The sequence below is a fragment of the Typha angustifolia genome, chromosome 10 (genome assembly GCF_048772165.1).
Source record: "Typha angustifolia cultivar Huaian chromosome 10, ASM4877216v1, whole genome shotgun sequence".
NCBI lineage: Eukaryota > Viridiplantae > Streptophyta > Magnoliopsida > Poales > Typhaceae > Typha > Typha angustifolia.
This window is the reverse complement of record NC_133248.1, coordinates 12,139,273-12,404,327: the sequence shown is the minus strand read 5'-3', so window position 1 is coordinate 12,404,327 and position 265,055 is coordinate 12,139,273. Positions and strand designations below refer to the sequence as shown.

The following is a 265,055-nucleotide window of genomic DNA, read 5'->3' as shown; positions in this document are numbered from 1 at the left end:
AGAGAGAACTCAAACCTCTCCATATGGTAAATCTTTATATCGAGGAAGCAGAAGGCGTTCTGCAAATTCGATGTATGAACAAGGAACAGATTCAGTCACACCATCAGCGAAAGTAAATGAGGTTGAATCAGCCACCGTCGAACTTTGCTGAAGAAGGCCATCGGGACTCACTGTTCATACCAGCAAAAGAGAAAAGGGAAGCTTATTCTTTCCTCTTAGACAATGCCAACTAAGATCTATTTCAGGTTGCGTTTAAGGTTAAGTATAAATTATCTAGACTAATACCAGCTGGCAGAAGTGATAGACTTGTTGGAAAGTGAAATATCCTTCTTTTCGAATGGTATAATATCAATATTTGACTTTAAAAGACAAAAAGTCAATCTATCTCTATCTACTGAATGAGTTGCATGGCATAAAAGTTTTGAAGCGAACCTTTCAAAACCCCTCCTTCTGAATTTAGTTTAAAACCACTATCTTCAATGAATTGGTTGAGGCTTTTGATACTTCTGATATGTGATTTCAGACGATGAGTAGAAATAGTTACATGATTTACTGCATAGCCATTAACAAGAGTCCATGCAGCATATTCACTTTCCCTGGTGTAGAGAAAAAGAAGACCAGCGAATAGGAAAAGCGAACATGAGATAACAGTGACAACATGTATCTGTTTAATGTTTATCAAAAAATGAAAATTTTCACTACCCAATATATGTGACAAAATAAGTACCTAGATAAAACTTGATAGTCGGAAAATACGGGCTTCTCCCATGTTAAACATCCAGACATACTGGCAAGGGAAGCATGCTGATTCCCACCTCCAGATGTTTTGATGTATTTCCTGATCAATTCCTGCACAGAGAGGGTGTCTTAGATGGCCACAGTTTAATACAGAGACAAAATAGACTTAAACTTTTGTGAATGGAGCATCGAAGAAAAGAACATGCCCACTGCAATAGAATCCAAGCAGCCTACTAGACAGAGCCGTATCTATTTTCTAGTATCTCTTTCACAGACCTATTTAGTGCTCTTATCTACTTATCAAGAATAATGTCCTATACATGAAAATATCTGGGAAAAGGTGATGGAATATAAGAATGTTCAATCAAGTGCAATCCCTCATAGCAAGGAGGAGTTTGTCTAATTCGTGCCACTTCATGTTATGACTGCCTAAACAAATAGAAAGACATCCAATTGCCTGTAAGACTTTAAATTTTTTTGAGTTTTTTCATGCAAAAAACAGAGGGTTTCATATAGTCATTGTATACACGAAGGCATAACAGAATTAAGGAAATTGGAAGTGTAATGAAACCCCATTCGGTTATAGCAAGCCCTCGTTCACGTCGAAGAAATGATACAGTTCAATGCAATGGAAAATAGCCATATTATAGTAGCTTAGAATTTCAAAAAATACCTGAGTTTGAGAGCTCATCTCATCTACAAGAAGCTCTGATATGAATATTCTTGGAAAAGGCCCATCCACACCAGTTCCATTGTCGCAATAGTAAGCAGTGGGAGGGGAAAACCACAATGCTCTCAACTTTTTCGCAGGAAATCTTAGTTCTTCACGAGGCGTATAACCAAAATCCATGAAAAATTTGGCCAATGAATCAATTCCATAACCATCAACCTTCAAATGCCAATAGAAAAGTTTTCTGACATTAGTATGACTAGATATCCATAGTTTGAAAAATAAAAATTCAATATGATCGTTGCAAAATTAATTCAGTGTTACCCCAAATGTGCGAAAGGCAAAGTGATCATAGCAAATATTGTTCCCATCACGAGAACGGACAAGATCCAAAATAGCTTTAGCCGTCGGATTCCTGCTCAGGTAAACCTTCTCCATATTCGAAAGCACTGTTCTGAAAAACGACTCGGCACCCTGTCTCAAAAGAGGGCAAAGAAGTTAGCTTCATAGTTTTTGGCACAAGCAGCTAATTGAAACACAAAGTTCTAATCGTTTCCAAGATGAGATCAAGATGAAAGGATACCTAATCTGAATAAAGTATGATTTGTAGAAGAAAATCATTTAAAGCACTAAAGAATCATGGCACGGTCAGTGTCGAAAAGGATGATCTTTTATTATAAGAGATTCAAGACTAAATCATTCAAATCAATAAACAGTCGTGTAACCTTTTCTACTTGGATTACAAAGGGTGGACCATGTAGAAGGATCACTCACCTTGGGAAGTGAATCGGGGATAGCGCCGGCTTCCGATCGGACGGCCATGGTGAGGCCGCGATTTCCGATGGAGATCGGACGGCGAAGGGGACGGGAGAAGGGGAGGGAAGCGAAGGCGACCGACGACCGCTTCGGGCGCGAGGAGCGGAGGGAGAGGAAGGTGGTGGGATGACGCACGAGCGATGCTGCTTCCATGGGATGGAGGCGTCGGAATCGAAGTGGGACAATGAAGGAGAGTCGTGCGCATATAAGGGAAACCAAGGAGGCAAGCCACGTGTAACGACGACAACAACTCGAACTCGGGTCCCCGGCTGCTGTCCTAGTCGTAGCAGAACCGGATTCCCAAACAGAGATAGACTGCAGGAGATCCCAAGTTGAAGTACAAGATGGCGTCAGTTATTGTATAATTTGCGGATAGACCAATGAGTCGGATGTGAATAGATAGAGTTATCCAATCTTAATACAACCAAATCTCGATTCGTATAATTGTAACGGACTCGGGCTGGAAAGAAGAAATTGGGCCTTTAATGGGCATAGGATTGGGCCAGGTCATGTCTTTGAATTCTTTCGAGTTAGACTGAAGCAATTTTAGTTAATCCAACTTCCCTTCCTGAAAAAAATAGAGTACCGTATAGCATCATAACTCATCAGCATGAGTTGAAGAAAGTATAATAAGACAACACTGGAAAGGAGGAAAATATAGAGAAAGATACAAAAAAATAATTCTTATATATTATTATCCAATAAAAAAAAAAAATCAAACAATAGAAGATATTTTGGAAATAAGAAAAAAAAAGAAGGGAAGGCAAAATCTAAATATAAAAGTAAAAAATAGAGGGAAAAGAGAGAGATTGCGCGTCAAATGATTAGTAATTTTGAATACTTCACTATATCTGAAGGGAATTATTAACTCTATATAAGGTACTAAAATAAGGTGATTTGGATAAAATTAAAATAAAACGACCCTGTTGGAATGAACAAATTTGTAAATTAAAAGACGAATTCCAAGGCCAGCCCAAATAGCATTAGGCTTCACGTTTCGGGCCGGGAGAGGATAAGCCCGATATAACAGCGGACTTGGTATCGGGTCGGGCGCAGTTCGGGCTTGAGCCCGGTTTTGTCCCCCCAAAAAAAAATAAATTAAAAAAATTAAAAGAAATGGAGTGCTACAAGCCTACAAGAAGGGCGCCGAGGCGCCGCAGTAGGGAGGCATTGAAACGCGAAGAGAGTAGAGAGGCGGAGCACTCGGAAGCGAAGGAAGCCTACGATGACCGACGGCCATCTCTTCAGCAACATCCTACTCGGTGGCCGGGGCGGAGCCGTACGCCTCTATCCCTTTCTCTCTCTCACCTTCTCTTCCCCCTTCCGCTTCTTCGGTCATTTTCTTCTCTCGTTTCTTTTTTTCCTCACCTTGCTCTTCTTTGATATCGGAATTAGGGTTTATATCCTTGCCTCAGAACTATTGGTACTCTCCTTGTGTTGTTTTGGTTTCGATCCGAGTGATGCTGGCCTTGCTGTCATCTCTCTCGATTTTGAATTCAGTGCTGGTCGTTGCTAGGGTTTTCCTGGGTAGTTTGTTTGCAGTAGTTGGAGATCGAGTTCTTCCTTTCTCGATAGTCTCTCAGTTACTAAAATTTGACGGCAATGATGGCTGTGCATTATCTCGGGTTCCTTTTTTTTTTTCTTCGTATGATTCCTTAAACCTAGAAAAACAGAAGCTCTAACTTTCTATACCTTTAAAATTTTCGTAATTTTGTGATTATTTCACCATTTTTGTTGTTGTTTATATTAGGATTTAAGAATGCGTTCCTTATTTATATGGAGTTGTTATTCTTTTTTTGAGAAGAAATTTTTGTCGAGGTTTCGTGTTTTAAAGTGTAGAATTAGTTTAAATATTTCTGTGATGCTGTTGTATGAGTTCCCGAAGTCTACGGTTCGTCTGTTTCTTACAAATTATATCTAGCATCAAGAAGCCTTTTGTGTAGGCATTCTAAGATTTGCATGAAGTTTGTGGATCCTATTAAGATTATAATGAAGAAGTTTTATTGAGGTGCTGCAGAATCCAGGGCAGTTTAAGGTGCATTCAGGTGGACTTGCATGGAGGAAACAAGGCGGTGGAAAGATTATCGAGGTTGAAAAAGATGATATTGTTTCAGTTACTTGGATGAAAGTTCCTAGGGCATATCAGCTTGGTGTCAGGATCAAGGATGGCTTGTTCTATAAGTTCATTGGTTTCCGAGAACAGGTGGTTCATTTTGCTGATTTTAATTATTCTGCAGTAAATTAACGGCTTTCTTTTCTAGATCTATAGCATTTTGAACATCACTATTTTAATTCATCTATACCCAGTGCACATAAGTAAGAATATAGTGCTTTTGGAGTTGTCCTATTGTCACAGAAAATTTACTCTCCTCTTCTCTCATTACACTCTTACTAGTCCGATCGTACAAAATGACAGCTCATTAACTCTCTATATTTTTCCCTTTATACAATCAATCGTCTTAATAGTAGATAGTTTTCTAGAATCTAGATAGTTTTTGTAATCTGTCTCCTTAGCATGAAAAATATTGGAGATACATCGAGTTAGACTTACGATGAAATTGGATGTATTCTAGGAAGTTTATGATCACCTGCTATTCAGTGCATTCTATCTCTTTTGATAGATCAATTTGATTAGCCTTCTCTCACCTTTTCTAGTTTTGTCATGGATATTATTATGATGTATTGGTGTCTCCGTCCCTATATTTTGGCATCATCAAGAAACAATATTAAAGTGTTTTGAAACCTCATTTCTTTTTGTCTTATTTTTTCTATGTAGGATGTGAGTAATTTGACAAATTTTATACAAAAATCTTTTGGAATAACACTCGAAGAGAAGCAGCTTTCTGTCAGTGGTCATAACTGGGGAAATGTTGATATCAATGGTAGGTTCATTCTACTTTCCTTTCAGCCTGAGTTTGTTTTATGCTACAGAATTAACACTATCTTCATGTCTATATTTTTAACTATATCAATGTTAGATACGATCTACTTTTTCAAGTATTGTTTTTTGAACTCAAATATTTTTAACTTTTCATTTGATGTTAGATTTTCCTATTATTTGATGTAAAAATATACCATGTTCAGGGTTTCTTTTTTTGGTTGGTTAGTTTTGTGGTTTTGGTTTGTCAAAATATTTTCTATCCTCACCTTCCAATTATCACATTGCCTTCTAAGTTTTGGTGATTAAGTTAGTGGCTTGAAGTTTATGGTAAGTAAGAATGAGGTGATGGACAATCTGGGAATTATTGATGATTTCATTGTCGCATCATGGAACTTTGGAGCAAGGTTCCAAAAATCGGTATCGGGATCGGGATCGGCCGTCCGAAAAAACGATACGTATCGGCTGTATCGGCCGTATCGGTCGTATCGGCCGCCTGTATCGGATCGGACTATTTTAATTAAATAAAATTCTAAATATTATTAAAAATGTTAGAGAAATTTCTAAAAATTTAGAAAAAATTATAAGAAAATAAGAAATAATAATTACTCACATATAAAGTCTAAAAAGTAAAAATCTCTTTTTCTCCCTCTCTTCTTTTCTATTCCTCTAATTGTTAGTCTAAAGTATTCATTCTCTCCCACATTCTTTTTTTTATCTTTTTCTCTCTCTCTTTCTCACCTTTTTTTTTAATCTTTCCCTCTCCCTCACTCTCTCTTCCTTTTTTCCTCTCTCTCATACCTTTTTTTTTAATCTTTCCCTCTCCCTCACTCTCTCTTCCTTTTTTCCTCTCTCTCATACCCTTTTTTTTAATCTTTCTCTCTCCCTCACTCTCTCTTCCTTTTTTCCTCTCTCTCATACCCTTTTTTTTAATCTTTCTCTCTCCCTCACTCTCTCTTCCATTTTCTCTCTCTCTCTCTCATACCCTTTTTTTTAATCTTTCTCTCTCCCTCACTCTCTCTTCCATTTTCTCTCTCTCTCTCTCATACCCTCTTTTTTTTTAATCTTTCCTCTCTCTCTCTCTCTCTCTCTTGCTTTTTCCATCTCTCTCTCTCTCTCTCTCTCCTTTTCTCTTCCTCACTCTCCCTCTCTCTCTGCTGTCAGCAGCAGTTGATGCTGACAGCACCTGCTGCAGAGTGGTTTCGGCCGATCCCACTCGGGATCGGCCGAAACTCGAATCCTTGCTTTGGAGTGACTAATGTAAAAGGAGTAGTTTAGTACAACTCATAAATCAATAAGGCAGAAACCCATAATTTTGTAATGCTATAGAAAATGCATAATCTTTTGTGATTAAGCATTAAAAGGAACAATCATTCTTACTCTACAAAATTAGCTTTCAGCAAGTTATGATGGATTTGTAATATTCTGTGTGCACTCTAATTACTGTTTATGATACATTGATGATTTCTTTTAGCAGTGTGAAGATTAAGACTAGGAGAACTAGATAATTATAAGATACATTACATATTTAGATGTTCTCTATCCAACATATTGAAATTTATTTTGCACTAATATCCTGGCCGGGTCAAATCCGCTTGACCATTATTAGAATAGCTCAATCCAGCAGGATGTGGAGATGAGTTATAGACCTCTGTGGACCCATTTGGTTATTTCACTGATTAACAATTGTGATACTTGGGAATCTTTTTTTTTTTTTCTAAAAGTTATTTTTTACTATTATGTTAAAATCATCTTGAACTCTTTGTGACCACCTCCATTACAGGTAACATGCTTACCTTTATGGCTGGCTCAAAACAAGCATTTGAAGTCTCTCTAGCAGATGTTGCACAAACGCAGCTGCAAGGAAAGACAGATGTTTACTTGGAATTCCACGTTGATGACACTACTGGAGCTAACGAGGTTTGTGTTCTTGTAGTCTTGGTGCTAGTCCGAGTTATCTGTTGACATTATATTCGCAACTTCTAGTCAGTTGTAGGCTCAAGTTTATGCATACCATATCTCTTTAAGATCTTGTTGAGAATCTTTCTCCTAATGGCAGTCCTAGGTTTTTCTCTTTGCAGCAATTTTTTTTTTCTTCGGATTAATGATTTATAGTTGGTGTCATCATTCTTTTCACTCCTCTTGTGCTCTTCTTTCTAGTTGCTTTCTTGTTGAAAGTAATGTAACATAACTCTGAATGAATGATTTCTTATGCATTAGTGATTTTTGACAATAATTCCTTACAGAGCTGCTTTACAACTCTGAATTAATTTCATATTGTGAATGCAGAAAGATTCCTTGATGGATTTGAGTTTTCATGTCCCTACTTCCAACACTCAGTTTGTTGGCGACGAAAATCGTCCTCCAGCTCAGGTGTGCATAAAAACAGTTAGTACCATATACAACAAATTTTTGATAAGTGTTAATTAGTCAAACAAATAATGTCCTATTTTCAGGTCCTACTGGACAAAATCTTAAAATTGGCAGATGTTGGCTCTTCTGAAGAGGCTGCTGTGACATTTGAGGGCATTGCAATTCTTACACCTAGGTGAAGAATTAATTTTTATATTATTCTTTTTGAAACACCTACATTAAAGCGGACTTCATGTCTTTGTGTTTTTTATGATCATCATTGCGTTTCCCTTGGTTTATCAATATGGCAAAAAAGCTAATATATCTTCTATATTATGTAGAGGGCGATATAGTGTTGAGCTTCACCTGTCGTTCTTGCGGCTCCAAGGACAGGCTACTGACTTTAAAATCCAATATGGCAGTATCGTTCGTCTCTTTTTGCTGCCGAAGGTTATCCTTTTTCTTTTTGGAACTTTTTATATTTGTTAAGTTCTTCCTATCTGCATTTTAGGCTTTTTTCTTTTTTGGTGTAATACTCACATTGTATCCATGCTTTAGCCTCAGCCTCCTAGATTGTCTTATTTTTGTGAGAAGTCTTAGATGTGTTTTTTTTTTCCTGCAGTCCAATCAACCTCATACTTTTGTTGTAGTCACGCTGGATCCACCAATCCGCAAAGGACAAACTCTGTACCCACACATTGTTATTCAGGTAGTAGATGCTCTTCTCTGAAGCACTTCTTTTCTTTTCGTATACTTCAATACTCCGATCTTTAAATGGTAAAATTATGTGCCTTCTTCTGTCTTGTAAAGTTTGAAACAGATTTAGTAGTTGAGCGGGACCTGTTACTAAGTGAGGAACTCTTGGCTACAAAATATAAAGACAGACTCGAGGCATCATATAAGGTGAAATATATATGTCCATCCTCTTGAATTAGCTCATATGGTTTTTTATGCCTCATGAAATTCTCTTATTCTAACCAATATTCTGTATACATGGCAGTTGTTTTTTTTTGGCACCTTCATTCTAATATTTCCATGAATAATAAATGAATAAATTTGTCATTATCACTGAGCTGTGCTGGGCTCAGATAATAGTGATGATGATCATGGTATATTCACGTCTGCTCATTCCAGGAAATTAGGTCTTTCTTATCATGAAGAACAGAGTCTTCAGTAGACTACCTTATAATCCTTATATTTCCTCTTCCTCTGACTGCTTATTGCTCCCTTTTGTAGTTCCTGTCTAGATTTTGTTGCTATTACTGGTAGATGCGTGCCCTGATATAAATATTTATTTTGAAGTCAAGAGGCTGGCCTCCAGTTGGTCTGAGTTGTCTACCTCTTTCAATGTGTTAAGAGAGTACCTTATAAAGGGAACTTTAAATTACGCTACATCTGAAGACTTGCTGGAATGGGTTTTGACTTTTTTTATATATACTGCCTGTTTTCAATATATTCAACATTATGATGCTACTCATCTGAAGACTTGCTGGAGTGGATATGTTTGGCTGCTCTCTGATTCTCTCAGTAAGAGTCGTAGATAATTGATTTTATTATACACCTGCAGGGTCTAATTCATGAGGTTTTCACTAAGATTTTGCGCGGCCTATCTGGCGCTAAAGTGACAAGGCCAGGTTCTTTCCGCAGTTGTCAAGATGGATATGCAGTAAAATCATCTCTTAAAGCTGAAGATGGTTTGCTCTATCCACTTGAGAAAGGATTCTTCTTTCTACCCAAACCACCAACTCTCATTCTTCATGATGAGGTACCTTTTTTGTACTCTAAACCAGTCAAAATTATCTTGATATTGCTTGTGGTTATCAGATATCTTTGCCTGGACAATATGAGATTCCTTTTCTTATATTGATGATTTTATCTTGAACTATTTTCATGCAGATTGATTTTGTTGAGTTTGAAAGGCATGGTGCTGGAGGCTCAAGTGTGTCATCTCACTATTTTGATCTACTTGTAAAGCTTAAAAGTGATCAGGAACATCAATTTAGAAATATTCAGAGGAATGAGTATCATAACCTTTTTAGCTTCATTGGGTATGTTTTTTCTTCTTCTTCTTTTTTCCATTTTCCTTCACTACAACTTCTGAAATTGCTAGCGAATGAATGAAATCTACTACTCTGTCATTATTAAGTGGAAAGGGCTTGAAAATTATGAACCTTGGAGATGCACAAAGTACGGGGGGAGTTGCAACTGCTCTTCAAAATGCTGATGATGATGCTGTTGATCCCCATCTAGAGCGAATTAAAAATGCAGCTGGTGGTGAGGAAAGTGATGAAGAGGTACACTGTGTTATAACCTCTGTTCAAGCATTCTTTTCTTTTTTAAAATATCATTTTTATTGATTTTTTGTTTTGGTCAGGATGAGGACTTTGTTGTTGAGAAGGATGATGGTGGATCACCTACTGATGATTCTGGAGGTGAGGAGTCTGATGCTAGTGAAAGTGGAGATGAAAAGGAGGTAAGAAAATATGTATTTCATTCACCATTCTTTCTAATTTTAGATTTATAGACTTGCCTTTTTGTAAAAATTGGTTGCATTGATTTTTCTAACCGTCTTTGCTATCATTTAGATATAACTGAGTGATCTTTTATGTGTTTTAGAAATCTGCCCCTAAAGAATCAAAAAAGGAAACCTCTGGTGCAAAGGCATCCTCTTCTAAGAGGAGATCAAAGGATGGTGATGAAGGTTCAAAGAAAAGAAAGCAAAAGAAGAAAAAAGATCCCAATGCACCAAAGAGGGCTATGTCAGGCTTCATGTTTTTCTCAAATGCTGAAAGAGAAGTATGTATCCTCTACCTTATGATTATTATTTGTTATGTCAAGGAAGATCTGAGACTGCCCTTAGCATAATCTTTCATAGTATTTGTTGCCAACTCAAGTCTTTCACGGTAACTTTGGAAGTTAGAACAGAGCATGATGAGAGAGAACTCAGAAAATTGTATCGAACCCTCACCTCCTAGAAGGAAGTTTCATATGTAACCCTAGAATGAACTAGTCCTATAGGAAGTTCTATGATATAGTAAGAAATTGGGGCATAAAATATTGGACCCAAAAGTCTCGATGACCTTTGCCCTTTTGTTCCAGTACACTTGCACCGCACCCTCATTCTACTTAACTGAGTGAGTCCATTATGTTGCTACATTGCAATTCTAATAATTAATTCAGATTGCTTTCAAGGAATGCTTCACTATCTACATGCGATTTATTTCGTTCCAGAGAACCCATATGCCTAGTGTTCTCTAATTATTATTCTTGTACTTGTGCAGAATATAAAGAAAGCTCAGCCTGGATTAGCATTTACCGATGTTGGAAGAGCACTTGGGGAGAAGTGGAAAAAAATGTCAGGTGCGTCATACTACCTCATCCACTAGATTTAGAAAGGCAAAGGCCATGTTATGTAATCTACTCCGGCACACGCAGCTATTCTGTTCTTACAATTGGGTTATTTTTGACCAGCCGAGGAGAAAGAACCCTATGAGGCAATGGCTCGTGCCGATACTAAACGATACAAGGAAGCCATGGTTGGATACAAGAGTGGTGCTGCCATGAACATTGACTCGGGCAATGAGTCCGAATAAACAAAATGGTCGCTTCATTCAAAATGTGTTTTAACCCCCTGCCGAGGTTGATTAGATTCTAATCATGAGTCCATCTTGTTGTAGGCGAAAGGGGTTTAACTCTTTTTTTTTTTTTTCCGTTGTTGTATATGGGTTTTTAACTTAGATAGCATGCTAATCTTTAGAAGAACAATGTACCTGTTATACGGCGGTAATTCCATCTCTCTCTCTCTCTCTCTCTCTCTCTCTCTCTCTCTCTCTCTCTCTCTCTCTCTCTCTCTCTCTCTCTTACATAGTCTCTCTTGATCTAGGAATGTAGCGAAGTGTTACGCAGCTCTTTTAAATTTATATTAATGAACAGAACATTCGCCTTCCATGTGGAGTACGGCAGCCTTTTTAGTTGCTTGCTTTAGTTTTCACTAAATACGATGATGGAAAACGTCATTGGGAGTGCTCTCGTGATTCTCTTTTTAATGGATCATGAGTAGTCGGTGAATGATCCTATCTTGACTCCAATCACTTTTGCTGGCCTGATGAGGCAGCTGTATTTAATCAACTGTCATGCGTTTGCACGTTCTTTTTATAACCCCAAGCCTCCAACCAACCCTAAAGCCACCAAGAATATAGCTAGCTACCCTTAAATATCACTTCATTTCCTTTTTCTTCTCTAATTTAGATGCTCGTATATTTGTCTGGATTGCATGTACGGAGACGTGAAGCATCAACTTCTCTTTCTCTCTCTCTCATCAACGGCAGCCAACAATAGAAAGAGAAGAAACCATATCAACGGCAGCCAACTCACGTAGAGACTTATAGTGGTTCCGCTCTCTCCTCGCTTCTCCCCCGCGTCCTTCCTAAATAACAGACCACCCTTTCTTTCCCCTTATATAAACCCGCACCACCATCACAACACCAGTAAAGTCTTCGCTTACCATGATCGTATCTTCCTAGCTAGATCTTTCTTGGTCTCAGCTCGGTTGGTTGCTCTGGTTGGCTTTGTTGGTCTCCCAGGGCGTAAATACCACCAGCAAAACAAAGTAAAAGATTAAAAATTTAAAATAGGAGTCATGGAAGGCCTTCAGCTAAACAAACCAAGCTGCTTCTTTCTCTTCTCCGTCCTCTGCCTGGCCTCCGCCGCCTTGTCGAACGCCCACATCGCGGAATTCGATGATCACTGGGAAAAGAAGGCAGAGATTGCCAAAGCCCTGGCGCGCGCCGCCTACAACCCTGACCCTGAGTCAGTCACGGACCACATCAACAGAGCCGTCCACAAGTAGGCCCTCTTCCCACCCCACCCCCCCCCCCCCCCACACACACTCTCTCTTCTCTCTTGTCCAATGATATAAGACGTACATGAGCAATATATAATTACTAGTCCTTTGTTTGCGATTCCTTTACGTCATTTAACGTTTCCACTCCATGAACACCCTTAATAGCACCAAATGCCATGGTAGGAATAAGCTAGGTCTGCCGTTTGACGTACTGCATGGAGTTTTTTTAATGCAGAGCCCTGGAGAAGAACAGCACTCGGCGAAGCCTCCGCAGGCGCCACCGCTACACCGGCCCATGCTTGGCGACGAATCCCATCGACCGGTGCTGGCGGTGCCGCAAGAACTGGATGAACCACCGCAAGCGTCTCGCCAACTGCGTCAAGGGCTTCGGCCACCAGACAGATGGCGGTAAGGACGGCAAGTTCTACATCGTCACTGATCCCTCCGACAATGACCTCGTCAACCCTAAGTATGGCACCCTCCGCTACGGCGTGATCCAGGATGAGCCCCTCTGGATCGTCTTCGCCCGTGACATGAATATCCGGCTCTCCGAGGAGCTCATCGTCAACAGCAACAAGACCATCGACGGCCGTGGGGCCAATGTCCACATCGCCTGGGGCGCTGGCATAACCATCCAGTTCGTCCAGAATGTCATCATCCACAACCTCCACATCCACGACATCATGAGCGGCAGCGGCGGCATGATCAGGGACACACCGACCCACTACGGACTCCGGAGCAGGAGCGACGGCGACGGCATCTCCATCTACGGCGCAAGCAAGGTGTGGATAGACCACGTCTCCATGTCCAGGTGCCAGGATGGAATCATCGACGCCATCGCCGGATCCACCGCCATTACCATCTCCAATAGCCACTTCACCCACCATAACGACGTAGTTCTCTCATAATAACTTGGTTACGATAACCGTTATCCAAACTAGAGCTATGCACGGATTAATCTTAACAATTAGAGATGGTCTTTCTTCAGGTGATGCTGTTTGGGGCCAGCGATTCCCACTCGGAAGACCGAATCATGCAGATAACGGTTGCATTCAACCACTTCGGGCGATCCCTGGTGCAGAGGATTCCAAGGTAATCCATCTAGCTCTCTCTCTACATATATATATATATATATATATATATATATATATATATATATATATATATATATATATATATATCTTATCTCGATGGATTAGTATATTAAGTTTAGGCAACCAATATCGATGCAGGTGCCGATGGGGATTCTTCCATGTGGTGAACAATGACTACACCCATTGGCTAATGTACGCCATCGGCGGTAGCCAACACCCCACCATCATCAGCCAAGGCAATCGTTACACTGCCCCTCCACAACTCTTTGCCAAACAGGTAACAACTCTGTGCACATTTCTATCTACCCAAATATAGATTCAGATAGAAATTCTTTGGTCACCTACATAAAAAATGTGTTTGTGGATGTAGGTGACCAAGAGGGACTATGCAACGGAGGAGGAGTGGAAGCACTGGACGTGGCGGTCGGACGGTGACCTGATGCGGAACGGAGCCTTCTTCGTCGAGTCAGGAGTCCCGAGCACGAGGGCGTTCTCGCGGAATCAAATCATCAAGGCTAAGCCCGGGACGTACGCCGGCAGGCTCACCCGCTTCTCCGGAGCGCTCAAATGTCTGCGTGGCAGGAAATGCTGAGACCCGCCGAGGACGCCAATGGAGGCAAGAGAGGGCAGGCAGGCTTGTCTGGTTTTATTCTATGAGCAAGAGAGAGAAAGAGAGAAAGACATGGATAAAGAGAGATAGAAAGAGAGAGAGAGAGAGAAAGGCGCATGTCATAAATGCGGAAGGCCGGAGAGAAGTTTGAATATGTTAATTATTTTCTTGTTAGACGTTAATGATAATTTTATCTGGGAACTATCAAGACATGATTAATGATCTAGTTTCTAATGTTTATCTTACATAAAGTATAGCCGATTTCTCTAGATCTCTTTCTAATATCCGGTACTAAATCCTAAGCACCCTTTTAATTACCGAGTTAAACGAATGTCCAATACCATACATAGTAAAATATTTCGGGTTAAAAAAAAATGAAATAATTTATTATTCAATGATTAATCTCACCGACGTCGATCTCCAAATGAATAAGAATCAATTCAACACAGTAATAGAATGGTTTTAAAAAACAATAAAACTTAGGAAGAGTTGGAAGAGCATACGGGATGATGATGACACGAAAGTAAGCAATGAGTCAATTAAGCTAACAGTCATATCAATCTCACGAGGTGCACCTTATAGCCCGGCGAAATCCCTGGAAGAAGTCAGCTCCATTTGAAGATGAGATCGCATTATCAACTCCACCAACTAAATCATTGGCGTGTACTAAAAGTCTATCCCGAGTGAATTGATAACGTTATCTATCTTAACCTCGACTTTGTTGGTCATAAAACTATCATGACCAGATCTACTAAGGCCATGAAAATTAGATATGTGACAAGTGACGATCAGAACAAACGGGCAGACGTAAGCTAGCAGATACGTCCATGTTGTAATTGTTTAAGACTGGAAACCAAAAACACGTTCTACCAGCTACCAAAGGCACCTAACATCAAGTCAAACACTTGGCGTGCATCTGGTTCAAAAGTTTCCTTGTCCTGTCTTCTGGACTAAGTACAAGACTTAGGCCTTTGACAAAAAATCTTTATGACGAGCACTGAAATTTGTATGATAAAATAGAAGTATTATAATATTTAATTGTTATTTTGAAAAAATATATATATAATCCAACTATGATACTTCTAGTACACAAAATTTGACGCATTCAAAATTTTCATCCAAAGTTTGTTGCTGTTTTATTGGCCGGACGGCGAGCAGTCTAAGTAGGAATTGTTTGAGTTAATCAAACTGATAAAAAGATATATATATATATATATATATTACCTACCTCAGAAATATTACAAAAGTGGATCAAGCCAACCTTCTTGCTTGTTGAATAAGGATCAAGAAAGAAAAGGATGATGATGATAAGATGCATGTTCCTCGCGAGCCAAATTACTATATAAAAAGTATAAGTATATAAACAAGCATAACTATTCTTTTAACTGCGTTAATGTTCATTTACTGAAGCAGAACGTGAAGGTTTTGCGTAGATATACATGCAAGAATGAAATAAAAGATTAAATAAACAAGTAAGGGACTTTAAAGAACTCAGAGACGAATTAAAGTTTCTACAGGATACAGTGACCTGGAGAGTTGGTGTAGGAGAAACACTGGATGAAATAATAGGCCAAAACAGCAGTCTTTTTCGCTGCACTCTAGTGAGCGGAAATTTCCATGGACTAGAAAACTAGATGAAATAATAGGCCAAAACAGCCGTCTGTTTTGTTGCCAAATAGTTGAGTCCACTGAGCAAAAAATCTCTATGGGCAATTCCAGCAGGGTTTAGTAATAGATATGGTGGCTTTAACTAAGAGTTAATAAAGGGTATGGCACTACATATCCTTGGGCCTTTTCACACCTCTTCCTGACATTGTTCCCTCTCCTACTGCCTTTCTACGTATTAATATCCAGCTGATGCAAATGCTTCTAACCTACAGAAACTTCAACCTAAGTCTCCACCTCATACCATCCAATGGACCTTCAATTCACCTTGAAAACAAATCTAGTTTTGCTGATACTTTCGTATAACCTTCTATGCACAAGCTCATCAACACCCATCGGAAACCAGACTGATCATCATGCTCTTCTATCCTTCAAGGCTTCCATTACCCAAGACCCATCTGGAATCCTATCTTCATGGAATGGCACCGTCCACTTCTGCAAATGGCCTGGCGTTACGTGCGGCGGCCAGCTGCACCCAGATAGGGTCATAGCACTGGACCTCGATTCCATGAACTTGACGGGGACCATCTCACCCTTCATAACAAATCTAACCTTCTTGAGAAGGCTCCATCTCTCTGACAACAAGCTCCATGGCGCAATACCAGGGCAACTTGGCCGCTTCTCAAGGCTGCAGTTTCTCAACCTGAGCTATAATTCACTTGATGGAGAGATCCCGAGTAGTATTACTCGCTGCTCTCACCTCCGCTGCATCTGCTTAGGCGCCAATCAGCTTGAAGGAAGAATTCCAAGAGGTCTTAGCAATTGCACAGAACTGCAGATCATAAGTTTGAGAGCTAACAGGTTACATGGAGAGATACCCTCTGAGATCAGCACATTGCCAAAGCTCCTAAGGCTTATTTTAGGTACTAATAATTTTACAGGAGGCATCCCACCCTCACTGGGGAATCTCTCAACCCTCTCCATCTTTGATGTAGCTGACAATAATCTTGAAGGAAAAGTTCCTGATACCCTAGGCAAGATTTCTGGCTTAGGAGCGTTTCAAATAGGTATCAACCAGTTCACAGGTACTATTCCTTCATCCATCTACAACCTCTCATCCATTTGGTGGTTCCATGTAGCTGAGAACCAGCTTACTGGAACTCTTCCAGCCAACGTTGGCTTTTCTTTTCCGAAGCTCCAATATTTTCTCATGTACCAAAACAAATTCGAAGGACATATTCCTTCATCACTAGCTAATGCTTCTGGTCTTGTGAAAATTGAGTTAGCTGGGAACAGATTTAGTGGGCCTGTGCCTCCCAATCTGGGAGTCCTAAGGAACCTGGTTGAGCTACTCCTAGCTGCAAATCAGGTAGAGGATGGAGAAGCCAACGGATGGAGTTTCCTCACATCTCTGACTAACTGCACCAGTTTACAAATCATAGACCTATATGGCAACAAGCTACAAGGTAAGTTCCCCAGTGTCGTTTCCAATCTATCCACAGGGCTCCAAAAGCTCTCGATGAATAAGAATCAGATATCCGGAAGCATCCCTGAAGGAATTGAGAATCTTGTAGGGCTTGCCTCACTTTATCTTGAAGAGAACATTCTCACAGGCCCCATTCCCACCACAATAGGTAAGCTACAGAATCTGCACGTATTAAGCTTACACGAGAACAGATTTTCTGGGGAAATTCCCTTCTCCATGGGAAATCTTACCCTCTTGACTAGACTCACTCTAGATCAAAATGAACTCGAAGGTCCAATTCCAACAAGCTTTGGGAACTTGCAAAATCTTGAACTATTGGACCTTTCTTCTAATAAGCTTAATGGTACCATACCTAGAGAACTAGTGAGCCTTTCCTCCCTATCAAGATATCTTGCTATGTCTAGTAATTCTCTTTCCGGGTCCCTGCCAATGGAAGTAGGCAACCTAAAAAATGTTGAACTATTAGATGTCTCAGAAAATAGGCTATCTGGTGAAATTCCTACAGCCTTAGGTGAATGCCAGATCATGGTATACCTTTATTTGGAAGGTAACAACTTTGATGGACCAATCCCTTCAACTCTAAGCAATCTGAAAGGTATAGAAGAGCTGGATCTTTCAAGAAACAACATGTCAGGAAACATTCCAGACTTTCTGGAGAAATTGCAGTATTTGCAGAATCTGAATCTATCTTTCAACAATTTCGAAGGAGAAGTTCCCAGTGGAGGAATTTTCACAAACCTAAGTGCTATCTCACTTCAAGGAAACAAGGAACTCTGTGGAGGTAAAACAGAGTTGCACCTACAAGCATGTCCTATGCAAAAGAAAAAAAGTAAAAGAGTTCTGATCCATAGATTAATTATTGCTGTTGCCAGTGCAGTTGCCTGTCTTACTGTACTTTGTAGTCTGTCTATTATGTGGTATTTGAAGCACATAGCAAGAAGAAGCATCATATCAACAGCCTCTGATGCGGATCATTATCAGAAAGTCTCTTACTCTGAGCTGCTTAGAGCAACTGATGGGTTCTCCTCATCTAATCTGATTGGTGTAGGAAGCTTTGGATCTGTGTATAAAGGAATTATGGATGAAGAAGGGAAGGTTGTTGCTGTGAAAGTACTTGACCTTCAACAACATGGAGCTTCAAAGAGTTTCATTTCTGAATGCAATGCATTGAGAAACATTCGACATCGGAATCTTGTCAAGATCATTACTGCCTGTTCTAGCATAGATTTCAAAGGTAATGATTTCAAAGCACTTGTCTTTGAGTTCATGTCTAATGGGAATCTAGACGAGTGGTTGCATCCTAAGAACAGTGGGATTGGACAACAGAGGAGCTTGAGTTTCATCCAGAGGCTGAATATTGCTATTGATGTGGCTTCAGCATTGGATTATCTCCATCACCATGGCCCAACTCCAATTGTTCACTGTGACTTGAAGCCGAGCAATGTTCTTCTTGACAATGATATGTGTGCTCATGTAGGTGATTTTGGGTTATCCAGGTTCCTAATGAGACCTGAATCCATAAAACTAGAAGAAGCAAGTAGTTCCAACACAATTAAAGGAACCATCGGATATGTTGCTCCAGGTATGAATTCTGACAACCCTTATCTTAATCTGTGTAGGAAAGTTAGAACAAGGCATATCTGATTACATCACATGTATATTGCTGAGGAATCTCAAAGTAATTGACATTGCCTGGATTAATTTAAAATTGTCAAATGCTCACCTGAAATGTTTCCTCAGTGAAACAAAGGGATGCTGTCTATGCCAATACTTAACTCTTCTCTATCCATTAATGACTTTTAGAAGTTTGATTTAGACGCTAAACCTTGAGATGCTCCTTTCTGCTAATGCATGATATATAGAGACCATCCATTCTCCAACTAAGTGAAAGGGAAACCAATTTGATCTTGATTCCAACACTCGAGTTGGAAATTTTCTAGCATCAACTCACAAGTTCTGTCCTTTTTTTTTTCTTTCAATACTTTCCTGTAACAAAACTCAGAAGTGCAAGTATCACTGTCCCTGACCGCTATTCGATTTTATAAAGGTGTTCTTTTAGGTAGATTTCTACAACTGCAAAAGTAAAGTTGTTTTCTAATAGTTCCTATCCACAGAGTAATCAGCCTCTGAAAAGGAGAGAATCTAAAACCTACATCACAGATTAGTTTGATCAACACATACCCTGTACCCACAAGTGTAGCCTTGATAGATTTCCTTCAGTAAAGTTGATTCATATATTTTCTTAAATTTGTATCCCACTAAATGTAATTGCCAAGACCTAAACTTGCTCGCTCTTGTTTACCAGCTGAATTTTCTTCTCATGTCTGTGCAGAGTATGGGATGGGAAGCCAAGTCTCTATTCAAGGGGATTTATACAGCTTCGGTATACTCTTGCTTGAGATGTTCACTGGAAGAAGACCAACTGATGAGGCATTTAAAGGAGGTTTTAGCCTCCGAAACTATGTTGAGATGGCTCTTCCCGAACATGTGATGGAAATAGTAGATCCACAACCCCGCTACAATGGAGAAGGAGACGGAATTGTCTCTACTACGAGAAAGACAGGAGAGGAAATAAAGAGTTATCTAGCCTCCTTGATCAGAGTTGGTCTCTCATGTTCAAAGGAATTATCAAGAGAAAGAATGGACATGGACCATGCCCTTAGAGACATGCATGCAGTGAGAGAGGCATTTATTCAGGAATAAAGCTTTGTGCACCTTATGGCATATATATACAAAGGTCGGCATGCATGTATAAATTTCTCTACTCTTTACATATGTTCTTTTTTTGGAGCTAAGGGTCATGGAAATTGACTTTTAATGCTTTATAAACTTTGAATAAATAAATATAGAATATTAAAGTAATTTTTAAGCATATTTAAATCTACGATATTTCTAACAAATCAATGAAACCTTTTTAGTATTTAATATATTACACAACGATCACATGGATCTGCCTCCAAAATCGGCAACTAAAGAGGGGGTGGAGGGGCTGCGTCTCTCGCTGACTCTCACCACTGGATCCAATGAAGCTCTCGGTTATATTCTATTTATCCATCCTCATCCTCTTTCCGTTGACTCTCCTCCCTCTCCCCTTTGTCAGCTCCCACATCCACCTCTACCGATCTACCAACCAGTGAAACAGACCACCTTGCTCTCAGATCCTTATAGAGTCTTTAACTTTGATCCCCTCAAACCCTTGCATTCATGGAACCAGACCACCACCCCACTTTGCCAATGGCAAGGTGTTACTTGTGGTGGCAAACACCCAGACAGAGTCACAAGCTTAAGGCTACTACCATCACTTGGCGTCACAGGTTCACATTTCCTCACCTTCCTCAGAATTCTAACGCTTGGAGTTAACAATCTCCATGGCCACCTTTCGCGACTAAGAGATCCCAGCCAACTGTACCTCGGTGTACCAACCTTAGGATTGTAAGTCCAAGGAACAACTTGTTTACTGAAGAGTATTTCAGAGAGACAGGAAGCATTCCTTCATCTACTGGTAATCTCTCATCTCTCTTTGGGCTTCTCTCTAGTTATCCTAAGTACTTACATCATGGATTAAGACACCTCTACGTCAAAAGGGGTTCAATCTAATTCTTTTCTCTTTAATTTTCTCAAAGTTATGTTTTAGTCACCATCTATACTTGAGAGTTTGAAAGGGTAAATCATTGTCTATTGTAGTCCAATGTGGTGGAATTCGACATCGACTTCGAATTACAGAACCTTCACATCACCAACGGATCGTCATCTTATGATCCAGACTTTCTCCTCCTACGTCAAAAGTCTTCTTCCGCTACATGGACGCCACCTTGTCTTCTAACACCGTGATATCAAAGCTGTTTCGAGTTGAATAAAGATAAGTATAATTTCACTACCATATCTAGTAGAGAAATTTGCAAAATCGTCCTTACATAATGAGATTTTTATGGTTTGAGTCCTATATTATCACTTTTTCTAGAAAGTCACTGTATGCTACCAAAATTTATTATTATTTTTTATTTTTTATTAAAAAAAACCTGAGTTAACTTAAACTCACATTAGCTTAACAGGGTAGGAATATTTCATTTTAATATTTTTTTAAAATTTCAAAGTTACCATTACCATTACCATTACCATTACCATTACCATTACCATTACCATTACCATTCATTACCATAATTTTATGATCGTATTAAATTATTTAAAGAATGGACGACCAGAAAGAAGCAAGCGACAAATATATTTGCACGGAGCCAAGTCGTCGCAGGCCTTTCTCTTCGCTCCTTCTCCAAACCCTATTCACGTCGAGCTAGGCATCATGAAGATCCTAACAGGTGATCGAGGTTTTTGCCTCTCTCTCGTTTGGGTTTGATCCGATATCGTCGTGTTGTTCTTCGATCGGTTGGGTTTGATCCGATATCGTCGTCTTTTGTGATAGTGCTTTGTATTGTGGTTTTTACAGGGCTGATCATGCTGCTGGTTCTCCTATCTATCTGGAGAGCTCCAGGTTTGCTTCTCTCGTTGATAAGATAAGACGATTACCGTTCAGTTCTTCATTTCGCTTCTGGAATTTTGTATGGCTGCTGGTTTGGTTTCTACACGATGGATTTCGAGCTCCGGCGACCACTTTCAGAGTGATTGCTCTTCGAGTTCCTTTTTTTCTTCCTTAGTTTTTCCTTTGAGGGAATTTTGTACGGAGTCAGTTAATTCCATGCTAAAAAGGAGTTAGAGTTAGAATTGGTACGTGGGATAGTGAAGGATGTTGAGTAGGATATAATAAATGAGCACAAACCACCTAGGATTCTATTGCTCACTTACCATAATAAATCACCACACATATCTATGCATGTAAACTACGTGAGCAATATAGATTTTCCTAAGATTTTTATGATATTTTCCCAATATTTCTAAGTTTATTCTGATCTAGGGGTTTTTGCCCTTAAAAATACCCCATATTTGCTTGTTTATTTTTATTATGTGAATAAATACCCTCCTAGTTAGTTTTCAGTAAATACAAGGGTACTTCTAAATAATTTCATAGAAAATAAAAATAAAAATATCATTCACTAAGATAAATGTAGAAAAATTCGAATTCTGTCATCTTATATCTAAATTGATCTAATTTCAATGATTAATCAACTCCAAGATGTATCCATAAGAAAAGAAAGATAGATTTTGAAATATATAAAAGAAATGACTATCACAAAACTCTCCATAAGACACCCCCTTATCTATCCTACTAGTAGGGCTGTCAAAATAATCAAGCCGGCTCGAGCTCGGCTCGAGCTCAACTCGATAATGCTCGATCAAGCTCGGCTCAAAAATAGGCTGAGCTGAGCTTGATCATTAAAGCTAGGCACGAAATTAAATTCGAGCCAAGCTTGATCATGCGTCAGCTTGAGAAGGATTGAATATATATATATATATATATATAAGTAATATCAAACTAATATGAACCATTGGATTAAAACCCTTTCACCCATTTAGAATTTCAACCATTATTTTCTGATACGGTTATCTTTACTGTTTGTAATTTATATTTTAGTTGCTTGTAGTTTTTTGACATAATTTTTATATTTTGATTGCTTGTAGTTTTCTAACCCATTTATCTTTATTACTTGTAATTTATATTTTAGTAATATTTATATCTTTATAGTTGAATTAGATTTTATTTTAAGCTTGATTCAAGCCTAAATTAATTCAAGCTTGCTCAAGCTTGAAAATGGTTTGAAATTGCTAATTGAGCAGCTTGTTTAAGCTCGAAATTGGCTTGCGTTTGAAATTGGCTCGGATTGAAATTATTTCAATTCAATCTTGATCACAAAGATAGGCTCGAAATTAATTTTAATCCAAGCTTGATTAGAGCCAGGCTCGATCAAGCTCGGCTTGTTTACATCCCTACCTACGAGAGGATGGTGATTAGATCGGGCGATGAGGAATACACTAAAAAATTAATTGTATTCAAATTACAACTAAACTTTGCTAATTAGTTTCTCTTCCAACATAAATATAACTAAAAATAATTTGTAGAAAATAATAGTGCACCGTCTGTTCGGACCCTTCACAATTCTTTCTCCTTGTTAATGCATTGTCTCTAGTCTCTATCAATTTATTTTTTTTAAAAAAAATATTAATATTATTTCATTTGTATTTATTTGGATAGATCGACAGTCTTGCCCCGGAGAATCAAGAATTTGCTTCATCACACCCCCTAGCTGTTCTCAGTGGGAATACATGCCAAATAAGACATATATAATGTGATAAATCTATCTACATCATTTTCTTGCTTCTATTCACATTCTCTTTTAAGGATTGCTAGTTACATATTATTTGATAAGATTAGCTGATTGAGGTTATTCTTTCCAGAGGAGTAACAACATTTATAAAACCACTCCCCGTTCTGGGAGCATTATTTGTCTGTGCATGCACCTGGCTCATCTGGCGCGGAAGAGTATGTTGTTGTCTTATATCTTCAATTTCTATATTTTTTTTATGCACTTTGAGATCAGAATTATCAATAGTGAGCTTGCATCTCTTCTTATATTGTTACAGATTTTTTTTTGTCACGAACTATTTGATCGCTGGCTACTTTATCTTAATGCGTTAGAACATAAAATATAAAAATTATCGTCCTTAGAGTAGTCTGACTCTTTTATATTTGTTTGTGTTATATTGCTTGCAATTCATCAGCGCATCTTCTTCTCTGATCATATGTATGCCACCAACCGTGATTTGGCTGATGGTGTTTCAAGCGTGACGAAGAGCTTCGTTCGTTTGTCTGCTGATGTTTCTGTAAGTATTATACCTCCGATCAGAATTCTCTTGTTTATGGTTGTCATTTTCGTCAAATTATCCATTTGCTGTGCCATTTGAAAGTGATTGACAAATGTATTTATCTTTCTTTGACATAAAGGTTCTATTAATATTAACAGTGTCATCAAACAGTGGATTTAGAACATTAAAGTACATACGTACTTTATTTTATTTGATGAAAGGTAGAATATTATATTAAAGTACTAATGCCGGGTTATATAGGACTCTTGCTGCAGTTTGTGAGTAAAAGTAACACCAAAGGGGTCGAAAAAGTTTCTTGCCATGGGCATAAAAAACTGCCATATTAATGGAATATAACTGATCAGTATGCCGCTTTGTTAGTTTTCAGATGTATATATTTCATAGAGGTACAATATGATAAAAGCTATATAAAATCTTTCATAATATATGAGATCGTTCGAGGCGGTGTTTTCGTTTTGTATTTACGAGTAGTCGTGAGTCATTTTTACCTCCACATGAGTGTGACTTTACATCCGAAGCATAATGAGTCCTTCTCCTAGTGTGGTGATTTTTGTCGCAATAGTGGATTGAAAATAAGCACATTGATTGTCAGTTGTTATTAGGGAGCCCAACAAGGAGCACACAATGTAATCTATCTTGTCGGGGTCATTAGGACCCGAAAATGAATTGTCAATATTAAACTTACGATATCTGATGGGAGGAGATATCCAGCTGATGTGGTGTTTTTTAGAGATGCACTTATCCGAGATTGGCAAAAGAACGTAGTGGTATTTATAGGCTAGGGCCACCGTTCGTTCCCATAAAATACCAACAGGTTCTCTTATCCTGTTGAAGTGGATATTGTTTCTATTGTTCCAAATATTTCATAAAGTAATCGCCACAATAGATAACATCAAGAACCGATTTTAATTAGTAGTGTGATCAAGCACTATGATCCAGCCACTCTTGAACCAAGTTCGATTCGGCATGCAAATGGGCTAGGTTTTGTTGAATTCTATCCACATATCACAAAGGGGCAAGCAAAGAAGTGATCACAGGATTCGTCATGGAGGGCACATGTGTGATAGATTTGGGGCAGCCTATCCGTTGACCCGTGAACAAGGTTCCGGTAGACAAACAGTTCCAGACTACCTTTTCAAAAAACACCTTAATTATAGCAGCACTCTCAACTACCGCATTACTTTTCCAGCCCTTTTAAACAGTCAAGTCCGCTAGATCAATCATATTAAACATATTGTACACATACTTCTGTTTGAAATGATTTGCTTGTTCTCCATGTCTCTAGAAGTGAAGTACAAAACTATTGATATGTGAGACTTATCATCTGTTTCGAGCGATGTTACAAGGCAAAAGTTGGTCACTCCAGAGAAAAATAATGTGAATCCTTATCAGTGAGAGATTCAAGAGTTTGATGCTAACCTTAAAACTCAATTTAATTTAAAAGCTTAAACGCTTAGGTGAATGTCCGGGCCTCTTTAACCATTTGAGCGCTATCTAATTGGCGATACTAATCATCTAGCGTTGGTCTGCTATATTATGATATAGCAAGTATGTTAAAAAATTTTAGTTGGGCTTAATTCTATAGCCAGCAAATATGTGATGCTGAAAACTATTAATTCCTGTATGCAATATGATACCTTCTGAAGCCTTTTATTTTTCTTTTTTGGCAGGCTACTGAGGAGCATCTAACACAGTGCATTGAGAAAGTGGATGAGAAACTGGACAGGCAGAAGGAGACATATCAATCCATAAAAGACCAGGTAGTATTTCCTTCATGTCTGTATATCTAGATGCTTTTGAATTTGATGGTGCAATCTACAATAAAGATAGTGATATTAATATGTTGTGGGAAATTAGCCGCAACGTTTTTCATCCCTTATTTATTTATTTATTTATATATATTTTCAGTTTGTACCTGACAATTTGAGAAAGTTCTTTTTTAGCTAATCTCATAAACTCTCTTATAAACTCCATTTCCTTGTTGATATGAAAACATAAAGCAGTCAGAATTTTCTTTTCCTTTCTATTCCTTGTGCACAATGTAACATTAACAGTTGAAAGTATTTTTTTCACTCCATGTATAATTTGTCTTTGTCAAAGACTAAATAGAACAAACCAATCACAATGCAGATACAAATATATATATATATGTAACTCTCTCAATAGAAAAATAAAATCAAAGAAAAATAACAAATCCACTGTATAAAATATAGAGTATAGAAACTCTAAAACATCTCAAATAGAATAACTTTTATCTAAAAAATTTACCTATGTGTACACAATCAGCTAGTACAAAAACTCATACAGGAGAGATTATGGCAGGCTCTTTGTTGCCATATTTCACTACTGTCTAGCTCCCTGCAAACCTTTTGTAGGATAGTCCATTAGTGTTCTCGCACAATCCGCACTTTCGTCTGGCTCTTCTACACTATCGCATAAGACTGCTCACTCTCTTAAAAATCTAGTTCTCTATGTCTTTTAACATAGGCATGTAAAGCTTATGTCACTCTCTTAATCAAATTATGTTGCAGTGCTTGTAATTTCATTAGTAAAACTTCATAATATCTTAATTTAACTAAAAATACTCTCGACACCTCTTACTCATCAAAGTCAGATTAGACTCCTAATGAGGAGGCCTAATCCAATAACACACTGTCTCTCTTTTCTTGTTTTGTGCGTGTTGGTGTGTTTTCTATGCAACTTGGCAAGCCTTTTTTTTATTTCTTAGTGCCATGCATCCAGGCCACTGAAGTAAATGGGACAGTTAGAGATTTGGACCAAGTAATGGAAGCCATAAAAGAATCGCTACGGAAAATTGTGAGTGCAAATATCTGTAGGATATAATGCTCAATAATTTGAACTTCGACAATCTGGTTTCTGGCTCATGTTTAGTATGTTGGCGTGTTACTTTATTTGCAGAACGAGAAGATGGACTCACTTTACGAGAATCAAGTAGGTCATCTTCCTGTGATGTGCTTTATGTTTTTTGTGTCCTTTCAAATTTGTTTCTTTGGTTCTTATTCTTTTGCCGTTCTTTAAATCTCTCTCACTGATTAAGTTTTCATTGCAGGTTCAGATTTGCACTTATATTGAGTACCTCGCCCAGTGGATGGATGGTTGTTGAAGGAGAGTAGAACGGCCTGAATTCCTCTAGGTATTTTTCAATGGTTAATGTTTATCACCGTGCTTGGCATTTGGAACTTTGTAATGTAGAGATGCTATAAGTAATTCTGCACATACCAGAATCATCAAATATTCCAGCCCAGCCAGTGGTAGAAGATAATGCTGCTGATTCACCATTATTGGCTTCCGTAGTCTGATCTATTTTCTCTCCACATTGGATGGAAGCAGCAAAGGAACTAGGACTGGAAGTTTGCTATCGGAATCATAATTGCTATCTGAATCATTGTGATTATTTTGTCATCACAGAAATTATTAAAAATAGTTTAAAACCTATCCGATACTATGTTTGAAAGCATAGATAATAACATATATCGTATTTTATATGAGATTGATAATAAATATTTTACACTCTGGACTTTTAAAAGGTTAGTTTAATCGTTTACATGTATTTATTAAATTTAATAAAATTTGTTAGGAATATTACATTAAAAATTAATGATATGATAATTCTCAATTTTAGTCAAAATTTTAGTGTTTATTGTTAAAATACAAAATGGCAATCATAATATTTTGAAATTTTCTAGTGATAATTACGTAAGAAATTCTTTTAATATTAGAGGTGTGGAAAATGCTTGCATTTTCTGCATTATTTTTACGTCACTTTTCTGACATAATATATATATTATAATATAAGTAATATCAAACTAATATAAACCATCAGATGAAAACCCTTTCACCTATTTAGAATTTCAGCTATTATTTTCTGATACAATTATCTTTACTATTTGTAATTTATATTTTGGTTGCTTGTAGTTTTTTTGACACAATTATCTTTGTTACTTATAATTTATATTTTGGTTCCTTGTAGTTTTTTAACCAATTTATCTTTATTGCTTGTAATTTATATTTTAATAATATTTATATTTTTATAGTTGAATTAGATTTTATTTCAAGCTTGATTCAAGCCTAAATTAATTCAAGTTTGTTAGGCTCAAAAATAGTTTGAAATTAATAAGGCTTGAAATTATTTTAATTCAAGCTTGATCACAAAGATGATACCAAATTAATTTCAATCCAAGTTTGATTAGAGTCTCGATCAAAAGTTTTATTTTTGATTTTTTTAAGAGTAAACTTAATTACATATAAATATATATATATATATATATATATATATATATATTACTTAACCAGCTTAAAGATTCCTAAACCATTTAGTATTTTAATCATCACATCACATTGATATATGCCTTCAGACATGCCAATTATCTTGCTAACTCCCACCACTGTATTACTCTGCAACACTGTATTCAATGAAGCTCTCGGTTAGATTCTATCCATCCATCCTCCTCCTCTTTGCCTTGACTTTCCTCCTCCTCCCTCTCCCCTTTGCAGCTCCCACATCCACATCCACCTCTACAGATCTACCAACCAATGAAACAGACCACCTTGCTCTCAAATCCTTCCAATCTTTACTTTCTGATCCCCTCAAAGCCTTGCAGTCATGGAACCAGACCACCCCCCTTTGCCAATGGCAAGGTGTTACTTGTGGTAGCAAACACCCAGACAGAGTCACAAGCTTATGGCTATCATCACTTGACCTCACAGGTCCAATCTCTCCTCACCTTGCCAATCTCACCTTCCTCAGATTTCTAAGGCTTGACGATAACAATCTCCATGGCAGCCTCCCGCCGGAGCTCGGCCGCCTTTCACGGCTAAGAAAACTCAATTTGAGCATGAATTACCTTCACGGGGAGATCCCAGCCACTATATCTCAGTGTATAAAGCTCAGGTTTCTTGATCTAAGGAGCAACTTGTTCACTGGGGAGATTTTCAAAGATATTGGCTCACTCTCAGAGCTGTGGATATTGAATCTGGGGGAGAACAATCTCACAGGAAGCATCCCTCCTTCTATAGGTAATCTTTCATCTCTGTTTGGGCTTCTCCTTCATAACAACAACTTGTATGGCAGCATGCCACAGACCATGGGTGGACTAGTTAGTCTTGAAATTTTTCAGATAGCAAACAATTTGATATCAGGAGAGATTCCTTCCTCACTATACAATCTGTCTTCGTTGCTATCGTTTACTTCTGGTAATAACCATTTGGAAGGAGGTCTTCCCTCTAGCATGTTCGACACCCTTGTGAACCTTGAAAGGATCATTTTGTATCAAAACCGGCTTCGCGGGCTACTTCCGGATTCGATATCCAATGCCTCCAATCTCGTCGAGTTTGATGTCGAGCAGAACAGCTTCAGTGGAGTAGTGCCTTCCAAACTGGGGAATCTGAGGTATCTGTATTGGCTAAACCTTGATGAAAACAATCTTGAAGCCAATAAGATCAGTGACTGGGATTTCCTCACCTCATTAACAAACTGCAGCCTTTTGGAGACTTTACTCCTAGAATTCAACAGGTTTGGAAGCGTACTGCCTGCTTCAATAGCCAATCTCTCCTCAATTATGACTACGTTCGCAATTGGATGGAATCAAATATCTGGAACTATACCAGCCGGAATTGGCAACCTTGTGAATCTTACTGTTCTCGGGCTGAATGACAACCAGTTGACAGGCCGCTTGCCTTCGACAATTGGTAGGCTGAAAGATCTGCATACACTGAGTTTGTCAGGGAATCGTCTAATGGGGCAAATTCCATCTTCCATTGGCAACCTCACTCTACTGAATCTGCTTTACTTAGACAGTAATGAGTTCAGTGGAAGCATTCCTGCAAGTCTTGGACAATGCAAGAGTTTGGAAGAGCTAAACATCTCACAAAATAATCTCAGTGGTGCCATCCCCAAAGAACTAGTTAGCATTTCATCTCTGACAAAACATTTGGGTTTATCAAGCAATTCCTTGAGCGGAATGCTGCCGCCTGAAATTGGCAATCTAAAAAATCTTGATGCTATTGCTATTTCAGATAACAAGTTGTCAGGTACAATTCCTAACTCTCTCGGCGATTGTCAGAGTTTGGAATACCTTTACATGCAGGGGAATTTATTTGAAGGCACTATCCCTCAATCACTGCAAAATTTGAAAGGTCTAGAAGAGCTTGATCTTTCGCGCAACAGACTAAGCGGAGAAATTCCAGAATTCCTGGAGAAGTTGGGTGCCCTGTATCAACTGAATCTGTCATTCAATGATCTCACCGGTGAAGTTCCAAGCAAAGGAGTTTTTAGCAACACAAGTGCAGTTTCAGTCCTTGGAAACAGCAAATTATGTGGGGGTAATCAAGGACTCAATTTGCCAATGTGTAACATGCAGTCAAATAGAAAACATCTGCCTGTGGCACTAAACGTTATTGCACCAATTATCGCTGGTTTGCTAGCTTTGATCATATTGGCAGTGATCTATGTCATTGTCCGTCGAAAGAACTTGAAAAAGAAAACTTCTTTTAAATCTTCGTTAGATGAACAATTCACAAAAGTCTCTTTTTCTGAGTTGCAAAGAGCAACTGATGGGTTCTCAGAATCCAATCTGATTGGTGTTGGAAGTTTTGGTTCAGTCTACAAAGGAGTGCTGGCCACCAATACCACTGTAGCAGTGAAGGTTCTCAACCTTCAAAGACATGGAGCATTGAAGAGCTTCACGGCTGAATGCGAAGCCTTGAGAAACACCCGGCATCGTAATCTGCTGAAGATATTTACTTCGTGCTCAAGTCTCGATTCTAGAGGCAATGAGTTCAAAGCTTTAATACTAGAGTATATGCCAAATGGGAGTCTGGATAACTGGCTGCATCAAAAGGAACCAGAAAATTCGAATCGGACGACTTTGTCGACCCTTCAGAGGTTGGACATAGCAATCGACGTAGCTTCTGCACTGGATTACCTTCATCATCATGGGCACCTACCAATTGTTCACTGTGATTTGAAGCCCAGCAATATCCTACTGGATGAGGACATGTCTGCTCATGTAAGCGATTTTGGATTAGCAAAGGTTCTTTGGAACCAAGCGACTGAGAACAATCAAAACTTTACAAAGTCTCTCGGAATAAAAGGAACCATTGGATATGTCGCTCCTGGTAATACTTTCAACTGATATGCATTTAATTTCTTAGCCTACAAATGTTTTCTCCTCTTCTTTCTTTTCGTATATCAACGATTCTGCAGTTTAGAGTAACTAGTAGTATCACAGGTCTTCATGGAAAGTGATAAATTTAGCTGTAGAAAATAGCAGGTTGATCACATCTGCATGAATTTTAGCTACAGATCAACGGAACTATTTCACACTCTGCACATCATATAATTTCATATCTTTGCAACAAGTCTAGGTTCAAATGTAACATTTGTCTCCAAAATGGTTTGACAGATCACACGTTCCATATCTCAATAATGATCATTGCATCCATTGATTACAGAATATGGGATGGGTGGCGAAGCCTCGGTTCATGGAGATGTCTACAGTTATGGAATTGTGTTGTTGGAACTTTTCACTGGAAAGAGACCAACTGATGACATGTTCCATGATGGTTTAAACCTTCACAAGTATGTAAAGATGAACTCTCAGGGACAAGTGCTGGATATTGTGGATCCAAATCTCCTCTTGTTGGAAGATGGTCAAGAAGCTGAAAGCAAGGCACTCGAGAAATGCATGGATTCCGTGATTAGAATTGGCGTCGCATGCTCTGAAGAAGATCCGCAAGAACGAAAGCAAATGGGGGAAGTCGTCAGGGAATTGAATGCAGTAAAAGATTTGCTTCTGAAAGTCATGTAGTGAAAGCAGCTCGACTTGAAGATGATGTATATGAAATAAAACAACAATTTAGGCATTTTGGATTGTTGTATATGAAAGGAGAGATGCTACATTTGAACATCAATTCTTCTTTCAAATTAATAATTCATAGAATATACTATGTTGTGACTTTGTGGAAGATAATTGTGTTTCATAACTGAGGAGGTTAATACCGGACATTAGACATAAGCATTGAGAAATAAATTAACTTGCTATTACCAATAATTATTAACTAATAATATTGGCCGGGTACATTCTGAGATACACAAAATAATTGAGTCATAAAAAATAAAAAATAAAATCTTTTTGAGGTATTAAAAAGTAAAATATAGAGTCAAATGATAAATATTGAGGGTGTGAATGATAATAAAAAGAATGTAGGTGTTTGTTGGTTAAATTTTCTAGATTGCCCGCGGCAGAATCAGGCAGCCTCCTTCCTCCGCCATTACCCGATCCAACGGCTCATACGCTTCCGAGCTCGTGTCCGATCCCCCGCCGCCAATTAGCCAATCCGCCGGCTTATACTCTAAGAAATTGACTGTCATCTTCTCCTTCGTCATTAACCTTCTTCTCGTTCGCTTCCGACTTCGTTCGAGACTCTTCTAGGGTTTCGCTTTGGGGAGAAAGAGAAGGATCGGGGTTTCGTAGCAGAGGAGAGATCGATGGCGACGCAGGTAGGGATGGGGCTCACCAAGATCGTTATCTTGGTCGGAGCAGGTGACTGTGATTTACCCCCTCTTTGATTCGATCGTTGTGTTGTTTCTATTGGGTTTTGGATGTTTGCTTGCGTGATCTGATGCGTTTGTGATCGTGTTTTGTAGGCGTTACCGGTTCGGTCATGCTGCGGAACGGCCGGTTGTCCGATGTATTGGGAGAGCTTCAGGTTTGAATCACTAGTTGACAAGCAAATGGGATTTCTACTTGATTCTTGACTTTTGTTTTGATTTTTTGTCTGCTCTGGTTTGATACTTACACTGCGATTTTTTTTTATCAAAATTGAAGACGAAAGTAAAAGAAAAGAGGGGAACAAGAACGATATCTCTTGTTTTCCTCTTTTTTTCCCCGGTTATGTGTTTTCGTTTTGGATTTGAAGGGCATCCATTACTTTTGTGTTAATGATGAGTGAAAGTGTATAGATTTGGTGGGAAGATGAAGCATGATCAAGTTGACATTTGTTATGTTGAAACTTTGGGCAGGATATGGTTAAGGGATTGGAAAAATCAGCACAAAAGGGAGATGATGCGAATGCTGACTTAAACGAAGTTCTTGCTTCCCAGGTACTTTCTTATTTTAATTTGAGAGGTTGTCTTCTTTTACTATGAGCGATGGAAAGTTGCAGTTGTTTAACGACGGCAGTAGTCTGTGACTCTATAAGATGCTAATAATGTTCTACGATATATAGTGTTTATTCTTTAAGGACCAGTTTGCATTATACACCTACTGGTGGCTTTTACCCATGTTACTTTATGAATTTATCCTTTAATCTTTTTTTCCTCTCTTTTTGTGAGGCTAATGACGAGATTTTGTCAGCTACTTTTGTGCCTTCCGTCATTGTAGGTTGTGGTAGTGACAATTACCTCTAATATTTTCATGATCCACCTAGGATTTTATTGTATCACAGGGATATTCGTCATGCTAGGTGATAAATATGGATTTACTCAATTTATGACATTCTTAAACTTTTTACTATTTTTTCAATATTTATAAATTTAATTCATTCATTTTTGTATATTAGAAAAAAAATCCAAAAGGAAACCTATCTATTTTGTATATTATAGTAAGATGTCGTTCATATGTTTCATAGGTTCGCCGGTTGGCCATGGAGGTCCGACAACTTGCTTCTGCACGTCCCATAACTGTTCTCAATGGAAATTCAGGCCAGACAGGTATTTTCTGTTGCAATTAAAGTTTTATTGCAAAGACTGAGATGCAATGTGATGATTATTTATGATGCTCTATGAGCTAGTATATTATTAAAATTTGCTTGCTTCTGTTAACATACTCTGAGGATATGCATGATTGTTCCATAATTTGGTTATCAGCTGATTGAGATATTCTTTCCAGGAGTTACAGCACTTATAATACCAGCTGCGACGTTGGGAGCACTTGGCTATGGATACATGTGGTGGAAAGTATGTTCCATCTTTATCATCAATTGTTAGATTTTTATCTACTTCCGCATAAGAAATATCAATTGCTGTTACTTCTGAGCTTGTATCTCTTCCTATATTGGTTTTCCTGTCATGAGTTATTTAGTTGCTTCTTTACTAGTCATATAGATTCTTTTAAACTATTGTCTCAGGAATATAATAATATGGTAGCACAATCTTCTCCAGTTTCTTTTCTTGACTAGTCTTTGTCCTGTAGATTTTTTAGCTGAATGGCATGACTCTTTACATTTGTTTCTGTCAACTAATTTTGTTTATAATTGCTTAAAAATTCATCAGGGCTTCTCTTTCTCCGACCTTATGTACGTCACCAAACGGAATATGGCCAATGCTGTTTCAGGCATGACAAAGCATCTGGAGCAAGTGTCTGCTGCTCTTTCTGTAAGTATTATACTTATGATTAGTATTCTCGTATTATTTACAGCTGTCACTTGCATCATTAAGTGTCCATTTTGTTGTACCTTCTGAAAGCGACTGGCAAATCTATGTATCAGTTCTTAGCACAAAGGACTCTAAACTATTAATTGTGTCATCAGAAGTGGAAGAAGTGCACAATTACTTCTATTTGATATTATCTGCTTGTTCTCCATGTCTTAGGAAGTGAAAGTATGAAGCCATGCTAGTATTGACTATGAAACTTATCAACTATTAGAAGTGCTGTTATATGGGAAATTTTTTGTAACTTTTGTTGGTCAAAGAAATATGGGAGTCCTTGTCATTGTATGCAGTGCAAGTTTGATTATTTTGAAACAATCATAAGTTCTATAGGGCCTTTTTTTTTTTGGTTAATATGTTTATGTAAGATGCCATGTGAATTTTCCCCTACTCAAAATGTATATTTTCCTTGTCAAATCATTAAACATAAGCCTATGACTATTTGCCAATAAAAGGGTGTTTATAGTGATAAGATGCATCAAGTAAGTTATTTAATTGTGGATGAATATGAAATCAGCTTGTTGATTCTTCTGTTCTTTCCCTCTCTTCTGCATTTCACCCGCATACTTTTTCCCCTTGAATTACATCGCCCACATTACTGCATTAGCTTTTCTCTTGATTGTTCTGTCATACTTGATTGGTCATTCATGAATGATGAGGGTCAAATTAAATCAGAGTACACTAAAAAAATGGTATCAAGCATTCCCCCCTATATTGTGATCCAGCGAGTGTGTTACAAAATTTAAGTTAATCTTGAATCTATATCCGTGCTCAAAATCTAATAATTCTTGTATATTACATGGTACCTTCTGAAATCTTTTATTTTTCCTTTTTTGTAGGCAACTAAGAGACATCTGACACAGCGGATTGAGAGGTTGGATGATAAACTGGATGAGCAAAAGGAGATATCTCGATTGATAAGAGATGAGGTACTCTCCATTTATATCTGTATATCTAGCTTCTTTTGAATTAGGTAATGCAATCATAAAGGAGAGTGGTCCTATTATGTTGTGGGAAAATATGCTGCAACATCTTTATCCCTATAATTTTTAGTTTTTTTTCCCAGTTTGTACCTTGATTTTGATAATTTGAGAAAGTAAAGCAAGTCTCTTAAACTTTCTTATGAACTCCATGTCCCTGTTGTATGAAAGCATACAGCAATAAGGTTTTCTGTCCTTTTGCGTTGCTGATGTTAGTGTGTTTTCTGCGCAACTTGTCAAGCCTTCTCTATTTCTTATGCTGTACAGGTCACTGGTGCTCATTTGAAAATCACGAATATGGGCTCAGAAATAAGCAACATCAAACAATTGGTATGGGATCTGGTGAGTGCATGTATCTTAGTATCTAATGGTCAACAATTTCTACTCTGGCAATTTGGTTCTCATATTTAATATTCCTTATTTGCAGGATGAGAAGATGAACTCAATGGAAGAGAAGCAGGTAAACCATCTTGATATGATGTGCTTTATGTTTTTTGTCCTTTCAATTTTGTTTCCTTTCTTTTGGTTCTTAACTTAGGAAATGAGAACTTATTATGTGAAGTATCTAAGTGGTACAGTACTCCCAGTTAGATGTTCAAAATTAGATGGACTTGAGAGTTTCTAGTACAAGCTTAAATATGAGTTTGTTGTCTTTGGCATCATATATGTTGAAGGAAAGGTACGTGTTAAGCAATCAGCTGTAAGGAAAATCACAAGTCAATAAGTTGTAGGGGCACTAGGTATCAGATGATTACAAATGAGTATAGGGATTAGGGATGATATGTGAACCAGAATACCTATTACCCTAACCATTGTTTTGCTATTTTTTGTATCTCATGACGAAATTGTGATTGCAGAATTTTTCGTGTGCTGGTGTTATGTACCTCTGCCAATTTATTGGTGGAAAGGGAGGGAAAATGCCTGAATTTCTGCAGGTATGGCTGATGTACTTGTGTTTTCAGTGGTTAATGTGGACATTATTATTACTTGTCAGTGATATCTTTCAGTTGTTGTGCAGACATTTAAGCTTTCATTTGGATTTGCTTGGAAGCTGTTTTTCTTTGTAACTTTGTTTTTAGCTTATATATTTGATCTACTGCTGAGAAATTATCTAGCTCTCTAGTTTCAGTTTTGCTGCCTAGTGTTGATGATTTAAATACCAAGACATCACGTATTGATATTATTGCTGAATTATTGTGAAGTCAAAAGTTTGTGAATATTATTAGAAATAATAGTATATTAGTTTTAAGTTTTAACTATATTTTGTACTTTCATCACGCTATGCATGCTTTGCGTTTCTGTGTGGTGAAAAGTGATTCATAAAACTTGTGAAATTGGTCATCAATTTGTCACTCAAATATAAAGAAACATAAAAAGATGACTTGTGGGATCACACAAAGTGTATGCAATTTGTGATCTAATCGTTGGAAATATTTACTTCTGGACAAACATATGTAAGTATGATTTATAAAACAACGTTCCAGATTGGTGCCAATTTATTTGTCAAAGCTAGTTTATAGAAGATAGTGTTTGCCATGACACCCTCTGACCTTTCTTGTGGTAGATTAGCCTCATGACGACAACTCTATCTCCTAAGGTTTTTCTAAAACATGGAGAGAGGCAAGGTGATGAAGGATCTTGCCTTAGTATTTAGAGTGCTGACCTGGTCTTGAATATAAATAGCAAAAGAGCCCAATGAAAATGGCCTTCAAGTCTATCTTTATGTCAGTTAAATAAGAACATCAATGAACTTCTGTATATTCACCTTCTAGGAGCTTGGATTTCCATTATGAGATATTAGTCACATCATACTACATCATTTTAGTCTTGTTGATTGCATTAAGTGCCTGGCAATTGGCATTTAAACTCATAACCCTGGCTAATGTCTTGTCATTTTGTACTGCAGGATGGCTCTAAGGTTGCTAGCAAGCGTTTTATTGCAGACACGAGAAGTATAAAGGTTCTAATTCCTATTGCTTGTAATTTACAGCTTTAGCTAGAACACTTTTCTGGTCCATTTTCCTTTGCTTCTGCACTCTGTCACAAATTTTCCGGCAATTAATCAAAATTTTGTATTAATACCTCTGAAGGCCTCATATAATCTAGATGTGGGGGACTCATTGCCATCCAGGAAGTTTGATGCATTGATTTAAATGATCTTTTTGAATTGTTTAGCTCCAATGGATTTACTGCTTTCTGTGGAACTTAACCTATTGGTGTAAATTTGAGACAGTTGCACTGCGGTAACTTATGTGCTGTAGAGACACAGAATAATATTGAATTTGGTGGCTCATCAAAACTTCTTTTCTTTCAACCCAGGGCCTGCAGCATATATTAGAGGCTATTGAATCAGGAAAACTTGACAAGGCTAATACTGATGCCATCTTGCCAAATGACACGAGTCCTTGAACAATTCACACAGGTTTACAACTGGTTCTCTATTTTCATATTGGAAATAGCCCGCTCACACATTGTATAGCTGTATTGACATGTTATGATATACTACTTTATGTTGCAGAATTTAGTAATGTCGACTTGACTGCTAATCTGCTATATGCTCTTGTAGGACTCTATAACTAGACGTAGAGGTTGTGCTTCTTTTGCATCAGTCAGGAACACAAAATCAAACTTTTGGTGGACTTGCCTTGTAAAGAAATGAGAGTTCGTTTTATAGGCTATGTACCATAAAACAGCCTGCTACCTGATATTGTTCAGACAACTGCTGTGTGACTGTTTTGTAGAATTGAAATAGAAAACTATCTATTAAGACATTCCCTTGTAAAAATTGTCTGCAATAAGAAATACAAGATTGCCAATTATTTGCTTTGTCTCATAAAGATGAATTTCTGAACACAGTTCTTTTAACATTAATGCAGCTTTGTGAAGTCAATCGTTCTTCTAGCTGCAGACCATCTTTTATTTTGTTAAACACTATGTGCTGTTTCATTTTATTTTCTATTTTTCTCTTGAGAAAATGTTTTGGGGCATTAGAAAAGGTTACACGAGCCAAGCGACTTGTTTATATACGCTTAAAGCTGTTAAGTTTATTGATGCGCATGGCCATCTACCTACAACTTTTAATTAGTCCACGGAGATACTCATGTGAACTCAAATGGGTCATATCTAAGGATGTCAAAGCCAAAGTATTTGGCAATTGTGATTAGCTAAATGGAAAATAAGGTATCATACATGCTGCTGACGCCTAAGTTTGGGTGGTTGCTTTTAGTAGCAATCGAACTATAGGCAGATGATAATTCGATCAAGTACTTCTCTTTTCCGATTTTAGTTTCAATCTGAATGAGAGAGGTGATGAAAGAAAAAAAATTCACAAAATTCAATTTGCTATCTTGTCTCTGATCCCAATATCGATTTCTAGCTATCGAATCTGGCACAAGATCACAAGCAGTTCCAAAGTGATTGCTCGATGCGAGCTGCAGTCCTCGGCAACTCAAAGTTCTGCATGCTGTCAACATCTGAAGAACAAGCAAGTGCGTCATCGGCATCTCCAATGTAAAAGATTGCATTGTACTCATCATCATATTGCAGCCTCTCATCCTTTGTGCCCATTACTTCAATCTCTGCATCAAGTGTGCTCTTATTCTTCTCCATTAGTTCCTGAAACATTGAGGACCTCAGAAGGAGATCTAATGCAGCTGGAGAGGATTTACTGCAAGAACCACCCCCTTGTAGTTGATGGGGCACAGACTGTTGGTCGTATCCGTTGCTCATCTCTTCAATGAGATAGGGGTTGTTCAAGAACTGCTCAACCTCAACAATATTGTCTTGGAAGTTGTCATGAGCCTCCATAGTTCTTGGTTCATTCAGACTGTGTTCTTGGGAGCTCAAACTATTGGTATCTCCTGGCTTTAGCCATCTGATATATGTGCTTAAATCGAAGTTGGTCACAGCGTTAATTCCACGGTATTCGATTGCGGCGATGTCGTAAGCGCGAGCAGCCTCTTCTTGAGTGCCTGTAAGCAAATCTTGCCATGTTAAATTGTGTACAGGAAAGTTATTCGGAGAGGATAAGAGTGAGCATATGACATACTATAAGTTCCAAGATAGAGGTACTTGTTTCCAAACACTCTTCCAATCCTTGCTTCCCACCTTCCATTGTGATGATGCCTGGAGTTTTCAGAAGTGATTGTACATCTAGCCACGTTGTTGATGTATAGAACTAGTGATGAAAACAGAGAGAGAGATGTACTTGGAGTATTACCTTGCAACTCCTCTATATTTGGAGACACCTCTAGAAAAACCATTGCTCTTCCTGTTAGTGGAGCAAAGACGATTGTTAAAGTTAAAAAGAGATCACAAAAGCTCTCTATATTGGGGTGTATAGATAAAGTTTGAGCAATTAATACCTTCTTATTGAGGCTAGGTACTCTTCTTTGGTTAAGCTCTGCATTACTTTTATCTCTTTCTCATAATCGGATATCTGAAAAAGTTTAACAAATGAATGAAAGAAAGTAATTGAACTCGTATATTTTCATTGAATTTATATCTACGATTCATAATAAGAGGAATAATGAACAAGTAAAACATAGTGCTCTTGTTCATATAATTATTCCAGACTTGAATGACATAAACATACTGAGAAATTTATGTATGTGGTGATTCCCCAGTACTTCAATGCAGCTAGGTCATAAGCTCTTGCCGCCGCATCTTCCTCGTTGTACGCGCCAAGATAAACTGCTTTGAATCATATTCGAACTTTATCTCATATATAAAACAATGAACAAATCAAGAAGTATATATATATATATATATATATATATATATGAGTTAGAAATCTCATGACTCATGACCTTGCTTTCCTTTCTTCCTTTGTGCTGCATTCCACGATCCCTTATCCCACAAGTGTGCTTCAAACCGGCCTGTCCATCTATGCCTACATCATGATCAACCTTGTTATATATATATATATTTCTAAAGCTTTAAAACTCGTGACATGCATACTCCCTAGTTATATATATCTATTAAGCATATATATGCACTTGTTACATGCTATATATATATATACCTGCTAACTCCTCGAAATCTTGAACTCCTCTTAATTGCAGCACTGCTAGTAGTAGTACTAGAATTATCAGCTATCTCCTTGTTATTCTCGTTCATCGCCGATAACAAAGCAGGCTCTCTTCTCCTCCTCTTGACACCCTTCACTCCTTCAATAGTAGCCTTCATTGCTCTCATGGGTGGGCTAACAAGTTGTCCTCCAATGCTGTTTATAACCTCACTCTTCACCAAGATATCCATGCTAATAGTTGCTGTGATTTGAGTTCTTGTTAATTTCTACCTACAAGAATAAGGACAAGAGCAGACGATGATTTCGGGATTAAGTACGAGACAAATCTATTGTTTTTTTTTGTGTGGATTTGCCAGCCTAAGCCATCTGTTACTTTGTTTAATCTCGAGATCAAAGCTTGACCTGGGTTAAGTATAAGTTTAAGCTGGAGTTACAGGGCTCCAATATTATTAAAAATCCAATCTTTTTGTCCTAATTCGACCACCATACAAAAACAATAAGCCTAACATGCAGGGGGTAATATGAAAAATTAGAGATAAAAATAGATAAAAGTCTTATAAGATTATTCAATTTTAATTCCTAAACGGGCAAATCTTCTGCATGGGCTTGTCTGACAACTTTATCCACCAAAAATTCTCCTTTGATTGCGATAATTTCAGAGGCAACATCTTGCATCTTAATCCGATCTTTGGGTGCTTCCATCGAACACGAGAGGCCGATTTGGATTAAAGGAATGACGCAGTTTTGCATTCTCGCCCTCGCGTTATTCTCCTTTTCGAATTGGGTATTCCCTTCTTGGCCTTCTTCGTGAAGCATCTCAGGGTCCAGGATCTCAACCAATTTGTCTGGAAATTTCATGGCGACAAATTTGTGAAGGCTAAGACCATCCTTAAACACGTCATCTGTGGGTCTCTTTCCTGTGAGCATCTCCAGAAGAAGTATTCCGTAGCTGTAGACATCTCCCTGTGTCGAAATTTGGCCACCCATACCATATTCTGCATTTTTAGAAGAGTAAATAAAATAAAATAAAACCAGAGTACTAAATTGCATAATTGCATTTTAAGGGGCAGAATGTAAATCATGGGGCCAAATTGTAAGTTGAGGATATAATGTCAATGTCACAATTGGTACGTAGTTTAGGGGTGAAATTGTAATTTAGCCAAGATAAGTCTAAGCTAAACCCACCTAAATATTGCTTTTATAGCGGAAGTCATAGAACGGCTATCAGGTAAGCCATTCGTTTGTAAACCAAAATTTATGCAAGGCATATAAATTCGTGAAAACTATTACTGAGTTCATGCTAATTTCGTGATAAGTGCGAAAATTGAATGCCATTTGAGTTTAATTGGTTGCAGGAAGAGAGTTTTTTTCAGGGTTAAAATTTAGTAGTTTGCTCCTGAGTGCTGGTTTACAGTGATGACCACAACGTGTTTGTTGTTTGGCCTCTGCAAGACATGTGCAGGGAAACAGTTTATGCAGATACTTCATGCATGTGTATCATTGGTAGATACTTCATTCGCTGTAGTTTAACTAATTGATGATTATCGTTTTTTTTTTTTAAATTTCTTTACAGAATCCACTGCATATAATTTCAATAGAGATGCAAAGTAGGAAGTGGCAACTAGGGAAGATATTGGATTATTACCTGGTGCGACGTATCCAATGGAACCTTTCAGACCAAGCAAGCTTGTTGAATTCCCAGATGTTGTTGAGCCAGAAGCGTAGAGGAAACGTGCTAAGCCAAAATCACTCACACGGGCAGTCATAGTACTGTCCAGAAGAATGTTGCTTGGCTTTAGATCACAATGGATTATAGGAGACACACAATGGTGATGCAGATAACATAGAGAAGAGGTGATATCCATGATTATGTTAAACCTTTGGGCCAGATTTAACTTGCCCATTCCATTGTGCCCCTGAACTTTTGGATGCAGCCAATCTTCTAGGCTCCCATTTGGCATGTACTCAAGGATTATAGCTTTGAAGTCATTCCCTTTGTAATCTGCTGTGGAGCATAAGGTAATTACATTGAGGAGATTTCTGTGACGAATGTTTCTCAAGGCTTCGCATTCTGCAGTGAAGCTCTTTACCGCTCCATTCTGATGAAGGTTGAATACCTTCACCGCAATGGTATTTGATTCAGCATGCAATTTCCCTCTGTAGACAGAGCCAAAACTTCCAGCACCAAGCAAGTTGGCTAAAGAGAAACCATCGGTTGCTTTGACGATATCGGCGTAAGAGACTTTTTCGTACTTGTCCTCCAAGTGACAAGCTGATTGATTTGGTTTGTCTTTCATCCTTGATCGACATAGAATGCAAAATAAGAATGAGAGCGAGATTAAAGCAATGGTTGCAACTGGAATTGTCACCATGAGTATAAGGGACCTTGATTTGCTACTAGAAGATTGGTAGAGGGAGCAAGGTGGTAGGTGCAATTTTGGATCACCGCCACATAGTCCTCTGTTTCCAAGGACAAATATTTCAGTTGCATTGGAAAAAATACCACCTTCTGGCATTTCACCCTCAAGATCATTGAAGGACAGATTAAAATATTGCAGAGAACCAAAGGATTTAAAGAAGTCTGGGATGTTCCCAGACAAGCTGTTTAGAGAGAGATCCAACTCCTTGATGCCTCTCAGATTTCCGAATGATTGAGGAGTAATCTTTCCTTGAAGTAAGTTGCCTTCCATGTGAAGGTACTCCAAAAGAAGACAATTACCCAGAGTGGCAGGAATTTCACCGGACAACTTATTGTATGAGACATCTAAGAAGCCAAGATTTATCAAGCTGCCTACTTCCAGTGGTATGGCCCCAGATAGATGATTGCGTGATAAGTCCAGGCCTTGACTGAGAGAAGAAAGGCTAGCAAGCTCCTTCGGTATACCTCCATCAAGTGCATTACCAGAGAGGTTCAGCGTCAACAATTTTTGGCAGTTCCCCAGGATTGCTGGTATGGTTCCATTCAATTCATTATCATACAGGTAGAGCTCATTCAATTGATTGAGGTTGCCGATAGAAGCTGGAACTGGACCAGAAAGTTTGTTGCAGGATAAATCTAGGTAGAGTAAGTTGTGAAGGTTACCAATGGCTTCAGGGATGATTCCAGTCAATAAATTACTTTCCAGAAAAAGAACAGTGAGGTTGACGAGGTGTCCGATCCCAGCAGGTATCATCCCAGATATTTGGTTTGATCCTATCCGCAACTGCTCAAGCGTCGTGGAGAGATTGCCTACAAAATTAGGCAAGCTACCTTCAAGCACGTTGCTTTGTAGAATCAACGTCTTCAGTAATCTGCAATTGGACAAAGAAGAGAGAAAGCTCCAATCACCGGCTTGTAGTTGATTCCCCCCCAGATTTAATTGTTGAAGATTTTGTAGGGATCCTAGGTTGGAAGGTATGATTCCGCTAAAAGAATTAGTAGCAAGATCAAGCATTTGAAGGCCAGAAATGTTGGATAGAGAAGGGGGGACTGGTCCTTCAAATTGGTTTCCTTCCATGATCAATATTTGAATATTTGGAAGAGTGTGGCCAATGTTTGGTGGTACTACCCCAGATAGTTTGTTGGTCCCCAAACCCAAGTGAGTGAGTGACGAAATGTTGTAAACAGAAGGTGGTATTAATCCAGACAAGTTATTCGTTGACAAATCCAGTTGTTGCAAGCCAGGAATGCTGCCTAAACTTTCTGGGATGCTTCCCTCTAGAAGGTTGTTATGAAGGAAAAGGGTGACAAGGGAAGAGATATTTCCTATAGATGGTGGGATACCTCCTGATAGACTATTTATTGACAGATCAAGATGTTGCAGTGACGAGGTAATAATCTTTGCTGAAGCTGGTATGATCCCTGTCAGTACGTTGTGAGAAAGATCAATACCAACAAGTGACGAGCTGTTAAGGAAAGCTGAAGGGATCTCTCCTGTCAGACTATTGTTTGAAAGGGAGATATATTGGAGGGAGGAGCTGTTTGCAAGGAAAGGAGGGATTTCTCCGCTAAGTCTGTTGTTATCCAGGTAAATATGATTGAGAGATGAGCTGCTCCCCAATAGCCAAGGGATGTTGCCTACGAGATTATTGCTCGTAAGGATCAATGTTTTAAGGTTGGGATGGGAGCCGAAGCTGTTTGGGATTTCTCCTTCGAGTCTGTTATTTTTTAGACCGAGGGTTTGTAGTTTGAGGCATTGGGTGAGACTGGAGGGGATATTACCCATGAGCATGTTGCTCGACAGACTGATTACCTCAAGACGAGAACACTGCGAAAGAGTGGTCGGAATCTCGCCATCAAGAGAATTCATGCTGAGGTTGAGGTACTGAAGTCGGGATAGAAGGCCGAGCTCTGGTGGCATTTGTCCATGCAGTTGATTGTTTGGTAGGTGAATTCTCTCAAGAAAAGTGAGATTGGCTATGCAAGATGGCAGGAGACCTGTTAGGCTTAGGGAATCAAGGTTCAAAGCAGTGACTCTTACTGGTTTATGCCTGTTACAAGTGACTCCACGCCACTTGCAGAAATTGAGAGATTCATTCTTCCAGGAGGCCAAGGCTCCAAGGGGGTCAGAAAGCTGGGACTTGAAGCAAAGGAGGGTCTGTTGGTCATTACTAGTATTGCCAATAGTTGGAGCAGCAGCAACAACAACTATTGCAGACTTGGAATGCAACAAGGTTGGACAAAACAAGAGAAGGATGAGAGCAAGGGGCAAGATAGAATATGAACTCAAGGCAAAAGAGATATTCATCTTGTGATGGAGGACAACACTGAGGCCTGGAAACACTTGAGAGGTAAAATTTTCATGGAACCTATCATTTATTAGGTGTTTCAACGCGGAAATTGGTTGGCATGTAGTGTATGATTAATCAAATCATGCCAAAAACTGAAAGAGTTTGACTGTTTCTCACTCGGGAAGGATTTCATCATTTAATCTTCTTCAAAGGAAAAAAAAAATCTAGATTATTGAGTTTGTGTTAATCATGTTAGTTTATGTTAAAACTCAAAGTGTCATTGTGTAGTTCCTTTCATCTTTTTTGACAAGCCTCGTCTAGATTTCTAGTATGATTTTGCATGTCATTGTCTAGTTCTAAATTCTACTCATTTTCTTTATTGACTACGTGTGGAACAAAATTGTCTTCCACATCTTCTTTCCATTTTCCTTGTTTTGTTCTCTCAATTCTATTTGGAACTGGACTTTCCTGTTATGTCATTATCTTGTTGCCCTTGTTGAAGGTAAGAGGTACCTAAGAATAGTTCCGACACTTTTCTTGAGGGAGACATCTCTAAGGCTGACCTAGGGCCAAAATAAAAAGTCAAGTCTAGGAGCCACTGTCTGGTTATGTGGTTTGTCCTAAATAATTAATCTAGGATTACTCTAAGTACTGCATCTAGAAAACTCAAATCGGAGGAATTCTTTATGGTCTGATTGCAATGTTGTGTTTGGTGCCAAGATCATAAACTACAGTTTACTGTCCGAACATAGAGTCAATTGTGAAATTTTAAGTAGGGGTTGTCAATGAGCCAAAGACGACTGATCTAGGTTTTAGCCTTGCCTGTGTTTGGCTAAAATTTAATTTTATTGAACTCGAACACTAGCTAAACTCAAACAAAAAAAAAGCTAAAATCCTAGTTCTTGTTCAGCTCAAAAGGAATTCATGCAGCTCATGTTCAGGTCGTTTGGCTTGGAAAAAAATAAGTCAAGCTTAACTGACTAAGTTAAACTAATAAATTTATGGAACTAAAGATTTAACCATTCAATTTTTAAATTCTTAATCTTCAACTATAATACCTATTAACTAGTAATCAGTTTTCGGCCGTTAGATTTGAGTATAAACATCAATATGTATATATATATATATATATATATATATATCTTGAGTCAAATATATTTATATTTAAAGCTCAAATATTGGCTCAAGTTCGACTCATTTATTAATTGAGTGAATTGATCTCAAACAAAATTTGAAGCTGAATGTAGTATGATATTAATCAAATCATGCCAAGGACTGAAAGAGTTTTGACTGTTTCTCACTCGGGAAGGTCTTAATCGTTTAATCTTCTTCCAAAGAAAAAGTCTAGCTTATTGAGTTTGCGTTAATCATGTTAGTTTATGTCAAAACTCACATTGTCGTTATGAAGTTCCTTTCATTTTTTTTTACTGGGCCTCACACTTCTGGACGTCTAGTATGACTTTCCATGTCATTCATTGTCTATGTAAGCTGGCTCACTGTCTAGTTCTAAATCCTAATAAATTTCTTTATTGAAACTGGACTTTCTCCCACGTCTTCTTTCCCTTTTCCTTGTTTTGTTCTCTCAATTCTACTTGGAACTGGACTTTCTTGTTACGCCATCATCTTGTTGCCCTTGCTGAAGGTAAGAGGTAGGCGTCTCTAAGGCCTGAGCTAGGGTCAAAATAAGAAGTCGAGTCTAGGATCCACTGTCTTGTTATGTAGTTGGTCCTAAATAATTAATCTAGGATTACTCTAAGTAGTGCATCTAGAAAACTCAAATGGGAGGAATTCTCTATATTCTGATTGCAATATTAGTGTCTGGTGCCAAGATCATAAACTACAGTTTGCTGTCCGAACAGAGTTATAATTGCAAAATTGTAAGTCGAATAAGGAGTATGTTATTTCCCATTGTTATAGCTGCTATGTTATGAATAATTAGATCAACAGGCACTGGAGCTAAAGTCAGTTTCAGCACTACAACTATACAAGGAAGTTGGTCAACACGCGGAATCAGACTTGACAAAGTGGCATTTTTTATCTTTGGATTCATCTAAATATTGTCATCTCCAGGTCTTTATCTAACTCTACAGCCTACCAGGATGGACAAGTTCTTCGCTCTTAGCTGAGACAAAGGCTCACCTATTCTTGCGAAGATTATAAATAGAGAGCCTCTTAATTTCTTGAAGGTTAACCACGATTGCTGAGAGAAGGAAAAGAGAAAAAAGAAAAAGGAAAATGGCTCTAAAGGTTTCTCTCATCTTCTGCACGCTCTTGGTGTTAAGCTGCTCCAGCTCTCGCATTCCCTCTGCCATTGCTGCTAGAGCTCTCTGTAGGAATCTGCCTCTGCGTTGTGAGTATCCTCTTGTAATTGATACCCTTACACTCTCTATTTTGATTCCATTTTAGACATGAGTACGTTTTTTTTTTCCCCTAAAGATGGCCGTTTTGACGTCCATTTTATGCCAAATCATATTAATACTCTACTGTTGTATCTTTATGATGTGGCATACTCGATAGGAAGGATTTAAAATCAAGATCTCTTACTCTCTTTTTTTCTTCTTATCATCGTCTTTCAGTTATCCAACTATCCAAGAATGGCGAACCAACACACCCAAATGCAAATGATAAAGCTGCCTTAGAAGCATTCGAACTTGAGCTCATCCCAGGCAAAGGGGCCGTGGCTGGTGCTAGAAGATGGCTGTTACAAATCGGCTACGGATCGACTCCTTATGTTCCTTATGGAAATTATCCTGTTTCGGGGAGCCCTCCTGGTCCTCCTGGAAAGTAATTAACATTAGTAGCCTTATTTTTATAGTCACGTAACAGTTTGTAGAACTGGAATAGAAGAATAAAGGAGGGCAGAGTTATTTTGGCATGAATCAAGATAGGCCAGTTGTTGAGCAGATTAAAGTTAGAAATGTTCAACTAATATATACTGTAATCCAGATGTTGCCATATTATAATCTTCTAACTAGCTGCTGTGTCTTTGAACCCCGTTAAAAATAAAAGGACAGGGATGTGTCCTTATATATCTTTGATTATTATTATTGCCCACGCAAGGTTGCAGAATAATGTATACTCAATCAGCCCACAAACCAAAAGAAGGAACCCAGAAGAGTAGTAGTGCAACGCAAGCCTAAAAAGTATGGACCGCATCCAATTAGCACCTCTAATTAGTGAGAAAAGAAGAAGATCAACGGTAGCTAATATGATGCTACATAAGGTCACCGTGTGAAAATTATAAAAAAAACCCTTAAATACTAGCAGAAAATATTTATCCCTGGAATTTAGAACAAGCAGAAATGCAGAATAGGAAGAACAAATCAAAAACGGAATATGGCAAGCAAACACACAACATCTGGATAGTCTTCTAGTACTATCTGGTTGGCAAACGTGAAGCACGCAGTTAAATGCAAACATCTTTCAGCATCAACGACTATTGACAGAATGAGTGGAGAATGGCACACTACATCATTGAAATGTAAAGATCTCTTCCACGCCTTTAAACTCTGGCCTGCCTACCTTCTTTAATATTAATATGGTAATCTCAATCCACAAAATCTCTAACCACATCCATAATAACGGTTGGAAGGAGGGATTCATTCGCTCTATCTTCGGTCACCAGCTAAGTCAATCCATCCTTAGAATCCATATCCCCCTAACTATGGGGATCTGATAAATGGATTTGGCATTTTCACCCGTCCAGGTATGCTTCTTCTAAAACTGCCTATTATCATATCAAAAATTAGTTGGGCAGAAAGGCTTGCTAGCCAAGTTAGAAGAACCTTTAGGATCTAGCAATCCCATCAAAAATTAAAATCTTTCTTTGGAACTTCTGTTAGGGCAGACTTCCTACAAATTGTAACTTGAGTAGCCTTGGTCTTGCTGTGGACCAATGCTACCCGGTGTGCTCTTTGTACAATGAAACTACTAATCATCTCTTCCTCTATTGTCGGGCTGCCATTATAATTTGAGATTATGTTAAGAGGCATACGGCATATAAAATTAGACTTTGGGACAGTTGGGCCGATAGCACTTGGTTCAATGAAGGCAAAGGCTCTCGGCAAGAGATAGAGCCTAGCTCAGGGAGCTCATTGCAGTATCCTTTTGGATAATATGGAAATATCGTAATCGAGCAATCTTCAACAAGGAGAGAGAAGACCTCGATAAGGTTTGCTCACGTCTCATCCCATTAGCCGATGAATATATGAGTAGTAGATATGTCGAATACACGAAACCTGTTTTCTCTGAAATATTTATTCGATATGAACCACAACCTCCGAGTTGGTGGAAAATAAACACTGATGGCTCTTTTGAGAGTATGAGGAAATTGGAAGGACGGGTTTCGTGATTCAACACTCTAACTGTGCCCTTCTCTTTGCAGGAGCTCATTGTGGGTTTTACTCATTAGTTCTGATAGTAGAGGCAGTAGTAATTAGGGAGGCACTTCTATTCCTAAAGTACAAAGATTGTCAAAGAATCATCATCGAATCAGATTCTCTCCTTTTGATCAATATTTTAAATGATGCAACTAAGCGGTCAGCAGAGTTTATAGTGTCTGACGTCAAATTCTTAACTTGTAATTATTAAAATTATAAAGTTAATCATATTTTTAGAGAGGTCAATTATCCTGCTGATTGGCTTGCTAATTTTGAGAGAACCAATGACTATGGTTGTACCTGGGATGGGGGTTTTTTTTTTAATCTTCTACAGTTGTTGGCCTCCGATTCTAACAAGGCTTTTTGTAACCGTGAAAATTAGTTTATAAAATCCTTCCTTTTAAAAAAAAACAGATAATTGCTCGAGAAGTATATAAAATTTAGATAGGTTGGCTACTCTACAATAAAACCATTGGCCATCACCGTGATAGTAAACTTAACATGTTGCATCTTCTTGCACTTCAAACTGAAGATTGATTGTTTGCATCTCGACGCGGAAAATAAGCAATATCCTCATGAACCCCAACGGATATCAAGTGAACGTTATAGTTGTAATTAAAAGCAAAGATATCATAGACTACACCTCAGGTTTTGGTTCATTTCTAATAATTGTGAAGCAAACATCTTGCTCTCACTGTGTAGTAATCATGATAACAACGAGAAATGCCAAGAAGAAAGAGCATATAACACATAAATTAATCAGGAAAACCAAAGCAACAGCATTAGCTTGCAGAACAAACATTTATTGTTTTTTTCTTTGCAGTAGTAGTAATTATTATCTGTCGAAAGCACACTTCCATTCTATTTCTTCCCAACTCTCAGCAAATGCAAATGCAAATGCTAGGAGAGGAGAAATCAACATCCAAAATGTACCCTTTGAAAAGATAACAAACAAGGGAAGAAGTAGAAAATTTGTGACCAAGGGAAGTGCTTCTGACCAGCATGAGTGGTACAACATATTGTACATTTCATGCAACGCATAATTCAACAATTTCGATCCTAGTTCAGACCCAATACTTGGGTTTACATTTTTACAATTTAGACTTGAGTTGTGCAGAGGTGAAAAACCAAGTCAAAAAGGTGTTACATGAAAAGTATCAAGAGAATATTATAACCAAGCATAATCCCTGCAGCTGAACTTATCTTATTATCGCTATCTAAGTATCCTTCAGAGAGATTAGGAAACCGAGAAAAAAATCAACTCATCTGGCAGTGCCAGGAAAGTGATATCTCAATCTGATGCAACATCTGATATAGTGTAGCTCTCTCAAGAAACCAAAGGGTTGTAAAGTCACTCGTAAATTCATAGGTTCTTCCAAAACATGCAGAAAAGCTATCAAAATTGCTTTCTTTTGCTTTTGAATAGCTTGTCCCTCTTAGCGTAGACATAAAAGAAACCAATAACAAAAACTCCAGCCATGGAAACCGAAGCCCATGGAAATGGTGGGTCTTTAAAACAAACCAATGAAGCCTCCAGTTCTTGAGATGCCTGATAAACCAGTGTGTGAATTGCATAGAGATCATGATCTGAAGACCTCAAAAAGAACACCGCTTTCTCATAATCCAAATGGGACATAGCCGAGACCACCTTCTCCAACTTGTGCTTGAGCAGATTCCACCTTTGAACAAATTCAACATACTTGTTCTTCTTAAGAAGCTTCCTATCACCACCATGTGCCGCCATAGAATCCAGCACACTGATGGCGCTGGTGATCGTATAGTTCAGTGTCGTCAGAAGAACGTTCCTCCGAGCTGCATCTCTCTGAACAAATGACAGTGATGAAGTCTCAGAAAAAGGACCAAATGGAGTCTGCCCGACACTCCAAGTATAGTCCACCAGCGTATTGTTATGCACTGGACTCCATGAAAGGTGGGTAGGTGTGACACCCCACATGCTCTGGAGGATTGAGCCAATCACCGGGCGCTCCAGGTTACGGGTCTGCGTGATCACATGCCGCCCATTACAACTGTAGTCGCTAACAGTCTGTGAGCTCCTGGTCCTCACAGCGATGACCATGTCCCTGAAAGCAACAGCCTGGTGGTACCGGTCCAGCAAGAGGAGCTTGTCATAATCCAGATCAAATACATAAACAGGCAGAATCTTGCCGAAGTTTTCTTCACCAATCCCTGCTGATCGGCGAATCTCTTCCACCGACTCTGACAGTATATGTCTTAGCCGCTTTGAGTCCAAGTACTCGTTCACGATCAAGGTATAATTCTCAAAGAGAAATCTCGATGTGAATGAGTTCGTAGATCGCGCAATGGCAAATGAACAGAGAGGGCACTCTGAGAACTTCACACTGTATGATTTGAATGCTAAAGACTGATCCTTGTAGGTCAATTCACTCTCCTTAAGTGTCTGCTCTATAGAATTCCAATCCAAACCAACGGGATCATTCGCATCAGGCCCATGAATATGAACAAGCTGGATCAAGAGGGTATTCTCGAAGAACACTGGGATTCTAAGAGACGGGGTCAAGAGTGATTGATAGGCGCTGAGCACCAAGGAAGAAAGGTCAGAAAGGAGTGTCCTTTCCGATCTCGGCCGCCCATGTAATGATGCTAAAGGGTGGAACTCACCTCGTGGAAGCACGCCATCGCCAGATAAGGCTGGGCCGTAGTCCACCGGTCCGGCGCCGAGATCGATCCATATGTACCGCTCCTTCCCAGTCCAGAGAGTCCCGAAACACTTCGTAAAAGCCGGAGAGGAGTCTTTACCGTCATATGAGTAGGCATAGGGCTTCGATTGAGATCCGAGATCGAGCAAGTAGATGTAGAAGGCCGGGGCGGAGGTGGAGAATTCTTTTTGGAAATCTTTGTGGATGATGGAATCGATTACGGAGTAGGGAACGGAAACGAGGGACGATCGGTAGAGAGGTGAGGGGGAGGAGTCGAGGTGGGAGCGAAGAGCATCGGAGAGGGGAGCGGCGAGGGGGGAATGGGAGACATCGAGGTGGAGGGCGTGGGAGATGGCGAGGTGGTGGGAGTCGGCAGCGATGGCGTGGAAACGAGCCGAGGAGACGGCGGCGGAGGCGAACGATTGGAGAAGGGAGGGAGCGGCGGAGGAGAAGGAGGCCCCGACGAGCTTGACGGAGACGGGGACGGAGACCTCGAGAGAAAGTAGGTGGGAGATGAGAGAAGAGGAGGAAGGGGAGAATGGAAGGGGTTGAGACAAGGATTTCTTGAGGGAGGAAGGGAGGGAGAGGAAGGAGTCGTTATTGGCGGAGGGGTCACGGCGGAGGAGGTCGGAGAGGAAGGAATCGAGGCCGAGGGTGGAAGGGGAGGAGGAGGAGGAACGGATCGGTAGGAAGGAGAAGAGGAGGAGGAAGGAGAAGACTAGAGTTCTGGACATGGTTGAGTTAAGGATTAGGGTTACGGTTTCGGTAATGGAGCACCGAGAGAGGGAGGGAGAGAGTGATCGGGGTCGGGGCTGTTAAAGAGAATTGACTCCGAGTGAACTCGGATGAGTAGAGAGTAGAGAGTAGAGCGAAAGACTCAGGTGAGTTGAGACTCGTTTCAAAGGCCCAACTGGCTTAAAACAATAAAAAGCCCATGGGATGGCAATTCAAAGATATCCATCCTATCCGTCATATAAGTCACGTGAGGCTCACGCCTTACCTCCCGCCGTCCTCTTCGCCTGAAGAAAAACCGATAAAAAAAGCACCGCCTTTTGCCGCGACCATGAACACCGTCGACCGTTAGAAACGTCTCTCTCCCTCTCCTAGGGTTTCCTCTCAAGCGACCGATCGCTAATGGATCGGGTCTCGGCGTCCGGGAGGACTCTGGCGGATCTCGACGCCGACTCCCTTGCCCACACCGCGGGTTTCTTGAGCCTCCGCGACGTGACCAACCTGGCCATGACCTGCAAGCCCCTGCGCAACTTCGCCTACTCCGACGCCGTTTGGTCCCGCCTCTTCGCGTACCTCCCTTCTCCTTTTATTGTTAATCCAAATTCCGATTCCTTAATTGGGTTTTGCATTTTGCAAGTAATGGAGTTGGTCTAGAGTGTAAAAGAGGGATCTTGAGGTAATCCAAGAAATGTTTCTTTTCCACTTGTTGATATGTTTTCTATAAGCTTGGATAGATGAATTTATAGAATCTTGAGGGACTTAGCCGCAAGAAAAATTCTCCACGGTTATGCTTATTGCTGGACATGTGATTGCCACATACCAATAGACGATCTTGTAAGGCCTGTTTGGATTTTGTTTCATCTTATTTGTTGGCGATAATTTCATGTTAACTTAGAAGTAGGCTATAATCGACAATCGTAGTCCTTGTTGAAAGATCTGACTTAGTAATTACCTCCACTTTCACTGTTGTTCCGTAGACTTCACGGTTTCATTCCTCAAAGAACTCCAGCTCGTTTGAGTTTTCATTCATAATTTTGTACAAGTTAGCTCCGAACTTGATCTACATGGTGACGTCAAATATATCTTATTTCACATTCTTGTGGCTTTGGTACATAATCTTTCGCACATTTGAAAAGTAGATACTTTTTTAATAGGTTTTCTGCATATTAGTTTATATGGTGTAGCTCTTTCATTTCATAGGAAAGGAATGGCGAGGTTGTAAACTTCTTTGATGTTTGTTTATATCTGTATATTTCTTTGTTAAGTCATCTGCTTTGAATGCACAGGGAGCACTGGCCACATCAAAGTCTATTTCCTGGAGCCTCAGGAGCTAGGGAACAATATATTGGCCGGCATACTGCATTACATCAAATGAAATTCAACGATCCCTTGAAAGTTTTTTTCTTTACATATCCAATTCCTCATAGCCATATAATGCTGGACAGAAATGATATCTTGCTTGCTCAGGTGAGCATTATTGTACTCAGGTCAAAAGTCAAAAAATGTCGGCAGCCTCTCAATTTTTGAAATCTAATGTTGATCTAGAGGTCTATTAAAGATGGTTTAGCAGTTTATTTGAGACATTTCTTTTCTCTTTAGGGCTCAATCGCGCAAAGGTTGAGACTTGATCCTTTAGACTCTAATATCTCAGCTTGTGAAACTTTGAGAGCTCATGGATCAAGGATCACCTGTATGAGGTGTGTTGGGTCCCTAACTTCATTTTATTTCATTATACTGCATCCATGACGACCAACAGTACTTCTCTATTTGTCTGCAGTAAAATTGTCAGTGGGAAGTATAGTTTCCTCAGTAGAACAATATAATTTTAATCAGATTTGTTCTAAATTTATGCCATCTCAGACATCCATCATGTTGAGCAAAATGCTCATTACTCTGTTTATGACAATGAAAATTTGCACCTTTTTCCCTAAATTATTTTCCATCACTTGTTTTTTGCTATCAGGAAATGTAAGTATATTTTAAGTTGTCTGTAATTCTTCTCTGTTAATTGTTTTTCCAATCATCAGTATGTAACTCATTTATTTTAAGTATAGTTTACTCTTAAGTTGGTGAAATTCTATGGTCAACTGACAAACATACCTTGCATATGAAAGTCATGTATTTCATTTTTTATCCTGATAAGATTCATTATTCTAGTTTTTTTTTTTAAAGAAAAATAGATTCATTATTCCAGTGTTACCATTAGTCTTTTAACTCAATAATGTGTAGAGTAATGATGTTTTAGTGTTTCATAAGTAACAGATCTGTTAGATGCATTAGCAATAACCTTGTGTAAACAAATGGTATGATGGTATCCATCCTGATCGGGATTCATACATAGTTGAATGTTGTTGCTTTTGCCTACAGATTGTTTCCAATAATTGGCACATCGTTATTTCGAAATGAGATGCAAAATGAAGAAAATGTCTTGGTCACTTCAAGCTTGGACAGAACCATTCGACTTTGGTCCAAGGTAATATGAACTTTTGGTTCTCCTTGGTGAATTTTGTTACTATTCTCCTTTTTTCGTTTTATTGATATTTTTGCACATTTTTTTAAGGTTAATAAGTCATTTTCTAGGGCCGTTCTCAACGCTGTTTTAAAGGTCATAGCGGGCCTGTTACTGCTCTTGCTGACAAATTGCTGGGAGAGGGCGGGTCAAAAGTACTTGCCAGTGGAGGGGAAGATTGCACTGTTCGCCTTTGGTCCGTTAGTTCAAGTGGGAAGCATCATCCTCTCATTTTGACATACCATGGTCATGAGAGAACTTTGTCATTTTTGTCAGTCGCTTGGTATGAACTTCTCTTCTCATTATAGTTTGGATGTCCCAACAGTCAACAGACATAAATCTCTATCTTGCTGTAATAATCCTATATTGTATTGAGTTGTGGTAAACATAACAAAAACATACTTATTGCCAGACTACTTAAACTCTTAACTGCTTTTCTTCTTAGAATTGTCTGTAGGGTAAAGAATAATGTACGTAATAGCAAATGAATGAACTTATTTATGACCTTATAATCTTGCTACAGATTTGCAAGAGTTTCCATTTCACGCTTGTCGCCGTCTGGTCTTCTGAGTTTATTATATATACTTTTCTGGAAATATGATTTTTTTGCGAGGAAGGTGCAAATGATGCCTTTTCATCAAGTGTATAGTTTTCTATGTAGATCTTAAGTTTGTAATGGCAATTGCTATTTCACCAAGTGGACCATACTCTCTAGGTAGTGAATTTTTTTCCCGGAGAAACATACATCTTGGTTAAGATATATGTTAGGCACACTTGGGAAGTGTTCCCTCTTGCCATGGCACGGTCATCTTTTGATAAAGCACCATCAGCTTTTATCTTAATTTTTCAAATATGTCTGGTGCATCTGAAGTTGCTCTGGGATATGTAAATCTAATATCCATATGCTGCTCACTTTACACATTTCACTTCTTAACTTATTCATAATCATATGTACTCCATTGATACATGCATAGGTTCCTACATATATTGTCTGATTATGTTCTTTTCCTGAACTTTCTTTTGGTCTTTCAGGCATAAAGCCTCTCTTTTGGTCAGCATCTCTAGGGATTCCAAGGTATAATTGTCACACCCTATATTCTATTTACAGACAATGTCATTTCAGGTCCCTCTTCTGCAAGTATCTATGACTATATATGGACCTGCTTTCACTCTTGTCATCGTTGCATCCAAGTGATGCGTGCTCTTTTTATTGGATTGTTCTCTTCCTTTTTAGTAGTTCCCTTGGCTATGCAAATGCGATCTTATACTACTATCTTCTATTTTTCACTTGACTTTTAAGTTCTATACCTAGAACACGTAATTTATTATCAGGTTAACATGGCATTTGCTATTCTGTGATAATCCTGGAGAGTCTTTTTGATGATTTATCTGTCTATTCTTTTATAGGTCAGGGTTTGGGACACAGCTGCATCATCATCTTCTAGTTCATCATGTGTGGGAAGTACTTCCCTTCCTAGTACACCTGTTGCTATGAGATGCCATGATACACTTTGCTATGTTGCTGCTGGATCTCACGTTACAGCAATTGATTTGAGGACAATGCGGAAGGCTTTTACTGCCGCAGTTCATAATCCAAAAATGTATTCGTTTGACATGTTGCCCTCCAAATGGTTAATATGTACTGGTGGAAAGGACAAGTAAGTATGAAAGCTGAGCTAATGTTTCTCGTCTAAGGTTGAATACTGAGTCTGACCTTGCATAATACTTCCTTTGTACGTTATTTTGTTTTGACTTCAGCTTGAAGCTGCCACTGTCAAAATGCAGCTTGCTTCTATACTTTTTATTTTTTTCTTGCTAGATATCATGCATCATGCTTCTCATACTTTGCTGTGCCAATTTCCATGACATACAAGATATATCTCTATTCCGATACAGGGCTATGCTGTGGGACATCCGTAAATGCCAGGAATCTCCCAAGTGTGTGGCCGAATTGGATTCGAACAGCACCGTTACATTGTTACACATGGATCCATATAAGGTAGTTACAGGAGGGCCATCTGATTACCATGTCAATGTATGGGAAACTGGAACTGGTGTCCTTGCAAATTCGTTGGATTGTCGTGTACCTGGTGAAACGGGAACTGTGAATGGAGTAACAGCTTTGGCTGTGGATGGGTGCCGAATTGTTACCGGGGGTTGTGCTGAAGAGCTTGGACATTTGTTCTTCAGGGACTTTTCAAACTGTTCTATTCCAGTCTCTTTGCCCGATTTCCAATCTTCTGCTTCCAGGTTTTGGGAGCCTCATGATGTATCTGACAACTGATCTAGCGAAAGTGGAATTACTATCCGATATCTCTTATCTTTGTTGTATTTTTGGCTTCAGGGAGTGAACTCTTAATTAAACCATACAGTTATAGCTGATGTAAATATGTAAACTGTTCATATAAGTGTCATGATACCTCGCATGGTTTTTACCTGCCAGTTTCACTAGGTGAGAGGTCTGGGTATCAAAGTTAAGTAGATATATCCTTGAATTGTAGCGAGAAGTATTGTAGCCTTGTTTTAAAAAGACTTCCAGACTTACCACCTACTCACCTAGCCTCCTGCCTTAAATGGAATATAGCTAGACTTCATTTAGATCCCTATCCAACTTCAAGAGACCACCTTACTATTTTTATATTATGTTTTAGTATATAATTTGACCTCGAAATCAAGATTGTTGCAGATGTTAGCAAACCATTTTTTTAGGTTGTATATACTCATTTAACTATTTCTGTGACCACTCTTATATATATATTTTTTGAATTGTTTTGAACTCTAGGCTCGCCCTCAGTTAGCATTTTAAAACCTTGCTTGGTGTGTACTTAAAAGCATCTCTTTGTTAATTAATTGTACCTCATGGAGCTCATCATAATGTGACTTATTGTGGCAAAAAGAAGGAAATTATAGTCTCTCAGCATGTATCCTTCCAATGATGTAGACCTGGGAAGTAGCTAGAAACTTATCCCACGTCTAATTCAACAACCCATATCTCAAACCATCTACAGCTCCATAATTCCACGTCGAGATTTCTTGGCGTCTCCTCCAAGCTCCAACCAAGCCAACTTCCAATGCATATAAAAATCCAGGAAACCCCATTCTACCAATATATATATATATATATATAGATATACCAACATGCCATTATCCCTTGTCGCTCGAGCTATCTCTATCTTGGCTGACAAACCATGAATGGATTCTTGAATCCTGTGGGCTAAATAGTTGAATCAACCTCGCATGACTTGGTCCTCTAAGAAAAAAAAGAGACAAACATCAGTTGGTCTTTGAAAGCTCCCAAAGTTCGTGAACGTGCTTTGATATTAATTGCACTAACGACAACTTAATTCTTCATTACTTATCCAACATATATTATAATACTTGATCAATATCTACTCTATATACGACTCTACAAGTGCTATTTAATACAAGAGTTAACCACATCTACTACTACATACAATCGCATGGTCACAGAGCTTGGAGGAGATCTCCCCACCCACTGTTTTAGGTATCAAACCATGGTATAAGTCCCTCTGATAGCTTCATACTGTTGGCGAGAAGATATAAAGTTACATTGATGGAATTTAATTAATTTTCTGGGCGTATTTAATTCGTCCTCTTCCTCCCATCGAGTGATGAGCCCCCAACACACAACACTTTTGAAGTGTTTCCAAGCTCAAAGCTCACGAACTTGGGTACGTCCGTACTACGTCAGATAGACAGGTCTATGCATGCATGCTCGTTTCAAACCATTTAATGAAGGAGAAAGTATATATTAGATTCCACCAACAAACAAAACTTTCTTTAGATTCGAGGATAATTAGAGAGATATTTAGTTCAACTGTTGGGCGGTGGATTTCACTGTAGAAGGAGAAGGAATTGTGTATCTGTAGCTTTCACAGTGATTCGTGGTCTCGTACAACCAGAGGACAAACTTATGCACGTCCACGATAGATCATAGATGCCTTAATAAGGAGTGGATTAATTAGTCCAAAGCTCAGGGTAGTACGTAGCTTTCAACCAAAAAATATGCAGCAAATCTTCTGCAACACTCTTGATGCAGGAATTTCCTACAGTCGACTAACTTTTGTATTTATTATCATTATGATTATTACTTTATTAGTGTTTAAATATGTTGCTATAAAGGTCAAAGGAGAAAATGAAAGGGTATATAAAAGAAAAATAAAGACATTTTACCATTAAATTAAAGCTCATGAAAGAGTCTACTCTCGAAGTAGAGGTGGCCCAAGCTAATTTAGTTAAATTTTTAAGATTATTTTTATTAGAATTTTTAATAAAATATATTTTAGTTAGTGTATTTGTCTATTTATTTTATTTATTTTGAGGTGTCAAAAGTGACACTAAAAGATGTAATTAATCATCAACCTAAAATGTGAGATGTTTTTGATAAAATTTTCTAATTTATTAACTAAATTACTTAAATCATTGATAACCAAGTGAGAAACTTTAAATAAACTCTATCTACTTATTATCATTAATAAATGCTAACACTTTAAGGCCCCATTTATTTTAGAAATATAAAAAGATTTAAAAATAGTTACTTTTTATTTGTTATTCTCAAAGATGAGACATAACTATTTAAATATTCACTTATATTCTGAAATAAAAATATAATAATTATTTTTAGTATGATATAAAGTAAATTAAAAATAAAGAAAAAAATATATGTTTTACTTTTTTTATAAAATTATAAGAAATATTATTTGATTCGAATATAAAATGAATTGATAGTAAATTAATAAATGGGTTGGTGTGTGATATAAAACATAATTATAATAAATAATACTTATATTCTAAAATAGAATTATTATAATATTTAGCTGTTACTTTAAAATAAAAGATTTATATTTTAGAATAAGAAAAAAATATATTATTGAAGGACTGCTGGTGGTGGGCAGCCAACTAATCAAATGATTCTGGTAACAGTCAACCCCAGCTGCTATTGGGCGCGCCGCCCTCGTTTAAAGGCCGGTCGAAGACCACGCCAACTCCGCTCTTAGTTCTTTCGAAAGCCATCCAAAGTCGGAAAGCTCTTCCTCCAACTTGGTTTATAGTAAGGATTTTTTGATATATAATTCAAAGGTACCAGGATTTGAGCGGTCGTAAAGTTTCGTCCTTTTGATTCCAAACAGTTAAAAGTTCACACTTTCAGTTCCACTGTGCCAGGGATTGAGTAAAACTGCGGCATGTAGCCTTGTATCAGTCCACATACACGCACAGTGCTTTGATACATTTGTATATATAATATTTATATGTATATAGTGTGTGTCAGAGAGAGAGAGAGAGAGAGAGAGAGAGAGAAAGAATCAAAGGCTGTTTCAATTAGCCCACAGGAAAGTCCCCTGCAATAGCCCCTGGTTTCTCGCCCAAAAAGAAATGATTTTTGAGACCGGGCAGGCAGCGAAAGATCTTCTACCCTTTATAGCCTTCACATGTAATAAACGTCTCACCTTCACAACCAGCAAACCCCACATCCCCCCCTCTTCCCCAGGAGGGAAAACTACTCCAAAAGGCATCCATACTATGATATTTTTACTGGAGTAGCGAGAGTATTATTGGGCAGCATAATGCACAAGAATAGATCAAGTTGAGGAATCCATATCCGGCTTCCTCTCCCCCGTCTTTGCCTTGGATTAGAATAAGAGCATAAGACCCACCTCCCTGGCTTGGTTCTGGTTTGAAGGGCCTAAAAGGACCCAGCTTTTACTCCATTGTTTAGTAATTAAAAGTGGGCATTCTCTGGGTTCGCTAATTGAGAGCCCTCCGTTGCTCCTGGGGTTCGTCTTCTGGATTGGTTTGCCGGCGAAAGGTGACTCCTTCTTTTTATGAGGGTTGAGAGTAGCTTGGCGGACCGAGTGTCGGTCGCAGAATTGTCGTTGGAGAAGAGCAAGTCGGGGTCGAGGAAGAGCCGGCGGCGCCACAAGAAGCCAGCGCCGATGCCGTCGCTCGTCCAGAGGCTGTTCGAGACGTGCAAAGAGGTCTTCTCTGATGGCCGGTCTGGGGTTGTGCCGCACCCGGCGGACGTCGATCGGCTTCAATCTATTCTTGGTAACCCTCGTTGCTTAGGAAAGCTCTGGTTTTTATTTGCAATGTCTCCTCTTTTGTAGGCATTTCTCGAGTATTTGCTTATTATGTTAGATTTATTTTATGTATCCTTGTGTGTGAACGTGACCGAATTATGTCTGAGATTATGTCAATTTGAGACTTTTAAAGAGTTAATTTTGATATTTGACGAAAGATCTAGCAATTAATTTAGTGATGCCAGTGAACTTTATCATTGTTTGTGCAGTTTAAACTACTAGTTGAATTCTTGACTTGTGAGAGATCTTTGGGATTTTCAAAGTTGCAGATCTCGCAATCTCAGTATCTTAACCTGTGACATGTCTGAATTCTTGCATTAGTTTAAGGTGAATTGTCGGCTTGCTTCGTTTGTTTAGTTCTCCTGAATGGTCATGGTGCAAGTTCGGTATAGGTCCTTCAGCATTTTCTCTCTCAAACCAAAAAAAAAAGGTTGCCTTTGGCGTACTTCTTATCGCAACAATTTGTCACTTATGGTCTCGGCCATGCGGGCCCGTCTTCCACAATCCAAGTGAAGTTTTGTGGCCTTTCAGTATGTATTTTCTCTTCCTATCGCAACAAGTTGTAGCATATGGTCTCAGCCATGCATGCTCGTCTTCCACAATCCAAGTGAAGTTTTGTGGCCTTTCAGTATGTATTTTCAAGTGAAGTTTTGTGGCCTTTCAGTATGTATTTTCTCTTCCTATTGCAACAATTTGTCGCTTATGGTCTCGTCCATGCATGCTCGTCTTTCACAATCCAAGTGAAGTTTTGTGGCCTTTCAGCATGTATTTTCTCTTCCTATCACTACAATTTGTCGCTTATGGTCTCGTCCATGCATGCTCATCTTCCACAATCCAAGTGAGGTTTTGTGGCCTTTCAGTATGTATTTTCTCTTCCCATCGCAACAATTTGTCGTGTATGGTCTCGTCCATGCATGCTTGACTTCCACAATGCAAGTGAAGTTTTGTGGCCTTTCAGTATGTATTTTCTCTTCCTACTTTTATCCTCATCACATTTACATGTATACAAAATCGTTAGAACAAATTGGTTTCTGCAATCTACTCCGAAGTTCAGAATGTGTATATAGATATTGTAACTTGTGCATGACTTCAATCTTTGGTTTCCTTCAAAATACTTCCAAGACTGCCAGCCATTTCAAGTGGCACTACTAGAGTAAGATCCAAAGAACTCAGATTTAGAGGTTTCCTAGAGGGCATCCACATAGTTAATAAAAATCATCATGTCAGCTGTAGTGGCATCATTAAATATTGGAAGTCAGAATCCTGCCTTATCTTGTTATTGTAGCTAGGCACATGATATCTTATAATGTTTTGTAACTTCTCCTATACAAGTGAGCTAGTCATATATTTTAGAGCATGCTGATTGCATTGGATATTGCATTAAAAACTGTTGTACTGATGGTTGCTGTATGCTTCCTCTTTTATAGATAATGTGACCGCAGCAGATGTTGGTCTAACTCCAAATATGGCATGTTTTCGGAATATCGAGTTCCAAGGACCTCCACCGATAACATATTTGCACCTTTATGAGTGTGACAATTTTTCGGTAGCACTTTCATTCCTAAGTTTATAATCATTATAGCGAGGACCACTACCTTGAATATTTCTAATTTTCTCATTTCAGATTGGTATATTCTGTTTGCCTCCATCTGGTGTCATCCCACTTCATAATCACCCTGGTATGACGGTCTTTAGCAAGCTTCTCTTTGGTTCCATACATATCAAGTCGTACGACTGGGTTGCCATTCCTCAGGACGCCAACGATACCACCAACCAAACTCACTCTAAGTCTTGTACGACGAAATTGTTATCTCTAACTTCTTTTCTTTTGTTTGTATTATTTAGTTATGCTTGTTTTCTTGTTTGCCTATTATTCTCCACATATCCAGTTGTAGCATTATTCTTGCACCGCTTTTTTCCATATATTCTAACATCATTCTTTTAATTCCTTCTCTTTTGGGAAAAGCAGTTCTACCACCAGGAGCCCAGTTGGCAAAAGTAAAGACTGACGCCATCTTCACTGCTCCTTGTGAGACATCCATACTTTATCCGGCAGACGGCGGCAACATGCATTGCTTTACTGCAAAGACATCTTGTGCGGTTCTGGATGTCCTTGGTCCACCTTATTGTGATGATGAAGGAAGACACTGCACATACTACAACGATTTCTCATATGCGAGCTTTCCTGGTATATATATGCAATTCTTTCTCTTTTTTTTCTTTTTTGAGTTCCTAAGGTGTATTATCTCTTTTTTTTTCCCCCTCTAAAATCTTGCATGTCCAGTCTGTTTCTTGGTATATATATATATTTTTTTGCATCAACAGAGTGATTACTGATTGTGGAGCTTATTGGATTTCTATCCTTTTCGGCGCTAGCGATGATTTGAATAGTAATATCTTATTTCCATGATTGTCATACCTGTCATTAACAATGTTGCTCGATGTGTAGTTTATTTCATCCATAGCTTTTCAATACAAGGATTGCAGTGAAAATGCTCTGATCATGTGCAATTAAAAATCAAGAGAATTTAAGCATGTTATAGTACGACACAATCAAGCAATTACTGTGCCCTCAATAAGATATTCTGGTCATAGGTGTAGTCTGACTCGAGAAACCCTTTTCCACCAAGAAAAGAACCAAGTTTTGTTTCATTGCATGCAATCTTTTCACAGCTCTAGTAAAATTAGGTACCTACTTATGTTGCTTTCTTTCTGTGTGAGAGTAAATGCAAATAGTCTCTTTGTCTATATATGATAATATGAGTAAGCTCTTAACCATCTATTTTCCTGTCCTAAAGTATCAACATACTTGTTTGTATACATCTACTAGCATCTACAAGATGTTAGGCATAACTGGGTTCTTTGTATGGCAGGTGATGCAAGGTTGGTGCCTTGTGAAGGTGAGGAGTATGCTTGGCTGGAGGAGACTGAGAAGCCTGATGATTTCCTGGTTGTGGGTGCACCATATAGGGGACCAAGAATTGTGGAGCATTGAAATGGATCTGCTAAAATCTGCAATTCTTTTTTGCAACAAAGAAAGAAGCAATATTTTGCTTGTTGTAAATACAAGACCAAAACAAAAGAAAAAAAAGACAATGCGACTGTCTTCTTTGGTCTCTTTTGTTTCTAAGATGAAACTTTTCTAGAAGGAATCAGAAGCTTAGATCAGTTTGCATTGCTTTCTCAGTTTGGTGTGATCTGGTTTTTAGCAATAATCAGGTAGAAGATGCTAAATAATTTAATGGATTTTTTTTTTTTTCACAAATCTATTGCATTGGCCTTTGTCCTTGTATACTGTAGAGTTCTTATTCATGGATGCCTAATGGGCTCCATCTTCTTGTTTGCTGTCTTTGCACACCTTTGTTTAAAGAGTGTTTTGTACCTTCACCATCTGTAAAGTTAGCTAATTGATCCTGATCAACTTTGTACTTTTCAAACTATTTCTTGCCAATACTTTGTCCTGTTGAAGTTCTTTAACTTACTTGTTTCTGAATTGGCCTATTTTATCAATGTACTGGCAAATGCTGTATGATTGGCTTGTTGTTAGACCACTCAGATGGTTGGACTCTTCTATGAACCTGTTTACTTCTTGTCGTGTAAAAGCCATCCACAGTTCTTCAATCTCCCTTGTAACGCTACAATCTAAGATGTCAATTCCGTGGGTTTCTGCCCACAGGAACGCAATAATTTTGAAGGTATTTCAGTCATTTCGTCGAACACTTATCGTTCGCTCTCGTATCTACCATACTAAGGAGATCCACTGGTTCAAGTTAAATATAAACCTGCGGTCAAGGCACTCGGCATCCAACACCAAGAACGAACTAAACTCGAAGCGAGCCGGCAGCTACTCTCGAGACTCGCCGACTTTTCCTTAGTCGTGTGAACTCAGATCCGTAGTTCCGACTTCTTGTGAGGAATGCCCGCTCGCTGTGTAACAAGTCGGCGGCGACTTCCCCGATCTTCGAGTGGGACCACCAATTAATTTAAATGTAGGCCCTAACGACGGTAAGTGGATAAGGGCCTTGGTCGCGTTAGTATAATATACTTCGGCACAACTCAGGTCGATAATGCCGACTTCCGTTGCGAGTAACAAGTCGGCGACGACTTCTCCAAAGTTTAGGCCTCCAGATTTAGGCCCAACAAAATAATGTGGATAAAGGCCTGAAGGTCCAGATGGCTTAAAATTCATGACTTCCCCTTCTCTCCTATATGAAGGTTACTTCTTGTACAATCTTAGGAAGTGACAAGATAATGGTATTAAAGTCTAAAAATATTCACAACAAGTTAGTCTATATAAAAGATAGTAAACTAAATCAACAAGTCCATTTCAGTGGCTCACTAAGAGCTTTTTCACTATATATATTATGTACAAAGAGTAGGGCTTGTGTAATATAATACTACCAACTTCCCAGCTAATGTGAGAGATGTAAGCATCATCTGAACTCAGAGAGCAGGTAAATGTTTCAATCTCGCAAGAAGCAATATCATCTCTAGTATCAAGTAAGACAAATGCTTGATATCATTTCTTCCTAGTGGAAAACTGCTGATTGAAAGGGAAGACTAAATCCTCTCTTATAATTTGTCGTGCGACGTAAACCGTTGACATTTGGATTATTCTTTTTGCAGCTAATGACAGATAAGTCTGGTAGATATGTATAATTAATCATTATAGTGACCAATCTTCATGGAACTGTATGCGGGTACATTAGACCAGAAGAGTTTCAGATAAGAAAAAGATTAATTTTACTCATTTTGTTCATGAGTTTATTTCACTCTTTGGAGAAAAGATTTAAGTTATAGTCATATCAGATCTTCTATCTAACAGTATTTATTTCCTCTCTCTCTCTCTCTCTCTCTCTCTCTTCTCTCTCTCTCTCTCCCTTTGATGAGGGAAGTCGTAGTCAAGAAGGTAAGTAGATGAGCATGGGATCGAGTACGTTAAAAAGCTTCAACTTGCATTGATCATGGCATCATCCATGTGCCATTTATTCTGATAAAGAGCAGGTGCTAGGGAACTTGGTGGATGTTAGCTTAATTAAAACTATTTAAGCTATTTCTAGGGCATGATGACAATGATTGTTATAACTAAAATCCAATCATCTTAACATCTAACATCAGATGGGATCGATCAGGCAGGCCTATAAAAATTAATATAAAGTTTGGTCAATCTCACAAGGTAGGGACCATTATTTGTATGTATATATATATATATATACATATACTTGATAGTTGAACCCAAATCTATCTTGAAAATAATGGTGCTCGATCATTGCGTAAACAAACAAGATATCCAGCCTCACCTTAAAGTGCTCTTTTCAATGCTTGATCAAAGCATTGACCTACTTCAATATAAATAGTGCAACTTGGATAATAACAATAATTTCAAGGCTTTCAAGCTTCAACTAGTTACGAGAGCAACCCATTTTATAAATACATGTAGGCCATTACATGATACCTTTCAATAGTTAGGTTACTTATTATAATAAGTTGAACAAGTACTAGACCTTAAGATGTCATAAACTAATGTTATCATGGCCAGATAAACCCTTGCAAAAAAAGAAAAGAAAAGTAAACTAATTCGCATAAGGTACTGCTCATTGACCTTGTTAAGATAGATAAATCTTATTTCTTGCTTGCTTACATGTTCATCTTACTTATATAGATAGAGAGAGAGAGAGAGAAAAGAAAGAGAGAGATGTATGTATGTATGTATGTATTATGTATGCATTGGTGTAACTGTGTGTGCATAGGAATTGGATACTAAGAGGGAATTCAACTTTAGCGGCAAAAGCAACAAAAACGTGAGAATAAAGAGATAATTTATGGCAATTATATTAGCATCAACTCCAACCAATCCAGACGAACTTCGACATTTTTTTATTATAGAGGTAATTTGAAATTAAGAGCATTTGCCTAGGTGTACTTTGGGATCAATTAAGTCTTAAACCTCATGTTGTTAACTAAGTGCCAATTTGACATTAATCTACAAGCAATAGATGGTGAGGTTTCTTGATTAACTTCCATAAAAAAATAGATATAATACATAAACAGCCCTATTCTTTCGGGGAGAGGTTGCTCCAAAGTCAACAAGATCTATGGTAATTAAGCCATAAGAATTTATTCAAAGATAGCTGCTTAAGCAATTCATTAGGGATTTAGGGTGTGATAGATCATGGTAAACCAACATCACATATGGCCACTAATCAAACAATATATAGCAAACTATAGTTCTTAATACCTTGTTCAATAATCTTCTTGACTTATTAGATATTTATAATAAATATTATTAAAAACCAAGAAATCCTCCAAAAGTTCATCCCAAGCTTATGACTTTTCACATTATTTTATTCTCTTTCTTCTTGAGATATAAGTATATATTACATATATAACCTTTAAAAACTCCAAAGAGTTTGAGAAAACGAGAGGAGAAGACCAATAATATTATTAAACAAGTGAATTAAGTACATGGAGGCCTATACAAGCAATTGCTTTCAAGCATCAAACACCTAAAGTCTTTAACATCTATATATAAACAAATTGGGATCAAGAAATCTTTAGTCTTCTCTCTTCTCCAAGTTGATTCCCTTCTTGGGTCCCAGTTTGACATAATCGTTGAAATCTCGGCCTCACATGGTACATCAAAGTAGAGAGATTAGGTCTACGCGGACTCATTGACTACTTCTCTTTGTTTTGTTTTCTTCTTCTTCTTCTTCTCTCTCTCTCTCTCTCTCTCTCTCTCTCTCTCTCTCTCTCTCTCTCTCTCTCTCTCTATATATATATATATATATATATATCTATAAGAGTAGGTGGAAATGACCATCTCTAATATATAAATTCATTGACTAATCTTATAAGTTTTACTAATCTTAGTCTCTCATCCAACCACCATATGCATACCTTATAATATGACAAATTTATGTGCATTATTGTACATGAACATTTATTAGCATGACTACCTTCCAGCTATTATACTATACATCTTTACAAAAATATAAATTAATTAAATAGTCTATGTAAGGCGGTGACATTAATAGAGTGAAAAATTAAAATAATAAAAGTAGTTTTATCTTTTATGAATATGTCTGGAAGTAGAAACTTGCCTCGTTTTCTAAATGTCTTCTCAGATTTTGGCATAAGAAAGTTGCACCAAGTTGGTTCACACTTGGGGCCATCTACCTACATTTAATATCTTCAGAAATTTGTATAACTATCTAATCATAATAAATTTATCGGGATTTTCTTATCCACCCTATTCATCGCCATTTGCATCCTTGTTAGAAGCTTTTATGCATTATATAATAGGGCACTTTCTGATAAGCTTCCAGCCAATTAGTCGAGTTATCCAAGTCTCGATTTATTCTAACCCACACAGAATAACTTTATCTCGTAGTAGGCCATGCTACGCGTGAGCATGACAGGATAAGACTTACATATTCTCGTCTGACAGTTATCCAAAACACTATTATCCAACTCGTCAAACCTTGGATAACCAAGCAAGTACAGCTATCTAATCTCTACCATATATATATATATATATATATATATATATATATAACAAGAATAATAATTTTTACATAGAGAGTTTGTAGAGTGTTTGAAAATATAGCATTTGTTTTCAAAGTTAAAGATGAGTCGTCTCGTGCATCTTGTATGATATGACAGTTCATGTGATGGCGAGAAAGATGGATGTTTTCTATCTCTAGTTAATTCAAAAAAGTCTTAAAGTAGGAACAACAAGAAGAAAGTGTTTATGAGCAAGAAATAAGCGGCCTTTATGGAGTGTTTCAAGCTTGGAAGGAGCCGCAATCTACCGTAGACTTTAATGCAAAGAAAGCAGGTAGACAAATTAATAACTTTTCACGATAATTATTGGCGTTCTTATTTTTTTATCTTTTAATTTAAATGACTCATGAGTAGTATTCTATTAATTAAGGTGGGTTGAATATGGAGAGGTGTGGGTTATGGATTGAGATTCAGCACTAGTGGAGTATGCATGCGTATCGAATTAGTTTATTTAAGTTTGCTTTAATTTTCTAACTCCCTTTATTTAGTTTTGAATATAATTAGAATTATCGAATCGTAAGCAATTAGTCCATTGATGCACATCTATGTAGTCGAATCTATTTAGATGGGTCAATTTGCTTAAATCCTAGTTTGTTTGGCCAACCGGCCGCACCCTATTATACGTGCACGACCATATCAGATATGCTATATCATCGTATCTTTTTCACTGTATTCTATTTCAAATATGATCATAATCATTGAATGCATACGATTAATCTACAACATACTCGATAGACTCATAAAAATTCCGCTTACATTGAAAAAATTCTCATTGTATCTACATCAAACTTGCAATAATATGAACCAAAACATGCAAATAATCATATGTGCCTACTTTTAAGTGATATCAGGGAGGGATATCCTTAGAAGCGGCGGCTTGGGACCCATGTCCAAATGACTCATCATCTCGATTGGAGTTGCAGCAGGTTGATGACAAACTAAAATTGGAGGTCGAGATTGGTTACAGTAAACATCTTGCGAGGAACCACGATGTGTCCTTGGAGCTCTTAAAGAGCTTCGGTGAGGTCAAAATTCTGGATGTATATTGAGAGTGCAAACAGCGCAGGCGTGCAACTAACACTGTATTTCATGTTGACTTCTGTAACATCCTTAATCTTAATACTCCACCAATTTTCCAAGGTAGCGATATTAAATATAACAGCTCCTTTTTTTTTCAAAAATAAAAAAATAAAAAGAGAGACTATTTTGGGAAAGGTATATGGTGAGGTAATTTTCGTCAAACATATAAAATTAATCAGCTGGCAGGCAAATTATCATTAATAATAATGATAATAAAATCAATAACGAGACTGGAATCTCTACGGGAGTTGGCCAACCGAAAGGTTTTCAACGCATTGGGATCTAAAAACAATTACTCACCCAGCCTGATCTGTCCCTCTCCAAGCACCAGTCGGCTCACCGGAAACCTCTGGGTCCCCATCTCAAACACCTCATCTGCACCATTTTTATATGCTACTATTCGAACTAAAAGAAAAGGTAGTACAGCTAACTGGTTTCACATTTACACTAATTTAATTGAGTAATTGTTCTCAAACAACCCACCTTCCAAGTCATCAGACCTCCGATAATTACTTTATTCTTCTACCTGTAATCCCACTGGGATATCCAATTTGTCCAATTCGAACGAGCATACCTTGGATCTTGGATCATCTGCAAAAGTCTAACTTTGGCATTTATATCCAAAAATGTTAAGATCCACCAATGACATAGTTTTGGCGATTGACTTGCAATAATACTGCATATATATACACACATATATATAATGTATGTATGTAAGTATGCCGTGTGTGCATTGATAATATAATACACCCTAGTTACCTGTCAAATTGTGAATAAGCTTTTGATCGTTGACCGAGAACGATATTCTACTTTAAATATCTTGCATAAATTATTATGATTATATATAAATATGTATACATTTATAACGTAATCATGTAAACCTTGAAATCCAATTCAACTAAAAGAACTAAAAGCTTAAGCTATTAAGTGAAATATAAAAAAAACTATATAAATTCAAACCGGTGCAAATTATAATGACTTGGCATTTTAACAGGCTAGTAGTAACATGTCAGACACGTTGAAGCATCTAATAATATTGTTCATTTAGCTTTCTCTTAGTAACCCACGAGGCTGTTGACATTTGAGATGTGTATATGGCATAATAGGGATAAGCTCAAGGCTTTGAAATTTTTTAAGCTAAAGTCAAAAACAGGAGGCTTCGTTATATAAGAGAAGGGAGGAGTGCAAGGACAAAGACAAGACAAAAGAAATAGAGAGATAGAGAAAGGGAAGAGAAGGCCAAGCTAAGATCTAATTGGCTTGTACGTTCTTCTCTATGGAGGTGTTGAAGGCAAAAGTCGAACAATATAGTGATGAAGAGAAGAAGAAGTTAGAGACCAAGAAGGTTTGGCTTCTTCATTTTTCTTTAGTTTTTTTTTTTTTTTTTTCTCGTTCATGCTTTTTATTTTTTGGTATAATTATTACAATTTTTGTGGTGATATCTGTATCTTCTAGAGATAATTAGATGTCCCTATCGTATCCTTATCGTAGATTGTTTGATTGTAGATCTAATCCCGTCAAAGAGCTAGACTTTTCATTGTTGAATTAAGGTATCTTGTGAAATAATCTTTAGTGTTTTTGTTTGAATTGGTTAGAGATAGCCATGGGTATAAATCTTTTCTAGTTCTTCCCCAACTAGCTAGATTCCCTTAATCTTCTTCAATTGATAGGCAAATTTCACACTTCTTTTTGTTTTTGATATTATGCCCACAATATATATCTCATGTCAATCTTTAATTACTTACAGGTTACTTCCATAACCGCAAGTGAGAGATCTCTCATGCTCATGGACTACTCATCCTCCAAACCATCTTCTTCAAACCCCAACGACTCAATAACTCAGGTCTGGAATTAATTGCCTGCTAAAGTTTAATTATTTTCAGGTAGCAATTAATTAGGACATGCAAGTGGATGATTAATTAGCTTACATGGATAAATTTATTCTCACAGGAGAGCAGGCTCGAATCCACAAGGGCAGAGATGGGTGAAGTGAGAGAAGAGAACGAGAGATTAAAGACCTTCTTAGCACGAATCGTAAAGGACTACCAGTTTCTCCAGTTGCACTTCAACGACATGGTCGAGCAAGAGAAAGCTAAGAGGCCGATGGAGGATTCCGTTCAAGACGAGGTGGACGAACCCGGGCTCGTCTCCTTGAGCCTTGGAACCAGCTCAAGTGGACCCAGGAAGGAGGAGATCAAGAGTAGCAGTGCAAGTGCAACGAAGAGCAAAGAGAACTGTGAGCAAATCGAGAATGGTCTAACTCTTGGATTGGACTGTAGATTTGAAGGATCTAGTAGTGGTACGAATGAGAATCTTGGCTTGAATCTAAGCCCAGACAATAGCTTTGAAGAGACCAAGGAAGAAGAGGGATGGCCACCTAGCAAAGTATTGAAGAATTTGAGAAATGGGGAAGACAGTGAGTCGACGCAGCAGCCGCAAGTAAAGAAAGCTAGGGTATCAGTGCGAGCAAGATGCGACGCGCCCACGGTACGTACGTAGTTTGAATTCTTCTTTCAGATTTTGAGTATGAATTCAGATTTAGATTCATGAGAACATGCAAGCAGGGTTGCATGCATTTGATACGTAATGTATTGCAGATTAAATATGGAATTGATTATATATGCAGATGAGTGATGGATGCCAATGGAGGAAGTATGGGCAAAAGATTGCAAAGGGAAATCCATGCCCAAGAGCTTATTATCGTTGCACGGTTGCACCTGCTTGTCCAGTAAGGAAACAGGTAATATACTCGATCACAAAAATTATCATATTCTTGTTGTATTCATATGAAAAATGATTGGCAAATTGGAATAAGAATATCCCACTAATGTTCTTCTGGTTGACATTGTAATAATCAAAGGTGTAGACTTCTCATAGAAATACTGCTTACAATTAAAAGCCCAACATTTACGCAACATGGAGCAGACTAAGTACTATAAAACAATGAACTAGATTTGACTCTGTCAATCATCATCATTCAGGATTTCAAACACTTCTAGATGCACTTTTTTGTTTCTCTCTCTTCTTAAGAGCAGTCCAAGAAGAATTCCTCGCAAGTAAACACCTAATATCTAACATAGGGAAAATAATCTTTCTTCTTGCTTCATAGTGACCTAATCATTTATAACCATGGGCGACTGACTAGCTAATGTAGTAGTAGTCCACCATATCATAACTCACACAAAGCAATTAGGTAGTAAACTATTCAAACCTTAATGGTAGGTGTAAGTTTTGTTCTGAAAAATTATTTTTGCAATATATTCAGGTACAAAGATGCGCAGAAGATACATCTATACTGATCACAACCTATGAAGGGACTCATAACCATCCACTTCCAGTCTCAGCCACAGCCATGGCCTCCACCACCTCCGCCGCCGCCTCCATGCTGCTCTCCGGCTCGTCTGCCTCGCGACCGGCTATTGGATCCCCCATCGCATCCACCGCGACAAATGCCGGCCTCCACGGCCTCAGCTTCAGCTTATCGGATACTTCTCGCCCCCGGCAATTCTACCTCCCTAACACCTCAATCTCCTCCACTCCTTCCTACCCTACTATAACCCTAGACCTCACCACACCACCTTCTTCCACCTCACAACCCTCCTCATTCAATAGGTTCTCCTCAAACTTGATCGCTTCCGTTAACCCTAGGCTATACTCCTACTCCACTGGCTTCAACTTCTCTTCCTCGGAGTCGTCTAACTCCTTACCAAGTAATGCGTACTTAAGCTATGGAAGCCTTAGCCAGCATCCATATAACAAAAGTTCCAATAATATTGCATCTCTAAGCCTAGGTAGTAGTAGTAGTAGTAGTAGTAATAGGCAAGCTCAAGAACCCTTCTACCAATCTTATCTACAGAAGGTAGCAAATATTCCAACACAGAATCCGATAACCGACACGATCGCGAAGGCGATCACGTCCGACCCGAGCTTCCAGTCGGCTTTGGCGGCGGCGATCACGTCGTACGTCGGCGCGCATGGTGTAGGGGAGGGTCAGGCTCAAGGTGCGAATGTGAAGCCGTGGGGAGAGCAGCTGAGTTCGAGCTCGACCTCGGCTTTCGCGGCGGCGGTCAACGGATGCGCGTCGAGCTACTTGACTCGGTCAACGCCGCCGTCGAGTTCGAATGGCCAGCATGGAAACTTGATGTTCCTCCAGCCCACGTTAGCGTTTCAGAGCTCTAAGAGCGCCTCGACTTCTCCAGTGGAGAATAGCGAGAAGGTTAATACCTGAAGGAGTTCTTTTGTATTTAGAAGTATTTTGTTTGAATTGTGAAAAACTTTTTGGAATTTTAGTTTTGACGTGTACAAGGGTGATACGTAGAAATGTTGGAAATTATTTGATGCTGTATATAGTAGTAACTTCGTAATATGGCACGTACGATGGAAACTTGACGGTTGTGATATCTAGCATCGGAATGTGCTGTTTGGTGTTTGGGGGTAAGCAGCTGATCTCATGATCCGCTAACTGCTCGCCGTTGACTACCGCCGCTTGTTTGCCACGTCGTTTTTTTAGGACACGTGTCAGACCAGCTGCTTGCTCACGCGAATATTGAGGGAAATGAGAACTTAGCGCCGAAATCAGAGGAAGAGAACAAAGAGAAATTCTATTTTAATTCCTACGTCGATTTCTTTCGTTACCGTCTTCGCTTTGTGCATTCTACTGAATCGGTAAATAACAGTTAAATCTTTGTCCCTAGTTTTCTTAGCAAGTAAACTTATACGGGAATTAAGTGCTTGGTCTTTTGTACAAAATCTTATGTATTTTTACCGAGCACATTGTTTAATGTTAATCTTCGTCATGGTAACTTGATGTTAAACGAATATGATCTGAAGTAATTCATTGGGAGCTTGATAATTGCGGTGCGTTAACTGTTTGTTAGAATGCTGAGGAGAGAAGTAAGAGAGTGTTGGGTATGTCTTGAATCGATGCTTAGATGGATAGAGCGTTATTGCATTGTTTCTTTACTTAGATCGTATTCAGAACATGTATTTCGCAAAAACTTTCTCCGATTCTATGATCACATCGTTGAAAGCATCTCATTTGCAGTAAGTTGCCTACGGAGCACTCGGTCGCGAGCTATTGCGCGAGCGTACAACTTATCAACTATGGCGCAGCAGGATCGATTAGAATCAAGAATTCCAAGCTGTGATGCTTATTTTGACCGGATCCAGTCTAAGAAAAGGTTGCCACATTCTTTACAAGAATCTCTGACATCCTCATTTGCAAAGATTCCATCTTCTTCTTTTCCACTAGTTCCAGGGGGCAAAGGTATCCTTTGATTGTATTACTGTTTGGTTTCTGAATGAATTTTGTGCTGCTTCTATTACAGCCTATGTTGGTCGTAGTAGGATGGTTGCATTTTGTTTTGTGTGTAGTAGCCCGTAGACAACCTTTTTAGCTAAGAGTTTAACTGCTTCTTGAAGAACAGTGATTGAAATATCGGCAGACACATCGGTTGTGGACGCAGTCCGGACTTTGTCGGAACATAATATAATGGCTGCCCCTGTGACAAATCCAGAGGGAAGTACTTATATAGACTGGAGAGAGCGTTATCTTGGACTAGTAGACTATTGTGCAATAATTCACTGGGTGTTAGAGAGTGCAGAGGTTGCAGCTGTTGCTCTAACAGCAGGCTCAGCAACAGCTGCTGGAGTAGGTGCTGGTGCTCTTGGTACTATTGGGGTTGGCGTGGCATGGGGGGCAACTGGTCCACTAGCAGTTGCCGGGCTAACTATTGCGGCGATTGGCGCAGCGGTAGCTGGAGGATTGGCTGCTGAAAGTGGAATGGCAATAGATGCTCCTACTGCTGCTGATAATTTAGCGGAGGATTTCTACAAAGTCCTACTTCAGAAGGAGCCTTTCAAGTCCACTACTGTAAGTTACATTTACTACTTTAGCTAGCTTTGACTGGCCATGCCAGATATATGTAGGAATGCATCTTGACGACGATCATCTTGCGATGGTAGTGGCTATCTAACTATCTTGATGTTTTCTATAATTCTTATGAAGTTCCATGTTCTCAATTTTGGAGATTATTTCAGGTAAGATCTATTGTGAAATCATGCCGCTCGACGCCATTCCTTCCAGTTGCACAAGATAGCTCCATGCTCACTGTGCTGCTGCTACTTTCTAAGTACAGACTGAAGAATGTCCCAGTAATTGAAGCTGGGAAGCCTCATATTCGGAATTTTATTACGCAAACCGCAGTCGTCCAAGGCCTGAAGCAATGCAAGGGAAGTGACTGGTTTGATTTCATCGCAGCACGCCCTCTTTCAGACTTTGGACTTCCTTTTATGTCACATAAAGAGGTTTTTTATTTATTTTTTCTCTCTCTCTCTCTCGCTCTTCTTTTCAGAAAACAATCCCTGTTTGAGCAAGAATGAATGCTGGTGAATAATTTTCAGGTCATTAGCATCAACAGTGATGAGCTTATACTTGAAGCTTTCAAGCGGATGAAGGATAACCAAGTAGGAGGTCTTCCAGTTATAGAAGCTGGTAGCGGAAGAAGAATTATCGGCAGTGTAAGCATACAGGACATCAGATTTTTGCTGCTTAGACCTCGGCTCTTCTCTGATTTCAGGTGAATTTTAGCAATGATTTGCTACAAATTGCAAGCTAAAGTTCCGCAGATACTAATAACAGTGAGAGAATATTTGGTTTGTCTTACAACTCTGTGCTATTCCTGCAGGCATCTAACTGTGTTGAACTTTATGAAGTCCATAGCTTCTGTTGATATGGACCTGACCAACTCATTGGCAACACCAGTAACATGTTCGCCTGGTGCTCGCCTCGGTAGCGTGATCGAGAGTTTGGCATCGAAATCTGCTCATCGGATTTATGTAGTAGAGGGTGACGACGCTGAAGTTATCGGTGTAGTGACACTGAGAGATGTAATCTCTTGCTTCGTCTATGAACCATCTGATCATTTTGACAACTACTTCGGTTTTGCTACAAAGGAGATTCTGAACCAGTGAGATCGATTGCATCTGAGTTCGAACAATGATGAAGCAATAACAGTTCAGCTGAAGAAACGCAAGATCATATCCCTTGGCAAATTTTTTAATTATTTTTTGCTGATACTTCTATTTTACTACCAAGGTGATTTTGTCACCTTTTTTTTTTGATTAAATAAAGATTGATCTAAATAAGCCGTTCTCTTCATCTATGTCCTCTGTAGTGGATTTAGTAGGACCCAGCATTGGACTTAGCAAAGTTACAAAAAGAGGAATAGAAAACGGAGTACGAGATCTGAGGAGCATTCAGGAGCGCAAAAAGAGGTCAGTTCTTCTCCGCATTTGGGTCGACCCGTCTTGATTGGATATTTTCACTTTTGTTGGTCTTTGCCTGCTGGATCTCGCGTTATGCCACTAGATCTCCTGGCTTCTGTTCTACGGATCGTCTTCAATTAAACTGGTCTTCTCTTAATTTGGGAATATCTTTCTTGGTCGATCTTTTCTGCTACAATCTAGTTCTTTGCTTAGTGTCAGGATCGTAGCTTGAGAGGATTACACTTCAGCGATGATGACTTGATTTTATAGTTTGGAGCTTGTTGTAATCTGGTTCATCATACACAGTGTGATGCATGATCTTGCTTATAGATATTACTCAAGCCCTAGGGTTTGATGGAATTGGTTAATAGACTTCGTAATTTCATCATCTTCAGTCATTCTTCTGGTGATTCCTTCGAACACAAGAGTCCATACTTGATCACCGAAATTAAGCAGTTCTGTGTACTCTCTATTGGGTAAACTGTATCCATTATGTCTTGCTCGATGATCATAGCATTGTCTTCTAAGAACAACCTGTTATCTATGATGTCCATAATCTGTTCAGGAAAAGATGCATGAAGGCTTAACCCATCCTTAAACAGGATCAATAAGAGTAATCCCAGTTGTCACTCAAGCACACTAGAATGTCTTGATAAGGTTGTATACTACAAAGTAGGTACTCGAATTATTTAGTTCTATTAGTACAAATAAATACACTTGACTGTCAAATAAGTAGCTTGAAGGGGCGAGTAGGCTGCACCGCCACTTACCTAATGGTTCCTACTATATTTTGAATGGTAGTTATAAAAGTTAAATATTAGTATTTTTAAGGACAGTTGAATCAAAAGAAGATCATGCAGAAATGGTATTCTGGCCGCGTGTTTTACCAACCTTGATTTGTCTGGTCAAATTAATTCAGTAAATTAGAGAAGGAAAAGGCAAAAATCATGAGTCTATGTTTACACAACTTAAGTGCTTTATATTAGGTCGAAAACCATGTGGTACTCCACCATGGTTTTACTTATACTTGGCAAACATTGAGTTTGCATTCTTGAGGATAATGTTTTTTTTGAAGTTATATGTGTTGGACTGACTCATACTTCGAGTCACAATTAATTCAAGATTCAATTGATTATCCATAAATGGAGCTCTTACCTGGAGGAACATAACCAATAGATCCCTTTAGTCCTATTGTGCTAGTTGAACATTGAGATGATTGGTCACAGGGTTGGATGAGAAATTTTGCTAATCCAAAATCACCCACATGTGCTGTCATGTAGCTGTCCAGAAGAATGTTGCTAGGCTTAAGATCACAATGAACAATAGGCACAGCCCATTGATGATGAAGATACTCCAAAGCTGTTCCAATATCGATGGCTATGTTTAGCCTCTGAATAAGGCTTAAGCTTATGAATGGACTGATCTTGCATGCATTTGGATGCAACCACTCTTCCAGACTACCATTGGGCATGAACTCAAAGACCAGAGCCTTAAAATCATTACCCTGGTGATCTGAACTAGAGCATGAAGTTAGAACCTTGACAAGATTTCGGTGGTGGATGCTTCTCATGGCCTCACATTCAGAAGTAAAACTCTGGAAAGCCCCATGTTGCTGAAGGTTCAGCACTTTCACAGCAACAATGCTTGCATTATCATAATTCATTATTCCTTTATATACTGATCCAAAACTACCTGTGCCAATTATATTAGCTGAAGAGAACCCATCAGTAGCTTTAAAAGCTCATTGTAGGATATCTTTCATATACCAATCTTTCAATAAAAAAATAGACAGTTGTTTTATTGTAGAACCCCATATCTAGTAACGACTCCCAAATAAGCATAGGACTATAGTTAGACATATAGCTCCACGACCTCTGGTTAAAAGTATTGTTCTGACTGCGTGGGAATGATGCGTTACTCGAGAGATGTCTGCATTGCAGGCTGGGAAGTGTAGTTCAGGAATTCCACCAGAGAGTTTAGTGTTTCCTCTGAAAGACACTGCACTGGCATTCTTGAAAACCCCTTCTGTTGGCACCTGACCCTCAAAGTTGTTGAAAGAAAGATTAAAGTATTGGAGATAGGGGAATTCATCTAGGAATTCTGGAATTTGACCAGATGAGAAGTTGTTTGAGAGATCAAGCTCCTTTAGCCCTCTTAGATTGCTACAAGAGGATGGAATGGGTCCTTCGAATAAGTCCCCTTCCATACGAAGTCTTTCCACACTCTCGTATTCACTTATGGTGCTAGGAATTTCACCAGAGGGCTTGCTATGAGAGAAGTCCAGCTTCCCGATTTTTTTCAAATTACCAACTTCTAATGGTAAAGAACCATTCAGAAAATTATATGACAAGTCGAGGAAGAAGGAAAGTGAAGAAAGCTTCATGACTTCTTCGGGAATGTTGCCACTGATCTTATTATTTGAAAGAATGACTCCAGAGTCCACATTTTGCCGAATGCTGATGGAATGCTCCCTTCCAGTTCATTGTTACAGAGTTTGATTGTGTTCATCTGCATGAGGTTGTTGATTGTACTTGGAATTTTACCTGAAATCATGGCTGAGAGATTGTAAAAGGGAGGATGGTATCTTGCCTGATAAGTCATTCAATCCGAGATCAAGATACACAAGAGATGCAGTTGGCCAAGTGAAGCTGGGATCTCTCCTGATAGATTATCTTCAGAGCAGTCCAGATGAGTGGGAGATGGAAAGTTTTCCAAAAGAAGATGGAATTCCACCATCAAGACTATTTCTGGCTAGAACCAGACCATCCAGAGACAGAGAGGTTTCCTGGAGAAGGTGAGATGGTTCCTGCAAGACTGTTGTACGAGACATCAAGGAAGGGGGGTATGACTCCTGTTAGATTGTTATTTGTAGACAGCAAAATAAAGCAGGGAGGAGAGATTCGCAACTGAGGTTGGGATCGACCCAGTTAGTCTGTTGAATGGAAGATCAAGAATCAGCAATTGATCAAGGTTTCTAAAAGTGGCTGTGATTGTAAGGGATCTCACCCTTGAGCCTGTTTGTCCTCAAGCTGATGACTCGAAGATTTGGAGCAGTTGCCAAGAGCCGAGGGAATTCTCCCTTCAAGTGAATTCATGCTTATGTTGACATAGTGCAGCCGGGACAAGCGACCTAACTCTTCAGGGATGCCTCCAGCAGTGAAGCCTGTTGTCTGAGAGGCTAGCCTCTCCTCTGGAGGAAAGTGAGGTTGCCCAAGGATGGGGGATAAGAGGGCGGTGAGTCGTTCGGGATGACGAAGGCTGCACTCGCGACGCCTCGCCACTGGCAGTAATGGAGGGAGTCAAGAGCGAAGCGATCCAATATCGCTTTACTTCCTAACTTGATTAAAGGTAGCCAGGTAGGGGTTGTTGTGGGAATAATGGAAGAGTTGTGTAGATTGGAATTCTGAACGTCCTCCTTCTGTGGTAATTTATGGAATTCTTGGCAGTATTCAAATCATACTATCTTGAAAAAGTCCATAGGCAGAACAGTTAACATAAGTGCAGGATTGCTACCTTTCCGCTGGAAAATTCTCAGTTTATGTTCCTGCTTTTCACCAGCCACATATTCTAAATGGATCATGAGAAATGTCAGTTCTCTCATTTGGCATGTCCTGATCAATCGAGTTGGCGACTAATTCCAATAAATAAATAAAGGACGAGCATAGATATCTGATGAAATCAGTGTTAAATTCTCAGGTAAAACAACATCAAGCAACTCAGTAAGCGACATGGGCCGGCCCTTTATCCGGTCCGGCCCAAAGTTAATAGACGGACAATTGAGGAAGAATCCGGTGGAGATTTGTACGTGCATGGGGGTTCCAGTCCACTGTCCACAAGCAGCTGTGGCAGAGAGAGTAGGCCCCCCCACTTAGGCAGGTGGTGCCCAATTGAGGGCAGAAGTGAACCGAACCGAGGAAGAAAAGGAATTAAAATAAAATAAACAATGGAGTTTGCAGGCATCTGGTTCAAGAGCATGGGACTAATTCTCTTTCACTCCTTTCCTTTCCTTTCCTTTCCTTTCCCAGTCGCAGTCGTCTGGTTTAAAGTCTTGTTCGATGGAGATGTCGATAGTTGACTACCTTACAAGTAAGTAAATTAAGCTCCGTGAATTTAAGGACGATAGCAGCAGAGAGTCCGAGGCCCGAATCTCTTTAGCTTACCTTCTCAACTCTTCTAGAGGCTTCGTAAAGAAAAGATAGAAGAATATAAACCTAGAGTGGTCTTTCTGATATCTATGACAACCAGTGACTATATCTATGGCACCATTAATCTTTGGCGGTGAATACGAAATCAATTCCTGCGCACCTTTTTGTAAGGTCGACGTGTCCCCCCTGTTCAACTATATATTTCCTTGCAAAAGCCTCATCTCCTTCAGATCTCTCTCGACTCTACAGGGCCAACCCTACCTGCAGCGAATAAGCATCTCAAGCCACCCCTCCCTCTCCTCCTCCTCCTCCTCAAGAATCCCAACGACGCCCATGGTGGTCCAACCACCAGGAGGCTTAGATTAGCATTCCAATGTCAGATTCCAATATTATTATTATTATTATTATTATTCCCTATCTGTGTCTGTCCTTACGTGAGAAGTAAAGAGTCAGTCGTTCATCAAAAGCCATTGCGTTTAATATTATTATTTTACGTAGGATATTAAAAGAAGTTCCATCCTTTTACGTTGAAACTAATTTACCTTTTAGCAGAGAAAGCAAGGAGAAACGTTTACTTTCTTAGTTTTTTTTTTTTTTTATCTCTTCTTTTTCAGTAGAATTTACTTGGCTTTTATTACGTGGAGAGATCTTTACAGTCTGTATGACGTGGCAGTCAAAAAAAGGTGATACTGATAGTTGTGTACGGATCGTGGATGTGACTGGCTCCCCGGGCGGAGCAAATTCCTCCGTCCGGAGCTGTAGCAGCACCCTGGGTCCAAACTGAAGCTTTCTGTCGACCTATTACCTAATTTTAGGAATTACACTACTTTGCTTGATTTGGATATCCTCTTTGTGATGATCGACCGAAAGGTTTAAAGCCGATTAGGGAAAGTTGGGAGGCATCTTATCTTCCAAATTAAAAGCATATATGCTTGTCAGCTATATCTGGAAGGGATTTGCTTCTCTGCTCGGACGCATAGAAATAATAAAAACCATAGTGGGAAATTGTTATATTTTGGCTCCTATTTCTCACTTCAATAATTCCCTATTGAGAACTATAGATATTTTGATCGATATATTGTGATCATTTAATGTGATGTGGATTATGATGTTAAATTCGGTTGCCCTCGTCAGCTAGCTAGCTAGTTAATTAATTTGATATTCATCTACTCCGATTAGGTTTCGGGTCTGGATCGGGATAGTCCGCAATTAATAGGGACATTGAAATGCATGGTGTTTGAAGGAAAGGATTGAAAATGAGATTAGATTGATGCCGATGATGGTCTGTGATGAAAGAAAGAAAGAAAGAATTATCTTCCATTGGAAGGTTGAGAATTAATATCTCCCTTACCTTATTTACTTAAATAGCTTCATTTTTGCATGAGATATATAATCCAAGTAAGTAGATTGTCAATTTGTTGGAAAAATTAATTGCAACGCTGCAAGAATGCACATCACCATTAATGCTTCTGTCTGATCTATACTTGAGATGAACAGAGTCGCAGTCATTTCAAATACATTACATAACAGTTGACATGGCATTATTAATTTACGTAGGCAGATGGTGATGTTTTAATTGAATCAAGCAGCAAGGAATATTAACCGAGTTTCTAATATGCAAACGTTTTTCTGTGATCGATGGCAGCAACACTGCTGATCAGCATAGAGACTAGAGATAGATAGATAGATAGATAGATAGATAGATAAAACATGCAGTGCCTTTCAGAAAAGGATATGATCGAAGACTTTTGGAAGATACTGAACAATAAATGTGAGCCCTTTATAAGCGCATTCTTTCTATCCACATTTTGATAATTGTTTCTCTTTATCTAAGTATTCCAATATGTTCAAAAGAAATAAAGTGAACTAGGAAATGGGCCGGAAAAATTAAAATCTCCAGCTCTCTAGAAGAAGCCAAGATGATGAGATAGTTTGATGAAGATGGGAGATTAAATTAATTAAGGAAGAAACAATCTATGGACAAAGGATTGGCCACATATCACATAGGGCAAAGACTCAAAAATACCCTTGCTAGTGCTTGCACTTGTTTTCCACGTCATACTTTCACTCTCCCAGTTGATCTATGAGAGAGGGTGTTGGTGTTAGGCTATTTACTGGGTCTGGGTCTTCTTCAACTTTGAGCATCCTGTGCCATCTGTTATCTTCTTTTGGTTTGGTTGATGAAAGTATAGCCAAAATTACTAGGAACATGTAACTTTAGTATGCATGCAGCACTGTTGCTGCTAATATCACACTCACTAATTACTCTTTAGAGGGTATTATACCAAATTATATATGATTACTTACTAAAGTGATCATAAGGATGCCAAAGTAAGTGAGCACTTGGTTTACTTTGTGAATCTCTTTTTGTTTGTGATGAAGACCATGCAGTTGCTTCCTTCCAATAACATTACTGTCATCAACATGGATAGGCTAATGAAATCCTTCTCAGGATGGACAGATGCTATGACAACTGAACCATCTAAAGAAAAGAAAGCTATTTAGAGAGAGAGAGAAGAGAAAGAGATGGGATGATGATATCTTTTTTAAGATAAATTTACATTTAACACCCTATATTTTCACTCATTTGCAATTGATACCCTGTGCTCTCTAATATTTATAAATCGAGTCGCTCTATCCTTACTAAATATGTGCAGAAAATAATTTGGGCTAACATCGCATATGAAAATATTTCAATCTACCATAAAATATCAAAATCTTCTTTCTTCGTTCTTCTTTCTTCTTTTATGGCACAATGAATATTATCTTCTCCTCTGATCTTAAATCTAAAGCTAGAACAGAGCAATTTAGATCCGGCCAAAAATTAAAGTGAGTTTTCTTGTTTCCTCCATTCTTTTTTTTTATCTCTTCTTGTCTCTTAGCTTGAGTAAAAAAAATTCATTAAAATTACTTGGTAGAGTATCTTGAGTTAAGAAAGGTATCTTGCTAGGTTGATGTTTTATACACATATTTGATAGGATTCCATTTACAAATAATAAAAGTACAAAGTAGATGAAACAGACAGATGTTAAATGCAAATTTCTTATTTATTTATTTTTATATTTTCCTTACAAAAAGATGAGTTCTTCTTCTCTCACTTGTCGATTGCAAGCAGGCAATTTACGCCCACCAACAATGCCATAAATGGGACGGTGTGGCCATGGAAATATGCATTTATTGTGACCAGATACTCAAACCAGGGAATAGGATATGATTCCCTTTACCCTCTCCTTGATGTGTCTTTAAAACCAAGCAAGACAAGGATAAGATCATAGGAAACCATTTATTGTGTCATTACTCTTTATCCCTTCCCTATTCTTGGCTGAAGTTTTAATCACACCCTGCATGTTAAAAACGAAAGTACAGAGCAGAGATCCTGGGGTGGGAAAAAAAGAAGAAGAAAAAACAGAGAGTAAATAGAGTATTAAGAAGGACTATTAATGTTCAGGAAATCCATAGATATGCATGTTGGAATGCACTTTCCATATGATTATGTGTAGTCCTTATCAGTTGGTTGAGGGTAGGGTGGTGGGGCCAAAGACCTTTACCCTCGGTTAGGGGCCCTTTGCCCCCCCTTTAAATAACGGTGCTGCAGCTTACTTTTGTTTCATCCACATCCTTCCCCAAATCAGAGGGACTACTTCTTAAGTCTCTCAGACAGGTTGCAGAAGAAGGGGAAGAAGGCAAAATGGTTTGTTAATTTCCCTCCTCTCTACCTTTCTTTGTTAGCGGTTCCTTTTCTTTATCTCTGTATACTGAGTTGTAATGATGTACACCTCTTTGCTGCACCATGGCAGGAAGAAGAAGGGCATGAGCAGGAGAGATGGGTGGGTTATGTGGATTGGAGGTGCAGGCCAGCCTTGAGAAGGAAACATGGGGGCATGCTTGCAGCCTCCTTTGTCTTGGGTATATATATATATATATAACTATATGTCCTTCTGGAAGAACTCTTCAAGCTGCTTCTTTTTTCTACTAGATGATGTAAAGGAAATTTGAACTGAATTTTAAAAAAAAAATTTAAAACAAAAGATAAAAAAGGTTCAATGTTGATAGCTTCCTTTCTTCTTTGTGGTGACTTAAAAAGTCTCTTTTCTTGGCCTTCTGTTTTATTGATAGGTTCCAGATTTCCATCAACAACATCTTTTTTCTTAGAATAACAGACAGCATCTTCATGCAGAAAGCAAATATCAATATCAAATATTATCAGTCATCTAAATTCAGAATTTTCTTTTTCTTCTTTTTCATCCATGATTGTTGCTAAGTACCTGTTATTTGTCATAGTATGTAATTGTGTTTGTGTGTATGTATATATATATATATTTGTGTAAACTGACTGTCTGAAAGCGGCATGGTGGTGGAATTGGGTGCAGTGGTGGAGATAATGGAGAATCTTGCATTTCTATCCAATGCAAGCAACTTGGTCACCTATTTGATGGGCTTCATGCACTTCTCGCCTTCCCGCGCGGCCACCACCGTCACCAATTTCATGGGCACTGCCTTCCTCCTGGCCTTACTTGGTGGCTTCTTGTCTGACGCCTTCTTCACCACGTATCTCATCTACCTGATAAGTGCTCTCATACAGTTCCTGGTAATTATAAGTGTTCATTTTACCTTCTTGTTCTTAATCGAGGGCATTTATTTTTTTTAATCAAAAAAAAAAAAAAAAAAAAGAGAAGGAAGATTAAACTACTTGCAAATATAAAGCAAGGGAAATTGCATGCAGAGCAACAAGTGCTCTGAATGGCAATTAAATCAATTATCTAGGTAGCAAGTCATGGCTTAATATTTCACATGATTCTGGGGCCATAGTAATCTAATATTCCTCCCAACTTAGGGTGACGTGGTGTGTTATCTAGCAAATCATGCGTATTACTGGATTCTGGGGCCATACTAATCTAATATTCCTCTATCTTAGGTGAATTGATGGTGTGTGGGGGCCTACACAGCCACTGCTGCATTTAATCATGGCTTTAATTCCCTGAGTTGTTAGGAGCAGTAAATGATTCTTAGTAACCATCTGATGTTGCACTGCTTTTGGTAGCCTTGGTCAAAGGGAATCACATAGGCCAAGTGGGCTTAGGTGAATTCAAAAGTATGAGAGCCCTCAAGGCTCAAATGTTAGAGGAAAGGGACAATAGGATCAACAATAACCACATGAAGACACGGTCACATCTTTCTTACACTGCACTCCATCCTATTAAAGTGTGCCAATTAATAGGTGCAGTGAACATGGATTCGGAGAATAGGCTTCATATTGCCAAGAAACAGAGGTTGATTGATACCTACGCAGTGCGTAGGATAACAGTTGGTTTTGGTTGCTGTTGTCAGTCCCATTAGGAACCTACATATCGTATCTGAAGCTACCTTTGTCTTCTTCTCTTCTCAATCCTTACCATTATGTTATGCAAGATCCAAAGTATGATGATTTTGTTCAAAGGAACTTATGTTTGTTCACACCTGGATGGCACCAGAACCTAACTCCATTCACTTTATCCATGAAACCTTTCTTTTTTCTTCTTTCCTCTCAAGATAGAAAGAGATAGAAAGGAGATATTTTTATGCTGACTTTGGCGAGAGAAGCCCCAAAGCTCTCGGCTTGTAGTGATTCACGTGCTAATCCCTCGGATAAAAGTTCGCCACTCTCTTTCATGTTTGATAGAGATAAAAGTACACAAGTTGCCAAATGACTATAGCAGCCAAAACATTCTTGTGGGCTTAATGCTTAAGCTTGGGCTTTAGAATAGTATGAGTACACATTACATGTTCATACCTTTACATATATATCTATATATATATATATAGACTAAAAAAGTGTCTTAAATATTTAACATATATTTGTGTCGTGATATGGGGAAAATTTAAATCTTAGATAAAAATATTTATTACTTTTGCACTCGGGATACAAAATCGCTTTGTTTCTACCTTGTCATCTTTTGACATATAAATCCTGTGATCACTTGGTTGATGTGATCTTCTAACTAATAAATAGGGGGAGTGGGTAATATTCAGGCAATCTTCTCCCTTTCTTTTGATGATAAATGTGTCACATATGGGATTCTTAGCTCAAACTCTTGGCGGCCGTTAACAGGGTCTGGTGCTCCTCACAGTGCAAGCGAGGTCTTCGTCCCTCAAACCACCTGCCTGCAATTCCTTAGACACCAACAAAGGACCACCATGTCAAGTGGTGTCCGGTCGTAAGGCTGCGCTGCTCTTCTCAGGCCTCTACCTCACGGCCTTAGGTGTAGGTGGCATTAAGGGCTCTCTGCCGGCCCACGGCGCGGAGCAATTCGACGAGGACACCGCCAACGCCCGCAAGGCGCGCTCCACCTTCTTCAACTACTTCGTCTTCTGCCTCTCTTGCGGAGCCCTTATCGCGGTGACCTTCGTAGTGTGGGTGGAGGACAACAAAGGATGGCAATGGGGCTTTGGAATATCTACCATAACTATTTTGCTCTCCATACCAGTCTTCCTTGCAGGCTCTACTACTTATAGAAACAAGATACCGACCGGAAGTCCTCTAACCACCATTGCCAAGGTAATAAGATCTTGATACATTACCAGTATGTATATATTAATTACTAAGTTTTTGTAACATTATTATCGATGTAATTAGGTGTTAATCTCTGCGGTGTTCAACCGTCATGCGGCGCAAAGTCCGAGCAACGCAATTGTAGACATGGCAGCAAGCCCTACAAAGATAATTGAGACAGAGAGTAGATGTAATGCAGAAGTGAAGATAACTTATGATGCTCCATCTGAAGAGCTAAAATTCCTCAACAGAGCAGTGCAAGGCCAGGCAATTCATAAGGCATTCAAATGCACCGTGGAGGAAGTGGAACAAGTCAAGGTAGTCATAAAAATCCTCCCAATTTTCCTATCAACCATCATGCTCAATTGCTGCCTCGCCCAGCTCTCCACTTTCTCAATAGAACAAGCCGGAACAATGGACACCCGCGTCGGCCGGTTCACCGTGCCGCCCGCATCCCTACCTGTGTTCCCGGTCACCTTCGTCATAATCCTCGCACCCATCTACGACCATGTCATCATTCCTTTCACGCGTCGGCTGACGAAGACCGAGATGGGCATAACTCACCTGCAGCGAATCGGCACCGGCCTCGTGCTCTCAATCGTCGCAATGGCCGTCGCGGCTTTGGTCGAAACCAAGAGGAAGAGGGTGGCTCGGAGTTCAAACATGGTGGACTCTACAGAGCCATTGCCTATAACTTTCTTCTGGATTGCATGGCAATACCTCTTCTTGGGCTCAGCTGACCTGTTCACGTTGGCTGGATTGCTGGAGTTCTTCTTTAGCGAGGCACCCCCAAGGATGAGGTCTTTGGCGACGTCGCTCTCGTGGGCTTCGTTGGCCATGGGTTACTACCTTAGCTCGGTGCTTGTCTCGGTGGTGAACAAAGCAACAGGGAGAGCAAATCACAAGCCATGGCTATCAGGGAGCAACCTGAATCACTACCACCTCGAGAGGTTTTACTGGTTGATGTGTGTGCTTAGCTTGATCAATTTCGGGCACTTCTTGTTCTGGACGAGTAGATATAGGTACAGACGAGCTGGGATTAACTGGTGATGGGTATATGAAATAAGCTATATATATATATATATATATATATATATCATGGTATGGTACACAACCTCCATGGCAAACCCATGACCCAAGCCCCCATGCGTACTAGTAGTATATTTCATAGCTTTTCTTTTCTTTTCTTTTCCTTTTTGTCTGTATTTGTCTCTCATAGCTTCAAATAAAGCCATTACAGAGGGGGAGAATTAAATTATTATATATAAAGACAGAACTAAATATCAATAGAACTTTTCCTTTTCTGGTTTTTTTTCTTTTTCTTTTTGGATGTATAACCGCCCTTGTTCATTTGACCATATATAAATCTCAAGTAAGGGTTTTCCTGTCAGTTTACTGCTAAATAGCTTTATATTTTAACTCATAGAGCTCATTTGGCAACTGGGATAAGGATAAAATGAGCACTTGTCTATGGATAAAAGTAGTTTCTGTTCTAATTTTTTTTTTTCTAGGTGTTTGGTTAGAAAATTTTGGATAAGTTTGGTATAGAAAAAATATGGAATACGAATAGTATTTTGTTGTGATAATTGAGATAAAAAGATAAAAATAATCAAATAGCGTCGTAGATGAAAGATTTCATATCGAAACTTTTTACTACAAATATATTCTAATATATTACTAAGTAAATTATAATCCTATTACAATGTGAATACTTGAATTTAAATTGGGATTAGGATTTATCGTCTTATTATATTCCTAAGGGCAAATTAATTATTTTCTTTTATTTTTTTGAATAAAAGAGTGAGAGAACTATTTTTTATCCCAACACTTTAGCACCTTAAAGATAATACAACGGGCATCTTTCTTTGAAAGAAAGAAACAAAATTTAAGGAAGATAAACTCTGGTGTAATCTTTTCATATGTGAAAAAGGTTTACATCAGTCACAATATTTTTATACAATGAGATCATAACAATAATACTAGAATATTATTATCTAGTTCTATAGTTACAAAATTAGTCTGGATCTGTTCGGAAAAATAAAATTAAAAAAAAAAAAAACCCCCCTTTTTTTTACTTTCTCAAGCAGGCACATCGAATGTCTAATTAATTGGAGGACAAATTCACTGGTAACAGAATTAGCCAAACTAACTTGAATTAAAAGAAGGGATTAAGGATTCATCGAGCATGAGTTGGCATGGCGCATGAAACAAAGGGCGAGTAATTCTCTTCTTGATATACGTAATCATAGTAAACAATACCGGGGCTGACGTGGTTGTGTATCCCTTCGTACGTTGTGATCACATACGTCGGATCCTCTCGATCTCTTTCCACTCTCTTCTTCACTCCACAACCATCACTCGAACACCGGTAATAATTCCTACACCATCGTTTATTTTTAATTTTTTTTTTCAAAATGCAAGTAATAAATTAAATATAATATGATATATATATATAATTAAATTAATTGTTAACCATACCTAGGATTTGGACTACTTTTGACGGACTTCTTCCCGTACTTCCTCCACTTGAACCCATCGTCCAAGATCTCTATCTCCGACTTCGTTCTGAACCCAATTCTGCAACCTACTTCTACTCTACTTCTCTTCTTCTTCTCAGTGCCGTTAGTCCTATATGAGTACTCAGATAATTAATTAAACAGTTAGAGAGAAGATACATAAAGCAGTACGTGCAAGCATATATGGAGTATTAACATACATGGTAGCTTCAATAGGCTGTTCGGGTTTTCCGGCCGCCGCCATCGGTGATGAGATGTCGTCGAACGCGACAAAGTCGTTCACTTCGAGGGAGAGCTCAGAGTCCCTGGCGGGGGAGAATTCACAACCAGGGAAGGTTCGAGAGTAATCTCCATGGAAGAGGAGAGGAGAGTAAGAGAAGAGTAAGTCTTCCACTCCCAAAGGAGCCGCCATTGACCGTAACTTGCATCATAGAAGTGTGTGTGTGTGTATATATATATATATATATATATATATAAAAGGATAAGGATCAAGTGAAATGTTTACTGCGTCGGTGAAGCGAAGGTTCGTGATTTGCGTCACGTGTCAAATCAGTTGATGTGAGTCCTTCGAGTCCGTCCACGTTGAGGTGGGTCAGATGTCACATAATTCTCCATTCTAAGCATGTGCTTAAAATTAATATATATCTCGGCATTTTTTTTTATCTAGCTCTCACTAAGAAATCAAATCTATCTATGCGTACTCACGACCGTTCATTTGCAATCTCACAGCTGGCTAGTAAAGTATGTGATTAGAGATTTCAACCAGCAAGGGGGAAAGAAACTAAGAATAATCAAACCAAGGAAAGTAATTTTGTCTCCTCCGATCGAACCAAAGTTGGAGACAGGCAATTGTCCCACAAAGTGATGAATTATTATTATTATTATTATTATTACTTTTTTCCTTTGGAAGACAAGTCTTCTAATTTGATTGTGATGCTGTGACCTTTAGCTTTCTTTCTTAACAATTAAACAATACACAGGTTGTTCTCCTTCGCAGCTTCCAGGACGATGCTTCAAAGAGCAAAGTCATACATTTCAAGACTCAGTTTTCTCCAGTTGTACTCTTGGAAATTCGCTGTCACTGAGAGGGTGTTTACTGTGACTAAAATTCTAACCAATTCATATTTTTCAGGCCAATTCACAAAAGGCGCCTTGAATTTGAGTTCTATCAAAATCAAGATACGAATAGGTAAAGTAGCGTTTAGCTGTGAGAACTTTAGCTACGCTCATTTTTAAAATTTGCATAAACAAAGCTTATATCAGTTTATGCTAGTATAATGTTTGATTATAACCAATACAATAATATATTAATTATATTTGATGTGATAAAAAAATGACAAAGTTAAGAAATATTTTAATAAATTATTAGAGCATATACTCTCTATAATCTATAGGTGAGGAGATGAGAGAGAATAATTGAAATGATGGCTTTTTTAGTTAATTAGATTAATATTTTTTTCAAGTATAAAATAACAATTAGAATTTATTGATAAATAAAAAATATTAGATATATATGAGAGAGAGAGAGAGAAATAGATATTAGTAAACTAGTATTGTAATAAGTTATTATTTGAATACTATATAGTATAGACCCCAATGCTTAATACACAACTAAAGGGCCAAAAAATTTTCAATCGAAGAAAAATAAAAGAATAAAATATAAGATGAGAAAGAGTATTTGCCACTTGAGCTCGAATAATATCACTTTAAAGAGTGAAGGTATGACCGAGTAAAGTTCATTTATTAGACATATATTTCCTAACAAATACAAGTGCATGCAAGACACATGATCATCAATAGAAAAGAAGAAAACATTCTTCATAGAGCTTTTAAGGTGGCTTTACAGACTCCAAATGTATTGCATAAATAGTGGATGAAATGTGTTAATTGTTAATCTCAGGAGATTAGTAGTATGATATTTCTCAGCAGATGATAATGAATAGGACTTTGAGTATCCAAGAAGTGAAAGAAAACCAAAAAAGGCTTCAGTTACACTACGTTTCAACTTTAGCACCCTCGAGAAGAAAGAAAAAGAAGACAGAGGATATCCTCGATGTTATCGTTGGATCATTCTGTCTCAACTGTTTTGGTTCACTGTAAATGAAGACACATATCAGTTTTCATTGTGAAGCATCTTGCTGAAGAAATTTCAGTGACTTGATTTTTTAACTTTCACTTCTTTAATTTTAGTACAAATTACAGCTGACGTGAGGGAATAAGGAGTGATGGATTGAACCCATCCTCTAAAATTTTCCAAGCGATAAACAAACCTAACCACACGTAGCTAAATAATTAGATATACCTGTAGGTGTATTACGAACAGCTAGAGCACCCTACTGTGATGGCCTTGAAGGGCCAGCAGAAGAAGATAAGCTCCTCACTGCAACTTTGACTGCGCCCACTGCACCAAGTTGCCACATCTCAGGGCTCAGCCCATTATCAATGTTCTTCGAACTCTCGTCCATCTGAACACAAACATAGAATGCAATCTGCAAAACAAGTAAGCAGCTAATTTAGAGGTCCTCTTCAGCTCTTATTAATAGTGGTTGCTCATGAATGGTCACAAGGTTGAGCATTTGCTCACAGAAGTGTTTTAGTCTTGACTATAGAGTCCACAAGAGACTTCAACAGCTAAGAACCTAAAGAAAACTATGCTTGAAGGAGACCCAGAGAAAAATTGTGTAAGAACAGACATACTGATCTCGGAATCTTACATGGTCCACCACAAAATCAAGCTAGAATATGTAAAAGCATGACATAAAAACTGCACTTTTGTCTCTTTTCTTGCTAGAAGAAACACGACTAAGAAGACTCACTCTAGAATTTGAATTATACCTTGCCAGATGCATTCCGTACTGGTGATATGTGAAGAAGATTCCGGAAGGAGCTTCCATCTTTCCTGAAAAAGTAATACAAGAGAAGCACGATTTCAGCTCCTTCCAAACACTGTCACAGAGGATTAACTTCTGAAATTCCAGCAACTACTCGCCAAGTTACAAGTGGGATGTTCACCTGTAATTTAATAGACGCACTGTACAAGATTGCTGGCCATGGATGCTCTTCTTTATCTACATTGAGAGCACAAATAAGTTAAGAAACTACATACCAGTAATTGCAAGAAAAAGGTCACCAGCCAACAAAATACATAACAAAGGATATCTGAACGAATTCCCAAGTACCTACCTCTTTCAAAACCTCATAATCTGTACCTGGTCCATTTAAAAATCTACAATTACGTCCCAAGACTTCTTGCCTTGAGTAACCTAGAAGGGAAATATTAGTTAAAATATGTACCATCTCAATATATCAAATAGAAAATTCCTGTCAACTGCCATTCATAATTTGAGAGCAAGTCTTTCATCCACAAGTAAGAAACTTGTTTGCAAATTGTTTTTAATTGAAAAGAGAGCACAGTATAATAACAGTTCAATCAAATGGCAAATTTAGGAGAAATATCAGCATGCCTCCTTTAAATCACCCACTAGTCGCTTTATGATATAGGATAACATCCCCAACAATTATATATAATATGCACATTCTATATAATATCAACAACTAGAATGATTTGTGCTTCCAGTCAATGAGAAAGTTTGATGAAATTCTTGGTAGATAAAACCATTTAGAAGGAAAAATACTGGCATGCTGCTGACCGTAAACCAAATTTCCCAATCAGTTTATCTAAAATATGAGAACTTGAATTAAAAAGTTATAATTATATAAAATTGATGACCATTCAAGGATAGATCTCATGATTTACCCCCACACAGATCATAAGAAATTTGAGGTAAATTTTAGTGTCATAAAGTCAGAAAAGTAGATGTTCCTGATTGGCACCTCACTGGAAGAACAAGATACATACATGAATGGATAAACAAATATTAAATTGGTATATCATCTTTATGTCAAAATGAATTTAATAGTTTCATCCGGAATCTTTAAATAAGAAGCTATCCTAGTGTTGCAGTCATGCCAAGCTGTGTTGATCAAGGCCACAACACACTGGCAGCAAGCTACATCAGGCTATATCATGGCACAGAGGACCATGGTAATCATTCTTAATCTCATTCATCATTACCTCTATGACGTTGTTGACAAAGCTTCTAGTCACTTTTATCTCGCACTTAGTCTATTTTCAGCTTGCTTTATTGATAATTCTAGTTAACCATTCTCCTCATCATTTCAAAATTTCGATTTGTTCATAACCATGTTAATCAAGGTTGACAAGGTTCAAGCCATGGAACAGTTCAATCTTGTGTACTTCTCATTCAACTATCTGATGCTTTTGTCGATTCAGATATAGCTTCCATTGGAGCTAATTAACAATACCATGCTTATTGTCTATAGTCCACGTAGCTAGTACTTCCATTAATATTTTCCATTTTATTCATAGCTTACCTTAATATTAATCTTTCATGTCTTAGGTATTATCGAGAAGTAATGATGCATATTTCTATGCATCTTTCTTGCATAACAGAATTGTCAGAAAACACCGCTGTATAGTGGGGTTCCAGAGCTAAGAGAAATAGAATAACCAAGCAAGAGCAAGAGGCAGAAAACAAAATGCTATGATAGATTCCATTTATATATACATGTATGAAAGAAGAATATCAAGATGCTTCAGTGCAATATGAACTATGAAGAGAATACAGAAAGTGGTTCGCTCCTATAACCAAGCTATCACCAAACCCTAGCAGAACCCTCTCTAAATCCTAAATCTAGGTGTGAAGCAAAATAAGAAAGAGCTTCCTTATCCGATTCTTATTCTAGTTATAAATTTTCATTTGGAAAGTAGATATTTTTACCCTAAAGTACCGAAATATTTCAATGAGGTATGACGAAATGCTGCTATGTCAGAAAATCATAAATACGGGTGAAGCAGAACACTGATCATATTTTGCGACAATGCAAGTTAACACAAAAGGAGAAAAAGAAAACAACCAGAAATTTACAAAAGCATCTGAATGGTAGCACATGGCAGTTCCAGATAAATGATGTATTCAACCACTGAAGATTATCTTGAACTTTAAATGCCCAAATAGTTTTCGTAAGAGGATAAAGCTCAAGCACCTGTCAGACTTAGAAAAGCATCACTGGCGTAGACGATAGGCATGTCAGGTGAATGGGGATCAGTCCTGCAAAATACAGTCATTCTCAGTTAATAACTCAAAAGCATATCTTAGAGATGTTATATTCAAGAAACGTAATACTAACTATACTAAACCAATCGACAAAAAAATCTGAAATAAACTCACAATACAAAACTCTGTTTGATTCTACCGAGAGAAATATTCAACGACGAAGGAAGAGAAGCGACGCCACTGCCTGCCGAACCACATCTCTTCCCACAAACTACTCTACCGGTCATCTTGCTATACCGATTCAGCGCCAACAAGATGCAGTTAATGGCATTCGCAGCCTTCTCTTTCTCCTGATCGCCAGCCATTTGCGGCTCTTTGGCCTCCAACCCTATAAAATGCCACTAGCAACGACAAATTCACATACTTCGCCTTCCCAAATAAAATCAGAATGACCTCTCTTATATAGGCAAAAGAAGAAACAGACCTCTGCTATCCATATCAACAAACACCTCGCGTGCATGATGACTGCAATCCAAATCTTTATCCAGCCGCACCTCTTCCCGGCACGTGCCGAGCACTGCGCCACATCTCTCTACCCCGCACCTAGACCTCCTCTTAGAAATCGGCACCTGAACAGCGACAAAGTGAAGGACCCGGCCGTCCTCGGCGCCGAATATGGGGCACATGTGGAAGAGTATCCAATGCGGCGTGCCGTCCTTGCGGTAGTTGAGGATGCTGATCTGTACCGTCCGCTCCTCCCTGATCGCCTCCCGGATCTCCATCACCGACCGTCGATCCGTCGCGGGGCCCTGGAAGATCCGGCCGTTGCGGCCTAGGACCTCTCCGAAGGCATATCCTGTCATGGCGAGGAACCCGCGGCTGGCGAAGACGATCGGGTGGCCGGCGATGGCCGGATCGGTGATCAAGAACGGATCTTCGAGCTCGTCGAGGGCTTCGAGGACCCACTGAGAGTACCGCGACGTGAGGGACTGGTCCACTAGGCGATCGCGGACGCTGTTGCTCCCCATCTATGGCAATAGATCGTCGTCGTCGGAGGAGGAAGACTCAGCGGTACCACCATGTGAGCTATAGAGGAGAGGAGAAGGGGAAGGAGGAGAAAGAGGAAACGAAGGCTTTGTGGCTATTGCCATCAAATAGAGGAAGGGAGGAGGGGGTATGGGAGGGAAATATCTCTGGGTTTGGGAATCAAGAGATGACAAAGGACGCCCACCGTTTGATTGGGGAGGGTTGGGAGGGCGGTGGACTCAAATCCGGTACAAGTTTAGGTGGGTCCCGCGGTACAACGGAACAAACTCGTGTAAATGTGGAGGGAGATGACGTGAACAGGGGGGGGGGGGCGGGGGGGGGGGGAGGATGAGGACAAAACTAATGGACGTGGTGAACCGGGGGAGGTTACTACTGTACAGCTCACAAATAGAAATAGGCAAATTAGCTCCGCTGTAGCCTGTAGGCTGTGTAGCTTATTAGCTTGAACAGTGAGCAAACATCATCCGATGCATTTGTTTTTCGCTTTTGTGATTGGTTTCTATTTATCGGGGAGATTAAGATCCTATGAACTTCTAATACCTGTCCAAATCTGGACACGCGGCACTCGAAAGGCCATAGTGTTACACGTCGAGATTTAATAGCCACTGGGAAATTTTAGATCTTTGTTGGAAATGTCATAATACACCATCAAAGCTCTTAAAAATATCCCACATGCATATCAACCAGCTGATTTATTGTATTATTGACAACTTGAAGGAGTACCTCCTCCTGCAAACGATCTTCTACCACCACAAGTCTATAGTTCCTCCGTTGGCTTTGGAAACTCCATCACGTCATTCTCAAAGCTACTTCAAGCTTACGTGCCCAGGTTATATTAATCTGTGTGGGCCCATCATACTTGGATGGGTTACGTGGAGAACCTATCCGTTTGCCCACCCAGCCAATTTATGAATATATATATGTGATCTCATCCCACGATTCTTAAAATTAACGCAACTGCAACGGCAACGGCAACGGCAACAGCCAGTCATCAGAAATCTCAAGGCGAACTGCGGCGTGGCAAGTTGTCAGCCGTTGGGGACATGTGGGGGTGAAGGCCTTGTCTGGCACTCCCGACTGTCACATGCTATTTTGTGGCTAATCATAGACTAGAACCATAGGAGTCAATCCTCTCTGAGACATAGTTAAGTATATGGGGTAAATTTCTTGATAAATGGATCTCTAAATGAGCTTAAATTATAAGCCACAACAACGGAACAAAACTTCTAAGCTCCTACTATAGATAGCTATGCTCAGCGGAAAAAGAGAAGGTTAATAGCACGAATTGAACCGTCCCCAAGGACCTAATTGAAACTAGATGGGCCAGGCCAGGCCAGGCTTATAATGACTGTGCACGAAACTAACGTCTGACATAATAATAATTATTATTAATAATATTATTCTAAGGAGATGAATTGTATCCGGCTATCCTCAATAGCATAAGTTAGCGTCGGTTCTCAACACTCGTGAGGTATAAATCTTTTAAGTTCTTCAGCTAAATTAACGTATTCAGCTACCATTTCGTAGGACGCCAAAGACTTGGAACTCTCCTGCTTTATTAATTTAATAATTTCTTGCTAGTCTGATTTCATTATTAGCTTGCTATTCTTCTCAAATAGTTGTAGACCTAACCTTGGAGCTAAAATCTCTGTTAGGAGCATCAAGTCGCTCGCATAGGTACCCCCTGGCCACATTCGGACAATAAAGAACTTTGAACACTAATTTGCCTAAGTTCACCGTTTTCACGTCTTCGAGCTGCTTCCTGACAACTTCGCGACGACAAAGGGCTTTCTTCTGTCATCTCCTCTAGCATCTTGTTCGGCTACCACAATTAATGAAACCTATCTTGCTTGCGTATGGGTAGTAGGATATTATTTATTAAGCTATATTAAGGACAATTATACAAGAGAATCAGACTATAATTACTATTCTTTCCTTTTTCTCGTTTAACGCTTCCCACCACATTCTCCTCTTCCATTTATTTTTCTTTAAAAAAAATATATTTTTCCTAAAATTTTATAAATGATCAAATACAAAAATTAAATTAATATCCAAAAATCAGATAGAATATTTTAGAAGAGCTATTTCGTATAGGTACGAGCAAGAGTTTTTTTTTCTTTTAACTTTTGTTCGCAGTCTGACCATCAGTCACTAGGTTCTTACTGATTATTATGAGGTGAGGACGACGGTGAGTAATAGAAGAGAGACGAGCAGGAAATTAAGAGGGAGAAGAGAGAAATAGAATGGAAAAACCTCCTAAAAGAAGAGGAAACATAGGGGTACAAAACCACCGAAGCAGAGCTGTCAACAAGAAAAGCACAAATTTGTCAAGGTGAAGAATTGTTTTGTTCTCTAACTTATAGAAAATAAATAATGAACAGATTTAGAAAACAAGTATCAGATATTTTTTTGTAGAAAAAGAAAAAAAAAAAACCAGAGAGAATCCGGCTATATTTGGCATAGGATTACAATTAGAAATTACGGCATCGCTCAATTGTCCACTTTTACCTCAGTCCTGGATGAGGACGGTAGACGAAGAGGGCATAGAAGCTTCCCCAAGTGGTGGCGACGGCCATGGCCCAGACCACCGCAGCAAAAGCCTGAGGAACGACGACGGCCACTTTGTACGAGAACATAGCCGTTAGGAACGCGGCGAGGCACCACACGGCGCCCTTGAGCTGCTCTCTCTGGTTCGAATCCGGCGCTGCTTTCTCGAACAGCCGCAGACACCAAAAGAGGAGGAGCAGAGCCGCAGAGGAACTTAGCGCGAAGGCCGCCGAATCGAGATCCGATCCGCCGTTGGACATTTTGAAGACAATTGAACGAAGTGGGATGGAAATGGAAGATCGGAAGTCCGTGGCGATAACAACGAGGAGCGCAGTATTTGATGATTGTTGTAAACTATCCGTTGCCGGCCAACGGCTCTCTGTGATACGAGTGGCGCCAATGGTAAGTAAAGACTTTTCTTTTTTCCTTTGGATAATTGAAAGTTTATCCATATCCGTAGACGTCTTAATTAAATATACTCATCTTATCCGTGTGTAGTCTGACTAGTGTCTTCTCTCAAATCTTAAGCCTTAATGAAAGCCTGGCCGTAAGTCCAAACGTGCCTTCGAAATTGGCCCAACCCGAGTGATTGATGGGCGCGATGGTGAACAGAGGTTCAGGCCCGGTCGTAAGTAAAGCCCGGCCCGCTGCTCTAAGATCACCTGTAAGGACAACCCTTAGAAACCTTCAACCGTAGCTACTACACTCGGACGTGATCCATGGCGCCGCCCCGTCCTCCTCGCAAGCAAGCAAGGCTTCCGAAGCATCGTATGAGAAGCAAGGACGCGGCGGAGCGTTCGGCGTACTTCGCGAGGAGGGAGGCGGCAACGGTGCTCCGCCGCGTGCTGCAAGGCGATGCACGTCGACGCGCCACCGCGTCGATCAAATCCCTCGTCTACTCCCCCTCCGTCCGCAACAAGAAGGCCACCTTTGCCCTCGTCTGCCAAACCCTCAAGTGTACGCCTCTCTCATCGATCTCTCTCTCTCTCTCTCTCTCTCTCGCCAGTCTTTATCTCCGGTGCCGTTTAGAGTTTACTCTAGGTCTTGTTATAGTCTCCAGGGTGGCTCTTTTGCATCGTTTTCCTTGTGTCTGAATCTATGGAGGGCGAGTGATCTTGGTTTGGTGGGCTTCTTAGTTCCGTAGCAAGATTTCTATGCGCTAATGGTGTTTAATATGTTCTAAGAACTTTTTTCTTCTCGGGGGTTTCTAGGAATTCATCTCCGTTCTTTTCCCTTCCAATTTTGTCCAAATGTATGTAGATATCCCATTTCAAGAGCCCTGATACCAAGTTGCAACATATTTGTTCTTCAAGTGCTGGCATATCATCAAATCCATACATTTATGTAGCTTGGGTGAAGTTTCTGATTCTTGTCTTTTGCCTTATTGTTCAGATCTTCCTCTTCTCAAAGATGTTATAAAAACAAGTGACATAGTCACCAGCAAGTGGAAGGTGAATAATTGTGTTCTTTTTTCTTGCGATGTGTGTTGTAGTAGTATCTCATATTTAAGTTTCTTTATATTTTTGCATTCCATTGTTGCAGAGTCTCTTGTTTTAGTCGTGCCTTACTTGTTGGTAGAATTCTGTAACGCTTCTTTAAATTTTTTTTTTTTACAGAAACAGGAGGAACTAATATATGTAACTGCATATGATATTCTCTTTGGGCAGGTTTGTACCTTATTTTTCCTTGCATACTTCAAAGTTCCATTCGTCATTAATTCTCTAACTTTTTTGAGGTTGGTTAATGAATTAGCGTTAACTGTTAATACAGTATAGCAAGAAGTAGAAGTTGCAGTTAGTAATGTAATTTTTTTTTCACTTCTATTACTTTTGTTCTTTCAGATTCATTTATGATATTTGATGTCAAAGAAAAAAATGAAAAAATACTTGAATTGCATTTGATACTGAGAAATTACATTTTTTTTTATCAACTACTATGTTGCATTTTATTCCCTCATTCGATACTAGTCCATATCTTGTAGGAGATTATAAATAAGTCATTTGTATCGGTTTGGTCCAAATTTTTTTTTGTTGACTTAAGATGGTCTGTTTAGGATATTGCAACTACTGGTGCTGTCGAGAAGTTACTTATGCTTCACAAAGATGCTCTTCAGTCTACTTTAGCAGAACTTTGTGCTACACGTAAAGTCAGTAATATTGAAGACTTACTTGATAATCAGGCTGCTGGTATGTTTCCTCTTTGATGCACTTTTATGTGGAACTCATCCTTTGAGGCTTTCTCCAACAATGTAGGATTGGCTTATCTCATCCTATTTCATTACTGATATGGAGTGTTACGCTCTTCTTGCCCTATCAGACAATGAAAAGTTCTTAAATACTTTTTCTCTTTCCAATTTACTTGCAAATATGCTTTGTTCACTGTTCTTAAATACTATTACTGATGCAGTAATATGCTTTGTTCACTGTTCTTGCTAGTATGGCTACATGCCTTGTTGGTTATCCGCCACTTTTAGGCTTACAAGGGATTCATATGTATATGTATACCTCGAGTGCTACTTCCAGATTATAATTATGTTATTTTCATATTTGATTATTGTCTTACAGTTATCTCCAGGCCTAGATATGTGCGTGTAAACTCACTGAAAATTGGTGCTGAATCTGTCATTAGAGAATTGGGGAAGCAGAATATGGTAGTTTCTCCATCCTTCTTAATTTCCTGTCGCTTGTCTTTTTTCCCTATACTACAAAGGGCGTGCCTTAACCTTCTGGCTTCACATTCCAATAGAATTATGATAACCATAATTGCTACTTTAAACTAGATTAGTTGATTTTTAACTATACAAGAAATTGAAATACCATTATTGATATGGAAATATGATTTATGCCATGCAATATTTGACAACAGAAATTCTTAGTGAAAGTTCATAAATCACCAAAAATTTTGCACTAGAATATGATTTGACAGATAACCAGAGATTTCTAATCTTTTATCTTACATCTGGAGGCACTGGGAGTTCGTAATATTAGGTGTATGTACTGAATATAAGATGTATTTGTTGTTTATGCAATTACTACATTCTTTCTCAACACTTTCTCTCTTGCTTAAAACCATATTCTCATTTGGTATTCTGGACATCTGATATATGTAACTTAGCATGATGAAACATGTGTACAAGTTCTAACACTTCTCTGTTTTCAAAATGATTGTTTTGAACTTTTATGGTCTGGATAGGTCAAAAAAGATGACATGATCCCTGATATGCTAGTGCTCCCAGCTGGCGTTGATTTGCATGACCATCCCTTGGTTGTGAACGGAAGTGTCTTTCTGCAAGTAAGCTATATGGATATCATTCGTTTATTTTGCGTCCTTCATCCATGTGTCAAGTATTGCCCTTTATTTCTTTTTGCATTTCCAATGAATATGGTCCAGATCGACTATTCGTCAAAATTTTAATTTGTTAAAACCATTTTTGTTTTTCTATAGGGTAGAGCAAGTTCTATGGTAGCTGTTGCCTTGTGCCCTGAGCCAGGATGGAAGGTATGGTTTCTCTTATGATGGCTTCACATGATATATGATATTTAACAAAATAAGTTTCATATGTTTTAAAGCCTGCTTTAGGCTCAATGCACCTACCTTATGATGGTTAATATGTACTTTCCAATCTGTTTCTGGATATTGGAAAAATATATAATATGACATTACATTGAGATACTTCTATGTTTCACTTGATATATTAAATTTACTCTTTTAGCAGTTAAAAAAGGGTTCTGTGTCTGCATGACAACTAACTATTATCCTATCCATTAGAATGACTATTTGTGTTAAATGATTGCCATACTTGTGTGTGATGACCATGACAATTATCAAACAATTGTTAACTATTTCTCAATATACCAAATCATGAAGGTTCTTGATGCTTGTGCGGCTCCAGGAAACAAAACCATCCATCTTGCTGCTCTTATGAAGGGAAAGGGAAATGTTATAGCTTGTGAACTACATGAGGAGAGGATCAGAATTTTGAAAGATACTATCAAGCGGTCTGGAGCACCTAATATCCTTTTATTTCTTGGAATAACTTTTCAGTTCTTTTGTTTATTGAAAACTTGGTTGCTTTTATATTGTTCCTTTTGATATGTCGGAGGAGTTCTCCTTTCTCCCAAAATTGAGAAAAAATAACTGATACGTCTTCCCTTTATGTACCGCAAATAGTTGGGACCAAAGGCTTTGTTATTGTTTGTCTTGTCCGTCTTCCCATTTATGTGGCTTCATCCCTGATGTCTCTCTTGTTACCAATCTCCGGAGCAAGTTTTTTTTATGTTCAATGTTGTGACTGCTCGATGAAAGTATTTGATTGTTTAGATCACCTAAAAAGGTGTCCATCTGCTATTTTTGCTATTTCACTCCTTATAGAGAGGTTAGCTATCTTTTAAATTATTCTTCAGTTGGAGTAAACATATATTGAATTTATTTTGTAGTATTGTCACTTAACTTGTTCAAAGATGTGGACGTTGTTCATGGTGACTTTTTGGATATAAATACAAGAGATCCGGCATTTGCAAAGGTATGCTGAAATTTCTCAAAGTGATATCTTGGGTACCTAATTCTTTTTACTTTTCTGGATTCTTTATTTTTCTCTTCTAAAAGTGATATATTGCCTTGAATAAAGACTATAAATAACAGCGCAGCCTTCTCTTTTGGGGCTCTCCAACGATTTATGCAGGTTCGTGCTATTCTTTTGGATCCTTCATGCTCTGGTTCTGGAATCTCTGCTGATAGACTAGATCACCTGCTTCCATCACACTCTACAGGTATTGGAAATTTTCTTTTCCAAAAATTTAGATTTGAAATTTGAAGGACCAGTTTAATTTTCAAAACTGGTGTTTTATGTTAATCAGATTAAGCTGTATCTTTGTATAGATAGCACTTATCGTCGTCTAACGAACTGCTGACTTTCTGCATAGGTAACAACGGTGACGCTACTTATCTGAGGAGGATAATGAAACTCGCTGCTTTCCAGAGAAAAGCTCTTGAGCACGCCTTATCCTGTTAGTTTCCGTCGTCAAGTAATTTCTGGATCCATAATTGGAAGTACATTTATATCAGTTTTTTGACTTTATGATGCCTTTCTCGCAGTCCCTTCGGTCGAGAGAGTCGTCTACAGCACTTGCTCGGTCAACCAAATGGAAAACGAAGATGTTATAAAGTCGGTCCTCCCTTTGGCTACCTCCCTCGATTTCGAGTTGGCTACTCCATTCCCACAGTGGCATCGTCGCGGCCTGCCCGTCTTTGAAGGATGTGAGTCTTAATTTGACATATCATATGCTAATTATTGCATCCTCAAAACGCTTGGTTTACTTCCATCTCAGGTGAGCATTTGCTTAGAACCGATCCTGCGGATGGCATGGAGGGTTTCTTCATCGCGTTGTTTGTCAGGAAAAGGGTACTTTCGGAGCAGGACAATCGCGATTCTTTGTTGGCGGACAAGCGTTTTGGGGGACGGAAAAAGGTTTTACCTTTAACTAGCTTAAGAATGTCACGGATATTTATTTCAAATGTATGTACGATGCGAAGAAGTACCGAGCACAAATAGTACTAATGTTTCGTGAATGATAATTTCTCGACCTCTATTGAGAACAACTTCTATTAAATATAATTTAATACATTTTTTTATAATTCTTCTTGTTCTTCTTCCCTATATCTACTGAAACATTAATGATATTAAATCTAGTAGACCGGCTTCCACCATTCGAAGAAAAAACGACGACGTCACTTTGAGAGGGGTGATTATACACCACACCGTGTACACATTTAGTTGCTCTGCCTATGTAAACCCGACGAGACGAGTAGGAGAAGCATTCACATTTTGTGTGTAGATGTAACTGATACTCCTTGAAGGATAGAAGAAATAGCAGCATCGTATGTATTTATTAACGCAGGCGGGATGTAGTTCTCATTAACAGAGCCAAACAGTCTTAGCAAGCAAGCAACAAACAAACGTAGCCACAAACAGTGAAATACACTCAGACAATTCCACAAACATGGCCACTACGTACTACTAGCAGCTAGACAAGACGAATTACTTGTGAAGAGCAGCAGCATCATCTTAGGCGATCTTAACCTCGATGGTCTTGGGCTTCTTTGGCTCCGGCGGAGGCAGCTTCTCCACGGTCACCGTCAGCACCCCATCCTGGCAAACCGCGGAGATGGCTTCAAGGTTGGCGTTCTCCGGTAGCGAGAACCTCCGCATGAACTTCCCCATCCTTCGCTCCATCCGCAGGTACTTGCTCCCTTCCTTCTCCTCCGCCTCTCTCTTCCTCTCGCCGCTCACCACGAGCACGCGATCGTCCTCGACCTGGACCTTGATCTCCCCGGACTTGAGCCCGGGCATGTCGACGACGAAAACGTAGGAGGACGGCAACTCCTTCACGTCGGCAGGAGTCGACGCCATCGCCCTGGCGTCGCGGACGTAGGTCCGGGTCGGAGCGTTGAAGGCCTTCTCCATCTCATCCGGAACGTCCATCAGGTGTTGGAGAGTTGACAGGAAGGGGAAATCTAAGCCCGTCATTCTGTAGTCCATCGCTCGCTTCCTTCCCAGAGGATCTCGATTTAGCTTGAATGGTAGGTCTTTCGAAGAATTTCTTAGGCTTTTCTCGTGGAAGGAGGAGGCAGCGTTGGAGTGGTTTAAATAGAGGCCCATGAGAGCGCAGGAGAGCGTTTGTTCTATAATCGTCGAGAATGAGATGGAAGGTTCGGAGAAGTTCTAGAAGGTACACGACTATCTAGATGCACGACTAGTCTAGATACTGGGCTAATTTAAATTTGTTCACCTTTTCTTTTCTTTTCCTTTAATTTTGGGAGCCCATATGATTAATGGGCCGAAATAATATTGGCCCGTAATTGATGAACCATCCCCAAATCCGAAACAGTCACGCGGGAATTTCCCGGCAAATTCCAATTGCGAAGTGGGAAACTCAAAACCTCAGCTTTCCCGGACCGCTAAAACCGGCGAATTATTAACCCCCCAAACTCCAAATCCATCTTCCTCAAAATTCAAATCTTTGCTTCCTTTCTCTTTCTTCTTTCTTCCCGCTACTCTTCCCTCTTTTCTTTGGCCTTCTCGCTTCCATATGCGCACACGAAATCCCCAAGACTATCTCTCGATCTCTCTATCTCCTTCTCTCTGCAGTAATGGAGAGTAGCTACCGCGAATTGCCACCTTCCAAGAGATTCAAACTTCGCCATCTCCAAAATAGCCCACAGCCTTTAGACTCCCACATCCCCAAATGCCTCCCAGCCAAGAAGCGATCCGACCTTCTCCACCACCACCACCAAAGCCCCACCTCTCTCTGCCTTCCCGCCAAAAAGAGAGTTTGGGCTCCTCTCCCCATCTCCCCCATTAAAACCCAGGAACAACATGAAGAAAAGGATGAAGAAGAAGAATCCAAGAAAGTTATACTAGAAGTAGATCAAGAAGAAGAAGAAGAAGAAGACGACGACGGGGTCACCTGCGCGGTATGCCGGAGCACCGACGGCGATCCTTCGGACCCCATCGTGTTCTGTGACGGCTGCGACCTCATGGTCCACGCCTCCTGCTACGGCAACCCTTTGGCAAAATCCATCCCCGAAGGAGATTGGTTCTGTCTGCGATGCGAGAGGAGACGCAACAAGAAGAGGACCAAAGGGAACGCCAACTGCTGCCTGTGCCCGTTGGAAGGAGGAGCCGTGAAGCCCACCGTCGATGGCAAATGGGCGCACGTCATGTGCTCGCTCCTCGTCCCGGAGGTGTTCTTCCGCGATCCGGAAGGGAGAGATGGCATCGATTGCTCCCAGATTCCTACCAAGAGATGGGAGAAGGACTGCTACATCTGCGAATCAAAGAAGGGTTGCGTAATTGAGTGCTCGGAGCCCAAGTGCGAGTTGGGCTTCCATGTTTCTTGCGGCGTCGAGCAAGGGCTATGTGTCGAGTACAAGGAAGGGAAAGGAGGCGCCATTGTTGCTGGGTTCTGCGGGGATCACACCAAGCTATGGGAAAAGGTAAACGGATTGAATTATGCCTACCATCTGTTTGTTGTTAGTTCTCTGACATAATGAGTTGATGTGCTATTTTTCGTTCTTCGTTCTTCTTGTGCAGCAACAATTGACTGGTAAGTTCAAGATTGTGTCAAGGGAGAAGGGTCTCAAAGGGAAGACTAAGGTTTGATGGTGGTGGGTTTTGTATCCGAGTTAGATTATTTCTTGGAGCTTGTGTTCTTCTTTTGTAGGATTATGTGTAGTTTTTGATATGGAGTAGATGATCTTCTACTTCTAGAGATAAATAGTTGTGCTACTGCTTATCTTAAGGACCAGAATTTGGGCATAAGTTCAACCCTTTACCTTATGCATCTCTATAGAAAAATATTTTTAGAAAAAACTATATTATTAATGTTTGTTAACCTTATTTTTTACCATATCCTTAACCCATTATTTGATTATTCTCAGGATGTCAGGATAATTAAACATTGAGTAATATTAAGAAACAGATACTAGTGCTTCCACGCTAAGATATTTTAACAATTTGATGTCCTATTTCTAATTTCAATGGCATTATTCATGCAGACGTGGGTCCTTCCAATGGCATTACGACGATTAAATTTATCCAACGACTTCTCTATTATCAGACAATTATTGAGCTCCTTTAATCTCTTTGACAATTGAAGTCGATGGTTGCCACAACTCCATCCATATAAGTTGAAGCACAATAATAAAGATGCTAATTATTAAGCTCCAACTCATGCCAATTTACATGAAGCATAAAGATGTATTTTTAACAAATGTTTACGGTTCTCGCGTATTTAAAGAGAAAATAAATTATAATTACAATCCTATTACATCTTTATAAGTTACTGATCTACCCATTTATTTTGGGATTAAGAAATAAAATCTAGAGTAATAAAAGTTTGGCAAATGCCCAGCTGTTTGCTTACATGTTATATATGAAATAATTTAAGTAGTGTTTAAAATCAACGAGTTGCGCCTCGTCTAATCTGTACCCCAACCGTCCGAATAAGCCCCGTTATCCGCTTATTTTATTCAGCGGTTATGCTCACCGCGTTCGAACCATAAACTTACCCCCGAAGAAAATTATACATAACCCACCAAGAAAGGGACAAAATGTCGCAAAAAGCCCACTGCGCTCTCCCCCCACCGCCCTCCGCTTCACCTCTAAGGCAAGCAAGTCTTTTGTGGTGCTCGGATCGCTGTCGGCATTAGATTACCTCTCCTCTTTGAAGCTTTTGGTTACAAATTTCTGAGCCTGAGAGTTAATCGTGATGAGTTTCTTCAGTTTTTCTGGTTTTGTATGAGCCTATACAGGTGGGGTTCTTGGTGATGGATTAATTTCTTCTTCTTTTCTTGGAAAGATGCGCTTCTTCATAATTATTTTTGGAATAGATCTGAGGAGTTATAAATAGCTTGTCGGTGTGAGAGCGTGAAGAACAATTTGAGTCGCTTTTAGGTGATTCCAGTGTTCAATTGCTTGCACAAAGCAATTAGTGTTTATGAATAGAGTTGCCTCTTTATTGAATTCGTGTTTGCATGCAGGTAATTTGGGGAAGAATCGAGGAACTTGGCCATAATCTTGGTATAAAATTTCCTGCCTAAATGCCTCAAGGTATCTGTTCCCATTGTGTTCAAGCTCTTTAAACTAGACGTACTAAAATTCTTCTTGAACGTGTTTACAAATGTCACTGAAGCAGAATAATCGAATGCAGATGCATTCTTTAACTACACCTACTAATCGAATATTTTACCTCAGGGTAAAATATGATTAGAAAAAATAGGTCCGAATTTGATACAATTCTTGCTTTCTGGCGAAACACATCCTTCAGTGAAGTGACGAATACAACTTGTTGGAGTTTGCATTATCTAGATCTGAAGAAAATGAAACACTGGTGTCATTTAAAATTGCTCAGTCTTATAGTTTGTGGGACGATAAGGTTCCTATTTCTTAGTGCAAATGAAATACGTGATTATATGCTCCTATGGCTTGAAATATCTCATAAGAATTGGGAAACAATTTACATCTAGCCAGATGAGAGTTAAAGGACTCATTGCCTAAAATTCCTTCTTAGTAGTTTTATATTCAGATTATATACAGATCAGGCCCTTCTGCATGGAGCCATTTATCAGAATTACAGAAGTTTCTTTGGTTAAAATCGTATCTATCTTAATTGTCATGGTAAGGTTGTTTTACATGCATACCTCAAACATCAAACAAGTGTCATTTATGAATCAAGGGTAAGTAGAAAAAGCTGCCTGGTTTTGGGTTGAGTGCATTTCGAGTTTCATTATATGGTTTCAAGTCTGTAAACACATGCAGGGAACAGTAGGCATATAAGCCATGAGTAATTTCTATTCTAGAATGGCCATAGTAATTTCTAATCCAATCAGGAGAGTTTCTTTTGTGACTACATATAAAAGAGTTATTGCTTAACTGCATTATGGTGACAGTAGGGCAATTTTGTGAATGCAAAGAATGTGGTGGCAAATACTCTCTTATACATGATGATGAAGACCCGCGGTTAACAATGTTTGATAAGCCTCTTCCATGCTTCGGTTGTGGAATAGGGTGGTGTTCGTGAGTACACTTCCCCACTTACTTTGCTCTATAGACCTCCTATAATCTGTTACTACTAACAATGGTCCGTTTGCAGTTTTCTTTTAGGGTTTCTGTGCCCGATAATTTGGTATTACGCTGCAACTTTGTACTTTTGCAAGTACTATAATAGGGATCCACGAGAACGAGCTGGCCTTGCTGCTGCTGCAATCGCGGTCAGTCCCTCCTAAAACATGTTTCCAACATATAACTAATTTGTGGAAATTGGAGTTCTACTGGTACGGTATTCAACACTCAACAGTATATTATGAATATAATCATAATGGGCATAGAGAGTGATAGAATCATAATGTTACCAACATATAACTAATTTGTGGAAATTGGAATTCTACTGGTAGGGTGTTCCACAGTAATATTTCAATGAATAGAATCATAAAGGGCATACAGAGTGATAGAAGTGTAAAAAACACTGATATTTCAATGAACAAAAGCATGTACCAATTATCAGAGGACTACTTGAAAGCATTCCGGGTATCATGATGTTGAAAGTGAGATTTTTAGTACTGTAAGAAGTGGCCCAGATGATGATGGGTAGCTACACTTTTTTGCTTCTCTACCTTTTGCATCTGAACATTTTCCCATGAACGTGAAAGAATTCTTGACATGAACTTTTATATAGAATTTAATTTTGTGGCAACTTACACGGATCTCGCATACTGTTTTTGTTTCTTCTTTCAAGGCTCAGGTTCTAGTTCACCTTGTATGGATCAATCTGTGTGCTTTTTGCAGGCTGTGGTCTGTACAGTTGTGGTCCTTCTTGTACTAGCTATTGTATTTCTCTAGTTCGAGGAACAGCTTGATTCTTGCAAGTGAAATATGCAGGGAGGAAGAAGCGTTCTGCTGAGAGGTTCTCATGTATGAAATTACTCGATAATTCTCTCTCCATTACAGAAGTTTGATAAACATTGATTTGATTGCATCGCCAATTTATTCTCGGTGGTGTTCAGCAGTATGAAGATAAGGAGAAAGTTGTTTTTCCTGATGAACACTGTAAAATCTCTCTTGTACAGGACTAATTTTTGCTATCGAAAAGTATTCTTCTAATTTGGTGAATAGTTCAAAGCCGGAGCAGCAGTTTGATTTTCATCAGAAACAGATATATATATATATATATATATATATATATATATATATATATATATATATATACACACATATATACCATCAAGTTGATCCATATATAGGTCCTCTGAAGCATCAGTCAAGCACAGGGGCCAAGAGAAAAAAAAAAAAAAAAAATATATATATATATATATATATATATATAGATATATATAGATATATATAAGATTTACAATGTCAGCAGGACACCCAGATTAACGGGGTTACAAGATTATCGAACGACGAAACAGTAAAGATAGATCATTTAGCCTGACATATCATAGAGTACATTCATAGCCTATACTTTCTTATACAGCCTCTTAACGCCCAGGTCAAAGAAAATAGACGGGCTTAAGCAATGTATCAATGAGAGTTAAAAGAAGAAACTACACTTGAACTATACTTCTACGTTTTGCTTGCTTCAATTAATAGTTGATGGACAACAGCAAATAACAACAGTCATCCTCTGCTCTTAAACTTCCTATGTGCTTTAAGGTCCACAACTAAAATGGTGATGTTGTCCTTGCTCCCTTTTTGGACAGCAAGTCTTGAGAGGTAGTCTGCAGCAGCTTGAGCTGCAGGATCAGCTCCTTCGCCTCTATGCGTCGAAGAGGATGAAGTCGTAACACCGTTTTTCTTATGCCAGACAAGGATCCGCTTACGAGCTACTTCACAAGCCTCTTCATTTGAAATAACATCCCATAAGCCATCGCTGGCTAAAATGAGGCATTCATCTTCTCTCGTACGCGACACAACTGTGACTTCTGGATCAGCAATTACGGATGGTTTCAAGTATCTATCTCCTGCATGTGGTCCACAAATATAATTAACAAAACGCGGCAAATTCTATCTTATCCATCCAAGGATTTGATAGCTCAATCAAAAATAACTTATGAAGACTTGCAGTAGCTCCATCTATTAAGTATTGACAGCTAGTTTACATAATAGGCACATCGTGTCCTGCAATAAATATCCCATGTATCCAAAAGCAAAATCAGCATTTGATCTGTTTCTTAAGCTTGAGGGTGGACCCATAATACTGCAAAACAGTTGCTTTACCTCAAGAACCAATAGAAAGTACGCACATGAACTCAATTCCAAGTACAAGCATGTTGACATTATCAGGCAAGATGGTAAAGTATTTCTTTTAGCTTATTATGCATCAATAAGGTTCATAATAGGATTGTATTTCACCTCCATAAATGTTACACAGCAATGTACAAAAGAAGGAAAGGGCATTGCATTTGCAAGACAACTGCCTTATGCACTCCAAGTTGATTTCAGGTTCAATCTGGTCAGTCAGAACATCTAAATTCAATCTGACTCTCACATAGCAATGAAGAACATGGCTTCTAAAACTAATGACTGATATTGCACTCTTTCCCAGATTAGTCTTTTAACTGATGGAAGACCGATATATTCTTGTCGCACTTTCTAATTATCCCCTTAAGAGAAACTCTTGCTGCTTAAGGATCCCTTTTAAGCTTAAAACATAGCAGTACATCTGAAAGCTGATAGTCCCTGGTGAAATTGGGAGCATGGGTGAGATCCTCTTGTTCTCATATGCACACCAGTCTAAACCTTCTTACTTGACTTAATAATCATGCAGCTGAGTTCAGACGAGATCATCCATAATCACAGATCAGCACTGCTGCAAAGAAAGGAAAGCTAGAAGCACATTACTAAATGTTCCAACTTGGTGGCACCATTGGGGTTTCTATATTTTTTCCTTCTTGTGGTAGGATAACTGCAAAGTTGACCCTTCTAATCTAGGAAGTTCCATCAGGGTCTGAGTCCACAGTGAATATAGGAGGAAAGCATCTTTCCTCTTTCTCAGAACCAAAATCTGTCGTTGACTTACAGGAAGAGTTCCTAGCTTCCCTTTTGTACCTACTAATTTGCCTAATACAAGAAAGAATCTAAGTTATTCTAATAACAAGACAGTGTCAGAGTCTTAAGAAAGCAAGACATCAGGAATGAAATGAGAAGCAAAATCACAAACATTGCAGAAGATATATGATATATTTATTAAGCTTTTACATTATTTGTCTGTCAGAAGAGCACCTAACAGAGTGAGCACAAACCATGCAAAGAATAATAAAAGTCATTAATTGAATATTAATATATATGTTCCTAAATTTTTTTAAAAAAAAGTTAAGAAGCGAACTTAACTATTAGTTGTTTAATTTAACCTCCGTGAAGAAAAAAACGTACCAATTGATCTTGACATTGCTAGAACACCATAGACGCGATATCCATTCCATGGGATTACCTTACCTCCAGCTGCTTCAATCCTGGCATATTCATCATCTCTGTCTGGCTGCAAACAAGAAAGGGAATTTCTATCCTCAAATGCATAATTCGAATAAGACCATTAAGCCCTGTAAACAATTAGCACATGCCTTACTTTGTGATCTACTGATAATGCCACAGCTTCTTTTCCACGATAAAGAACTGCCCTTGAATCTCCACAGTTTGCTACTATGATGTGAGAAGAACAAATAACAGCAACTACTGCAGTAGATCCTACAGTCTCAGGGGCAACTGGATCTGACGGCGAAGCAGAAGAAAGCATGGTGCCCTCATCAGAGAAAGCTGATGAGCTTCTGCTTGCCTTTCCTCCAACTTCATCATCAACTTTTAGAAAGCAATCAGTGAAAGCTCTCTCCCATTGCTTCTGCCAATTATCAGAACTAGTGCCTCCTAGGCCTCTTTTGACATTTTTAATCTCTTCAATCAACGCTATGTGAAGGCGACCCTGGCAGTAATTAGCAACCTTGGGAGACAAAAAATCACACAAACATTAAATGCACATACAAATTAATAAACAAAAAACCTTGCCGGAAAAAAAATAATAAAAAAAAATCCATGTACCTCTGAACCACCATGACCATCATACACACCAAAAAAATGCCCAGGCAAGTGACTCAAGCTTGGTTTCACGCCGTCCTGCGAACGACCTGTTAACATCTCTATCGGGATATCATGGAACCAAGGTTTCATCACCACAGCATCTTCCATTTCTGGCCTTCTCCCACAGATGGAAATGCACCCCCAAAGGGGTACATAATCTGCCACTAAATTCCCCAATCCAGTACTTCCAGCAGCCCGGCGGTCCTGGATTGACGTATCTATAGGTGATACTAATCTACAATCAGATTCTACCGTCTTGTTCGTCACATCCAAAACCAAGACTTCTGCCATGTTGCTCGTGACTCCGGTGCTATCGGCAACAATAGAGGTAAAACTCTCAACAGATTGCTCAGGTCCGACAGACAGCGAGTCTTCGTCGTCACTTCCAGGTATTGTTCTAACCTCCAAATCATCACCATCACCCCCTTCCTCCATGCATCCCTCTTTGAGCAAGTTCGCAGCGGCGTCAGCCAGCAATCTCTGTCTTATTGCACAGTGAATGCCTACACTAAACGGCAAAGCGACTAATGAGCTCTTTCCTCCAACATCACAGAAAAGACTCTCCCACAAACCAATAACATCCCCTCTTCTTCATGCTCAAAAGAGGCTCTTTTCCTTCTCTTTGTCACCAGAACATTCAGATCTGAGTACAACACTTCCACTCGAAATTTTTTTCTCTACCAAACAGGTGGCGGGCAACAGTGAACACAAGGTGGAACCAATAATTCCTCTACCCAATCTAAGATTTGGCCTCTTATAATCGAAGCACGACCACACCAACTTGGCCCAAAAAGTAATTCGAGAAATCGCTACATAGAAAAAAAAAAAAAAAGTGAAACTGGTAGGATGAAAAGGACCAAACCTTTATCCCGAAGCACAGGAAAGAGGAGGTGGGTGAGGGGGAAGAGAGAGAGAGAGAGAGAGAGAGAGAGAGAGAGAACACTCAGGGGAGCAGAACCTGAGAAAAATAAAGCTTCAAGGATCACAGGAAAAACCCATCAATTGATAAGAATGGGGCCTTTTCCCATCTGGGTTCCCTGGATCTGAAGGAACCCTTGTCAACCTCTACAATAACTGTTACAAATCTTTACACACTCTAGTCTCTATTTCCTATCTCCCAGCACATACGATAGAATGAAAAAAGAGATCTTTGTGCTCATCTCTTGCAACAGAGAAAGAGAGTACAGAGAAGAAAGTAAGAATAAAACCCATAAAAAGAGAGGACTTAACCGAAATTTCTGGGAAGCAAAGAGAGCAAAAAGATCGGAAAGGGAAGAGAGAGAGGAGGAAGAAAAGAGGAGGACAGGTGTCGAGTCTTGACGTCCTCCAAGTCGCATCCGTTTCTTTCTTCTTTCTCCTCTCTTTGGAAAACGATGTGTTGAAACCAAAAAGACTATAAAGACCTTCTAGTTTCGGAGAATGGCGAATAGCACGGATCTCGAGGGGATTGGATTTGTCCCAAGTGCACCTTCGTGGCGGCCTGCTGTTCCCTGTTCCGGGGATCGTACGGTCGATATTTGCGGCTTAGATCAGCACGGTGGCGTCATCTTTATCCGGGTGCCCTCGGGTGGGCCTCGGGCCTGCCCGTGGAGGCCACCCCTGTAGGATTATGGGTCATCGTTGGAGACCTATTTTATATATATTTCTTTTTACGGAAATAGCTGTTACGTGTCTAATTTATTATAACTCTAATAAAAGGCGTTATAAGACCAGACAAAACTTATTAAAAATATATATTAATTAATTTAGTGTTTTTATCAAAAATACTATAAATTAAATTTTATTTAGTGATAAATTTGAGGGATAGTCAATTTTGATAAAAAAAATTGAAACAGGATGGAGTCTTATCTGACGGGTCATATTTTTTTAATTATTAATTAAAAAAATTTCTATAAACACGATTGGTATTTGACGATTTTTTATTAATACACTACTAATTGTGGCATTTTGTTTCTTTTCGCGAGAATTAGGTTAATTATTTATTCTCAAGAGAATTATTTTATCTTTGATGATTTTGCCCAAGTTCATAGAGATCGTCGTATATTTTTAACTAAAGAATTCGATCACTATATTTTTTTTCTATCATATATAATTAAGTTAGATAAACTTTCGAACATATCTCAAATAACACTAATTATATGTAAAATAATAAAGATCTAATACATATATTAAATAAATAAATAAATATATTTTTATCATATTCCTATATCTTAAAATTTAATCGATATTATTTTATATATATTTAAAAAGTTATATTCAATTATTTATAACTGTCTTTAATAAAAATCTTTAAATTGGAGAGTAGCAGCACTTTTAAATACGAGTCAATAATTAACACCCAAAAATAAAAATAAAAAAAGTTTACGTTAAATGGAGGAGGAACACGTGGCTCACCCCTTGAGCACGTCGGCTAGTAGTGGGGTGGCCCAAGTAAGTACAAATTATTGTATTTATCTTTGACTAAGGGATTGGATTGGTGGTGGTGGACTCCTTTTGTGAGGTCCCAACAGCACTAATTGGACCAGTGGAAGATTTGCAAGTTGAATAAAAGATTAAAATTTAAAAGATACGAAGCCTATTTAAGATTTGAACTATCATTGTAGTGTCACAAAGTCTTCAACTTTTCTTTTGCCATATTCGATGCTTCTAGTAATGGAAGGACCACATCATTCAGTAGAATCTGAGATGGTTTGGAAGTGATATCTGATCTCCAACCGAGAGTCATCCATAACAATTATTAAATCAAAGATGCAAAAAGAAATCCAATCACAGGTAATAAGAAAACAACAGGCCGCATTAGACAAGCTTAAAACTTTACAGTGTATGTAATTAAGACAATTGTGTTGATATAGGATAGACAGATTATATCAATGTCACTTCCTCTTGCAAGCCGTTACGAGCGAAAAGCAAAGAAGAGCCCGATCTCTTCTTCGTCTTTATCAAACTTAGCTTCGACGCTAATCAGCAGAATTAACAGAACCATTATTCGCCTTTGCAACTGTACGGGGACAAAATTATATGAGTCTTTTGGATTTGAGATGCTTTGCTATCTCCAGTTTTATTGCAGACCAGTTCCCTGTTGAAAGCAAAGGAGATAAGTTTGCTTCAATCATTACCGCAAATGATGCAATCGAGAAAATCACAATGACATAAATCCACGGGATCTGATTGGCATAAAAGCACTAGAACTTATCCACAAGTGCAGAAATTTTTTTAACCCTGGATGCTGAACTCATTGACAGCCATGAATGAATACCTTAAATAGTAGTGTAAAACTGTAAATATCAAATCAAGTTCATCGGACAAGAAGAGAGACAGTTACCTCGTAATTACAACGACTTGAATTTGTTCAGAAGGTGGCTAGAGGAGCTCCAGCAGTGGTGAAATAAGAGGCGAGATCAATATTCAAGTCATCGTACATGCTTAGGAAAGGATGTTTCTGGATCACAATTGAACAGTATAAGAAAGGAGCAACGATGTTATGCATTTCTTTTGCAGAGGAAGATGATATGAAGAAGTACATAGAGATTTCCACTTACCAAAAGGACCTGTGCAGATTTTCTATCTGTTGCCTTTTTCTGAACACTGAAAACAGAAGTATCATACTATATCTCAGTGGCAAGACATACAGATATAAACAATTACACTACAAATCTACTGAATGGTACAAGTTTACCATGCAGAGATGAATGAGCAGAACTCCTCAGAAAATTGATCAGAAGGTGCACTTGGTGATGGTTGCTCAACAACAGCTTCCAGCAGCTCATAGAAGCTTTCACGAGGAGGGTATGGAAACTGGCCAGTTGCACACTCTAGCATGACAAGACCCAAGCTCCAAATGTCACTTATGTAACCATGTTTTGCCCCGGTGATTCTTTCTGGCTATCAAATCCAACAGCTCTAACACAATTATGATATTATCCTTGAAAAACATATGGTTTCTAGATTAAACTATAAAGAAGAAAGAAAACTAAGGGTGAAATTTTGTTGTGCAACACTACAACAGATAAAAGAGTATACTCACCGACATATAGTTGAAAGTGCCAGTAAAGGTATCTCGCTGACCAGACGAACTTGCTATTATAGCACTTACACCAAAATCAGATATCTTAACCTCCCCTCTATGGTTTATTAATATGTTCGATGGTTTTAGGTCTCGATGAATAATGTGCTTCTCGTGGTGCAAATAAATCAAACCTTTAAGTACCTGCATAAGAAAGAATATTTTCAACTTAAGCGAAAAGTACTTCTTGAATTATGTACCAACACTGAAAGAGTAAAATGCATTATCTCTTCTGCCATTTAAGCACTGGCCTGCTTACAAATTGCAGCTAGATATTCCTCTGGAATTGTTTTAACATTCTTCAGGAAATCAGCAAGAGACCCGCCATCCATGTACTCCAAGACAATAGATATAAGTCCATTATCATAGAAAGACTGGTAGCATACAACGATATATGAACATTGTGTCGACAGGCTTATCTTCAATTCCTGTGCAATCTGTCTGCGTATGCTCTCCTCAATATTCAGTTGTATAACCTGCACATACATTTGCATTTATAGGCTGTTATTTCCCAAAGCAAAAGAACACACCAATGCATGCAAAAGTAGAACAAAATGGAGAGGCACCTAAGACATTCTTCCTAGAATCAGATGTGAGAAAAGATAATCATGAGCTAGAATCAAGGAACAGGCCATAATTCAAAAGAATTGGAGTATCTAAGATAAATTTAGCCCTTGGTGCTATAAATTTCCAGCTATGACTTGAATAATTTGAGCTTAATGGTCAGGTTGAAATTTATCAATTAAACATTGGCAGATGCATGAATAATTTTAATGGATGACAGATTGAGCAATAGGAGATGCAACTTTCTTTTAGCTGCACATAGTTCGTGAAATTTAGTATAACTTTACAACTTCTGTAAAATGATGCATGCTATGATCACTTCTTATAAAATGTCAAAGAAGAAAGGTGAAAAGAATGTGGACTAAAGCAATTGGATAGTTCAATAAAGAGGGTATTAGAGCCTATATATAATATCATAGTCAAAACTTATTGACTTAGAAGTTTGCCGTTGTAGACAAGAACTTTTAGAAAGTATACTTCAAGAAGGTTTATCATGATAAGGATGCTAGGAGGATAGCCAGAAGTAACTCTTACACACAAGAATCAACTTACACAGGGAAAGGTCGGGAGGTATCAAAATTTGCTTAAGACAGAATAAATAACAAATTGTCTTGAGGCATACCTTGAGAGCAAAAAATTGGCCAGTCCATTTATGGCGAACTAATTGCACAATTCCACCACTTCCCTTTCCAATCACTTTAATTGCATCCAAATCAGCTAGAGACAGCTGATTGTCTGATGGCTTTATAAGTGAAGGCTGTAAACCATTTAAGAAATTTTAATACGAAAAACAAGAAAACAGAAAAGGAAAATGGCAGGGGTATTGTATGAGATTTGCAGAAATATGTAGTATCGTAATAAGATACAAAGGCCGGGTAACAAGAAAGATTTCTCAACAACATACATCCAGTAAGTCAAAATAAATCAACAACTACAGTAAGAATCTGTTCTATGTGAAAGAATAAATTATTGGAAGCACATCCCGCAGAAATTCATGTGCATGGTGTTTTTGCTTAACATCAGTATCCCAAATTCCCATTACATCAGCCAGTTCGTTTTAGGAAGCTAAATATTCAGATAAGTACTTCTTTTGCCACCAATCCAGCAACGAACTACAGTGGCCCAAGTGTTGAAATTGACATTCTTTTCGAGTCATCCAACCCCAGTGGAACTTTAACAACTCTTATTCCTCCCGCTTCTGCCTGACTTCCCACAGCCCCAGTGAAATAACAACTAAAGTCCCTGGCCCCTCGCTTCATCTTTCATTCTCCAACCCCTTCTTTCTAATTCAAGAAAAATCTAGCTGCTTCAATGATTTTGGGCAACCCATGTAACCCATTGGTAATCTACCGACCATAATACAATGCTAAAAGAACTATTTCTCGTCATCCTACAGGTAGATTATACCTATAGAAACATCCAGAAACAGGACAAGCCGCAGCATCAAGTACCAAGACTAACTTTTAGAGTAAGAGATAGAACACGAAATCCAAATCGATCATCCAAACGGCTAGAATACTTAAAGGAGGAAAAGATTGAAACCTTACCTCATCTTCTTCGCTCTGAGAAACGATCCGGAGCCCATCCTTGTTGACGAGCAAATCGCCATCTTTAAACGTACCACTCTGAGTCCTTCGACACCAGAAGGGGCAAAAACAAGAAACAAAACAAAAAACAAAACCAAAAAATTGAAACAAATCCTAAAACCCTGGAACAAATAGAGAGAGATAGAAGAGTAGGAAGAATTGGGTTACAGGAATTTTCCAATGGCGGCCTCGTGGGCAGGGAGGGAGACCTTAAGACTGGGTCTCATCGAAGCGATTCCTCCTCCTCACTCTCCGGGAAATAGTTCGCGGGCGACTTCCTGCACTAATTAGCTTGGAGGAGAGTTAAAAGTAGAGGGCTAAGATGTGAAAAACAGCTCTCCTTTTCTTTTCTTTTTTTTCTCCTTTTAAGTTTCCGGGAAATGGCAAATTGGGATTGATGACCACCTATTCTTCGAAGTCTACGCGATCGACTCAAATGGTCTTCGCCTCGCAAAGTTTAGTGTACGGGCTTGTGGGCTTTTGAACAATTTGTCCAAAGTAAAACTATTTGACTTCTCTGTCCGGCGCTATATACATAGATATTCGATGTTCGGTTTGGTTTCGCATCTGTACATCATGCTATAATTATACAATGAGCTTATCTGAGTTTTTGACCGAACTAAAACTTTTTTTTATTTTTCTTTTTACTCGTTTCGATTATCTCTCAAACTTATTTTATTTAGCCCTAAATAAATACTTTTAAAGATACTAATTAATTTAATGCTTTATCATCGGACCTGAAAGATTAAGTTAAAAGAATTTATATACATAAATTACTAATTAATTTAGTCTTTTAAGACAAGACGAAAATACTTAACTAATTAATATTTTTAAATAGAGATAAAATGCCCCTTAGTTCAGCATTTTATTAGAGCTATGTTAAATTAAACTCTATTTAGTAATAAATTTGAAGAGTAATTTATTTTAATTAGAAAAATAAATTAAAACAGTGATAGTTTGGTCAAATCAGCTTATCTCCGTATGAATATGCATTGTAATATATCTAAGAATATTACAAATAATCTCTGTATGTTATGAGTTGCCCATGTCACGCTACCTCAATCAGGGATGACTTTAGCCCGACTTGCTAAGGGTTGACTAATTTATACCACTAGTCTACTAGCATGATTATACTACCATACTCTGTTGGCGTAATAATGTCAATTTTGGCGAAAATGAAATTGAAATAGTGGTGCAGGTGGGACCTTGCAAATTTATACTGCAAATATTGATGAGATATCCCAAGAAGCAACCAATGTCTTGAACTATGAGGAATAGCATATGAAGCTAAGTAGCAAATATTAGCAAATCATTTGCCAATCAATCCCCTTTCCACTAGCATTTTCCCAGGGAGGAAATTTTAAAATCTTTTAAAGATTTGGAAGATGACAGCTGCTCAATATTCAGTAGGAGATCACCAATATAACTAAAAAGGAAGCCTTACAAAAGCATCATCAACTCTTTACGTCAAGACTGTAAGATTTAAAAAGAAAATTAAAGCTGTTAATGCTATGCAGGTGACCTGCTGTGACCACATAACAGCTTGCCCTAATGTCCACAAAGAATAGAAAGAGCATTCTAGCTGTAGCTACCCAAAAAGTTAAGTGAGTAATCCCACCGTATCTGCGGTCACAAAAGGAACAGGTCAGTGTGCACTTCCATCTCGTTCGGTCATCACGAATGAAGATAAGGTGGATGGAAGGGGAACTTTGCAAATTGAATCCTCAAAATGGGTGCATCTGCTTTCTTGTCGTCGAACCTATATCCTACAGGAAGTCCAGTAATATTCAGGAAGTGATGCAAATTAATTTTCCAATTATCCTGTAAATGTTAGCTACACAGCAGCAAAATGATCCAAGATCATCTAATAATGATAGCCAATACAAAAGAAAATATGATAAATTGATTGACGCTACTTAAAATGGATGTGTAAAACTCTTCAATTTGTCACTTAGATGCATCGCTTGAGTTGTAAAAGGTAAAATATTATACAGGTTTTCAGAAAAATTGAACAAATAGAAAATTTATATGTAAATTGTTCAATGACAAGAAATATATACCTTGAAGAGCTTCTAGAGCAGTCAGTGCACATTTGGCATCATTAAACTCCACAAAGCACAGAACATGACCCTTATCGCCAGTCTGCAAGCCAAAGTTTGATCAACCATGAGTATCAACTTTCCCATAGATCTCACCATTTTTCTTGTAAATATGGTGGAGAGGAACCCCACAATTGAGAAGAGGATATTCTCAGTTAAACGTCAGACTAATTATCTTAAATATCAAATCATTCAATTACCAAAACTGCAAAGCATCATTAACATTGACATTCTTTTCAAAGATTGTTGCCATCAACTTAGGATAAAGAATCATAAGTAGATAAACCATTACAATCCGAAAAGTCATCCCATAAAATCCAATTGGCATTTCTAGATCTAAAATAACAGTTATATACACTGAACGAAATCTTATATGCCATGGATAAGAACCAAATTGGCACCTTTTATCACCAACAAGACTAGCATACACAAAGCAATGGAAAAAGAGGGAGCCACACTTCAGCAGAAAGACAATAAGTCAAGATTTTGGCATTTTGGAACACCAGATATAGCTTACTATTTTTATTATACAACTGCATCATAATAACCAATTGAAATTAAAATCCTGTAACAGATCATTTCTGTACCTAAACGTGACTCAGACCTACTAATTTCTTTCTAGTAATTGCAAGAATTCAATGCTAAACAAGAATCACTTATATTACTAGACAAAAGGCACCTCATATCAAATACAGTACAATATAAACTCAAAATCAACCCCCTCACAGCAGATCACAGAAAATAAACAGACATCATGATCCAGAAAAACAATTTAAGAAACTGTTTCAAAATGATTAAAAAATAGCATTAGTATGACCAAGGTGTATACGTACAAGCCTAGGCTCTTTGTGCACAACTCTGATTTCCTTGAACCCAATAAAGGGTCGGAACAGATCTTTCAGGAGAAATTAAGGATTAAAAGAAAGAAATAAGGTCAAACGAAACTCAGGAATCATAAGAATGCAAGAAGCCAAAGTACAAGGATACGGGCTACTTCTCTCCTTGTGCAATCAGTAGGGAGACCATCAACAAATAGAATATTTGACTCCCCTCCAGATAGGCCATCAGATTTTATTAACGGATCATATTGCTCTACATCGGGAATAATAGGTTTGATGCCTACTGAAACATCCCTTCTTACTAGAGCTGGGTCCTCTAAAGGAGTAAATCCTCTTGCACTAGCTCCAGAAGCCAATCCACTAAACCCAGAAGTAGCACGACTGCCAAATCCAGCAAGATCATCTAAACCATAACTCCCAGATCGTACTGTTGATAACTGAAGATATACACCAAGCAAAGATGTTAATGGGGGCACTCGGTTAGTTAAACTATAGTTAAGCTACTGTAAAGTGAGTATACTACATCATTTCGCAGAAAATCTGATGTGCCTCGCAGATCAGCAGAAGGCAATGTGTGATTGGTAGCTAATGAAGAGCCGTCAGAAGGAAAATAACCAGGAAAAGCAGCTCGGGGATCTGCCACTTTAAAGAGTAACAAATATATGGTCAGAAACTACGAGGAACACAGAACAAAAATTTGTTGATATCTCTCAATATGCTAATTAATGTAGCTGGCTAAAACAATAGTGATGCATACCCATGGGAGTTGTAAATTACAAATCAAATCCAGAAGTGTACACATGCTAACCCAGCCTAACATTACATTTGTATGCATCCATAATTACACAAACATTTCGATAATCTTTATGATATTTAAAACTAGAGCGCTTCCTTCGTATCTAGAGTTAATTGTTTATCAATTAGTTTGATGAAGATCTAACGGTTAAGATCTTCAAAGATATAAAAAGAATGTAAAAAATATTACCGGTTCAATAGGTAATTATTTTTTAAATATATTATCTTACACATTATTTTTTGACAATTATATTATCTTAATATTTTATCGAGTAAAAGACATATATATCTTTAATTGAATATCTCTTTGATTATTTTTTATTATTTACATATATCTCTCATTAGTTTAAGATTAATTAAATTAAATTTAAAAACAGATAGAGATAGAGAATTATATTTAAATTAAAGTTTATCTCCAAAGAATCAAATTTAAATTGTTTAGTATTAAATAATATCTCCTATAATTAAGTCATAATCATATCTATCACAATCATATCTAAGAAAAAAATCTTAACAGAAGAAAAAAATGTGTAATTTGGAAGTTAAGTAAGTGTCATCAAATTTTCTTGATTAATATGCCCTTTTTTATTTTTACTTAATGTGGTTTTAGAACCGATACCGAGTATGAAAACTGACTATTATATATTATACTTTTTAAAGGGGTATTAAAGTATTTGCTTTAAAACTAAGGCAAATTAAAACATGATAATTTAAAACTAAGGCAAAATAAAACTGAATTATCTAAGAACATAAAAATGCTCAAGAACCTTCTAACAATGACCTCTATTCAAATTGAAGGGTACATACACATTTAACTACCGTCCACTAGTATACGATTTGAATACACGTACGGATTTAACTACCTTGTACTAGTATGAGACAAAATCAAACCTAATCGAGCAGTATGAAGGAACCATCTTTGCTAACTCCTGACAATCTTGTGGACAGATTGTCTGAAGAATTATGTCGTGTGGGGAGTTATGGAACCGAATCCTTTCCAGGTTTCAAATTCTTCCACTAATCGATCTACAAGATAAATATATTCGTAGAATTTATCAAAATCCACCTTCTTGACCTTATCTGCCCTAAGAGGGATATTACACTCTAATCCTTCAAAACGATGAATAAGAGCGAGAGAGAGCGGATAAGGATAGGGTACCTCTTTCGGAAAGAGGAGGAGGATATCTCCAGTAGGGATCGGACATGGCGTTCCAGTACTACTGCCTCGGTATCCGTGTACCGCCGATGAACGGAAGAGAGAAAAAGTTTCGTCGAGCGATGTCGTTCGTCGATTTGTAGCCAGAACCCAAACCCGAACCCGGAACCGAATCCGAACCCGATCCGAGCTTAAACCGGATCGGTTAGTATACCCTTTAATTTACCCTTTAATTTATTAAAAAATGTCATATATACCCTTTAATTTATTAAAGGATGAAAATTATTTTAATAACTAATCGGTAAGTATAGAATCATTCTCTGGATCTTAGCAGTTGGATTAGGAGAGAGAAAGGAATAGTTGTTTAATTTAACTTTTAACACATTTGCTCATATCGCTGGGAACCGGGAAGGTACCACCTCTCGCGATCCGCTTTAAGCTCGGATCGGATCGGGTTCGGGTTCGGGTTCGGGTACGGGCGGAGTCAATCTGATTAAGAGATATCTCAGCCGTCCATCACGACCATCCCGTTAACTTATAAATTCTCTTTCCCTCTCTCTCGTTCCTCCTCTCTCTCGTTCCAGTTCAAGATTCCTATCAAGCTCATTCTACCGTAGTTTCTTTTCTTTCTTCTGTCGCCTTTCTCAGAACCAAAGCTCCAAAGGTAAAATACCTTCTCTTTCCGTTTCTTTCTCTTTCCGTTTCTTTTAGCCATCCCTTGATTCTGCTTCCGTCTATCATTCTGTTCTGTAAGGAAGTCCAAAATCGGGTTAACCAATTGGTAGTCCCCGGATGAACGGTAGAATCCATCCATAGAGGAATAGAAAACTGTACTCATCAGGGCTAAATAATAAAGAAAGAGACGCAGAAAGAATATAGAACCCCCTCGCGAAATAGAGGATCAACTAATAAAGCCTAGCATTGAAAGAAGGAGGGTGAGTGCCTCAAGGCTAAGTTAAAGCATCGCATTGAAAGCAACAGGAACTACACCTTGGGGATTCCTCCCTGACCTGAGTCAATCAATAACATGCTTGGATCTTCAATCTCACTCATGCAGAAGCGTAGGGAACGAACGGAGCGCGGATGCGCGAAGTGAAAACAAGCAATGCGCGTTGGGAATTTGGACCCTTCGATGTGGGACCAACCAAATGGAAGAAGGCAATTTTAGCCAGTAGCCATTAGCCATTTCCATTGCTTTCAGGTTAAGCTTTTCCCGAAAGGCAGCCAAAAGATAGTTTGTCTCGCATGCTACGATAGTGAACGAGGGATAAAGACTTTCTCGCCAAGCACTCTTCGCAGCCATAACAGGAGTGCTCATCCGGAAGCAAGATACATCTGTCGGGATTGTGGCAATGGATTCAAAGATCCAGCTTCTTTGAACGAGCACAGACTTCTTTACCACTAGACTAGGCCCTCAGAGATAACGCAACAGGCCCTGAGCCCATTAGCCGGGAATTCAAGCTAGCCCAATATGACCAAGGCCTCCAAGGTTGTAGGGAAGGATGCACGATCGCGGTGCTCGAGACGGGGGATGGGTAGACGATGATCGCGGTGATGCTCATCAAGCAGATCGCGAAGGACATCAAGATGAGCGGCGAACAGCGTCGGCACATCGTCTGCCTCGCGCCGACCGTTCTTCTCGTTGCCTAGGTTGGTTTATGGTGACCTTCAAGTTTCCGTCCCCTTTTGGTTTCACAAACTTCGTTTTGTCCTCCGTCTTGTAGCAATATGAGGTGATAAAGATTCATACGGATCTTGAAGTGGAACACTATTACGGTTCGAAGGGAGTCGATTCATGGACAGCTGAATGCTGGCAGAAAGAAGTCTCTGCAAACCAAGTTAGTGTGTTTTCTGTTCCTTTTGATATGGGTATGCAATTACCAGAGGTAGGAAATAGGCAATGCATCTGTGGAGGATTTACTTGTTGTTAGTTGGTAATTAGAGAAATAAAAACAGATAACTACCGTTACTATCTCTAAAACGTAGTAGCTTGACATAAATAGGTCTTAAAGGATACTTGTCTTTATAAACCTGTTATTTATGACAGCATTCAACTCTTCCCTTAACGACAATAACGGCTGTAGGTCCTAAGCGTACCCGTTTTTTAAGAAGGCAATGCAATTAGGAGACCCCCAAGAATGTCACCATTTTGAGGGGGTGGAAGTAGCTTGGAGACTAATGGAGGTTATGAAGGGTTTGATTTTTGGATGCTGGTTCACCGACAATAGAAGGAAAATAGCATAACTGCCACCATTGGCTGGTCATTTGTGCCATACCATATTGTAAATATTATCGGGACTTGCTATTACCTACTTGATCCCTCTGACTTGAACAAAACAAAACAAAACAAAAAAGGAAAAAAAAAAAAAAAATCCAGCACCTGTTTAGGACCTTCATAAATGTCCTTGACTCCTTTTGTGTTTCCTCCTATAAGTTTTGCCTCTTCTTGATGTATACATGCTCTACCTTGCAGACATTCATTTTAATATTGTTATATTAATATTTCCTTTCTCACAGATGATGCCACGGGAAGAAAAACAAATAATGGTAGCAAGCCTGTGAAAAAATCAGAAAATCATGTCCACATGCCTCCAGAGCTTCTAGCTCACATTAATATACCATTGGATGTTTTAAGATCTTTCTACCTGCTACCTTCTTTAATGCATCGACTGGAATCATTGATGCTAGCCAGTCAACTAAGAAGAAAAGTAGCATTTAACCCCAATGATTCTTGTATACCTAGTTCTCTGGTATGATGTTGACTGGATTACTCTCTATTTTCACAATTTTATACCGCTCATGTAATTGACTTATGATGAAATTTTCATTATTAGATTTTGGAAGCACTTACAACACTAAGATGCTGTGAGGACTTCTCTTTGGAGCGTCTAGAATTATTAGGGGACTCTGTATTAAAGTATGCAGTCAGCTGCTCTCTCTTTCTAAAATTTCCTGAGAAGCATGAGGGGCAGTTATCATCTCAAAGGTCACAAATAATCAGCAATGCCACACTTCATAGAGTGGGAATTGAACGTGGCATACAGGTAATTTACCGTCTTCAGATTCTTACTTGTTCAACAGAATTATGCTCATAATTATATTGGTTACAATTTGTGGATACTATTTACAAAAGTGTTTCTTTCTAATATAGGTTACTTTACACTGCTAATTGCTGTTTGCTTATTTGCAGGGTTACATACGTGATGCTGCTTTTGAGCCCCGCCGTTGGCTTGCTCCTGGACAGCTTTCCATACGTCCTTCTCCATGCAAGTGTGGAGTGGAAGATTCTGAAGTGCCAAAGGACATTTATGTGACTGATGATACCTCTATTGTAATTGGGAAGGCTTGTGACAGAGGGCACAGATGGATCTGTTCTAAAACAATATCTGATTGTGTTGAGACTCTTATTGGAGCATATTATGTTGGAGGTGGGCTAAATGCAGCAGTTGCAATTTTGAAATGGCTAGGCATCGACGTTGAACTTGATGAGGCAATAACTGTTGAGGCCATAAGGAGTGCAACAATCTGGAATTATCTTCCCAAGATAGACGAAATTGAAGTACTGGAAGCAAAACTTGATTATAGATTTTCTGTGAAAGGCCTCTTGTTGGAGGCTATAACACATGCATCTCAGCAGGAATTAGGAGTCTGCTACTGCTATCAGGTACTGCAATGTTTATCAGATTTCTTACTTTCTGGATTGCCATTTTTCCCTTTACTTTATTATGTGCCTATTGTACCCATGAACAATGCACATAAATGTAACTTCTTTCCAGCGGCTTGAATTTCTGGGGGATGCAGTATTGGACCTGCTGATTACATCTCAACTCTTCGATAGACATAAAGACATCGATCCTGGAGAATTAACTGACCTACGATCGGCATCAGTAAACAACGAGAATTTTGCACAAGTTGCGGTTAAGCATAAGCTTCACCATCATCTCCAACATGGTTCTGGATTGTTGTTGGAGCAAATAACAAATTATGTAAAAGAGCTAGAAGACTCAACAGAGGAGAAATGCTTGGTCTTATCAAAGAGTCCATCCAATGGCCCTAAAGTAAGTTGAGATATTTCAGTGATAGTGAATAATTTTGGCACTTGAATAAAAGATTGTAAGTTCATCCAATGAAAAAAAAAAAATCGTAAGTGCAATATGTGATTGTTTTGTTAATTAGTTATTGCATCACTAAACAAAACTTTTCTTCCAATACATGTAATATTGTTATATCTTATAATATACTAATTTTATTTTGTTTCTTCTTTTTCCTGCGCTAGGTTCTTGGAGACATCATAGAAAGTATTAAGGAGCAATATTGATAGATACAAAACTCAACTTCATTAAAGTATGGGAATTTTTGAACCATTGCTTTCTCCCATTCTCCCACTTGTCCCGCCCCCCGCGAGAGCTCATTGAGTTGTGCCGCCACCATGGTTACTTTTTAAAGACAAATTGCATCAATCAAGGGGAAAAGGATATCCTATTGGTAAGGAAAGGCTGCAAAAGGACCAGCAGCTTTCCTACTGTTGAAGGACATGGAGGTTTGTTTATGTGTCTTTTGTTGCTTGTGATAACTTTCAGTTGTCATACAACTTGAGCAGTTAGCATTTTTAGACAATGAGTAAACTTTTCCATTTTCTGTGAGCTATACTTAATCTATTTGTAATCATTGGTGGTCTTATTTAAGAAATGAAGTTTCTTTACTTTACAGGAAAGAGGATAATTGCACTCTAGGTATGCCTCCAAAAGGAAGCAACCTGCAGATATAATTGTTGGAACAAATAGTTTTGAAGATGTGTATCATGTCGCTAGGGATATGGACATACCATCCGAATCAAAGAAGATTAGTGCATCAGAGCTGAATGCACCAGGTATCACAAACTCTATTCTAAAATTCAATTAGTATAGTAGTTTATAGGTAGTTTGAGTATATGTATATATTATACCTTGAATTTTATGTTTTCAATCTTGTTGCTGTAAGCAGAGTAAACTGCATGAGCACATATGTGATAGAAGGCCTAAGATAAACAAATTTGTTTGTGTTTGTGTCATCCATTAATACATGTGACATCTCCTATTCTCCGTCATAATTTTTTTGATAAGAATTTCAGTGCAGATCCTTAGCGGGGTAAATGCACTCCCATACACTAAGAAATAAGAAAATTTCATTTTTTCTTTTTTGTTGTATTCTATTTCTTCTTAGGTATTGAAAAAGAATAAAACATGTGCTCCTAGTCCTTGGCTGTTGAACTACTTTTTACTTTCAAGTGTGTGCTAATACTCTTATTCTTGCAGCACATTTGACTGTTAAAATGCAGAAAGGGGGACCTCGAACTGCACTGTATGAGCTCTGCAAAAGATCACGGTGGACAATGCCTAGCTTTGAATCCACGCAAGAAAAGCCAAGGTATTATTGGGCATTCTTAGCGCTGAAATATTATGTTTTTGTACACGTCATGAGGAGTCCGATTGAAAGAATTTGTATATTGTTGAGAATTTGGACTACGCACCCAGTTTCTTTTAATTTTTATGACTCAAGAATTATGACCAACAACAGAAGATTTATTGGATCAACTATCTCTCGACAAAATTGTGACAAAGAGCTATATGGCTAGTGTTATAGGAAGCAAGAGAGAAGCATTTGTTCCAGAAGGAAGCAACCTGCAGATATAATTGTTTCAACTATATAGCAAGAGAGAAGTATTATATAACACTAGCCATATAGCTATTATTATGACAAAGAGGGAGTCAACCAGATGGGAGGAGGCCAACGCAAGTGTGGACCGCCGGATTCGAGCGGCACCACACTCCTTTCCTTCAAATCGAAGATTCCTACGTCGCGCTTTTCATCATGCTCGTCCATGATATCCAATAAACCCTCTGTGAAGTATACGCAATTCCCTCGCAGCTCCGGAAACTCCGAGGAGGAGAGGCACATCGAGCGGTTAAGACCCGTGAATATGGCAACCTCGCCAATGTCGGTCAATTCGGTCCACTCAAGCTTCCTCTCGTCAAGCAGGACGACTCTGAACCCGGTGGTCAACGCGGTCCCCTCAAGCTCGCCCATTTCCCTCAGCACAAGCATCAACTCGCCAGCGGGAGATGCCACCAAGGACTTAAAGTAGAAATCTTCGGCATCGTAATGCGGCGGAAGCGTCATGATGGCGCGGCGCTTGAAGGAGGAGAAGCCGTCGGGGTCCCAAGCTTCAACAATTCCGCTGGTGGTCACAGTGTAGACCCGACCCTCGTGGTGGATAATGTCCATAATGGCTTCGACGGATATGAGACAAGTCCATCCTTTGTCTCCGGCCCTGGCGAAAGACAAACTACTTCCGGGCTCATGGATCAGGAAAACGGTGAATTCGCTGCCGTTGACTATCAGTACGGCCTTCTGAAACATATAGCGGCGCATCTCCTCGAGGGACAGTGCCATCGGCGGTCTCCGCTTCCCCTCGCTGTCGACACCGTAATGTGTCGTCCCCTGGTCCCTTAGGAAGGTTACATCGTCCACCAGGAACCCGGAGGCTGTCTTCTCTACGAAGTAGAAGGTTGACAAGGGCGGGAGGGCGATCTGCTCGCGAGTGATGGGGTTGAGGAGGTGTACCTCGCACGCCTCGTCGTGGGTGACGAGCCATCCGTCTGAGGAGCCCATGCAGACTCTGCTGCGGATTTTGGGCTCCGGGAGGGGGATCGACCGCAACTTCCCGTCAGAGAGGGAGAAGAAGCTTGCCGTGTCCTCGGTGCCTCCGGGAACCATCAGCCATGGGGATTGGGGCTTCGGCCGGACATTGAGGTGGATTGCTTTTCTCGAGGCCAACCTCCACGAGACGCAGACGCCTGAGAAGACGAAGTATTCGGGGATGGAGAGCCTCTCGACTATTGTAATAAGGAGATCCGAGGGAAGCCCAGACCAATCCGCCATTAGATATATCGGCAACTTTTGGATTCGAAAACAGGGGAGGATAGCAGCATATATATATATATATATATATATATATATATATATATATATATATATAGGTATTCAACAGTTTGGGAATTTGTTGGTATCGGACTCGGTTTATTAGCAGTCTGGAGAAAGGACACGGCCTAAACCGAACTGGGTCCGATTAGGATTAGGCAGGGGTAACAAAGCAATAATTTAATAACGGTTTCACATAATATCAGAACTAATCCTATCCGGATATGTCTCTGTACGTAATTTTGTTTAAGATAAAAGATAAATGCAGTTTATTTAATTTTATCTTTTCTAATAGATCTGCAATATATTACGCTTCGATAGATTTACAAATCAAAGTTTTCGAACGAATTACCACCCATATTATACACCAACATAATTCATGCTAAGTAGTGGGACACTGTTATTTATTAAAAAAGATATTACTTTTTTCTACTCGATTAGAAAGTAGTAGAATTACACATCATTAAATCTTTAAAGTTTACATATCTTGGCCTGTGGACGAAGGACTAAAAGGCTTATACTAATTTGGCTAGGGAAAGAGATCAATATGATCGATATCTTCCTCCCCTGCCATTGTTATTGTTTTGACGGTTTCCGCTGTAAATTTAAATCATTAAAACACACAAGCATTTGCAAACAAACAGAATAAAAGACCAGAGCATATCAAGTCAGAAGCAAAGCATCCATCCAGTTCATACCTTAAAATGCACGAAACCATATCTGTTCTCGCGTCCAGATTTGGCAGAAGGAAGAACCACTTTTAGTCTTTGTCCATGGTGTTGGAATAGCTTTTTCAGCTGATCTTCTGTCGCATTCTTGGGCAAAATTTTCACATAAAGGACCTTAACCTGTAATAAAACCAGTCAACTATGAGAAGAAAAGTGGACAGGTGCAGAAAATTATGTGAAGCGGAAAGCCAGTGGAAAATTGTTCTATTCATAAACCTGAGAAGTTGAGGCAGAATCACCACTCTTAGGATCTGCCAAGCTCACAGTAGGAGCTTTAGTATCCAATTTAAACTTTGGTGTGGGCATCCTCTTTCTTGAGTACTCCGCACAAGCATGATTGTAGCACTCATTGAAAGTGAAACCACGATTATGGCTGGAGTTCTTTGAATCCTGTTATAGGAAAAAAAAATACATGGAAGGGAAGATCAGCAACTCTAATACACATGTTTGCAATCCAACCTCCCAAACAACCCAAAAAGTCAATAGTTCGTTCAAAGCCTGCATGGCATGTAAGCTAAGAGCAGTAGAGGTTTCCTACCCTCAGTAGTTCAACTTTGATTACTCATGACCAATCTTTGTCACTGCTTTCTTCAAATCATCATCTGTCCAGTTGTGTGGAACATTACCCCATGCTAGGTACTTTTGTTTGTCATTCATATACATCGATTGAAGCGATTGTATCTACGTGTAAGAATTTTTCTCCATTCTATGAAAGTTGTTTCTCCATTCTATGAAAGTTGTGAGTTATACATGATCTTTCAGTCTACAGAATGGAATTTTTTTTTTTAAACAGATAATCTTCTTGCGTGCCTTTCGAGAGATTTATTTGTATATAACACTCTACATTTTAACTAAATTTATATTTACACGTTCTATAATTTAAAAAATATATGCAAAAAAGATCCTGAGTTAGATTTAAATTAATATCGTGAGAATATTCCGTTAATTAAAGATATTTAATTTCTAAAATATTTTAAATATCTAAAATACCCTTAGGTTGACCGTTGACCCCGAGGTTGACTCATGGGAAGAGAACGCAGCCACAACCCTCGCCCCTCATCGGTGTCCTCGAGCCTCATCGGCATCCCCAAGGTTGACCCCGATCTCGAGGGAGCTGCTACCAAGGGAGAGTAGTCGGCGGAACCTTCGATCCCGATGGCGTAGTCGAGGAGGCCTTGCGCTCGATGGGGCATCCGGCGTCCTCGGCCCTCACCTCTTGTCGGTGTGCTCGAGCCTCACCTAAGTCCTCGAGGTTGGCCCTCAATCCCGACAGAGGGTTGCTCCCGGCCATCACGTCACAGATGCAGGATCCCGACAATAGAGGTTGGGATGATGAGGAGGGAGGAGGGAATAAAGAGATAGAAAGAGGGAATGAGAAGGGAGGAGAGAATGAGGTGGGAGGACGGAGGACGGAGGAGTGTTAGGTGGGGATGATAGGGAGGAGGGTTGAGTTTAGTTGGTTTGGGTTTAGTTGGTTAATGGGTTGGATTGGGTTGAGTGTTAGTTGGTTAGTTGGTTTGGGTTGGGTTTAGTTAGTTAAGTTGGGTTAGGTTGGATTGAGGGTATTTTTGTAATCTTTTTAGTATAGTTAACTTAACCCAAATATTGGATTAAATTTAACTAATAGATTTGACGACATGATATTTTCTGTACGTATTACTTAAATTATAAGGCTCAATTTATAAATAATAAAAATATAGGATATAAATATAAATTTAACTTAAAAAGCAGGGTGTTATGTAAAAATTTCTAAAGAAAATTATTTGGACGAATTGAAAGGCCGAGAAGGCCTAGAGAGCTCATCTCGGATATGGCGGCCCGGTGTCTCTCCTCTCTCTTCGTCTCCCTTCCTTCCAACCAAGTACAGCTCTCACCCTCTAACTCCATTAATTACGTCAATGTAAACGAATCAAAACTTATCTCCGTCGTCTTCCTTCCTCACCAGGTGAATCAGAGAACCTTTTCTTCCCCCATCTCCAAATCGCCAATTTGGGTCTCCACCAACACCGTCCCTTCCTTAGGTACAAAAGAGAGGACGCATGAAGTTCGTCTTTTAACGAAACCGAAGGTGTCAACTGAGGCGAGGGAAGTCACTACAACCGAGGAATCTGATGGTGAGACGAATCTTCTCGTTGGAATTTGTAATCTTGAGATGGTATTCCCTTGCGTTCTCATAGATCATATGGTTTGGCTACTAATTTTGATGATTCTAAGTTGATGTGAATTAGTTTACTATCCAACAAGGGATATTTTTTAGGATAAGTAAACAAATTTGGGTTGCTAATATTATAAGCAGTCAATCTTTGATATCTGCACTAGTAAACAGATTGGTTATACATGTTTCGAGCTTGTCATGCACTAAAGTTTAAAAAAATTTGCATGAATTGATGCTGGAAATTGATTCTGGCCAACATTTGGTGCTTGAGTTAGGTCCAGATTTTGGAGTTGTTAGCATCCACCATGTAGGATTGCTATGTGAGAACCTCGAAAAGTCACTTGCCTTCTATAAGGATCTTCTTGGTAAGTGAGTTCTCGTGCAAAAAGTTTTTAGATCAACTCCTTTCCCAGCACATGTGATTGTCTATTTTATGAATTCAGGTCTTAAGATAAATGAAGCAAGGCCAAATGATAAACTTCCATACAGAGGAGCTTGGCTCTGGGTGGGTTCTGAGATGATTCACTTAATGGAGCTTCCGAATCCTGATCCCTTGACAGGTCGTCCTGAACATGGGGGTCGAGATCGTCATGCTTGTATTGCAATTCGAGATGTATCCAAGCTGAAAACCATCTTTGACAAAGCAGGTAGGTAACGATGATCGAATTTTATTCTCATTCTTTGTGTCAGCTATAACACTTTTCTGTATTTCCTTTATCTTAAAGACTTGGAGTGTTTCAAAGGCTTTTAACTAATATGAGCATGGATAAATTTCCAACAAGTTGGTGAGATTTGCCCACATCTTTTCGTTCTGAGTTGACAGGAGTCTTCTGAAACTTTTCTGCTTTAATACAGATTTGACAGCTTAACTTGTTAACATGTTTGCAATCTATTAAATTTCATCTGTATATTATCAAGACAGAATGTGTTGGGGGTTTGGATGTTGGGGAGGAAGGGCAATTATTTGGGCTAAAAGTATAATAAACATTTATATTCTATTCAACAATGGGCAGATTAGCAATTAATATACTACTGTTGGAGAATTTGTATGTTAACAATTTTGTGCGATCTTGGCCAAAGACAAACTAAGCTCCATGTACTTCGTTTTGTAAATTATAAATTAATCATTCAAGTGACATTGGTATAGCTTTCGCTTAGTCAGGTGATATACCATATTTGATTTGTAGCAGGGTTGATGGCACAGTGTATATGTGGTTTTATCACTCCTCATATGAGTATTACAACAGCTTTAAATGAACAAATGTGATGTGGATGATACATAATCAGTGATGTTTATCAAGGATATTTAACCTTTCACTATGCACAGATATCAAAAGGAACTTGAAATATTATGTGATTCTCTTCAGATTTTATTCTAAATCATTTGCATGACTTATTTTCAAGGCTTGATGACTGATCTGAAAGGTCGTCGTGAATACTTTGATTGGTCTTGTTGGTGGATTTTGACATTTTATTGACCGTAAATGATTTTTTTCTTGGATGGTGTGTGCTTTTGTCGTTGATTACCTCAATCATTTGCTGGAGTCTATACAATGCTATCACTTTATGATATCGCATGTATCTTAGAATTCTTGTCAGTTCAGTCATGAGAAGTATTTTGCTTTTCCGCACTGATTGCAGGAATTAGCTATACCCTAAGTCGTTCTGGACGTCCAGCAATCTTTGCGCGAGATCCAGATGGAAATGCATTGGAGTTCACACAAGTGGAGTGACAACCTCATCATTCCACACCCAAGTAAGAGAACCAAGGACATCTCCAAAAACATCAGTATAGTACTCGTGACCGTTGTATATTCGACTTCTTGTAATCATCATGATCCATAGTTAGCATGCTACTCTTTTGATATCTTGATCATCTCCATTGTGATCTCCTATATTGAATACTTTTCAATGATATATGGAAAAATAAAATGAAGGTTTCTTGGCAAGATACAATTGCAAGCAAAAACATTGCATCAGAGCAATTAAAAAGGTGCCTTGATTGATCCACTCGCCGTCGTTGCCACCCTCGAGGAAGCTTGAGATGACCGGCATCGGAGAGGAGGTTGCCATGTTCTTTGGCTCGCTTCGCTCGCTCCTTTCTTGTCATAGTGTTAATAGTTCTATGATGCTTAATATCTCGCCGTTGTTGCCACCCTCGAGGAAGCTTGAGATGACCGACGTCGGAGAGGAGGTTGCCAATGCTCTTCGGTCTTAATTAACTGCTCGCTCCCTCGCTCGCTCGCTCTTCTTGCCATAGTGTTAAATAGTTCTGTGTTGCTTAATTCTTAATTTGTTTAGATGTAATATGAAGTCGAAGAGTTCTTGTTTCAATAGCCAATTCCCAGAGTAATCAAACTTTCAAAATCTTCCATTACTAGCTACTTTATCAAACAGAGTAATAGAGTTACAATGTTGAATGTAAAGCAAACGTATGAAGAACTCTATCTAACTTAATTGGACTTAAAAAACGTCGTCCCAGCGAGACCACCGTGCAACAAATTGTGGGCGATGCTATCTCTGGCATGCATCGCCGCCACCGATCTGATTCCGTTCTCGGCAGCCACCTCGTCGTCGATGAGCTGAAACTGGAGGTCGGGATCGGTCTCCTGCTCCCGCATCTCGCAAATGTTGTGCAGGACGCAGCACGCGCCGAGCACCACCGGCAAGTCCTGGAGCTTCATCTCCGTCCGCTTCTGCAGGCAACCCCACCTCCCTTTCAACCTCGCGAACGCCTCCTTACCCACCCGCTGCACCTCCCCGATCTTCTCGTTGAAAGCGTGCTGCGTCCACGTCAGATTCTGGTGGGTGTAGGGGACCAGCACCCAATCCAGCAGCGGATGGCCGACGCCGCCGACGACCCACTGGTTCTGGATGAGCCCGGCGTTGCCTCGCTGGTACAATGCCGACTTCTCTAGCACCTCGACGTCGGACATCGAGCCGGGCCACCCGATGCAGACGTCGGTGAAGACGCCATCGGGGTCGACGACGCCTTGCACGGTGATGGAGTAGGAGGTTTTCTGATTGCGCTCGGTGTGGCGGCGGTTGAAGTAGGCGGCGACGCTGACTTTTGGAGCGATGATGGGGATGTGGGTCGTGTACATGGATCCGATCACGTTCGGGATCCCGGATACGGACTCGAACCGGTGCGGGATGGCGGCGCCGGCAGGAGTGGAGCAGTCGGGCCATTGGAGGAATTTGGGCATGAGGACTGATTTGATGGCGGCGCAGACCTCGAGGACTAATTTATGGCAGGTAGAGATACCGAGGCCGAACCGCTTGGAGACGAGGCGGAGGGGCTCGCCGGTGGCGAGGCGCCACAGGCAGACCGCGACGCGCTGTCGCACAGGGATGGCGGCCCGGAGCATTGTATCCTCTTTCGCGATGGCGGCGCCGAGCTCCTCGCAGATGAAGTCGAATGTCGCGCGGCTCATCCGGAAGGCGCGGCGGAACTCGGCTTCGGGGAAGTCGGGGTGGTTGCACCGGTCCCACCAGTCGCGCGACCGGTCCTTTACCCACAGTCGCCGGTGGTGGCCACCGCCGCTGCGAGGTGGGGAAGAGAAATTCTGCACCGAAGCTGAAACAGAGTCATTATCGCCGCTGGTTTCCACCTTCTGCTTGCGAACTGGGGACTCTCGTTCTGTCGGTGCGCTCCTCTTCCTTTTACTCGGCGGCATCGTAGTTGCGGATTGTGAAGCAGGAGGAGAGATGTCGATGTCGACGGCGATATCCTCCAATAGAGAGTAGTAGTAGTTGGAGAAATCGTCTTCGAAGGAGAAGGGAAGCAGAGGAGTGGGAGAGGCGTTCATGTAGAGATCCAGCGCGATTCGTGAAGTAGTAGTTCTTGAGAGCGAGAGAGAGATAAATCGGCAGTGTGAGATGTGAGAGACGGATTGAGCTCGATTGGTATATATATGTTATGGGGGGAGGGGGTGGAGGAGAGCGCGTTGACGCGGTTTCCTGGGACGGGGGTTGTTTCGCGGGAAGGAGGAGAAATAGAGAGAGAGAGAGATGGGAGTTGACCGTTAAAGAACCGCGGCCAACGCGGGTGGGAGGAATAAGAAAATCTCGACTAATTAAAAGTGTCTGCCCCTTGGCTCTTTAGTTAACTACCCAAATAACTCACCCGATCATTACAAAATGATAGGCGGGGGACGTTTACGGGCTGTGATTGATAGATGCGTTTGGGAAACGGATTCCGTGTAACACGTGGGAGCGGAGCGGAAAGGAGGGAAGAAGGGTGGAATGAGGTTCATGGTAAATCGGTATAAAGATCTGTAAGATGAAGTGGATGACACGATGGACAAACGCCCCCACCTCGGATTGGAGTTTAAAGTGGGATTATAAGCGCGATTTATATAATAAGATGGTTAACTATCTACCCAAGTAATTTTTTTGTTAAGAATTAGGATAGTCAAGAACTCCTCTCCAACGTCAATTGAGGCAACTCTTCTTGAGAACTAAAATAAGTTTATAGGTCATTTTAGGTTGAAAAATATATATATATATATATATATATTTCCTCATTCTATCCGTTTAGAATCCTCCTGCTAATTTTATATGCAATGTTTTGCTTCCTCTAAGACAATATATATATATATATACATACGTGTATGGTTGACTTTCAAAACCACTCCTTTTATATCTCACCTTATTTATGATTTTCATTTGCCGTTGTATTTGTGCAGATATTGTTGAATTTGTGCACATATTGTCGCCAATCATCTATTTCTAGTGTCTTTATTTCTCTCGCATACCCATAGCTGCCTAGATAAGACTTAAAATTATATATATATTAAAAGTTATTTATGAGTTATGTATATGTCTCTTTAATGTTTATATTTTATTACTTAATATTTCTGTACTGTTTATGTGATATACATGAATAATACGAGCCATACAATCAAATATCTAATTATTATATTAGTTTATATTTATGTAATGTTTATAATATTATAATTGAATTAAGCCTTATTTTATTTTAAGCTTAATTATTTAATTTAGGCTTAAAATTAGCTTGAAGTACTTTTAAACTTGAAATTGCTTATTGATCTGCTTGTTTAAGCTCAAAGTTTGTTTCGAGCTCAAAATTATTAAAATGATTTCAATTCAAGTTTGATTAGAACTCGATTCAATTACATTGCTAGTGATATACTTCCTAGTCACATAAAGGATTAATATATCTTTTTTAACATTAATTTTTTTACTATATAATTATGATCAAAAATATTTTACTTACATCTTTGTGAAAGTCGACAAAACTCCTAGTTGACTATAAGAATATATTATAATCATTTCTTATTATATTTTTTTTTTGGATTTTTAAACACTTCTAACTTATGACGTAAGCTGAGATATTTTCTCACGAGAGTACTAATCGTAATCTATTTTAAGTTATCTCCGAATATGATTATCACTAAACATTAATCCACTATAGTGCAGTAGTAGGAACATACCCACTTATATCAGAAGGTTACGGATTCAAGCGCTTGTGAGCATAAATTTCTTCATAGAAGAAATTAAAATAAATTGCACCAATGTGTGTTTTGGTTTGTTATGTCTCGTAGAAGCTAACCTCCATGTCTAGTCTATAATTAGAACACACATCTATCACTTAAAAGAAAAAAGAAAAAGAAAAAACACACACAACTTGGGCCTATCTAGCTCAAATCAGGCCCAAGAGAGGTTTTTAGGCCTCTCACTCTCTTTATCTTCGGAACCCGTCCAGCTGAAACGTGAGGCCCAACAAGAACTTGGTCCCATAATACCGACTCAGACCCCGCCCATGCAAAAGAAAAGGCAATGAGAGAGAATTCACAAGTAAACTACGAATAAATTTTACCTTGGTGTATCACTATATTTCCATACATTTTTTAACTAAACTACAAACAAAATAATACTATTTCTATTAAAATAAATATGCATCCTGAGAATGGGTAACGCCATTATATATTTTAGGTATTTAACCTAAAAAGATAAATAGAAAGAATTGGTAAGGCCAGCTCATCACATCCAACAGTTTGCAGTATGGAAGCCCGACATATACCAAATCCTGATGGAGTTGTGGGGTCATCAGATCAGACGCTTTGCCAACCCATGCCATGTCGCACTGGCATTCCATCAGACGGCTGAGCTGTGCGTCTCTTTCTTTTGATGTGAAGATCCAACCCGCCATCATAAAACCATTGAGAGCATAGGATCCCATCCCACACCCTCATTACCAACAACGTATTAAAAACATAATCTCTCTTTAAACAGCTGGATTTTGCGAACACCGATGCCTCTGCTGGTCTACAAACCCCTCTTGTTTAGCCCAGCAAAGCAGTATCTACTGACACCTCGACTAATTAATCCAATTTTAACGTACTTTGTTTATTGGCCTCTGGATCAGCTGTCCCGGGATGGGATAGCGAACAGCCGAACACCTTCCAACTCTTCAGTCAGGTGTAAACAATACCCGGTCTTCGAGGGTTTAAACTGAAAATGATATCTCACAGACAGAAGTGAGATTGGCGTAATAAGATGAGAATGCAAGGGGTAAATTGAGAAGGCGCATAAAGATAATATATTAATGTATACAGCGGAGGGGAGGAGGCAAAAGAGGGTACAGCTCGTCGTCGCTGTAGCCTGACTTCGTCGTGTATAAATCTGCACAGTGGCGTAAATAATAATAAGCGGCAAGAAAATATATTCAGGGGAAGAGAGAGAGAAGAGGAGAGAGAGAGAGAGAGCACTTGAGAGAGAGAGAGAGAGAGAGAGAGAGAGAGAGAGAGAGAGAGAGATTAGGGGGGGAGGAGGAGGAGGAGGAGGAGGAAGAGATGGAGAGCGAGATGGAGGAAGCGGGAGAGGAGAGGAAGAAGGGGGTAGGGGAAGGTCTCGCCGTCGTAGCGGAGGAGGAGGAAGAGGAGAAGGAGGTGGGCTCGAGACTCACTATGGAGCGAGTCGCCGCGGCGAAGCAGTTCATTGAGAACCACTACAGAGCCCAAATGAAGAACATCCAGGAGCGGAAGGAGAGGTCAGTGCTTGTCGACCCCCTCGGTTTAGATCCTTTCTCTTTTCCCGGTCTTTACTTGCTTGATCGCGCTGTTTTTCGCTAGATCTTCTCGTTTATGTTCTAGGGGCCGTCTTTAATTGAACTGACCCTTTCTCGATTGGGAGATAAGCGAGGGGAAATCGCGTTCTTAATCGATCTTTTGCCATCTAACTGAAAAGATTGCATTTGGAGAACACCGCGATCTTTTGGCTCCGGAGATTAGAAATCATAATTTGGATCTGTAATCTGACTAGCTATTCATAATGTGATACCTTCATCTTGCTGCTGCTGATTCTTTGTGCGGATGTCAAGCCCTAGGGTTTGGTGGAAATTGGCGAATATATTTAGTATTTTTCATGCTTATGTTCTTTTCGTAATATTATTTTGTGCATCTGACTGCGGCAAGTGCAGATATACCAGAACAAGCATAGTTTTCTGAGCACTAGAGACCTACTTTATCCTAATGTACTTCTTGGCCTTCTATTTTTTTCTGTCCAATTTAATGCCGTAAATGGGGGACCATAACAGAAATGTTCCACGTTCATTCTCTTTACTGTGAATAAGGCATCTCATTAATCAGTATATGTTAATTTGTAAGAATGGTCATCGCTTGCCTTGTATGATACCTTATTAGCATTGATTTAGAGATGCTGATGATATCATCATCTCATTTTGTACTTAATCTTATAGTTCAAACAAGGATATGTATATGGTTCATGGTTGTTTCATTTCAATTGTATTCTCATCTTGAAAGCTTTTCTTTCTGTAGAGTCAATTTTTCTAATACATCTCTGCTTATATGAAACTGGACTACTCGACACTGATTATGAACTTTTGAAGTCTTGTGCAGCAATTTGTCTTTTTATTTAGATATATTTCCAAAGTTCCTATTCAAGGTATTCGCACGAATCTTATTATCTAGGCATCTCCTCTCTCACTTAATGCACATGTACCCAGAGGGATGCCCAAGCATGCACATGTTTATTTGTCTACTCACAGTCTACTAATTAATCATTTTCTCATCTTTGTTCCTCTTATGCTTTTGTCAACTTGTGATTGACAAAATCTATACTTTTTGCAGACGCTGGTTTTTGGAGAGACAATTGGCCTCCTCTCAAGTTCCCAATGAGGAAAAAATCAATAAAATAAAGGATTTAGAGAGGAAGGAGACAGAATATATGCGACTTAAAAGGCATAAAATCTGTGTGGATGACTTTGAGCTTCTCACCATTATTGGGAGAGGTGCTTTTGGGGAGGTCTGTTGTCATATGTAAATAGCGGTGGCTAATTTTACCTGCATTGTTTTGCATGACCTTTTCTTTTCCCCCTCGTCTAGACATGTAGAATGCCTATCATATATCAGCACTCAATTACCGTAGCTAGTTAGCTTTTATTTCCTTGTAGAATATGGCATTTTTATTAATGTTCAGTTATATCTCATATTGTGGTTATGACTTATAATGTACTATTACCATGAATCACTGCTGCCGTTTCTTCATGGATATCTTCTGTAATTTACTGTTAGATTTATCAAAATAAGTAGATGCTGATCTTGCATAATGGAGCTTCCATTGATGAAATCTTTAATTATCAATAGAAATTCTGAAAGCACTACCAGCTTGTCAGCTCTAGTTACATTAATTTTGAATCAAGGACAATTGGTTTGAGAATATTGATTATTTGATTTACTTTGTCCATTGCCTTTGTGATGTATTCAAGTTGTCGAGCCCAACTATATAATTAGCAACTCTTGATCAACTATTTGTTGCTTTATAGAGTTTCTTACATTATTGGAGATATGTGATTTGTTTGCTATTTATTGAGATGGCAATTATGGCTTAAGTAGTGTTTCTAGGGTTCCTGTTGATTACTGTTCTCATGCTACAGGTCAGGTTGTGCCGGGAGAAGTCCTCTGGCAATATTTATGCAATGAAGAAGCTGAAGAAGTCAGAGATGGTTAGCAGGGGACAGGTAAGATATGTCGGATACACATCATTTCTGTAGTGATTCTTTATTTTAGATTTTTCATTTCTTTGAATGCTAAAGCACATCATGATCGGTAGTTTTCCCTTCTAATTTTTAATGATTTATCTGTTATTGTTCTAGTTATGATTTGCATTACCATTGCCTTCTAGGTTGAACATGTTAGAGCTGAAAGGAACTTGCTTGCTGAAGTAGCTAGCCATTGCATTGTGAAATTGTACTATTCATTTCAAGATGCAGAATACCTTTACCTAATTATGGAATACCTTCCTGGAGGTGATATGATGACCCTTCTCATCAGAGAAGATACCTTAACTGAAAATGTGGCAAGATTTTACATTGCTCAGAGTGTGCTGGCAATAGAATCCATTCATAAACATAACTACATTCACAGGTTAGTAGTGTCCAATAGTAACTGAACCACAACTTTGTTGCTCTATAACCTAACGTATTCATGTGATAGTATATTATTCCACTCATTTGCAATTAGTTTATCTTCATATGCAGAGATATCAAGCCTGATAATCTGCTGCTGGACAAAAATGGTCACATGAAGCTCTCAGACTTTGGTTTGTGCAAACCAATTGATTGTTCGAAACTCTCAACTTTGAATGAAGATGAACCCATGAATGATGAAAATCTCATTGAGTCAATGGATGTTGACAGCTGTGTTTCGGGTAATTATAATGGTAGTAGGTGGAAGAGCCCCCATGAGCAACTACAGCACTGGCAAATGAACAGGAGAAAACTGGTATATTTATTTACTTTATCTTCACTTACTATGTTATGATGCACCATGCTTTGCATAATTTTCCTCTTTATTATGTTAGCTCCTCTTAATTTGTTTTGAGGATAAATCTAAGTAGAAGATTGTAACTTGTTCCTTTCAGGCATTTTCTACTGTGGGGACGCCGGACTATATTGCTCCGGAAGTATTATTAAAGAAAGGATATGGCATGGAATGTGATTGGTATGTGAGCTAGACTCTTAGTGAGAAAATTAGGTCAGTATCAATGTATAATAACACTTGCAATTTTTTCGGTGATTGTGATCTAAGGGCTACCTTATTAATCTGGTCTCTAAATATGGACTCTTGTGCTACTTGCATGAGTCTATAGTCTATACGTATCAAATTAGTGAATTACCGGCACATATATGTGTGGAGTTCCAAGTTAATTGCATGCCCTTTTTCCCTGAGAACTTATGTCTTGTCAGTATCAAAGTCTGCATATTGCACCTTGCTATCGTGGATTCACAAATATCCTTTAAATGAATATAATGGCAACTGTGTTTAAGGTTTAACGATATCCTTCGTATTTATAGTGAAGCACTTTATTTTCTCAAATTTTGAGATTCAATAAGGAGATAGAAGCAGGGAGGTTAGCTGAAACTGAAATAGAAAAGATGTTGATCTTATTAGTAGGAATTCTAATTAACTTGAGGAAAAATTAATAGCCCAAAATATAGGAGGCACTCTTTCATTATTGCGCTAGTAAGAACCTTCACAGACTAGCATATAGACAAGATGATATTCAAGGTAATTAAATTCAATAGAATTTATGTGGAACACAATTTAAATTTTGATGATTATTTTATCTTAGTTTTCTAGCTCTTATGTGACTTTGATATATATTTAAGGTGTCCGAAGATATGCTACTTTGATGTACTTGCTTATTGACCCTATGTCAAGGATCAACAAAGGAGAAATATGCTTATAGGAGAATAATGAAGATATATTAATTTTGGCAGTATTAAAATATAAAATATAATAACTATAATTTTTTAAAGGCTTAAGTTTTTAAAGTAGTTAGTGAGTTAATATAGTAGCTAAATAGTGTCCTGAGTTTAGTTTTTATCAATCAATTTGTTGTTTAAAATATAAAACCTCCACTAAAGTGAAATCCATTTCTTGATCCTATTAAAATATTTTTTAGTGGCGCTAGGATATAAAATATAAAAGGTTTAAATACATTTTACTATTTTTTATTTATGCCTAAAATTAATTTTTCTCCTTATACTTTAAAAAATCTCAAACTAACACTTTATACTTATGACTAAGATGAGATCGTTAGTGTTTTTGTTAAATTTAACTAAGCACCATAGTTATTTTGGTCATTTAGCGATATTATCTCAAAAATCTACAATCTTGCATGTTTTGTCTAACAAACACAATGGAGTGTTTTGGTTAATTTAGCACCATTTAGTTAAATTTAACAGAAAAACTAATATTTTTACTTTAATCATAAGTATAATGGCTGATTTGAGACTTTTTGAAGTATAAGAAGGTAAAATAATTTTAAGCATAAGTATATGATAGTAAAATGTATTTAACTCAATATGAAAACTATCGTTCTCTTTAAACCTAAGATTTTAAAGTAATTGGTGAGTTACGATGGTATTAAAACAGATGTCGTGTTGTCTTGAGTTCAAATACGGTCAGTCCATCTGCTTTTTAAAATATGAAATCTCCACATACTTAAGTAAAATTCACTTTTGTGCCCATCAAAATATTTCCATCCCAGAAATGAGGTAGAGTGTTAAGATATAAAATATAAAAATCATCATTCTATATAAGTTGAAGTTTTTAGAGTGGTAAATGAACAAAAAATAATGTATTAGATGCTAGGTTCATTAGCTAGCTTATTTGTAGTTCTTTTCCCCCCATATATTTATACCTTCTTCCCAGCTTTCTTTAATTATGTGAAATTGACAGAGTTTCGCTTATCTTCATTTAGAATATCTTTTCCTGTAATCCAAAAAATGTAAATCTTGGGAAGTATCTAATTTTACCTGAAAACATTTTCTTATTCAAGGTGTTCATGTCATATACTTGCAGGTGGTCTTTGGGTGCAATTATGTATGAGATGCTTGTTGGCTATCCACCATTTTACTCTGACGATCCAATAACTACATGCCGAAAGGTTAGGCTGCTTAGCTTTATATGGCCTTTTGAGTCAATGCTCAATGTTATTATGCCCTTCATATGCCATTTTGAGTCAGCGCTCAATGTCATTATGCCCTTCATATGCCCTTTTGAGAAATAACTAAGTTTTTTCTCGGCATTTCAGTCATTTAATTGCTAGTGTAGTTTTCTATTAAATCTGTATCAATGATGAGTTATAAAATAGATACTCAAGTGTGTCAAGATGAAACTTGTAAGTCATTCTGTATATATCAAGGCACATGACCCATAAGGACACAAGCTTTAAGCTCATCAACATTATACAGATCAGGTTTTACAAGTTGCTCATAACTTTTCAAGGGGCTAGTAAGGAATCAGGATCAATGCGAGGTTTTGTATTCCTTTCTTGCAATAATTATTTTGCCTTGACCAAATGCAAGGTTCTATAATGCACGAGGCTTTCCTCCATACAGAACCTTGGGAGGGTTTGTAGTGTTCTCCTCTCTGGTACTCACTTATCAATATTAAGTGTGGATTCTTTTTGAAACTCGCTCCACCCTAATAGGCAAACCACGATTTTTTTTGCTTTGTCATTTGGATGCTTAATTTAGGCAAAATAGGACTAAAAACGACTTGCTCTGTATACATATGCAACCTCCAGTAAATGAAGACTAGTTGTCCAGACCTATTCTTACGTACAATGCAAGATCTTAGGTTCTAGAAAATTTTTTAGTTCAGCAACCATCTTTCGTCAACCATTATGTCAGTGCAATTCAAAAGACATAAATAACATAATACTTAGGAATTTCTTTTTCTCATACTTATCAACTAGTAGCTACTAGTCATCCATCTCATGTGTAATGAGCCCTAGATTGTAAATTTGATTACGGTAGGCTGGAAACTTGGAAGTTACTTTTAATCATCTCACTCATACACAAGAATTCATAAATAGGTGATATGCACATCAGCGGTAAACAATTTATTTTACAACTAATGTTGTTAACTCCTGAGGACAATAACCTTTCTAAATAAATTATGACGTATAATAATCAAGTCAGCAATGTTATTATGCAATAGCACAATGTGTGTTTCCAAAACAAGTTTGAGATCACAAATAGAAGTGTTTGAGGTGAAAACAAGGTGACCTGTTTATGATTTTATATATTGTGTAATCAGCTGAGTTGATATATATTTTCTGCATTTTACTAAGCTGGTTTAATGACTATCTAGATTGTGCATTGGAGAACCCATTTGAAATTTCCTGAAGATGCTAGATTGTCTTTTGAGGCAAAAGATCTTATTTGTAGATTATTGTGCGATGTTGAGCATAGACTTGGGAGTGGAGGGGCGGCTCAAATAAAGGTAATTTGCGAGCATGAAGCAGCCCTTAGGTTCCCTTATATTTTTGTTTTTTTTTCTATTATTTTCTAATTAGTTGAATCTGTTGTTTCTCAGGCTCATCCGTGGTTCAAGGATACTACATGGGACAAGCTTTATGAAATGGAAGCAGCATTTAAGCCTGAAGTCAACGATGAACTGGATACACAGAATTTCTTAAAATTTGATGAAGTACGGATTATATGATATTTAAATATTCTTCACTATTTATTTGTTACGTGATAATTGATGGTTTTCCCCCCAATTTCTCTACTTAAATAGTTGGAATCTTCATAATCAAGGTTAAAATACTTTAACCGTTTCATAGATGTTCCTCGGGTATTCTGCTTTTCTTTATATCCATTCAATCAGCTTTGCTATATTCATGTTTTGCACGATCATTGTCAGTCTAATTTGACCAGTCATTTTATTTTAAACATCAGTTAATTACTAATGCCTTTTCAAAAATTATCTTTAAGATGGGTTATTTTCACTCCCAAAAAGGCAATATGGTAAAGCTAATCTACATTTTCTAGTCTTGTGTTTGTATCAACCAAGTAGATGAATGCATATTCTCCTTTCAGAATGCTTGTTGATCCACATTTTCTTGTATTCCTGTTATACTTTACATAGTTCTCTGTGACGTCATACAATTTATTATCTTCAATTTTTCTTTTTTCTCTGTGCTCAGTTGGATCCTCCTTCTCCAGCAAGAACTGGTTCAGGACACTCAAGAAAGGTAAACAATTTCCCTCGCACGGAAGATTCTCTCTGGCACTTAAAAATCTTATCCTATCGGCATCGTTATAGTCTGATTTGATGATTATTTCATATTTTTGCATATGTCCATTTCCTTGATATTTACTTTCTAGGGAGTTTATAAAGTTACATTCTCTTACGGCTAACAATGAGCACAAATTTGGGAGAGAGAATAGGTGCATTATTTTTTGTGGATCATATTCAGATTATAATACACATTATTTTAGAAAAGACCAGATTGTAATACACCTTTATGGCATTCTTTATACTTCACTATATCTAGACAATTGACTTATTGTTATGGAACATCATGTGCAGATGTTGCTAACTGCCAAAGATCTAAGCTTTGTTGGGTATACGTACAAGAACTTTGATGCCATCAAAGGTTTACGCCAATCTCTTGGTATGTATGGCCTTTTAACATGTTATTTATGAGAACAAGAATATTTCAACTTTGAGTCCTGATCTTTTGTTTGAGATCCAATGTAATAAAATGTGCAGACCCTTTTTTTATTCATTCCATTTCATTATTTACTGGAAAGAACCTCTTACTTGCTATATTGGGCATGAGAAATATAGCAGTTATCTTTTTTGTTTCCTAGTCCCTATTGCTTACTGAAAAAATAAACTCCCTTTGCTCAAGAACTTTGCTTTTGATAGAATAAAGTTATTCATAGTTGTGGTTGGCACAGGGCAATGATATGCCTGTCTTTTTAGTTAATTAATTTTTGCATTTACTTGTTTTGATTTATTTCTGTGTACTTATTGTGATGTGGTTTAGTTATGTTACTTGTGGTGCCATATGTACATTATATATTGGCTGGTTGTAATATTATTGCAACCATATTTGGTTAGGCTACTTTGATAACCTTAATCGGAGTATTGGTTTGTTATAACAGAGTAAGCTCATTTGCATTTAGTAACTTTGCCTGGAATCTCAATAATAACCTTATAGGTGTGCAGATAACACTACTTTTAGCATCTGGTTGATTTACTGTAGGTATTGTCATGAAATCCTTAGGATGATCCGCAAGTAGCTCTTTTGTTTACATCTGTAACAGTTCTGAATCTTCTCTCTCTTAAGTGTTCTCTTTTTTCTATTGGCAGGGGATACAATCATGGACTCTTCAAGGAGATTTAATGGAGGGCAAGCTGATGCACATATGGTTTCATCAGACGATGCGATGTCCCCATAAGCTACTTTCCTCTATGGCTTAAAGTTAATTAAAAGATATTATGCCCATGCCCTTTTATGATGTGGCTATGGGAAGGGCCTACTTGTTTTTAATCAGGTCTGCCCTATTTCTTGTTGTGTCTAGCAAGCATTTTGTGGAACCAAACCAGCTTCTAGTTGTATAATAGTTTGTTGAGGACTTATAGAACCCATGGATAAGGGCTCTATCATTCGAAATGCCTATGAGCCGAGGCGGCTGAGTTTGGTAGTATTTGTCCCGACTGCCCAGGTTGGCAGAGCAAAAATGTGCCTTCTCTTGTGGCAGTTTCTGGTGTGGTTACTCTATTGACAATAAGATGATTCCTTTTTAGCCCAGACAAGCTGCAATGTTAATAGCTGTTTAATGTGTATCTGAGCTTTCTTTGTTTTCTCGTGCAGAATGCAGTTATCTGATAGACTCATATATGGGAAATTTATTTTGGGTGCTAAAATCAAATTTATCACTTAATTATGTATTTTTAAAATGGTAGTCAGTATGTAATGGTGGAAGAGGCAAACAGTTCTTCTGTTCCATTACTATTCTGGCATATATCACAAAAAAACTGAAGAACTTTTCTGATCCTCTAAGGATTAGATAAGTTTTGTTAAGGCAACATCCCATCAGAACTGTTACATGTAGAGACATAATTTTCGACTACACGGAGTACCACCTTCCTTCAGTGCATCATCGTAAATAATTAAGTCATATTTGTAATTGTAATTTTGTCCCAGGACGTATTGGTCATAAAACAATATAATAGATAAAAAAGAAAAATTGAACAGCGGGATGAGGGAGACGACGGGTCTTTTCAGCTTTTTTTATTAACAATAATAAACTAATAAATTTTAGTGTTCATATTATATGCAAATGCGTGCATTTAATTATAACAAAATATGAATCAACCAGAGTTGCGGCGCCATTGGAAGGCTTCGAAGCTGATGTGAGGAAGGGCAAGGAAGTGTTTTTGGAGGAGAAATCAGATGGGTCAGGGTCTTTTGATGCTGGTAACCCATTGATGTTAAATACACCTAAACTTAATTCTTCTCTTGTTGTGCGAACAAAATTTTTTTTTTCCCTCTCTAGCTGTATGTTTATGTGATTTATGCATCTCTTCGATTTATTGCATTCTGATGTGCTAAGCAATAACTAAACCAACAGAAGTCCTAAATCATGGAAGTCTGCTTCATGGATACTAACCTCCTATATGAATTCATCTGGCATCATGCATGAGTAGGACAAGGTTTGATTTCAGAACTTGATTATGATATATTACTCGATTCTACAATTATTGGGATGTGTACAGAGTTCTTATTTTTTTCTAGATTATGATGTATTGTTCCGAGAGCCAATCTTAATGTCTCCAATCTCTTTTGAACTTTAATTTTGTCGGGCATATGAGTTGTGCAAAGAAATGGTATGCCTACTTTTGGTGACCTTCAAGTGTTTGATAGAAGTTTTATTCCCAGTAAAGGCTGATAGAGCCTTAAAACAGTCCTCTGTTTGTTTTACAAAGTGACGGTAAAGAACAGAGGTAATTCTTTTCACAAAATATTGAAAAAGAGGAGGAGGAGTTTGCATATATGCGGAGGACCAAGACCAACTGACCAAGGGGTTTTCACAATAATCAATAATGCGAGGGGTCATATAGAATAAAGTCGTCTGGTACTGGGACTCTGAGGGAGGGCATATTCGTCATAATGGAGTAAAAATTCGATAACATCTCTCGACTTGGTATTAATACTAGAAAATTCATCTATCTGACACGACGAAGACAAGGCGTTGCACGCCTGGGTTTAAGCTTCCCCGTCTCCGAAGGGCGGCACTTTTCCTGTGCTCTTTCCAACTCTCTCTTTCTCTATTTCCTTCGTCTTCGCCGCCCCCCGTTCCCTAAAATCCTCTTTCTCTCTCTCTTCCTGATCACCATGGAATCGATGGGTTCTACATCGGAGACATTGAAGAGGCCGCCGGCCGGAGAAGCATTGGAACCTGAGGCTAAGAAGCAGAAGAGGAACTGCCAGGATTTCGAGCCGAGAAGGTAATTTCCTGCATTCTTGTTGGTTTAGAGTTTCTTTTTGATGGATTTTTGTTGGAATTTCGTTTTGATCAGCTACCAAGTGGCGGTCTTCGAGGTGGCATTGCGGCGTAACACGATCGCGGTGCTCGAGACGGGGGCTGGGAAGACGATGATAGCGGTGATGCTCATCAAGCAGATCACGAAGGACATCAAGATGAGCGGCGAACAGCGTCGGCACATCGTCTTCCTCGCGCCGACCGTTCATCTCGTTGCCCAGGTTGGTTTATGGTGACCTTCAAGTTTCTGCCCCCTTTTGGTTTCACGAACTTCGTTTTGTCCTCCGTCTTGCAGCAATATGAGGTGATAAAGATTCATACGGATCTTGAAGTGGAACATTATTACGGTTCGAAGGGAGTCGATTCATGGACAGCTGAATGCTGGCAGAAAGAAGTCTCTGCAAACCAAGTTAGTGTGTTTTCTGTTCCTTTTGAAATGGGTATGCAATTACTAGAGGTTGGAAATAGGCATTGCATCTGTGGAGGATTTACTTGTTGTTATTTGGTAATTAGAGAAATAAAAACAAATAACTACCGTTATTATCTCTAAAACGTAGTAGCTTGACATAAATGGGTCTTAAAGGATACTTGTCTTTATAAACCTGTTATTTATGACAGCATTCTACTCTTCCCTTAACAACAATAAGGGTCTCCTAAGCGTACCCCTTTTGTAAGAAGGCCATGCAAGTAGGAGACTCCCAAGAATGTCACCATTTTGAGGGGGTGGAAGTAGCTTCGAGACTAATGGAGGTTATGAAGGGTTTGATTTTTGGATGTTGGTTCACCGACCATAGAAGGAAAACAGCATAACTGCCACCATTGGCTGGTTATTTGTGCCATACCATATTGTAAATATTATTGGGACTTGTTATTACTGACTTGATCCCTCTGACTTGAACAAAACAAAAAAAAAGGAAAAACAAAAAAACAAAAAAACAAATCCAGTACCTGTTTAGGACCTTCATAAATGTCCTTGACTCCTTTTGTGTTTCCTCCTATCCTCTCTCTCTCTCTCTCCCCCCCTCTCTCAAGGCATCTAATCTTTCCTTCAGACTTTAAATTCTTAGAGTAGAGACCTCTATGGCTTTAGAGATTATGTTGTATTGCGATCACAATGTTTTCCTCTATTTATTATTCCCTCAATACTTGTTGAAGTCCTCTTCATCAACTTAAGCTTTGACTGTGAGGCTGATCATATAAACCATGTGTGGACATAGGTTCAAGGGCAGGATTTATCTGACATCTGATATGAATTGTGTTGAGACTTGAGATATCATCTTTCTTGACTTGGTTTCTGCTGTATCAGTGAAAAAGGATGTCTAAATGTTGAGTGCTAGATCTATGCTTCATGTTGTATATATAAATGAATCAATGCACATGCAATCTTAATGCATCTGCAGCTAACATTTTCATACTTTGTTCTTTTATTATTTACTTACCTGTATTCACCATTCTTCTTAGTTTATGACCTTCCAATTAACTGCAAATGATAGGTCATGGTAATGACACCACAAATAATGTTGGATGCTTTGAGGAAAGCTTTCTTAACAATGGATATGATACGTCTAATCATCCTTGATGAGTGCCATCGAGCCACTGGTAACCATCCTTATACTAGAATAATGAAGGTATTTTAGAACAAGTGCTTACGGCACATTGCTGTTACTACTCTTGTTTTCACTAGTTCTATTTACCAATTAACATCTTTGTTTATTTTGAAATAGGAATTCTATCACAAATCTACACTTAAACCAAATATACTTGGGCTAACTGCATCACCAGTTGTAAGGAAAGGCAAGTACTTTTGTTTTACTTACCAGTTTTCCTTTCCAGATCACTTGATGTAGTCTTGCTATTCATCAGAATTTGGAAAGTTAGTTTGTCCAACAACTTATTTGGAAGATATTTTTTGTTTACTTTTCTCCTATGAGTTTTACAAATTGATATTTTTTATAGGAACCCAACTATATTAATTGAACAAACTCCCTTTGTTCTTACTGTGAACATGGATCAAATGAATTGCAATAGCATTGACTTCACTTTGATATAACTGATGATGGATGAAAAGGCAGATAGAAGCAAAGGCAAGGACAAATAGACATATATTTGATACTTGTTTATCACATGGAAAATGGATGTTAGTGAATGATAAGAAATTAAGAAATTAAGAAATTGAGCTAGCTGGCTTGTTCATGTACTTCATAGGAAAAGCATTTTTAAATTTGACCTCTATATTGACTACTGGTAAATAACTAAATATGGATGTATGCATTGGTTGTAAGCTTGCAGTCCGTCTATACATGCATTTGGTTGTTTATTTGGCTTTCCAGTGAGCCCTGGAATAGCATAAGTGCATAACATTGCTTTATTACATAACAGAAAGTTGCATTGTTGTCCTTTTTGGCCTTCTGGTTTTCCTTCTATTGTTCATTAAGTTTTCCCAGGAACTTTATCTCTTCTATGCATTATCCACTTGTTGGACTCAAGCGTACTATACACTTAATAAAATTGTCATGAAGTAGTTGGACCATTAGATGCATATTCTCTATTTTATTATTGGACATCTTTGTGCAGGTGTCTCATCAGCTACAGATTGTGAAGATCAGCTTACTGAGCTTGAAAGTCTCCTAGATTCTAAAGTATAGTCGTAACTCCTTGTCTCCTTATAATCTGAACTTGCAAATTTTAAGCTTTGTACTTCTCTTTGATAAAATATGTTCCTCCTTTCATTAGACTGAACTACACAATATTCAATTGTTGGTAACTCTGCACAGTATTCGAACTTTGGATTTTATTGTCTGATGGTAGACCCCCTCTTGCTCTGTTCTACACTAAATCCTTCAATGGAGGCTTCATAATGTGACCTCAAATTCTTCTTTATGGTGGACCCATACTTTTGGGTCTTGAAAGGCTTGAGCAGATCAATGATGATGCCGGTGTTCTTTTCAAGAGATGCATGTCATTTTTGGTTATCAAGGTTGAGTAAATTATTATTTAATTTTTGTTCTTTTGATTGATTCTTTTCAGATTTATGCATTGGGAGACAGGAGCGAGATAGACCTATTTGTTCCTTCAGCTATAGAAGTCAATAGATACTATGACCCGAAGCTTGTTGTTCATGAAGACCTGAAGGAAAAACTGGGATTACTATGTTCTAAGGTGCTGCATTTGTTTTCCCATTGTCCCTTAGTAGTTGTCTCTGTATCTTGGTCTTACAGTTGCTATGTGGAAACTGGAAAGAATTGTGTAACTGTAAGTTGTGTAATATGATGGGTTTCCTCTTTGTACAGTATGACAAGCTACTATTGCAGTTACTGAAGTCACCATCATATCAGTACAGAGATGCCGATGAAATAATTAAAGCATCAAGAAAGCGTCTGTCTAGTTGTCATGCAAAGATCTGCCATTGCCTAGATGATGTTGGTCTTATTTGTGCTTGTGAGGTATATCACTAGTCGCATTTTTGACATGCTGAAGTTGCCATGTTCTGTTTGATTTGAAATGGACAATTTTTTTTCCTCTTTTCCTTCTGCTTTCTGATTAACATCACAGGCTGCTAAAATATGCATGGAAGCTGTTCATCTGCCATATGCTGCAGATGGAAGTGGCTCTCCCAAGGAGATCGTGCTGCACCATAAACATTTCCTCGAGGAAGTACTGCACACAATTGAGGAGAACTTGCCAGACAGTATGATGCCTACTTAGTATTTCTTCACAATAATATCTCCCTTCAATATCCAATTACTACAAATTTATAGGATTTCTCTGTAAATACATTTATCTCTGCTGTTATTCTGGTCAGTTATTTGCATTGACGCTTCCCTTGTAGAAGATTATGTCTTCCAATACGATATTAATTATATGCGTGTGTAGTATATACATAAGGTGCCTTAGTGATCTGTTTGTATATTCCAGTATCTATGTTGGTTGATGTAAAACAGTGATGAGCTGAAGAGTGTGGACTGGTTCATTAACCAATAACCAGCATGTGTATCAGTTTATGACAATTATGATACCTAAGGTCATCATATTCAGTTTATCAAGTAACCAAGTTTATGAAAAAATAGATAGAGATGAAGAACCAGAGTTGCTCCAGTAAAGCGCAGTTTCCAATATACCGATCAATAATTTTTGTGTTCGGGTTTGGTTATGTAATTAGTATATATTTCTTGATAGAAAAAGTATGTATTAGAGTTTCAGTGATGATACCAAACCTGTTTGAGAAGCTCTTGGTACTTTACTGTGGGCACTTATATATGTTATTATGTTGTGTTATTGCAGAAAAATGTGAGCACATCTTTGCAAAGCTATTGTAGTGGACTTGGGTTTTGATAATGTTTGAACTCCTAACATCATTTCAGGTCATGAATTTCTTCTGAAATCTGAAGGTGGCTGTTTAGAAGCTGCAAAGACCGGGTATATATCTCCAAAGCTTTATGAATTGACCCAAATATTTCAATCTTTCAGGTAATAGTTAACCCTTGAAACTTTAGTTATCTACTATGCATGCAATTCATGCCATTGTGACATTAATCTGTTAACTCTGGTGGCACTGTGGCAGTGTGTCCAGTCAAGTGCTTTGCCTCATTTTTGTGGAAAGAATTATCAGTGCTAGAGTAATAGAGCGGTTAATGAAGAAAATTGGTTATTTATCGCATTTCGTCATTTCTTATCTAACTGGAGGCAGTTCATCAGTAGATGCTTTGACCCCAAAAATGCAGGAGGAGACTTTGCACTCATTTCGTTCTGGCAAGGTACTAGCACTTTAACTGAAAACATTGAGGGACTATATTCTAATTCCTGAAGGGACTGTTTTGTAGGTGAATTTGTTGTTTACCACTGATGTAGCTGAAGAGGGTATCCACATTCCAGATTGCTCTTGTGTGATACGTTTTGATTTGCCAAAAACAGTTCGCAGCTATGTACAATCACGGGGGCGTGCAAGACAGGCTGGTTCACATTATATAATCATGGTCGAAAGGTACAATTTGCATTTATGATTTATCATCATCAATCTCGTTAGTCCTTAGTTTGTCGATCTAGCATTGCCAGTTGAATGTACTTTTGGTTCTCTTTTCTATTTATATTCATATTTTCCTATTCTAATAAATTGTAGGTTTCACACAGTCTCTGTTTTTATAAATGGGAAGATCCATGTATTTGATGTATCTCCCAATTGCCCAGTTATGTTGGAAAAGCTTTACTTATATGCTATGGTGAAGCAATCTATAATTTTTTTTTGTTGTCTATTTAGCTAAAATCTGATGATACTGCCTGGAAACTCATGCTTATAATAATGTTGTTAACATTTTAAATTTTAGACCAGCATGCCATCATTACTTCACAGAAATCCAAGCAAAGTAGATTCTATTTATATAAGTAAACTTCCTAGACTCTCTCTTTCTGATTAGAGGTGAAATTTAGAATAAAGAAAATACTTAATTCTCAAGTATGGCTTGGTAGTTCACACTTGCAGACATCTCATGCCCTGTTGATTTTCTGCATGTTGCCACATGAAAGCCCCATACAAGGGGCATCCGAGCTGTGACAAGTGTTGGAAGCACCGTAGCAGAGTATGTATTGTATCTGTGTCACTGTTCTACGGCAGGTATGCTTGATCTCAAGAATAACACTAATTGTTCCTAATAGTGCTGAAGAGCTAACTAACACCTTAGCAAAGTTCCCTGCTGCTTCAAACTATGTTAAGCAGACACAAGAGCAAGTTACTGACTTAGAGAATTAGCCTGCAAATTTCAAGCTAGGACCTTTATGTCCTTTCCAGAGGTCAAACTTTTGTGGTTTTGATTCCTTTGAGCTCAAACCTCTAACAAGTAATTAAAACTGAGGTTCTGATTCTTTCCTTAATGAGTTCTTAACTGGACTTAAATCTGATGGCAGATCAATATGTGCAAGTTTGACGATGTAGCTCCCTGAGGGAAGGTTGACATCTTCAAACTTAAAAATATCCATAAACTTCTTGATAAGAAATGTGGTTCATCTATAACTGCTTATACTATTTATATTCTATTCCATGGAACAGATGCTTGCATCTCGATCTTTAGATCTACTATGTACATGTTATGGGCTTATGGCCACTATAGTCTTACACTACAAGGGCAAGAAAGAAGCAAAGATACAATCGATTCCCACATATAGTCAGCACTAGCTTTTGCTTTGCTGAGAATGTTGGCAAGGCAGATATAAATTGGGTGTTTGTGCACTCAGTAAATGCATTTCTTCAATGTTTTCTCATGCAACTAACAATAGCGATGATGTGTGACATTACCAAGCTCACCAATCTACTGTATAATGCAAGTCTTTGTTTATGTTAACCACTCGTGTTTTTTTTTCCTTTCATCGTGTTATCTGGAACTCCATGTACTTGTATGGCCATATAACGGCCTTTTGGCTTCAAATGCTTATAAGGAGATTAGTGTGTTTTACCTATTTCTGTATGATATCTGTACTCATTGCTATAATTTCTTACCAAGCATACATGTTTGCAGGGGAAACATCCAGCATAAAGAGCTATTATTTGATATTATGCGAAGTAAGCATTCTATGATGGACATGGCTTTAAACAGAGATCCAGATGCCTCGACATCTAAAGTGTATAGCAAGGAGGAAATAGATGAATACTATGTTGGCTCAACTGGTGCAAGAGTAACTGCAGATTCATGTGTCAGTCTCATTTACAGATACTGTGAAAAGCTCCCAAGAGATAAGTATGAAAATTTACGTCTGTTACTTTTGTTGCACATGTAGCTGCTATCAGTTATATTTTTCCCCATTTTAGGTACGGTCTTATTTTGGCTTAAATTGTCCTATAATTATTGTAGGTACTTCACTCCAAGACCAGTTTTCCAATTCACTCAATATGGCGGGTCTTACGAATGTACATTAATTTTGCCTCCAAATGCTGCATTTCAAACATTATCTGGTCCGGTTGATAAAAGCTCTCAGAGAGCAAAGCAGCTTTTATGTCTTGATGCTTGTAAAAAGCTGCACCAGCTAGGAGCACTTGATGATCATCTTTGTCCTTGTGTGGGAGAGCAGTTGGAAAATGAGAGTAGCAAAAGCAGTGTAAAAGCTGCTAAAGGTGCTGGTATGATTTTTTTGATACAAGTACATAAATAGGTGATCGATCATTTAGAAGGCTTAAATAAAGTTAATGATAATGAGACTAGAGATGATAATGGTGATGGTGATAGTAATAATATCGAGATTCAATCTAGTGCAGTGATGATGGAGATGAAACATGTATTCTTGTTACACAATTTTCTCAGAGATGTATTATTTTTACAAAAGACTTAAGTCTATAGGTAGCAAAACATCGGGAGAGGTACACCCACAGAATAATATGAGTTCATCATAATTATTATCATATCAATCACACCCACAGTGGCCAGAACACACTTATTATACTCTATATCCGCAATCTGTATATGCTTATGGTGTGTCTGTGCTTATTCAGTACTGTTCATTATTGTGCATATTCAATATATATATATATATATTATATTATAGGAGAATTACAAAATTTCTATTTGTATGAAAATCATGTGAGACGTTACGAGTAATACTATTAGTGAATATGTTTTAAAGAATATTGATAGTATTCAATGCGACATTCTCATGTTATTCTTATGCCGGCAAATGAAGTCTTTGATCTTCGTTATTTTACGTTCAACTAGATATTAATTTTAATTATTAAACTATTATCAATTAATATTATGTCTTCAATTATATTATGGAGTATTTAATTATATGATAGAGTGCTCAATCATTAATATTCGTCTTAATGAATGTCTTCAATCATAGTATGTGTTGAATAATATCTTTATTTAACTATTGCTTTTTTTTAAAAGATAATGGTAACCTTACCATTAACTAGTTCATTTTTATTTATTAATTAATTATTAATTTTATAGTAATAGAAATACATGTCCTACTGAGATAAAATTTATAACTTAATATCCTCTTGCCTAACAAGTAAGATCTATCTCTGATCTTACTTACATTGGACCTAGTGCTCATATAATTTGTCTAATAGTAAGTCAAGAAATATTGAACGATGATGTGGTTGGGAGTTTCCGAGGAATACAAGTAACCTCCGATTTTTTTTCTAAAATAGATTATTTATAAAAATAATCGAAAGATAAAGCATTATAATATAAGTTTTAAACTTTTAATACATACATTTAAACGAAAACCTAAAAATATCTTTAAATATCTTAAAATTTTTATTAAAAGTATAATTAATGCATGCCAGTGGCACGTAGGGGCGCGTCGCTCGGCACACCCAGTGCCGACCGACATGTGCCGTGCTGATGGTGGCATGGCATAGTTATCATTGCATTGAATATTAGTGACTTGCAAGCTTTCAGTTTCTACTTCTAGCAGATCTATGTTCTTTGAAACTACTCCCGAATGTAACATAAATATCTTGTCGATTAGAAGATAGTTTTAATATGCTATAATAAAGACATTAGCTTTGTGTCTGTTCTTATCACCTGAATCCTCCTTTAATCACTGCATAGTATGTATGAACTTGTATGGTCTTTGACCTTTGAATAAGAGCCTTGACCTTGGCCTCACTGGAACATGTCTAAGGTTAGTTCGGAACATGAATTTCTGTTCTGGTTTTGTCTGTACTATGCCGATTTATCACATGTATGCCAATCAAAACAAGTATCGACCTATCATGTGCACAATGACAAGTGTTGTACCGAATAGCCCATACCAACGTGCCTTGTAAAGTAAATAAATGAAATGGAAAAGGTCAGGAAATCAGATAGACTAAAGAGTCACTTTATGTGTGTTTATCACAGTTGGAATTAGAAGGCTATTTATTCAGCAATGATTTATGAATTTGAAGGTATAGAAAGAAAATCTGTCTTGTTGTTTTATTGACCAGTAGCAATCTTGTCATTTTTCTATAGGAACAACAAAAAGAAAGGAACTACATGGGACAACCACCATTTCTGCTATGTCAGGGACTTGGGCACACCACCAGAAGGCTGGTATCATACTACAGGGATATAAGTTGGAGTTTGCATGTGATCAAGTTGCCCGCAGTTACTCAAATTTTGTTCTCTTGATTGATGCAACACTAGACAAAGATGTCGCTTCTTTGGAAGTGAATCTTTACTTAGTTGACAAGATGGTGAAAGCATCTGTTTCTCCATGTGGGCCAATTGAGCTAGACATGGGACAGGTGTATGTTGCCTACCTGGTTCTTTATTCTGTATTGTTAGTCCGCATGTTTCATTTTATATGCTTTCTTCATCTCGTCATTTTTATCAGGTGGAGCAAGCAAAACTATTTCAGCAACTTTTCTTTAATGGATTGTTTGGCAAATTATTTGTCGGATCAAAATCATCTGGAAAGACCAGGGAATTCTTGCTCAAGGAAGATGATACATCGCTCTGGAGCACTTTTAACATGTATTTACTTTTACCATTGAAATTTTCATGTGTAAAAAGTCATGGAGCTGTAAGCATCAACTGGGAGGGAATTGATGCAAGTGCTTCGGTTGTTAGATTTATGAGAAATAATAGTTTACCTAGAGCTAAAATGGATATAATTAGTGAGTCAACCTACAGTTCCTCAAACATGGAATGTTGTAAAGCGGATATGATTCACTTGGCTAATAAGTCTGCAAAGCTTCAGAGCCTTCAAGATATGGTAGTTCTGGCTATCCATACAGGAAAAATTTATTCTATTCTTGACATAATAATTGATTTATCTGCTGATAGTCCATTTGATGGGATTTCCGATAAGTCAGCATCAGAATTTCAGACATTCTCAAAATACTTTAACAAGAAGTAGGTGATTTATTAATCTCATTTGATTAAATGTCTACTCACAAATCCATTAATATCCTTTTGATTTAACTGTATATATTTACTATACAGGTATGGAATTGTGCTTCAGCATCCTGAACAGCCTTTACTGTTGGTAAAGCATAGCCACAATCCATACAACCTTCTATCCTCCAAGTCCAAGGATGAAGGTATGCTTTTGAAAGCGAAATATGATTACAACTTTTTAAATGATAGTCCCTCCTGGAAAATAATATTATATATATATGTTGTTCATGTGGTTTCATTGCAATTTGATTTAATCTTTGAGGAAAACTCTAAAATTAATTTTACTTGTGTAAATTCTATGTTTGCTAGTCTTGATTTTATCAACCATAGAGCTGACTGTGCCCTATTGTAAGTCCAGCTATTTGAGATTTTTGTTGGTACAGCATTCTACTTGACAATATGTTACCACTTACCAGTATAATATACAGGGCAATTTGCCAACGTCAAATTGTTGGGCTTTCAGCTGGGTGCTATGTAATTGCAGTCCGGGAGAATATTCCTTATACACATACAAGTTTTGCCTCTTCTTGATGTATACATGCTCTACCTTGCAGACATTCATTTTAATATTGTTATATTAATATTTATTCCTTTCTCACAGATGATGCCACGGGAAGAAAAACAATTAATGGTAGCAAGCCTGTGAAAAAATCAGAAAATCATGTCCACATGCCTCCAGAGCTTCTAGCTCACATTAATATACCAATGGATGTTTTAAGATCTTTCTACCTGTTACCTTCTTTAATGCATCGACTGGAATCATTGATGCTAGCCAGTCAACTAAGAAGAGAAGTAGCATTTTGCCCTAATGATTCTTGTATACCTAGTTCTCTGGTATGATGTCGACTGGATTACTCTCTATTTTTACAATTTTATACTGCTCATGTAATTGACTTATGATGGAATTTTCATTATTAGATTTTGGAAGCACTTACAACACTAAGATGCTGTGAGGACTTCTCTTTGGAGCGTCTAGAACTATTAGGGGACTCTGTATTAAAGTATGCAGTCAGCTGCTCTCTCTTTCTAAAATTTCCTGAGAAGCATGAGGGGCAGTTATCCTCTCAAAGGTCACAAATAATCAGCAATGCCACACTTCATAGAGTGGGAATTGAACGTGGCATACAGGTAATTTACCGTCTTCAGATTCTTACTTGTTCAACAGAATTATGCTCATAATTATATTGGTTACAATTTGTGGATACTATTTACAAAAGTGTTTCTTTCTAATATAGGTTACTTTACACTGCTAATTGCTGTTTGCTTATTTGCAGGGTTACATACGTGATGCTGCTTTTGAGCCCCGCCGTTGGCTTGCTCCTGGACAGCTTTCCATACGTCCTTCTCCATGCAAGTGTGGAGTGGAAGATTCTGAAGTGCCAAAGGACATTTATGTGACTGATGATACCTCTATTGTAATTGGGAAGGCTTGTGACAGAGGGCACAGATGGATCTGTTCTAAAACAATATCTGATTGTGTCGAGGCTCTTATTGGAGCATATTATGTTGGAGGTGGGCTAAATGCAGCAATTGCAATTTTGAAATGGCTAGGCATCGACGTTGAACTTGATGAGGCAATAATTGTTGAGGCCATAAGGAGTGCAACAATCTGGAATTATCTTCCCAAGATAGACGAAATTGAAGTACTGGAAGCAAAACTTGATTATAGATTTTCTGTGAAAGGCCTCTTGTTGGAGGCTATAACACATGCATCTCAGCAGGAATTAGGAGTCTGCTACTGCTATCAGGTACTGCAATGTTTATCAGATTTCTTACTTTCTGGATTGCCACTTTTCCCTTTACTTTATTATGTGCCTATTGTACCCATGAACAATGCACATAAATGTAACTTCTTTCCAGCGGCTTGAATTTCTGGGGGATGCAGTATTGGACCTGCTGATTACATCTCAACTCTTCGATAGACATAAAGACATCGATCCTGGAGAATTAACTGACCTACGATCGGCATCAGTAAACAACGAGAATTTTGCACAAGTTGCGGTTAAGCATAAGCTTCACCATCATCTCCAACATGGTTCTGGATTGTTGTTGGAGCAAATAACAAATTATGTAAAAGAGCTAGAAGACTCAACAGAGGAGAAATGCTTGGTCTTATCAAAGAGTCCATCCAATGGCCCTAAAGTAAGTTGAGATATTTCAGTGATAGTGAATAATTTTGGCACTTGAATAAAAGATTGTAAGTTCATCCAATGAAAAAAAAAAATCGTTAGTGCAATATGTGATTGTTTTGTTAATTAGTTATTGCATCACTAAACAAAACTTTTCTTCCAATACATGTAATATTGTTATATACTTATATCTTATAATATACTAATTTTATTTTATTTCTTCTTTTCCTGCGCTAGGTTCTTGGAGACATCATAGAAAGTATTGCAGGAGCAATATTGATAGATACAGAACTCAACTTGACTAAAGTATGGGAAATTTTTGAACCATTGCTTTCTCCCATTGTGACACCTGAGAACCTTGAGTTGCCCCCCCTACGAGAGCTCATTGAGTTGTGCAGCCACCATGGTTACTTTTTAAAGACAAATTGCACGAATCAAGGGGAAATGGTAATTGCTATTCTGGAGGTACAACTCAAGGATATCCTATTGGTAAGGAAAGGCTGTGAAAGGAATAAAAAGGCTGCAAAAGGGCAAGCAGCTTTCCTACTGTTGAAGGACATGGAGGTTTGTTTATGTGTCTTTTGTTGCTTGTGATAACTTTCAGTTATCATATAACTTGAGCAGTTAGCATTTTTAGACAATGAGTAAACTTTTCCATTTTCTGTGAGCTATACTTAATCTATTTGTAATCATTGGTGGTCTTATTTAAGAAATGAAGTTTCTTTACTTTACAGGAAAGAGGATTATTGCACTCTAGGTATGCCTCCAAAAGGAAGCAACCTGCAGATATAATTGTTGGAACAAATAGTTTTGAAGATGTGCATCATGTCGCTAGGGATATGGACATACCATCTCCACCAAGGGAGAATGAGTGTTCTGAATCAAAGAAGATTAGTGCATCAGAGCTGAATGCACCAGGTATCACACACTCTATTCTAAAATTCAATTAGTATAATAGTTTATAGGTAGTTTGAGTATATGTATATATTATACCTTGAATTTTATGTTTTCAATCTTGTTGCTGTAAGCAGAGTAAACTGCACGAGCACATATGCGATAGAAGGCCTAAGATATACAAATTTGTTTGTGTTTGTGTCATCCATTAATACATGTGACATCTCCTATTCTCCGTCATAATTTTTTTGATAAGAATTTCAGTGCAGATCCTTAGTGGGGTAAATGTACTCCCATACACTAAGAAATAAGAAAATTTCACTTTTCTTTTTTGTTGTATTCTATTTCTTCTTAGGTATTGGAAAAGAAAAAAACATGTGCTCCAAGTCCTTGGCTGTTGAACTACTTTTTACTTTCAAGTGTGCTAATACTCTTATTCTTGCAGCACATTTGACTGTTAAAATGCAGAAAGGAGGACCTCGAACTGCACTGTATGAGCTCTGCAAAAGATCACAGTGGCCAATGCCTAGCTTTGAATCAACGCAAGAAAAGCCAAGGTATTATTGGGCATTCTTAGCGCTGAAATATTATGTTTTTGTACATGTCATGAGGAGTCCGATTGAAAGAATTTGTATATTGTTGAGAATTTGGACTACGCACCCAGTTTCTTTTAATTTTTATGACTCAAGAATTATGACCAACAACAGAAGATTTATTGGATCAACTATCTCTCGACAAAATTGTGATTTTAGAAGTGAATTTCTGATCAAATCTATCAGTGCTTGAAACCCGAGGCTGTGAAAACTATACAGGGGGTTAGCTTTAAATTTGACCTGTAATGTTTCCTAAGTTTACATTTTTTTTTTGTCTTTGGAACAGTGGACCGAATACACCATGCACTGGTTCCAAGGGCAGAAATGAGCTACAAAGCTTTGTGTCAAGAATTACATTGCATCTACCTAATTCCATCGTCATAAACCTCGTAGGAGAACAGCGTGCTGACAAGAAGAGTTCACAAGACTCTGCCGCGATATTCATGCTTTATGAGCTTGAGAAACAAGGTAGATGCCTCGTCAAGGAAATATAACAGGATCAGAGAGCTACATGTTTATGTTCTAGTTTGTTATATTCTGTTAAGAGGGTAAAATTGTGCATTTACAATCTTCGATATGCGAAGTAGGCAGTCATTCACCTTGGGCTCCAAGATTTCAAATCTTGCCTCTTGAGGGTTGTCTCCTGTGTATTTATAGGGGTAAATTGCTGCAGCCTTGGAATCTCTCTTTATTTGTAGATATATGGAACAACGTCAGTTACAATTAATTATTCTAGGTTTGAGGTATTCAGGATTATTCCGTTCTGCATATGCACATCTCCTGCAACGTGTGAGAACACTCTACGTACATTTAAGTGCATGATCGTTTGTATCAGTGACTTGGATCTATGCCATGAGTGTAACAATGACGAAACCCCGGGCTACGCACATTTAAGTGTTTGTCACTCATATACATCCATTGAAACGATTGTATCTACCTGCAAGATTTTTTACTCCACGGACTGGAATAAAGAAATAAAGCATAATCTTCTTGCATGCCTTTTGGAGAGGCTTATGACTAGAATCATCCAAACAATAGATTTCATAAAGCTTGTTTCAAAAGAATACAGGGTTGATCTAATAACCCTCGTTGCGGATGATTGAGTTCAAACTGGAGCAGCCGAATATGAGCCATACCTGTATTTATTTAAGTATTTATTTAAGATCTGATCCATTTTCGTATGTGAAAATTATCATTTAATTATGAATTTATATTAACACTAACATAGGGTATTCTAATAAAACATAGGGTTTCATTTATAAATAGTAAAAGGCTTATAGGAAGCAAGAGAGAAGTATTATATAACACTAGCTATATAGCTATTATTATGACAAAGAGGGAGTTAACCAGATGGGAGGAGGCCAACGCAAGTGTGGACCGCCGGATTCGAGCGGCACCACACTCCTTTTCTTCAAATCGAAGATTCCTACGTCGCGCTTTTCATCATGCTCGTCCATGATATCCAATAAGCCCTCTGTGAAGTATACGCAATTCCCTCGCAGCTCCGGAAACTCCGAGGAGGAGAGGCACATCGAGCGGTTAAGACCGGTGAATATGGCAACCTCGCCAATGTCGGTCAACTCGGTCCATTCAAGCTTCCTCTCGTCAAGCAGGAGGACTCTGAACCCCGTGGTCGACTCGGTCCCATCAAGCTCGCCCATTTCCCTCAGCACAAGCATCAACTCGCCAACGGGAGATGCCACCAAGGACTTAAAGTAGAAATCCTCGGCATCGTAATGCGGCGGAAGCGTCATGATCGCGCGGCGCTTGAAGGAGGAGAAGCCGTCGGGGTCCCAAGCTTCAACAATTCCGCTGGTGGTCACAGTGTAGACCTGACCCTCGTGGTGGATAATGTCCATAATGCCTTCGACGGATATGAGACAAGTCCATCCTTTGTCTCCGGCCCTGGCGAAAGACAAACTACTTCCGGGCTCATGGATCAGGAAAACGGTGAATTCGCTGCCGTTGACTATCAGTACGGCCTTCTGAAACATATAGCGGCGCATCTCCTCGAGGGATAGTGCCATCGGCGGTCTCCGCTTCCCCTCGCTGTCGACACCGTAATCTGTCGTTCCCTGGTCCCATAGGAAGGTTACATCGTCCACCAGGAACCCGGAGGCGGTCTTCTCTACGAAGTAGAAGGTTGACAAGGGCGGGAGGGCGATCTGCTCGCGAGTGATGGGGTTGAGGAGGTGCACCTCGCATGCCTCGTCGTGGGTGACGAGCCATCCGTCGGAGGAGCCCATGCAGACTCTGCTGCGGATTTTGGGCTCCGGGAGGGGGATCGACCGCAACTTCCCGTCGGAGAGGGAGAAGAAGCTTGCCGTGTCCTCGGTGCCTCCGGGAACCATCAGCCATGGGGATTGGGGCTTCGGCCGGACATTGAGGTGGATTGCTTTTCTCGAGGCCAACCTCCACGAGACGCAGACGCCTGAGAAGACGAAGTATTCGGTGATGGTGAGCCTCTCGACTATTGTAATAAGGAGATCCGAGGGAAGCCCAGACCAATCCGCCATTGGATATATCGGCAACTTTTGGATTCGAAAACAGGGGAGGATAGCAGCATATATAATACATACATATATATATATATAGGTATTCCACAGTTTGGGAATTTGTTGGCATCGGACTCGGTTTATAGCAGTCTGGAGAAAGGACACGGCCTAAACCAAACTGGGTCCGATTAGGATTAGGCAGGGGTAACAACGTAATAATCTAATAACGGTTTTACTTAATATCAGAACTAATCCAATCCGGATATGTCTCTGTACGTAATTATGTTTAAGATAAAAGATAAATGCAGTTTATTTTTATCTTTTCAAATAGATCTGCAATATATTACGCTTTGATAGATTTACAAATCAAAGTTTTCGTACGAATTACCACCCATATTATACACCAACATAATTCATGCTAAGTAGTGGGACACTGTTATTTATTAAAAAAGATATTACTTTTTTCTACTCGATTAGAAAGTAGTAGAATTACACATCATTAAATCTTTAAAGTTTACATATCTTGGCCTGTGGATGAAGGACTAAAAGGCTTATACTAATTTGGCTAGGGAAAGAGATCAATATGGTCGATATCTTCCTCCCCTGCCATTGCCATTGTTTTGGCGGTTTCCGCTGTAAATTTAAATTATTAAAACACATAAGCATTTGCAAACAAACAGAATAAAAGACCAGAGCATATCAAGTCAGAAGCAAAGCATCCATCCAGTTCATACCCTTAAAATGCACGAAACCATATCTGTTCTCGCGTCCAGATTTGGCAGAAGGAAGAACCACTTACAGTATTTGTCCATGGTGTTGGAATAGCTTTTTCAGCTGATCTTCTGTCGCATTCTTGGGCAAAATTTTCACATAAAGGACCTTAACCTGTAATAAAAGCAGTCAACTGTGAGAAGAAAAGTGGACAGGTGCAGAAAATTATGTGAAGTGGAAAGCCAATGGAACATTGTTCTATTCATAAACCTGAGAAGTTGAGGCAGAATCACCACTCTTAGGACCTGCCCAGCTCACAGTAGGAGCTTTAGTATCCAATTTAAACTTTGGTGTGGGCATCCTCTTTCTTGAGTACTCCGCACAAGCATGATTGTAGTACTCAATGAAAGTGAAGCCACCGATTATGGCTGGAGTTCTTTGAATCCTGTTATAGGAAAAAAAAAATACATGGAAGGGAAGATCAGCAACTCTAATACACATGTTTGCAATCCAACCTCCCAAACAACCCCAAAAGTCAATAGTTTGTTCAAAGCCTGCATGCATCTTTGCAAGTGAGCTAAGAGCAGTAGAGGTTTCCTACCCTCATTAGTTCAACTTTGATTACTCCTGACCAATCTTTGTCACTGCTTTCTTCAAATCATCATCTGTCCAGTTATGTGGAACATTACCCCATGCTAGGTACTTTTGTTTGCCATTCATATACATCGATTGAAACGATTGTATCTACCTGCAAGAATTTTTCTCCATTCTATGAAAGTTGTGAGTTATGCATGATCTTCCGGTCAAGGGACTGGAAGAAAAAAAATGCATCATCTTCCTGCATGCCTTTTGAGAGATTTATGACTAGAATCATCCAAACAATAGGTTTCATAAAACTTAGTTTCAGAAGAATACAGTGTTGATCTAATAATGCCCTTGCAGACGGTTGAGTTCAAACCGGAGCAGCTGAATACGTAGCAAGCTCTTTTGGGAAGAAAAAAAAAGACCATTATACAAGCCTCAAGAATAAATGGGAAGCAATAAGAAAGAGAGCTTCTATTTCTTTTTGAATAGGTAAAGTGCAACCATCCATTCCTCGCCATTGTTGTATCCAAAGAGCTCTGCCACCGAGATGAAAAATGTCCGCCAGTATGCAATCCATTTGGTGGCAGAATCCTTGCCATAAGTAGACTCAAAAGTAGGCCTTATGGAAGCAATGTTCTGGTCCATCCGTTTAAGCCACTCTTCACTACCAAAAAAAAAGCAGAACACTTTCAAGTACTTGTCAAAATTTGAAAACTAAGAAGAATGGACGAGAAGTTAATTCACAGTGAAAGGAATTTCCCACAGCATGTAGAAGTCAAAAGAAAAATAATGTTTAGCGAAAATATTGAATTCCCAAATTTTGACAATCAAGCATCATGTCACTAACTAAATGTCAACCAACTAAATACAGTCCAAGTTTCTTCATTAAAAAAGTTGACTAAGGGTCTTGAATATATCACTTCTCAAGTGCATGATTATAAGCTCAGAGAGTAAATGGTACATGCCAAAAATAAATAAATGCTCAGATGTTATCTGTAACCTGATACAAGCCCCAATCGACATAATTATTCTCAAATATAAGTCAAGATCATTCTCTATGCAGGAATTTGCCCGGTAAATTGTCAAAACAAGAAATTAAATGCATAATAAAAATACCACATAATTCCAAGTAATTCTAACTTGGGCTGCATTACGAGTATATTTTGCAATTTCTAGATTTTTCTTCTTATTGAGAACATACCTTGTCCTTGAATAATGTGTTCCATTTACAAGCCAATGGTCGACTACTGCAACATCTTCCTACACAATGATACTCAAACATCAGCAAAGGAAACATAAACTAGCTAATATTCTTAAAGTGCATCTGACTTAGGGCCAAAAAGCAGAGCCAGATTTTCATAAGTCAGTATTTTTGAAATAAGATATCCTCAGAACAGTAACATAGTATCTTTATCAGTAAAATAATTCCTAGATATTAATTCCTCTTTCAATTATGAAGCCACTGTAAACATTGCCAGAACTTTAACAAAGGCTTGTAGCAATTTACGATCATCACATCAAAAGAATCAAACTCTTCCAAGGGACAGTATTTGCTTTTTCTGTTTTCTATCAGCAGCATGACATAATTCAACTACAAAAAGAGCCTGATTTCTGTATTGTTGTTGACAGCATATTAAGCTGAAATAAGATATGAAGAATATAAATATTAGAGACTTAGAGACCTAACTCTCAATAAGTAGGCATCAGAAATAGGGAACACATTATCAATTCACAGCTGTGATGTTATGCAATGGCAGGTGACAATTGCATATAAGCATAAACTTCTAACCTGAAAGTACAGAAGAAGGTCTGCAGACGGCATTGTCCCGCCACTGAAGAAATATCTTGTAATCCAGTCATCTTCATTGTTGTCCTGAATGAGGGAGATTGACAGCAAATGTGAGGTTATGACATGGGAAGGTAAATTCGAACAGTAGTTCCAGTAGAACATTCTAAGTGGAATTACACAAGTAAAATCATCCCATCATTTACATCTAAACTCAGAAGAAACCAAGGACACTAGCAAGTCAGGATACTTTCTGCATTTAATTTGTCAATAAATCATCGAGCAGTACAATACTAGTGGAGGAATCGAACCATACCTCAAAGTGGTAAGCAAATGTTTTATGACAAAAGTGATGAATGAATAGTAAACTATCCTGCTTCATCCACATTGATAGCTTTTTAAGAAGTTCCTTATAGTTCTTCATGTGCTGTGGAAGGAAAGAATTCACATTAAAAAATGCTGTTCATGATAAGTACCACTCATGAAGCCACAAAAGAATTACAAACCTCAAACATCTCTATAGAGATGATTCGGTCAAAAGAAGCCTCCATTTGCAATTTGCTAATGTCTGCAACAATTATCTGCACATTCAATAGCTCAAGGTCCCTGAGAGGAAATGTGGTAGAGCAAAATGATATCTCATCTCCGTCATGCATCCTCCAACAAAAACAATAATGATAATAAAACGATAAAAAAAAATCATTTGCAGCACAAACAAATCCACTATGCTATGAGTAGATGTGCTTCTATGCAGTTTGAATTGAAATTTTGCAAAAAGCACATGTTAGCCATCAGTACAGGACGATGCTTCAATTTCCAAGCCCATCTTCCAAGGCAAAACAGGTACATGTAGGTAGAACTATTTTCGACAATGCTCCAGTATGTTTGTTCTATGGTTTACGTTCAGATGTTCAATATGGATTTGTCATTTGACAGTTCTTGGAAGAACCATCTATTTCAAACAGTCCCTGCATAGAAGCTTGGTACAAATAATGATTATTGGTTTGGTTGATTGAGATAAAATATAGCTATTTAATGCATCTACATGAGCACAAATATTTACATAAAGAGAAATAATTATTAAATGTGCAGAACAATATTATGAACTGCTTATTAAGAATAAGTCATTAAAGCATATTTATTACTGAGCATTAGCACATTAAACAAGCAAACTTACCGACATTGTTCCTCGATAAAAGCTTTTTGTGTTTTTGAATTACATATCCCTGTGACGCTGCAATTTCTATATTTCTTTGCTATGTGCAAAGAAAGGGATCCCCACCCACATCCCACATCAAGGACTTTTTGACCATCTTTTATTTGTGCCCTCTCACAATACACCTCCATCATTGCATCCTCAGCATCCTCCAGGGTGCTTGACATGTCTTTGAAGTAACAGCAACTAAATAGAGTTGGAATATTTGCAGTTCAGAATACTAAGATATGGAATCTAATATCAATAAGAAAGTGCAAAATTTTCACACAATAATAACATGACCCAGTAATATAATTCAAGCCTTTAAAGTTGAAAATTCATGCAAAGACTAGAGATCAAATCTATATCAAATTTTACAGAGGTAACTGCTGAATATATATTGATAATGCAAAATTGCAAATTCAACTCTTTCAATTACTTGCAGTTGATATGATCTAATAAACATAAACAGCACAACTAACAAAAAAGGACTAGACATCCAGTTCATCTCAGATTCTTTTTATCAACAATACTATGGGCAACCAGATAAGCAATGAACAATTTATCATACCAAAGCCATTGGTTCTTGTTCCTGGTTAATATAATCGGTAACCAGAACCAGGCATCTTACACTAGAGGAATTGGTACTTGCTTCTAGGGGTGGCAACTCCAAACCTCAAATAATTAGACCACCTGAAACAGGCTGACATAAGTTGGTACTTTCACTAATTGATGAGCTAATGAATTAGAGGTATTTCGATGATACAACAAAAAAACTAAACCCCTTAACGCCAATTATTTGGGATATATCATATGGATATTCTTCTCCATTTAGTATTTCGTGAAAAGCGTTGTTTTAACATCATGTTTGCCTAGGCGATTGTCAGGATTGAGCTTTTCCCAGTTGACTAGTGTAAGAAAATTTCAAGTTAGTGATTCTTCATAAATATCAATCCATAAGATCGAGTTTATTAATAGCTAAATGCCTGTAGAATCCATGAGGCAGGCTAATAAATTACTTTTCTTATGACTGATAAAAAAAGACCGAGTGAAACTATAGGTATACATAACTCTCTTACAGTCAATGAATAATAAAATTGAGCATAAGAAGTGCTGCAAGGCAGTATCTAATGCTAAAATCATCAGTAATACTGACTCCAACAGTAAGTAAAGGTGAAGAACTCAGTTCATCACTTTACAGGCTCATAATTGATGTCATGCCAAAGGAAATGATATTTGGACACTGCCATACAAAATTATGTCATAATAAAGCATAATCCTGATCAACAACATATATGTATTTTCTGGATTATATGAAGCTTTGCACCTGTATTTGAGTTTCTTCCCGAGCACCAGCTTGAAAAATGAGGTTGGCACTTCGTAATGCTGGGTTTTGGCCTTATCAGTCTCCACAGCTATAGGCATCTCTTCAAGTGCTGTAAAAGGAGCAAAAGCAATAAGCACAATTCAACTTTCTTAAACAGAATGATGGATCTCAGAAGATACATCCTGGTTGGGCCTGAGGTAAATATTTTTAAGTTTATATGGCATAAAGATTAAAAAGTAGAGGGCTGTGAGTTGTGACTGATAGAAATTCAATGAGTTAGTATCTTCAGGATACAAACTAAAAGCTTCATTAGCTATTTAAATCTATTATCAGAACAGCACTAAGTATGGAGAATTATGGTTTTACCACAATAAAGAAATTTCCAAAGACAAGATCAATATTTTAAAGTTTTAAACATGACATGCTATTAAAATCTCGTAGGATTCAATACTAATTAAGGAGCTAAGTCGCTTTGGGGACAAAAGGCTATGACTAATCAGATCAACAGGAATATGCAACCGCATTACTGTGTTACGAGAGCAAATAATAAGACTCAATCTACTTGTTGAAACCTAAATCCACTAACACCACTTGGTTTTGCACGAATATCACCGCATAACTATAGAATTCTAATCAAAATCTACTTCTTCAAGGGCAATAATAGCACGCTCCACCGAACAAGAAATTAAAATCAAGGAGTCTCACAGTGCTTGAAGTGGAGGAGATGGGAGAGCTGGAGTTCGGCGGTGGGGAGATACCCGAGGCGGAGACGCGAGGCGAGCAGCACTCGCGTCAGCCGCCGGACCACCGCGTCGGGGAGCACATTCCGCTCCAGCGCCGCCAGAACCGTCCGCACCGCCGCCTCGTACGGCCGCTGCACCAAACCCTCCATTCTTACTCTCTCTCTCTCTCTCTCACACACACACGCCCTATGCGATAGCGGCGGGAATAGCGGCAAAAGAGTAACAGAGAGATGGGATCTCCATTTTTATATTATTTTGAAATAATAAAATACCAATATACCTTCGGGCTATGGTGAATAAGCTATCCACGTCTCTTGTCCCTCTCGACTGATCCGGACCGTCCATTCTACTTTGGACTGTAACTACTAACTACCACTTGCCTTATCCGATCGAAATTTAATTCAGTTGATTACTCCTTACTAGTAGTTTTATTTTATCTATCTATTTATTTATTTAGTTGAACCAAGTTGATGTATATTAGATGCATTACTTAATATATCATGCATTTTCCATATAAACATTAAATTCAAAATAGTTGTACCTACTCTCAAATAAGCACTCCATTGTTAAAGGTAGCAACATTTTCCAACAATCTGGGTATATGTCAGGCTATAAATGTTAGTGTCTTTAATCATAGGTTTCAATTCACTACCGGGGCCCAAAATCTATCAAAATTGGATACCACTTCGATCTCCATTATATTTGGGTTTCTATTAAAAATCTTTTTTTTTTTTTTTTTTTTGTGTGTGCCTTAATTCAAATGCAATGTGAATTTACCATCCTTAGTTGGATTACTTTCCAGCTTTAAAACAACGGATGGAATTCTACCATGTTGTGAAGAATTTATAACAACGTCAAAGCTTGAAGAATTTATGCTCTTAAATTTTGTTCATCCCTAGCTCAATTATGCGATTTGACTGCATCCCTTGTGCAAAAAATAAATAAATTCTCAGTTGGGAATCAAATTGGCTGGCATCACCATGCTTGCTCATAGCCCACTCTTGCAAGTGAAAGAATTATTCACCCTTTTTCCCATGCAAATTCTTTGAAAAGCGATGAGCTTTTTCGCATAAAAACAATAGAATAGAAACAAAAGCAACCTCCCACTAATGGTAAAACGACAACACTTGCATGTCCACCCCCATGCCTCTTGTCACTTCCCTTTTTTAGATCTAGAAGCACGTCTATTATAACCTGGTCTCAAACTAAAATAAGGTGCATATTTATGAATGGAGGTAACAATTGTGGTATCATGAATGGAGGTAACGTTTATAGCAAGTGGGTTTCTTCTTTTATTTATTTTTGAGTAATTGGGCTCACTTTTTCGAAAGAAAAAGATATATATCAGCAATAAAAATAGCTTTTTCTTTTTCTTTTTGTTTACTCTTAACTATTTTTAACTCATATTTGACTAGATTTGGGATATCCTTTTGAGCTGTACTGATATAAGAAGAGGCATATAAAGAACTCAAATCTTTCTTGGCTCCATCTTCATCATTACCATCTGCTTGGCTTCTTCTTTCCCTATAAACTATTTACATGACAGTGTGTGGTTTGGTGAACGAGCAATATAGTATGTCAACTAGTCGTGTGATGGAGGTTATTTCAAGATAATATTCCTGTTCCATTGAGAGTGAGAGAGAGAGAGAGAGAGAGAGAGAGAGAGTTGATTGGATGGAGAGGGAGGTGATGCATTGGAAAGTGGTGCCCAAGAGTAATGATAGGAGATAGGAACAAACTCGAAATGATTATTTTATTCAATGGAGGTTTGTACAATTTATTCCATTCAAACGGGAAAGAGTACTACAAGACTCCACTCCTTGCCCCCTTTCTATTTATAGCCCCTCACCCCTTCCCTTCCTCTCCATCCAAGTAAACAGTAATCTATATTATCTACTCTTATCATTATAATCTCTCTCCCCATGCAGATATGTGCATATAAATATGATAATATTTTGTTGGTTAATTCTTTTGTGTGGGGGTGAATGGAGGTTGACAGAAGAGAGTGAGCACCCATGGTGTTTTCTTGCATGTACTCATGCTTGAAGCTATGTGTGCTCACTTCTCTATCTGTCAGCCATTAGCCAACCCCATGTTTCCATTTTTACTATGTTATATTCATTACCTGCTGATTACTTTGTTAGATGTAGAGGTGGGTTGGGTGGAGTTTGACAGAAGAGAGTGAGCACAGATGGTGCTTTTCTTGCATGAAAGATCGATGAGGCCATGCTTGAAGCCATTTGTGCTCACTTCTCTATCTGTCAGCCACCAACTAAGCCCACTTCTCGGGCTTTGTGTGTGAAATTTTATTACGGGGAGTTGGGTTGCGAGGAGGTTGACAGAAGAGAGTGAGCACACATGGTGCTTTCTTTGCATGAGAGAGAGAGAGAGAGATAGAGAGAGAGAGAGAGAGAGAAAGCTTCATGCTTGGAGCTATGCGTGCTCATTTCTCTATCTGTCAGCCATCACCAACCCTAGCTTTTGATCTTTTTCTATTTGTTGTTGGTATTGCTTAATTAATTTCCTCTTTTTATTCATGTAGATCTTTGCTAACTGTAGAAGGAGCACTGCTGAACTCTTCTCTGGTATTCACCTGGGAAACCCTATGTGAAGGAACTACGTGCATGGCTAAGTCGTTGTCATCCCAAGTTCCAAAGCTAGCTAAGACTAATCATGGACACACAACGATTGGACTACTTCATTGTTTTTTGAAAAAATTTCTTGTTGAAAATATTTTATGTTCATCTGTATTTGTTCTTACTGCAGATAGATAAATGTCCAATCTCTGCAACTACAAGCAGCAACAAATTTACATTAACTCCTGGAGAGGAATCTTGCGACCTTGATCAAATCATTCTCTTTTCTTTGCAATTGTATCAGATGAACTATATCTCAACAATCGAAAGTACTCCGAAGTGCAATGAATGATCAGATTATCTATATTTGATTGAGCTATATATGGATCTAGTTCTTCTTGTGATCTTCTATTTGGCTTGTTTCAAGATCTAGTTAATTCATGAGTATACTTACTTTTGGAAGTTTGAAAATAATAATAATGATAATAACAACATTAATACCCACAACGAGTTGCTAAATTTCTCTTCAGCATTCAAACAAAGAACACTGAAATTAGAGTTGTTACAGTTTCCATACATGAAATATGCATACAATGCCACTGAAGAAGTCTCTCGGGCTGAAGAAAGCAATAAAGTTTACTCCTGAGATCTAATTTTTGAGAACATGAGTATGACATTCGAGAGTAAAAAAGAGCATTTTTTATTAGCAAACATCAAAACCTGGCATATGGCATATAACCATTTTCGAGGGAAATTTGCATATGCAAGCTAGATGAAATAGAAACATCACAGTTCTATGAGAGATTAATTTGTGGAGTTGGATGACAGCTGAGTATAAATTGCTTATTGTAATGAAGTACTATAAGAAAAACATTTAATGACTATAAAAATTTAAGATTTCCTGTACAGTCATTTTGATGGATGAATTTGTAAAACAAAGTAGGTGTAAGATCACCTCATTTATGAATTATTTTTTATAATAAAGTAAGTCCCTGAAGATTGAGACTCAAATGTAAGCCCCTGAAGATTGAGTTCTTCTTTCCGTTGATTCCACATCAGAAGATGTGGTAGATGACTTGTTATACAGGAGTTTGCAAAAGGCCAAAAAGTTTTTGACACTCCTGTTTGTTGATATAGATGGATATATATATATATATATATATATATATATATATATATATATATATATATGATTGCTAAGTGTTCGGAATAAATTCTCGAGTTTTCTCATGCAATTTGGACAAGTAGATCTCCAAATAAACGAGTCGAACTCATGCAACTTAATTTCAGAAAGAGACATCCTATTCTGAAGGATGAATAGATGACACCTTTTAAATTTGAAGTGAAAATGACAATATTTAATCTGAAACTTGTCCCTCTCTCTCTAAGTTGAAAGATTCAGTTAACATAGTCTTTTCTGAGTGAAACTTTTGGCGAGAACTTATTCACAAATAGTCAACTCATCACCCCATGCATCCCGAAAAGACTTGACTCATTGCCGACATAACAATGCATGCGGAATCTACTGCCCACTTTGTTTCCAGAATAGGAAAGAATGCCCCAACTTTGCCATAAAAATATTCTGAAAGTGGATGGATAGGATAAGATGGCAAAGCTAGCAACGGCAATGCACCTTGCAGCACGCAGAGCTTGGGAAGACCACTGATCCGACACGTGTCTTAACCCCATGCGTCCGTCCTGTTCATCTTTGAATAGCTACTAGATCTAGAAGAGCAATGATCGAAAGAGATAAAGACAAGGACTCATGTTCTTTGGCACTTGCAGCCATGTGCTCAAACCGATACTTTGAAAGAAAGATAACGAATATTATAGTTCTCACGTAAGAGATGATGTTTTAACCTTTCTCATGCCTTTTTCTTTTTCTTTTTCTGTAATCTCTAGTTAATATACTCTGATAGAGACTGCTTTATTGAAGTTAAGCAATTCCTTTTAACTTATTCGAGACTACTCTAGTAATTAAACTTTAAAGTAATTAATTCCTAGGATGCAAGGAATTTAAGATATTTGCTTTCTTTTGGTGTGAAGGGGAATTTGGTTCTTCTTCAATACAAAGAAGCTATCTTTTCACTTTGTGGAATTACACTACTTTCACTGGATATATAACTTCTTGACGCAACCTACGAATCTGGACGAGAGAAGAGAAAAATAAAAATAGCAGGTTAATGTCGAGCATAAATTGATTCTCTTTGTAATTGATTCCAGTGTTCCACTTCTAGAATAAATTTATGAATTTGAATTTCAACGATAGTATTTACTAACTACAGATGTTATTTGTCCATTGACTATTTTTCTATAACATCAGACCAAAGATCCCACTGATCTATAAAGATTACAAGTAATAATTGTCTAATAATTGTTATGAGATCCTTTCTCACGAAATAAATATTAATCTGTCATCATATCTATAGAATTGGATCCTAAATACATATCAGATTCTTTGTACAATCACCGCAATGCCTTTCGTTACGAATCTGATCCATTTGCTGGAGATAATAATATTCCTAACTAAAGTTGCATGCGTATGCATTAGTGTACATACATGTGCTAACACCAGAGACAAAGATGCAGAGAGAGAGAGTGAGGGAGAAAAAGTGCACAGGATAACGACAGTGCTCACTGAAATAGTTCATATAGGAGCATAACGTAGTATATTATATTAAATTGCGGCTTGATTCCTTTCAAACTGTATACCTTCTTCTCCTCACCTCGTCTCTTCTCACTTCCTACCTCAAAGCAATGAGCAATATACGTTTCTTCACTTGGAATCATAACTCTGTTTTTATGTATTATACGAGTGAGGTAAGATGAATGGTTGTGTGCAATTGTATTACGTAGAAGGAATGGAATTGATCAGAATTCTTTCTTAATAAACGCATTGCCCCCTTTATTTGAATTATTTTTATTCTCTTCAAAGCAGTGGATTAGTGAAAATTAATGGAAGAAAGGTTATGACATAAAAGACATCACCATACTCCATCTTTAAAATAGTTTTAGAGTGGAATAATGGGAAAGCTGGAAGCATAACTATTCACCCTGGAATTATTTATTCCCCAGTTACTACGAAGAAAATTATTCGTGTTCTGGGTTTGGGCCGTAATGGCCCATTATAACAACGTGGGCCGATGCCCTAGGCTTTGCCATCCGTTAAAAGGAAACTTCCATTTCAGTCCATATCCTTTCACCAAATTATGATTAACACCCTATATCTTCAAGTTATCTCATTTAGTTACCCAAAATACCCTTTAGATTAGAAGCGGCATCGTGAGGTTTACTATCACTAAACAAATCAAAAATATCTCACTTACTTTTTCCCTTCCACGCCATCGAACACCAGATTTCCATATAAACCCCCTTTAAAGAAGGAATTCAAAGTGGAAATTTATAATTAATTATTCTGTTCGTTCGGATAAGTCGGGTCCAAAAGCAGCTCATTGACGAATCTTCAAATAAGATCTCATGCAAATGACAAGCTAACAGCCGAGAATAAAATCGTGGAGGTTTGTTTATCCCGACAGTGATATAATCCAAGAATGTAAGGAAGTAAAGCAGAATGGTTAATTATAAGAATATAATGATATAAGACGGCATTAAACATGAGAGTGGCCTGGTCCTCTTAGCTCGGAGCATACAGAACTGAATGAATGAGCTAGCTCGAGCTACACTCTTGGGTCTTCAATTTTGAAACAACTAGGAAGTTGACATGCATTAAGGCGTACAGCTAGCTAATAAACGAAAAGATTAGGTGCAACTTATTAATATATCTTACTATCGACAAGTTTCTGATCAGCATCCACACCGAAAGGCAAAAAATTAAAACAGCAATACAATAAGAAAGATGATGAGTGTGACTGCATCCTAAAAAGCTAAATGAACCTTTTATTTTAATCAATATCTCCACATCCATTCTTCTTCCGTTCTAAGAAGATATTGATTGACCCACAAAATCATTATTAGATAATAAAACCCAGCCCATTGCTGTCCCCAATAGCATCTTAATAATTAGTAGCCCCCCTCCCCAACAGCTTAATTTATTAGATGAAAAATAAAGATTAACGTGCATCCGTTAAACCTGAATTAGCATTTAATTCATCTCCTCTTTCACGAGCCAGGAGGCCCAATGCCAAGAAGATCTCCTCTCTGGCTCTCTCTCTATCTCTCTCTCTCTCTATCATAAGCCCCCACCTACCCACGATATTGGGAAGATCTAGGCCGTTTGTTCCGAATCATGGAGCAGTTTTTAATTGGACCGACGGCTAAAGAGGTGCCACGTAGGCGTACCGGCTTCGGTCTGGTGTCCCTGTGTCGCGTCGGTTTCTTTGGTTTTGCTTTTCCCCAATTCTCTCTCTCTCTCTCTATCTCTCTCTCTCTCGCAGCCACTCCGACGTTGGCTCTCGCCTGGTGCCACGGAGGCTTCTCCCCGTGTTCGTCTCCCCGCACGCGCTGAGCGGATGGTTTTATTTTATAAGTTGGCCCCTGGGAATTAGAGGAAATACCGATAGGTCCCTCGTCCCATCTCCTCAAGATCGGAGCCCCTTCGTCGCTCATTAGGGTTTCCCTTCGGTCTGATGAGTCTCTCCTCCCTCCTTCCATGGCGTCGTCATCTCCTCCTCCTCCTCCTCTCCTCGTCGTCGCCTTCGCCTTCGCCTTCATGCTGCTCTTCGGGATCCCGAGCCGTGACCCTAGCGCTAACCCTAGGTTTGCGTCCGCTTTCGAGGAGGAGAGGGACGGATCGGATCGAGGCGGCGGGGGGCGGTATTCGATCTTGAACTACGAGTCTTTCTGGCACGACTACTCCCCGCCGACTCCGCCGCCTCCGCCGGCGGTGCCGGAGGCTCCTTCCGCTTCTTGTGAAGCGGACGTCGGCGGGGAAGGCGACTTCGACACACGATGTGAGCTCCTATCGAGCGTGGAGCTCTCTGGGGATGTCTATATCAAGGGGAGAGGCAGCCTCGTCCTTCTTGCTGGTGCTGTGCTCAGTTGTCCCCTCGCCGGGTGTGAGATCGTTGCTAATCTTTCAGGTGAGGTGCGGCTGGGGAAGAACGCGGGGATTGTTGCCGGGAGGGTGCTGCTTGCCGCGTCGAACATTAGCTTTGCCGAGGGGACGAGGATTAATACCACGGCGTTGGCCGGGGAGCCGCCGGAGCGGACCAGTGGGGTCCCATCCGGAATACATGGGGATGGCGGGGGTCATGGGGGAAGGGGCGCTAGCTGCTATGTGAAGGATGGGCAGACGCAGGAGGATTCTTGGGGCGGGGATACATATGCTTGGTCATCGCTGATGGGGCCGGATAGTTATGGCAGCAAGGGCGGATCGACCAGCGTGGAGAAGGATTATGGAGGAGGAGGCGGCGGGAGGATCTGGGTGGATGTAAAGGATTTTTTGGAGTTCGAGGGAGCGATATTTGCTGATGGCGGTGATGGTGGTGATAAGGGCGGAGGAGGTTCTGGTGGAAGCATCTATATAAAAGCTTCAAAGATGTGAGTTTTTTTCCTTTGTTTTTTCAATCAAACCCAGGATGCATGTTTAGTACCTCTTTACCTTATTCATGCTCTGAAGTTTTTCTCCTTTGCCAATCGTCATCTGGATATTTCTGATTTACATAGATGTCTATTGGCATATACAGTTTGTTCACTATAAATAATTTTGCCTCTGAACTTGGGGTAAGACCCCAGCATTTAAGTCTCCTTTGATTATGGGCAATTCATGTCATACATCATTCTCCTGCATACTTTGACAGATTCTTATATTTCACATCTGTGAATTAGTTTGTTGTGCTTGATGTAGAAGGACATTAGTTCAAGTCTTTCAGACTCAGTAGAAACTAGAAACCTATTTAACTTGTCCAAAACTATCCTCAAACATAGAAATTTCCTTGAGTGGATGGCTCTTATATCAGTTTCGCTGGAGATCATGATTTTATTCTACTTCTAACATCAACTTGCTAGTTTATGACGATCTGAACAAGCAAGCTGGCCATTTATTTGGAGATGAAATTGTAAGCAGCAAGAACTACCTAAACTGTTTCATTTCCCAACCTTATCTAGAAAGTACTACTTTTACAAGTATAGAAACTCATGAATTACAGAAATTAACAGCACGTAGTAGTTATTACTTTACACTTGGGGCCATATGACCTTACATAAGTAACTTTAGAAATTAAATACCCACTAAAATATATTTATCTAATTTTTTCCTTAAAGAGTCTTAGTGGATAAGTACTTTTTGCATGTCCTGCAATGTGCCTATGCTCCTTGCCATATAAACCATTTTAGTGATTTACTGATATGGCTAAAGAGGTAATATGAGCAACCTTGACTTTAATAATGCAATACTATCATGTTGTAGTTTATAATTTCTTAATACAGCTACACATTAACTGTCAGAAAATTTTGGATAATGTAGTTAAACAATTTTTTAGGATGCTCTTTTTTCTGCTGGTAGCATTCTATCCTGTTTAATTGTTTATTCTTTCACTTGCTTAAGATTTGAACATGGAAACCTCTTATCTCTCTCTTTCTGTTTTTTTTTTCCTTTACAAAGTTGTTTCATCTCTTTGTTCGCATAAATGCAGTTGCATTACTAGCATCACATTAAGGACACATTACATATGTCACAACTCACAAGTATCTGTATTCTTATTCTTATAATCGATGCTGTTTTTAAGCATTTTTTTCTTTGCATTTGTGTTATTATCACTGTGGACTTCAGTTAGGTCTCATGCAAATTGTGGATGAAATAAGAATAATCCACCCTTTTGTTGATGCACATGTACCACAAACTTGCTTCCTTTACACAAGTGTGGGTCTATATAATGAAGCTGTGGTACCACAAATGTAAAATTTTAACCTGGTAAGCTAATTTGCTGATATATATAAACAGATCCTATACACAAGGTGTCTTCTTTACTTGCAGATAAATGGAGCAGATTGGCTAATGCCTGCATTATAGTCTGTCCTGGAATCTAGATATATCTCTATTTGAGTTTTTCTTTTTGGTGAGCTGAATCTTGTAAGGCTAATTGCTATATGTACTTGTAGGGTGTGATGCTAATTTAAGTTCGGATTGATATTTTTTGTATATGCGATCTGCCTAACTGCTGTGATTCCTCTTTGTTTTGTCTAGATGCATATTTAACATTTCCCATACTATTGATTTTTCTATCTAATGCTTGTTTTGAGAATCAGGAAGGGTAGTGGCACGATAAGTGCTTCTGGAGGCAATGGTTTGGCTGGGGGAGGTGGTGGCCGTGTTTCTATTGATGTTTTCAGCAGGCATGATGATGCACAAATTTTTGTTCATGGTAATTTATTTTCTTTCCTTCATATTTTTTGATGGTTTACACAAAATCGCTCTAACCACGATTATTTGTAGATCTGTGACCTATACCTAGTGTTAGATCATTCTGTTTTGCATGTCCTTTCATTCCTTTTCTATATCTGAAGTTATTGATGTTGTTATGGTGGACTTTGGTCTCTTGTATACAGGTGGAAGGAGTTTTGGCTGTCCGGAAAATGCTGGAGCTGCAGGAACTCTTTATGATGCAGTTCCAAAGAGTCTTACTGTTTCCAACCACAACTTGACTACACAAACTGATACTCTTCTTTTAGAATTTCCTAATCAGCCACTTTGGACAAATGTTTTTGTTAGAAATTGTGCCAAAGCTGCTGTTCCCTTACTCTGGAGTCGTGTACAGGTAAGGATTTTGTTTGGATTACTTATGAATGATTGTATAGCTATGGCAAAAGGAAAGAAAGTACTGAATGTTGCTCTTTCTGTTGTACAATCCAATGTTAGTGAAATAGGATTTTATTGTTATACTGTGACAGTAATACAGTATGTCCACAAGTTTGCTGTTTTTTCTCGATGTATTCAAGCTATCATTTGGTTTGTTACTTTGCAAATCTTTGCTTCTCTATTTGTATAGAAAACAAAAGCATCATAGTATCATACAACTTGTATTTGTTGTATTTGCTGACTTGTTCAGCTTCCGAGATGTTCCAATCTCGAGTATTAGATCTTGATATTTTCCTATATTGAGGGTTTGGTTCAAGTTAATACCTCTCCTCTTTGTAGTAACATCTTTCAGAGAACCATTTTTGTAGATTTCTTTCTGAAATGGCCTATTGCATTGTTCAGGTTCAAGGGCAACTTAGTCTACTGTCTAGTGGTATCTTAACTTTTGGCCTGGCTCATTATCCTTACTCGGAGTTCGAACTTATGGCTGAAGAACTTCTGATGAGTGACTCAATAATCAAGGTGATCACATAGATTTTAGCTCTTTTTTCTTTCTTTTTTTTTGGGTCTTTCTATGCACTTTTGTTATTAGTTTCTCATTTATCATGTGATATGGCAACTTGGGCAAGTATAGAGTATGGGCAACCATCATTTTGCTTCTATAGTCCTATGCACTACAAATTGTGCATTATAGTTTTCTGTAGTATGAAGGATACAGATGTAACTAATAAGAGCAACCTATTCATATGTATAGATCTTAGTTGTAATTTCTTCGTACTATATAAGTTGCATTGGTTGCATTATGTGTCAATTTTTTATCTATTATATCCAGCCATCTATTAAATCCTATACTTAATTATACCAATTCTGATTAATTTAGGTATTTGGGGCCTTGCGGATGTCTGTAAAGATGCTCTTGATGTGGAATTCTAGAATGCTAATAAATGGGGGCGGAGATTCAATAGTGCAAACATCTTTACTTGAGGCAAGTAATTTGGTGGTTTTGAAGGTACGCTACTTTTTCACAGCTTTTGAATATTGGCTTTTGTTCTGTCAGTTTTTTCTCTGTTACAGGTGTATTTGCTCCATTTCAGGAATCATCTATGATACATTCTAATGCTAATCTTGGAGTTCATGGTCAAGGCCTGCTGAATTTGTCTGGACCAGGAGATATTATTGAAGCACAACGTCTAATTTTGTCACTGTTCTACAGTATTCATGTAAGCTCAAATACCTGTTATTTTCTTGAATCTTCATGTTGTAAACCATAGTTATCTTTTTATAGGCAATGCTTTTTTTTTTTTGTTCATCACACAGTGATGCGATAAATACACGTTAGCTATGATTTTCTTAGCTCTCGTTATTTATCACAATTTCTCTCCTCTAAAAAGTAATTCAATTATTCTTGCATGGCCAGAATCATGGATTCCCTCTATTATCTTTTCTTCATTGCCTATCAGCCTGTACCCTTCTCTTTTATCTCATCTAGTTTCTTCATTTGGTTTCTTTAGAATTGTTCTAATTATTTCATTATTCACGTGAAGAGTGTTTGGTTTTATTTATGTAGGTTGGGCCTGGCTCTGTTTTACGTGGGCCATTAATAAATGCAACTGATGATGATATGTAAGTAGAACGAGATATCATTTGCATTTCCAAGTTTTTATTTGTTTTTTCACTGTTGATGTTTGAATTGCTGATTATCAGCTCTATATCATGCTTGATTTAGGGCTCCAAAGCTTAATTGTGAACTAGAGAATTGCCCCATGGAATTAATTCATCCACCTGAGGATTGCAATGTGAATTCGTCACTGTCTTTCACGCTTCAGGTTTTTATTCTTGCTTCCTATAATTCTAAACTTTTATTGAAGTACTTAGTAGTGTTTGACTCTAATATACTGTTTTAGCTTGTCCTTTAAGATACTAATATCTGGCAGTTCGTTTAACAGATTTGTCGAGTTGAAGATATTGATGTTGAAGGGCTTCTAGAGGGAACTGTTGTTCATTTTCATAGGGCAAGAAATGTCGTTGTGCAACCTTCTGGAACAATTAGTGCCACTGGATTGGGTATAGCTAATGAACTTTCTTTCAAGTTAAACTGATTTGCGTATGTTATTGCTTCATTAATTTATCAATCTGAATGTTCTCGATTTTGTTGCTGTGTGCCTTATTTTTTAAAGATCTAGTGGAACTAGAGAAGGCATCCAAGTGGAAATATAGGGACTTGTGCCAAATAAAATATTAATCAGTTCTTAATTGAGTCAATTCTCTCTAATTAAACTCTTATTTGATTTCCTAATTGAACACCCAAATTGGGCTATAAATAAATGCATGCGACAACCCTAAAGAACTAGAGAAGGCATCCAAGTGGAAATATAGGGACTCATGCCAAGTTGATTATTAATCAGTTTCTAATTGAGTCGATTATCTCTAATTAAACTCTTAGTTGATTTCCTAATTGAACACCCAAATTAGGCTATAAATAAATGCATGCGACAACCCTAAAGGATGCAGAAGTGGACCCATTCTACAGAAATAGCATGTTGCCTGTGATAAGCCTGGTGGAAGGCGCCAAAAGAAGGGTGGAGACCTATAAACCGCCTCTTGTTGTAGGTCATCTCCTATGATGGAGATTGGCAGAGGAAGAATATTTCATTTGTCAGTTCATATATGGATTGCATAGAGGGCTTCAGTAGTACGTACAGAAAGAAGAATGTGGCAGAGAATAAGGAGGCCTTGGAGTGAAAAGAACAAATTGAGTAGTAGTTAACAGTTAACACCATTATGAGGTTATAATATGGACAGATTATCTTAATGTGCTCTCACCCTCTGCCTAATCTCCAATCATTTGTGAGTCTTATCTCCTCACAGTCAATGAGATAAAGGAAATGAATATTTGGCACATTTTACCCCAGGAATTTGTCCATTTATCTAGTATAAAAAAAGTGGTTTTCTGTACAATATAAATCAGATGCAAGATCTTTCAACTTTTGGAGATATTATCTTGGCACTTGCTCTAATTGCCTTGGATGACAATTTTATGTAATTTTCTGTTTGATTACGAATGAGTAAAAGAGTTTTTTATATATCAAAAGGATAAGTTGGTGAGCTTAAAGTTTCTTTTTTTTTTTTTACCTTTTTGTGATTAAGTATTAGTCTAAAGGAAGTTCCGTCAGTGATTTTATTTCTTACCATCTTAATAATTATCTTCTAAAAAGATGAGTCTTTTTCTGACATCTTCTACGCAAATAAAGAAATTTTGGCAGTAATCTCTGGTATAACTACTTTGTGACCAATCATGGATTGTTTATTCATTGAAATTATGTTTAATCCTATATTAATCCTGCTGTGTCATGAGAATTCGGTGCACCCTTTTCTGAATACAGGATGCAAAGGTGGAATTGGAAGGGGAAGTGTTTTAAGCAGTGGTCTCAGTGGTGGCGGCGGGCATGGCGGTAAAGGGGGAGATGGTTTTTATAATGGCAGTCACGCTGAGGGTGGCCTTGCATATGGGAATGCTGATTTACCCTGCGAGCTTGGTAGCGGTAGCGGTAATGACAGCATAGCAACTTCAACAGCTGGTGGTGGTATAATAGGTATCCCTGAATATTATTGGTTATATCCTACCAAGTTGTCTGTCTTGTAATTTTGAGAAACATGATATTTATGGTGCTGTTTTCTTGCTATTAAAGATCATAGAATTGTTTCAAATTGCTGTTTAACAATGATGCTTACTTTGTCTTTTTTTTTGTTGCATTACTCGTGCAGTTATGGGTTCATGGGAGCATTCTCTGTTAAGTTTGTCCGTCTTTGGCTCTGTCGAGGCGAATGGTGAAAGTTTCATGGGTTCTGCTATTAATGTCTCAAATGGGGGGCTTGGTGGTGGTTCTGGGGGCACTATTCTTCTCTTCTTGCGTACTTTAACTCTTGGTGAGACCTCTGTCCTATCAAGTGTTGGTGGGTACGGAAACCATAATGGTGGTGGTGGAGGCGGTGGAAGGATTCACTTCCATTGGTCTGACATCCCTACAGGAGATGAATATCTTCCAGTAGCAAGTGTGGAAGGATCCATAAATACGAGGTCTGGTCAAATTTCTTAGTTAAGTTATTTTCTTGGATACATTGAGTGCTTGAAGAGATTCTTTAAAGTGTTACACCATGCTCAACTATTCCCATACTCTGTCTCTTGTAAGACAACCAGGTTGTGCATATTTTCTGTTATTTTTCTTAATACATTTTTTGTGAATCTACTCTTCATTGCACAAAGCATTTGCAACCAGAAACTTTTGGATCACCTTCTGGAGTAATTTGATGCACTATGTAGTTGGAATAATCTTCTTTTATTTATGAAAATGAGCTGATAATGAGAAATCAGATATAGGGTGGTGATTGGTTTTCTGAATTTATTGTGGTTCTTGTAACATTATTTAAGCGGTCATTTTCTCTCACAGGGGAGGCATGAGTAAGGGTCAAGGCTTTGCTGGGGGAAATGGAACTCTCACAGGAAAAGCTTGTCCTAGAGGTCTTTATGGAATATTTTGCAAGGTGCTTATATACTGTTTAAATTAATTCTAAGAATATACTCCAAAATGTATGCTTTTTTGGGTTTATAATATGCTTTTTATGCAGCAAAGTTGGTAGCTTTTTTAATCAGTTATATTGTACTTAGTAGTCTATATATGTAAGTGTTGGATTTATAATGTTTTGAAAAAAATGCAGGAATGCCCTTTGGGAACTTTCAAGAATGTCACTGGATCTGATGAAGCTCTTTGTTATCAGTGCCCCTCTGATGAACTCCCTCATCGTGCTGTGTATACAAGTGTTCGAGGTAACTCTCAGTAGGCTGCTTCTTATATGATTATACAGGTGACGAGACATAGGCGGAGAATATCTTTTATTGTAGACTACTATGAATTCATTACTTGGTAATCTTACGTTACAGTATTTAAAGAGATGTTGGAACAGATCTTTGATTATTCACATATGCCCCTTTAATTTGTTTAATCTGATTTTATTTTTACTTGTTTATGATTGATTCTATTGTATTGCTGTAGAAATTTTTAAAACTTCAAAATTTTTTTAACAGGAGGTGTTGCTGAAACTCCATGCCCATACAAGTGTGTCTCTGATAGATATCACATGCCACACTGCTATACTGCTCTTGAAGAGTTAATATATACTTTTGGTGGACCCTGGCTATTTGGTCTTCTTCTTTCTGGGCTTCTTGTCTTGTTAGCTCTGGTTCTAAGTGTTGCACGGATGAAATTTGTTGGCACTGATGAATTGCCAGGGCCAGCGCCAACACAACGCGGGTCTCAAATTGACCACTCCTTCCCCTTTCTAGAATCGCTGAATGAGGTCCTCTATAACTTTAGTGCCTGTCTTAGTACAAAAATTTGTTCTTCTTTGCAAGTCTTGAGTGAAATTTTTTTGGCAACTCTTGCTTTGCACACAGGTTCTGGAAACAAGTAGGGCAGAGGAGTCCCAAACTCATGTGCATAGAATGTATTTCATGGGTCCAAACACCTTCAGTGAACCTTGGCATCTTCCCCACTCTCCACCTGAACAAATTACAGAGATTGTGTATGTTGGCATGTTCTGTAGTGGACTTAGATTAGTAGCATATTCAACTTATGTTGCACCTTCTTGTCTTATTTCCCTTTTTCTGCCTGTATTTTTTATTTTCTTTTCTTAGCTATCTTATGACCTTTCTTAATGTTTGTCATGTTGCATGTTCTAATTATTTACAATCTTTTTTATACTCTTCCATTGGCAGATACGAGGACGCATTTAACAGGTTTGTTGATGAGATAAATGCTCTTGCCGCTTATCAGTGGTGGGAGGGATCAATTTATAGCATTCTTTGTATACTCGCATACCCTCTTGCATGGTCATGGCAGCAATGGCGGAGGAGAAAGAAGCTACAGCGATTGCGTGAATTTGTTCGATCTGAGTATGACCATTCATGCTTACGTTCTTGCCGTTCACGTGCTCTTTATGAAGGCCTGAAGGTTTGCATTAGATTAACTTTTAAAGTAGGAAATTATCCTTATTTAATATGGATCGTCTGTCATGGTTCTTTTCTCTAGTGAGAATTTCTGCATTTCAATTTATTAGAATGTATATAAATAGTCACTTCCTACCCATTTCTTTTTGCATATCTTTTTTGTATTCTTTTAATTGAAAATGCCATTTCTGGAATATACTAGAATGGTGCAAATAAATATTTCTCACCAGCTTTTCGGTCAGATATTTTTCTGTTGCTGTTGCTCAGTTTTTGCTAATGTGAAATTTTCCTGCTTGATTACATAGTTCTCTTGTAAACTTAGGTGGCTGCAAACCCAGATCTAATGCTAGGATTTGTGGACTTCTTTCTTGGTGGAGATGAAAAAAGGCCCGATCTTCCTCCTCGTCTTCATCAAAGATTTCCCATGCGTTTAATCTTTGGAGGTGATGGAAGTTACATGGCTCCTTTTTCCCTCCACAGTGACAATGTGCTCACCAGTCTCATGAGTCAGGTATACTTTCCACTTTTGGACATGAAATGCATTTTTGATAGATTTTAAAATTTAGAACCTGCTTCTCTTGATCTGATATATCAACTTTTTGTGCAGTCTGTACCACCAACAATATGGTACCGCCTTGTGGCTGGATTGAATGCACAGCTGCGCTTGGTTCGCCGTGGGCACCTCAAAGTAACATTTCTGCCAGTTCTCAACTGGCTTGAAACTCATGCAAATCCTGCTTTGAACCTGCATGGGGTGTGTGTTGATCTTGCCTGGTTTCAAGCTACAAAAGTAGGCTATTGCCAACTTGGTCTGGTAGTATATGCTGCGGAAGGAGAATCTGGGTCTACTACAATTGATGGTGATTCTAGAAATTCAACAGTTGAACAACCCTCTCGGTGAGATATCATTGCTCGTTGCTTGTTTTTTTTAGCAGTTTTGTGTTTTAAATGTTCTTTTGGTCAGAATCTACTAAGTCACCATGCCTTTACACTGCAGAGCGAATAACACACACGGAGATACTCAATCTGGCCATTTGAGGAACAGGGAAGCTGTTATGCGGAAAAGGATAAGTGGGGGGATTTTAGATAATTACAGCCTTCGGATGCTTGAAGACAAGAAAGATTTATTTTACCCATTATCTCTTATACTACATAATACCAAGCCAGTTGGCCATCAGGTGACTTATGCTTGAATAAACTTAATTATACTATAGGCTTTTTAAAATGTCTTTAAGGTTGATGTTGATCTTTGTACTTATATACTTATCATAGCTTTTACCGTTTTTCTTTCAACTGCAGGATCTTGTCGGTTTGGTTGTCTCAATATTACTCTTAGCAGATTTCAGCTTAGTGTTGCTTACATTGCTCCAGCTTTATTCATTTTCTATGGCAGACATCTTCTTAGTTTTGTTTGTTCTTCCTCTGGGTATACTTTCACCATTTCCTGCTGGAATAAATGCTCTTTTTAGCCATGGACCTCGGCGATCTGCTGGCCTTGCTCGTGTATATGCATTATGGAACATTACATCGTTGGTCAATGTTGTAAGTCCCTTCACATGCACTTTTCATTGTTATATGACTTTGTTTGCTTTGCTTCTATGTTTGTTCAAGTATTATGGACATCCATTTCTAATTGAATATTATTTGAAATACTATTACCGTAATATTGTATTACTTTTGTTGCTCTCAGTTGATATGTTGTGCTTAACCAGGCTAATTATAGTAGATCTTGTTTTACATGAGAGGTAGGACCTGTCCAAAGAACAGTCCTTTTCAGTAAAAGTAAAGATTGAAAATAGTGCTTTGTCTAGAATTGCTGCAACAAGGTTCTATTGGTAAGATATGATACATATTGGATGGGGATGTATATTAGCACATATATTGCTATTTCCAAAGATAACATTTTGCTGTAAATGCTAACTAAATGCTAGTCTTTTTCTTTGGAATTAAGTTATCTCTGCTGGTCGGAAATTTGAACTTTCGTACTCAGCGATTCCTTAAAATTTTTGCACTTTCCCCAGAGAATATGGCCCCCTGCTTTTTAATGCAGGGTTATTTTCATGGTTTCGCGGATTGCATGCTCATTTCATTTATTCTACAGGTTGTAGCCTTTATATGTGGATTTGTGCATTACAAGTCATCAAGCCAAAAACATCCAAACCTACAACCTTGGAATTTGGGCACGTAAGCAATTTCTCGATGCCTTCCGAAAGAAAAAGAACTCTCAATTATTTTCCCTTATGCATGAGAAAGAGTTTTGCATGTTTTGACAAGTTAGTTAATTGAGAACGCTTTGCTAACTACTTGGTGTTACTTTCTGAATGCATTAATCTTCGTAGTGATGAAAGCGGTTGGTGGTTGTTCCCTGCTGGATTATTGTTGTGTAAATGCGTCCAAGCAAGACTGGTCGATTGGCATGTCGCTAATTTGGAGATCCAGGACCGCTCATTGTACAGTAACGACCCAAATCTATTCTGGCAGGCTTGACACAATTGAGTTACTACTAGAGCAATTAGATTATTTTGGAGTAAAAGGAGGGAAATGTGGGCCTCTTTTATTCATCGGGCCCAATTAGCATTTGTCATGCCGAATTCACACACCCTCGTTGATCTTTGTGCAGTTACAGTTTTTGCCTTATTGTAAATATAAAGGTGTACTTCATTCATTCTTTGTAGAATTTTAGTTACGATAGAATTATACCTGAAACGTTTGCTAATGACCAAAAGTAGGGAATTTTCCTTGTATCTTTAATTTTGTTATCAAGCCTTTTATGGCGTTGAAATGTGAATTCTCTAATTTCCTGGCTGAATAATATACCAGCAGGGATTTTATTTTTTATCCTTCAAATGCTTATTGTCATTTTTCATAATCATGATCTCTACGTAAGTCTTAGTTTCCCATCCTGAGGTGGAAGGATAATAAGTTGGTGAGCTTCCACTGAGTTTGCGATGATTTTACCAAGCGAACAGTTTTGCAAAATTACCAGCAGTTAAGCCAAGCAGTGCCGTCGACAACTGAGTGCAGCCGTGCTTCACAAGTGCTCCTCCTGTGGTAAAATTGATGGACTATCCATCCCCATACGTAAACAAACAAATTTGGCAGATTTAAAATAGTCAAAACTCCTCCTCCTCCTCCTATGTTATAACTTAGTCAACAATACATCATTTTAACAATTAAATATTGCCACATCAGCACTATAGATCACAACAAGACGAATTATTTCTACTCTTTTATCAAAGAACAAGACAAATTATTGTTGCAAGAATAACGAGTTTCCTTTTCGTTCACAAGTGCTGGTAGCCGTAGTAGTAGTAAGCAGCACAGTTGCACGAATCTGGTTGGGAGAAAAGAGAGGAGTTTGCCGTTTGGAGACGCGAGGTGGTCGGGTGAGACGAATTCGCGGTGCAACTCCTTCGCCGGTCCATCCACCGTTCTCTAATCGTAAAGCTACCAAAATTCAATCTTCTTTTCTCTTATATTTTCTGGTGGATACCAGGCGGAATCGAAGCTGTGTAACAAGCCCTGTGAAGCTTAGAAGCAAGGAATTATCAGTAGGAATAAAAGGGTACCTATAAGAGAATCCCTCCTCCCAATTCCTTTCTTCTTCGTGTCTCTGTCGATATATTTCTGCGTAGATTCCAATTCAAGTGTTTGGATGCATATTAGAAGGGGGAAGGGGTTGACGGGTTGTGATCTGTTGCTCTTCTCGCCCTCTTGTACCTGAAGATGGAAATGGAGAAGCCGGCGGTAGGGTTTGAATCGGAGGGTAGTGGGAGAGGTGGGGAGATGGTTTTGGTGGTGAGAGGGAGGAGAGAAGTGAAGCCACTACTTCTCAAGGTTGGAGTTGCTCTTGCTCTTTCCTTTGCCGGATTCCTCTTTTCCCAACTCCGATCTCGGTCTCAGCCTCGGCCTCGCCCTCTTCCGCCACCGTCTTCAGGTGATTATTACCCCTTTCCTTGATACTTTATTCACGTTTCGGTTACTTCTTTTTGATCTCTATCTTGTTCTTACTATTAGTAGGTTGCGAGCCGGAGCCCAGTGGAAAGCCTAGCAGTGGCCTCAAAGAAGAACTCGTCGTCCTTAAGAATGTAAGGATTTGAACTCAATTTCCAATTTTGATGCTGAATTGAGAGATTTACGTGATGATTTGATACTCTTTGTAAAAATTGTTCATTTAATTGTTTGTGGATTGGGTTTCAATTTTCTTAAAGGAACAAGCATTGACTAAGATTGTAAATGGCACCTCAACCACCGCCACCAGAACAGCTGCAACGACCGCCACCACCTTCCTGGGCCTGTCTCCAATAAGTAAGAGGTCCATTATCGAAGAGGGGTTCCTCCTGCCAGAATTTAATGACTTGGTGATGAAAGGATTTGAGGTCACCAGGCCAGACCCTGAAACATCCCCACCAACCCCCACAGCAAAGCATTCGGAGACAAACGAGGAGGCAGTTATGGAGCAAGAGATTGCACAACTCAGGAACTTGGTGTGGTCTCTGCGGGAGAGGGAGAGGAGTCTTGAACTTGAACTGCTCGAGTATTATGGTATGCAAGAGCAAGAGGCTGCAATGACAGAGCTCGAGAACCAGTTAAAGATTAACAATGTTGAGGCTAAGTTGTACAATTTGAAAATTGAGTCTTTGCAATCTGAAAACCGGAGGCTTCAGGGGCAGGTTTCAGTTCATTCAAGGGCAATTTCTGAGCTTGATGCAGCTAGAGCGAACATTAGGCTTCTGAAAAAGAAGTTAAAGTCAGATGCTGAGCAGGCAAAGGAGAAAATAGCTTCGCTTCATCAGAGGGTTAGGGTGTTACAATGTAGGGTGCAGAATGATGAGAACAATGAGCAGGAACTTAAAAATAAGTTGAAGAGGTTGAAGGAGTTGGTAATTGAAGCTGCAGGACTCAAAATGGTGAATTCAAAGCTAGCACAAGAGAACTCAGACTTGATGCAGAAATTGGAGAAGATGGAGATGTCTGCCTCTTCCATTCACAAGGGTCCACAGGTGAATATATATATCTTTAGTTGCCTTGTTTGCGCTATCTGTAGAAAGGGTCTGAATTGATACCAAAATTAAGCAAATGCTCCACAAAAGGAATTGCATGGTTCGCCTTGTAGAATGGAACAACCACATTGGTGCTTTCTAGTGTGGTATGCTAGAATATATCAACGCACACACTATGCTAGAATAGATCATGCAAACCGTAAGAATCAACCTTAATAAATTGTGCTTCTGAGAAAATTGACCTTGCCACACTTTTTATAAGCATTCTGACTTGTATATTAATGTATCCTTGTCTCTTCTATCTTGTGTACATCTGTGTCAACTACCAAAAGGTAGTACTCATGTCCTGCTTGTCATTCTTACACATGAATATTGAATGGTGATCTTTTTATTTTATTTTATGTCAGTGTACTTTACTGTATTCTGTTCATTTTCTCGATCTTGAATATTCTCTCAGCAATCAAAACACTTTTGCAGGTAAAAGAATTGGAGGAAGTGGACAGCTTGAGACGAGAAAATAACAAGTTGACTAAGGATATTGAGCAGCTCCAAACTGACAGATGCACTGATGTTGAGGAATTGGTATACCTAAGATGGGTCAATGCTTGCCTGCGGTATGAGCTGAGAAATTACCAACCTCCTCAGGGAAAGACTGCTGCAAGGGATCTAAGCAAGACCTTAAGTCCTAAGTCAGAAGAGAAGGCCAAGCAGCTGATACTGGAATATGCTAATTCTGGTGCAGATGAGAAAAGCTTAGGTCTCTTGGAATTTGATTCTGAGTATTCTTCTTCTTCACAGGCATCTACAGTAGAAAACGATGACACTTCTGTTGAGATCTCCAGCACAAAAAATAGCAACTTGAGCAAATCAAAGTTTTTTGGCAAGCTGAAGAAGCTGGTACTGGGAAAAGAAATCCACAGTAATACAACTGGTAGAACTTCAACAAACTGTAGTAATTCTGAGAGAAGGATGTCTAGCTGTTCTTTTGATGACACCATTGGAAGAGAATCATACCGTAGCTGTTCTTCATGCATGACAGAAGAACTGACACCAGCCAATCAGTTGTCTTGGATGGAAGTGGAACCTGATGAACAGCGGCCAAGTAAAGATCCTGGTTTGCATAATTATGCTAGACACTCTTTGGATATCCAAAGATTTAGGAGGCTCAATGTAGAGGATGTTGTTCATGAAAAAGGTGAACATAATAGGGCTGGTGATGGGACACCCTTTAGATACAAGACTATGGTGACTAGTGCTGGAATAAATCAGAATAACCTCCTTGATGGTGATGAAAGTTACATACCCGACAAGGGTGAGCTGAAAAAATTTGCTGATGCTTTGAGAAAATCGAGAGCTGACCGTAGGTCAAGCAGGAGATCAGCATCCTTCAGTAACTGATGCTTTCCAGTAGGATACATGTATTGCTAATTGTTGAGAACCCATTCGGGGCTGTATATATTTTGCCATTGGCAGCAGTCAATAGGTGACTATCATCAAAGATGCTTGTAATTCTAGTAAGTTATACCATGAAGTGATTGCAATCTAAATTTTGTCAATGCTTGTTAACCATACACTAAAATTTTTAGACCAACATGATGCAATGCTTTTATTTTTTTTTTTCTGTCATCGTGATGTAAAATAATTGAGATGCCTAAGACTATGTAAATCAAATATACTTTGGAATCTTCTTGATATATAATGATGGGGTTGAATGCAAACTTTCTCATCTGTCTGCTATGTGTCTTGAAGATTACAGAAGCAGGCGGCCTCTGCAAATAATAGAGTTGGGTTTTTCTTTAACTACATGGACTCCTCAGATTACTTGGATCATAGCCAGTTTGGACAATAATTTTCTCACATTATTACAAGAGGAACGTATCAAAGAAAGGTACCTTTGGTCAGGTATACTCGTAGCTCGAATATCTCACATGCCTCGTAGCTCAAATATCTTGTTATAAGGGCCAAGCGAGAATGTAAATTTAAGACTATTTTGACTAAACAATTTCATTGTATTTATATTACATGGGAGCTTTTTTAAAAATTAAAGTAGTTTAAGTAGAAACCAAATACCAATAAAAAAAATTCCTGTTTATTTACAATGTAGTATTATACTATTATTAGTGAGAGAAGATTTTAAAATGAGAGGGAGGATGCATTCAGCTTAAAAAAGCTGATATTAATTTTATATTCTAAAAAAATATCTTATAGTGTTTTCTGAAAATATTCACTAAACTATATGCTTTGATTATAAATAATAAAAATGTAGGATGTAAATCATAATTTTATATGAGAAAATAGAAAAAAAAAATTAATTTGCATTTCTCTTATCCAAATAGAAATTAATATTTTCTATAATTTAAATTAGTATAACATGATAAATCTCTCTAGATTATCTCTAATTTATCTAAGTAATAGGTAAATATAAATTAAGGAATAATTTTCTTTTTCTTTCTATAAATTTAATAGAATAAAACATGGATGAGTTCATTGGTTTACTTTATTTAGGATAAAATGCTGAACTCATATAAAATACTAATAAATTTAGCATTTTTTATTCATAATTTTTAGTATTAACTTTGAGGTATCTGGACAAAAATTCCTGCTGTCCATACTTAAATATTTTATATCCTTTTGTCTCTGTCTCGTTATCTGTAGGTTGGAGAAATAAATGCTAAACCTCTAGTAAGTTTCAAGGCTGATTGATGGAGTAATAAATAATCTATCATCTTATTAGTTGCTAATATAGAGAGTACATAGTACATGGTTTTTTAGATTGGCACTATCCTCGTTAAAGCTTGTTTGCATTTCAGAGCTTCATAATGGATTCAGGCTACAAATTTCTATAAGAAAAATATCTAATGGATCCTATCACATATTATATATATAACTTCTGCATATTGGATATTATAAAGGGAAACACTGTGCACTTGTTCAGATACTTTAATGCATTACCCACTTGCCTAGTTGCCTCTGTCTCCTTGGAAATGGAACTCTTTTGTGGAAGACTTTCAATTTTTCCATGATCTGATATCTACCTCAAATCTCGTGCTAGAAAATGTTCAGGTTCCAGATCTTGCAGCTACATAATATTGCAACCATTTTACCATAGAAATTATAATTGTCTGATTTCATCTTTCTGGAGGAATAGACGTGGACCCAGGTGGACAATTTTGCTGTCAGTTCTTAATAATTTGAGAGATTCTTCCTGTGGAATTAATTATTGATTAATAGGCTTGATAAAGATTTAACATTTAAGATTCTTAATGATATAATAATTCAAAAAATTAAAAGATTTGAGGGTTTAATAGTTAATTATTTATTTTAAAAATATATTATCTTGCAAATTATTTTTTTGACAATTATATTATCTTAATAATATATCAAATAAAAGACACATATCCTTAATTAAGAGAAATGTATATATTAGAATAATGATATTGGTGTCTTTTTATAATTAACTTGATGAAAGTTTAATTAAATATTATTAATTTAAAATTGATTTAAACTAAAATTTAACAATAGATAGATTAAACGAAGTCTACCGCTATAGAATCAAATTTAAATTATTTAGTATTAAGTGACATATTCTATAATTAAGGTATAATCATATTTATCACAATTATATGAGATAGAAATCTTAATACAAGAAAAGAAAAGAATATACAACCCCATAATTTAATGTTCTTAACTAACACTTCATTTTTTTTTACGTGATTTGATTTTGAAACCCGTACCGAGAAATCTGAATATAAAAACTGACAGTTATAACTATTAAATTATCGTTATAAATTTTAGAAGAGCATATTGAAGTAATTGTCTCCAACCGAGGAAGTTAGATATCTACCAGTAGAAGATGTCTCTTGTTTAGAACGTCGAGCACGAGTTTTGTTTGCTGATGAGCTTGGTAGATGACAGACAGTAAAGATAAGATTGCAAACAGGAGGAAAAACCTATCTACTAAGTTAACCAACTTTTTAAGAGTGCTTATGTCCAAAAAAGTAATAAAATAATAATTGATACAGAATAGTAATTCCCGGGGCCCAGGGGTAGGAGATCTTATCCCATCTCATGTGAAGTTCATCTATCTTTGTTTGCTTATAATGTAAAGATATTTTAAGTGTGTTCATGTGCAATTATCTTTACGTAAGAAACTCTAATAAGTAAAAACCATTGGCAACTATAATTAAACAGCTCAACAAACAAATTTATATCATCACCTCCTCTCCTCTCCTCTCCTCTCGCTCCTTTCCACTCCTCACCACCATGACTACACCCAAGACAACCACCGAAGAGCTCTCCCCTTCCGGTCTGCCCGTGAAGCCGATCCCGGGCAGCTACGGGCTCCCCTTCTTCTCCTCACTCCGCAGCCGCCTCGACTTCTACTACTTCCAAGGCCACCACCTCTTCTTCTCCTCCCGCATCTCCCGCTACTCCTCCACCGTCTTCCGCGTCAATATGCCCCCCGGCCCATTCCTCGCCTCCGACTCCCGCGTCGTCGCCGTCCTCGACGCCCACAGCTTCAGCATCCTCCTCGACTCCTCCAAGGTCGACAAATCCGACACCCTCACCGGCACGTACCTCCCTTCCCTCTCCCTCTACGCCGGCTACCGCCCTCTTGCCTACCTCGACACCTCCGAGCAGCGCCACACCACCCTTAAAAACCTCATCTTTGCCCTCCTCGCCTCTCGCAAATCCCACTTCGTCTCCTCCTTCCGAGACAACTTCTCCTCCCTCTTCGACAAGGTTGACTCCGGCCTCGCCTCCTCCGGCCCCGTCCAACTTAACGAGCTAAACGAGTCGGCGTCGTTCGACTTCATGTGCGAGGCCTTCTTCGGCGCCAAGCCCAGCTCCGCCATCGGCCCGAACGCCCATAAGATGGCTTTGAAATGGCTCTTCTTCCAACTCCACCCCCTCATCACTCTCAACGTGCTCCCAAAGTTCCTCGAAGACTTGCTCCTCCACACCTTCCACCTCCCGGCCTTCTTAGTCGCCTCCGACTACAAGGCGCTCAACGCCTTCTTCTCCCAATCCGCAACCCAAATCCTCGACCAGGCTCAAGAGATGGGCCTCTCGCGCGACGAGGCATTGCATAATATTATCTTCGCCACGATTTTTAATGCATACGGCGGGGTTAAAATATTCTTACCCGTGATCTTTAAATGGCTCGCGAAAGCCGGACCCAACTTGCACGCGAGGTTGGCTCGCGAGGTCCGGTCGGTGGTCCGGTCCGATAACGGCTCGCTAACGCCGGCCGGATTGGACCGGATGGATCTGGTCAAGTCGGTGGTGTGGGAGTCGCTCCGCATGGACCCACCCGTCGAGTACCAATACGGTCGCGCCAGGTCGGATCTAATAATCGAGAGCCATGACGTGGCGTTCCGGGTCAAGAAGGGGGAGATGATCTTCGGGTACCAGCCGTTCGCGACGCGGGACGAGAGGGTGTTCGTAAACGGCCGGGAGTTCGTAGCTGACAGGTTTGTCGGGAAGGAGGGGAGGAAGCTGCTACGATACGTGGTGTGGTCGAACGGGGCCGAGACGGACGAGCCCAGCGTTACCAACAAGCAGTGCCCTGGGAAGGAGATGGTGGTGACGGTGGGGAGGTTGCTGGTGGCGGAGATCTTCCTCCGTTACGATACGTTCACGGCGGATGTCGGGGTGCTACCATTGGAGCCTAAGATCACCATCACGTCCGTCAACAAGGCAACGGACGGCTAGCTGATGATTGTTAAAGATGACGTTGATGAATCCTTGTTACTCTCGATCGTTTCTTTATATGTACGCATGATTGCATTATGAGATGCGTGTGTGTGTTTGTGTGTGTGTGTTTCTCGTAACTTTCCGTATTATATCTTTCTCAGATCTAAGAGTATTTTTTTTCCTTCTTTTTAAATATCTCAGATCTACGAGCTGGTAGCAGTGTATCCAATTTGATCATAATCTATTTGCTTTCTAATATAATATGGAATTATTGGAATACATTAAATCGTTGTGCTTCCTGTTCCATCTTCCTTTCCTCCATTAATTGTCTTGTTTCTATTGAAAAAAGAAGAAGAAAGGTACACTGACTATCATTCTGACATCCTCACTGGTAGAAAGATCATGTTGGGAATTGCACTAGTCCCATATATCCATCTAATAATTGTATCCGTTCGGTTGAGGAATAAAAGTTTCCTATTTATTAATTAAGAATTGTTTATTCATAATTTATAGCTAAATATTATTTAAAATTAGTATAATGAATATCATGGTTTAATATTCTCGTAGTATTACTTAATATCATGAACACCAGGCTCTTTATCTTTTTATTTTGTTCCAACTTAAAATTGAAATAAAAGAGAAAACACTTAAATCATGTTTAAAGTTAACATATACATTTATTAAAATACTGGTTAAAAGAGTATTTCTTCCGTACAATAGAGTTAATTATTTATCAATCAATTTGATAAAGATCTAACGGTTAAGATCTTTAAGGGTATAATAGGAATGAAAAATATTACCGGTTCAATAGGTAATTTCTTTTAGATATATCATCTTGCATATTATTTTTTAACAATTATATTATCTTAATATTTTATTAAGTAAAAGACATATATATCATTAAGTGATGTCTTTTATAATTAACTTGATGAAAATTTAATAATATTTTATCTTTTTTAAAGGTGCATTGAAGTATTAACATTATTATTATTATTATTTATCCATGACACCCTCTATTCTAGTATTATAATCAAACACACACAAAACAAAAAGAAACATAATTACGATAATTCATGGAGAGGAGAGTAAGATTGTTTTGTTACTTTTGTATTTGGTTACCGTACTAGAATAAAAGGACCTGCTGTTATTCCAACTCTAAAGTTAAAGTAGGAAAATAAGAATAGAATGTCCAGTATTCATGGTATTAGTAATGCTGTGAGAATGTTACAATGATATTAATTTTATCATATCTGGTGGTATTTGATTAGAAACCATAAAATATGAATTCTTAATTCATACTTAATCCCTTATTCTTCCACCAAATAGGAGCATAAAAAGAGTATAACACTATTCATGACTACCTTATTCCGCTCTTATTTTCATATTGTAGTCTGATAAACGATATCCACCTAACATGCTAGTCTATGGGAAAGAATTACACAGTAAGAAAATGAGTGTAATAACTTTATTACACACCCCCTCACTTACGGTAGAAAAATATACGTAACTTAAAATTATATACATTGACCATACCTTAGCACATTAAAACAACAGTATTTAAATATTATTATAAATATGAGTATGGGCCAACTAATAATCACTGCCTTGCTCTTTTATCCGACTTACAAGTAGTCAAAAGAATCGGCAAATTATTAAATAAGACTTTCTTTCTCTCGCCCTCCTCCTATCTTATCTTTGGGAGCTAGGAAACTGACAAATATTAGATAAAAAAGATAACGTCTAACATGATTAAAATACTAAAAGGAGATTTCTTTAGTCCTTCAATAGGTGTTATTTTGCCATAAAATAAATAAAAACGTGTAACACCCAACTACTGGAAGGACGCATCTCGAAGAATAAAGGGAAACGTTCAGAGCTTATCACACTGAGTATGTGCATAAAAGCCAACTTATACCAAATCATTATATATTAGACGGCAGTAGATTGAGACGATAACATGTAATCTTCTGCAGAATTTGCATTTCAAGAAAGAAGCCGCTTTCGGTAATTTGAAAACAGTAGAACTAAAAGAATCGTACACCCTCCCTATTCAGACGTCATAAAATGAGTCTTACACTAAAAAATAGTTGGCGAAGTAAACTAACATCATGGCACAATCAAGAGAATTACCTTTTAAAGTTCACAAAATTCGTCGAATGAAAAACCCTTGTGAACACAATAATGTGCTGCTTGGAATGCTTAAGTTGATAACCAGGTTGAAATTAGCAGCAACAGAATCATTGTTCCCAAACCATACATTACAAGAGTGTCAGAGTTCTCATCCTCCAACCTATCTTGTAAAAGCTTTGTCCACTCATGGAAAGTGGAATGGACCCCCTGCATATGTCAAGAGTATTAGTTTTGTAAAACCCTTGAAACAATGTAGACACTAACACTTACTTTCATATCCTGGATGTTTGGTTTGTCCTCGTGAGTTTCACTTTCTAACAGAATTCGGTCAGCCTCTCTTTGTTCCGAAACCAATGGTTCTTCAATGCCAGATGCAACTGAGAAGCCTGTGTAGGCAGAATCCATGTGGATTGTTTTCATGACTGAACCAAAGAAGTTCGTGACAGGTACCTGATCACACCCAAAATGGGATTAGATTTTGCTACGGTCCTGAATCAGTAAAGCATAAACATATCTTCAGCTCAGGTCATCTGGCCTATTGGATGATTTGAGAAATCATTTGGAAAGTAGAACATGTCTTTGTCATCGTTGCCCATACCTTGTTTAAAGGTCGTTCATAAAGGTCCATTCGGTAGTATGCAGTAGACATCAACATATTAGGATTGTATGACTTGAAAAGACTGCAAACATTCACATGCTTAGCAATGTATAATTTTTTATGATACATTTATGGAAGGTTCCACAGTTATGCATACAGAAAGATCAGAAAAGTCTATTCAAAGAAGTTCCCAAAGACTGTAGAAATTTATAGCATACCTGTCCAATGAGGCATTGCTGTACATGTTCAACCTCTCAAAAAAAGCAAGAGTGTAGAAAGTGAACCTATCCACAACAGACACACCAATCTACAATGATAAAGCATGATTAACATAATAGTTATTGACATCAAAGGATATGGATGAATACACATGAGGCAGAAATATCAATATTATTAATGAGGTCAACAAGGAAAATTATACAAGGATACATGACAGTGAACATAATCTTACGTCAGAGTCAAGATGATGAGAATATGAATTTTCTCCTTTCATACTACTTCCAATTGCTAGTACACCAGGTGAGTGAAGCTGCAGGTTTCCAGACATGCATCAAAATATTGCAAAAGCAAAATAAACTGATTGTACTAGTCTCACTAATGCACTAGGAAATTAAACAGATGAACTAAACTAGTCGAGCTCTAACTTCTGAGAGAACTATATTATGCAAAAAAAAAATTTGAATTAAGGAAACGTCCAAAAATCTCATTTTGTTTCAGGTCAAGAGATTTTTTGAACTCTTAGAGAAGCATTCTGCACTAATTGTCTTCACTTATCATGTCAAATACAAAACAAACCTGAGAGAATAGAGTTGCAGCTTGACAAGTATCGACCATTATCAGCAGCTCCTTGAATCTAAAGGAATCAAAAGAAGCCAAATGAGCTTGTTCCTTCTCAACATGCCTAAAGCAATAACTAAAATAAAGACAAATTTAAACAGCAAAAAATCCCACCGATGCTTCTCCTTCATTTGCTTTACTGCATCAGCTAAATCATGGCTCTGAAGTTCTTCAGAATCTTGAAATTTTAAAAATTCATCCCCTCCGTGCCCAGTCATGTACAAGAGAATGTGGCTACCTTCATCACTTAATAACCGCTTCGATCTTGGAACAGCATTCTCATGCCTTCCAGTCAAAACCCGTAAAAAGTTTTCAACAGTTACTTCATAACCTCGATAATCAACCTGTTAGTTGAAGGCAGACTGGCAGTCTCTCAGAAATAAGTGCAGCGGTTATACGAAATATGAATTAAGAGAAGAAAAGGTTCTCCCTAACTCTATTAGGATTTAAGATGTGCTATTATTCAGCTATAGTTGGATCGGTATTTTCAACAGTCCATAGATTCTTACAAGTTAACATTGTTTCAATTGCGACATTATCGAACATTAGTGCCCTCCTAAGCAAGTCATATATCATCTTCTCTTGTAAAATATAACAGAACAGACAAACTCACTTCAACATTATCTCCATACAAGTTGAGCTGGTGGTTCTCATTGTTGAAAACCTGAGCTGGATAATTATTCCTAGCATTGCACGCCATATCATCTGCCAACATAAGTATTATCCGCTCATCAGGTATCCCAAGTCTCTTCACAGTCCTGGTGACAAAATTGGCTACTAAGCTCGAGCAGTTTTGAACATCCAAGATAGAAAAAACCCCGAAATAAGGCTATTATCCTGCTTACCTATATAAAGATAGAGTATTTGCCATATGTCTGTAATTAAACCTGGTTGAAGATAGGAAACATAAGCACACAACCAACATACTAAATTGAAGAGAAAAAAAAAATAGCATAAGACCTGCATACAAACAAAATTCTTCGGAAAAAAACATCAAATTTTAAAAATTGATTAGTTGAGTCGGTGATATAAATACACATCGACCAATGGAAAAGCAGGGAGAATCCAAGAAATTATGGTCTACTCCTTCCTCGAGGTATGTTAAGCAAAGCGGAATCAAACACGACGAGAAGAGAGGAGTAGAGTAGATTACCAGAAGCGGGAGGTGCAGACCAAGACGGCCCAGTTGTTATTATGCATCGTGGAGGAAGACGAAGGAGATGGAGCGCAAACCAAGAGCAAGAAGACCACAAAAAACCCACGGGATCCAGACGAATCATGCCACAAAGGCACCGATCTCGACGCCATGAATGCTCCCCTCCTCCGCCTTCCTCAAGCTAGAGCTCGGATCCGAAATGGAGGGTTTCGAGATCGAAAGGGCTCGGAGAAAGCGAGTGAGACGAGCTCTCAGATCGAGCAATTCTGGGGAAGAAAGAGTTGGGCTAACGGATCCATCATAAAATTCTTGGGCTTAAAGGGCACAATAGAAGAAAAAAAAAATTGGGCTCATTTAGTTTCGCCAGTAAACTATTTGATTAAATGCCTGTGTATGGCCCAACCTAGTTAGCTAAATCCACTAGGCCTTTTTTGGCGCAGAAATTCCAATAGACTATTTTTACTAGTTGATGGGCCGCCGGCCCGGAGAAAGGCCCGCCAAACCAAAGACGAATTGGGCTTCGCCTTAGTCTCCCATGGCATATGATATGAGGATCCAAGTTGGCACAAATCCTACTTTATATATATATATATATATATGCTGATAATATTTTGGTAAATTTTGTGTCTATTTTCATTCCCCTTCTTTTTACCTTGGGAGGGAAAACCCCAAAATGTTCGTACCAACTCTTGTCGTCTAGATGCATTGAAGCACATGTCCTATCCCTACGAGAACAGGATCTTTCTTTTTTGTCTGTTTTTCTTTTTTCTTTTTCTTTTCTTTTGGGAATGGAAAAGTCCATAGACTGCACGACAACAGGATAAGAGACCTCTTTTTCCACAAAAAATCTATGAAACTTTCAATGCAGATGACCTACCACATGATACGAGGACGATCATACATGCATGGTACGTCTTTGTCCACATCTTACATCACAAACACTGTATCTATGTATGTAATTCGGTAACTTGTCTCATGTTGACCGTGGGGCTAAGTTAGAAGATGCATGATGCCATGCCATGCCATGCCATGCCATGCAAAAGCAGAATCCGATAAGTGGGGCCCGTAGTCCAAGGTACTATTACATATATATATATATATCTCTCTCTCTGTGTTCCTTTTCCTTAGATGCGATCGGATACGATGCTTTGGGAGAGAGTGTGGGGCCGAATCGAATCCCTAGAAGGATATCGCGTATCCCAGTCGTCTCTCAAGTGTCTCGTCTCTTCCTCTTCTTACGTCCACCATCTCGTGAAAATCTTTTGGGAGAGCGACACGACGATGCGACGTGCGACTCGACTCTCTCGTGGTGGTTGGCCGATTCCATGCACGTTGCCAGCCCCATGCAACGCCTGCAATATATTCTTCCAAAGTCTCCTTATAAGATGGTCGGTCTTTTTTACATTACTATCTTTTTGGCAAACCATCTTTGTTACGTAGATCTTGTTACTACTACTACTACTCTTTCCCTTAGCCGCCCATTGTAGCCACGTGGTCGCTTCAATGGTCAACTAACTTGTCCGTTATGTGGACTAATAAGATATCAAAGAATCCAAAGTGATTTTGGGGTTGGAGATAGACAGGAAGGACATAGCTAGCTGCCCATGTTGGGGTTTGTTCGACGAAATTGCACATTGAAAAGATTGGCGTTCAATCACGAGATGTACTGGAAACGAATCCGCCCGGTCTCTAACATCCATCACTTTATAGATGCATCCAGTGATAAATCCTGGAATTATATACACCATATCAAAGAGAGAGATTTGTTTACGATCCAAGCTTATCACTTCAAATCCTTATCTTCTCGTATAATGCCAACATCTCTCGAGCTTAGTCTATGACTTGTAGTTGGCCCCAGATCCGCTAATGACGTAGGAGATAATTCGATCGATCCCCATGATTACAGAGGAAAATTGGTAGTGGTTGTTGTTAACCCGATACCATTAATCAATCAGATGGTTATTGACTTACATATACATACGCAACGTCTATTGGCTATATATCTTTGACCGAGAGGGATAGATAGCTAAGCATATCAACAATGGAAGATATGAAAAGCCCATGCCATCATGGGAACGATTCCTATACTAGAAGGAAATTGTACGTCCAGACACATAAAAGTTAGATAAAAACAAACAAAAAAAGAAGGAAATTTATTTATTTTGGGGGTACTTGCTAGTCAACTTTGTTCAGCTACGTGACACAAGGATCTCGTTTGATAGATATCCTTAGATACTCTAGAGGTCGATCTACGGACGTTAATTCTCTTTTCTTTTTCTTTCTTCCAATTATTATTTGAAAAGGAACATCTACTAAAAGCTGCCTCTTTTACGTTTCCCTCTATAAAACATGGATGATGCCTAAGTTAAATATGCAACCTACTTCTTGCAGCAGCTAGCCATGTAGACTAATACTTTTAAGGGACACATATACTTCCCTCCCATAATTAGGCTATAAAGTAAATATATAGAGCTCAGGATCTAGTATTGGTGTCTCTCCTTACTACTACTAGCGTGAAGCCAAGTGGTCATCCTATGCCTTAAGAGGATCTAACACGCCCTAAATTCTTTTAATCCGTAGAACTCTATCGTCTCCATTAATAATTAAAAGTAAACATTAAGTTCCCGGCAGAAAGTGACCGAAACACACCTAACTTCTTGTTTCCCTTTGTAAAACATGACTAATGCCTATATAGATCGTGCTTGAAACGAGGGTATCTCTAATATTTTTTTTACTATCAATTCCCAATGTAGATTCTTGTTAATTGGTTGCCTCGGACCTATAATTTTAATTTATTATTCTTGTTTTATAGGAGTCTGCACAAAAGTCAAGCAATATGGACTAATAATTGATCACAAATCTAACCACCTGTGCTGGAAGATCACAGCTCCTCAGATATCATCACAGTGTCCAAGACCCAATTGAGAATCTCCTCTGCCGTTGGTTGTTGGTACAACTCCGCTGTGCTATAGATTTGGTTCTATCCAACCCCAAGGAAGATATATGCTCAAGCCCTGTACATTTTGCACTTTGGAGGTCCTGTTCTTTTAGAGAGACAAATGACTAGCCTATCATGGCGACAAGTTGCAAGGATCGTTCTTTTATTATTTCCAAACAGAAGAAAAGAAAAGTTGCAAAGAGTGCACTGGATTTATTACTACAGCGAGTCTATGGGCTTGATGTTACCACTGGTTTGCTTACCAACTTGTACTACCGATGGGCCATGCCATCCTTCATTGCAGGGATTCCCACCATACGTGAGCATATGGGTTGTCTAACGAGCTCTTAGTAAGTGCATGACAATGAACTAAAAGCTTTGCAAAACTATAGGCCGGTATGGAATAACTCATATATTGTGCTTGTCGATCACCTACTAGATCTAGTTTACTGTGCTTGGTTGGGCTCACTTTGTTACCAAATGATTCTCTATCTAAGAACCTATTAAGCTCGATCCTTTAATGTGATTAGCAGTTCACATGTATGATAGCAGATCGTGAGGATGTCATTTAAGTAATTATCACGCCTAATACTCTAGATTATAACATCAATGGGAATTAAGTCCACCTTTGCTTTTATTTAATAAATCTCTTTTGGGTCATATCTTATTCCAGTCATGGAAACATCTATTTCGCCCACAGTTTTTGAACCTTATTATCAGTATTATTTATATAGCCTCTGGTGTTTTGTCCCTGTTAGAGCAGGTCGTATTTATTTACATGACAAGAAGAATAAGTAGACCAAATCTTAGTCTATAGCAAGACAAGTTCGTTGGAATATCTTTTTTTTTATTATTTTAAAAAAATAACTGGGAAATTTATGGTGTGCTAATTAGGTTAGTAGGTGCTGATGTTGGAATTGACCTTAGGAATACTCTTATAAAATGACCCCTTCTAGCTATCCTTTTATTTCTTTCCAATATTCATGATATATATGTATGAACGTAAGGGGGAATTATTATCGTTATAACCTATAAAACTTTGCCCACTTGAATTGATATTACCTTCTAGTTTACCATGGGAATCAAAGCAATCCACTCACCAGCACTTTAAATTTTGGTATGTTAGTGAAAGTATAACTGTATAAGTTAGGTGGTCTAAGGCAAAATCTAGCAACAGGATTGTGGTTCCGAGCTGAAAGGACTGATGATCTTTTTCTTCGATTCGTCACCAATTGGCTTGTCTCAAAAGTGGATCTACAATTGCCACGTTGGGTATTTGTTACTTCCATCAAATAAAGATCCGATGACTTTTTGGTGGGTACTCGAATTGAAATCTCTCGAATTCGTCTATGGTTGATTTAGACAATTAGACGTGGATCTCCTCAATCCCTACTAACTATTTTAAAATAACAACAGTCGAATAATTTACTTGGTTCTAGAAATATATATATATATATATATATTGATCTTTTAAATAAGTGCCGGAGAAAAATAACTAACGTATTCGTGCGTCGCAATCTAGTGCATTTAATAACCTTTAAACCCTCGGTTATACCAACGGAAGAGTGTACGATAATTATTTGTCAAAATATCATCTATATATTTTTTAAATATATATATATATATATGTATTCAAAAGAATTTGAATAATTAAAATTTTGAATTGTGAATGAAACGTGCTGCATGTTTGAAAATTGTACATGGTCCACAACTCGGTGTTGGATCCGCATCCTGTGACTGTGATCTTATGACATGATTAAATTCCAGTCTGAAATATGTCATATTCACGTAGTCATGGAGATTGTAGCTATAGATACGTTCATAACCACTAGTACATCACTGCATATAGAGATATGCACACAACTTGAGTTCACACGTTCATTAAGCAATTAATTCTTTCTTCATTGCTACGAGAGTGTGACTTATATGAACTTGACCCTTCAATAAATCGAGTACACATAGATTATCCAACTAGATCGGATCTACTTTTAGTGATTAATATTCCTCTTGATAGCAATCTCTCTGTCTTCAAGATACCATATCTTGGAGGCATTTGGTTAGGGAATACCTTTCAAATTAGTTTAGCTATATTTATTTCTTAAATTTGTAAAAAAAATATAAAAGTGGATAACTATGGTGTTTAATTGTAAACTAATATAGTTGGATAATAATTATATTAGATGTGACGTGAAAGATAATAACTTTAAAAAATATTTTAGCAAATGATCAAGATGCCATTTATAATGAATAGACTAGCAGTCTAGGACACCAGAGAGGAGAGACTGAGGGAGATAATAATTGAAATTATAATTGTTTAAAGTGAATTTTTTTCTAGGGAAAAATAATAATTAGGTTTTATTGTAAATAGAAAATATTGGATGGAAGACGAGGAGAGAAAGAGAAATAATAGACATTAATATCGAATTAAGTTGTTATTTAGTTAATATACTAAAATAAGCTCATGCTTAATTCACAATTAAACGGGTTAACGTGAGAGTGTTGTTAAAGTTTTTTTTTTCTCCTTGTTTTCTAACTTTAAGGTATGATTTGGATGACTAAGTTTTCAATATGCATGAGTGCATGGGTTAACGTGAGTGCAAGGGTTAACTTAACCCCTTTTCCAATATCAAACATGCATATATGTTAAAAGTTCTTTTCTTCACTTAAACTCCCAGCTGTTGAAACTGTCATCAATTATACAACCAACACACAAAGGTTGTATGGAATTTACTTCTTTTATTTTTTAATTTTTATTCCGACGTCGAAATTTATTTTCCTACAGGACAAAACAACTAGTACGTAGTACTATTATTATGTTTGATGGTCCACTTATTCTAATTAACCTCTCCCTTCCCACATAGGGATAAAATCTTGGCTCTTGTCCTCCGTATCTTTGAAAACTTGGATGAGCTTGGCCCAGAACAACCTCCTCATGCCACCCTCTTGGATCTCTCTGCGCCCTCCTAAAGATCTCTTGCTCCCTCCCTTTTATAAATCACCCCCTAGCTAGCTCCGAGAATTGTGAATTGTGAATTGTGAAACCATTCCACATGGAGCTATCAATGGCTTATCCTTTGCTAAGAGCCAAGCCCTTCTCATCCTTTCTCATAGTTGTCTCCCTTATAGCTAGCTTTGGCCAGCTAAAGTCATGGCCTGACGCACTCCCGCAAGAACTCCTCACCCTCGACATCGCTGAGAAAATCTTCCCAGATTCTAACGCTACTACTTTAGCCTCCACCGACTTCGGGAACCTAACACAAGCCCGGCCGGCGGCCGTGCTGTACCCGTCGTCTTCCCACGACATCGCGGCCCTCGTGCGCTTCTCTTATTCATCTTCCAGACCTTTTCCGATATCTCCACGTGGCCACGGCCACTCTATTTGGGGCCAGGCGTTCGCTCCTGAAGGAATTGTGGTCGAGATGGCGGCGCTAGGCCACGGCGGTGCCGGTCGGATTAATGTGACGCCGGCGTACGTGGACGCCGGAGGGGAGCAGCTGTGGATCGACGTGCTGCATGCGACGCTAGAGCATGGGCTCGCGCCACGGTCGTGGACAGATTATTTGTACCTCACTGTCGGCGGTACGCTTTCCAATGCAGGGATCAGCGGACAGGTCTTCCGGCACGGACCGCAGATCGCCAACGTCTACGAACTAGACGTTATCACAGGTATTCGGACATTACCGGAGACATTTTAGTCGGAGTGTTAACATGATTTCAGCGCAGAAGTCCTAAATTTTTATATAAATTATAAACATATCCTGAATCTATTTTTAAGGCTTGTGAAATATATCTCAAGCCAAGAGAAATGAGAAAAGTTTTAAGAATATGCAAAATATCATTTAAAAATAAAATAAAATAATAATAATAGCTTAAATTTTTATAATAGTGGGTGAGTTAACTAACGTGTCATTTGAGTTAAAAAGCTCAGAACCTCTAATCCGATGTTAACTCATGTGAGACATGTCTATACATGAATAAACTGTGCACGTCGACCCACGTTTTAGTAAAAATTATTGCTAACCACATTGACGTGGAGCAGGTAAAGGAGAGGCGATGACGTGTTCGAAGAACTCCAACTCCGACTTATTCCATGCAGTATTAGGCGGTTTGGGGCAATTCGGGATAATAACTCGGGCTCGGATAGCGTTACAACCGGCTCCAAAGATGGCTCGATGGGTCCGGCTCATGTACACGGACGTGGGGTTATTCACGAGGGACCAGGAGCGCGTGATATCGAGGGATCCCGATAAGCTATTCGCGTTGAATTACTTGGAGGGGTCGCTTCTGGTTGATAACAGCCTGATAGGGAGTTGGAGGTCGTCGTCCTTCTTCTCGAGGGCGGATATCGATCGGATAAGTGGGCTCGCGGCGAGGAGTGGGATACGTGCCCTCTACTGCCTCGAAGGTGCTGTCTACTACAACGAGGCCACCAAAGCTGACATGGATCAGGTCAGCAATCATAACAATAATAATAATAATAATAACAACAACAATAATAATACTAACTATAGTACCCAACAACTCCCCCTGAACTACCCCACTAGTATCCCATACCATCGAGTTTCTATTTTCGGAAAAGGCGTTGGGTAGTTATTTGGTTGTGTTTGATGGATGAGTAGGATCATAAGCTCTTGTCTCTCAGGCAACAGAGGTTCTTTGCTGGGCCAGGCCTAAGTTTGTGGTCCATATCATTGTGTGGTGATTAAAAATAGCAGCCTTTATACTACTGTGACATCGATTTCGTACTTGATCCTACTTCACAACCCCTCATCATCACTTCTCTTTCATATCCTTTGCTACGTAGAGCTGTAGAGACTCTCTAATATATATATAATTATATTTTCCTGTCCTTAAACCCATCTCTTTCTCTCACTTTCTTGGTTGGCCTTTCGGCGATAGTGTCGTATAAGCCAATCTCAAGGAATAGTGACATATAGTACTACAAATCACAGCCCTTGCTTACGTTAGATGAGCTTTCTTATATACGCACAACCATGCAATTTTGGACATGAGAGAGTTATGGTTACTTGTTGGAGTTTGTGCCGCAATAAATTCAAAGATCTTACTGGTGATCAACAGTGATGTTATTGTTTTGAATTTTGAGGCATGCAATAATAGTGGAGATACTTTTTAAGGTCACACTCTGCATTCAATTATGTATAAGAACAGATGTATACATATAGAGTACAACATTTCACATTATAGTTGACTTGTAACCTTATGGACAGGGACTCAGGCTGTTGCTTGAGGAGCTCAACTTTGTGCCAGGGTTTGCTTTCATGCAAGACATCTCATACCTCCATTTCCTCGATAGAGTTCACGACGGCGAGCTAAAACTCCGGTCGGCCGGCATGTGGGATGTTCCTCATCCATGGCTAAACATCTTCTTGCCCAAGTCTAGAATTCTAGATTTTGATCTTGGAGTATTCAAGGGGATCCTTAAGAACAACAAGGCCATGGGTCCTGTACTAATCTACCCCATGAACAAAACCAAGTATGTATACAACTTAAGTTCATTCACTCAGTGATCATTGTTTGAGTATATTCGATCTTCATCTAAGATATATATAATATAGATATAATAAAAAAATAAAAAATGGCAGGTGGGACGACGAGATGTCTGCTGTGATCCCAGACGAAGAAGTGTTCTACACTGTTGGATTACTGAGATCAGCCCTGGAGGGAGACTTGGACTACTTGGAGAGCCAAAACAATGAGATACTTCGCTTCTGTGATCAAGAAGGCATCGTTGTTAAGCAGTATCTACCTCACTATACTACTCGAGGCGATTGGATGAAGCATTTTGGCCCCAAATGGAATAAATTTCTCAAGATGAAGATGAAGTATGACCCAAAGGCACTCTTATCTCCAGGGCAAAAAATATTCACCTTCTTAGAAAAGAATCGCCTATATGGTTAGCAAAGTCCTAGGTTAAGTCATTCAGCTAGTGTACGATTAAAAGTTGTAATATAGTTCATGTTGAAGATCTTAGTATGTACTATATTAAATGATAGTTTGTGGTGAGGATTGTTATTGGTATGAATATAATAATTAATTTACTAAGAATAAGCTGCCGTCTTTTTTTATTTACTTATCATTGCATCTCATTATCATTAAAAGCTTATTATTTGAACATTAACATCAAACAAAGGGCCATTCTGCATACGAACAAAATAAGTGTGGGAAACATAATACGTCTAAAAGACGAGGGGTTATATACAAAAATTCCCTTAATTTTAGTGGTTTTATTTATTAAAATACCCTTCTCCACTCGACATTCCCGACGCCCCCTTCTCCGGGGATCGAAAAGAAACAAATCCCATGGTGATGGAGTTCCTCTACGACCACCGCCACCACCACCACCACCTCGTTCCTCCCCTCCTCCGCCGCGAGAACCGCGCCAAGCTGTTATTCTCTGCCGCCTTCCTCTCCCTCCTCCTCATGCTTGTCACCCCGAGAATCCCCCACTCCCCTTCCCTCCACCTCTTCGCCGACATGCGCAACTTCTTGGGTTCGTCTCTCCCAACCCCACGCAAACCCCACATTTTTCTCTCTCTATCTCTCTAACCGATTCCTTTCTGGTCTTGTTCCTCTTCCTCAGGCGTGCCCAATACCCTCAACGTCCTCACCACTTTCCCCTTCTTGCTCGTGGGGGTCCCCGGCCTCGTGCTCTGCCTCTCCGGTAGCTGTTTTGGTATAAGGTTGGTTAGTTGCTATTCGTTTGTCGTATCTTTCTTTGTTTTTATTAGGTTAATATTGGTGATGTGCTGTGGTGGTAGCTTGAAGGGAGAGGTTTTTGGATGGGCTCTGTTCTATGCTGGGAATGCTGCTGTAGCATTTGGTTCGGCTTATTACCACCTGAAGCCGGATGATGATCGCATTGTTTGGGACAGGTTACCGGTACATATGTGTGTTCAATTTGATTTCTATGCTAATATGTTCTGCATTGATTTTGCCAAGTATTTATCTTTGGTTTTGGGTCTGTTGGATATCGCATGTGAACAAAAGCATTGGATTGACATCCTTATAGTGTCTCTGCATTGCATTTAGTTGTTTAGAACGCACTAGTACTTGCTGGATATATGATGTAACTATGGAATGCTTGAATTTGATACTTAAAGTCTCAGTCGCAATTAGTGTCTGGCTGATTTTTGCTTCCTATGCCTGTGATATGAATATCCTGAAGACTTGTAATTTTTGGTGCAGATGATGATTTCGGCCTCTTCTGTCTTATCTATATTAGTTATAGAAAGGGTCGATGAGCGAATTGGAATATCATGTTTGTTTTCGCTCTTACTTCTTGTACTTGTCAGCATTGCATGTGAAAGGTCATTAATCCATTTCTCTTACTTATGTCCAAGTTTCTCTGACATTTTCTGAATGCTTAAAATATTATCTGACATTGTTTCTCTTGCTGTGCTGTCTTGGTTGCAGAACATTCGATGATCTTCGATTATGCATGATGTTCCATTTAATTCCATGCATTGCTATTCCTGCATTGGTTTTCTTGTTCCCACCAAAGTATACCCATTCAAGATTTTGGATTTTGGCATCAGGTTTACTCTAAACTGCAATTTTGCAATTTCCTCAATAAGTAGTGTGTCTGATAAAGCCCAAAACTTCAAATTGTTTTTTTACATATAATATGTACATATGCCTGATCTCCATCAATTACTACAGCACTGTCTTACTTGAATGTTATGCTTTGTGAGAAACTTGTCCTACACTTTGGCATATTGAAACCTATGTTTTTTGTCGAAGTATTCTTTTACTTTCGAGACTTGTGATACTTAATTTTTCATGTAATCACCTCTTTGCCAGTTCAGGGAAGATACATTGCCAATATTTTAGTACCAAGAAAAGATCTTCTAGGTCTTCTATTAGCATTCTCTTGCTAATGAAATTCCATGTAGGCTAGAACCTTCAATTATTCAATAGAATCTACATAGCATGAACTATGGAGGAAAATCATATCCAAGTGGTGGAGTGGAAAACTGTTCCCAAGGACACAAATCTAGTAGTAAATTATTGGATGTGGGATTGTTTGTTGGTTTTGAATAGTGAGTACTAGTTTGCAGTCCTGGATTCTTCAAACTATAAAAAATTTAATTAAGGTGATAATTTTGTTACATGAACTTCCATTTGGATCAAATGTCAGACAGAGTGCTAGACCACTTATTCTGCAGAAACTATGCATTTGGGCTATGAATACATAGGCTACTTTTCTTTCTATATCAACTGTGCTTCTTTGTCAGATTTTACAATTAAACGGATTCACAATAGGAAAAAAATTAACATAAGAAGTGATTTAATGGAAGACAATATCTAAATTCTTCTAACTTGAAACTGTGATATGGTCATTTCCTGTACATATCTGGATTTCTTTGTGCAACTTTAATTAAAAGGTGACATAATGGACTAAAATTTCATTATTTATTTGTTATTTACAAATTTTGGAGATCTTCCTGATGTGTCAAGTTTCATCACAGATATTTGGTGGTTTACTGTCAATGTCTGTGTGAGAATGATGCTTCATCAAATTGAAATGATCCTTGCAACATACATGTTTTCTCTTCCTATATTTTTGATGTTGTCAATTCATAGGTTTCTATCTTCTGGCAAGATTTGAAGGCATTGCTGATAAAAAAGTTTACAGCGTAAATCGATATTTTATCAGTGGCCACTCTTTGGAACACCTCTGTTTAGCAATGGTCTCCATTATACTCACTGTGATGCTGTGTTTCAGAAACATTAAGATCGCCAGGTATTAGCATCACCAACTTCATGTTACATATTTAATGTGTGAGTTTTTCTGAAATCATATCGCTTTTATTAAGATTTTGCTTAGAGATTATGCTGTCGGTTCTATATTGGTGTTTGTGTATGTCAAACAGAGAAATAGGTATGATCAGCGCAGGGCAATTTTACTACTGCCAGGGAATTCTTAATATTGACAGAGCAACCACCACCTCTTCTTGTCTTTCCTCTTTAGAGTGGTATTGTTGTCATTTTCAGAGTAATTGCCCTGGCAATGTCAACTCCCAATTCATGCACTTGCTCCTGGTGAAATAGGAATAGAACTTGCACATATACTACTGCTTTGGTTCATTGATTGTCTAAGCCATCTCAAGATGGATCCACTTGAATATAGGCTTCATCTTCTATGTTTGGTGAGCGAAGGGCTTCCTTGTGATGAAGCAACTTTTAAAGATTAACATGGCATATGTTTATAAATGGTACTTGCACGAATTAGTTGTCATCTGGACTATGCTCTATTGACTTTTAAGATGGAGTTTGATGCTGTAGCTATATATTCTTTTGATTAGCTAAACTGGTCTTCAATTCATTAGGTTATTTGTACTTAGCAAGGGTTTCATGTGGGTGATTTTTCCTTTACACTTCTCTTCATTATGCTCCAGTAATTTCAGATTCTATTAATAAGTTCTCGGTTGCAAAATTGAGTTAGTGTCACTTACTTAATATTAGGACTAAAAAACTAAAGATTTGAATAAGTAAAAGTAGAAAATAATCATGATAAGCAATGTGTGATTTTCTTTACATGATTGATGCTGTACGTACTTAAGTATTTCTGTACTGGTACTTTAGACACTCATTCCTCTATCTGTTGCTTACAAGCTATAACTATTTTAGCAAGTTAAACATTTCTTTTAGCTTATGATATGTAATTATAGACTCTGTGGGCATGTAATAGTTTCTTAATTTGTGAGCTGTGTATCGGATATATTGTGGATGCGTCTTTTGTCAATTGAACTCAGGCTGCTATATTTTCTCTTTTGTGCTTGCAGAGACTGCTAAAGATGATCCAAGCTTAACAAGGCCATGAGGTGGTGACTTAACTTGATTGCCAGATATTTTATAGCTAACCAAGAAACAAAATGACTACATCCATCAGGAGCTGCTATCGACCATGGATTAGGTTCATTCTACAATTGGTGGTGGCTGCTTCAGGATCCCCCTTCCTTTTTATCCTTATGCTAGTGACCAAGGGGGCAGTGCTCTCTTGCTCTTATGATATTGTTAGAAGATGTATATAAGCTTATGACATTGGCTATTTCCTTTGGTATAAACTGATCATGAGATTAATTTGAGATTCTGCAATTTTTCTTTCTTTTTCTCGGAGCAAGCTGATCAGGTTTTGAAAGCACTCAGCAGTGCTTCTTTTATTGCATATGTTTCCTCTACTTACACCAAATGAGGGTTGTAACTCAGATACTTGGAAGAATCCGGGCATAACCTTTATGTAATTGGATCCGATATACCAGAAAACGATCCGATTTAATTCGGATTCGGATCCAATTACAAACTAGATATTGAGCAATACGGGCCCATGGACCCTTTAGCTGGGCCGGATCCAAAGCGGAAGGAAGGGGCAATCTCGGAATCAAAGTTTCGCAGTTAAAAAAAACCCAATTGGCCATTTACGGTTTGACCTCATCTTTAGAACCCTAATAACTTCTTCCTTTTCCAGGGCTCTTCTCTGGTCGTATCAGGCGCGTTTCGTCGCTTGCGGAACTCGAATTCCATTGGTGCGTTGTTGATTCCCCCAACCCCCACCCCCCCCCCCCCCCCCTCTTGTTTTGCATTCCTTGATCTTTTCTTCATTCTCTCTTCCCCGGATGCAGTGAAATCTATTCATACTGAGAAGTAGAATAATGCAGCAGCTCGAGCTCAGCTGGGCTGGCTAAGTTTCAGCTTAAAATTATATTAGCCTTGATAACAGGCCGACTCACTCAAGCTATATATATAGTCACTTACATAGCATACTCCCATTAACTCGTTAGAATTAAAATGAAATAAGGCATTACATAGAAACTGAAATTCAGAATTTTCCTAAGAAATAAAATTCAAAATCCCATAAAAAGACCTATATAAAATGCACCAAGGCATTACATGGAAAATGAAATCTCAAAGATCTAAGAGTTGCGTAATTGACAAGCCTGTTCCAAATCACAAAGAATGGAAAAAAAGAAAAAGAATATTTAACTAGCAGTACAAAATAATTCCTGTCCCCTCTTTTCCATGAATTAGATAAAATGGCCAGCAGGGGAGAAATATATTCAACCCAGAAACTAGAAACAGATATCGCAAACCAACTCTAAATGATTAGGATGTTTCCTTGAAAATTGTGTTATTAGCTCACTGCTGCTTGTTCACAAACCAACTCTAAAAGAATAGGATGTCTCCTTGAAAAGTATGTTATTAGCTCACTGCTGCTTGCACTCAGCTGGCTGGTCGACTTGTCGTCCTTCCACTCCACTTTTCTGCAGTTATGAAGGACATAAGTTATAAATTTGAAAATGATACAGAAGTAATGTTCACATAAACCCAACACATGTGCTTTGATTAAGACTAGGAAACTAGAGTTAACTTTTGGTCCACCAGCAGATTAAACTATATATATATTTATTATTATTTTTTAAATTAAAAAATTCGTAGTGTATGTATACAATCTGAAAAAACCTTCTTCCTGGTCTTGCCTTCCTCTTCAACATCATTATCATCCTCAGCTTCATCTTCATCTTCATCATCATCTTCATCGTCATTGTCTCCATCCTCTTCTACCATGAAATCATCTTCTTGAAGAGCCTCACCCGTAAACCATGAGACAGCATGAGGTATTATATTGTCCCTAATAGTGGACCTACAGGACAAAGAATGGCATACCTAATGTAAAAGGTTCTCATCCATCTCCATAGACTACACTAGGGACTAGACGAAGATGCAGCACAGTATTATACTAGCAAAGTGCTTTCTGATGGACTACCGGCAAAAGAAATGCAAATTTTCAGTGACGTGCTTACCCAACTTCGTAATCTTGCTCCATTTGACTCTGTAGCTCATCTGCCTGTCTCAAAAATAGAAAAGATAAGCCAAATATATATACACTTTACTTCTCTATTTTCTTATTTATTTGGATCAGTAGACTATTGCAAACTCACAGTATCTTCATCAATATCATCATCATCATTAGATACTTGTGGCGGATTGAAAAAGTTGAAGAAACTTTCACAATTTTCAGTTTTCATTACGGGCTTGGCATTCTGTGAACCCTTCTTTGGTTTCTTTTTCAGAAGCTTCTGAGTCAGGCATTTCCCTGGATACCACTCTATTTCAGTCCTAAATATGAAAACCACAAACAATGTAAGATTTGACATAAATTGGAATATCTAATCTAATTAGAACACATATTAGTATAGAATGTACCCTAATGCTTTCTCTAAGACTGGCTCGTCTTCATCAATCATGTGATACGTCTTTGTCAAAACAGAGTTTTTGAAGTAAGGGTTAGCATCAAAGAAGAATTCAAGCTTGAAACCCTTAGGACTATCAATTCTGCACCACTTAATATCTTTAAGATATTTGAGAGCCTCCTCATCGCGCTCTTGGATCTGATGGGAAAGATGTCAGAAGCTTCAACAGAATGTATCTGTAAGAAATAAAAAGAGGCTGTAAAAGAAAATTTATTCATACTACATTACCTCCTCAGCCAGCACTTCATTTGTTTTCATAGCAGTGAGCCAAAAATCTGGCACACCCTTTCCTGCATCACAGGAAAAATGAGAAACTAATGAATCAAACATTTAAATAAATAACATTCTATCCTCCAAGTTCTGCCATAGACCTTCACTATCTTTATCTTCAGCAGTGGCTTCCTCAGTGCTTGCATTTGTTGCACCTTCAACTTCCACCATGCCGTTCACAATTTCATATCTCTGCACGATTCATAATGCTAGTTATGTATTATGCAACAGTCAATTCAATAGAGTAATGATATGAAATGGGCAGTTTAAGAGCTAATGGTGCCAATAAAGAATATCCAATATGCCTCCCAAACCTTGGTGTATAGAGGTTCATAAAGCTTCTGATATTTAGCTTCAAGTGCAGCTCTCTCCTCAAAAAATTTCGCCTCGAGCTCATCATGTTGGCTCTAGAAGATATTATCAATAAAATCATTACTCATTAAATTCCAAAACCTGGACTACGGTAAAAACAGATAACAAGCAAATTCTCTGTACTGTTGGTACATACATCCTTATATAATTAAATGTGAAAGTATTTCGTAGTAAGATAAGGAACAGAATATAAGCAGATAACCAATCTTTATCGCTTTCATTAATGTAACAGAGTAGAAATTTGAGAAATGGAATCTAATAACCTGACAAGAGAACGTCAAAAAGACTCGAACCCTACTAAAGAAAAAAAAAAAACCGTTAAATCCCAACAGGGAATACCAAAAGAAGAACCATATTAGAACTGACAAAGGAAAAAATCTATACGAACAAGATATTTGCAGGACACTCTAATTCAAACAAGAAAGCAAGTAAACAAGAGGGAACATAACAGAAAGGGTTATAGAGCAAAAAGGAACAAACCTGGATCTCCCTCAGCACTTCGACGCGCTTCCTCACATTCGGTGAGAGGGTCTCGAGCACATCCGAGTGCTGCCCTGCCAAGCTCTGCAGCTTGTCCTGCAATTCAAGGAGGCATATTCCCAATAAATCACCCAGAATTTCAACGAATAGAAGTAAGCCGGAACAATATCACGAACAAAAACAAAGAAATCATCCACAGTACACAACAGAAAGAGATCCAAAAGCCACCTTTAGGGCACTCAGAAGGTCCGCCCGATCATCAGCGCTGAAACCTACAGAATTCAAACACTTTCACGATCAGAACAAAGAACGAGGTATCGATCACGAGATAGATAGAGCGAGAAAGAGAGAGAGAGAGAGAGAAACCTGCGGTGAGATTGTCCAGTTGCTTGTTGTTGCTCATGGTCGCGCCGCCACGGCCCTAAAAGTTCTTGTCCTTTTCGAGGAGAGGATAGAGAAACCCTTGGGCGAGCAGGCAATGGACGAGGAGCGTAAGGAGACGTATAGGGTGGAATAGGAGAGAGGCGGAAGGGATTTTATACCGGGGGATTCGCGCGGTTTTAGGGTTTACTTGCTTGTTTGATAGTTTACTCGCGGAGCGGCGCGACTTGCGAGGTAGGATAAAACATCCGCCGCCAAAGTTACGGATTTATGCAATAACGACCCCGCGCGTTTTCAAATTTTTGTAGGCCACGATTTAACCTCTCTACCTGGAAAGTATCTAAATGTTTCCTGAATTCCTAACACGACTTTTCTAATCCAACTCAGGAAGAAAACACTCAATACCTCTTTAACAAAAATGCTAATTTCTGCGTTCATTTCACATATTTTAGATATAAATCTATCGTAGCAATACCAACAATCACCACATGAAACAAGTCTCATAGAAGAGTCTCAAACCTTCACAAGCCAAACTGGCACCATTAAATGAATAACATATGTGACTTGTAACTTTCTATAGGATTTTATAATACAGCCCATTTGCACAGCACTGGCAATAAAATGATTCATATCCACTTGAACCATACAAATAAAAAGGACTGTTGAAAGAATCCAAGCATCATTGGTTCAGGATCATTTCTATGTGAAGTTGTATAGTAAGTACAAATGTTTGGGTATAAATGTCATTTCTGAGCATCTCTCACAGATCAGATGTGTTATCCATCAGTGAATTAGTATTTCGACAAACAAGTTTAAATACAAAAACTCAAAGAACAACAGCTCAGCAGTAAAGGTAAAATGAAGGAAAATTCCTGCTACAACAAAAGCTCCTCCAGCTGCGGTTTGTGCATGGCTCCGTTAATAATATTATTTGTTAACTTGCAAATGTCCTTAGCTTTCCATTTCTTTGCCTGAAAGAAAGGTGGGGAGAACGGTTAAGAGGACGTACACAAAAAATACTACTCACTAGTTAGACTCAAGATCTGATAATTACCAGAATGAATCCTTCTTTTCCTGTGCTAATAACTCTTCAAAAGAGATGTCAGGAAGTTCTGCAGCTTGCTCTGATGGAGCCTTCATCTCCATGCTTGCACCAACCTCGAGCATCTATTATGACAGATACGGAAACCTGTAATTTTGTAAAACTATGTGATGATGTTTACTAAAGGCAATAGCAGGTAGAGTACCGTCTTGTATGCAGGTGACAACTTAAGCTGCTCTTGAAGAAGATTATAAACAGCCGCATCCTCCTCTAATCTCTTATGTTCTGCTTCTAACTTGTAAATCTATATAGTTTTGCGAAGAATTATCAGAGGTGATACACAAATTAATCTGAAATATGAGCAGACTAGCAATAGTGCGACAAACCTGTTGGCAAAGACGATCAAATGAAGATCTATCTGCCTTGAATAACAATGCCTTCTTTATTTTAAAACTCCGCTGGATGATCTCAGACCTGTGAAAAAATGAAAATGTCTTGCAAGTGTAAGATATAAGATGATCGTACTATATAAGATCAACAATGAATGAAGCTTTCTGCAAAGAACAATGCATACTTGCGCTGCAATTCATTTCTTGCCTCAACCAGGCAGTTGATAAACTGGCCAACCTGCAAATCAGATTACTAAAGTCAAAGTTTGAAAATCCAACACCACGAATGAAATAAAGACTAGAAATAATCCATTAGGTGTACGGAGTGCTGAGATATACCATTCTGTACAGACAAGATCATTTTAAGGACAGTGGTTGCCTTACAGAATAATTAGAGAAATATATCAAGATGCCTTAAATTTATATCAGGGAGACGACATGCTAAGTTTGTATAAGAAATAGGACTGCCAATGAGAACATGAGAAAATTAAATGGTCTTATGGAGAATATCACATCAGAGAGACTGAGGACTTGATCAGCAATTATTTTTAAAAAAAAGCTAATTAAATCCTGCCATAGCTCAAGTGCCGGACAAACAACATATTTATCTAAGATGAAGAATAAGAAGAGGGACTATGCCGCAGATGCATAAATGATCACTTCATTGTCAAGTGTTGCTAAAATCACATTTAATGATGCAGATGAAACAGAACTGTTAGCTTCTTTTATTGAGTCAAAACAAAAATATCCGCAAACCTTTCAGCAAAAGTTCAATAGCTGCAATCACTCACAGATCACAAATAAATTCACCTTATGCACATATTTGCTTAAATTAACTTATAGTATATAGTAATCATGTTTCCTACATTCTTTGACGATCATCATTTGGAGAATATTCTTTCTAAGCCAAATGAAAATTTGTTTTGGATGAGGATGATCGTCTCAGAGTAGGCACACAACCTTAAGTTTCTGATAACAGCTTTATCCAAGATTAAAGTTTGAAGTACTGAATGGCTCGAGTAAATTGTACCAAATAGTAACTCTAACCTTTCAGCATTCACCACTAGTAGATACAACAATCATATAATGAAGCATCTGCAAACATATTCGTTAAAAAATCCAATATGCTCATAAGCTTACAAATATATGCGCTGGAAACCTATAACATTAATATTTCATACAACCAGGTTCTGCTTCCACAGTCATCTAAACCGTGCACGTTAGCTTATCAGAACAAAAGTGTATACTATAATTTACACAGTTTTCATTAGAATTTGTAAATATCAATTTTCGTAGCTCCTCTATATGTCTCCCCCCTTGACCGAATCATCATGTGGATCCACGCATAATTTGGGTATTGTGGATAATTGTGCCCACGAAAAGAAATAGTGAAGGCCCAGAGGCAAGATATTCATTCTACTTCACCTCTGATATGTGCCAACTAACCAAAAAACAACAACTTCCTGGGCTACACCTTGCGAAGTCCCTTCACATCAATTGCCACTTTTATGGATTCAAAAGATTTGCACCTTCTTTATAATTCTCATCCCGGATCCATTCTAGACAAAGAAGCTTAATTCCAGGATTTCATAATAGTATACCACTGTAAACTACAAGGAAACTCGAAACCCTAAAAACCCCATAACTACAAAATCTACAGATAACTAGACGGCTTTTCATGATGTAAATGCACATCACATCAAATTCATGGATCTTGGTCTAAAGCTCAAACTCATTACTAATGCAACAGTCTCTCAAATAGGGCAAACAAAAAAGTATAAGGAGAGATGAACCTGCGCCATGGTCAATCCCTTGGCCTGGTTAGACTTAACAAGCTCATCGTACTGCAGCTTAATCCTCCTCTGCATCGCACTAGCAAACGATGAGAAAGGAAAGGGGCAATCCACACCCTTCCCTCCCCCTCCTCCTCCTCCTCTCTCCTTTCCCATCCCATCACCGCCGTCCACCGTTGAAGCCCCACCCTTCGTCTCCTCCCCTCCACAGTCCGATCCCCCGCGCTTCTTCTTTCCTCTCTTCTTCCGCCTCTTCTCCTCCCCCTTCCGCTGCTCTCCCTCCTCCTCCCCTCCGCCGGCGGCGATCGTCGCCTCCCCGTCGGTCTCCGCCGGCTTCGGCGCCGTCCTATCGTCGACGGTCCACTCGGGGAAGATTTTGGGATTGTCTAGGGTTTGGTGGGTGGTATCCTTCTTGTTCCTGTGGGCCTTGAGGTAGATGAGGAAGAAGGAGAGGGAGGAGACAAGGAAGACGAGGAGGACTAACGAGAGTGGTGGTTGCGATAGCGCCGCCATGGATGGGAGCTCTTCATCCCCAAGAGAGAGAGAGATAAAGAGGAGGTCTTTGACGGTGCGGAGTAGAGTCGCAAAGGGGGCAAGAGACGGCGATTCCCTTATTCTGTCAAATGCTTTGTATTTTAGGAATACGTGTTGGGGAAGGGAGGGGCGGAGCTGGCGATTGCCTTTTGCTAATTTACAGAAACGTCCACTAAAATAGGAAATTGCATAATGGATCCTGCTCTCTTCCTCTTTTTGCATAACAAACCCTGTGAAGAATGAATTCTTTCGAATGCTCCATTTTCTTTTCTCTTCTGCGATCAGTTTGAATTAAACAACGAGGATATGTTGGTTGACTTCAGACATCTCTTATTATAACTTTAATTTAAAAAAATAATAATAATAAACTTAAGCTAGACAAGATATTTAAAAAGAGAACGACTTCTATGAGCTCCCCCTATCAGTATTGATGAGTGAAGTCTTCATGGTTGATATTAACCATTTATTTTCTACGGCACCACCAGCTCTATCCAACTGGACTTGCAAGTTGAAATCCTTAGCTCTTCAGCAGCAAGTTTTGACCTCAAAAACTTTCAAAATGTTTCAATGTCTTGTTAAAAAATTGGGATTGCTAACTTTAAGACTCAAGTCCATGTCAATGTTGAGCTACTTGGTCGAGTTGGCTTTTACTGGAGAAATCCTAAATATTAAGAAGCAGAGGAAGTTTTTTGTAAGATGTATAAAATATAGGAGGTTATTTGCAGAAAGGTCCCCCCCTCTCTCCTTCGCGAAGCCACCCAAGTCGTCACACCCGATATATATGAATCTTAAACTAATGATCGCACTCCTTCTGTCGCCCTCGCTTCTTCTACACTAAAATCGCAGGAGCGCTTCTTCTTCCTCCTAGGGGCCGGAGGAGGTGATACCAAACACTAAACCCTAGCCCCGTGGGAAGGAGAAAATTGTTGAGTTTTTTTTTTTGACCTTGTTCTTTCTCTTCTTCTGGTTTCAGCGATGGTGCTCGGATCCATGGAAGGGGGTTTGGAGTCCTCGGGAAGAGGGATATCGCCGTCGAAGTATCCTCAGGTTCCTCTCTCTCTTTTCTTTAGTTCTTCTTGTTTCCTTGTTGGATTTAGGTGCTATATGTGAAAATTTTAGGCATAATCTTTGGTCATTCTCCAACACATTGGTAATTTCTAAAAAGATGAGATGAAGTATCATGTTCCTGTCGTTAAAAGGTGGTCTAGTTAATATCTTTGTTGTGTCTTCCAACTTGGATGATTCCTCATGTAGTCCAAGGCTCAGATTACAGTTAATTCGTGAGGATAGTAGTAGGATGAATTGGAAGTTGGTCAATAGAGAGAAATTTTGTTGATGAAATTTAATTTGCAGTGGATGAAGAAGATGATAAATTAGAACAAGGAGAAGAGAAAATAGATAAAGGAAGAAAAATATTAAATCATGATTTTCTTCAATCTTTTCGATAAATCATATAAAAGCGGTGTGTTTATTGAATGAACCTTGTTTATTTCAATCATGCATGATCCTGTTACAGATGCATTTGCAGAAATATGAGTGGATAAAAACATAAGATCCTTCAAAGAAGTTCTCTAGTGTGGCAATTTCACAGAAGGCTTCTCTGAAAGGGGACTTTGGGTCTAAGCAAAAGTTGTCTAAGAAAAGTTCATAAATTTCCAACTTTGATTTGTCTAACCATCAATGCTAGTCAATATTCTACCATAGAGTTTTGATTGTTAATGCATTTGAGATGCTTGGGCATCTAGGATCTAGATAATAGCTCTTACATATTTGTCACTTATATTGACTTGAAATGTTGATACACAAATAAGAGAAAGATTTAAAGAAAAATTTAAGCTGAAGTTGGACCTTTCTAAAAAAAACCTGACATACCAGTCCCATCTGTTATTCAATCGTTTGTATGCCTGGCAGGAAAGAAAATTAACTCAGTGTATTATCTTTGACCAACATCAAAGCAATTTTTTATTTCGCATGACTGGTATCAAAGCCAGATAATCGACAAAGATAGCATCGAGAACGTGAAAATTTTGAGCCGCCAGAACTTCAATTTGCGTAGCCTACCAGCCATTGTTCCCAAAGATTACTAGATTAGTATGCTGGTTGATTATGTAAAGCAGTAGATGGACGCTGGTTTTGATATTTAATGCTGCCCATTAAAGAATTAACATCTTGTAATGAGTTCATAGTACTATATAACCAATTGCAGTTTGAAAATGAGTTTCTGTAGAAGAAAAAGAATGATAAAGTTAAAAAAAAATTTCTTTTTACATATTTTAAGTGAAGTCTATTTCTTTTAATTAGTTAGAGTTCCTCTGACTGAGTTTTAATTGTGTATGGAAAAGTGAAAAGAGTTCTGATAGGAATCTGCTTGTTCACTGTGTTGAAATGTAGAATATTCTCGAAGACATCTGATCTACTTGCTTTATCTTGATTTGGTAGTGTTGTCAAGTGCTCCCTTGGAAAGGAATACCTGATTTTTCATATTTCAAGTATATATCTATCCTGATGAGACTGAATTTAGGAAACAATCTGAAATTATTATCTGTAAATCAGGTGGCCTGTTGATTTCTTGAAGTTGCACTCTAAAGGCTGTATAAGGTATTTGAATTGATGGTGGTGTTATGTATTAAATTGTATCATAGTTGTTTCTTTATTATTCTGCGTTAGATCCTTCCAGATTCTCAAATCTCTTCTCTGTACTGCTACTTGGCAAAAGGAGTAACAAATCTAGCATGTCAGTTATGCTACAATTCTTTTGTGGAAATGTTGTGATTAAGCTAGGATTTGCAGGTGATTTTTTGGCATATATGATATTATCATCTATACAATATCTGACAAAATGAATCCTGCCATGATACAGGTGACTATTGATTCTATTGACTTGAAATTTGATCGTGCTTCTCATCAGATTTAGATATTGCATAATAGAGAAAGTAGGAGTCCAATTTTCATTTATAATGTTGCTGGACATTGCAGAATCTGCTTATAAACTTTTTCTGTTATTTATTGTCAGATAGTCAAGCTGCTGGATATTTAATTTGATGGTACTGTATTGTAATATCATTGGACAACAAAATGGGATGCAGGCATCTAACCAGATCTCAAGACAGACAGATTGTTGGCTTTCCAATCCATGTTGATAAGAGATAAGCCTACATGGGCTGGGTTCTCTCCAAGGTTATATTTAGGTATCTTTCCCCTATGAAGGATAAATATAGGGAAGGATGCACTATAGGTGTTCAACTAGGACTTCTTTTGATCTTTAGAGGACTTAAAGTGAATACTTGATCGTCATTTGCTGAGTGAAGCTGAGCAGGGAGCCAATGTCTGCATTTGGTTGTTGTTATCCTCATCCCTCTACATATTTGTATTCCTTGTAACTGGCCCCTTTTTGGACTCTTGCAATTCTGAATCCTGATAAACAGAGCCTATACTTTTGCTAATCCATGGTGATTGCTCGATATAATAACCTGACCAACCTATCAATGCCATGCTGTATAACTGGCTAAATCTGGGCATATCTTCCTTCCATCTTTAGGGGGCTATCAAATGTGAACAAGTTTAACGAGATATCTTGCATCCTTCACTAAAGACTAACTTTGAGGAATTGATGAACTATGCGATTATTTTTGGCTAGTGGATTTTGGTTTGCCTTATATAGTGATAACTAATCAATGTTAATATCTTAACTCGGATCTTTAGATTATGGGCTTAGCTAAACTTTCTGTAATTGACAAGTCATGAAGAATTTTGTGACTGGGCAGCTCATGGAGCTGATATATTAATTTTTGGGTAAACACTGCACTATTGGTTCTACCAACTTTTGTCTTATCAAGGGTTTGGCTAATCAGTACTCTGGTAAAAGCATCCTACAGCCAGTTAAGATTAGTGAGACACGAGCATTGACTTCAATGTTTTGTGGAATACTTTGAACACTAACATTGTAATGTATGTGACATGTTTGGGTGAAAAGATAGCAATTATAAGTGTAAATCTCATAGCTGAACTTGATATAAAATCATATTCACAAATAAATGGCTTGAACTTTCTCATATACTGTTACACTTTTAATGCGAGAATGAACACTATGCTCTCCTAGATGTATGCATGAGCGTGCATTGTCTTATTTATTTGCAGCCTTCTCCAGCAAGCTGGTCAAATTTTGGACTGGAACTGCTTCAAATACTGGTGTCACAGTCCCTCTTGGTGCTGCTAAGGATTTGGTTTGGCTGGTTCTGTTCAATTTCACTGTATGTTGAATGTCGTGGTCTGACAGGTATATAATTAGTTCCAGAGTATCTGATTAGATTCCGAATTCTTCTTTCTGAAGCGTACAGGAAGATTTCTTGGGTTACTCCTTACTTTATTTTCAACATTGCTCTGAATTAAATGATCTCAACTTCTTTTATATCCTATCTTGCTTTGTGTATGAAATAATTTAGGTAACAGTAAAAACTGAAAGTGTTATTATATTGTTATTAATTTTTTCTTGAAACTATGAATCTGTTGTGGTTGATTACTGGTTCTTATGGATACACTTTTTTGCGGTGGATGTGATTGATACATTATTGTTACTGCTATGATATCCTTTTCTCTAGAAGTTCCTCAGGTTTACATGGATCCAATAATTGGTAGTGCACAATGCAAACTTTATTAGCTTGCAATCAGGAAGCTTTAACCAATTGTCCTTTGAAGCCTACCATGCTAGAAGAGATGGCCCAAGGGTTCTCGGGTCCTTTTGTCTGTTGCCAATTTATTGATGACTAGTTTTGAGTCTTACAGGTCTCTTTAGCTTATTATCCATTCAATATTATCCTGACAATGGGATGCTAAGGAAGTTACAGATAATCAATTCCTGGCTAAAGTCCATCTCATACAAGCAAGTTGGACAAGTAAATGATTTGTTGAGTTGGTTCCTTGAGTAATTTGTGTGGGGGCACTGTCTTGCAAGCAGGTCAACTTAGAGATTAGAATTTTCTTTTCTGTTTTTCTTTTCTTTGGGATTTTTACATAATTGCTAGTAATAACTTTCAAAATATTATAATTACTACTACATTCTTCAGCATATCATAATTGGCATTGAAATCATTGTGCTCTTTCTGAAAGATCATTCCGTTAGTTAAATCTAACTAATCAAAGATTATTTTGTCCTTGCATAAATTATTTAACATGATTTAAAAACTATCCAATATTTTACCTAATACCATAGATTCATAGCACAACAGGAAATACCTTTTTTTTTTATGTTAGACAATATCAGTAATAAATAGTTTACATACTAAACAAGGATATTTTTGTTGTTTACATATATTAATTCTAACAATGATATGTGAGAAATATTATATTAAGTACTAATCATAATGACAATTCTGAAAGAGTTGAAAGATTTTATTGACAATTATGACATTTTAATGATTTTCTAAAGAATGTAACGGCAATTATAATAATTTGAAAGTTTCCAGTGGCAATTATGTGAAAAACTCTTTTTTGGTTGAGAAATCTTGAGATTAGTGTTTCTTACAGTTCTAACCACCCAAGTCCTCCCAAATAAAATTCGGTGTGGCCAGAAATACAATATATATTTTGAAGCTCTATTCTATCTACCTTTCTTCCTTTGTTTGATGTTGTAACTATCATTTGATAGACAAATCATGTTACCTTCTGTAGGGACCCATTTGATGCACATGGTACAACTTGCTAGATCCTTTGAGCAGGGAAGGTATGTCAGTACAACTGCTTGGACATAGTCACAGCCTACCAGGATCCTTGGAACAGGGGAAAAGTATAACCACACTAGTCACCTCCTCACTATTATCCAACCCTTTTCATTTTGTGCTCTGCCTAGTTCTGTAGGGCCACAATAGAACAAAACATGCTTCAAAAATGTGAGTTTTACCACTGATAGTCAACCTGATATTAACACTCATATATTGGTGATTAATTTCCAGTTAAAGTAGAGCAATTTGATACAGGAACTTGTCAGATAGGTTGCCAGGTAGAACAATCTACCTTGTTGTTTGGTATTTGTAAACCCTTTTAAACCTTTCTTCATCACTGTAAAAACCTAACTGGGTCTCCTTTCTTGCTCGGCATGAAGCTCTACTATTTTAGTTCTTAGAAAAAGACTATATTTAAGCAACGGTATTTGATCGTTCAAGCTATAGATGATTAGATGTAGTTGTTATTTCCCTATCACTTTATGCTACGTTAATATTACTATACTTGCTTGAAAGTGGTACCCTTTTTGCAGGAATCTTAAGCTTCCTGAGAGGACACACTCGTTACAACTTGTGAGAACCATATATCTCTTATGGGCCATATGGTAAAGTGACAAATTGCCCCTGTCAGCATCTTGAATGTTTTCCCGAAGAGGAAGATGCCTTGTGAGACTTTTCAATAGACACTATACAAACATACAACATGTCAAATGGCCAACCTCGCGGGGGAGTGTTTAATTGGACCATGAGTTCACCACTTGACCCGGGCAACTATTAGAGCAAAAGGTAGATGTCTCTTCTTTTTTTTTTTGTGATGAACCATGGACTTGTTAGGGGGGGGGGGGGGGGGGTCCGACCCACTTTAACACTGAGCTCTGTTCATTCTAATCTGAATCCTCTTTCTTTTTTAAAAGGTTGGGTCTACTTGTCTGCACTGCACCAATTAGTGAGGAGGACCTGGATGTTTCCATAGTTGGTGCATGATCTCAGTAAGGTATTGTCATATGGCTATTGTTTGGTCATCAACGTTGGCTAGTCAGACTGGGAGTATGCTTACATCCAAGTGTTTATCCTTATCCACACTTCGTATCAGGTATGAACTTCGAAATAGATTCTTACTGTTGTCAGCAGTGCTTTTTGATGCCTGTTTCTAAGCTATCATTCTACTGAACTTCACAATAGGTCATACTAACCTTTATTACAATTTACAATATTCAGCTTTACGAAAAACACCCTCTCTAAACACATTTGTAATTTTGTATACATGCCATAATGATAATGAAGAAACAACCCTACTTCTGATAGGGGGGATAATGAAGCTCTGAGTCTTCCACATCCTCCTGTTCATACGGCAACTTGATCCAAATTGTCCCTCCTCCACCACTGGGACAGCCCTATAGCTGTTGTAGCCTTCTCTAGGCCCTCCGTACAGGATGCTACCCCCCACACAGCCCAAACTCCACACTGCTCAATATGAGCTGCTGTGTCTGGTCAAAGTCTCAGAACCCCATTGACCCAAATCCCTCTCCCCCCACTCCCCCTCAACCCCACCTAATTCTAGTTGCTTCTTGGAGGTTGTGAAGCCATGTCTCTGTGTGCCACGCCATAACTCTAAGTTACATTTATATACTGTAGCTTCCTATTTACAGACCCGTCTTCTTTATGTCTATATATGTATGATATTAATAGTAACCATTGATGGGGCAAACTCAGTATTGACAGGGTGTTTGGCAGTGGGGCTGTGAAACCCTGCACGGTGCTCTACTTCCTCTTTCATGCCCCTGAGTCAACAGGGGTGAATGTTTGGCTTCCTTGTTATTCGGATGGGCATTCTTCCTTTCATTCTTACCGTGGGAAAGTTTACGACGTGGTCCTCCTCGGCCACCCACCTGTCGCAACAAGTCATGAGGGTTCCTAATCATTCATGATATGGCACCACACCCATCAACAAAAACTACTCATCCATATGATTATTGCAACATACCAAAAGATGATAGGAACAAAGCGACCACAAAGCTAAACACTAATAAGTTAAAAATGAATAAATCATGCCATTTTGTTTGTATATATTATTGCTATATATGGTTTGATTTCGAGTTCTTGGGAGAGTTTGTGGTGGCATCATGTAACATGGTGAGTAAGTGCAAATGGTTATATTATAGTCTTTAATAAGTAGGTAAAGACATGTGATCTATCTTTAATATGGATATTTGTAGGGGTGTTTGCATGTTTAATTGAAAGCAAAGTTTGGGAGACAGGACGACACCAAGTGGCTGCAATTTGTAGAGGTGCCCAAAGAGAAAAAAAAAAAAAAAAGAAACACATGGAAACTAGGCGCTAGTTAATTGTGTGTACCACCATAGCAAAGGCATGGTAGTACGATGGCCATGTGAGGTTGCCTGACATGATGAGGCGAGGCGAGGCGAGGCCCCCAAACATATCCCACTTGGCGTATGACACATGCAAATCTATGAATCTCGTGCACACGTGCGGGTCAGTGCAAGTGCCCACGTACGTACTCTCTGGCCTAAACGGATATGTCGGATGGAATTGGCGGATGCACACATGTGCTCCATGACCCTACCTGTGAGAGCATGATGCTTGCACATATATGGTACGCAATACAAAAAGGAATACACCAACCAGAACCAGAGGTAGTTAAATGGAGAGATAGGATGATGGGCTACATTACACTATCCCCTTACGTGAAGTTTGTGACCAAGTGGTGGAGAAAGATGGAAGCTTCCAGCCTGGCCAGATCCAGCCCCGGGCATAGCCTCTGCCCTCCTCCAAAAGGTGTAAAGCTACAAGTACTCGTGTCCTTCGCCTGTGGTTGGGGTTTACTAGTTAATGACAATAATAACCAGATGATAATGATGATGATAATAACACTTTTAGTTAAACAATTACAAACTAGATGAAGAGCTAACCAAAGACATTTTTTTGCATGAAGTTTGACTACAACTACTTTCTTTCTTTCTTTCTTTCTCTTTCTTTTTATGTATGTTGCGCCCATGATTTGTATATATATATATATATATATTTAACTCTTTCTTTCTTTCTTACCTTCCATCTCCATGGATTGAACTTGTAGGCATCCCTATAAATATTATCGTCGAGGTGGACAGATCGAAAGTATGTGAAAACACACCATCCTTTAGGGATGAAATGCCCCTTGATCTCAACGTCCTTCACAGCTTTGCGCATTATGCCACTAATGATGTTCCCCATACGTAAAGTCTCCGTAATGACCTGCGCAGAGTTGTGATATTTCTGTAGTTAAAGAGTGATTTTAGTGGTAATCTCGTGTATGATATTTGTAGAATATAAAGTAAAATAAAGGCGGCCTACGTGTTGTGTGAACGATAAAGACATGTAGTCCGTCCATTGCAAGGTTTCTCCCGTCATTGACTTTCGCCTCTTCAATTCCATGTTTTCCTCCTGGAGAGTCACGAGTTTAGTGTTATATATGTACACGATGAAATCAATAGGGCCCAAAAGTCCAACAGTATCACTGGCTTTTGCTTCATGTACTCAAGACAGCAGAGTTAAAATGTTGGCAAATCATCTTCGCATAAGTGTTTGTTTGCAGATACAATGAATGAATCAATCCCTTATGTCAGGTTGTGTGTTCCCGTGCAAGATGCAAGGAGATATAGTTAATTAGATAAATAAGTTTATCGTATGAAACAGACTGGTACTGATCTGATAATGACCGTGGCATGTAAGTCATAAGAATTATTCTGTAAAGACAAATCATCATTGTCATGGCCAACAACTATTAGGTGACTCGATAACTATGTTTAATACTACCTGATTAATTATCTAGTATGACTTTTCTAGTGGAGTTAAAAGAGGAGGATTGACTAAGTCTTGACAAGTACTAGTAACTTTTATTATTATAATATCTCATTTCGAAGGTACACCAATTTCTGTCCTTATAATCATCTATAAATTAGTTTGATAGAATTAAGAAACATACAAAACCTTAATTAGCAGGGCATGGCATGGTTGTTACCTCTAATTGTTGGAGAGCAAGTGGGCACTCGCTGAGGTACTTGACTGATAAAGTGACAAGAACGGGGACGGAATCCTCCGCCGGTATCATCAGGTCGATCATGTTATCGGATATCAGATCGTCGGTCAATTGGTGGCTACTATCGTTGATCAAGACATCGATGGCGTCTCGGGGGGCGCGTCCATTGTTCTTGCTCCTCTTCTCCTTGATGATCTTTTGTACTAGCATAGCCATCCTCTTCTTTGCCTACATGTACACATGCCTCTACTAAGTTGGAAATGAATGAGAATTTTATTGTCATGCAATCTTAGGCATTAATGGAGTAGCACTGGACTTGCCTTTAGTGATCTATAAAGCCTACTCCCTGGTAGCTTAACTGGTAAGGACATCAACCCAGCAATAAATTCCTGGAACTGTTGCTTTAGGAATTGCATTTCCTTCCCTGGCTCTAAACCAATCAATCCTTTCACTAGTATTTGGAACACAATCTGGTGACATAACCAAAATTAGCTCATCAAATGCTTTTCTTTTTTTTATTTATTTTTTTTTGGTGAGAGAGAAAGAGAGAGAGAGAGAGAGAGAGAGAGAGAGAGAGAGAGAATTGAGGACTTAAATGTGTCCTTATTAAATACCAATTGCCGCTGGGATTCAAACTCAAAAAAAAAACTTTTAACCAACTGAGTAGTACTATCCCATCGGCGATTGACTTGTTATTTTCATCACAATTTTGAAACTATCAAACTTTCCAAAAGGTTATTGTGTTATTTGCTTGTGAGGCATCCACAAATTAATGATGAAAACAATAGGTAGGCATAAGCAGTGTCCAACCCCAAGTGCATTAAATTCTCCAACTGTGCCCATTCTTAGACCTCACATGTGGTGACTCTAGTGTGTGACATAGAATGGAAGAAGGAGGAGGAGGAGAAGAAGAAGAAACTGACCAATTTGGCCTCATCTTGGATGTAGATGATCTGACCACCATCCTTCCAATCCCTCATCGACGACGAGACGTACCGCTGCATGTCGCTAGTGATCTGACATTTAAGCTGGGAGGACTTGAAGAAGGCGCCAATGAGACCGTGAACTCTCCTCTGTAAGCTTCCATTGATCAGCAAAATGGAGGATTTCCCCATCAATTCAGTGAGCGATTTCGGATACCAGGGCACGAAGGCCTTGGCGTCACTTTGCAAGACAAACCGGCTGACCTCGGCGTCCGTAGACACGATGGTCGGGCTACCGAAGATGTGCGACTTGAACACCTTCCCATACCTACAAGCATTTGATCAAACACTTGTTGCACATACATGAAATCATAACATATTAATACATATACCGTACTTAAAAACACTTTCACGTCGTAAGAAATCAAACGACGACGACTCACAATAGCCGACGCTTCTCCATGAAGCTCTCAGGGCGAGGGGAGTAAGCGCATGAGACGAAGTCGAGGGTCTCGCCAATGAGAGGCCACCCAAGAGTTCCTTTGGGCAGTTGGGCTCTTGATCTCCTCCTCTTCTTTATCTTCCAATTGCTATAGAGGTGGAGGACTGATCCTTGTAGCAACACGAGGATGGCTATGGCGACCCACATGACCAACAACCAAATGGTCATCCTGCAACCTATGCTTTCGAGGTGGCCTGCGGGAGGAGATGGTCTTACAATTTAATCTACGGAGAGATTAGTGAGAGAGGGGCAAAGGAGGAGAGGAAGGCGAGTGGAAATTTTGTTGTTCGAGAAGCCAAAGTACAAAGACCCATTTCAAAGGGGGCTATGCCAAAAGTCCCTACAATTTAATGGTTGCATAGTCCCCTCGTGCCACAGTCCTCTCTCTCTCTCTCTAAACAAATTCTTTCTTTCTTTTTTCTTTCTTTTTTTTCTCCCCCGCAGCTGCTTACCTCGTGCACACATGTGAGGCCCATTCATCCCTCACCGGATCCCCTGCTTGCAATCCCAGGATGCACCAATTTACTGCTGCGCCCGTCTCATTATCCATTATTGGGGCCACTACAATTTGTACATCATTTTATTTTCTCCCCCCCCCTTCGACTTTCATTTTAAAATAAAACGTTTAAATTTTTTAACAATTATTTTAACCTACCCTAACCACATACATAATTATAATTTCTCTACTTCAATAAGAATCTAAGTATCTAATTATCAGATCATCTCAGCCAACCAGTTAGCTTCTTAGTTTGAAAGGCTTCACATGTGGCAGCAGCAAAGGCATGGGCTTAATTTAGAACACCATTCCTTTGGCTTTCCTTTTAGCTATGGCTATTAAGTCTTTTTCTGCATACATTTCTTATCAACTCCCCCTTACCATCTCCTTGCTTTGGAAAATTCCTTTTGCTTTGACACATGCCCACTTTTAGCCGGTCACTTATTCCCGATTGACTGGAGTGGCGCTCCCTGTAACCCGGGATGTGCGAACTCTTCATGCACCCAATCAGACTGCGCCACATTCGTCCGGGTTAGCAAGTAGACACTCTACCTAAGTTGTGGAGAATCTAGTGTATCCCCCCCTTCACATGCTTGTACTCCCCCCACTTGTAGAAATTCTAGTGGAAGAATAATATAGCCAATTAATTAATTGTCTCTATACACAGCATCAAAAATAGTGAGAAATTCTTATGAAAAATTAAATGTCTCAACTGCATAGAAGAAGAAAAAGATAGTCTTATTCCCATCATTAAAAAGTTTAATCTTGTGATCAAGACCCAAAGCTGACATTAACAATGTACCTATCATGTCTCAATCTTTGTAGTATTGTGGTAGTTAGATGCTCTTTCTTTTCTTCTAGCAGAGACTTTTAATTAGCCCCCAACCAATCCTGCCATATACTTGTAACACTTGTTGTGTGTATATATATATATATATATATATTAAAAGAAATTTTGGCCAATGGATTAACTTTTGTTGTCATAATTGAGATTAATTAGTCTACTACTGCCTAGGTACCACCCCACTAGTATTCAATTAATCCCTCTCTCGTGTAACCTTTCTCTTTCAAAGTTAGATAACCCTTGGATTGGTACTAGTTGTACAAAAGTTAGGTGGGATATCAAACCCCATGATGTGACCATTTCAATTCCCCTCCATACTCCTCTATTTTAATTTTTTTAATCTAATTTTTTTATCATTTATTTTGTTTTTATTTATCACATCCTCCTCTCTTTAATCAATGGCCTGACACACTAAAGATAGATGCTCTTAATGACTCGATTTGATTGGCTACCAGCCAAAGATATCCATGATGTGATCATTATTTTATGGGAAAATTTGGAGGATTATGCTAACTATTTTGGTACTAAACAATGGCAATTTGACAGCCCCAATGGGCTACCTAGTGACTACACTTTGGAGCTGGTGATCATGCCTAATCTTTGATTAATTTATTCATTAATTAAATTAAGCATTCCACTTAAGGCAATTAGAGTGATGATAAAACTGGTGATGGAGTATTGTGTTAGCTGAATAAATTAACTATTATACCCGTGCTCTATCTCGTTTTTAACTTATAGTGCCCCAAACTTATACTCTAAAGTTTCCAAGTACTTAAATGGGCCAAGATACTGGATCCAGTTACTACAGGCCCATTTACTTATATGGGAGTGGATCCTCAGCAATTCGTATGTATGTAGGGATATCTTACTACCAGACAAAAATAGGTTTGCACCAACGTATTGATCGCACGTATCTGATACCTTTAAGACCGTTGGATTGATTGGCACGCTAAGGGAAGGAGAAAAGGAAAGGAATTAATCTGAGCCAAATGGTGAAATGGAGACAAAGAGTGAATTGACTCTAATTCTTCCTAGGTGTGGCATTTGCTAACTCCACAAGTTGACCAAATAATAATCCAAGAATTGTCTCTGGAAACACATACATCTGGGCAAATTGGAACCGAGGATTAAAATCAAGTATTTTAACCAAGCATTTGGAATCAACTTGCATAGTCTAGTCAGGATAGAAGAAGAAGAGCACTGTCCATGAGCCCAAATGGAGACAAAGATCACCCTGAGAAGCCCAAACATCTACAGCTATCTATCTACTTCTCTCAATTTGACAATTTTCAAATAATAGTTCCTTCTTCTTCTTTTTGTGTGGGTTTGTTGGATATCTTATCATGTCGTGTCAATTTCATTGGATCAGGATGATTCATGGCTCCAAAGTATATCTTGAGTTTGAGTTTTGACTCTTCTAAAGTATTTGTGGGGTCTGAGTTTTTTTTTCCCAATTTCTTATCAGAAAATAGATATTTTAGTAGACAAGGCTTCTGCCATTTTAGGGTTTATAGTACAAATGATGTACCTGTATATTAAATTATATAACTTTGTTATATATATATATATAAAAGTAGCAACAATGTAGTGATTATAGTATGATATAAGCCCATTACTTTGGTTATGGGTCATATATAGATATAGATATAGATGTTGGAGAACATCTTTCTGAAGATAATAGCACTAGAAACTTACTGGACTTATGTCATGTTACTCGACAAACATTGCAATGCTAGTCGACAAACATTTCTTGGAATCATGATTTAATGGGGTATGCATCTGGACTTCATTTCCCAACAAATAGCTTCTGCATTAGCTACTAGTGTACAAAACTTATAATTCACCAGATGTTAAGTTACAACAGAAGGAAAGGAATCATGCATTGATGATGATCAATAAGAAGCTTAAGAACATTACACATTAATCGATCACTCTACAAACTCTACTACAAAAACCAACAAAAGAACACAATAATAGGAATCACTCTACTACATGAACTTAAAAAAGAAGAAGAAGAAGAAGAAGAAGAAAAATCTCTTCTCTCATCATTTAACTCTCTCAGTTTATTCCTCCTACTTCCTATCACACCACAAGCATATTATTAATTAGTACACTCATAAGTCATAACGAAAGGACTACCTCAGCTATGAAACCGGTCCACAAGATAAAGCCATCAGCAGGATGGCTGCATCTCTTTCGTCTTGCGGGAAAACGCGATGGAAAGCCGGATTCTTGCTCAAATTTATCGTCACGTCGTCGGCGAAACAAGCATTAGTTTGATCAGAATTACTACGATCAGGAAAGTTCTTGCACCGTTTCTTGAATGGAACAGTGCGATCCACACCATGATCTGCTCTCTTCTCCTTCTTCACCTTGCTGTGTGTATCACTACGAATCAATCCGCCATTAGCAGCAGCAGCAGCTGCTGCTGCTGCCAAGGCTCTTCGCGCCTTCCTTTGCCTTATCCCGCAAGCGTTGCAAAGAGACTGCAACCATGGATATGTTAAGATGGAGGAGCAGTTGAGGTTATAAGTAACTAGAAATGAACAAGATGATTTGCATGCGTCGGAAAATTTTCCATACCTTGGGGCCTCGAGGGCCACTTCTCCATAGAGGAGTCTTCGTCGTGTTGCAATCTGAGCACACTCTAATGATACCAATCGGAGAATTATTGTTGTTATTGTTCTTATCGTTGTTTATGCTTCCATTGCGACCGAGTACTTCACCTTCTTCATCCTGAACTAGTACTTGCATACTTCTTCGCGGTTTAAATTCCATCATCTTCTTGATAAATCTCATCTTGGAAGACATCCACTTATTGCTGCCATGCAGATCTTTGTCTACAACATATAGATCACCCAAAGATTGCTTCACTATATCGTTGCTGCTACTGCTCTCATTGGTAGGGAACAACACTAGCCCATCACTTGATCCACTCACCATCATATGCTGCTCTCCAGGCTACAAGGAGTTAGACGAACAGATCGTGCACTTATCATTACTTTTTTTCTTTTCATATCACTTATTGTAAGAACTAAGGGCGAAAGAAATATTAGATCGGTTACCTCCTTTTGTAGTACTCCATCATTTGCTTCTTGGTAGAAGAAGTTATATGGCAATGGAGGAGTATGAGTTTGACGATCATATTGATCTCCCTCTACTAGAGGGATAGTATAAATATGGCTCATATAGAATCTAGAGAAGGAGAGTTGAAAAGGGCAACTAACAAAAAGGACTAGGATTTTGATCAAAGTAGTGTCATAAAGAGAGAGAACTCCCTTTTTATAAGAGAAAAATAACCACACACACACACACAAAAAAAAAACCCAATGAGGGGGGGTCTTCAGAAAGGAATTCACGTGATCCCTTTTACTAGCACGAGAGAGACATCACATAGCACAAAAGGAATGGCTAAAAAGTTAAAAGGGAAAAGTTTAATGTATTCCACTGTACATTAAATTCCAACTTGGTCATCAACCCCCCCCCCCCCCGCCTGCAGGTGTCTCTGAAAATTATTATGGGGTTTTGCTTGAAGCCATCTCTCTCTCTCTCTAGCCAAAAGGGCATTAAATGCTAGGGCAGGCTAAGAGACAGGACTAGCCCTTCATCCAACCAAGCTAAATCTAACTTTAGATTTTGCCATTCACTGGGAAAGGAGAAGACCCAAGAAAAAGAAAAACGGCTAGATGTCTTCTGCCTGGTTACTTGAAAGAGATATATCATCCATTAAACTCATATACCTCCATTCAGATGAGCCCATACAACTGGGGTTATTTGCTTACACTCGTGACCTCTTTGCGTAGAGACTTTTATCTATCCCACTCGACTGCCTTTGGGATTTTACCTCGTTGTTATTGATATGGATTGATGAACATATATCTACTTCATGCTTTTTAGATGGACAGTACCTAGATAACATTGTCCCCTTAATTTGAGGGGAAGTGTGATGGATTTGAATGATATCTAGGATGGATACGTATAAGGTGTTTGAATCACTCTTGGGCATAGAGAGATGATGATGATGGTGAAAGTTTTCAATGCCAAAATATTTTAAGGCATAGGGATCAATTGTGGAGTGAGTCCAAGAAAGTGTAACTTTCAGAAGGGTCTGCAAATCCAAAGTGGCATTGGTTGGTGCTACAAGACATTCCTCTCCATGCTACATGGACCCTCTCTCTCTCTCTCTAGATCTTTCTCCCTTGAGATCTCTCTATCTATCTCATAATTAAAAACAATCCATTTTCTATAGTAGAGAAGGAAAGTAACTATTACAAACATTTTAAAGATATTCTACAAACAGCATGACTTATCAATTTATTAATCTTTAATAACTTCTATCTCAGATAAAGTGTTTGTGGCCATAATATTATTCAAAAAGAATAGTAGCCATCAAATAACTCGAGTTCACTTTTAAATGCTAGCATGCAAAAGAATCTAAACCTAGGAATCTTACAAGTTAATAGGCAGAGAGATGCAATAATAACCACCACCACAGAAATAGAATAAAAATAAAGATGTGGAAATTTTCTCAATTGTTTATGCACCCTTACATTGTAGATAAATGAGGACAAACTTAATTGTTTTAGGTGATCAATGTCTTAATCCAGTACTATTTTGGCACAGGAGCAAAAATACGTGGTCCAGGAGGACACACGCCTCCAAGGATTCTCTTCAATTTTTTTTTTCAAATACTAGATAGATAGATAGATAGATAGATAGATAGATAGATAGATTTGTGTGACTAGACTTATGGTTCAACTAAGGCCACATTTTTCTACGTTACACCCCATAATTTTGAGGATTTTTTAAGGCTTCTTGTTATCTTATTTTACTTCTCTCCGAGGGTGTGTTTAGTTAACTTAACACCATTTCACTGTACTGAAAAACATAGGAAAGGGCATAGATAGATGCAATGCCAGAGAAGCAAGAGGTAATGGAGCATAAGATGAGGTCCAAGATTGACCTAAATGGAAGCTATGTTCTAGTTGACATAACCTGAGAAGTGGCAGATTTGACTGTCTTCTAGTAAATATCTCATATCAGAAGCTATGCAGAGCAGCAGAGAGAAGACAACATCAATTCAATGACCAACAAACTCAGAAAACCAATCAGCACTCCTGAGATGCCATAGCTTTATCAGAAACCATCTTTACATGATACAAAAACAAAACTTCCCCTGAGGTTTGATCCATTTCAGATCCTGTCATATGGAACTCAATCCCAATTAAGCAAATAAAACTTCTAATGCTAAGTTCAGAAGAAAGAGAGATTTTATTTTTTATTTTTTATTTTTGTCAGATGGTCTCTCAATGTAGTAATCAGACCTTGGACCACTTGGTAGTCTGATTTGATTGAATTCCCTTTATCTCTAGATATCGAAGTTAGTAGAATTTAAATTGAGAATAGAAAGGACGAAAGTACATTATAAATCCCCACAAAGGAGCCCTTTCAAAGCACCTAGATCACAAGTCACATGATCAAGAAACTCGCACTAAACATGGACATAGTGGATGAGCTGCTAAAACTTTATCATCTACATCAGCTTACAAGGACCACCATAATGCAAGATTGTCTTCATGCGTAGGCCGTTCTGTTTACTGTCATTTTACCGATCATACATACCGTCTCTCCACATAATAAATCTACTGGCATCTTGCAAGATTAGTAGTTCAGATGATTAAAAAAACAGACATTTAATTTGTTTGGCTAAACATTGAAATTGGAAGGAAAGTGGAAGGAGAAGAGAAGGGGGGGGGCCATGCAAGATGCCAAATTAGGAAAGGGACCAAGAAGAAAGTTGGCCCTACTGGATTCTGTGGATTCGATGGCCCCCCTGTCTGTGTGATCTTGTTATTATTATCTTTTTTCTTTCAGTTATGACAACTGATCATTTACACAATCAAGTGAGATCTAGACACATGTTGTTTATATCCTTTGCTTATGTATAATAAGCTTAGGCCTAGCTCATTGTGAGAGATCTTGTTGTTCTTCATTTTTATCTTATTTGATCTCATTTCAACCTGAGTACAAGAAACTTGCTCAATGTCTAGATTAACTAGTACTTTAAGATCACTTGTTAGGCATTTGTCTTCTAATGCGATATCCCGCGAACTTTGATCGGTAGACTGGTATCGGAGTTGATGAAGGGGGCGCTCATTGGATAGTCAGGCTCTGCAAGCATCCCAGTCGTCATACTTCAGTGCCATCTTCAACCTTGTAATCTCTTCCTCTGGGCATAGGTTTAATCCTTCACCAAGAGGCATGAGGTTATTTGTCTTCTTTAGGCCAGCTGAGTTCTGCACAACAGAGCATCAAGTGGTGTAAAATTCATCAAGTTGATCACTACAACTAGTTCAATCTGACATACTGAGTTCTAAAACTCACAAGCCATCTCCAAGGATTGAAATGATGAGGGTCCTCAAACGAGGAAGGATCCAGCTGCACTGCTTGGAAGTAGGCCATGACATTAAATTCTTTTGGAACAACATACCCTGAACAAGGTAATCACAAAGCCATATGCCAGTTCATGCCTACAATTTCTCTGAATTCTCCAACAGCACAGTCCAGTGACACCATACAGATATTTTAGTCCATAACTTTGGATATGACTAACAACATTACCGAGTTGCAAAGTCTGATCGATGATAAGCCTTAATAACAGTAGATACATAACATTTACACAGCTGGTTTAAGTGATAAAGAGTCTGTCGGATGTACTATAATTAAGCCTATGATAGATTCAAAGGTAGTCATGCTTACACAGTTTGTAAATTCCTTAGACTTGTATTCATCTAAAGTGAGTTTGGTCTCCTCTGTTTTGCTTCTTTATGTTAACAACCTCTTGGTGTTCTTCCTGCAAAAGACAACCAAATTCAAGTGCAGTAATTATGAAAGAGAACAAGTTTTATGTTCTTACCGGCAATTGTCCGATTGTCTTAGGACAGCCTTTCATGTTCTTCATATTCCAACCAAGAAGGTACTTATGTCGGTTCTTACGGTGTTATCTCCCTTCTTTGGCATATTCTTATCCATGTTTTTTTAAAACATTTTAATAACATTCTCCCTCAACTTTGTTACAATATTTAGGAAGTTACTAATTTCTTCCTCACCGAAAATGACAACATCAAAATTTAGAAGATGACTGGTGGACTTAGTTTCAGAGGCAGTTTTCAGAAAGTTTCATATAGTTTCAGAGGCTGTTTTCAGAAAGTTTCAAGTACTAGTATGTTATTATGCTTTACATACACATGAACAACCTGGAGAGCATTCCTGCATGAAGTTTCAGGCAGACTCAGAGGAACAGAAAAAAGACCTCTCGTGAAAGAGAGACCTCCCTGCCATAATAACTTGAAGATGGAATATGCAAACACTGAATTATAACCATGAAGTGAAAATATAAATGGCGACTTTAACATCCTAATATCCTATGAACCACTAACCTGGTAATTCCTAATAACTAACCACATGATTCAGTATTCAAGTCAATATTATCTGCATCATTCTTTACATTCTGTACATATATGAACTTTTGAACACAAAAATCCAAGTCATATGGAGGATTGCTCAGAGCCATAAAATTTCAGTGTGCAGGTTCCATGGAGGACAGGAACAAAATTAAGATGAAGCAGACTTGTCTTAGTGTGAGCCATTCTACTTACAGTAAGTCTCATCTCTGTATCAGAAGAAATTGCATCATTGAATATAATTCACAACCACCAGCAAGGAGAAGAAAGGCAGAAAAATATTCCATTTTTCCTGCATATACAGTAAGTCTCATCTCTTTATCAGAAGAAATTGCATCATTGAATACAATTCACAACCACCAGCAAGGAGAAGAAAGGCAGAAAAATATTCCATTTTTCCTGCATATATAGTAAATTGATTTACTCTGAATGAATATTCCTAATGTTTTCAAATCAAAACAACGGTTTTATCATATATCAGTATGATGGACCAGATATATTCATCATTCAGATGCTTATAACCCAATAGTGATGTAGATTTATTATATATTTTTTTTGACCAAAAGGCCGCAGCCCTGTTTCATTGAAGTTGCTGATGTTAGATTACGACCTGCATCTCACCTGTGGCCTGTCATAAGAAGCTTATGAAAAAGGCTAGAACTTTTCTTTGATGTCTTCGACACACAAGCAAAATCATAGCACTATGCTTAATTTTAAAACATTAGCTAACAAGAAATTCAACTACGAATTTATATTTGTATCTGAAGAAGATACAATTGCATTGCTTTAGTTGCAAATATTACCAAGAGAAATGAATAAGTTAAAAAAACACAATGAAACCAAATGATCATGTTGAAAAAAGACAGTACCTATAAGGTGACTTTGGACAATACAGGGGCCTTCATTGTCCCACATATTAAAGACACCACAGAAACAACAAATTAGAGGAGATATTAGACAATATACCAACATAAAGAGAATACTTTCTAAAATCATGGCCAGATAACATAAATGAATCTTACATGTCCAATGGCAACAAGAAGTATTTGTTTCAACCGGAAATTATATCAGTTTCTATAATAGCTCTGATAGACAAGAGAAGCATCTCAAGATATTCTGAGAACAATCAATAGCATGAAGAACAGTGGGTAGGCTATCACGATATAATGGGTCACAGACTCACAGCAGAGCAGCTCCAATATATGTCTCACATAAGAACATGCAAGGCAGCGCAAGATAGATTAGATGCCTCTCAGAACCCTCTGGTCAGATAGTTGAAGCCCTCTGTGTTATTACTGACATCAGCAGTCTCAATGGTGCAATCAAATGCTATAATCATTTCTCTTATTACTGAATTCTGGACCCTGATATTGGGAATTATTCCTGACATTTGTAGAACTCTACAGCTATACCATGTTGATGGTCGAAGTGGTCTATTCTCCATTCAGGTTACCCCTCATTTTATGCATTAAGCACTTGATAGCAGAATTGAACCAGGAAATGAAGCCGAACCATTGTTTGGAGCTCCATCTAACTTAAGAATGGAAGCAATCAAATTGTATATCTCCACGTTCTCAAAAGATGGCACTTTCCTGCCTCTCTCAAACTGAGGTCCATGGGCTATAAAGATAGTCCTCATTGAGAAGAACTTGTTGTCATAACCATGAGCTCCTCCGCATTCATTTCTCTTCGTCCTCTTCAACTCCACCTTGTAACCTTCTTCCAACATTCCAATGACCGGAGGAATCCTATAACTTGCAGAGTAATGCAGACGACCGGGCAAATCCTCTTTAAGGAAGATTTTAAGATAATTCCCATTCTCAACCTTCCCTGAGCTCAATCCTTCATTCATCTTGGCTACAACTTCAGACGTTGAGATACCATCTGGAGGCCGAATTGCAAGCAACGGGGTAGTAGATTGAACCCAATCATGTGGAATTTTTATCCATGGAGATAAATCATCAAGAAAAATCAGTTTTTTATCACAAGTACCTACCATTCCATGATCCCCTAACAAGATTATACTCACATCCTCAAAAATTCCTCTCTTTTCCAATCCCCCAATCAATCTACCAATCATGTCATCGATCCGGGATACTGCGGCTGTGATCTCGGGATCATCGGGACCGACTTGATGGCCCTGGTGATCTGGGTCCTCAAAATAAAGAGTGAAAAACACAGGGATTTCATCACTTGGTAGATCGAAGTAGCTCAAAACAGTATCTACTCTTTGCTCAAATGGCACAGAGCCATCATAATGGCGACAATACTTAGGAGGGCAATTCCAAGAACCTTTGCTTACCTCGGAGCCGGGCCAAAAGTAAGTGGCGGCAATGAATCCCTGGTCCACAACCGTCTCCCAAAGCGGTTCTCCAAGCCACCACTTCGGCTGGTGGCTGGACATAGTGAACACCTCCCCAGTCTCCGGATCAACGAAGTGGTTGTTGATGATGCCATGGAACGAAGGGTAGAGGCCTGTGACGATGGAGTAGTGGTTGGGAAACGTAAGAGTGGGGAAAACTGGGATTAGACCCATCTCAGCTTCGGTCCCATTCGCGATCAACCGATGGATACTGGGCGTTTGGGTCTTAAACTGGTACCCAAATCGAAACCCATCAGAAGAAACGAGGATTACAACCGGGCGCTTGAGCTTGGCCAGGGGACGAGCGGTCGGTTTCGCCGGTTGGGGTTGCAAAGGTGGATCAGAGACGGCGTTAGAGCTGGCTCCGGATAAGTCGGGCGAATGATTCGAGGAGGAGTTGAAGAAGAGGAAAGCGAATCCGGCGGCGGTGGCAATGGCGATGCATGTGGTGATCACGAGGAAGGAGAAGAGGAGAGCGGAAGGGGAGCGAGAAGACGAAGTGGACTTAACGGAAGATGCGGAGAGGAGAGCCGTGGTGGGGTTCGGGTGGTCTTCTTCGACGTTGGTAGAGGTGGGTTCTTTGGGAGAAGGTGTGGAGACGGATAACGTGAAGGAAGCCATTAAAGGTGGCTCCTTTTTGGTTTCTCAACTCTCAAGGATCGTACTGGGGTCTTGGTTGCAGAAGAGAGAAAGTATATTGGGATCTGGAAAGACGGACTGTGAGGCGTGAGCTGTGGGTGGAATAGAGTAGTTGACTCGTAGTTGTTGGTGGGAATAGTCGTACAATGAGAGGAATATCGCCCGATATTGGAATAGTTTCAGGAATATCCCGCAACCGATCTCCTATCCCATGTTTTTATTCGCGATAGGTCGAATAAAGCGAGGTTTCTCCTACCCAACTCCATCTGAAACGTACAGTGCGTCGCACGAGCACTCCCATTAGAAGTGCAGCTGATCCTCTGCAGTGCCTAAATCTTTTGTACCATCTGGGAGCCAATCGAAAGCTGCCACCAAGTAGCAAGTTCCTGCCCTCCGTGCCGTTGATGGATCTGCTCCAGTTCGGTCGCTCTCGCTTTCTAATAATTGTTGAATTTAAACATACTAGTTTATAGTTTGCATCAGAAAGACATCGTGCAATGTCTTAGATTCAATTTTCTCAATCATTGAATGAAATACTTAGTGTAGATCTAGAATAAGATTAGATGGCGACGAGATTCTAATAATAGAATAGAAACAATTAAAAAAAAAGATGGAAGAAAAAACGGACATTTTCTCACGTGCTAATGATGTCTTTCTTTGCAACCTCGCAGGGATTTGAAATCTTTCGAGCACGTGCTAATCGGGCCACTTGTTTTATCGAACGAAGTTTCTAGTATCGGCGACGTGTTCAGGAGATTTGCCGACTTCAGTGCCTAAAAAACTGGGCCGTGGACTACCATTAAATGGGCCGGGCTTAGAGCCATGGGCTCTATTTATTTCATCTTGACCTATGTAGCTATTTAGCTAGTTACAGAATTGACCTTCAAGCTGACCTCATGGAACAATGTAAAGAAAGATTGGTCACGGTTTCAGATTTTTTTTAGTCGGCAGAGAGAGAGAGAGAGAGAGACGCATTAATATAGCATTATCTCAACTAAATTGACAAATTGAATACTACCTGTGACTGAATCAAGATCAGAAGACAAATTAAAAAGGGCTTTCTTTCTTTCTTTCTTTCATTTTTTTTTCTTTATAGAAAGATCTCTTTTTTTCTTTCTTAATAGCAAAGTAACTTGATTTATGGTATTATCCTTGGCTACTAATACTCATTCTCACCTAAAAATTAAAATACTTTGGCTTCCATAAATTTTTTTTTCTTTAAGTATATTCCAGTGAGAAGTTGAGATGATATTTTTCTAGTTATATCTTAGGGCTTGATATTATGTTTTTATTATAGTGTTGTTTTACTCTTATAACCAAGTGTTGAACTTGTGCCGTTCAACTTTCCTCTCAATTTATAATTTGTAGTAGCCGGCACTATTACGGGCTAATGAAGTGAGTTTTGCTATTGGTGAAACCAAGTTGAGGTGGGTTATGGTGATGGTGATGGTTGAGGTAAGGGAGATGACTGCTAGTAGGGCTTGAGGTCGAAGAGGGTCTCGATTGGATAATAATTGAGAAAATTTGGAGGGAGATAAATTGGGGTGGCTACAATGATAGCACAGTGAAGATGGTGAAGGGGTAGTGTGAGAAAGTTAAGAGTAAGGATTGCAGTTAAGGAGATATCGAAGGTGCATCACTAAGGGGGAGAGAAAGAAAATTAGCATAGTTTTTCTTGATGTTTTAGGGTGCTCACCACACCTCATTTATAATGGCTACTTTATTTTAGATGACTTGCCTTCCAAGCAACTCTGACTAGATTCAACTAGTTAAACCAACCCATCAAGTGAGTTCATGACTCCGACAAACCCAATCATAACTCAACTTGACCGCCCAGCTCTAACCTATCCACAACATATTTCAAGCCATTTTCAAATGTTTTAATGAGCTTTAAAAAGGGACATGCTTGATCAATTTTTTCCACAAACTTTTTAGCAAATAAATAGATTTGATCCATCCGTAGAACAATTGATCTACTTAATCAACATATTATTTGAAAACTATTATGTGTCTAAATATCCTCTAACACTAGCTAAGCTCAAATTAGACTCAATTGAAACTCGACCAAATTGAGATAAAGATTGTCAGTTTGAAGGTAGATTTAAGATCATCTTGTTGTAACGCGCGGTTGACTCGAAGCAAAATAGGCTCAAAATTAGAATAAACTATTGATCATAGATGGGGGGGGTTGGTTACGCTTACAAACCCCAGTGGTTAATGGTTGGTTATAACTTACAAGGGAGGACGGGGGACAATCCTGGGGATAGTATAAATTTGGTTTCCCTTTGCATTACGTCGCAAGGACATATCTCTATCTGGACCTCGTGCCGGCCCCTTCTCTACTATATAAATATATCTTACCCCTAACCAATAATGTACCAATAACTTCCCCACCTAATCCTCCAAATGATTTAATCCCTAACCCTCTCTTCTTCCCCTTTTGAGAGAGAGAGAGAGAGAGAGAGAGAGAGAGAGAGAGAGAGAGAGAGAGACCTAAAAAGTCCAACCTTTTCTCGAACCAATCGGATCTCCTTCTTGAATTTCTCTCAGATCTTGCTTGCCATGACGACCTATGGTACGATTCCGACCTCCTCTTCTCCGGCGCCGTCGTCCTCCCTCGACTTCATCTCTCGCGCGAAGGAGCGAGGCCGCTCTGCCCTCGCCACTCGGCGCCCGTGGCGGGAGCTCGTCGATCGCCATGCTTTTGGGCTCCCGCTGAGCCTCGGCGAGGCCTACCTCCGGATCCGGACGAACATGGACTACTTCGCCATGAACTACGCCATCGTCGTCCTCCTCGTCGTTTTCGTCAGCCTCATCTGGCACCCCATCTCCCTCATCGTCTTCATCGCCACCATGGTCGCCTGGCTCTTCCTCTACTTCCTCCGTGACGAGCCCCTCGTCGTCTTCGGGCGCGTGATCGGTGATCGCATCGTGCTCATCGTCCTCTCGGTGGTAACCCTCGTGTTGCTCTTGCTCACGAATGCCACGGTCAACATCTTGGTATCGCTTCTGGTCGGGTTGGTGCTCGTGGCGGTGCACGCGGCGATGAGGAAGACGGAGGACTTGTATATGGATGAGGAGACCGCAGGGCCGGGGAGGTGGTATGTGCCTGTTGGGGAAGTGCGCGCGGGTTCTCCGTTATCGAAATCGTAATAAGGTTCTGTCTAGTTGACGTTTATTTCTATGGATTTGATTGCATACCAGATGTTTGTGGTTATGTCTCTATGGTTTCTGTTCGTGTGATTGTTTTGGGCAAAGTTCTTGTTCCCTTTCCTTTCTCTTTGAGGACTCAAAACAGATTAGCAGCACGAAACTCGTCTGTTTTTTTTTTTTTGTTCTCTCCTTTCCTTTTGTGCATGATGAAATCTTCAAATTGTTAGATTGCTCTTCTTTTATTCTCCAATTATGGAGAGAGAGGAACAAGTCATTGGTAAAGGATGAAGCAATCCTTCAATTGATTCATTGAACGAACTGTGAAGTTTTTTTGTTCTTGTTTTTTATTATTCAATAGTAGGCCGTCCTTCTTTACATATAAATACACTTAGCTTTATCAAATTTTAATTAATATACTAAGTCTTTTACGCTAGACTTTAAATATGTTGAATTAAGTCACTAAATTATAAATACTTTTTTCTCCGAATAGTTATTTAAAGTTAAAATTTTAATATTTAAGAGACTGAGCGGTAGATATAGGCCGAATAAAAAGCTAATTATCCCTCAATACAAAAGCACTAAGATTTATTAAGTTTTAATTATTATATTAAGTCATCTAATTTTAAGCCATGTATGTCGTTAAATAAATACTATTGAGATGTTATTTTAAGTCGTCACGTTGTTGAATTACTTCTCTAAGCCAATCGCACCACTAAATTATTAATCAAGCTAAGCCATCACTAACCATCAAATAATTTTTTCGATAATAATTATTTAGAGTTAAGAGTTAATTTTATGACCTTCTTGATAAAGAAATCTACTAATTCAACCAAAATTTATTTTTTATTAAAAAATAATTATTTGAGATCGGGAGTTGATGAGGCTCATTTTGATGAGAGGCATGAAGGGCTTAAAACAGTCTCGAATGTGTCGGCAGGAAATTCTTGCAGTTAGTCACTTAGCAATCGTCAACTGGACTCAGATCGTCTTCTATGTACTCCTCTGGTAAGTCCTTTATTGTGTTATAACTCCCAGGAGCTTAATTAACAGGGATGACGGCTTGTGATTGGAAAAAGAAACCTGTCAAAAAAAATTTAATTTTGAAACTAGCTGATGTGGCAGCAGATCAAAGTCTGGCAAGGATCTCGAGTGTTGGAATTTCCTGCAAACAGGGGTGCAGGCAATTAGCTCATTTTGTCGTTTGGAATGGAGCGGTCGACAATGGACCACGTGGTATTTGACTGGAAGCGGACACATGGCTGGCTGAGCTCTTTGTCTACTCACGTATTTATTGAAAACAAAATAATATGAAAAAGGCTTTGATAATTTATAATTACGTATTTATTTGCAAACAGAGGGCATTTTAGTCCACTTGCATCAAAAGTCTAGCTGAGCCCAGATACGCTTGAGTCGGTCCCGAATTAAGCCTATCATGGCCTGGCCCATCTCCATTCGGCCAGCAAACGAAGCCCAAACGTTTGCTTAACTTCCCAAATAACGGCGTTGTGGTCGAGGTCGGTGGGCATTTAACGTCGTTAAGTTATTCCACTCCTCTCTCTCTCTCTCTCTCTTTCTCCTCTTCCGATAGCGATACGGTTTCGCGCAACGCCTCTCCTTCCCCATCCCCATCCCCACCTTATTCCCACAAGCTTGGGAGATTAGATTTCCACCACCGCTTGCCTCGAGAAAGGAAAGGAAACGCTCCCCGTGTACTTCTTGGATGATTCGAGCGGAGGAGGAGGCGAATAAAGGAAGAAGGCGTGGTGGTGGTCGCGTTCTCCGCGGTTAGTAATGGCCGATGCCCTCCTCTGCTGCGGCCCTCTCGCCCCTTCTTATCGCGATTCCCCGCCCTTATCCCAGCTTTATCCGACTTCTCCTTGGATAAGGCTATCTCGCAGGCCGAGAGTGGAAGCCACAGCGGCCGCTCTTCCGCGTCACCGGCCCAAGCGATTGGCTCGTCTCAAGGTATGCTTATAATCTTGCCAGCTACACGATCCTCGGATGAGAAATTTAGGATTTTTAGGGGTTCTGTTGGATTCTTTGCTGGATTTTGCTAAATTTTCAGTGGGATTTGAGAATTGCGGTCAGTTCAGCAACGGAAGGTGAAAGAGGTTGAGGATTTAATAACACTTTGATATCTTGCACTTTATTTTTTGCTTATTCTTCTTCGTCCTCTTTTTCCCGCTCCCGTGCGCCGGCCGAAGTGATTGGCTCATCTCAAGCTATGAATCGCGCTTTTTTAATTCTACACCACCTGATGAGAAAAAGGAAAGCATTTTAGGTATTTTGGGGGCGTTTCTTTTCTGCTTTATGCGAAATTTCTAGTGGGGGTGCCGCTGATGGTTTGTTGTCTTGAGATTGGTGAACTAATTAGCCATGGAAGGGAGGATTTAATTGAAGATTATGGAATTAGAGAGAAGATATCATTCTTCATATTATTGAAAGCTTATTCCTGAGAACTTTATGATTCGGCATTTGTGTTTGTTGTCTGGATCGCATGCTCTTTGTTAGTGAGACTGATTACTTCTTGAGAAGAATTTAGTGCTTTAATTTCTTGCACTACTATTTTGAATTCTCTTCATGACCTTTTTTCTCCACTGATATGTGGTTTAGGTGCATGCAGTTGTTGCAGAGAATGATGGACCAAAGTGGTGGGAAAAGAATGCAGGACCAAATATGATCGACATCCATTCTACGCAAGAGTTCTTGGATGCATTGATGCAAGCTGGGGAGAGGCTTGTCATTGTTGAGTTCTATGGCACTTGGTGTGGTTCTTGTCGAGCTCTGTTTCCCAAGGTGGTTTCTCGCCATCTGTCTCCTATATAACAAGCAGCTCTCTTCTTGTCTGCATTATTTTCATTCTTCAACAAACTGAGCAAGTGAATCATTTTCCAGAGATTCACTCAACTAAGCAGGTTGAATAATTTCTGGTTCTTGTTTATCACTTATCACACCTAACTCGTGGAGACAATATTCACAAAATTTAGAAGATTTATAGACCAGTTCCCCCCCCCCCCCCCCCCCCCCCCCCCCCCCTTTTTCTGAGTGTTTTGTGCTCTTCCGTTGATAAGAAATAATCTTATCAGATGCTGGTTATTCATTTTTTTCAAGTTACGTTATAGACAGCATAAGAACTCGATTTCTTAAGCAATTTAAGTCCTTGGAAGCTACTTAGGCGCACATATGCATTGTGTTATTTAAATCATATGTGGCTGGTCTTAAAAGCAGGTTTTTCATTGGCATTATAATATATATGGCATACAATCATTTTCTTTTGATAACGGCAGGTTTTCTAGCACAGATGCTATGCACACAAATGTCCTTTTGCTGTATTAATGTAAGCATCCTTTATGTGGGAAACATCTTGGCTTGTCTTTATGCCTTATCTATATACGCATATTCAATTTAAAAGACATGCTTCGAATTTTAGTAGTCATAGATTTCAATCAAAGAACCTTCTGAGCATATGCAGAGTAGTTTTACCGGAGTCCATGAATCATTTGATCAAATTATTCGTCCACTATTTTTCGTGCGTTTATTTTAAAGATATAGCTGTTACAGTAATTCCCCCATTATGTTGTTAGTAGTTTTCTCACTTTGAAGTTCATTATCCTTTGGGAGCGATTTCAGCACATAATAGGTGTGTGGTGTCACAGAAATGTCAAACTCCTGAGACATTGGATCTAAACTCTCTGGTGAGTAGTGATGTGACTATAAAGAGATGGAGTGTGAGAGAAAAGAAGAATAGATAAATCTTGTTCGCATCTTGGGAAACTTTCTTTATCTGCGGACGTGCCTTTGACATATCCATATAAATTAGGTTAAGTTTTTTATTTACACATTTTGAGTAGGATGTCCTATCTTTACAGAATTTTGATTATAAACTGGTACCTTTTTAGTCAACATTTATAGTATACGAACCTCTGTTCTAAGTTCTATTTATCAGATTTACACCATGCAATTATAGAATTTTGAATAAGAATTCACAATTTTGCATAGTCAAATTTTGCATTGGGTGAACTGTTAAACTGTAACTTCCATGTTAATTATGCAAGTATTTTTTGTGCAATGTCTTACTCGCCCTTTCTCCTGGGTGTTTATTCTTTCTATGTCTTTCTCTTTGAAACATTGTAAATAGATATACAACCTCGGTTTTTAATTTGGGAGTTTCCTATCCATTTGGTTTGTTTAAGAATGCTCTTTCTATTATCTTTCAGCTCTGTAGGACAGCTCAGGAACACCCTGATATCTTATTCCTGAAAATAAATTTTGACGAAAACAAGCCTATGTGCAAAAGATTGAATGTGAGAGTGCTTCCGTATTTTCATTTCTATCGTGGAGCTGATGGACAATTGGAGTGTTTCTCCTGTTCCTTGGCTAAGGTAAGCGTATTTGTAAGTACTTCTTTTTAATGTTTAATTGTTTTGGGAAGTTCAGTTCATTAAACCTGAATATGCTTTGTAGCTGACATAGATGTACTGCAGCTCGAGATTTGGTTATATGCAGTATTAGAAACTTCCATGAGTAAATTAATCTTTCATAATCTGCCATCAATTCCCTTTATTTCTTCGGTCATCTCAATGCCAAATTGATTTTGCTCTAATCTCTGTTGTGCATCCCTGCAGTTTCAGAAAATAAAGGAAGCTATAGCAACACATAACACTGCTCGTTGTAGCATCGGTCCGCCTGCAGGAATCGGTGATCTTAACCTTCTGGAAAACTCAAACCCACAGGAGAAGCCTGCAGAAGCCAGTCCCAGATAGTTATTTCCTCTTTATTTTCTAAATATGGGCTGTTCTTTTTTCTCTTCGGTTTTCTTTGCAGATTGTTATAAGCAGTTCAAATGAACATTTTCCTTAGGTAGGAGCAAATGCCCAGGTCTCTTGTAACATCTCTCTTTCACGTGGCATCACAAAAAAGTTTGTATTAAAATTCTTTTATCATCACTATATGAAGTGTGTGTGTGTGTGTGTGTTATATTTTCTATGTCCATTATTACTATGTGAGTGTCTGGAAATGAATTCTGATGAACAGCACATAACTCTCTAATTGTGGCTATTCATTTACAAATGGAGAGCAAGAATACATCTGAGAAGTTAAACTACTGGCATTTCTTGTTTTCTACCAGTAACTATTGCAGGAGTTAAGATGTCGATTACAGAGTAGAGTCTCTCATTCAAATCCCTCAATTAGTATAAAGAGTGATGTTATGTACACGAACACTGCTCCAAATTTTTTACAAATAGAATTACATCTATACTGTTTGTAGAATGTTTGCAGAGTGTTTCTGAGTAAGACTAGTTAATCTGGCTTAATGATTAATTCTTTAGCCAAAGCTTAACTGCTTGTGACGAGTTCTCCATTCAAACTCAAATGACCATCGCTTCTTTCTTAAGCTCTTCCCAGACTTTGAATAGAGTTGGACGCCATGCATTCTCTTTCTTGTAGCTCCAAGTACTTCCTATCAAAATTGAGTTAGTAGTCAATCACACCCCGGCGGCAACCCGGGATTGCCGGCTTCTTCTAGCGCGGCCGCCACCGCGTCCTTGACGACCTTCGCCATGGCTTCCTTAAACGACTCCTCGTCCCAGTCCCTGGTCTATGAACGATCAAGGACACCAATACAACGCATTACTTCTACGTAAAAATGATCATATATATCACATCTAAGGCTAAGAAATCAATTACGTATAAGCTCAATACCTTCACTTGTAACGTTAATCTCGCTCGTGCAAACATGCTTGTTTGACCCACAGTACTACTTGCATCTACTGACATCAAGCTAAAACATCCAAATTGCCTCAAGCACTCAAGAATGTGAACAAGAACACCAGCCATTTCGCATTCTACTCTTAGTATTACTCTCAAATTTATTTGCATGGATTCCGATATCGAGTCGAAATCACTGGTTATATGAACTTCTACTCTTCTGCTCGAATCGCCGACGTCTTTCACTTCGCCTGGTGGATAAAGTTGCATTTCTAGCATTCGATTTTTCTCCTCCAGCTCAGATATTTGAGCTTTCAAAGCTCCCAGATACTCCTTTGCCTTTATAAGAACTGAAGCCTTGTCCGTCTGCAGTCACATTACAAATCCATAATCAAAGTCAAGCCTCTCTCTGTATGTGTGTGTGTGTGTGTAAGTTTGTTATGGAATTAACTGTGTTGCAAAGGCATGAACTCATACCTTAGACCCTTGTGGAAGTAGCATTCTAAGAGCATCAAAACTCTCGTTCAGCTTCTCTCTTCTCTTGCGCTCGGCGAGAACATGGTGCAACTGGTTGCTCGCCGTCAGCTCCTGAGTTCGATCTCCGAACCGCGTCGTCATCTTACGCACCTTTCTCAACATCAAAATGGCCATCTTAAACATCTTCTGGCTATGAACGCCTCCCCTTGGCTGGAAATTCGGTGCAAGTGCTGAGTTGTAGGACTTGAAAGCCCTCAAAAGGCGGTAGTTTCCGCTACTTTGGGCCTTCTCTTGTTGTCTATACTGACTTAGCAACGGAGAAGAGGAAGAAGAGGGAGTCGAAGAGATGACGTCCAGCATCGCTCTCGCCATTGCTGCGTCATCGCTTTCCGGCGTCGGAAATCGGATATTCCGGGTTCGACCATAGGCCTGCATTGTAATCTGGTGCTGGAATTGTCTGTCATTCTTTCGCATGTTGGTGTCCCGATGACTCCCTAGCTATCAAATTCATGAAGAATAGTGGATATATCTATGTGTGATCGACTTCATCACCAATATAAACATCCTCAATTTCTCATATGATCTCTTCGTTTCAACATCCCCTAAATAACTATCTTCCATCTCTGAAACAATGATGATACAGTGTCTTTGGAAGCGCAAAACAAAAACGATATAACACCAAAAACCCATCAATCTAAATGAAAGCCATATGCTTTACCTTCGAACGGCGAGAGATTTTAAGTTGCCCAAGAATAATTGATCATATTTGTCTCGTAGGAGATGAGATTGGTGGTGGTGGGGGAGAGAGAGACCATAAAGTGGATAGATATAAGTGCTTGCATTAGACGAAGTCAATGAGTTTAAACGGGGTTTAGAGATGTTAACTTGTTAAGACTGGTATATCATAGTGTTGTTTGCAATGAGTGGGTCTAATTAATGCAAGTTGAGACGAATAGAGAGTTGGTGAGAGATGGACAGTAGAAAAGCAGGAAATCTCATGCATTGACCAAGAAAAGTATTCTTTCAAAGTCCTCGGTTAGGTCAAAGGAGGACACAAGCTGAAGAAAATAATAGATTGGGACTTAGATTTGGATTCTTTTCCAAGCTGTTGGTGACGAGGGTGTCATAAAATATTGCTGCAAAGCATAGTGATTTATACTGATGTACTCATCCAAACAACTCTAATTATATTTGAAAATAAAATATATAAAAGAATCATATATGGAAACTGCAAGGCTATGCGTATATATTAATCCTTCATCCTATCAATCCATGCCAATTTACGTGACTGGAGAAATATTCTCAATTCCCACACAACGTTAGGATCAAGTAGTTCAATAAATATAACTGTAGCTGACTCAGAAGAAGAAAAACTATAGAATATTCAATACCATCAATCCGTTCTAATAAATTAGTCCATGGTTTTGGAATTAAGACCCTGTTTAGATACTCAGAATAACATCGTCTTTTAAGTGGCCTCGCAATATTCTGGACTCCATAGTGGATGTATAACATCAATATGAACATAGGAATAAAGATGTTAAACTAAGTTTAGAACATCTATCTAATTTGTTAATCTTAAGTACGTGCATGAATTAGTCAATAAGTTGAACAAGGCGTGCATTCATACTTACTGCTTCCTAAAATGACGCTTTTAATTTAGTAATACTTATTTCTTCATTTATTTGTATTCTATAAAAGATATGAAACAAGTCTTTTATTTTTTTTTTTATAAATTATAATAAATTGTTTTTGACTTGATATATACTAAATTGATAGTTAGAATATTTTATATATATATATATATATAATAAAATTATTATAATATTTAGTTGTTATTTTGAAATAACAAATTATATTTCATAATAAGAAAAATTATTCAAGTGAATACACGAGAGATTTTTACTTTTTCTTTGGTGTGTGTGTGGATATTTGACAGTCATATAGGAGATTAATAAATATTAATGGGAAAACAATAGATAACCATGGGTTATTCTTTTAGCAAGGTTAAGGTTTCACACAATTTTTAATCGATGACCAGAAGTCTACCAGAACTAATTTGGTGGGCCAATTCAAGTAGGACCTACTCATTGTCTGCTAATTATTCTAACTGGACGTGAGAAAATGAACCTCTCTACCTATTTACTTGATATTTTGCTTCATAATCTGTGCTACTAATTATTGTTTAAATTTTATTAGGATTCTTTCTAATTAATTTCTCATATATATATATATATAATTAAATATTTTTTTATCTTTTTTCATATTTAATTAAGTTTATTCTAAGATTAACTAATTGAGTTTGGAGCTTAGTCATAGAAGCCTTGAATTTTTTTTTTACATAAAAAACCTTTTAAATTGACTAACAATTACAAAATAATCTAAAAGATATCTATTACCATTGTAAGATTTATAAGAGTATGCACGCAAATAAAAATATTTCAAGGGATAAACATGTAAAAAAAACCTTAGAATTAGTCCATATACACGCAAATAATGAACCTCTTAGGGCTAAACATGCACACACAAAAAAATAACCTCTTAAATTAACTTATAATTGGGTCTTTAGAGGGGTAATTTGTAAACTTGGGCCATGAATGATATGGGCCTAAGGCCCAATACTGAGTCCATACCCTTTGCGAGGAGGCACGAACTCAAACACTAGATCGATACCGAGCTCCCCATTTCATCGCTGCCATCTCCGACCGAAGGCAAGAAGAGCTCCCATCTCTCCGTCTTTAAATCATCTCTATAGTTTGTTATGCATGATCTCGTAATCTTTTCTTGGTTCATATGAAGCAAAGCTAGCTAAGATTTCTTTTCCTCCCATCTGGAGGTTAAATTGGTTTATACGATGGTTGATTTGTAGCTGCTCGCAATCTTGATCTGAAACCCTAATTTTTTTTCTTTTACTTGAAAGATTTGTGAATATTGATGTTTCATGGATGTTGTAGCCCCGATTAGAGTAGATAGCTTTCAGTTTGTTTTGAACTGTTAAAATCACTCGGACCTCAGGATGAAGTAGACTAATGTGAAAGATTAATCGGAAAAAAATCTGGAAGAATTTGTGATAGAAGTGTGTTTCTATATGGCGATTTGTTATCGCCCTTATTTTATTCCTGTTTTTCCTTCGAGAAGGCAAGTTATATAGAAAATGAGATAGAAATTATTGTTGTTCTTCGCCATTCTACTGTCGAAGACCATTTTTTTTTATTGTTCACACATATAGAACTAGTTGTTATTTTATATTTGACATTAAGTGTTCTTGAATGATCTGTTCATCGTAGTGTTTTAGATTTCCATTACCTGAACCTGAAAAGGCAGTAGGCACTTCTAAACAAATCTGTGATTTTGTATCCTTTTCGGTCATTCTATTCTAAGGGTTAGTATCCTTGTTTGGCCTTAGGCCCTTAATGTGTCTATCGTAGAATGCTTCGAGTTCCATCATCCATGATTGAGCCAATGAGCCTACACAATATATGTTTGTCATACTGATACGTGAATAAAAGACTTCCAAGCATCTAGATTTTACAATGATGCAGTTTGATCAGAGTGATTTCTAGGTAAAAGAGGGGGGGGGGGGGGGGGGGGGGGCATTAGGAGAAGATGTCTTCAAGTATTATAGATTATCCTTTCAGCAGCTCTATGCTCATCTGTGGATTTAATAGCTTAGTGAAATGGACTGAACTGAATGCTGCATAGGAAGAATTTTTAGGTGCAGGAGTGAAAAATCGAAGTTCCAGAAAGATATTCTATTTAGTTATGTAAGAAGTGACTAAAAGTAATACCATCAAAGAGTCACCAGTCAGTCACCATTCAATATTTTTAAAGCATCAATATAGGGCTCTGAATGATGCTGGTTTATTGCACTACAAATAATTCTTCTGGGGAGTACTGCTGGTAATAGAATAAGTCTATTACTTGTTATTGCTTAGTGATAAAAGAATAACAGAAGATTACAAATGTCCCATTCCAATAACCACAAGTAATGTAACAAAAAATAACTTCCTTCAGCTATCTTTTGTGGTACAGGGAAGTTATGGACCTGAAACCAACAGTGGCTCTCCGGGCTATCCTTGTAGGTGGCATTGCAGCATTCGCTAAGGTGGCTGGGGCATTGAAGGCTGCAGGAGGGGTGAAAGTGGGCGCAGCGGCAGCTGCTATGACAGCCGCTGCAACTGCAGCCATCTCAGGAAACAAAGGGACAGACGACAATACTTCCAAGCAGGAAGTTAAGTGAGAAAATATCAATTAGCCACCTACCACATTTCATTTTTCTTGTAGTTTCCAAGAGTTATAAAGAATGGCAGGAACCGATTCCGCCCTTTGTTTCAGATTTTATGCAAATATGAAAAGAATGTGTAATTTGTAGCTACATGCAGAGAAGGAAGGGGGTCCTTATGTTTAACTCCTGTTCTCGTGAGAATGGAATCTGATCTTTACAGTAGAAAATTACTCTCTGTGCTTTTATTTCTGAAACAGAGGACACAGTGGCTTGCAACTCTACTGAATTACTCGCATATGAGCTATTATTTTCTGTTAATTGCATAATTAATTCCTTGTTTCATAGGATTTTTTGATTCAGATCACACAGATGCCATCAATCGTCAGAAAATAGAAATAAGTTTGTCTCTAATTGATGCACTGCATTCACACAGACACTGAATTACTTTTTCAAACAGTTGCTGGAGCATACAACGAGAAAAATAATCTGCATGGAGATTAATCTTCGTTCCTTTTCATTGTTTCTTTGCATCTACTTTTTGGTATCTGCTGTCAATCACGCAGTCTAGCATGTTTCAATTCAGCTTCTTCCTTCCCCAAACATCATTCTGGCATCTCACTAAAATTTTGCTACAAGAAATCATTATAAGCCCATAACCATAAATTATGTAAACTAATTCAGTCTATGTTCTCTGGATCCATGGACTTAATTAGCTTCATCTTCTCCAGCTAAAGTTGGTGATTCTTTTACCAAAGCTTGACGGCGAGAAACCTCCTCCTTGGCTTCTGGTTCTAAGATCTTCTCTCGTATACGAGTAAAAGAAAGTATTATAAGATAATAGAAGGTCTAGAGTTTGAATGCCATCACGTCTACTTACATTATTTACCTGGAGATTTTGCGAAGAACTTCTAAGGAGTTGGATTTGGCGAAGCGCTACTTCGAGCTCTCTCTGCGCGGCGTCAATCTGGGCGGAGAGGGCGCGGATGACGCCGATGCAGCCGTGGACAGGGTCGCGTCGCCGCGTCTCGGCCTCGAAGATCATGGCCCGCATGGCTTGGTCGCGAAGGTGCGGCGGCACGCCGTTGTAGATCCTCATGAGGTTGCTCACCCCGAAGAGGCGGCGTACGCTCCTGAACTCCCGGCCGCGCTCCCCTGCGAAGTAGCGCGCGAGCACGCATCTGGCCGGGTCGCACTTCCGCCGCTGGTGCTTGCACGCCGCGCACGCGTGCGTATTATTTTTGGACGACGACGACGACGACGAAGAAGAAGGAGGCAAGCTCATCTCTAGATATCTTATTCCATTTCTTATTCTCTCTCCATAGATGTTATATTAGTTTCACTTTAACTACGTAGGTCTCGTTATAGATATGGTCTTGTACTATCCGTTCATGGAGGGATGGAGGGAGAGGGGTAAGAGGAGTGGGGGAGGATTGATTTTATTGCCGTTCTGGGTCTCTTTTGCACGTCACTCACGTAGACGCATATGGAATGGAATGGAATGTTGTAGATCCAGTACGGATCTCGTTACGTTGGTTTCGGTAATAAGGTTGATTTAATTGTGACGATATTAGGAAAAATAATCGAATGGTTAATATCTATATAATAAGATATGATTTTAATTTTTCTTAATTTTTCATTATAAAGACTTATTTAAATTAACCCTGCACCTAATGAAAATAGACTCAAGGCCAAACATACGTTGTACAACACCATCATTTCTAACTTTCTTTTTATTGTTTGTTGTATCACTGACGATCCAACGGTCCTTATGCTGAAGTACGTTCGATCTCGCTCAATCCAACGGTGCCGACCACGCGTGGACCAACCATCGAGA

General features: G+C 38.5%; 48 protein-coding genes, 2 long non-coding RNA genes and 1 pseudogene across 77 annotated transcripts in view; 28 read left to right on the top strand and 23 right to left on the bottom strand.

Moving 5' to 3' along the window:
- Positions 1 to 2,469, bottom strand: part of LOC140768549 (2-oxoadipate dioxygenase/decarboxylase, chloroplastic/amyloplastic) — a 2,866-nt gene extending 397 nt beyond the window's left edge. Inside the window, exons 1-6 of the mRNA XM_073108868.1 lie at positions 2,183 to 2,469; positions 1,733 to 1,882; positions 1,412 to 1,627; positions 728 to 849; positions 433 to 596; positions 16 to 170 (exon numbers count right to left, since the gene is read on the bottom strand). Of these exons, the coding sequence (XP_072964969.1) occupies positions 16 to 170; positions 433 to 596; positions 728 to 849; positions 1,412 to 1,627; positions 1,733 to 1,882; positions 2,183 to 2,377 (1,002 nt within the window). The 5' untranslated portion in view covers positions 2,378 to 2,469. The remainder of the gene's footprint in view (positions 1 to 15; positions 171 to 432; positions 597 to 727; positions 850 to 1,411; positions 1,628 to 1,732; positions 1,883 to 2,182) is intronic.
- Positions 2,470 to 3,360: 891 nt separating this feature from the next.
- On the top strand, positions 3,361 to 11,260 carry LOC140769375 (FACT complex subunit SSRP1-like). The gene is made up of 16 exons (XM_073110067.1): positions 3,361 to 3,503; positions 4,242 to 4,427; positions 5,001 to 5,106; positions 6,886 to 7,022; positions 7,392 to 7,475; positions 7,559 to 7,650; positions 7,796 to 7,904; positions 8,077 to 8,163; positions 8,265 to 8,357; positions 9,022 to 9,219; positions 9,351 to 9,502; positions 9,601 to 9,748; positions 9,829 to 9,927; positions 10,071 to 10,250; positions 10,736 to 10,814; positions 10,926 to 11,260. Exons 1-16 carry the CDS (start codon positions 3,450 to 3,452, stop codon positions 11,045 to 11,047), a joined length of 1,926 nt encoding a protein of 641 aa, XP_072966168.1. The 5' UTR covers positions 3,361 to 3,449; the 3' UTR covers positions 11,048 to 11,260.
- A 705-nt stretch (positions 11,261 to 11,965) lies between these two features.
- On the top strand, positions 11,966 to 14,183 carry LOC140768901 (pectate lyase-like). Its single transcript, XM_073109363.1, has 5 exons — positions 11,966 to 12,299; positions 12,533 to 13,190; positions 13,286 to 13,389; positions 13,530 to 13,668; positions 13,762 to 14,183. Exons 1-5 carry the CDS (start codon positions 12,094 to 12,096, stop codon positions 13,981 to 13,983), a joined length of 1,329 nt encoding a protein of 442 aa, XP_072965464.1. The 5' UTR covers positions 11,966 to 12,093; the 3' UTR covers positions 13,984 to 14,183.
- A 1,519-nt stretch (positions 14,184 to 15,702) lies between these two features.
- LOC140768788 (LRR receptor-like serine/threonine-protein kinase EFR) lies at positions 15,703 to 19,882 on the top strand. Of its 2 annotated transcripts, XM_073109202.1 has the most exons (3): positions 15,703 to 16,529; positions 16,602 to 18,674; positions 19,425 to 19,882. In XM_073109202.1, the coding sequence occupies exons 1-3, from the start codon at positions 15,917 to 15,919 to the stop codon at positions 19,793 to 19,795; spliced, it is 3,057 nt and encodes a 1,018-aa protein (XP_072965303.1). In that variant the 5' UTR covers positions 15,703 to 15,916; the 3' UTR covers positions 19,796 to 19,882. The 2 variants fall into 2 exon arrangements, with proteins under 2 accessions (XP_072965303.1, XP_072965302.1); XM_073109201.1 differs by having other exon boundaries at positions 15,703 to 18,674.
- A 321-nt stretch (positions 19,883 to 20,203) lies between these two features.
- Positions 20,204 to 31,887, top strand: LOC140769363 (uncharacterized). 2 transcript variants are annotated; one of them, XM_073110049.1, is made up of 5 exons: positions 20,204 to 20,594; positions 20,777 to 21,408; positions 21,537 to 21,581; positions 28,385 to 31,006; positions 31,343 to 31,887. In XM_073110049.1, the coding sequence occupies exons 2-5, from the start codon at positions 21,258 to 21,260 to the stop codon at positions 31,696 to 31,698; spliced, it is 3,174 nt and encodes a 1,057-aa protein (XP_072966150.1). In that variant the 5' UTR covers positions 20,204 to 20,594; positions 20,777 to 21,257; the 3' UTR covers positions 31,699 to 31,887. The 2 variants fall into 2 exon arrangements, with proteins under 2 accessions (XP_072966150.1, XP_072966151.1); XM_073110050.1 differs by lacking the exons at positions 20,204 to 20,594; positions 20,777 to 21,408; positions 21,537 to 21,581 and having other exon boundaries at positions 28,459 to 28,597; positions 28,674 to 31,006.
- Positions 21,573 to 27,134, top strand: LOC140769364 (uncharacterized). The gene is made up of 8 exons (XM_073110051.1): positions 21,573 to 21,708; positions 23,238 to 23,331; positions 23,441 to 23,525; positions 23,765 to 23,866; positions 25,540 to 25,629; positions 26,612 to 26,686; positions 26,789 to 26,821; positions 26,940 to 27,134. The coding sequence occupies exons 1-8, from the start codon at positions 21,651 to 21,653 to the stop codon at positions 26,991 to 26,993; spliced, it is 591 nt and encodes a 196-aa protein (XP_072966152.1). The 5' UTR covers positions 21,573 to 21,650; the 3' UTR covers positions 26,994 to 27,134.
- A 236-nt stretch (positions 31,888 to 32,123) lies between the features above and the next one.
- Positions 32,124 to 38,118, top strand: LOC140768064 (uncharacterized). The gene is made up of 13 exons (XM_073108153.1): positions 32,124 to 32,433; positions 32,538 to 32,599; positions 32,913 to 32,993; positions 33,521 to 33,602; positions 33,781 to 33,848; positions 34,164 to 34,265; positions 35,159 to 35,248; positions 35,567 to 35,641; positions 35,727 to 35,759; positions 36,157 to 36,234; positions 37,206 to 37,259; positions 37,619 to 37,721; positions 37,866 to 38,118. Exons 1-12 carry the CDS (start codon positions 32,379 to 32,381, stop codon positions 37,706 to 37,708), a joined length of 870 nt encoding a protein of 289 aa, XP_072964254.1. The 5' UTR covers positions 32,124 to 32,378; the 3' UTR covers positions 37,709 to 37,721; positions 37,866 to 38,118.
- A 505-nt stretch (positions 38,119 to 38,623) lies between these two features.
- LOC140768063 (AP2-like ethylene-responsive transcription factor At2g41710) lies at positions 38,624 to 40,600 on the bottom strand. Its single transcript, XM_073108152.1, has 7 exons — positions 40,323 to 40,600; positions 40,108 to 40,190; positions 39,894 to 39,991; positions 39,664 to 39,737; positions 39,519 to 39,569; positions 39,348 to 39,424; positions 38,624 to 39,270 (listed from the first exon to the last, which is right to left on the bottom strand). Exons 1-7 carry the CDS (start codon positions 40,556 to 40,558, stop codon positions 38,696 to 38,698), a joined length of 1,194 nt encoding a protein of 397 aa, XP_072964253.1. The 5' UTR covers positions 40,559 to 40,600; the 3' UTR covers positions 38,624 to 38,695.
- Positions 40,601 to 40,735: 135 nt separating this feature from the next.
- On the bottom strand, positions 40,736 to 45,055 carry LOC140768060 (uncharacterized). The gene is made up of 2 exons (XM_073108147.1): positions 41,974 to 45,055; positions 40,736 to 41,323 (listed from the first exon to the last, which is right to left on the bottom strand). The coding sequence occupies exons 1-2, from the start codon at positions 45,053 to 45,055 to the stop codon at positions 40,908 to 40,910; spliced, it is 3,498 nt and encodes a 1,165-aa protein (XP_072964248.1). The 3' UTR covers positions 40,736 to 40,907.
- Positions 44,979 to 48,012, top strand: LOC140768065 (uncharacterized). 3 transcript variants are annotated; one of them, XR_012105686.1, is made up of 3 exons: positions 44,979 to 45,098; positions 47,109 to 47,388; positions 47,615 to 48,012. It is a non-coding gene; the product is annotated as an uncharacterized lncRNA (long non-coding RNA). The 3 variants fall into 3 exon arrangements; XR_012105687.1 differs by having other exon boundaries at positions 45,084 to 45,098; positions 47,129 to 47,388; XR_012105685.1 differs by lacking the exon at positions 44,979 to 45,098 and having other exon boundaries at positions 46,178 to 47,388.
- Positions 48,013 to 50,388: 2,376 nt separating this feature from the next.
- LOC140768061 (uncharacterized) lies at positions 50,389 to 52,958 on the bottom strand. The gene has a single exon (XM_073108148.1). The coding sequence runs from the start codon at positions 52,827 to 52,829 to the stop codon at positions 50,814 to 50,816; it is 2,016 nt and encodes a 671-aa protein (XP_072964249.1). The 5' UTR covers positions 52,830 to 52,958; the 3' UTR covers positions 50,389 to 50,813.
- Positions 52,959 to 53,084: 126 nt separating this feature from the next.
- On the top strand, positions 53,085 to 57,777 carry LOC140768062 (uncharacterized). 2 transcript variants are annotated; one of them, XM_073108149.1, is made up of 8 exons: positions 53,085 to 53,396; positions 54,114 to 54,294; positions 54,427 to 54,524; positions 55,195 to 55,300; positions 55,408 to 55,619; positions 56,369 to 56,411; positions 56,744 to 56,994; positions 57,233 to 57,777. In XM_073108149.1, exons 1-8 carry the CDS (start codon positions 53,230 to 53,232, stop codon positions 57,618 to 57,620), a joined length of 1,446 nt encoding a protein of 481 aa, XP_072964250.1. In that variant the 5' UTR covers positions 53,085 to 53,229; the 3' UTR covers positions 57,621 to 57,777. The 2 variants fall into 2 exon arrangements, with proteins under 2 accessions (XP_072964250.1, XP_072964252.1); XM_073108151.1 differs by having other exon boundaries at positions 53,366 to 53,503.
- Positions 57,778 to 60,770: 2,993 nt separating this feature from the next.
- LOC140767954 (plant cysteine oxidase 2-like) lies at positions 60,771 to 64,620 on the top strand. Its single transcript, XM_073108012.1, has 5 exons — positions 60,771 to 61,402; positions 62,862 to 62,980; positions 63,059 to 63,227; positions 63,404 to 63,622; positions 64,308 to 64,620. The coding sequence occupies exons 1-5, from the start codon at positions 61,180 to 61,182 to the stop codon at positions 64,427 to 64,429; spliced, it is 852 nt and encodes a 283-aa protein (XP_072964113.1). The 5' UTR covers positions 60,771 to 61,179; the 3' UTR covers positions 64,430 to 64,620.
- Positions 64,621 to 71,274: 6,654 nt separating this feature from the next.
- On the top strand, positions 71,275 to 74,422 carry LOC140768297 (WRKY transcription factor 72A-like). The gene is made up of 5 exons (XM_073108544.1): positions 71,275 to 71,422; positions 71,825 to 71,920; positions 72,028 to 72,564; positions 72,704 to 72,817; positions 73,343 to 74,422. The coding sequence occupies exons 1-5, from the start codon at positions 71,354 to 71,356 to the stop codon at positions 74,303 to 74,305; spliced, it is 1,779 nt and encodes a 592-aa protein (XP_072964645.1). The 5' UTR covers positions 71,275 to 71,353; the 3' UTR covers positions 74,306 to 74,422.
- A 150-nt stretch (positions 74,423 to 74,572) lies between these two features.
- Positions 74,573 to 77,736, top strand: LOC140768300 (SNF1-related protein kinase regulatory subunit gamma-1-like). 3 transcript variants are annotated; one of them, XM_073108547.1, is made up of 6 exons: positions 74,573 to 74,742; positions 75,122 to 75,343; positions 75,504 to 75,949; positions 76,117 to 76,383; positions 76,480 to 76,655; positions 76,764 to 77,736. In XM_073108547.1, exons 2-6 carry the CDS (start codon positions 75,181 to 75,183, stop codon positions 77,047 to 77,049), a joined length of 1,338 nt encoding a protein of 445 aa, XP_072964648.1. In that variant the 5' UTR covers positions 74,573 to 74,742; positions 75,122 to 75,180; the 3' UTR covers positions 77,050 to 77,736. The 3 variants fall into 3 exon arrangements, with proteins under 3 accessions (XP_072964648.1, XP_072964649.1, XP_072964650.1); XM_073108548.1 differs by lacking the exon at positions 74,573 to 74,742 and adding an exon at positions 74,759 to 74,985; XM_073108549.1 differs by lacking the exon at positions 74,573 to 74,742 and having other exon boundaries at positions 75,207 to 75,343; positions 75,499 to 75,949.
- A 168-nt stretch (positions 77,737 to 77,904) lies between these two features.
- LOC140769292 (uncharacterized) lies at positions 77,905 to 81,184 on the bottom strand (annotated as a pseudogene).
- A 3,841-nt stretch (positions 81,185 to 85,025) lies between these two features.
- Positions 85,026 to 89,758, top strand: LOC140768298 (protein NRT1/ PTR FAMILY 4.6-like). Its single transcript, XM_073108545.1, has 5 exons — positions 85,026 to 85,179; positions 85,286 to 85,394; positions 85,859 to 86,076; positions 87,577 to 88,023; positions 88,102 to 89,758. The coding sequence occupies exons 1-5, from the start codon at positions 85,177 to 85,179 to the stop codon at positions 89,065 to 89,067; spliced, it is 1,743 nt and encodes a 580-aa protein (XP_072964646.1). The 5' UTR covers positions 85,026 to 85,176; the 3' UTR covers positions 89,068 to 89,758.
- Positions 89,759 to 89,901: 143 nt separating this feature from the next.
- LOC140768305 (probable WRKY transcription factor 51) lies at positions 89,902 to 90,971 on the bottom strand. The gene is made up of 3 exons (XM_073108554.1): positions 90,734 to 90,971; positions 90,496 to 90,645; positions 89,902 to 90,395 (listed from the first exon to the last, which is right to left on the bottom strand). Exons 1-3 carry the CDS (start codon positions 90,943 to 90,945, stop codon positions 90,194 to 90,196), a joined length of 564 nt encoding a protein of 187 aa, XP_072964655.1. The 5' UTR covers positions 90,946 to 90,971; the 3' UTR covers positions 89,902 to 90,193.
- A 1,357-nt stretch (positions 90,972 to 92,328) lies between these two features.
- Positions 92,329 to 96,843, bottom strand: LOC140768301 (protein TWIN LOV 1). 2 transcript variants are annotated; one of them, XM_073108551.1, is made up of 8 exons: positions 96,096 to 96,843; positions 95,786 to 95,999; positions 95,601 to 95,665; positions 93,717 to 93,796; positions 93,546 to 93,601; positions 93,369 to 93,432; positions 92,836 to 93,022; positions 92,329 to 92,627 (listed from the first exon to the last, which is right to left on the bottom strand). In XM_073108551.1, the coding sequence occupies exons 1-7, from the start codon at positions 96,637 to 96,639 to the stop codon at positions 92,867 to 92,869; spliced, it is 1,179 nt and encodes a 392-aa protein (XP_072964652.1). In that variant the 5' UTR covers positions 96,640 to 96,843; the 3' UTR covers positions 92,329 to 92,627; positions 92,836 to 92,866. The 2 variants fall into 2 exon arrangements, with proteins under 2 accessions (XP_072964652.1, XP_072964651.1); XM_073108550.1 differs by lacking the exon at positions 92,329 to 92,627 and having other exon boundaries at positions 92,673 to 93,022.
- A 2,618-nt stretch (positions 96,844 to 99,461) lies between these two features.
- Positions 99,462 to 104,803, top strand: LOC140768299 (25S rRNA (cytosine-C(5))-methyltransferase NSUN5-like). The gene is made up of 14 exons (XM_073108546.1): positions 99,462 to 99,607; positions 99,734 to 100,162; positions 100,598 to 100,656; positions 100,822 to 100,872; positions 101,259 to 101,391; positions 101,770 to 101,855; positions 102,398 to 102,496; positions 102,650 to 102,703; positions 103,073 to 103,219; positions 103,668 to 103,727; positions 103,887 to 103,974; positions 104,128 to 104,211; positions 104,300 to 104,461; positions 104,533 to 104,803. The coding sequence occupies exons 2-14, from the start codon at positions 99,925 to 99,927 to the stop codon at positions 104,754 to 104,756; spliced, it is 1,485 nt and encodes a 494-aa protein (XP_072964647.1). The 5' UTR covers positions 99,462 to 99,607; positions 99,734 to 99,924; the 3' UTR covers positions 104,757 to 104,803.
- Positions 104,804 to 105,072: 269 nt separating this feature from the next.
- On the bottom strand, positions 105,073 to 105,906 carry LOC140768304 (17.1 kDa class II heat shock protein-like). The gene has a single exon (XM_073108553.1). The coding sequence runs from the start codon at positions 105,861 to 105,863 to the stop codon at positions 105,270 to 105,272; it is 594 nt and encodes a 197-aa protein (XP_072964654.1). The 5' UTR covers positions 105,864 to 105,906; the 3' UTR covers positions 105,073 to 105,269.
- A 131-nt stretch (positions 105,907 to 106,037) lies between these two features.
- Positions 106,038 to 107,560, top strand: LOC140768303 (uncharacterized). The gene is made up of 2 exons (XM_073108552.1): positions 106,038 to 107,200; positions 107,298 to 107,560. The coding sequence occupies exons 1-2, from the start codon at positions 106,355 to 106,357 to the stop codon at positions 107,364 to 107,366; spliced, it is 915 nt and encodes a 304-aa protein (XP_072964653.1). The 5' UTR covers positions 106,038 to 106,354; the 3' UTR covers positions 107,367 to 107,560.
- Positions 107,561 to 108,318: 758 nt separating this feature from the next.
- On the top strand, positions 108,319 to 110,875 carry LOC140769188 (uncharacterized). Of its 4 annotated transcripts, none has more exons than XM_073109807.1 (6): positions 108,319 to 108,517; positions 108,596 to 108,659; positions 108,746 to 108,815; positions 109,658 to 109,781; positions 109,858 to 109,975; positions 110,550 to 110,875. In XM_073109807.1, exons 3-6 carry the CDS (start codon positions 108,806 to 108,808, stop codon positions 110,601 to 110,603), a joined length of 306 nt encoding a protein of 101 aa, XP_072965908.1. In that variant the 5' UTR covers positions 108,319 to 108,517; positions 108,596 to 108,659; positions 108,746 to 108,805; the 3' UTR covers positions 110,604 to 110,875. The 4 variants fall into 4 exon arrangements, with proteins under 4 accessions (XP_072965908.1, XP_072965906.1, XP_072965909.1 ...); XM_073109805.1 differs by having other exon boundaries at positions 109,655 to 109,781; XM_073109808.1 differs by lacking the exon at positions 108,596 to 108,659.
- A 301-nt stretch (positions 110,876 to 111,176) lies between these two features.
- Positions 111,177 to 115,130, bottom strand: LOC140768260 (probable protein phosphatase 2C 6). The gene is made up of 5 exons (XM_073108475.1): positions 114,793 to 115,130; positions 113,796 to 114,643; positions 113,329 to 113,697; positions 113,136 to 113,241; positions 111,177 to 111,724 (listed from the first exon to the last, which is right to left on the bottom strand). Exons 2-5 carry the CDS (start codon positions 114,267 to 114,269, stop codon positions 111,381 to 111,383), a joined length of 1,293 nt encoding a protein of 430 aa, XP_072964576.1. The 5' UTR covers positions 114,270 to 114,643; positions 114,793 to 115,130; the 3' UTR covers positions 111,177 to 111,380.
- A 1,480-nt stretch (positions 115,131 to 116,610) lies between these two features.
- On the bottom strand, positions 116,611 to 120,478 carry LOC140768515 (mitogen-activated protein kinase kinase SIPKK). Its single transcript, XM_073108817.1, has 9 exons — positions 120,216 to 120,478; positions 120,009 to 120,093; positions 119,084 to 119,218; positions 118,149 to 118,373; positions 117,859 to 118,041; positions 117,511 to 117,716; positions 117,374 to 117,419; positions 117,157 to 117,273; positions 116,611 to 116,910 (listed from the first exon to the last, which is right to left on the bottom strand). The coding sequence occupies exons 1-8, from the start codon at positions 120,272 to 120,274 to the stop codon at positions 117,184 to 117,186; spliced, it is 1,029 nt and encodes a 342-aa protein (XP_072964918.1). The 5' UTR covers positions 120,275 to 120,478; the 3' UTR covers positions 116,611 to 116,910; positions 117,157 to 117,183.
- A 905-nt stretch (positions 120,479 to 121,383) lies between these two features.
- On the bottom strand, positions 121,384 to 125,065 carry LOC140768567 (RNA-binding protein 2-like). 2 transcript variants are annotated; one of them, XM_073108891.1, is made up of 6 exons: positions 124,940 to 125,065; positions 123,509 to 123,627; positions 123,134 to 123,422; positions 122,980 to 123,041; positions 122,108 to 122,189; positions 121,384 to 121,813 (listed from the first exon to the last, which is right to left on the bottom strand). In XM_073108891.1, the coding sequence occupies exons 1-6, from the start codon at positions 124,983 to 124,985 to the stop codon at positions 121,722 to 121,724; spliced, it is 690 nt and encodes a 229-aa protein (XP_072964992.1). In that variant the 5' UTR covers positions 124,986 to 125,065; the 3' UTR covers positions 121,384 to 121,721. The 2 variants fall into 2 exon arrangements, with proteins under 2 accessions (XP_072964992.1, XP_072964993.1); XM_073108892.1 differs by having other exon boundaries at positions 123,509 to 123,621; positions 124,940 to 125,031.
- Positions 125,066 to 126,206: 1,141 nt separating this feature from the next.
- On the top strand, positions 126,207 to 130,342 carry LOC140768200 (endoribonuclease Dicer homolog 3a-like). Its single transcript, XM_073108380.1, has 9 exons — positions 126,207 to 126,586; positions 126,661 to 126,774; positions 127,454 to 127,686; positions 127,771 to 127,980; positions 128,127 to 128,600; positions 128,713 to 128,994; positions 129,213 to 129,476; positions 129,647 to 129,806; positions 130,231 to 130,342. The coding sequence occupies exons 2-7, from the start codon at positions 126,744 to 126,746 to the stop codon at positions 129,252 to 129,254; spliced, it is 1,272 nt and encodes a 423-aa protein (XP_072964481.1). The 5' UTR covers positions 126,207 to 126,586; positions 126,661 to 126,743; the 3' UTR covers positions 129,255 to 129,476; positions 129,647 to 129,806; positions 130,231 to 130,342.
- A 299-nt stretch (positions 130,343 to 130,641) lies between these two features.
- On the bottom strand, positions 130,642 to 132,229 carry LOC140768201 (F-box protein SKIP23-like). Its single transcript, XM_073108381.1, has one exon. The coding sequence runs from the start codon at positions 131,855 to 131,857 to the stop codon at positions 130,667 to 130,669; it is 1,191 nt and encodes a 396-aa protein (XP_072964482.1). The 5' UTR covers positions 131,858 to 132,229; the 3' UTR covers positions 130,642 to 130,666.
- A 162-nt stretch (positions 132,230 to 132,391) lies between these two features.
- On the bottom strand, positions 132,392 to 134,037 carry LOC140768203 (uncharacterized). Its single transcript, XR_012105725.1, has 3 exons — positions 133,615 to 134,037; positions 132,841 to 133,014; positions 132,392 to 132,744 (listed from the first exon to the last, which is right to left on the bottom strand). It is a non-coding gene; the product is annotated as an uncharacterized lncRNA (long non-coding RNA).
- Positions 134,038 to 134,365: 328 nt separating this feature from the next.
- Positions 134,366 to 136,728, top strand: LOC140768202 (uncharacterized). Its single transcript, XM_073108382.1, has 5 exons — positions 134,366 to 134,485; positions 134,570 to 134,738; positions 135,055 to 135,144; positions 135,223 to 135,426; positions 136,421 to 136,728. Exons 1-5 carry the CDS (start codon positions 134,435 to 134,437, stop codon positions 136,510 to 136,512), a joined length of 606 nt encoding a protein of 201 aa, XP_072964483.1. The 5' UTR covers positions 134,366 to 134,434; the 3' UTR covers positions 136,513 to 136,728.
- A 4,674-nt stretch (positions 136,729 to 141,402) lies between these two features.
- On the top strand, positions 141,403 to 150,385 carry LOC140767962 (uncharacterized). Its single transcript, XM_073108026.1, has 12 exons — positions 141,403 to 141,794; positions 142,894 to 143,068; positions 143,700 to 143,783; positions 143,948 to 144,189; positions 144,303 to 144,546; positions 144,686 to 144,765; positions 146,632 to 146,716; positions 147,928 to 148,059; positions 148,153 to 148,266; positions 148,766 to 148,813; positions 149,152 to 149,236; positions 149,941 to 150,385. Exons 1-12 carry the CDS (start codon positions 141,598 to 141,600, stop codon positions 150,027 to 150,029), a joined length of 1,575 nt encoding a protein of 524 aa, XP_072964127.1. The 5' UTR covers positions 141,403 to 141,597; the 3' UTR covers positions 150,030 to 150,385.
- Positions 150,386 to 150,964: 579 nt separating this feature from the next.
- On the top strand, positions 150,965 to 166,546 carry LOC140767961 (endoribonuclease Dicer homolog 3a). 3 transcript variants are annotated; one of them, XM_073108024.1, is made up of 25 exons: positions 150,965 to 152,082; positions 152,155 to 152,338; positions 152,413 to 152,526; positions 153,611 to 153,745; positions 153,842 to 153,911; positions 154,692 to 154,756; positions 155,145 to 155,276; positions 155,408 to 155,560; positions 155,670 to 155,805; positions 156,479 to 156,584; positions 156,679 to 156,871; positions 156,938 to 157,098; positions 158,624 to 158,842; positions 158,957 to 159,216; positions 161,060 to 161,334; positions 161,424 to 161,944; positions 162,035 to 162,132; positions 162,591 to 162,823; positions 162,908 to 163,117; positions 163,264 to 163,737; positions 163,850 to 164,131; positions 164,356 to 164,682; positions 164,853 to 165,036; positions 165,458 to 165,569; positions 165,892 to 166,546. In XM_073108024.1, the coding sequence occupies exons 1-25, from the start codon at positions 151,970 to 151,972 to the stop codon at positions 166,097 to 166,099; spliced, it is 4,965 nt and encodes a 1,654-aa protein (XP_072964125.1). In that variant the 5' UTR covers positions 150,965 to 151,969; the 3' UTR covers positions 166,100 to 166,546. The 3 variants fall into 3 exon arrangements, with proteins under 3 accessions (XP_072964125.1, XP_072964124.1, XP_072964126.1); XM_073108023.1 differs by having other exon boundaries at positions 158,957 to 159,222; XM_073108025.1 differs by lacking the exons at positions 150,965 to 152,082; positions 152,155 to 152,338 and having other exon boundaries at positions 152,414 to 152,526; positions 153,611 to 153,716; positions 158,957 to 159,222; positions 165,892 to 166,545.
- Positions 166,547 to 166,857: 311 nt separating this feature from the next.
- LOC140769160 (F-box protein At2g26160-like) lies at positions 166,858 to 169,528 on the bottom strand. Its single transcript, XM_073109760.1, has 4 exons — positions 169,413 to 169,528; positions 169,082 to 169,256; positions 168,900 to 168,985; positions 166,858 to 168,036 (listed from the first exon to the last, which is right to left on the bottom strand). The coding sequence occupies exons 3-4, from the start codon at positions 168,910 to 168,912 to the stop codon at positions 166,931 to 166,933; spliced, it is 1,119 nt and encodes a 372-aa protein (XP_072965861.1). The 5' UTR covers positions 168,913 to 168,985; positions 169,082 to 169,256; positions 169,413 to 169,528; the 3' UTR covers positions 166,858 to 166,930.
- A 148-nt stretch (positions 169,529 to 169,676) lies between these two features.
- On the bottom strand, positions 169,677 to 174,671 carry LOC140769161 ((S)-coclaurine N-methyltransferase-like). Its single transcript, XM_073109761.1, has 8 exons — positions 174,410 to 174,671; positions 173,705 to 173,813; positions 172,360 to 172,584; positions 171,689 to 171,788; positions 171,499 to 171,609; positions 171,186 to 171,269; positions 170,598 to 170,656; positions 169,677 to 170,060 (listed from the first exon to the last, which is right to left on the bottom strand). Exons 1-8 carry the CDS (start codon positions 174,594 to 174,596, stop codon positions 169,868 to 169,870), a joined length of 1,068 nt encoding a protein of 355 aa, XP_072965862.1. The 5' UTR covers positions 174,597 to 174,671; the 3' UTR covers positions 169,677 to 169,867.
- Positions 174,672 to 181,185: 6,514 nt separating this feature from the next.
- LOC140768104 (uncharacterized) lies at positions 181,186 to 193,571 on the top strand. The gene is made up of 22 exons (XM_073108215.1): positions 181,186 to 182,522; positions 184,230 to 184,345; positions 184,530 to 184,738; positions 185,182 to 185,301; positions 185,660 to 185,788; positions 185,874 to 185,999; positions 186,347 to 186,402; positions 186,506 to 186,605; positions 186,726 to 186,843; positions 188,163 to 188,372; positions 188,545 to 188,857; positions 189,228 to 189,321; positions 189,496 to 189,604; positions 189,863 to 190,134; positions 190,232 to 190,359; positions 190,553 to 190,787; positions 191,106 to 191,294; positions 191,391 to 191,680; positions 191,781 to 191,961; positions 192,083 to 192,325; positions 192,885 to 192,967; positions 193,123 to 193,571. Exons 1-22 carry the CDS (start codon positions 181,633 to 181,635, stop codon positions 193,268 to 193,270), a joined length of 4,359 nt encoding a protein of 1,452 aa, XP_072964316.1. The 5' UTR covers positions 181,186 to 181,632; the 3' UTR covers positions 193,271 to 193,571.
- Positions 193,572 to 194,055: 484 nt separating this feature from the next.
- Positions 194,056 to 197,409, top strand: LOC140769372 (protein CHUP1, chloroplastic-like). 2 transcript variants are annotated; one of them, XM_073110063.1, is made up of 4 exons: positions 194,056 to 194,720; positions 194,801 to 194,871; positions 194,995 to 195,786; positions 196,264 to 197,409. In XM_073110063.1, exons 1-4 carry the CDS (start codon positions 194,510 to 194,512, stop codon positions 197,182 to 197,184), a joined length of 1,995 nt encoding a protein of 664 aa, XP_072966164.1. In that variant the 5' UTR covers positions 194,056 to 194,509; the 3' UTR covers positions 197,185 to 197,409. The 2 variants fall into 2 exon arrangements, with proteins under 2 accessions (XP_072966164.1, XP_072966165.1); XM_073110064.1 differs by having other exon boundaries at positions 194,804 to 194,871; positions 196,264 to 197,408.
- A 2,579-nt stretch (positions 197,410 to 199,988) lies between these two features.
- LOC140768797 (allene oxide synthase 4-like) lies at positions 199,989 to 201,782 on the top strand. Its single transcript, XM_073109216.1, has one exon. It carries the CDS (start codon positions 200,050 to 200,052, stop codon positions 201,499 to 201,501), a length of 1,452 nt encoding a protein of 483 aa, XP_072965317.1. The 5' UTR covers positions 199,989 to 200,049; the 3' UTR covers positions 201,502 to 201,782.
- A 1,596-nt stretch (positions 201,783 to 203,378) lies between these two features.
- On the bottom strand, positions 203,379 to 206,486 carry LOC140768472 (uncharacterized). The gene is made up of 10 exons (XM_073108752.1): positions 206,202 to 206,486; positions 205,894 to 205,935; positions 205,662 to 205,806; positions 205,163 to 205,392; positions 205,007 to 205,064; positions 204,663 to 204,740; positions 204,430 to 204,518; positions 204,212 to 204,293; positions 203,884 to 204,063; positions 203,379 to 203,820 (listed from the first exon to the last, which is right to left on the bottom strand). The coding sequence occupies exons 1-10, from the start codon at positions 206,354 to 206,356 to the stop codon at positions 203,683 to 203,685; spliced, it is 1,197 nt and encodes a 398-aa protein (XP_072964853.1). The 5' UTR covers positions 206,357 to 206,486; the 3' UTR covers positions 203,379 to 203,682.
- Positions 206,487 to 212,040: 5,554 nt separating this feature from the next.
- LOC140768471 (cytokinin dehydrogenase 6-like) lies at positions 212,041 to 215,166 on the top strand. The gene is made up of 4 exons (XM_073108751.1): positions 212,041 to 212,808; positions 213,182 to 213,591; positions 214,371 to 214,636; positions 214,746 to 215,166. The coding sequence occupies exons 1-4, from the start codon at positions 212,193 to 212,195 to the stop codon at positions 215,059 to 215,061; spliced, it is 1,608 nt and encodes a 535-aa protein (XP_072964852.1). The 5' UTR covers positions 212,041 to 212,192; the 3' UTR covers positions 215,062 to 215,166.
- Positions 215,167 to 215,426: 260 nt separating this feature from the next.
- On the top strand, positions 215,427 to 219,265 carry LOC140768473 (uncharacterized). The gene is made up of 7 exons (XM_073108753.1): positions 215,427 to 215,653; positions 215,744 to 215,843; positions 215,922 to 216,042; positions 216,349 to 216,470; positions 216,577 to 216,698; positions 217,747 to 217,906; positions 218,949 to 219,265. The coding sequence occupies exons 1-7, from the start codon at positions 215,464 to 215,466 to the stop codon at positions 218,956 to 218,958; spliced, it is 825 nt and encodes a 274-aa protein (XP_072964854.1). The 5' UTR covers positions 215,427 to 215,463; the 3' UTR covers positions 218,959 to 219,265.
- Positions 219,266 to 219,836: 571 nt separating this feature from the next.
- LOC140767998 (nucleosome assembly protein 1;2-like) lies at positions 219,837 to 223,140 on the bottom strand. 2 transcript variants are annotated; one of them, XM_073108069.1, is made up of 11 exons: positions 222,903 to 223,140; positions 222,765 to 222,808; positions 222,537 to 222,632; positions 221,999 to 222,091; positions 221,786 to 221,876; positions 221,643 to 221,704; positions 221,368 to 221,552; positions 221,103 to 221,280; positions 220,965 to 221,008; positions 220,641 to 220,804; positions 219,837 to 220,424 (listed from the first exon to the last, which is right to left on the bottom strand). In XM_073108069.1, exons 1-11 carry the CDS (start codon positions 222,937 to 222,939, stop codon positions 220,384 to 220,386), a joined length of 1,035 nt encoding a protein of 344 aa, XP_072964170.1. In that variant the 5' UTR covers positions 222,940 to 223,140; the 3' UTR covers positions 219,837 to 220,383. The 2 variants fall into 2 exon arrangements, with proteins under 2 accessions (XP_072964170.1, XP_072964169.1); XM_073108068.1 differs by having other exon boundaries at positions 220,624 to 220,804; positions 222,903 to 223,137.
- A 445-nt stretch (positions 223,141 to 223,585) lies between these two features.
- Positions 223,586 to 226,791, bottom strand: LOC140769395 (uncharacterized). The gene is made up of 6 exons (XM_073110098.1): positions 226,142 to 226,791; positions 224,534 to 224,586; positions 224,346 to 224,433; positions 224,165 to 224,263; positions 223,972 to 224,084; positions 223,586 to 223,888 (listed from the first exon to the last, which is right to left on the bottom strand). The coding sequence occupies exons 1-6, from the start codon at positions 226,652 to 226,654 to the stop codon at positions 223,852 to 223,854; spliced, it is 903 nt and encodes a 300-aa protein (XP_072966199.1). The 5' UTR covers positions 226,655 to 226,791; the 3' UTR covers positions 223,586 to 223,851.
- A 656-nt stretch (positions 226,792 to 227,447) lies between these two features.
- Positions 227,448 to 235,091, top strand: LOC140767999 (uncharacterized). 8 transcript variants are annotated; one of them, XR_012105659.1, is made up of 9 exons: positions 227,448 to 227,555; positions 227,649 to 227,722; positions 229,229 to 229,273; positions 229,466 to 229,535; positions 229,689 to 229,863; positions 230,813 to 230,951; positions 232,926 to 233,178; positions 233,307 to 233,485; positions 234,115 to 234,459. XR_012105659.1 is itself a non-coding variant. In XM_073108071.1 (7 exons), exons 2-5 carry the CDS (start codon positions 227,651 to 227,653, stop codon positions 232,999 to 233,001), a joined length of 339 nt encoding a protein of 112 aa, XP_072964172.1. In that variant the 5' UTR covers positions 227,448 to 227,555; positions 227,649 to 227,650; the 3' UTR covers positions 233,002 to 233,178; positions 233,307 to 233,485; positions 234,609 to 235,091. The 8 variants fall into 8 exon arrangements, 2 of the variants coding, with proteins under 2 accessions (XP_072964172.1, XP_072964171.1); XR_012105660.1 differs by lacking the exon at positions 229,466 to 229,535 and having other exon boundaries at positions 229,762 to 229,863; XR_012105658.1 differs by lacking the exon at positions 229,466 to 229,535.
- On the bottom strand, positions 234,141 to 238,250 carry LOC140767997 (cytochrome P450 90D2-like). Of its 2 annotated transcripts, none has more exons than XM_073108066.1 (8): positions 237,795 to 238,250; positions 237,352 to 237,679; positions 236,749 to 236,898; positions 236,411 to 236,656; positions 235,744 to 235,833; positions 235,459 to 235,665; positions 235,098 to 235,219; positions 234,141 to 234,281 (listed from the first exon to the last, which is right to left on the bottom strand). In XM_073108066.1, the coding sequence occupies exons 1-8, from the start codon at positions 238,019 to 238,021 to the stop codon at positions 234,179 to 234,181; spliced, it is 1,473 nt and encodes a 490-aa protein (XP_072964167.1). In that variant the 5' UTR covers positions 238,022 to 238,250; the 3' UTR covers positions 234,141 to 234,178. The 2 variants fall into 2 exon arrangements, with proteins under 2 accessions (XP_072964167.1, XP_072964168.1); XM_073108067.1 differs by having other exon boundaries at positions 235,459 to 235,644; positions 237,795 to 238,246.
- A 2,832-nt stretch (positions 238,251 to 241,082) lies between these two features.
- LOC140768728 (protein CYTOKININ-RESPONSIVE GATA TRANSCRIPTION FACTOR 1-like) lies at positions 241,083 to 242,516 on the bottom strand. 2 transcript variants are annotated; one of them, XM_073109115.1, is made up of 3 exons: positions 242,259 to 242,516; positions 241,777 to 242,142; positions 241,083 to 241,679 (listed from the first exon to the last, which is right to left on the bottom strand). In XM_073109115.1, exons 1-3 carry the CDS (start codon positions 242,379 to 242,381, stop codon positions 241,338 to 241,340), a joined length of 831 nt encoding a protein of 276 aa, XP_072965216.1. In that variant the 5' UTR covers positions 242,382 to 242,516; the 3' UTR covers positions 241,083 to 241,337. The 2 variants fall into 2 exon arrangements, with proteins under 2 accessions (XP_072965216.1, XP_072965217.1); XM_073109116.1 differs by having other exon boundaries at positions 241,777 to 242,154; positions 242,259 to 242,487.
- A 4,974-nt stretch (positions 242,517 to 247,490) lies between these two features.
- On the bottom strand, positions 247,491 to 249,916 carry LOC140768912 (uncharacterized). Of its 2 annotated transcripts, XM_073109383.1 has the most exons (2): positions 248,959 to 249,099; positions 247,491 to 248,804 (listed from the first exon to the last, which is right to left on the bottom strand). In XM_073109383.1, exon 2 carries the CDS (start codon positions 248,734 to 248,736, stop codon positions 248,125 to 248,127), a length of 612 nt encoding a protein of 203 aa, XP_072965484.1. In that variant the 5' UTR covers positions 248,737 to 248,804; positions 248,959 to 249,099; the 3' UTR covers positions 247,491 to 248,124. The 2 variants fall into 2 exon arrangements, with proteins under 2 accessions (XP_072965484.1, XP_072965483.1); XM_073109382.1 differs by having other exon boundaries at positions 247,491 to 249,916.
- Positions 249,917 to 252,098: 2,182 nt separating this feature from the next.
- Positions 252,099 to 253,119, top strand: LOC140768521 (PRA1 family protein F3-like). Its single transcript, XM_073108824.1, has one exon. The coding sequence runs from the start codon at positions 252,220 to 252,222 to the stop codon at positions 252,808 to 252,810; it is 591 nt and encodes a 196-aa protein (XP_072964925.1). The 5' UTR covers positions 252,099 to 252,219; the 3' UTR covers positions 252,811 to 253,119.
- Positions 253,120 to 254,377: 1,258 nt separating this feature from the next.
- LOC140769010 (thioredoxin-like 2, chloroplastic) lies at positions 254,378 to 257,796 on the top strand. Of its 2 annotated transcripts, none has more exons than XM_073109517.1 (4): positions 254,378 to 254,775; positions 255,424 to 255,606; positions 257,028 to 257,192; positions 257,436 to 257,796. In XM_073109517.1, the coding sequence occupies exons 1-4, from the start codon at positions 254,602 to 254,604 to the stop codon at positions 257,571 to 257,573; spliced, it is 660 nt and encodes a 219-aa protein (XP_072965618.1). In that variant the 5' UTR covers positions 254,378 to 254,601; the 3' UTR covers positions 257,574 to 257,796. The 2 variants fall into 2 exon arrangements, with proteins under 2 accessions (XP_072965618.1, XP_072965619.1); XM_073109518.1 differs by having other exon boundaries at positions 254,537 to 254,775; positions 255,434 to 255,606.
- A 149-nt stretch (positions 257,797 to 257,945) lies between these two features.
- Positions 257,946 to 259,781, bottom strand: LOC140769009 (putative transcription factor bHLH041). The gene is made up of 4 exons (XM_073109516.1): positions 259,715 to 259,781; positions 258,997 to 259,619; positions 258,514 to 258,885; positions 257,946 to 258,409 (listed from the first exon to the last, which is right to left on the bottom strand). The coding sequence occupies exons 2-4, from the start codon at positions 259,468 to 259,470 to the stop codon at positions 258,293 to 258,295; spliced, it is 963 nt and encodes a 320-aa protein (XP_072965617.1). The 5' UTR covers positions 259,471 to 259,619; positions 259,715 to 259,781; the 3' UTR covers positions 257,946 to 258,292.
- Positions 259,782 to 261,645: 1,864 nt separating this feature from the next.
- LOC140768787 (uncharacterized) lies at positions 261,646 to 263,497 on the top strand. The gene is made up of 2 exons (XM_073109200.1): positions 261,646 to 261,707; positions 263,029 to 263,497. Exon 2 carries the CDS (start codon positions 263,036 to 263,038, stop codon positions 263,234 to 263,236), a length of 201 nt encoding a protein of 66 aa, XP_072965301.1. The 5' UTR covers positions 261,646 to 261,707; positions 263,029 to 263,035; the 3' UTR covers positions 263,237 to 263,497.
- A 429-nt stretch (positions 263,498 to 263,926) lies between these two features.
- Positions 263,927 to 264,503, bottom strand: LOC140769290 (LOB domain-containing protein 22-like). The gene is made up of 2 exons (XM_073109955.1): positions 264,108 to 264,503; positions 263,927 to 264,019 (listed from the first exon to the last, which is right to left on the bottom strand). The coding sequence occupies exons 1-2, from the start codon at positions 264,501 to 264,503 to the stop codon at positions 263,927 to 263,929; spliced, it is 489 nt and encodes a 162-aa protein (XP_072966056.1).
- Positions 264,504 to 265,055: the final 552 nt, after the last annotated feature.

What these genes read in the sequence shown, in the direction of transcription:
- LOC140769188 (XM_073109806.1), top strand. An exon ending in TGTGGAATAGGGTGGTGTTC is followed by an intron (nt 109,782 to 109,857) that starts GTGAGTACACTT and finishes GTCCGTTTGCAG; the next exon opens with TTTTCTTTTAGGGTTTCTGT. An exon ending in TTGCTGCTGCTGCAATCGCG is followed by an intron (nt 109,976 to 110,549) that starts GTCAGTCCCTCC and finishes TGCTTTTTGCAG; the next exon opens with GCTGTGGTCTGTACAGTTGT.
- LOC140767954 (XM_073108012.1), top strand. Translation starts at nt 61,180, where the DNA reads ATGAGGGTTGAGAGTAGCTTGGCGGACCGAGTGTCGGTCGCAGAATTG. An exon ending in CCAAACTCACTCTAAGTCTT is followed by an intron (nt 63,228 to 63,403) that starts GTACGACGAAAT and finishes TGGGAAAAGCAG; the next exon opens with TTCTACCACCAGGAGCCCAG. An exon ending in CTCATATGCGAGCTTTCCTG is followed by an intron (nt 63,623 to 64,307) that starts GTATATATATGC and finishes TTTGTATGGCAG; the next exon opens with GTGATGCAAGGTTGGTGCCT.
- LOC140769375 (XM_073110067.1), top strand. Translation starts at nt 3,450, where the DNA reads ATGACCGACGGCCATCTCTTCAGCAACATCCTACTCGGTGGCCGGGGC. An exon ending in ACACTACTGGAGCTAACGAG is followed by an intron (nt 7,023 to 7,391) that starts GTTTGTGTTCTT and finishes TTGTGAATGCAG; the next exon opens with AAAGATTCCTTGATGGATTT. An exon ending in GTGAGGAAAGTGATGAAGAG is followed by an intron (nt 9,749 to 9,828) that starts GTACACTGTGTT and finishes TGTTTTGGTCAG; the next exon opens with GATGAGGACTTTGTTGTTGA.
- LOC140767962 (XM_073108026.1), top strand. Translation starts at nt 141,598, where the DNA reads ATGGAGAGCGAGATGGAGGAAGCGGGAGAGGAGAGGAAGAAGGGGGTA. An exon ending in ATCCAGGAGCGGAAGGAGAG is followed by an intron (nt 141,795 to 142,893) that starts GTCAGTGCTTGT and finishes TACTTTTTGCAG; the next exon opens with ACGCTGGTTTTTGGAGAGAC. An exon ending in AGGTTTACGCCAATCTCTTG is followed by an intron (nt 149,237 to 149,940) that starts GTATGTATGGCC and finishes TTCTATTGGCAG; the next exon opens with GGGATACAATCATGGACTCT.
- LOC140769010 (XM_073109517.1), top strand. Translation starts at nt 254,602, where the DNA reads ATGGCCGATGCCCTCCTCTGCTGCGGCCCTCTCGCCCCTTCTTATCGC. An exon ending in AGCGATTGGCTCGTCTCAAG is followed by an intron (nt 254,776 to 255,423) that starts GTATGCTTATAA and finishes TATGTGGTTTAG; the next exon opens with GTGCATGCAGTTGTTGCAGA. An exon ending in GTCGAGCTCTGTTTCCCAAG is followed by an intron (nt 255,607 to 257,027) that starts GTGGTTTCTCGC and finishes ATTATCTTTCAG; the next exon opens with CTCTGTAGGACAGCTCAGGA.
- LOC140768299 (XM_073108546.1), top strand. Translation starts at nt 99,925, where the DNA reads ATGGCGCCGCCCCGTCCTCCTCGCAAGCAAGCAAGGCTTCCGAAGCAT. An exon ending in GCTTCCATCACACTCTACAG is followed by an intron (nt 103,975 to 104,127) that starts GTATTGGAAATT and finishes CTTTCTGCATAG; the next exon opens with GTAACAACGGTGACGCTACT. An exon ending in TCTTGAGCACGCCTTATCCT is followed by an intron (nt 104,212 to 104,299) that starts GTTAGTTTCCGT and finishes CCTTTCTCGCAG; the next exon opens with TCCCTTCGGTCGAGAGAGTC.
- LOC140768788 (XM_073109201.1), top strand. Translation starts at nt 15,917, where the DNA reads ATGGACCTTCAATTCACCTTGAAAACAAATCTAGTTTTGCTGATACTT. An exon ending in CATCGGATATGTTGCTCCAG is followed by an intron (nt 18,675 to 19,424) that starts GTATGAATTCTG and finishes ATGTCTGTGCAG; the next exon opens with AGTATGGGATGGGAAGCCAA.
- LOC140768472 (XM_073108752.1), bottom strand. Translation starts at nt 206,356, where the DNA reads ATGGCGTCGAGATCGGTGCCTTTGTGGCATGATTCGTCTGGATCCCGT. An exon ending in GTCTGCACCTCCCGCTTCTG is followed by an intron (nt 205,936 to 206,201) that starts GTAATCTACTCT and finishes ATCTTCAACCAG; the next exon opens with GTTTAATTACAGACATATGG. An exon ending in CTGCAACTCTATTCTCTCAG is followed by an intron (nt 204,741 to 205,006) that starts GTTTGTTTTGTA and finishes GGAAACCTGCAG; the next exon opens with CTTCACTCACCTGGTGTACT.
- LOC140768260 (XM_073108475.1), bottom strand. Translation starts at nt 114,269, where the DNA reads ATGGAGGAAGGGGGTGATGGTGATGATTTGGAGGTTAGAACAATACCT. An exon ending in ATGGTCATGGTGGTTCAGAG is followed by an intron (nt 113,698 to 113,795) that starts GTACATGGATTT and finishes TTGTCTCCCAAG; the next exon opens with GTTGCTAATTACTGCCAGGG. An exon ending in CATTATCAGTAGATCACAAA is followed by an intron (nt 113,242 to 113,328) that starts GTAAGGCATGTG and finishes TCTTGTTTGCAG; the next exon opens with CCAGACAGAGATGATGAATA.
- LOC140768473 (XM_073108753.1), top strand. Translation starts at nt 215,464, where the DNA reads ATGGTGATGGAGTTCCTCTACGACCACCGCCACCACCACCACCACCTC. An exon ending in CGACATGCGCAACTTCTTGG is followed by an intron (nt 215,654 to 215,743) that starts GTTCGTCTCTCC and finishes CCTCTTCCTCAG; the next exon opens with GCGTGCCCAATACCCTCAAC. An exon ending in TTGTTTGGGACAGGTTACCG is followed by an intron (nt 216,043 to 216,348) that starts GTACATATGTGT and finishes TTTTTGGTGCAG; the next exon opens with ATGATGATTTCGGCCTCTTC.
- LOC140768901 (XM_073109363.1), top strand. Translation starts at nt 12,094, where the DNA reads ATGGAAGGCCTTCAGCTAAACAAACCAAGCTGCTTCTTTCTCTTCTCC. An exon ending in ATCAACAGAGCCGTCCACAA is followed by an intron (nt 12,300 to 12,532) that starts GTAGGCCCTCTT and finishes TTTTTAATGCAG; the next exon opens with AGCCCTGGAGAAGAACAGCA. An exon ending in CACAACTCTTTGCCAAACAG is followed by an intron (nt 13,669 to 13,761) that starts GTAACAACTCTG and finishes TTGTGGATGTAG; the next exon opens with GTGACCAAGAGGGACTATGC.
- LOC140768303 (XM_073108552.1), top strand. Translation starts at nt 106,355, where the DNA reads ATGGAGAGTAGCTACCGCGAATTGCCACCTTCCAAGAGATTCAAACTT. An exon ending in ACACCAAGCTATGGGAAAAG is followed by an intron (nt 107,201 to 107,297) that starts GTAAACGGATTG and finishes CTTCTTGTGCAG; the next exon opens with CAACAATTGACTGGTAAGTT.
- LOC140767998 (XM_073108068.1), bottom strand. Translation starts at nt 222,939, where the DNA reads ATGAGCAACAACAAGCAACTGGACAATCTCACCGCAG. An exon ending in ACTGGACAATCTCACCGCAG is followed by an intron (nt 222,809 to 222,902) that starts GTTTCTCTCTCT and finishes TGAATTCTGTAG; the next exon opens with GTTTCAGCGCTGATGATCGG. An exon ending in GTCTTAGAGAAAGCATTAGG is followed by an intron (nt 221,281 to 221,367) that starts GTACATTCTATA and finishes TTTCATATTTAG; the next exon opens with GACTGAAATAGAGTGGTATC.
- LOC140768202 (XM_073108382.1), top strand. Translation starts at nt 134,435, where the DNA reads ATGGCGGCCCGGTGTCTCTCCTCTCTCTTCGTCTCCCTTCCTTCCAAC. An exon ending in TCTCCCTTCCTTCCAACCAA is followed by an intron (nt 134,486 to 134,569) that starts GTACAGCTCTCA and finishes CTTCCTCACCAG; the next exon opens with GTGAATCAGAGAACCTTTTC. An exon ending in AACCATCTTTGACAAAGCAG is followed by an intron (nt 135,427 to 136,420) that starts GTAGGTAACGAT and finishes CACTGATTGCAG; the next exon opens with GAATTAGCTATACCCTAAGT.
- LOC140769009 (XM_073109516.1), bottom strand. Translation starts at nt 259,470, where the DNA reads ATGCGAAAGAATGACAGACAATTCCAGCACCAGATTACAATGCAGGCC. An exon ending in TACTTCCACAAGGGTCTAAG is followed by an intron (nt 258,886 to 258,996) that starts GTATGAGTTCAT and finishes ATGTGACTGCAG; the next exon opens with ACGGACAAGGCTTCAGTTCT. An exon ending in GATTAACGTTACAAGTGAAG is followed by an intron (nt 258,410 to 258,513) that starts GTATTGAGCTTA and finishes GATCGTTCATAG; the next exon opens with ACCAGGGACTGGGACGAGGA.
- LOC140768104 (XM_073108215.1), top strand. Translation starts at nt 181,633, where the DNA reads ATGGCGTCGTCATCTCCTCCTCCTCCTCCTCTCCTCGTCGTCGCCTTC. An exon ending in TACTCTGGAGTCGTGTACAG is followed by an intron (nt 184,739 to 185,181) that starts GTAAGGATTTTG and finishes TGCATTGTTCAG; the next exon opens with GTTCAAGGGCAACTTAGTCT. An exon ending in TGTGTATACAAGTGTTCGAG is followed by an intron (nt 189,605 to 189,862) that starts GTAACTCTCAGT and finishes TTTTTTTAACAG; the next exon opens with GAGGTGTTGCTGAAACTCCA.
- LOC140768521 (XM_073108824.1), top strand. Translation starts at nt 252,220, where the DNA reads ATGACGACCTATGGTACGATTCCGACCTCCTCTTCTCCGGCGCCGTCG.
- LOC140768201 (XM_073108381.1), bottom strand. Translation starts at nt 131,857, where the DNA reads ATGGCGGATTGGTCTGGGCTTCCCTCGGATCTCCTTATTACAATAGTC.
- LOC140767961 (XM_073108023.1), top strand. Translation starts at nt 151,970, where the DNA reads ATGGAATCGATGGGTTCTACATCGGAGACATTGAAGAGGCCGCCGGCC. An exon ending in CAAATATTTCAATCTTTCAG is followed by an intron (nt 156,585 to 156,678) that starts GTAATAGTTAAC and finishes GCACTGTGGCAG; the next exon opens with TGTGTCCAGTCAAGTGCTTT. An exon ending in CTTGTATACCTAGTTCTCTG is followed by an intron (nt 162,824 to 162,907) that starts GTATGATGTCGA and finishes TTTCATTATTAG; the next exon opens with ATTTTGGAAGCACTTACAAC.
- LOC140769372 (XM_073110063.1), top strand. Translation starts at nt 194,510, where the DNA reads ATGGAAATGGAGAAGCCGGCGGTAGGGTTTGAATCGGAGGGTAGTGGG. An exon ending in TCTTCCGCCACCGTCTTCAG is followed by an intron (nt 194,721 to 194,800) that starts GTGATTATTACC and finishes TCTTACTATTAG; the next exon opens with TAGGTTGCGAGCCGGAGCCC. An exon ending in AACTCGTCGTCCTTAAGAAT is followed by an intron (nt 194,872 to 194,994) that starts GTAAGGATTTGA and finishes ATTTTCTTAAAG; the next exon opens with GAACAAGCATTGACTAAGAT.
- LOC140768912 (XM_073109382.1), bottom strand. Translation starts at nt 249,639, where the DNA reads ATGGCTTCCTTCACGTTATCCGTCTCCACACCTTCTCCCAAAGAACCC.
- LOC140768300 (XM_073108547.1), top strand. Translation starts at nt 75,181, where the DNA reads ATGGCGCAGCAGGATCGATTAGAATCAAGAATTCCAAGCTGTGATGCT. An exon ending in ACTAGTTCCAGGGGGCAAAG is followed by an intron (nt 75,344 to 75,503) that starts GTATCCTTTGAT and finishes CTTGAAGAACAG; the next exon opens with TGATTGAAATATCGGCAGAC. An exon ending in CTTTTATGTCACATAAAGAG is followed by an intron (nt 76,384 to 76,479) that starts GTTTTTTATTTA and finishes AATAATTTTCAG; the next exon opens with GTCATTAGCATCAACAGTGA.
- LOC140769364 (XM_073110051.1), top strand. Translation starts at nt 21,651, where the DNA reads ATGGCTGCTGGTTTGGTTTCTACACGATGGATTTCGAGCTCCGGCGAC. An exon ending in GGCTCATCTGGCGCGGAAGA is followed by an intron (nt 23,526 to 23,764) that starts GTATGTTGTTGT and finishes GCAATTCATCAG; the next exon opens with CGCATCTTCTTCTCTGATCA. An exon ending in GTTTGTCTGCTGATGTTTCT is followed by an intron (nt 23,867 to 25,539) that starts GTAAGTATTATA and finishes CTTTTTTGGCAG; the next exon opens with GCTACTGAGGAGCATCTAAC.
- LOC140767997 (XM_073108066.1), bottom strand. Translation starts at nt 238,021, where the DNA reads ATGACCATTTGGTTGTTGGTCATGTGGGTCGCCATAGCCATCCTCGTG. An exon ending in TTGCTCTCCAACAATTAGAG is followed by an intron (nt 235,834 to 236,410) that starts GTAACAACCATG and finishes GTGACTCTCCAG; the next exon opens with GAGGAAAACATGGAATTGAA. An exon ending in CTTTATCGTTCACACAACAC is followed by an intron (nt 235,666 to 235,743) that starts GTAGGCCGCCTT and finishes CTTTAACTACAG; the next exon opens with AAATATCACAACTCTGCGCA.
- LOC140768567 (XM_073108891.1), bottom strand. Translation starts at nt 124,985, where the DNA reads ATGTCCGATCCCTACTGGAGATATCCTCCTCCTCTTTCCGAAAGAG. An exon ending in TCCTCCTCTTTCCGAAAGAG is followed by an intron (nt 123,628 to 124,939) that starts GTACCCTATCCT and finishes TACTCTTTAAAG; the next exon opens with TGGCAGATCCCCGAGCTGCT. An exon ending in TGCTCTAGAAGCTCTTCAAG is followed by an intron (nt 121,814 to 122,107) that starts GTATATATTTCT and finishes GACTTCCTGTAG; the next exon opens with GATATAGGTTCGACGACAAG.
- LOC140768064 (XM_073108153.1), top strand. Translation starts at nt 32,379, where the DNA reads ATGGCGACGCAGGTAGGGATGGGGCTCACCAAGATCGTTATCTTGGTC. An exon ending in ATGGATACATGTGGTGGAAA is followed by an intron (nt 33,849 to 34,163) that starts GTATGTTCCATC and finishes AAAATTCATCAG; the next exon opens with GGCTTCTCTTTCTCCGACCT. An exon ending in AACAATTGGTATGGGATCTG is followed by an intron (nt 35,642 to 35,726) that starts GTGAGTGCATGT and finishes CCTTATTTGCAG; the next exon opens with GATGAGAAGATGAACTCAAT.
- LOC140768298 (XM_073108545.1), top strand. An exon ending in GTGCTCTCATACAGTTCCTG is followed by an intron (nt 86,077 to 87,576) that starts GTAATTATAAGT and finishes GGCCGTTAACAG; the next exon opens with GGTCTGGTGCTCCTCACAGT. An exon ending in CTCTAACCACCATTGCCAAG is followed by an intron (nt 88,024 to 88,101) that starts GTAATAAGATCT and finishes CGATGTAATTAG; the next exon opens with GTGTTAATCTCTGCGGTGTT.
- LOC140768297 (XM_073108544.1), top strand. Translation starts at nt 71,354, where the DNA reads ATGGAGGTGTTGAAGGCAAAAGTCGAACAATATAGTGATGAAGAGAAG. An exon ending in CAAGATGCGACGCGCCCACG is followed by an intron (nt 72,565 to 72,703) that starts GTACGTACGTAG and finishes TTATATATGCAG; the next exon opens with ATGAGTGATGGATGCCAATG. An exon ending in CTTGTCCAGTAAGGAAACAG is followed by an intron (nt 72,818 to 73,342) that starts GTAATATACTCG and finishes CAATATATTCAG; the next exon opens with GTACAAAGATGCGCAGAAGA.
- LOC140768797 (XM_073109216.1), top strand. Translation starts at nt 200,050, where the DNA reads ATGACTACACCCAAGACAACCACCGAAGAGCTCTCCCCTTCCGGTCTG.
- LOC140768787 (XM_073109200.1), top strand. Translation starts at nt 263,036, where the DNA reads ATGGACCTGAAACCAACAGTGGCTCTCCGGGCTATCCTTGTAGGTGGC.
- LOC140769363 (XM_073110049.1), top strand. Translation starts at nt 21,258, where the DNA reads ATGATCGTATTAAATTATTTAAAGAATGGACGACCAGAAAGAAGCAAG. An exon ending in CATCATGAAGATCCTAACAG is followed by an intron (nt 21,409 to 21,536) that starts GTGATCGAGGTT and finishes TGGTTTTTACAG; the next exon opens with GGCTGATCATGCTGCTGGTT. An exon ending in ATCTATCTGGAGAGCTCCAG is followed by an intron (nt 21,582 to 28,384) that starts GTTTGCTTCTCT and finishes TCCCCTTTGCAG; the next exon opens with CTCCCACATCCACATCCACC.
- LOC140769290 (XM_073109955.1), bottom strand. Translation starts at nt 264,503, where the DNA reads ATGAGCTTGCCTCCTTCTTCTTCGTCGTCGTCGTCGTCGTCCAAAAAT. An exon ending in GTTCTTCGCAAAATCTCCAG is followed by an intron (nt 264,020 to 264,107) that starts GTAAATAATGTA and finishes ATACGAGAGAAG; the next exon opens with ATCTTAGAACCAGAAGCCAA.
- LOC140768061 (XM_073108148.1), bottom strand. Translation starts at nt 52,829, where the DNA reads ATGTCCAGAACTCTAGTCTTCTCCTTCCTCCTCCTCTTCTCCTTCCTA.
- LOC140768515 (XM_073108817.1), bottom strand. Translation starts at nt 120,274, where the DNA reads ATGAGACCCAGTCTTAAGGTCTCCCTCCCTGCCCACGAGGCCGCCATT. An exon ending in GCCGCCATTGGAAAATTCCT is followed by an intron (nt 120,094 to 120,215) that starts GTAACCCAATTC and finishes CTGGTGTCGAAG; the next exon opens with GACTCAGAGTGGTACGTTTA. An exon ending in GCACTTTCAACTATATGTCG is followed by an intron (nt 117,717 to 117,858) that starts GTGAGTATACTC and finishes TGGATTTGATAG; the next exon opens with CCAGAAAGAATCACCGGGGC.
- LOC140768062 (XM_073108149.1), top strand. Translation starts at nt 53,230, where the DNA reads ATGGATCGGGTCTCGGCGTCCGGGAGGACTCTGGCGGATCTCGACGCC. An exon ending in GTTTGGTCCCGCCTCTTCGC is followed by an intron (nt 53,397 to 54,113) that starts GTACCTCCCTTC and finishes TTGAATGCACAG; the next exon opens with GGAGCACTGGCCACATCAAA. An exon ending in TCAAGGATCACCTGTATGAG is followed by an intron (nt 54,525 to 55,194) that starts GTGTGTTGGGTC and finishes TTTTGCCTACAG; the next exon opens with ATTGTTTCCAATAATTGGCA.
- LOC140768304 (XM_073108553.1), bottom strand. Translation starts at nt 105,863, where the DNA reads ATGGGCCTCTATTTAAACCACTCCAACGCTGCCTCCTCCTTCCACGAG.
- LOC140768471 (XM_073108751.1), top strand. Translation starts at nt 212,193, where the DNA reads ATGGAGCTATCAATGGCTTATCCTTTGCTAAGAGCCAAGCCCTTCTCA. An exon ending in CGAACTAGACGTTATCACAG is followed by an intron (nt 212,809 to 213,181) that starts GTATTCGGACAT and finishes GACGTGGAGCAG; the next exon opens with GTAAAGGAGAGGCGATGACG. An exon ending in CCAAAGCTGACATGGATCAG is followed by an intron (nt 213,592 to 214,370) that starts GTCAGCAATCAT and finishes CCTTATGGACAG; the next exon opens with GGACTCAGGCTGTTGCTTGA.
- LOC140768200 (XM_073108380.1), top strand. Translation starts at nt 126,744, where the DNA reads ATGCTGGCAGAAAGAAGTCTCTGCAAACCAA. An exon ending in AAGAAGTCTCTGCAAACCAA is followed by an intron (nt 126,775 to 127,453) that starts GTTAGTGTGTTT and finishes CCTTTCTCACAG; the next exon opens with ATGATGCCACGGGAAGAAAA. An exon ending in GTCCATCCAATGGCCCTAAA is followed by an intron (nt 128,995 to 129,212) that starts GTAAGTTGAGAT and finishes TTCCTGCGCTAG; the next exon opens with GTTCTTGGAGACATCATAGA.
- LOC140769161 (XM_073109761.1), bottom strand. Translation starts at nt 174,596, where the DNA reads ATGGAGGGTTTGGTGCAGCGGCCGTACGAGGCGGCGGTGCGGACGGTT. An exon ending in TCTCTATAGAGATGTTTGAG is followed by an intron (nt 171,610 to 171,688) that starts GTTTGTAATTCT and finishes TTCCTTCCACAG; the next exon opens with CACATGAAGAACTATAAGGA. An exon ending in ACACATTATTCAAGGACAAG is followed by an intron (nt 170,061 to 170,597) that starts GTATGTTCTCAA and finishes TTTTTTTGGTAG; the next exon opens with TGAAGAGTGGCTTAAACGGA.
- LOC140768063 (XM_073108152.1), bottom strand. Translation starts at nt 40,558, where the DNA reads ATGGATATCTTGGTGAAGAGTGAGGTTATAAACAGCATTGGAGGACAA. An exon ending in CCACATACATAAATTTCTCA is followed by an intron (nt 39,738 to 39,893) that starts GTATGTTTATGT and finishes AAACTTTTTCAG; the next exon opens with ATATCCGATTATGAGAAAGA. An exon ending in AAATATAGAGGAGTTGCAAG is followed by an intron (nt 39,425 to 39,518) that starts GTAATACTCCAA and finishes TGAAAACTCCAG; the next exon opens with GCATCATCACAATGGAAGGT.
- LOC140768305 (XM_073108554.1), bottom strand. Translation starts at nt 90,945, where the DNA reads ATGGCGGCTCCTTTGGGAGTGGAAGACTTACTCTTCTCTTACTCTCCT. An exon ending in CAGCCTATTGAAGCTACCAT is followed by an intron (nt 90,646 to 90,733) that starts GTATGTTAATAC and finishes GTACTCATATAG; the next exon opens with GACTAACGGCACTGAGAAGA. An exon ending in AAAAGTAGTCCAAATCCTAG is followed by an intron (nt 90,396 to 90,495) that starts GTATGGTTAACA and finishes ACGATGGTGTAG; the next exon opens with GAATTATTACCGGTGTTCGA.
- LOC140767999 (XM_073108071.1), top strand. Translation starts at nt 227,651, where the DNA reads ATGGTGCTCGGATCCATGGAAGGGGGTTTGGAGTCCTCGGGAAGAGGG. An exon ending in CGCCGTCGAAGTATCCTCAG is followed by an intron (nt 227,723 to 230,812) that starts GTTCCTCTCTCT and finishes ATTTATTTGCAG; the next exon opens with CCTTCTCCAGCAAGCTGGTC. An exon ending in AGATCCTTTGAGCAGGGAAG is followed by an intron (nt 232,395 to 232,925) that starts GTATGTCAGTAC and finishes CCCTTTTTGCAG; the next exon opens with GAATCTTAAGCTTCCTGAGA.
- LOC140768060 (XM_073108147.1), bottom strand. Translation starts at nt 45,055, where the DNA reads ATGAATATCTCTTTTGCCTTGAGTTCATATTCTATCTTGCCCCTTGCT. An exon ending in CATTGGATACGTCGCACCAG is followed by an intron (nt 41,324 to 41,973) that starts GTAATAATCCAA and finishes CTAAAAATGCAG; the next exon opens with AATATGGTATGGGTGGCCAA.
- LOC140768301 (XM_073108551.1), bottom strand. Translation starts at nt 96,639, where the DNA reads ATGGGGAGCAACAGCGTCCGCGATCGCCTAGTGGACCAGTCCCTCACG. An exon ending in TGCTTTTCTAAGTCTGACAG is followed by an intron (nt 93,797 to 95,600) that starts GTGCTTGAGCTT and finishes TTTCCCTTCTAG; the next exon opens with GTTACTCAAGGCAAGAAGTC. An exon ending in GTGCGTCTATTAAATTACAG is followed by an intron (nt 93,433 to 93,545) that starts GTGAACATCCCA and finishes TTACTTTTTCAG; the next exon opens with GAAAGATGGAAGCTCCTTCC.
- LOC140768728 (XM_073109116.1), bottom strand. Translation starts at nt 242,381, where the DNA reads ATGAGCCATATTTATACTATCCCTCTAGTAGAGGGAGATCAATATGAT. An exon ending in ATGGAGTACTACAAAAGGAG is followed by an intron (nt 242,155 to 242,258) that starts GTAACCGATCTA and finishes AACTCCTTGTAG; the next exon opens with CCTGGAGAGCAGCATATGAT. An exon ending in GTGGCCCTCGAGGCCCCAAG is followed by an intron (nt 241,680 to 241,776) that starts GTATGGAAAATT and finishes CCATGGTTGCAG; the next exon opens with TCTCTTTGCAACGCTTGCGG.
- LOC140769395 (XM_073110098.1), bottom strand. Translation starts at nt 226,654, where the DNA reads ATGGCGGCGCTATCGCAACCACCACTCTCGTTAGTCCTCCTCGTCTTC. An exon ending in TGTCACCTGCATACAAGACG is followed by an intron (nt 224,085 to 224,164) that starts GTACTCTACCTG and finishes CTGTCATAATAG; the next exon opens with ATGCTCGAGGTTGGTGCAAG. An exon ending in GAAAAGAAGGATTCATTCTG is followed by an intron (nt 223,889 to 223,971) that starts GTAATTATCAGA and finishes CCTTTCTTTCAG; the next exon opens with GCAAAGAAATGGAAAGCTAA.